This window comes from Furipterus horrens, unplaced genomic scaffold (genome assembly GCF_987537825.1).
Source record: "Furipterus horrens unplaced genomic scaffold, mFurHor1.1.pri manual_scaffold_15, whole genome shotgun sequence".
Classification (NCBI taxonomy): Eukaryota; Metazoa; Chordata; class Mammalia; order Chiroptera; family Furipteridae; genus Furipterus; species Furipterus horrens.
This window is the reverse complement of record NW_028327185.1, coordinates 18,278,356-18,522,148: the sequence shown is the minus strand read 5'-3', so window position 1 is coordinate 18,522,148 and position 243,793 is coordinate 18,278,356. Positions and strand designations below refer to the sequence as shown.

General features: G+C 44.5%; 7 protein-coding genes, 2 long non-coding RNA genes and 2 pseudogenes across 15 annotated transcripts; 4 read left to right on the top strand and 7 right to left on the bottom strand.

Moving 5' to 3' along the window:
* Positions 1-10,733: 10,733 nt before the first annotated feature.
* Positions 10,734-42,023, bottom strand: LOC149992487 (uncharacterized). 2 transcript variants are annotated; one of them, XR_016508306.1, is made up of 4 exons: positions 41,968-42,023; positions 40,970-41,086; positions 38,149-38,223; positions 10,734-12,630 (listed from the first exon to the last, which is right to left on the bottom strand). It is a non-coding gene; the product is annotated as an uncharacterized LOC149992487 (long non-coding RNA). The 2 variants fall into 2 exon arrangements; XR_016508305.1 differs by lacking the exon at positions 41,968-42,023 and having other exon boundaries at positions 40,970-41,372.
* Positions 17,677-18,198, bottom strand: LOC149992488 (large ribosomal subunit protein uL23). The gene has a single exon (XM_090263273.1). It carries the CDS (start codon positions 18,184-18,186, stop codon positions 17,716-17,718), a length of 471 nt encoding a protein of 156 aa, XP_090119399.1. The 5' UTR covers positions 18,187-18,198; the 3' UTR covers positions 17,677-17,715.
* Positions 42,024-42,179: 156 nt separating the features above from the next.
* Positions 42,180-86,257, top strand: EGLN1 (egl-9 family hypoxia inducible factor 1). 4 transcript variants are annotated; one of them, XM_090263230.1, is made up of 5 exons: positions 42,183-43,493; positions 74,636-74,755; positions 79,615-79,751; positions 82,714-82,781; positions 83,983-86,257. In XM_090263230.1, exons 1-5 carry the CDS (start codon positions 42,591-42,593, stop codon positions 84,054-84,056), a joined length of 1,302 nt encoding a protein of 433 aa, XP_090119356.1. In that variant the 5' UTR covers positions 42,183-42,590; the 3' UTR covers positions 84,057-86,257. The 4 variants fall into 4 exon arrangements, with proteins under 4 accessions (XP_090119355.1, XP_090119354.1, XP_090119356.1 ...); XM_090263226.1 differs by lacking the exon at positions 83,983-86,257 and adding an exon at positions 83,766-83,975 and having other exon boundaries at positions 42,185-43,493; XM_090263229.1 differs by lacking the exons at positions 79,615-79,751; positions 83,983-86,257 and adding an exon at positions 83,766-83,830 and having other exon boundaries at positions 42,180-43,493.
* LOC149992486 (eukaryotic translation initiation factor 2 subunit 1 pseudogene) lies at positions 60,534-61,481 on the bottom strand (annotated as a pseudogene).
* Positions 86,258-87,565: 1,308 nt separating the features above from the next.
* LOC149992484 (U6 spliceosomal RNA) lies at positions 87,566-87,666 on the bottom strand (annotated as a pseudogene).
* Positions 87,667-94,723: 7,057 nt separating this feature from the next.
* On the bottom strand, positions 94,724-105,492 carry SPRTN (SprT-like N-terminal domain). The gene is made up of 5 exons (XM_090263367.1): positions 104,978-105,492; positions 104,041-104,140; positions 101,033-101,161; positions 97,879-98,128; positions 94,724-97,023 (listed from the first exon to the last, which is right to left on the bottom strand). Exons 1-5 carry the CDS (start codon positions 105,196-105,198, stop codon positions 96,278-96,280), a joined length of 1,446 nt encoding a protein of 481 aa, XP_090119493.1. The 5' UTR covers positions 105,199-105,492; the 3' UTR covers positions 94,724-96,277.
* A 222-nt stretch (positions 105,493-105,714) lies between these two features.
* EXOC8 (exocyst complex component 8) lies at positions 105,715-108,790 on the top strand. Its single transcript, XM_090263448.1, has one exon. The coding sequence runs from the start codon at positions 105,835-105,837 to the stop codon at positions 108,010-108,012; it is 2,178 nt and encodes a 725-aa protein (XP_090119574.1). The 5' UTR covers positions 105,715-105,834; the 3' UTR covers positions 108,013-108,790.
* A 9,132-nt stretch (positions 108,791-117,922) lies between these two features.
* Positions 117,923-119,829, top strand: LOC149992481 (uncharacterized). The gene is made up of 4 exons (XR_016508251.1): positions 117,923-118,149; positions 118,992-119,069; positions 119,353-119,495; positions 119,753-119,829. It is a non-coding gene; the product is annotated as an uncharacterized LOC149992481 (long non-coding RNA).
* A 958-nt stretch (positions 119,830-120,787) lies between these two features.
* On the bottom strand, positions 120,788-147,456 carry GNPAT (glyceronephosphate O-acyltransferase). Its single transcript, XM_090263467.1, has 16 exons — positions 147,346-147,456; positions 139,743-139,925; positions 137,156-137,332; positions 135,254-135,383; positions 132,810-132,937; positions 132,429-132,504; positions 132,037-132,188; positions 131,786-131,916; positions 130,305-130,528; positions 127,228-127,470; positions 125,777-125,856; positions 124,429-124,569; positions 123,273-123,372; positions 123,102-123,195; positions 122,397-122,458; positions 120,788-121,094 (listed from the first exon to the last, which is right to left on the bottom strand). Exons 1-16 carry the CDS (start codon positions 147,421-147,423, stop codon positions 121,051-121,053), a joined length of 2,043 nt encoding a protein of 680 aa, XP_090119593.1. The 5' UTR covers positions 147,424-147,456; the 3' UTR covers positions 120,788-121,050.
* Positions 147,457-147,602: 146 nt separating this feature from the next.
* On the top strand, positions 147,603-163,115 carry FSAF1 (40S small subunit processome assembly factor 1). The gene is made up of 7 exons (XM_090263466.1): positions 147,603-147,788; positions 149,566-149,912; positions 159,560-159,616; positions 160,374-160,469; positions 160,587-160,673; positions 161,203-161,255; positions 162,109-163,115. Exons 1-7 carry the CDS (start codon positions 147,704-147,706, stop codon positions 162,245-162,247), a joined length of 864 nt encoding a protein of 287 aa, XP_090119592.1. The 5' UTR covers positions 147,603-147,703; the 3' UTR covers positions 162,248-163,115.
* Positions 163,116-170,475: 7,360 nt separating this feature from the next.
* On the bottom strand, positions 170,476-206,683 carry TRIM67 (tripartite motif containing 67). Of its 3 annotated transcripts, XM_090263554.1 has the most exons (12): positions 206,556-206,683; positions 205,919-206,420; positions 205,625-205,852; positions 184,328-184,423; positions 182,584-182,706; positions 181,182-181,292; positions 179,945-180,104; positions 177,643-177,788; positions 175,855-175,993; positions 174,190-174,493; positions 171,779-171,941; positions 170,476-170,599 (listed from the first exon to the last, which is right to left on the bottom strand). In XM_090263554.1, the coding sequence occupies exons 1-12, from the start codon at positions 206,681-206,683 to the stop codon at positions 170,534-170,536; spliced, it is 2,166 nt and encodes a 721-aa protein (XP_090119680.1). In that variant the 3' UTR covers positions 170,476-170,533. The 3 variants fall into 3 exon arrangements, with proteins under 3 accessions (XP_090119680.1, XP_090119678.1, XP_090119679.1); XM_090263552.1 differs by having other exon boundaries at positions 205,625-206,683; XM_090263553.1 differs by having other exon boundaries at positions 179,951-180,104; positions 205,625-206,683.
* Positions 206,684-243,793: the final 37,110 nt, after the last annotated feature.

The following is a 243,793-nucleotide window of genomic DNA, read 5'->3' as shown; positions in this document are numbered from 1 at the left end:
TGAAACATGGAATTATTTTCTCTTACCATCTACCATTTTTACTGTAATAATCATCATCAGCTGTTAATAATGACCATAATTTTCATCTTCTCTTCCTCCTTAATACATAATAAAATATGAGTAAATGAATCTTTAAAATCTATAAGTTTATAGGAATAAAGACACTAGGAAGGGAGATGGTGGCAGATAAGAGATCTCAGGTTTTGCAATCTGCAAAGTGAATGTCAGAGTGTAACTGATTTAGCATGGCAGTGAAAGACAGGCAGTGAAAGACATAACTAATGGTGTGTGCAGAAGACGTAGTGAACAAGCTGAGAGCTGAACCAGTCTTCACATAGGTGGAGAGGCTCAGATCTTTTTTTTCTTCCAAACTATAAGAGAAAGTATTTACAAAGTCACAGAGGTAGAAGAAGGGAACGGTAGAAGAAATGAGCCCAGAAAGTGAGTTCCAGGGGCACAAAGAAGGGCCCTTGAAGCTCAGGAGAGAGAAACAAAAGAGGGAGGAGAGACATAGGTGTGCTCTGTGAAAAGAGGGAGAAAGAGAGCACGCAGAGAGACTCAGGTCTTGAAGGCAAAAGTAAGAGTGAGGGGTGAGGCCAAAAAGAGGAAGATGGCTTGAAAGTGTATGTGAGAGATCAGTTGATTCCCTTGTTTTCCCTACCCCTTGGCATATGTACAACCATGAAGAATCTCTAGGGGGAGCCCAGAAGGTTTATTCTCTGAGGAATTTGAACAGGAACAAATCAAGTCACAAGGATACCAGATAAATTGGGCAGTGGAGTTGTAGGAATAGCATACTGAATTTCATTCTAGCCATGGCTAGATCATGGCTCAGAGTCAGGCTGAACTGACTGTAAAGACTATATCTCCAGTTCATTTCTCCTGTCTAACGGCATTGGCTAATGCTTCTAGCAATATGTTGACTAGTAGTGGAGATAGTGAGCATCCTGGCTTTGTAACTGCTCTTAGTGGAAACAGTGCTAGCGTTTCCTCATTAAATAAGATACTGGCTAAAGAATTAGGCTGGGTATATTATGTCTAAAAAAGTACCCCTCAATTCCTATTTTCTTGAGTATTTTTTTTAATCATGAATGTGTTGACTTTTGTCAAAGTCTTTTTGGCATCAACAAAGATAATTATGGTTATTTCCCCCTTAGATTTAGTAATGTGATGTGTTGTATTTATGGGTTTTCTAACATTGAACCAAACTGGCATTCCTGGAATACATCCCACTTGGCCATGGTGTATTATTTTCTTAGCGTGGTGTTAGATTCTGTTCGCTAACAATTTGTTTAAGAATTTTTTCCATCAATATTTATGAATGATACAGGGCTGTAGGATCTTTTCTTTGTACTTTATCTGGTTGAGGTATCAGTGCTATACTTGCTTCATAAAAAGAATTTGGAAGTTTTCCTTTATTTTCATGGTTCTGGAATAATTTATAAAGTATCAGGACTATCTGGTCTTTGAAGACTTCGTAGAATTCATCTCTGGAACCATCTGGGTATTGTGCATTTTGTTGCGTGGTTTCTTAATAACTGTCTGCATTTCTTCTGTGGAAATTAGATAAGCTTTCTAGCACTAAGGGGGTCAATTAAAATAACGTATGTTTCCTCCAGAAATCATCCATTTCGTCTAGGTTTTCCAATCTGTTTACCTAGATGTCAGCAAAGTAATCTCTTACGACCTAAAATTTCTTCTGTTGAGAGCTTATTTCCCCCTTGTAATTTTGTATTCTATATATTTGTACTTTCTTTTTTTTTTTTTTTAACGAAGCTACTTAGTGGTTTGTCTGTTTCATTAATTTTCCACAAAAAAAGTCAACAAGATTTTGATATATTAATTTAGAACTATTTCTTTCTGTTCTCTATTTCATTCAGTTCTGTTTTTATCTTTAATGCTTTCTTCTCTGTGCTTTATTTTGTTTTTCACAGTTCTTTCTCTAGGTGTTTCAACTGCAAATTTAAATCAAAAGAATGAAGGCAGCTTGATGGAAGGGGATGTAAAGAAAAGTTGGGTTTGCTGATTAATAGAGATAAAGTAAAAGTGCACAAAAAATCGGAGGACTCTGCACTAAGCAACTACAAGACAGAGCAGGCACGCCGTGGGACGGAGCCCGGGGAAGCACGTGGGGCGAACAGGCACGGCTGACCCAGCTGTGTGTGCACACTTCACGTTCAGCAGCCATCACGTGGCGGCACACTACGGTAAAATCACATGGGAACCAGTGCTGCTTCTGCATGTAGGGATAGCATTTCCTGGTTTACTAATTCATGCGGACTAATTCGCCTTTCAGAAGCAGACATGTAGCAGAACAGGCTGTGATTTTATTCCCGTTATGCAGAACTGAGGCTTAGAGAAGGTGAGACACTTAGCTAAGGCCGCATAGTTGATGAGTAGCCAAGGTGATTGTGGACGAGATGCCAAGCTGTTCACTGATCCATGGTGTGGAGCTGTGGCTGGGAAGCAGCTGCCTCTCCACGAGTGGCCTCAGCCAGGATCCTTGGCATCTCAGTGGAGCCATGTGACCAAGTTCTGTCTCAATAGCGTACAGAAGTGATGCACACCCCTGCCAGAATCAGCCCATAAAAACTCCCACCAGGTCCTCCCCACATTCTCTCTTATAATCCACTTGCTGAGTGCAGAGAATGTGAAGAACCTAGAGGAGGGTGGGGATCATGATGAGCTGGGGCAGGGTCCCTGGTGACCAGTGGAAAGCAACCTAACCAGGAACACTAGACTGTGCAGTGAGCAAGAAACAAGTTATATTGTTATAAAGCCTCTGAAAACTTGACATTTACCTGCAATAGCAGCTAACATTAAAATAAATTTTTAGTTGTTGATTTTTAGAGAGAAAGAGGAAAGGAGAGAGACCCACAGAGAGAGGGAAACATAGATTTATTGTTCCACTTATTTATTCATTCGTTGGTTGATTCTTGTATGTGCCCTGACCAGGAGTCAAACCCACAACCTTGACAGATGGACATGACACTCTAACCCACAGAGCTACCCAGCCAGGGCTCCAGCTAACATTACGTTCACTAATACACTGGTACTGGTCCTCAAAGCAGTGTCACACTGACACAAAGGTCCACCCTTTCAGCTACTATCCTATACTGTTCATCCAACAAAAAACATCCAAGTAAAAAGCTTTCTCTGATTCCCTTAGATAATAGGATTACATAGCAACAAGTTTTACCCTTTACTTAACTATAATCTCCCTGGGGTCTGAAAGTGTACACACTTACTCATGTTGTTCTCCACACCCTGGGAGCGGGAAGGTAGGCCCCCCGGTGTGCCTAAGAAACCTCGTCACCCAAGATCCCCTGCTCACGTTTGGTCCTGTGGTCCCAGGCTGAAGCCCAGCTCCTAGACTCCAGCTTGACGCCATCTGTCCTGGACATTCTAGGTAAGCACCCACGCAGACGACACCCTCAGAAACTCCAGCTCCTGCTCCCTTGTCACTCAACCCCTGCAAGCAGCAGCCCAGGTAATAATTGGTTGGCAATTCCAGTATAATCACATTTCTTGAGGCACAGCATGAACTATTATGTACAAATCTGCCCTTTCAGATTCCATAACAGACACTATTCCATTAAGAACGTAAGCCTGGTCAGTGCATTTTACTCGAATACACTGTAGGCAAGGAAGGGGTTTCCCTTCTGTAGATACCTCAAATCACCCAGTTACTGGGTTAAAAGTAAACCTCAAATCTTGGTAATGAGAATGACGGTAACGTATTGTTTCCAGCAAATGCATTTTCTCCACTTTTCTTGTTCATAAATATGCCTTAACTCTGACATTTCAAGAAGTGGAAGCCGTACACAGTTGTGGGAAAGGCACCAGCCCAGAGTAAAACCTAGGCAATCTAATCTTGCTTTGCTCTAAACAGTGGTGTGACCTTAGGAAAATCACGTGAGCTGCTAATTCCTCGTCTGCAGGAGACTATATTAAACTCTCTCTAGTATAAGACTGTGTGGAAGAGAAAACGGTAGGTCCTGGAAAGTCCTAAATCGTAGTCTCTTTTGGTTGCCATGCCCGTTGCTGATCATGGCACAATGCAGATGAGAAAATATTTGACTAAATAAATAGAATAATTTACAAAGTCTTTTTAGAGTCTATGACTACTGTGTTTTAACTTTTTTAAATGCCTTGTTTTTCTTCTGCTTATAGTTCAGGAGAGTGAGGAACCAACTACAGAATTGGTAATACCCAATGCAAAAGGGAAATGCAGGGTTCCTTGTTTAGAAGTTATGAAAACTATAACTTCTGCAACAGCAGAGCACTAAACTAAGTGCAGATCCTTCTAAGCCTGGGGCCTGCTGACTGCCGAGATCCCAGGCCCCGGGGCTGGCCCAGAGCATAATGAGGGAAACAGACTGGATCCAGATTGCTCGGGAGCAGATTCCAGCTCTCTGGTCTTTTAGTCTCATGGTCTTGTGCAAGCTCCTTAACCATTTCCTGCCTCAGTTTCCTTGTCTGCTGAAAGGGGGTAATTAGAATAAACATCTCATAAGGGTACTGTGAATTAAGTGAATTATTTGCACAAAATGCTTAAAACAGACACATGGAGAGGACTCAATTGCTGGTAACAATAACAACCATTATTTTTATTTTTGTACTGAGCGCTATGAGATGGGCGTTATTATAATTCCACTGGAGACCAGGGACACTGTGTTTTGTTCACTGATGTGTCCCCAGGGCCTAGCACAGGAGCTGGTGCTTTTATTGTTTTTAAGCCACTGAAAATTTGAAGATGATCTGTAATGGAAGCTCACTTAATTTTGATACATGTGAAGCGGTGTCAGGACTCTCAAGTCTGTTCTCCAAGCTCATAGGCTACATTCTTTCCAACTTAAATATACTCCTCCTGGAACACTCAGTGTTCCTGTCCATACTGCGCATGTCTGCCTCTGTATCCTGGGGATGGGACTCTAGATGCTTCAGTTTGCCTAAGGAAAAGTGACTTCACCCAAGACCTTGCTGTTCACAGTAAACCTTTGCCCACGTTGGTTAAGGAAATAAATAAATCCTCATTTTACTTATAAGGTAACTAATGTTTAGAAAGGGTCGATAGCCTGCCTAAATTCACATACCGGGTTATTGGTCAAGCCAGGGTGTGAGCTTTGCGGCCTCAGAGCTCGTGACCTTTCAGCTCTGTTACACAGCGTCCCAAACACCTTCTCTCCCCACTGTTGCTTCTTCAACAGGCCGTGAGCTTGTTGAACTGTAGCAAAAGCATAATTCCAGGCGTGGAGATAAGACCGTTTCTAGCATTCTCTCCCCACGCACACCACGTTTAGCTCCATATGACTATTATCAGACATGGAACTTAGATATTTACTTTGGAATGTGGTTAAAAAAATAAAGAAGGCTGTGCATTGCTTGCTCTTGTTTGGAAGGCTCAGTTGTTGGAATGATTGAATCGGACTGTTTCATACAGATATATTTCATCGTTTTAAAGTAGCCACCTTAATGAAGAATCAAATTATAGTTTTGGAAAGGGGTGCCACAATGTGTTTAAGTCACAGTCCCCGGGGAATTTTCTACAAGGAGAAGATCTGTTTATACTTTATTTATAGAATGCATGTTCTGGAAACTTCTCTGACCCTATAACAGACATGAGAGCTTTGGCAGCTTTGTCCACGAAGTTACCAATCTAGCATCATAAAAGCTACATCACATTTTTTTTATAGTGTGAAGTCCACTGTGATGCTTCTCAACAGCCTTAGAAGCACAGAGAATAGGGGGCTACCAAGTTTCTTAGTTTTACCAGTGTGATCAAATGTCGTCGTCGTTGGCAGCTGTCCTTCTCGAGAGATGATGGCGTAGCTTCTTAAGAGTCTATCTGCACCGCCGAGAATGGTTGTGCAGTCCGACTCGGGAGTGACACAGTATCTGTCTCCTCCCGTGTTGAATCGACATCTTGCGATGACGCTGGAGTGTCCTCTCCAGTGAAGCTGAAGCTACAGAGCCTCGAGAGACGATGGTGTAGCTTCTTACGAGTCTAACTGCACCGCCGAGAATGGCTGTGCAGTCCGACTCGGGAGTGACACGGTATCTGTCTCCTCCCGTGTTGAATCGACATCTTGCGATGACGCTGAAGCTACAGAGCCTGGGCAGGGTGATATGGAGGGTCTGCTGTTGCCCATGCAGCAGACCCCCCCTCTCTTCGCAGCTGAAGGGTCCAAGGGAAAGACGGAGTCAATACAGCTTGGCTTCAGGTGCGCCGCAGGAGTTGCCGGTGTTGACTACAACGTCAAACCGCCTTAGGGACTCCGGCTCCGGATTTTCTGTCGGGGTTTACTCCCTTAGCCTTTCCCCTGAAGAGGTATGCCGCAAGGCAGCGGAGGTTTTTTGGAATCAGAGTTTTCCTTCTCTGATGTGCCCTGACTGGAAGATCGAACCAGCGACACTTAGCTTGCAGGCCGACGCTCAATCCACTGAGCCAAACCAGCCAGGGTGGATCAAATGTGACAGGACGGTAATAGTGTAGAACTATTGTTAATGGAAGACCTGACATCACTGGTTACCAGCAAGCCGTGAGGTTCTGATGGAGGCCGTGTTCAGGGGATGGACATGGTGAATAGCTTTTCTTATCAAACAGGGATGATATGTCTATTCCAGATAGCACAGCGAACCTGTCTTACTCATGATTTGCAGTCCTCACCGCCACCCCCAGAAAGGTTTGAAAATAAATTCATAATGTCAGATTTTGGTTAGCTGACCACTTTAATAAATGTGAACTCTTATCTGTTCAGAAAACACAATAAAGGTAAGGTAAACTTAATCTGGAGTTTTGTTTTCTCTTACAATATACAGAAAAGATTTTATGACTTACTATATTTTTCATGGAGACATCATACATTTTATTTTATTATTATTTTTGGAGACATCATACTTTTTATTAGTAAGAAAATAATCACAGCTGTTTATCAGTGATATGTTCAGAGGTACTATCAAATTAGTTCTGAGTAGAACTTCCCTAACTTGGGAAAGGAAATAGACTTGCAGGTCCAGGAAGCACAGAGAGTTCCAAAAGAACTGGACCCAGGGAGAACCACACCAAGACACCTTATAAACAAAATGTCAAAAATTAAAGATAAATAGAGAATCTTAAAAGCAGCAAGAGAGAAGAAAAGAATTATGTACAAAGGGATCCCAATTAGACTATCAGCGGATTTCTCAAAAGCAACGCTGCAGGCAAGAAGGGACTGGCAAGAAATATTCAAAGTAATGAAAAGCAAAAACCTATAACCACGATTACTCTATCCAGCGAAGCTATCATTCAGAATAGAAGGGCAGAGAAAGTGCTTTCAGGACAAAGTAAAACTGAAGTAGTCCATCAGATCCAAACCACTGTTATATGAAATGTTAAAGGGACTTGTTTTGAAGAAAGAGGATCAAAACTATGAACATTAAAATGAAAACTGCATCACAAGAACCAACAACAGAAGCTAGGGAATTGAAACAAAGGCAAACTAAGTAATCAACGAGAGTGGAAAAAGAATTATAGGTGTGGGGAACATATTGGGGGGAGGTCAGTGGGGAGGGAGAAGGGGGAAAGGGAGGGAGATGGTACAGGAATTAAGAAGCATAGTAGGAGGGAGCGGAATAGACAGGAAGATGTTGAGAAGAATTATATGCATAACTAATGGGCATGGACTAAGGGGGGACAACTGGAGGGAGGGGTGTCACTGGGTGGAGGGGAACAAAGAGAAAAGAAATTGGGACAACTGTAACAGCATAATCAATAAAGCATATTTAAAAAAATTAGTTCTGAGTAAAATGTGGAGAAGAGCTCAATATTCTTTTTTGATTGTTTCAGTCACAATCCATAAACCACATGGAACTATGAGATGGTATTAATTCATTATAAGAATATAAATTCTTCTACATGAAAATTGAAAACTTCTCTGCATCAAAGGACACAATCAACAGAGGGAAAAAGGCAACCTATGGAATGGAAGAAAATATTTGCAGATTGTATATCTGACAAAGTGTTAATATCCAGAATATATAAAGAACTATAACAACAACAACAAAAAACCCCAACTGATTAAAAAGCAAACCGAGGACTTCAATAAACATTTCTCTAAAGAAGATTTACAAATGGCCAATAAACACAGGAAAAGATGCTTAATACCACTAGTCACCAGGGATATGCAAATTAAAACCACAATGAGATACCATCTCGTCCATTAGGATGGCTGTTATCAAAAAAGTAGAAAACAATGTGTTGGTGAGGATGTGGAGAAAATGAAAGATTTGTGCACTGTTAGTAGTAATATAAAATAATAGAAAACTGTATGAAAGTTCCTCAAAAAGTAAAAAACAATATATGATCCAGCAATTCATTTTTGGGTGTATACTCAAAAGAATTAAAAGCAAGGCCTCAAAGACTTATATTTACACCCGTCTTCATAGAACCATTATTCACAACAGCCAAAAAGTGAAAGCAACCCACATGTCCATCAACTGATGAATGGATAAGTAAAATGTGATCTATACATAAAATAGAAAATTATCCAGCTTTAAAAAAAAAAGGAAGTTCTAAGACATTACACATGGATGAATCTTGAGGACATCATGCAGAATGAAATAAGCCAGTCACAAAATGACAAACACTATATGGTTCAACTTATAAAGAGGTTCCCGGAGCAGGGCAGAGGCTCTGAGGAGGAGAAAGGGAGAGTTTTTGGTAAATGGGTACCGAGTTACGGTTTTGCAGAATGAAGAGAGTTCTGGGGACAGATGGTGGTAATGGTTGCAAACAATGTGAATGTACTTAATGTCACTAAATTATACACTGAAAGATGATTAAGATAAAATTGTATTTCATCACAATTTAAATAATAAAAGAATATATGGCTCTTATTAAAGCAGCTTACGTGTATGCTCATCACAATGAACTGCATATCCAGTTAACCTAAACCCTTTTTAAAATAAACCTGTTCCTTCCTACTGTGTATGGTGGCCTTGGGTTGACGCTCTGTCTTACTCATGACAATGCACAAGAGAATTAATTAAATACAAGATGTCACAGCAACTTTAGACACAGCTGATTACTCCCTTCTGGAAAAACTATACTCTCAATGTCCACTTCCAAGCTATGACAACCCTTGGCTTTCCTTCTACCTTACTGTCAATCACTTTTCCATTTTCTTTGCTGCTTTTCCTCCTCTGCTTGATCTCATAACATTTCTAGTTCATTTCGACTCTGCCATGGGCTCCTGTTTCTGTGCATTCATACTCCCTCCGTAGGTGATGGCATCCTTCCCGTGGCTTGAAATTCCACTGAGAAATCCTGAGAGGGAGATGGTGTGAATGTTAGGTGCAAATGGATATTACTCGGACAGCAAGCCAGGTATGATTTATATCGAATAGCTAAACTTGCAAGGGGTGTGGAGAATTCCTAACGATGAAGATTGTTTTCTCTGATACCCCTAGGATGCTCTCCAACAGAATGCTCAGACCAGCTCTTTCCCAGCTGTGACATAATCACTTTATACCAAAAAAGTGCAAACAAGATGCACTGTGTTCAGACTGTCTACATTTTTAATCCCTTTTCCCTGTCTCCTCTCTCTCTCATCAATCCCATTTTTGTCTTTGTTCCTTAACACCAACAGTCTAATGGCCGTGTCGCTCCATGAATTTTCTATGAAGTCATCTATCACCTGATATGTCTCAAAGTTGACTCAATTGAATGTGTCATACATGTACAGAGATCCAAAGGGAGACCTGGTGACCTGAATCATAGGATGCTTGTGTTATCCCTTAGGAATCAATTCCCAGGGACCCCCGAGCCTGCCCTTTCTTAGTCATCCCTTCTTCGGTAAATGGCACAAACATCTACCCAGCTGCTCAAACAGAAGCCAGGGAGGCATCCTGGAGTCTTCTTTTCACTCCTTATTCAGTCTTCCACAGCAGCAGACATTTTGCTGGTGAATGAATGAAATGAACTAGTGAATGATTTGTTGCAAAGAAACACATTTTGTAGGTGGCTTTCATGGTGAAATATGATGTCACTGATATGCTGCAATGGTTAATTTATATATGAAAATAATTGTTCTTAATGATTTCCTGTGAGCATAGAACTTATGGGAACCAATAGAAGAAATTAATATGGTCCACACCCTTAAAAACATTCTAGTAAGTAAAACAAGAAAATGTGTAAGAAATTTTTCACAAAAGAATTAGCCTAAACTTTACTCAAGGTTGTGGGATGCAAGAGGAACACTTGAACCCCAAGATGAAAAAAGAAACTTGGAGGAGATAGTGGTAGGCGCAACTGTATATAAAGGGGGCCCCTAGATGAGTGGCTTTACTGATTAGCTGAGCATTTTACATCTGTCCCAGACATAGCAGGGAGACATTGGAATTTATTGTGCATGTAAGTGGCTTGGTATTTTAGAGTAAGTTCTTTGGCAATCTGACACAAGTTCATTGAAAATTTTCACAATGATGGTTTTTTTCTCTTTTTAGATGGTCTTTTCTGGCTCAAGATTTAATAATTATGTGGCTCTCTTATAATGAAAATAATTGCTGGATGCCCTGGCCGGTGTGGCTTAGTGGATGGAGTGCCAATCTGTGAACTGAAAGGTTGCCAGTTCCATTCTTAGCCAGGGCACGTGCCTGGGTTGTAGGCCAGGTCCCCAGTCAGGGGAGCAAAAGGCAACTGATTGATGTTTCTCTCCCTCTCTTTCTCCCTTCCTTCTCCTCTCTCTAAAAAAGAAAAAAGAAAGAAAATAATTGCTGGATATTTGTGGAGTGTCCATTCCTACTCCACAGCCTTCATGCCTGATATATTTTTTAAAGACTTATTTACTTACTTACTTTTAGAGAGAGGGGAAGGGAGAAAGAAAGGAGAGAAGCATCAATTGATTGGTTGCCTCTCACGCCTCCAACTGGGGACCTGGCCTGCAACCCAGGCATGTGGCCTGACTGGGAATCAAACCGGTGACCCTTTGGTTCGCAGACCAGTGCTCAATCCACTGAGCCACACCAGCCAGAGCCCTGATATTTTTGAAAGCTGCTACACTGATAGGCTTGAACTGATGGCGGTAGGAAGAATTTTTTGTGCTTAGGAACATGGTGGAAACACCAAGCCAAGGGAGGGAATGGGAGAGGCTGGCTTGCGTACCTCAGAGTGCGCAGCAGGGCTGAGCAGGGTTCTCAGGGTCATTGCTGCAGCCAGACCTCGAGGAGGCAGCTGGAGCAGAGAGGGACTTGTAGGTCTGTCTGTGAACACACGTCAGACAGACCTGGGGACTCAGCCTCTGGAGGTAGGGGGCAACTGAGTCAGCAAATACGGATATTTTATCAATATTATCTCAGCTCACCCCACAGGTTTCTGGAAGAAGGCTTCTGTTGAACAAAGATCTAAAGGAGGTGAAGGAGGGAGCCATGTGGGGAAGAGCATTCCAGGCAGAGCCTAGAGTTCGTAGCCCCCTTGGGAGGTGAGGCATGTTTAGTGTATTCAAGGACCACAAGGAGTCAGTGTGACCAGTGACACTAGGGAGGGTCAAAGCAATAAGACATGAGATCCAGTGCAGGGAGTTTGGGAAGAAAGTCACAGTGCATAGTAGGCTCTGTCCATCTTATTCATGCTGTAACTCACATGGGCAGAAAAAAATGTTGATTTTTCTCTGTCCCTGATTTGGTCTTCCTGACCAGCCCCTACTGTTTAAGTAGCATGACATAAAATTTAAATGTTTGCCTAATACAGCAATCTTTGCCTAATGCAGTAATTTTAGAGTCCCGTGTCATAAATCTTCATCTCTTTAAGATAAAAATCACCAGTCTCAGATTTCCTCTCTACCCTTTCCTTTCTTCTCTCCAAGAAGGAAAAGGCGTGGCTTGTTTTGTGGCCTTGTGACCACAAGGGAAAAGCTTCCTCGGAAATGTGCTCCTTCCTCTGGCCTCTGCAGTGACGACCACATCCTCCTGGTCACATTTGTTCTCCACAGCACCCTGGGGTGAGGTCTCCTGTCAGTGTAATTTGTAGTTGGGGCTCCCAGCTGTGTGTGGCTGTGTAATGGGGCCTTACTGGTGAGGAAGATCCTTCTGCAGTTTCACATTCTGGCCCAGGCGGCCCACCACGCAGCCGGGGCTAGTTTCAGGTACTAGGTTCCCTAGCTCCCAAATCAGCTACCTACCAGGTACCCTCACAGGAGCTCCAGGTCCTTCCCAAGCCATCCAGGGACGAAGGAGAATGAGGGAAAGGGAAAGGGCTGCCCTTCATCTGCCTTAGCAGACTGCTCCTCGAATGGTAGTCTGATGTGGCCACTCTTACAGGCAAGAGGGACCTTAGGACCTATCTGCTCCCAACTTGCAGCCCTCTCCTTTTTCTCATGACATGTCAAGACCAAAGGGCAAAGTTTTCACCACTTCCATCTTCCCCTTTCTAACATTCTTGTTTCTTGCTTTCCCTCAGGGCTGGATCTAGATATGTCCAGGGAAAACATGGAAGTGTTTAAAAATCCTCTATTTGGACAAAGGCTGTCTTGCAAGAGTAATGCCTTTGGGTGAAATCTCTTTCCTTTCCTTTTTGCTGTCCTCTGTAGCTGTCCTGACACTCCTGGACTGCCTACAGATCGCCATCTTGAGCTAAGGGGAGGGTCATGAATGCTGAAATAGAAGAGGAAAAGCATATTAATATATTCCATGCTAATATCCGTATTAATGATTATATTAACATTGAAGTTAAAATAGTATAATACTGCAAATAATACTGTAAAATAGGATAGAGTTCTAAATCTGGGGTGGCTGATACAGACTACAGAAAATATTGCACATGCTAATCCACGTGTACTGCAGAGTTCCATGTGAGGGAAAGCAACCAGGGCTAAATATCACTCTTCAGAGAAGAAGTAAAACTATGGATTCAGACAGTCCCACTGGTGTTATCCTAGATCAGTTACTTTTAATAGTAAAAAATATGGGATATTAGTAATAAGGAATAGCTAAGGCCAAAAAATGCAGAAGAAGAAACTCTCGAATTCTGTAAGACATATTAATTGACAATGTGCAATTGATTCTCACTTGTTTCCAAATGAATTTTCACTTGGTGGATGGTCTGATAAAAACCCCAGGGGAACCTTCTTACTATGACTTTCTCCTCATCCGTGCTGTTAGCTGGCCATGCCCTCCCATATCTAGATTACAATTTTGAAAATATTGAAAGTCAGACAAAGCCAAGATTATGATTTTAATCTGACACAAAGAAAAAAATTGTTTGCGTGGTAGATGAAGGGGGTAGGCAGAATGTCTGCCAGTAGTCCAAAATCAGATATTAACTCTTTAATATTAATTAATTAATGTGTCCCTTCTTCATTGAACAAACATTTTTAAACATCTGTCATGTACTAAGTAAGCATAGTGCTAGGTAAACATAGATGAATTTTTAAAAGAGAAAGAAAGAACACAGTCTGGTAGGAAAGACAAATTTATAACCTAATACTTTTAAGAAAGATTATTCTGGTAAATTCTGTGATGGATAGGAAGACACAGGGGCTAAAGAGGGGCGTTATAATAATCCAAGTCAGAAGTAATGAGAACTTAAACTGGAGGACCAGGACTAATAACCAGAGAGAATTTATTTGAGGGGAATTTCTGGAGTAGGACCAGACTGGATTAAGAGGCAGACCAGCAGGGAAGCTGCCCAGGTCCCCTTCTATAAAGAATTGCTAAAACACCATTGGAAAAAATTAGAACTGCAGTTTCAATTCCTCCAGTTTTCTCCAAACAGTTTCTCATGTCATTGTCAAAATATAAACTAATATTGCTCTTATCAAATAAATGGTCTCCTAGAGAAAAAAAATGTTTTAAGTTTTCTTCCCTGTGCCAGCCTAGGCCTAGTTCTACTGAGCGTCTCGCAATAAGCTCATGCCAAACTCTGACTATGGGATAGGATGCTATTTCCAAGACCACCCACCTGACAGTCATATGAACTTGGCAGTCACAGTCAGAAGTTCCAGGTTGACATTAACACAAGCAATGGAAAACACATTCTATTCAAGCACATATGAAACGTTCTCCAGGATAGATCAAATGTTAGGTCACAGAACAAGTATTAATAAATTTAAGAATATTGAAATCATATCGAGCATCTTCTCCAATGAGATGATATGAAACCAGAAGTCAATTACAGAAGAAAACTGAAAAATTCACAATATGTAGAGATTAAACAACATGCTACTGAATAATCAATTGATCAGAAATGAAATCAAAACAGAAATAAAAAAAATACCTTGAGACAAATGAAATGAAAATACAACATACCAAAGCTTATGGGATGCAGCAAAAGCAGGTCTAAGCAGGAAGTTCATAGTCATAAACACCTACATTAAAAAACAAGGAAGATCTCAAATAAACAACCTACTTTATACCTCAAGGTATCAGAAAGAGAACTAAGCCCAAAGTTAGTCAAAGGAAAGAAGTAACAAAGATCAGAAACAGACTAAAAAACTAGAAAATATCAATGAAAGAGAGAGTTGGCTTTTTGAAAAGATAAAACAGGCAAACCTTTGGCTAGAGTCACCAAGAAAAAAAGGGAGAGGACTCAAATAAAATCAGAAATAAAAGAAGAAATGTTGCAACTGATCCCAGAGAAATAGAAAGACTCATAAGAGATTATTATGAACAAGTATATGCCAGTAAATTGGACAATCTAGAAGAAATGGATTAATTCCTAGAAATATTCAACCAAGACTGAATCATGAAGAAATAGAAAATCTAAACAGACTGATTACTACTAAGGAGATTGAATCAGCAATCAAAATTACCCAACAACAAAAAAAAATTCCAGGACCAGATGGTTTCACTGGTGAATTCTAACAAACATTTAAAACTAACACCAATTCTTCTCAAACTCTTCCAAAAAATAGAAGATGAGGAAACACTTGAAAACTCATTTTATGAAACCAGCTTTACCCTGATGTCTAAATCAGGCAAGGACCCTACAAGAAAAGGGAATTACAGGCCAGTATCTCTAAGGTGTATAGCTGTAAACATCTTCTACAAAATATTAACAAACCAAATTCAACAATACATTAAAAAGATCATATACCATAATCAATTGGGATTTATTCCAGGGATGCAAGGATGGTTCAACATCCACAAAACAATCAGCGTGATACACCACATTAACAAAATGAAGAATAAAAATCAGGTGATTATCTTCATTTGTGCAGAAAAATTATCTGACAAAATACAACATCCATTTATGAGAAAAGCTCTCAATAAAAATGGGTATAAAGAGAGCATAATTCAATATATTAAAGGCCATATATGACAAGCCCACAGCAAACATCATACTCAATGCTGAAAAGGTGAAAGCATTTCTTCCAAGATCAGGAACAAGACAAGGATGCCCATCCTCAGCACTTTCATTTAACATGGTATTGGAAATCCTAGCCAGAGCATTTACGCAAGAAAAAGAAAGAAAATTCATCAAATCAGAAAGGAAAAAGTAAAACTGTCTCTATTTTCAGGTGGCATGATATTATATACATAGAAAACCCTAAAGACTCCACCTAAAAATTGTTATAAATAATAAACTCAGTAAATTTTCAGGATACAAAATAACTATACCAACATCAGTTAAGAAACAATCCCACTTATAATTTCACCAAAAAGAATAAAATACCCAGTAACAGGTTTAATGAAGGAGGTGAGAAACCTGTACACTAAAAAACTGTAAGACATTGGTGAAAGAAATTGAAAAAGACACAAATAAATAGAAAGCTACACCATGCTCATGGATTGGAAGAATTAATATTTTTAAAATGTCTACACTACCCCAAACAATCTACATATTCAGTATAAACCCTACCAAAAATTCCAGTGGTATTTTTCACAGAAATAAAACAAACAATCCTAAAATTTGTATGGAACCATCAAAGACTCTGAATAGCCAAAGAAATCTTGAGAAAGAAGAACAAAGCTGGAGGCATAACCCTTTCTGAGTTCACACTATGTTACAAAGCTATACTAATAAAAATATTACAGTATTGGCATAAAAACAGATGTAAAGGTCAATGGACCAGAATAGCAAGCCCTAAAATAAACCCACACATATATTGTCAATTAATTTTCAGCAAAGGAGCCAAGAGTATAACATGAGGAAAAGACAGTATCTTCAATGAATGGTGTTGAGAAAACCAGACAATCACGTGTGAAAGAATAAAACTAAACCACTATCTTACATGAAAAGTTTTTCAACATCACTTTACATATTTTGGATATTAATCCTTTCTCAGATACATGATTTGTAAATATTTTTCCCATTAAATAGGTTGCCATACACAGAAATTGGGCAGAGAATTTGAACAGACATTTTTCCAAATTAGATATTGAGATGGCCAACAGGCACATGAAAAGTCGCTCAATATCATTGGAAATCATTGGAAATGCAAATCAAAACCATCATGAGAAATCACCTCACACCTTTTTAAATGGCTGTTATCTGAAAGATAAGAAATAACAAGTGTTGACCAGGATGTGGAAAAAAGGGATTGCTTGTGCACTCTTGGTGGAAATGTAGACTGGTGCAGCCACTGTGGAAAACTGTATGGTTTGTAAAAAAAATTAAAAATAGAACTACTATATGATCCAGAAATTCCACTTCTGGGTATTTGTCTGAAGAAAATGAAAACAAAAATTGAAAAGATATCTGCACCCCCATATTAACTGAAGCATTATTTACTAAAGCCAAGATAGGGAAACACCCTGTGTTAGGTTGTATATAAGTATATATGTATGTATATGTGTGTACATATACAGGTGTGTGTACATATACATACATGTATGTATATACATTTTGTTAAATGACAGAAAATAACAAATACCCTATAATCTCATTTATATGTAGAATCTAAACAAACAAACAAAAATTAAACTCACAGATACAGATAACCCGTTGGTGGTTGTCAGAGGCGGGAAGTCAAGGTGCACAAAATGATAGAAGGTGGTCATAAGGTAAAAACTTCCATTCATAAAATAAATTCTGGGGAGGTAATGTACAGCATGGTAACTATAGTTAATAATTATGTATGGTTTATTTGAAAGCTACAAAGAATGGTATTTAGAAGTTCTCATCACAAGAAAAAATAATTTGGAACTATGTGTGGTGATGGATGTTTATTAGACTTGTGATCATTGCAATCTATATACATATAGCAAACCCTTACATTGTTCCTCTGAAACTAACATAATGTTATACGCCAATTATATTTCCATAGAAAAGATTTACTTGATTATTAAACAAGCCAACCTTAACTTTAGTTCATTCAGTTCTGCACACCTAATTTAGTACATTATATATTCTCATTCCTAAACTGGTTTTTCAATTCCAGTTTAAGACATTTGCACATTAGCTGACGAGTGAACGCTCTGAGCCAAGCCTTGGCAGAGCTGTCTGCCAAGTAACAATTCCATTTTTGCATGTTAGTTGTGTAATTAGTTAAATATTTGCTTGAATATTGTTCCTATTTCATAAGAATGTGAGAAAATGGGGAAATTTTGCAGATGAGAGATAAATTGAGGCTCACAAAACTCATACAACTGAGAAAAATGTAGAAATCCGGTAAGCTGTTTGTCACAGGTCTATAAATGTTCTGCAAGTCTCTTTATTTATTTATTTATTTATTTATTTATTTTTTTTTTTTTTTAGAATAAAATTTTTATATTTAGAATTAGCCAGCTGGACTCAGTTTAGATGATCCCAATTTTGTTGGCAACGTCCAAAGCATCATAGTCTGGAGCCAGTCGAACATATGCCTTCTTCTCTCCATCAGGCCTAATCAGGGTGTTGACCTTGGCCACATCAATGTCATAGAGCTTCTTCACAGCCTGTTTGATCTGGTGCTTGTTGGCCTTGACATCCACAATGAACACGAGTGTATTGTTGTCTTCTATCTTCTTCATGGCTGACTCAGTAGTCAGGGGGAACTTGATGATAGCATAGTGGTCAAGCTTGTTTCTCCTCGGAGCACTCTTGCGAGGATATTTAGGCTGCCTTCGGAGCCGCAGTGTCTTAGGCCTCCGGAAGGTAGGTGACGTGCGGATCTTCTTTTTTTTGTGGCTGTGGACGCCTTTTAGCACTGCTTTCTTTGCCTTCAAAGCCTTTGCCTTGGCTTCGGCTTTGGGAGGGGCAGGAGCTTCCTTCTTCGCTTTGGGCGCCATCTTCGTGGAAAGCTCAAGTCTCTTTAAAAAGCAAACATTTAGGTGAGTGTGATGAAGTTTGCCTCTCAGAAGGCAAAATGCTTTTGCTTTCCTACAGCTACTAACTAAGCCACTTTTAAGACAAATTTACACAATGGCTGGTGTATTAGCTTCCTAGAGCTTTGTAACAAAGTACCACAAACAACATAAATTTACTCTCTTACCTGTTTCAGAATCCAGAAGTGTGAACTCAAGAGGACAGCAAGACCTATTCCGTAAGGGCAGAGTCCCTCCTTGCCTCTTTCCTTGCCCCTGGTACCTGCTGGTGCTCCTTGGCTGGAAGCCCTGTGACTCCAATCTCTGCCTCTGCTGTCATCTGGCCTTCCTTTCACATCCTCTTTGAGGAACACCAGTCATTGGATTTAGGGCCTCCCTTTCAACTAATTACATCTGCAAAGATTCTACTTCCAAATAATGTCATCTTCTGAAGTTCCAGGTGGGAAAAAAATTCTAGAACCAAATAGTGCATAAACTAAGCCTGTTTAGGAATGAGGTTTATTTCATCTAAGTTTTAAATGTTTTCATCTGCCCCCAAGATGTTATTTAGTTTCTTAAAATTATATATAAAATACATGTATTTTCTTCCCATCACACCTAACAAATGTTGAATAATTCTTTTTTTAGATGTAGGGAATAATACTAATTATTATCATTATTGTCATTAGCATTATTATATTTTTTAAAGATTTTATTTGTTTTTAGAAAAAGGGGGAGGGAAGGAGAAAGAGAGAGAAACATCGATGTGCGAGAGATTGAGAGAAACAATCGGTGCCTTTCACACACCCTCAACTGGGGACCTGGCCCACAATCCAGGCATGTGCCCTGACCGGGAACTGAGCCGGCAACCTTTTGGCTTGCAGGCCAGCGCTCAGTCCACTGAACCACGCCAGCCAGGGTGTCCTTAGCATTCTTAATGCATCACTACTACGGTAATAGATTATTATATTATTACTACTATCCTTGCCACGGTTGACATTATTATCACCATTGCCATCTGTGGAACTCTTGGGAACACAGTGTAACCAGTGTAACCTGACACTCCCTCAAGCTGGTAGGCAGAAGCAAAGCTGCAGACATGGTAGTCACATGTATTTTACTGCCTTTGCTTAGGTGCACTGTGGCCAAAGGACTGAGAGATGTCAGCGCTCCGTGTGAGCTGCTGAGCCAGGCTGCCTGTGACATCTGCAGAGTCCATGTGCTGACCCGCACAGGCCAGGTGCTGGGCTAATCGATATCTTTCATCTTTAGAGTTGATATTAGCACCCAAGGAAACCAGCATCTGAACTGTGCCCACAAATCCTTCCTTAGCACAAAATGAAGGGCTGTGAGGTGTGTTGATGTTGCTGTCACGTCTACGTCGGTGCTAAATTCAGAGACCGAAAATCAGATGGTTTCACTCTGCCCAGCGACTGCTTCCCTGAGTGTAGCCTGGGCCCCAGGGAAACCTCAGGGGAAATGCAATCCTTAAGATTTTCTAGGACCAGCGTGGCTATGTGGCTGTGCCCACACTGAACTACATCTATAAAGGGTGTGAGGCCACACTTGTCTCTGTGGTCTGGTTCATGCTGACACCTTCTTCCTGGTCCTGCCTCCTTCTCAGTCCTGCTTATTTCCTGGTCCAACCTTCTTTTTGGTCCAACCTCCCACCTGTTGAATAATCCTTAAATAAAAGTGAAACAATATTTAACTTCCCAACTTCCAATAAACAGCTGAATGGGCAGCAAAATTATTAGGTTGAGACCCTCACATGTCTTACACTAGTCGTTGGAAGAACCAATGGGCCTTGGAGGCTGAACATATATATGGAAGAAGGGGAAAGAAGGAAGAAGACTTAGAATGACAGGTAGTTTTGCCTTGACTGTATAGACTTGTAACTTTTCTGATGAAGAGTGTAACATTCCAACCTAACCTAAGTGCTCATTTATGTTACCTCCTTAAAAGATAGTATATGTTCCATACTTTCAATGTTGAAATATACTTTATTTTCAAACATGTGAAACTACTACTCTGTTAAGATATCTGTAAGGTCTTACACTTCATTTTAGCCTGGAAGCCCTCTGGCAGTACCTCTTTGTCACAGTTGGGTCATGGGCCTCTGGGAATTGATGAATGTTATGGAGGATCTCCCCCCAAAATGCAAATTCACTCATATTGTGTTTGCTTTTCTAGGTAATTGATGAACTCTCTGAAATCCATTCATGGATCCCAGGTTAAGTTCTAGCCTCCATTATTTTTTTATTCCTTGGAAACTCAATCTTAACAGACTTCTGCAAGTGAAACATCTATTTGTCCACCAAGCATCCCCCCTCCCTTCTTGTGGTATATTATGCATGCTTTACAGTTTAAAAAGGTGCACATGAAACTGATGAAATCTACAGTGTACTTTATCAGCATCATCGTGAATATTTTCTGATCTTTTAGCTCCTCATTCCAATGATCTACTAGTTGTTGACTAATTTACACCTTATATTTCCCCTTTTGTTATACTATATTTGCCATCGAATCAAAATGAAGATCTGGCTGTTTTAGTTGCACAATGCGATGATGAAAATATTCAGTTTCATTTCCCTTGTAAACAAGAGTTTCTCTGTGTCTTTCTGAGACTTCTGAATTAATTAGGTTTGTCCTCTCACTGAGTTCCGATTCCAGGCTGCCGCTTCCTCCTACACACTCCTCTTCAATCTTTCTTTTTATCCTTCAGGAGGAAGCAGTACTTTAAACTTCACCTTCTCTTCATTGCCCCTGTTTTAGGGATATTTTTATATATTTGAAATTTTTGCAGGGTTGCTTATAATTACTTACTTAGATTTCTGCCTTTTCGATATTTTATCCATTTCCTTACCTAATATTCTTTCTTGGTTTCAGCATGCCAAGCAGATATTTCAACCTGTTTTGGCTGTCTTCTTCAAGCCCATGGACTGCATCTTTAACCAAGTGCCTCCCAGAGATATTTGTATTTTTGTTTATTGGTTTATTCAATTATTTAATCTTAACATTCCAGTTTTTTGTTTGTTTGTCCTCCAGAATTTTAATGAAACCCCCAGATTTTGACTTTGATATCTTCTGGAGTTTCAAGTTTTCTTCACTAAATTCAGTATGGGTATCTTGAAAGGAGTGAAGTTATTGTCCAGATTATTTGCCATATTATTGGCTAGACTTTCTCTCTGGACCAAATTAACTATTTGCATGCAGCATGACTTTAATTAGGAGGAATGTTGAGAACCAGTATACTTCTTGAACTGCTCTACAGTCCATTTGTCAACATGAAATGTCTTTATTGTAAGCAATGTTTTCATGGGATTACTTTATCCCTGTAGAGACAGAATAATCTGGTTATATTTAAGTTCCTTTTGATATGATTGATTTTCTCTATATGAGTTTCTTCAAGTCCTCATAACACGTGTCAACAAAAAGTTGCTGCCCCCAGTTCAATGCCAACAGGAATACCCAATCCGGGGTGTGATAAAAGAGACCTTATTCAGGTGAACAGTTTACAAGTCAAGGAAATGCAGCTTCTGGCAGAAAACAAAAGTGAGCTCCCCTAAGAAAAGGGGAAGACTGATCATATAGAGAAAGTAAATCCCCCCCCACGTCCCTAACTGGTTTACTTTTATGCAAATGAAGAATCCAAATTTGCATAGTTTGGTCCAAATAGCATTGTTCTGATTTGTTGGAATTGTGTTCCTTGGTTGGTAAAAATTCAAATAAGGATGTAGCTGCACGGCTCAACTGCCCAGTTCCAACTGGGCAGGGCAGGTCTGTCTTACTGGTCAAAAGACATCAACAGAGTCTCTTTATAAGGGTCAGCTCAGATGGCAGGAACACCGTGCCAGGGGCTGGTGGCTCAGTCTGTGACTTTTCTCTGAAACGCAGTGTGCGTGAGAGGCCTCAGTCAGTAAAGGCTGCTAGATTCTGATTACGAATTTGGGCCCAATTAACCAAGAGGAGGCCTTCTTGGCAGATACGTTCCTCCTTGAGGTTCACACATGTTCAGCAGGATTCTAAGTTAGGCTCTTCAATTAAGGCTGAAGCTTTTTGTTTTTTAACTTCTAATTTTTTACGCTACGGAAACTCTTATTCTCTTGCTCCCTGAGACACTGGCATGAGAAAATGGCATTTATTTGTGTAAAAACTCACATGGGTTTAATGGGAGAGGTCAGAGAAGCTGAGGTTGGAAAAGTAGAGTGGAGCCAATAAGTCTAGTACCCACCTGGCATCATACATACTTATTACGATATTATCGACTATATAACCACGCTGTACTTTAATTCCCCGTGGCTATTTTTCAACTACCGATTTATACTTCTTAATCCCTTCACCTTTTTCACCCAGAAACAAAACAGAAACAGACTCATAGAAACAGAGGACAAACTGATTCTTCTTCAAGACACTATCCAAACCGGATTAAATTTTTCTGACTCTCCTGGCTGGATCAGAGCCCCCATTGATCTCTTGCTACCATCCATTTCTACTCCCCTGCAGTTCCATAAATCACAATTATATTCATGTGGATCAGCTGGAACTGACTACAAATGCCTTCTCAGTTCCTGTCTGTGCAGCCCCAATACCGCACCAGGGACGAAAAGCAACGGCGACACTGAGGAAGACCGACCCTTTCATCACTATGGCTTGTAGGCTTACTTGACAATCTAAGCAGGTGCGGGAGATGAACAAGAAGAAAAGGCCAAGCCTGTCTGGTGTGGCTCAGTGGATTGAGCGTCGGCCTGCGAGCCAAGTGTCGCTGGTTCGATTCCCAGTCAGGGCACATGACCAGGTTGCACGTCAGGTTCCCAGTTGGGGGCGTGAGAGGCAACCACACAGTGATGTTTCTCTCCCTTTCTCCTTTCCCCTCTCTCTAAAAATAAATAAATAAATAAACAAATAAATTTTAAAAAAAAAGAAAAGAAAAAGCCAATGCACTCTGTCCAGCTCAGACAGCTGTGTGATTAGCAAAGACCTGAAGTGAAAGAAAAGGCTAAGGGGAAATGAGCTATTTTAGACATTTTGAGTTAGCAGTGTCTGCAGCACATACAGGTAACGATCTCCAGCAGAGAGCTGGAAGGACTGAGTGTGTCTTCTCCACCTGGAGCTCTTTATCTGCAGCTGAGTGTCCACAGGTCGTGTCAAACAGTATGCAAAAGCCTCGCCAGAAGCTTCCTGTCTAAAACACTTATAAGAGTGTGCTGCACCCTCTGTTTTGCTGCTGTGGTTTTTCCAGCTGTGGTTTTTCCAGCATTTTCACCCTTCAGCTTCACTCTGGCTCTTGGTGTCTCCTTCAGGCACTTCTTGTTTTTGATTTTGTTTTAATCCTCACCCAAGGGTATGTTTATTGAGTTTAGAAAGAGAGGAAAGGAGAGAGAGAGAGAAGGGAGAGAAATACCAATGTGAGAAAGAAACACTGATTGGTTGCCTTCCATGTGTGCCCCAACCAGGGATGGAACCGCAACTAAGGTATGTGCCCTGACTGGGAAATCAAACCCGCAACCTTTCTGATGTACGGGACAACACTCTCGCCAACTGAGCCACCTGGCCAGGGCCAGGCACGCCTTGTTTTGTTAGCCAGCGGATTCCCCATCTCTGATTTACAGACACCCTTACTTAATTGTCAGATTTATCACCATCTGTTCCTAAAAATGTTGATAATTAAATTATTCCTGCCTTTCTTACTTCAAAGGAGTTGTGAGAATTAACTGATATAAGTAGATGAAAATTGTTTTTCTGCATGTTTCCCATGCAGACATAATTTTATGAATTTTTTGATACAGGCTGATAATGATCTTTCTGAACTGTGTCTTAAGTTATAAAGCCTTCAGCATAATATTGAATTATTGTGTTTGTGTGCAACACTATATAAAGTGGTGTGACTATATCTTTTATTTGTATTTATTTATACTCTGCTTCAATAATTCCAAAATGGCTCTGTGAAGGCAAGAATTCAGGGTACCAAGGCCAACATGAATCCTTTAAAGTTATGCTGAAAGTCAACAAAGAATGTGAGTAAAGAAGATATAATTATCAGCCCTGAGGCAAAAACAGAATTGAAATTTGCTGGGGAAAGTCCTTCTGAGAGGGCAGAGTGTACCATACCATCATGCTTCTGGTGTCCCCTCTTCCAGAACTCCTTCCCTGGTCATTGCGAAGTGGGTTGGACAGGCCTCCTCTCCAAGCTTCCAGTACTGAGTGTCCATGTCTCTCCAGCACCTGTACTGTGACCCCTTGTTGGCCAAACGTGCTCTGGCCCTTGCCTAGTTCTCTGATAAAATTTACTCCTTTCCCCACATATTATATATTTTCCAGTTGTCACTTTAATAGGCAACCTATTGGTTTTATGCAGTGTGATAAGTTCAGAGACTCTGAGAACTAGAAAGGAATTTCGGGGTTTTCAGGTATTTATATCATATGTATAATGTACAATATATAGCACCAATATATAGCACATACAGCATATGTGTGTATAGTACAGTATACACACATATATGTATATATGTATACTGTAATTGGAGGTCATTATACATTGTTATGTATAATGGGTGCTATATAGTGTGTGTGTGTGTATATAAATATACACACAGGTAGCCATACACACACACACACACACACACACATAGCTGTATAATATTGCAGGTTGCAAAAATATAATACTTTAGCTGTATTATATATATACACCATATATATATATTACTATATACCATATATACACATTATGTATCTATGCTATGTATCATATATGTGCATTATGCATTCATAATATATCATATATAAACATTATATATACACACACTTTACTGCAGTGTGTATATATATCACTATATATACACACACTATATATATTTATACACACCTTACTACAGTGTGTATATCACTATATACTCACACTATGTATAATTACACACACACATTACTATAGTGTGTATATATATATTGCCCACTACCCTGGCTGGTTTGGCTCAGTGGATTGAGCGTCGGCCTGCGAGCTAAGTGTCGCTGGTTCGATCTTCCAGTCAGGGCACATCAGAGAAGGAAAACTCTGACTCCAAAAAACCTCCGCTGCCTTGCGGCATACCTCTTCAGGGGAAAGGCTAAGGGAGTAAACCCCGACAGAAAATCCGGAGCCGGAGTCCCTAAGGCGGTTTGACGTTGTAGTCAACACCGGCAACTCCTGCGGCGCACCTGAAGCCAAGCTGTATTGACTCCGTCTTTCCCTTGGACCCTTCAGCTGCGAAGAGAGGGGGGGGTCTGCTGCATGGGCAACAGCAGACCCTCCATATCACCCTGCCCAGGCTCTGTAGCTTCAGCTTCACTGGAGAGGACACTCCAGCGTCATCACAAGATGTCGATTCAACACGGGAGGAGACAGATACCGTGTCACTCCCGAGTCGGACTGCACAGCCATTCTCGGCAGTGCAGATAGACTCTTAAGAAGCTACACCATCGTCTCTCGAGACGGACGGCTGCCGACGATATATTGCCCACTATAGTAATGTATGATGACCTCCAATGTAGATGAAATGCAAGCATGTCTGCTTTGTCTTACATACATATAGGCACTGAGATAATAACTGAAGAGTAAGCATCACGTAGTATACTGGGGTGCCTTGACAAATGGATCACGACTGATTGTGAGGGAAATCTTAATCATCGACCATAACCACAACCACAGTTTTCATGTAGGACGAGTGTGGCTACCCTCGGGCGATGACTTGGACTTTAACTGCCCCGACCCCCAGCCTCTACTGTCATCTTAATATTTCAAGGAAATTCACAAGTCACTATTAGACATTCTTTTTCTAAAGATTCCCTAGATAATTCCTATCAGCACACAATTTTTTTCCTCCCGTCTTTCAAAAATGTCTTGCTTGACTCACCCCCCCTTTAATCACTGCTCTATTTTTGTCCTCTGTAGAGTGAAAACCCGTACTTGTCTCCAGTTCTCTCCTACCGTTCTCACTTCAACCTACTACAATCAGGTGTACCCAGCTCACTCCTACACCTGTCACCTCGAGTCACCAATAAGTTCCACCTTTGTAAAGCCACTCATCACCTCTCAGTCCTCATTTTACCTACTTTACCAGCAGCACTTGTCATAGTTGGTCATTTTCTCCTCTTTTGCATTTCCTAGCCTGCAGGACATTATTCTCGCCCATATTTCTGCCTGTTCTTCCCCATCTCTCTCACCTGTACACGTCCCCCTATCACAATCCTTGGTCCTCTTGTCTTTCCTGTCTATACTCACTCATTCACTTGGTGATCCTTGATGAGTTATAGAGCTTATACACCATCTGGTGACTTCCAGATTTATATCTCCAGCCTGGACCTCTCCCCCTAATTCCAGACTTGTATATCCAACTGTCCGATTGACATCACCATTGAGATCAGTAATACACACTACAATCTTCACAAGTCTGAAACTGATCTCTTGATAGCTACCCTCCCCAAAGAGCCTTCCAGCAGTCCTCCACATCTCAGTTAATGCCAGTTGCATTCTACTACTTGCTCAGGTAAAACACCAAAATAAAGTCCTAACCAGTGTAGCTCAGTTGGTTGGGCACTGTCCCACAAAGCAAAAAGTCACCAGTTCAATTCCCAGTCAGGGCACATGCCTGGGTTGCATGTTTAGTCCCTGGACGGGGCATGTACAAGAGGCAGCCAACTGATGTTTCTCCCCATCTTTTTCCCCTCCCTTCCCCTCTCTAAAAATAAATAAATAAAATCTTTAAAAAAAAAGTGTTGGGCTCATTTGACTTCAACTCCCCCCCCCCCCAAGCTATTAGTAAACCCCATCTGTTAGTAAACCCTATCAGTTCCACCTTCAAGAGCATCGGGCTACTTTTTTGCCAATCTAATTGTCACCATTGTCCAGACCACCACCATCTCTTGCCCAGATGATGGCAGTGACCTCCTAGGTGTTTTCCACAAGTCTGGCCTTGCCTTGTGCATAATTTTCCTATTAAAATGTAAGTAAGACCACGTCACTCCTCCCCTGAAAATCCTCCAATGATTTCCCATCATGTTCAGAGTAAAAGTCAAAGTTCTTTGTCACAGCCACAAAGCTGTACATGATCAGGCAACCTGTTACTTCCAATACCTGCGCTCCAGCTAATCTATCCTTTGTTTTCTCTGTCCCAGCTGCACTGGCCTCCTTACTGTCCCCTGAAACACCAACATGAATTCTACCAAAGAGCAAGCTTTGGTTGGTACCTGCTCTGCCCTCTACCTGCGGTGCTCCTCCCGACACATCTGTGTGACAAGCTCCTCACTGCCTTCCATCTGTATTCAGAAGTCACCTTCCAGGGAAGCCTTCCCTGGGCATTCTGTTTGACAGTTCAGTCTTCTACATTATCCCTCCTCATTATTTTTATTGCTTAGCACTATCCTTTTTTAACCTGCTTTAAATATTGTTATCATTTTGATTGTCTTTTTCACTGTATGCTACATTCAGTTTTAGTTTTGTTCACTATTGTACTCCTAGTGACTAGTACAACATCTCACACATGCTAGGCACTCAGAAATATCTGTTGAACAATTAAAGCAACAGGGCAGGCCACAGACACACCCAGGCAGCAGTACCCGGGTCAGAAGGGCAAGGCAATGGGCACCTAGTGGCTGGACCACCCACTCCTTCTGGCCATGTGGCACACCAGGCACCAACAATCCCATCCCAACTCCAAGTTGCCAGCCGAAACCATCCAGCATACAGTCTACACAGAAAACACTTTTCCAAAATTGGGAGAGGGATATAATCTAACACACAGGGAAAGCAAACAGTACCGGGAGACAGAAGAATACGCCTCGAAAGAAGGAATAAGACAAAAGACCCATAGAAAGAATTCTGGCTGATAAAGAATTCAAAGAGGTAATCTTAAGGATGCTCAACAAACTTGAGAGTAGCATAGAGATCTGACACTCACATTATAGAAATTCCAAAAGGAGAAAAGAGAGAGAAAAGGCAAAAAGTATATTTGAAGAAATAATAGCTAAAAACTTTCCTAATTGAGGAAAGATATAAACACCCAGATCACAGAAGCATAGAGTTCCAAACAAGAAGCACCCAAGAAGGCTCACACCAAGACATATTTTAATTAAAATGGCAAAAGTTAAGGATAAAGAGATAATCCTGAAGGAAGCAAGAAGGAAACAAGTCACATACAAGGAAAACCCTATAAGGCTATCAGCTGATTTCTCAGCAGCAACTTTAGAGGCCAGAAGGTAGTGACAGGAAACATTTCAGGTGCTGAGCCTACAACCTAGGAACCTAGGAATCTGCAATCTGGAATACTATACCTATTTAGGTTATCATTCAAACTGAGGGAGAGATAAAGAATTTCCCAGACAAAAAAAAACTAAAGCAGCTCCCCACCACTAAACAAGCTTTACAATAAAAGTAAAAAAATAAAAATCCAAAGTCAGCATGAACCCAGGTTGTGGATTCAAGCCCTGGTTGGGGCTCCTACAGGAGGCAACCAATCAATGATTCTTTCTCACATTGATGTTTCTCTGTCTCACTCCCTCCTCTCTCTCCAAAAGCATTGAAACAAATGTCCTCGGGTGACATACCACTGGTTCTAGATTTGGTTATACTTAAGGAGTCAAGTTAAATTATAATTAGTTGCTTTATGTTTTGCCTAGAAAATTGTCAAAATTGTATCATTAAGATATTAGTGCTATAGCTCTGAAACTATATGTATATCTCCGAAATCATAACATGATCTCTTATTTTCTTCTTCAAAAAAGTTAAACATGATTAGAATGCTTAGCAGGCCAGAAAGCAATATTTTTTATGAAGCTAATCTTTTCTTTCAGTTTTAGATTCACTTAATAAAATGACATTATAAGTCATTTAAATTTTATATAGATTATTTTTATAAAATATTTCAAAAACATAATCATTTCATTGTTACAGTGTTACTCATGGATTAGTTATGATCTACTTACAGAAGCTTTATATTTCTATTTCCCTTTGAAATATTTAAAGTGTTCAAAAAACTTACCAAAGAGCATGGGAAATCAGAGGACATGATAACAGATCTCAATGACATAAACATTCTTGAAGAGTTTTGAAATATTTTTATTATTTTGAAAATAATTTTCAAAATCCAATTTAATTAAAAAATGATTTTGTAAAATGTATGCAATAGAAATACAAGGGAATCTCTTTAGAAATTGAATCCTAAACATTTGTTCAGAAGTAGATATCTCTACAGCAATAAATTTCTCATCTTCATATTGTTTACTACATCCAGGTGAGAAGTGTGAATCTGCCTTTTTTTTTTTTTTTCTTTTGCACATTCATTTTGAAAATTGAAATTCGTTCAGTACAGAAAACAATTTAATTTTCATTAAGGCTCTTTAAGACTGTACATCTGCAAAAATATCAAGTGATTCAGAGCTCCAGCTACTTCAAAAGAATGATTTTGTTTTGAAACATGAAAAAAAGAGCATCCAGTGCTATTAATCATTTTCTTAATCCTTCCTGTTTCACTGCTGGTGATTCCTAAAATATAATCCTAAAAACTCCTACTTTAACATTGGGATTACTACTATGAAAGCTGTCTTTACATATTAACATTGATTCAATTAGGAGCCAAGAGCTTAGAAATATTTAACTTTTTGCAATGTCTGCAAAAAAAAAAAAAGTTTTCTTATGGTGTCTGGGCCTGCCATACATTCGCAAAATATTACAAAGGAGTATCTGAAAGATATGAATGATTCTACCAGTGAGAATGAAGAGCAATGGTCTAGTGAAAGAGTAATTTACAGATTGATGCATAGAGTATGATGTCATTTATATGAAAAAATTCAGAATATAAAATTATACCTTCTATCATGTACACATTAAATGGTGATGGTGATTGTAGGAAGTGCACAGGGAGTATTTTCTAGAAGGGTGCTGGATTTTACTTTGTATTCTTTGATTGTATGACCTTGAGATTACATAGGGGCACTATGGAGTAAAGAGATTTAGAGAAAGAGTTTTTACATGATTATAGAAAAAAGACAAAACAGATCAGAAGTTCAGCTTAAAACAAATTTTTGAAAGTAGGTCTAATGAATTAGTTTGGAAAGCTAGTGGGGTGTAAATGTGCTTTACAGAGCACTTTGAATTAGTCATGTAAATTATATCTTTTAACTTACAACAAGAGAATGCTATTTCCTCTTTACAGATGGGTAAACTAAGACTCAGGACGGTGTCTGTCAGATATCATATAAATATTAAGGGAATTTGAACTTTAACTCAGCTCTTACTCCAAAATCCATTCTCTTTCCACTGAGTCATATTGCTCCAGTAATTTCATCAATTTTCTTGTGACGACCTACTAAAAATCTTTTGTTTTTAAGTCTCATTACTATTTCAACACTATTATTCTATTAAAAACAAGTAATTGTATTATTGTTTGTTTTTTTAGATAAAAAAATTGTATTTAACACATATTCTACATATTTTTGTAGAATGGTTGCAGAATAAGGAAATATTGAAGAAGGAAACAAAAACTGTACATGACCATATTATTGAAACAATCACTGTTAACATTGTGATAAACATCCCTTCAGTCTCTTCAAGATCACATTTTAATACTGTTTTATAATCAGTTTTTATGACTTACTCATTCAACAAGTATTTATTTAATGTTGAAATGTGTGATATGACAATATGTTGTGAACGGTTTTCCATCATTAAATATTATCTATGGTCATACTCATTATATCCTCAATTTTTAAGATACATCTCTATCCTTTACTTATTTAATGAAGGATACAAGCTGATTTTTTTTTAATTTAATGAGAAATTCCAAAGAAATCAAATTACTATTTTACTAATAGAGTCTCTGAGTTTTCTGTTGAACCATCAGACATAACATTTTGTAATTTATCTGCTTTGAAGCCATTTCTTAGGGGTTGGCAAACTATGGCCCATAGGCCATATCTGACCAACTGTCTGTTTGTGCTGTAGAATTTATAGATAATTAGCCACACTCATTTGGTGACTTGTCTTCAGCTGCTTTGGTGGCACAACAGTAGAGGTGCTGGCCCACAGTGATAGTATGGCCCTAAAAGCCTAAAATATTTAATATTGGGCCTTTACAAAAATGTCTGCTGAACCTTGGTACATACTATAATGTTGATTTCTGCTCTGGAGCTTCTCTGGCCCATGTGCTCACTAATCAACATATAGAAATGATTCCCAATTGAATCTCCAGGCCTGGGACATAATGCAAGATGCCTGAATCAGAATCTGTCTATACAGCCTCCCAAAATCTATAAAATTGAAAAAATGGGGGAGGGGGGATATATTTTACCCAGTCTTCAGATTAATAGGAGACAGGGAACAACTTAAACTTCAAATTACCTGTAAGTACAGGAAAACAACACCAAATTCCAGCAGAACTCCTGCTCCTACAAGCCTGTGGGTGCTAAGGGTAGGGCAGTGTAGCTTACACAACTCCATGTAAAATAAAGAAGAGGAGCAAAGGAATTAAACAAAGCACAGATGAAAATTACCCCAGCAATAAAATGGTCAACGCTGTGGGTTAAAACTCACATCTAGGAAGTACTAGATACAGGGAAGAAGCTTGAAGGTGACTGGGATGAGAGGCAGCAGCCTTGAAAACAGCATTTCTTCTGAAAGAGTCAGATGACGATGGAAGGGATGGTGCCCCTTGGCAACACCACAGTGAAGGGAAAGAAGAGAGTTAAAACAAGGAATGTGAGAAGTAGGGCACACCAGCACTTTCACCTCCCACGGTTATCACAGACTCGTGTACTTCTTTTTTTAACTGTACTTTCATATCTTGACTGAATTGGGTATTCATAGTGTCCATAAAATGCCTAGGAAGAGCAAAAAAATTAAACCAGCTCCATACACAGCAACTATAAGAACACAAATACGAAAAACAAAAACAACAATAACAAAAAAACCTTTGAATCATATCAGCTAGTGAAAATTCTTCTCCCCAAAACCACCACCAGAGAGTACACTCTAACACAGAACTCTTCACTGAATTCTATATCAAACAAATTAAAGAAGATAATTTAAGAAAACTCCTTAGAATCATAAATTCAAAGACTAACACTAGATATAGACCAAAATAAAATAAAATAAAAATTTAAAACCCTGCGGAAAATGTAACGAGAATTTATCAAACTTGGGAAAGTAACTGGAGAAAAAGACATAAGCGTCTAAAAACTGGCGGATAACCTATAAGGTACCCAAGGAAGAAGGAACTCAAATAATCTACTGAGAATCATTGAGGAAAGTGAGTAAAACAGCACAAGAATGAAAGCTAGACAAAGGCTTTTAGAAGGGGATCGGGGAGGATGTAATGGAAAGGGAGAACAGACACACGCAAAAATTAAACTTACACATACCTGGAAATTTAGAAGAGAAGAAATAAAACAATGAATCAAAACTAGTGTTTAAAATTTTTTAAGTAGCTTTCCAGAAGCGAGAAAACTTAAATACTGAAAGGGCCCATCACATATATAGAGAAAACGACTTATTATAAACTCAGAGATATATCTTGGAAAAATCACTAGATTCTAAAGACAAAATAAAAAGTCTTAGAACCTCCAAACATAAAGATAAAATTATATATAAAATAGGTAAGAAAATTAAACTGGCATTAGACTCCTCAAGAGCAACATACAAACCTTTTTTAAAAAGCTTCAAAAATATAAATAACTTTATGCCCGAATAAATCCAACCCTCTTTATGGAAAGACGACAAAATCTAGCACTCAACAATAAATTATTCACAATGTTCAAAATCCAATTAAAAATTGCTATACATGCAAAGAAGGAAGGATTACTGTTCCACAGACAAGAAAAATTGGTCCAATTGCATCAGACCCAGAAATAGTGTGGAATTATCAGACAAATCCTTTAAAACACCTTTTACAAATATGCTCAGGATGTAAGGAAAAATGTGGACCTAAAGAGGTGAGAAATGGAAGCTATAGAAAGAAAAAGCCAAATGGAAATTCCAGATCTGAAAAAGATCATGTATCTGAAATGAAAATATTCACTGGATGGGATTACAGGATTACATTGCAAAAGAAAATACCATGTATCTGTAGATATAGTAATGGAAATAAACCCTGGCTGGTTTGGCTCAGTGGATTGAGCGTCCGCCTGCGAGCTAAGTGTCGCTGGTTCGATCTTCCAGTCAGGGCACATCAGAGAAGGAAAACTCTGACTCCAAAAAACCTCCGCTGCCTTGCGGCATACCTCTTCAGGGGAAAGGCTAAGGGAGTAAACCCCGACAGAAAATCCGGAGCCGGAGTCCCTAAGGCGGTTTGACGTTGTAGTCAACACCGGCAACTCCTGCGGCGCACCTGAAGCCAAGCTGTATTGACTCCGTCTTTCCCTTGGACCCTTCAGCTGCGAAGAGAGGGGGGGTCTGCTGCATGGGCAACAGCAGACCCTCCATATCACCCTGCCCAGGCTCTGTAGCTTCAGCTTCACTGGAGAGGACACTCCAGCGTCATCGCAAGATGTCGATTCAACACGGGAGGAGACAGATACCGTGTCACTCCCGAGTCGGACTGCACAGCCATTCTCAGCGGTGCAGATAGACTCTTAAGAAGCTACACCATCGTCTCTCGAGAAGGACGGCTGCCGACGACGAGTAATGGAAATACTTTCAAATGGAAAAAGATGGGGAAAATTAAAACTTTAGTGATCTATGGGACAATATTAAGTAGTTTAATATACATGTAATTTAAATCTCAGAAAAGTGGGAGCAAAAACATATTTGAAGAAATAATATCCAAAATGTTTTCTAATTTGATGAAACTAAAAACATTCCTATCCATAAAGCTCAATAAATCTTAATCAGAATTAAAACACAGTAAACAATACCAAGTTTTGTCATCATAAAACTGGTAAAAAGTGATAAACTTTAAAAAATATTTGGAAAACAAAACACAATAGCAGTGGACCAAAGATAAGAATCTTCTAAGATTATCATCAGAAACAATGGAGACGGAAGACAATAGAATGACATCTTTATTTTGCTAAAAGAAAAATCTTTCAACCTAGAAATCTATATCCAGCAAAAGATACTTTTCAAAATAAGACTCTTGAGCCAAAGAAATGCTAACAGAATTTTTTTGACAGCCAGACTTGTACTGAACAAGTATTTATGGAAGTTTGTTATACTTAAAAAAAAATTGTACCAGGAAAACATGCTATACCACAGAAGAAGAACAAGGAGAAAGAGAAGTGAAGGGGCAGAGGAAGGGAGAGAAAGAAAAGAAAAAGGAGGAGAAGGAGAGGGAGGGAGGAAAAGTAGGAGCAAGACCAAACAAGTAGTGGAAGAAGCAGAACAAGCAGAAGTGGAAAGAGCCTCCTGTTTTTGCAAATAAACGGGTCTCGTGCATATGTCTGTGGATTTTTCTATAGCTGTTTTCACACTACAAGAGCAGAGTTGAGAAGCTAGGACAAATACCAGTGTACTACCTGGCTGTTTATAGAAAATGTTTGCTGACCCCCTAGTCTACATATTTCAATAAGATGACAGTGAACATCAGACTGGATATAAAAGCAAGATCTAACCATATTCTATCACCAAGAAATGCTTAAAGTAGAGGCATAATTAGAAAGAGGAAGATGATATACCATGCAACCGCTCACTGTTAAAGAGTTGAAGTTGCTATATTAATATTAAAGTAGAACTTGCATAGGTAAAACTAAGAGGAATAAAGAGAGGTATTTCCTAAAGATAAAAGTATCAATTCAGTTATAAGATATAACTATTTCAATTGTGGATGAATAACAATTGAATAACAGGATATCAAAATAACACAAAGTAAAACCTCTCAGAACAGAGAGAACAAGAAAACTCTGTTACTATAGCTAGAGAATAAAGAAGGTTTGAACATTATCAATTAACCTGACCTAAATGACATCTAAGGAATACTCTTCTTTCAAGTACACTGGATATTCAACAGGATAGACCACATGCTGGGTCATAAAATAAGTCTCAATAAACTGAACGAGGATTTAAATCAAACAGAATATGTTCTCTGACCAAAATGGAAGTAAATTAGAAATCAAAAGCAGAAAGATGTCTGAAAGTTCCAAACATTTGAAAATTAAACAACACATTTCTAAATATATATTTTACTGAATGAAAACTAAAATAGATAACATCAACATATCTGGATTCCAGCTAATATAATATTTAGAGAGAAATTTATACCTTTAAGTGCTCATATTAGAAAAGAAGAAAGTTCTAAAATCATTCACCCAATGTTTCATCTTCGCTAACCAGAAAAAAACAGCAAATTAAATCCAGAGTGAATTTTAAAAGGAAATCGTTCCAATAATAGCAGAAATCAATGAAACAGAAAAGGCAAACAATAGAGAAAATCAATGAAACCCAAATTGTTTTTTAAAGATTAACAAAGCCTATCAATCTTTAGCTAAATGGGTCAGGAGAGAAAATACAAATTACCAATATCGGGAAGCTACCTAAATCTTCAAACATAGGAGGCTGGTGGAATAAAGTATGGTTTAGTCACATTATGGAGACCCATGATGTTGGAATAAAAAAAGAGGGCGATGTCTAAGAAGTGATATGCAGGATACACTAAGTAAAAAGTAAAGCCCCAAACAGTACATAGAATATGCTACTCTTTGTATAAGGGAAGATGAAATAGGAAAACATACATAGTTCTGCTTATTTTATAAAAAGAAATAGGGGGGACTTTACAACTGATACCAAAGAAATACAAAGTATATGAGAGGCTTCCATGAACAAATATAGGCCAACAAACTAGATAACCTAGAAGAAATGAATAAATTCCTAGAAACGTACAACCTACTCGAAATATATAAAGACTAAATCATGAAGAAATAGAAAATCTAAACATACCAATAAGGGGTACATAGATGGAATCAGTAATCAAAAACCACCCAAGAAGCAAATGCACAGGACCAGATGGTTTCATAGGTGAATTCCACCAAATATTTAAAGAAGAATTAATGCCATCCCTAGAAAACTCTTTCATAAAATAGAAGAGGCAGTAATGCTTCCAAGTTCATTTTTATGAGGCCAGCATTACCCTAATACCAAAGTCAGATAAACACTACAAAAAAAGAAAATTACAGACCAATATTCTTGAAGGCTATATATGCAAAGATTCTTAATATATATCATCAAAATGAAGTTAACAGCACATTAAAAGAATCACTCACCACGAACAAGTGGGATTTATTTCTGGGATGCAAGGATGATTTGACATATGCAAATCAATAAAGTTGATACACCATATTAATAGAATAAAGTAAAAATCATGTGATGATCTCAAGAGATGCAGAAAAAGAATTGAGAAAATACATTTTTTTTCATAATAAAAAATGCTCAGCAAATTGGATATGGAAGGAATGTTCCTCAGCATAATAAAAAGCCAAATTGACAACACCACAACTAACATTATACCCAATGGTAAAATATTATAATTCTTTTGTCTGAGATCAGGAAAAAGACAGGAATGCACACTCTCACCATTTCTATTCGCCATAACACTGGAAGTCCTAGCCACAGTAATTAAGCAAAAAAGTAAAATAAATAAATAGCATTCAAATTGGAAAGGAAGAAGAAAAATTATTTCTGTTCACAGATGACATGATATTATATGTATAAAACCCTAAAGATTCCATTAAAAACTGTTAGAATTAATAAATGAATTCAGTAACATTGCAGAATACAAAACTCAACATACAGAAGTCAGTTGTGTTCCTATACAAGAACAATGAACTATCTGAAAGAAAAAGTAAGAAACCAATCACATTTACTAAAACACTGAAAACAATAAAGTACTTATGAATAATTTTAGGCAAAGAGGTGAAAGACCTGTACACTGAAAACTATAAGAAATTGATAAAACAGATTAAAAACATGAATAAGTGAAAAGATACTTTGTGTTCTTGGAAGAACTGGTGAAAATGTCCATACTATCTAAAGTTATCTACAGATACAATGTAAACCCTATCAAAATTCCAATGGCATTTTTCACAGAAATAACAAAAAAAGATCCTAACATTTGTATGGAACCACAAAAGACCCTCAAGAGCAAAAAGAAAAGAAAAGAAAGAAAATCTTGAGCAAGAAGAACAAAGCTGGAGACATCACAATACCCGATTTCAAGCTATATGACAAAGCTATAGTAATTAAATCCATATGGTACCAGCATAAAAATAGGTACATAGATCATTGGACCAAAACAGTGTCTAGAAAGAATCACCCACATATATGTCAAGTAATTTTTGACAAGGGTCCCAAGAACACACAATGGGGAAAGAGCAGTCTCTTCAATAAATGATTCTGTGGAAACTAATAATCCACATGCAAAAATATGAAACTGGAACCCCATCTTTCACCACTTGCAAAATTAACCTGAAGATTTAAATATGAGACCTGAAATGATAAAACCTTGAAGAAAACAGGGGAAAAGATCCCTGGCATGGGTCTAGGCAATGATTTTTTGGATAAGTAACCAAGAGCACAGGCAACGAAAACTAAAATAAACAAGTGGGACTACATTAAACTAAAAAGCTTCTGCACAGCAAAGCAAACAATAATTAAATTAAAAAGGCTACCTACAGAATGGAAGAAAATATTTGCATGTGATATTTATAATAAGATACTAAAATTCAAAATATCTGTAGAAGTTGTTTTTGGATCCAAGATGGTGGCAGAATAGGTAGAAACTACACTCAACTCCTCCCAGGACCTAAATCGAATTACAACAAAATTATCAAACAACCAACCCAAATAACCAACCGAAGGCTAACTGAACAGAAGTCTTATAACCAAGGATTTATAGAAGAAGCCACCTAGAAACTGATAAGAAGGGTGGAGTTGCAGAAAGGGCTGGCCCCACACCCACTTGCAGCAGCTGAGAATCAGGAGGGATAACCTACCTCCCACAAGTCACGCACCTCCAGAGGCTCTTCCAGCGACTGAATCTCTGCCAGATGGAGGCAGGAGGCATTAGGCTAAGTGAAATAAGTCAGAGAAAGACAAATACCATATAATCTTACCTCTATGTGAATCTAAAAGAAAAGAAAAAAACTCAACTCATACACGGAGAGAACAAATTGGTGATTGTCAGAGGCAGGGTTTGGGAGGGGGTGAAATGGGTAAAGGGGGTCAAAAGATACAAACTTCCAGTTATAAGATGAATAAGTCTTGGGGATCTAATGTACAGCATGGTGACAAAAGTTAACAATAATCTATTGTTCTTTCAAAGTTGCTAAGAGAGTAAATCCTAAGTTTTCAACACAAGGGAAAAAAAGTTGTAATATGTGAGGTAATGGATATTAACTTATTTCACAGTATTTACATATATCAAATCATTATGTTGTATACATAAAACTAATACGATGCTATATGGCAATTATATCTCATAAAATATTAAATTTAAAAAAGGCAAAAGGGGGGATAGAAATATAAAAATGTTGATAATTGTTGAAATAATTCAGATTGAGCTTGATTATACTACTATCTCTATTTTTGTGTACATTTACATTTTTTCACCAAAAAAACAAAAGTTACAGAAAAAGTATTTAGCTGTCTCCAAAATGGATTGGTGTTAAGTTACGGATTACAACTACACTAAAAATCAGTTCAACATAAAGGCAATGTTTGTTAGGGGAAAAACTTCATTGTGTAATTTTATTAACACATAATATATAGTGACCCACGTTTGTCATAAAAAATTCACTGTATTGAGAAATGGTTGTAAAGCTTTATGTTATATTTCCTGAGATAAGAGGATCCATTTTTAACTGGACTTGTGGGTAATTTTTAAATTATAAGCTCAAAAAGTTGGGGGATAAATTTCCCTGAATACATAGAAAACCCTAATCATTTTGTTTTCATAGGAGAACAACCCTAATAGACAGTAAAGCTGGTTCCACATATGTGGGGAAGCACGCAGCTCATGTGTGCATCTGGCAGAACCCCCAGTACAGAGAAGAGCAGGTGCTGTTTCCCGACGACACCTCCTTGTGCGTATCCCAATACTATAGTTAGAAAATGGCTCAGATTTTTAGTTGCTTTTCCCAGAACTCAAAGATCATCTTCCTGTTTATCTTGGTGGTATGCCTATACTTATGTTTTTTCTGTTCCCTATAACGTATTAAAACGAGATTTTCAGATGAGGGAACAAGAGGTCACTAGTTAACAATCAGATATTTGATTTCCTGAGCAGAACAGATAGTCTCTTATGAATTTTTAACACATTTTCAAAGGAGAGATAGGTCTAGTCCCTTTAAGGTAAACTTTGTTCACTGGGTTTTTTTCAAGAGTCATTTTTTCCTCATTTAACTCTGTTCTTTCCACGCAATCTCAGCTTTGCCTCTATCTTTTAGTATATTTCTTGTCAATTCCTAGTGGTACTGCTTTAGAGTTTAAACAGTGCCAGAAGAGCAAAAGGAGACCAAATAGGTGCTTAATTAGTTTGGTCCCAGTTGGTGTGATGAGACGACGATAGCACTTTTACTTTAACTCATCTTTCAGCTTCTAGAAGAACTGATTAAGTTGAGGGCAGGAAAAAATGCGCAATAATTCTGGCTATGAGACAGAGCCTTTGTTCTCCCCAGAGAATTAGGTAACAAGCCCAGGGCTACTGATCCAATCACTTAAAGTAGGGACACCAATTGTCTTGCTCTTGTTTCATTTTCTGTAAATGGGCTCAGTAATACTATCAGCTCAGTGTTGTTATGAGGATTAAATGAGTTAATATTTGTAAAATGCTTAGAACAGAGATTGGAACACAACAATGAGTACCATATAAGTGTGAATCCGTTATAACACTCGCAGATCAGAAGTGACAGGCACTACAATACTGGAGTTCAGAATCTTGTTGGTGAATTTGTCATTGGCTGGTGCATTGCCAGCAGATGGTTTGGTGAAACCTCACTAATTTCAGGTTAGTTCACAGATTATTAAGCCTTAATACATTAAAATTCTGAAATCATGAGTCTTTGTAAATATTTGAAATACTTTATATTTGACTGTTCTATTCATGAAAACTTTGTGTCTTTTTGATTAAGTATTTTTAAGATACACCTGTGCAGTTTGTGATTTTGTATACTTAACTGGAACAAAAGAAAAGCTAATAAAGGTTTTGATATGCACATTTTTTCTTTTAAGCAGCTATCAATGAAGATACATGAAAAGAGCACGGAGATGTAAATATATTTGTTTGCACATCACAGACCTAGTAGGCATTTTTAAATGAATCCTTGGCCTACTTTTATGATCTACAAATAACTAAACTTAGAAAAATCAAGTGTTTGTGGAACACTTGTACAGCAAAAGGAGGCCTGAGAAGTATTGGAATTATACCTTACATAATTTGTGTATATCAAAAATGTTTTAAAATTTTACTTTCCTAGGCAACGTTTAAGAATTTCTAGGTTTTCTTGGAATCTTGATTAGTGCACAGGGCAGCGCTAGCAGTTCCTTTTTTCTCTGTTGCCATCCCCGGTCGCAGGGCACTACCCCCAACTCGAGGTTGTCATTATCTGCTTCCATGTCCGCCCCGCACTGGACGGGCTATCTCCTGTGTGCATGTACTGTAGTATAACCACTCCATTTGGGTGCGAAGGACAGCTTGGCACGTATTAAATAAAGCTCTGGGAAAGTTGTATACACATCTGAGATAGATCCAGGTCTTGATGCTTTACAGAGTTGGATTTTAGTTTGGTTTGGAATTTGAAGCTGCACTTTACTTACCTCAGTCTCCCAGAGGCCAAGCTAACTGGAATCACTCTCTTCTTTCACCAGGTGGGAGCCTTAGGATACTGTTTATTAATGCAGCAGAATTTCATGACAGTTTGCAGTTCTGTAGAGCTGAGGAAGAGTTTTTTGTTTTCAGATTCAGGCTAGTTTTTAAAAAAATATTCTACAAAATGGTTATAATAATTCCTTATATTCTTCGGCCTTTGCCCGACACATTTCAGCTCCGTTAAGTGTGGAAGGCCCTTACCTCATTTACAGCATTCAGAACTGCTGACGTTATTTGTAGTCTATTCGGATGACACACAAGCCTAGCACAGCCTTGTTCACATTCAATACAGATTGTGAAAATCCACAATCACAGCCCTTTCTATTCTTAAAATAAATGACATGCAGAAAGAAACACCCTTGGCTTATTTTGGTAAGGTTTTCATATTCTGTAAAACAAAGGACTGCATTCATCAGCAGTCATTTTTTTTTAATTTAAAAAGCCATTAATGTAAGTGATGCTCGTTTACCAAAACCACCTTCACGAGTGGTTCCATCAGATTGAATTTAAGTGCCTGAATGCGGATATTGCAATGAGCATGGATTACTTTTACTCGGTAGCCAAGTATTTCTTCGCGAGGTTTTCAAACTTGGCAAATCTCACAGGATTTGAAAACGGTAAAACTACATCAAATTCCAATACCGTTAAATGACCAAACGGGGCACAAGAGCTCGGCTTAACAGCAGCAATGCTAACTTTTGTTTTTCACCATTTCAGACCTGGCTGAAACAGAGGCTGTATGCGTGTAGTGGAAAAAGCAGCTTCGGAATCTGACAGCCTAACGCCTGGAGTCAGTCCCAGTCTGCGTGAGACCGGCCAAGTGACTTGACTGCTCTGAGTTTCCGTTTCTTCCCGGCAAAACGAGGGCTGCAGGAGCCACTTCGCCACCGAGTGCAGAGCGCGCCTCCAACGCGCCGCTCGCTCACACAAACAGCAGCCATCTTACCATCGCGACCTCGCGGCGCGCCCGCCCGGCAGGTGGTGGGTGCGCCCGGCTCCCCCAGCCGCCGCGCGGAGCGGCCCCGCCCTCCCACGGCTCGCGGGCCTGCCCCTCGGCGTCCGCGCGCAGGCCTCGGGCGCCGCCGGCCGAGCGCGTGTGCGCGGCCCCGCCCCCCGGCCCGGCCCGGCCCGCCCCCGCCTTCGCGCGCCGCCCGCCCGGGTCGCGGCCGGGCCGTGGTGTACGTGCCGAGCGCGCAGAGCGAGTGGCGCCCGCACGCTCTGCGCTCCACCACAGGCCGGCCGGGCGCCCGGGACGCGGAGGCGGCCAAGGAGGCAGGGCTCGCGCGCCCGGGCTCGCGCGCCCCAGCGGAGATCGCTGTCCGTCGCACAGGCCGCGCTCCCTCGGCGGCGATGAGGCGCTGAGGCGGCAGCCGGCGCTGCGCGGCCGGTCCGGAGGACGAGGAAGCGGCCGGGGCGACGGCGGGGAGCCGGCCTCCCTCAGGCGAGGGGCGGCGGGTGCATGGCGCAGTGACGGGCCCTGCCGCTCCGCCCGCCCCCCGGTCCCGGGCGAGGCCGTCCGGCCGCCACCCCTGCTGCCCGGCCGCCGCCACTGCCGCTGCCGCCGCCGCCATGGCCAATGACAGCGGCGGGCCCGGCGGGCTGAGCCAGAGCGAGCGAGACCGGCAGTACTGCGAGCTGTGCGGGAAGATGGAGAACCTGCTGCGCTGCGGCCGGTGCCGCAGCTCCTTCTACTGTAGCAAGGAGCACCAGCGCCAGGACTGGAAGAAGCACAAGCTCGTGTGCCAGAGCGGCGAGGGCGCTCCCGGCCCCGGGGCGGGACCGCACCCGCACGCCAGCCCCGCGCCGGCCTCCGCCGCGCCGCCGCCGCCCAGGGCCGCCGGGGCCAGGGAGGCCCGGAAGGCGGCGCCGCGCCGGGACAGCGCCGCCGCTGCCGCCGCCGGGGACGCGGCCCAGGCAAAGGCCAAGCCCGCGGCGTCCGCGTCTCCGCCTCGCGCGGCGTCCGGCGGCCAGGGCCCGGCGGTGGTGGCGGCGGCGGCCGCCGAGGCGGAGCCCGCGAAGGAGGAGGCGCTGGGCCGCTCGTCGCTGTTCCAGGAGAAGGCGAACCTGTACCCGCCGAGCAACACGCCGGGCGAGGGGCTGAGCCACGGCGGCGGCCTGCGGCCCAACGGGCAGACGAAGCCGCTGCCGGCGCTGAAGCTGGCGCTGGAATACATCGTGCCGTGCATGAACAAGCACGGCATCTGCGTGGTGGACGACTTCCTGGGCAAGGAGACCGGGCAGCAGATCGGCGAGGAGGTGCGCGCCCTGCACGACACCGGCAAGTTCACGGACGGCCAGCTGGTCAGCCAGAAGAGCGACTCGTCCAAGGACATCCGAGGCGATCAGATCACCTGGATCGAGGGCAAGGAGCCCGGCTGCGAAACCATTGGGCTGCTCATGAGCAGCATGGACGACCTGATCCGCCACTGTAACGGGAAGCTGGGCAACTACAAAATCAATGGCCGGACGAAAGTAAGTGCGCGCTCGGCCCCCGCCCGCGGCTGGAGGCGCCGAGAGCGGGGAGCGCGGTGTCTGTATGCAAGCGATCTTGGGGTGCAGCTCCGCTTAGGAGGCCGGGTGGCATCCGTGCGTGGGCGTCTGTCCGGTCAGTCCCTTTTTCTGTGTCCGCTGTCGTCCACGCACCGCCTGTGTGCTCACCTCTCCGGCATTCGGGCCGACCTCAAGCCCTCCCGTTACCCCGGCGCGCGCTCTGCCTCCAAACCTGGCTGGAGTCGCGGCGCCGAGTGCGAGGACTCAGGTGCTTCCCGCAGCCGGAGCTGGCGCCGCGTCCGCCGCGGCTTGCAGTCCGCCCTCCGCTCGCGGGCCATCTTCTGACCTGCAGAGTTCAGTTAGGAACGGGCCCGCTGACCACAAAAAGGTCGGTTTAAAGGAACGCCTGTGGTGCGGAGTCCTTTCTGCGCGCGCTGGGCCGCTCCCCTCGCCCGCACTCTGTGCTTGCGGTTTTGAAACCCACGGCACAGCGGGGCCAGAAGTGTTTCCGTTTGCGGACCTCAGTGTAGGCAGGTGGCGTTCTTAGCGTAGCTTTCCTTTATTGCTTTGTTAATCCCTCTGCTGAAAAAGAACTGTGTTGTAGCTTCCTAGGAGTGGGGGGGAAACGGAATTGGAGCGGGCGTGAAGGCTGCTTCTAACATCGCAGTGTGGTGCGATTTGCTTTTCTTTCCTATTGTAGTTCTCCCCCCGCAGACGCTTCACTTTCTACCTGCTGGTGCCGCCTGCCTCCTCCGTGTGATGGACGGTAGACTCGTTCCTCCTGAATGGTCCCTCGCAGGCCTTTTGCATTTTCCTCCCAGATCTTCACATTCTCTCCATACCAGGTTCACTCCCGGCCACCCTGCTCCACCCTCCGTCATCAATCCCTATCTGATTTGTCAGTTCTGAGAGCTTATCTTAGGAGACCATCACACCCATAGGTGTTTGTACTGACACTCTAGCTCTTCCTCCTAGTTCTTTGCCTGAGTGTCAGACCCTCTGTTTTGATAAGGGGTGTGGATGACTGTCAGGTGGTCCAGAGGCTGAGCACAGGCAGTTAAAAAAGCTCTTTCAACAGGAAAATGTTGTGGGGGCAAAATACAGGGCGAAGTCTGAGTGACATGTTATTGCTTCATTGCTGGAGGAAGGCACATGTCTTGGTGTCATGCAGTCTCAACAAATGAGCGGTTGCTTAATATTAAGCTGGAAGAAGAAAGGGGGCTTGATTCAACCTTGGTCTTTAATGGGAATGTCATTGGTATATTTTAAAATAACTGCCTGGAATGTGAGTGTAATCATGAACTTGAGAGTAGAAAAGGAACTAGCTTGAGGGAATATTAATATTAATATTCTGTGAAGACTGCAAAGTGTATTGTTGGGGCCTAAGCTTAAGATGAAGCCCTGAAGAAGATAATGTCCCAGGTCTCCCCTGATCTTCTTTCTGCGGTAAGCTCAGTCCTCTTCTCCCATTGTCCTGCTTACCTGTGCTGTTCCGGGAAGGGACAGCTGTCAGCCTGCCTTTCAGAGCTGTTGCTTCTCATGAAGAGGCTGTTGGAAAGCAGCTGTCTCCCTCCTAAGACACCCCTGTGACTGAAGGCAACTGTACAGTAGTTCAGGTTTTAAATTATTTGACTCCACATATCGTTATGTGGTAAGGGACCAGCTGAAGGAAGGATGGATTTTAAACTTCAGGTTCAGTCGTATACTTACAGTAATTTTAAGGACATAGTCTTAGGATCTGTAAATGATCTTAGGGAATCCTTTTCATTGTACTTCTTGGCTGAGAGACTTTTTGTTAATCATGCTTTTTCAATTATGCAATTTAACTATTCCTAAAAAACCCAAAGATGCTTGCTTTGGGGGAATGGAAAGGCTGTCAAATTGCCAGCCACCACACAAGGTTGGGCAAAAGTAGGTTCACAGTAGTAATACAAATAGTACAGTAATTAATGAGTAACAAGAATAAACTGTTTCCTGTACTCACAACTGTAAACCTACTCTGCTCACTCATGAATACGGGGCAGCCACAGTGTGTAGGGCATCAGATTAGTTTCAATACAGACAAGATCATGGTAATCTTAAGCCTGTGAAGTAGGGAGTATCATTCCTGATTTACATTTGAGGCTGTTTCAGCTCAGACTTGTCCACGGCCCACACTTAGGATAATTGTAGGGGATTTATACTTAGTCCTGCAGGTACCACGCACGCTTTTCTTTTTTATTAACTATACTGCATATAGGTGGGTTATTAGATGAGAAGATGTAGATTACTTAGCCTACTACTGAAACTAAAATTTGATGTGTGAATAATTGTTACCATTGGGCTACATAAACTTTTGATTCAGATAGTGGTTGAAAAACTACTTTCTAGTTATCGGCCTGAATCATGCTCATTTCAGTATAGTAACCTTTGAGAGAGGCAGAAGATGGGTACTGTGTGTGATTGCAGAGAAGGTCTTCATTTAAGAATTTTATTATCCTTTACAACTTGCCTCAATGTGTAGTAGTTTCCCCACTTAGATTTTCATAGCAACTCTGTAAAATAGGTAGATTGTTGCTGTATTATCCCTGTTTATAGATTGTAGTAAAGTTGCTTCAGGAAAGTGAGCTCACGTGTTACAACGAGACTGGTAGCATAGCAGGACTTAAATTCAGGTTTCTGACCAAGATTCTGATGTTCTTTTTCAGTTATGTTACTCTGTTTGGTCTTGGTGTATGTCGGTGCTTAGTGATCAGATGATGCATAATTGCTGAGGCTCATTCAGTGTGGGCTTTGATTTCCCCCAAGTTTCTACCTCAGGCATCTTATCTGGCCACGGATTGTCCAACTACCTTAAAAGAGGAACTACGAGAGAAGGGTGAAGTAACCGAGCTCTTGTTTCCACTTTCTCTGGTTCTTTTGGGGGGATTTCCCTTTTGCCTTTAAACTGCTCTTTGATCCTGATCCTTTCTCACACCCTTTTTTCCATCAAGAAAACTTGGAGAGTGACGTCCAGGAGGGAGGCATCCCAGTCTGCTCATGTGCGAAGAGGAGTGCTCTGTGACAAATCATAGGTGCCTCTACTTGCTGCTGGCAGAGGACGAAGGATCATGGGAAGGTGTCAAACTGTCACCTGGAGATTCTTAGCCATTGTAAAGGAAAAAAAAATTGCCTTTTAAAAATACTAAAATTATACATATTTTTAAAATTTTATTCAAAACTTACTGTGTTCAGTTAAGATGTCCATAAAAGCGATAAATTCAATATGCCACAGATTATAATTCCTAAAATTTTTCACTTAGTACCGTAGTTAATTATTCAGCTTTGGCTGATGACGGCTTTTAGAGCAAAGGATAGGATGAGGAAAATTCTGTTACTTTATAATCACTACTACAGAGGTGGTAGTGACAGCCCTCTTAAATGTTACAAGTAAAATCAAACATAACTTCTTCCAAGTCTGCTGCTTTCTCTGTACTCTTGGCCTCCATGATGTACAAATTGCACAGTTTAATGTTTTAATAGCTGGATCAGAACTCAAGATCAAAGCTAGTTATTCTGTGTGCAGAAAGACAGAATATTGGTACTTCAGTGATTTTTACATAGTTCTTTAAAATTAAGAGCTACATGTGGACTGAAAAGAGATTTAATAGGTTGTGATTAAACCAAGATCAGATTTAAAGAAAAACATTTTGTATAGTGAATTAGTTTACATATAAGATAACTCCTTTAATTTTAAAGGAATTCTATTTTAAATTAAAAGAGTGGTTTTTGCTTTTTTTTTGTTGTTGTTGGCATGTTTATCACTCTTCACTTATCTGTTACCTAATAAGCCACAAAAATACCTGCAAAACCTTAGTCACAGGAGGGCATCTAACTGTAGGATAGTGGACTTTGTGCTGCTATTAGATCTGGGTTGGAACCAGGATCTGCCACTGTTCCTGTGTCCTTAAGCCAGTTGCTGAACCTTCCTGAGCCTCAGTTACTTCATTTGTAAAGGGTGTTAAATGATACCTGTCTTCTGCCTCTCAGCTGGCTGTATCTATGTGTAAAAGCACTTTTTAAATTGTAAAGCACCATGCAAAACTGTTGTTAACTATTACTCTTCCCATTTAAATTTTCTTTTTCTCATTCTTTCTTTAAGAGTGCTGTGCTTTTCCTGTCTTTCTCCCTCTGATAAGCTAGAGGAAAATAGAATGATCATCCATTTTTGAGCTAACCGCTTCTCCTCATACAAACACACACACACTTTTTAAAAAAAAAACTGGAAATAAGTCCCAAAGAGGTTAAGTGACTTGTTCAAGGTCATAGTGCTGGTTAGTGACAAAGCTGACTGAAATTTGATTGATGTTCATTCTCATATCTGTAACTTGATGCTATATCTCTTGTAAAAATTAGTTATTTCCACTTAACTAGTTTTGGTATATTTTATGCTATTTTTGAGGATTGTTTGAACATTTGTGACTTCCTTTTCCTTCTCCCATTTACTCCTGTCATTCTATACTTTGGTTTATCTGACATTCTAGTTTTGATTTTCCTCTTTTAGATAATTCCTTCGTGATTTCGCTAGATGTTCTTTATTCACTTCTTTCGTTCCCGCCAACATTAAAGCCATTTTCCCTGTAGCAGGCCTAGTCTCCTGTGTTTCCCTTGCAGGAACTCTCGTTCTGCTGTGTTTCTGATTTACGTTTATTCTCTGTTTTCCTCTATTAGCTTTGAAACCCGCCCTTGTTCATCTCCTCCTGTGTTTTTTGACGCCTGTTCCTTTCTGGTATGCTTTGGACAGGTGTTATCACCTTAGTTTTTATTTTAATTTTTTGCTTTAGTCCTTTCACATGCCACCGAATGTTTCAGGCTCCCTTTTCTTCAAGCACCTTCTTAAACAGTTTTCATGGATGCGTTTTACTACTGTGCTTGCATTCTACCTCCTTTTCTTCTATGCCCTGGTTTTTGCACTGGAAACATTGTTAGTATAGGATGGCATTCAGATCAGTGATTGAGCCATATTCGTGGCTTGTCTTTGACTCTTATTCCAGCTAAAACTTATCTGTTCTAAAAAAACAAAATGAAAGAAACAAACAATAAACTGAGAGATGGTTAACCAGTCTTCCTTTAAAATAGATTATATCACACTTGTATTTTCCAGTCCAAGGTCTGACCTGTTCTGCCACCTTTATCAGAATGTTTTGTACTTCGTTATCATACTTTTTCAGAACCAAATCAAAGTTTTATTTTTGAAGAACTTGGAGAGCAACTATAGCCTCTGTTTGCTTATTAAAATCACCATAAAATTTTTAAGTGTTTTGAATTCTTATTTTCTTTATTCATTGTCCCAAATCCCATTTCTTTACCAAAGGAAAATGCATGTACTTTTGGCCCCTACTTACTGTATTCTTTGCATCCTGTTTTGATAATCTTTCTTTCATTTGCTCGTTCAACAATATGAAGTGAATGCTTTCTATGTACAGGTACTATTTTAGGAGCTAGAAATACCTGAACAATAGCAACAGAAAAAGCCCACGTTCTCATGGAGCTTAAATTCTACTTGATGTAGGTGAGGGGTGGAGAAAGACAGTTAGTAAACATGTTTAAGTAAATACATGACATGGTAAGTGGTTAATGTTAAGACAAAAAAATAAAGTTAAGGACAGAGGTACTCTGAGTAGTAGCCGTAGCTTTGGGGAGAATTAGTTGGATTCTGGATATAATTTGGAAGTAGAGTCAGTGAGCTTTGCTGATGAATTATATGTGAGGTATGAGAGAAAGGAAGAAGTCAAGGATGATGCCAAGGATTTTGGCTCTAGCAGTTGGAAGGAAATAGTTATTATTTTATCTTGCCTGACTCTTCTGCTTGTCTTCTCTTGCCCCACTTTTTCAGTTTCCATTTATAGCAGATTGTCGACACTTATTTTGCAGCCAAAGCCTGAACAAAAAAGTTCTTTGGTCTCTTTTTCCACATTCCTTTCCTTTGGCTGTGCCTGCTGCTACTGCAGTTGACCTTACAGTCTCGTTCTTTTTCTCCAAAGGCCTTAGGGCTTCTTTGCACAGTGTGCTCATCAGCTCAACCACTGGGCTGTACAGAGATTACGGCAGGAAATCTTGGAGCACTTCTGGTGCTGACCACAAGACTGTGTGTGCTTTCTTGCGTGAACTACTCACTTAAGATGGCTTGTGGATGCAAATCCATGTTAAAAGAATTATACAGATTCTGAAATTTAGGGAAGCACAGGGGAAAACTGAATGGTTCAGAGAAGCAAGCACAGACTTAGATTAAATGTCAAAATAAAGTCAGAAGTAAAACATTTCATTTAAACATGCTGGTGAAAATAAAAGTGCTATAGAACATTGAGAAGAGGTAGAATGACCATAAAATGTCAGAAATAATTCCATTGACATTTAGATACAAAGGACTCTGTGATAGCTTCTTAAAGTAGTAAGTAAAGAAGGAGGAAGTTTATGATAGCTTAAGAGGAAGTTTGCGGTATTTGACTATCTGAAAAGATATCAGAGAAATACAAGCCCTCATCCCCTTTTTGTGGAGCCTGACACTGGAATTAGAAATGAAAGGACCAGCTATCAAGCAGCAACTGATACTGTTAAAATTAGAATGTACTATCCAGGACTTTTAAGCAAGCCTTGCTTTGGCCTCCAGGACAAGACTGTGTCACAAAAGTGTGGGTAACATCACGTATGGAGTGGTTTTAAAAAATTAAAACCTGGAAGGTTGGCAAGTACAAGAGCCAAAAACAAAAACACAAAACCCCTCAAAGGTCAGTCATGAGCTATGGAATCCGAGAACCTGTAATCTCAATTCAACTTCAATTTAAGACTGATTTTTATATGATAAAACCTAGTCTGGAATCATCAAATCTAGTCAGATAATTAAAAAAGTCTAATTAGGAGTTTGGAGTGTTAAAAGACTGACTATGTGTCTCAATTTTTTTCTCATTAATATTGGTACCCAACTCATCTATAAATGGCAAATAGAATTTCAGATTAATCTGAATGAAACAAAATTTGCTGTGAACTGAATAGTTGAAGCTGGGTGATAAGTATGAGGGGATCGCTACACCATTCTCTGTACTGTGCTATAGATTTAAAATTTTTTATTAATAAAATTTTTTTAATGGGAGTTAGGAGTTCTGAGTCTGTAGTTTGGTCATATAAATATTCTCTTTCCTATCTCTGGGCTTTTTTTTTTTTAAACCTACTATTATGTCTTCCACTGACTTCTGTTAGCACTACCCTGAAATAGATGTTTTGAAATTTACTTTTTAATTAGAAAATATAGTGACTTCCCCCATTAGACCAGGACTTCATGCTGCTTCAATAGTACTTTCATCCACCCCACCTCTAACATCTTTGCCCATTAGTTGACACACCGGAGTATGATGAGCCTTTCAATGAATTTTCCTCATTACATTTTTCAGAGTTTTTCTTCTTTTCTCAACTTCTAACTAGTTTTTCTTTTTTTTCTAGAAGCTCAGTTCTTAGCTTTCTGCTCATCACTGTCAGAAGATACATGGAGGGAGAACTTGAAACATCTATATTTCTGGACTTTTCTTCTCAGTTTATATGAGTTACCCATTGCTACGTAACCAACTACCCCAAAACTTAGCAACTTAGAATAACACACGTTATTTTTTCAGTTTCTCTGGATCAGGAGTCTGGGCACAGCCAAGCTGCGTCCTCTCTCACAGGCTGCAGCCGAGGTGTCGGCCAGGGTCTGCTTCCCCACTTGCTCACTGGCTGTAGGCAGCATCTGGTTTCTCGTGGGTTGCTGAGCTGAGGACCTTAGTTCCTCTCCATGTGGGCCTCTCCAACACAGTAATCCACTTCTTCAAAGTACACAAGCAAAGTCAAGAGTCTGCCACCAAGACTGAAGTCCCAGACTTCTGTAATCTAACCACAGAAGTGATATCCCATCACCTTTACACTCAAGGGGACGAGTATCGTTTCTTAGGCTGCTTCTTCCTTTCCACTGTCTGCCCTTGAAATGTGACTGTTCTTAATGGCCTGTGATTTGTTTACTCTTTTCCTCTAGTCTCCACTTTTTTCTCCCTGGGCAAACTCATGTAGTCATGGAAGCACAAGTTCTTAAGTTAGTTGGCCCTCTGATTGTAGGCAAATTTTCTAATGGAGCTTCCTCATCGATATAATAGGAATTAATAATAGTACCTAATTCAATCCAGTTTGTTTGCAGGTAGAGGAGATAGTACTTGAGAAATGCTCAGCAGAACATAAGTGCTCTTTTACAATACTGGCTTATTAGCTGTATCTGTACAGATAACAGGAAGCGGAGGGGGGGAAGGAGGAGGAGCCATGACTTCAACTGTAGGGGTGTGTTAAAAGGTCCTCCACCTGTCCCTGGCATCTGGAGAAGACCAATGGACATCTCCACCTAAATGTTCTGGAAGGACTACAACTCAGCATGATTAAGAATGAATAAAGTTTCTTTTTGGAGAGCATGAGGGTTGGTGGGGCTCTTTGGTGGGGAGATGGAAGAACAGGTTTAAAATTGATCAGATCTGTGAACTCTATTATTTTTTCAACAACTGTTTACAAAGTGCCTAATATATCCCAGGATCGGTGCTGGGCACTGGCAGTACCATAGTGTCTGATCGGGTACTTCTCTCTGCTTCCTGGAGTGGCGTTGAGCCTGCAGTCCCGTGTGCGATGTGTATTTGTGAGATGTGCTGGGTCCTAGGGGAGCCAGTTAGAGAGGAGACCTAGGTTGGTCTGCAAGCCAGAAGCACTCTCCTTGAAGCAGCAGTGATTAGACTGAGACTTCTGCAGGCTGAGCCCAGGTCAGTGGAGTAAGTCCATTGAAAGTCTCCAGGTCCGAAAAGAGCATGATTTAGCATACCTTTACCAGTGTAGAAACTTCATTCATTTAAAAATGAGTTTTCTCTCTTTATTTTTCATTGCCATGTATACTTTCCTATTTAAACCCACCTTCACCACTGTCCTAGAGGATTATAAAAGCCTAATTTTGTTTTGCTTTTATACCTTTCCAGCTCATTCTATCCATTGCTTTTGTGTTGTCTTTCCACGACACAGATTGTGTCCTTCTGCCACTTGATGCTACCTGTTCATCCCAGTCTCGGTATGATAACTTTTTTCAAAGAACATTGCATTTCCTACTTGTAGGTTCCATTTTCTACCTCTGTGTATTTCCTTGGCTCCTTCTGTGTGGAAAGGTGGTAGAGAGGTATCTCTGATTTGCTTCTTGTCCCAGTTCCTCTAAGCAGAACTACAACTATTCTGTCCGTGGCTGTGGCATTTCTTATCACTGATAGAACACCTTTCTAGCGGTGGTTTCCTCTTTAGAGGACCCTGTATTCTTCTGTCCTGTTCACGTTTGTACACAGCTTCTTGCGCCCAGCACTCCATATTGTATTTGCGTTTCCACTACACCACCCTAATTGGGATTTTAATCACTTTATACCTGGATTGTTACACAGTATTATGTATTTCCCTTAATTCATCCTTTTCCAGGTACCACCTACACTCATCTTTATAAATTTACCAGTACTTATGAAAATCTTGCTCAAAAGGCTTCCAAGATTTGTTTAAAGGCTACAGTTTGATTCTTACCCATTTTGTGCTGTCATTGGCTTAGGCCCGCTCTAATCGGTCGCTCCTCTTTGAAGTACAGCCACTATTCCAGCCAGACTATCTTCCTCCTCATGGTTCTCCCCCTTACTCCTGCCAACACACCTGTGAGTTCTGCTGGTTTATGGCTCCCACACCCTTGCTCCCACCATTCAGACCTCATACGTTCCTTAGGATCTACCCTGAGTCCCATTCCCAAATATCTCCCTCAACTCCATCTTCACTGAGCTCTCTTTTCTTGTAAACTTTACATACCTTTTATTCCTGAAGGATCTTCTCTAGAAATTTTTAAGGGCAGGGGAGCTGTTTTATACTACTGTCTCATGCAAAACACCTTTTGTTGTTGTTCTTGTTATTTGTTAGTTCATGTTATCACTTCGTGAGTGCCTCAAGGGACCTGCCCTGAACCTCACCTCTCCTTCCCCTTATTTCAGTCTAGTTTCTAAAACTATGGTGAGACTTTGTGAAAGTCTGTGGGGGTTTTCGTCCTATTACGGTCCATTCACCGTTCTATGCTTACATGCTGTTTCTAGTCCCTATTTTCCAGATAAAAATAACCCAGGCCAACATGGTCTAAACTATTTTTAACTGCAGATACCAGGACAAAGGTCTGCTCTGAAGGTGAAATGAAGTTTTATGCCACTGCCTAGGCCCAAAGCCAGTCGTTCAGGTTGCAGATTGTGGTAGAACCCTGTCCATCCACGTATCTTGAGAGGACAGTGCCTGAATATCTTAGCTCCCTCACCCCCTGAATTGCCAAGGATCACGTGTCATTTCAAAACAAAGAAGCAGAATAGACGTGGTGTTGAAAGCGACTTCTTGAATACTCTTCTGAATGACCTAGAAGAGAAGCTTATGTCTAGCAAGCTGACAAAAAGCTCAGCCTTGATACCGCATGATTGATGTGCCGAGTAAAAATTTTCAAGAGCAAAATTTTAAACTTCTAAAGTTATTATAGTTTTGATTTGGCTTTAGAGCTATAATTTATTCAAATTTTCAAATATATTAAAGGAGGTTTAAGACTTATGTTTAACAAAAAAGGACAAGATGAGAACTGTTTATGATAAGGAAACCTTTGGCTTTAACCAAATTCAAGCATTTAATCAACTTCATGGGAACAGCTGATTTAACTGTTTAAAGAGGGCACTGGTAGTGCTGATAATAGCAGCTGGACAGTGTAAGATCATTTGAAATTGGTCTTGAGTTGCATACAAACATTTTTATGCTTATAAAGAATTTGTCCCCATTTTGCTTTAATTTTTCTATTTAAAATGTGTTTTCATTCTGAGTACAGTTTTTTTATTGGTAAATAAAATAGCCTGAGATTTAATATTTACCAGAGATTATTTATGTGCAAAGAATGGTTGTAGTTTTGGGTGGTTACAACCCTGTGTATTTTGGAATTTCTTGAATAAAGAAACTTTTGCCTAAAAATTACATATAATAATAGCAACCCTTCCCAAAAGCTTACAGATTTTTTTCAACGTAATTATATAGTGATTCTTAACTTTGTTTTGCTTCTGGGCCCATTTAGGAATCTAATAGAAACTATATACCTCCTCACCCTAAAAATGAGCCTTCATGTAAAATTGTGCTTATAAATAAGCCCATCCATAGTCTCTACATTAAGAACCCCTGTTAGAAGAATTCTAAAGGACAAAGCAAAATAAAAAACTTGAGCATTTCATGTCTAGTTACAGTAGAGCAAAGTTTCTACGTTTATTGAGTTACTATTCTTGCCCCATGTCTATAGAACTGTGCTTTGTTTCCCCCTGCCCCCACAGCAGTCAACTTAAATTAGAGCCAGATAAAAGGATATACATGACATAAAATGAAACAAATCAGTTGGTATGTGCCATGGCCTTATTTTTTAAAAAGATTTTATTTATTTTTAGAGAGAGGGGAAAGGAGGGAGAAATAGAGGGAGGGAATGATCTGTTGCCTCTTGCAACAGGGGCCTGGCCCGCATGTGCCCTGACTGGGGTGACCTTCCAGTTTGCAGGACAGTGCCCAACCCACTGAGCCACACCAGCCAGGGCTGAACTTTATTTTTAATTAAAAAGAATTTGTTGTTGCTTGGGCATTTGGCACACAGCCTTGGCACTGTGAAAAAAGAAACTGGTCAGTTTATAAGGGCATCTTGAGCTGCATTTCAGGTAGTTTTTTTTTATATAATGAGTAATGAAGTAACTCAGACTGAGGGACACCTTCATCAAAGGGTCTTTGTCTTTGTACCCGCTCCCCCTTAGCAAAATGAAGTCAAATGGCAATATTCATAATTATACCTATGTGAAAGATTGGATCAAATCTCATACAAATAAGCTTATACTCATTTTATAGTTTTTATTTATGTAAACATTAGGTGTTTTGTAATTTGCTATTATTTAGTATCTTTTATTTACCATATAATCTATAATAGGAGACTTTAAAAACAATCCTAAAAGTTAATTCTTCCCTAAAATACTGTTGGATATTGAGGGCGGGGGTGGTGGCATAGCTAGTTTTCATTCATGGTTTATGGATTCTTTACTCTTAAATAATATCTTATTCATATTTTAGAGGTTTTATATCTGATATGAAACTAATCCTCAGTCATCTTCTGTCTGAAACTTGCTGTTTTTTGTGTGGTTTGGAATTGTTGAGTTTAATATGCCTGTGTATGTATAAGTGGGAATTTGTTTCATAGGTGTAAATCTCCAGAAAGCCATGTGGACTGTGGTGGTCAGCATATAGATAGTATCTGAAGCCACAGGGCTGAATGCAGTTCTCTGGAGGAAAACGTTTGCTTAGCAAGAATAGTGCTAATTACAGAAGCCTTGGGGGAAACAAAATTCTTCATTTGAGGAGAAAGGGGAGGTGGGTAAAGTAAGTTGGAAAAAAGGAAGAAAAAACCCAGAAGTCAGTGCTATTTTAGAAACCACGGGAGGAAGAGGGAGGTGCAAGAAGGTCAGTGGTATCAAACACCACAGAGGGCTGGCTGATCAGGATTGGAACAAAGGATATGTGTTGCTTTAAGTAAAAGTGGGGAGGGCATGATTTAGGACTTGGCCATGGTAATGCCATTGTTGTGATGAGAGCAAAAGTCAGAGAGTGGTGAGTTGAGAATGAGGGGTAAGCAAGAAGATGTAGGCAAAGGTGCTAGACCTTCACTTTAATGGTGTCTTGGAGTCATTAAATCTTGTTCAAGTAGGGATTCTGAATCACTGAGTCTGGGGTGAATCCCGAGGGCCTGCATTTCCATCAACCTCCCAAGCAATGGGGATGCAGCTGTTCTGAGGACTGCCTAGACTCACAGTTACGCAGTGAGGCGTCCGGGCACTGTAGCAACCTCACAAGGCTGCTGTGGAATATGTTGCAATTTCAAGGGAAATAGAGCAACATCTCTTGGACCACAGCATTAGATTGCTATATAGCAGGTCCTTGAATAACCTTATTTTTTATAACATACTTTCTTTATAACATTGATGAGATGCAGTAAGAATTTAACTCTTGTTTATATCAATTAGCCTGTGGGAAAACTTGTTTTGTTACACGTCATTTTGCTAAAGTTACAGGACCTATTGAGGGAATTGAGTACTTACCGTATGTCTTTTGGTGATGTCATGCCTTCATGAAGCTGGATTTTCAGTGCTTGCTCTGATTTTTAGAAAAAGTAAGTACCACCAAAAATAAGTGTGAAACAGGAAATGAGGTTGTCGTGTCCAATCTGACTCCAAGTTTTGAAAATTTTCACAGTTCCCAACAGGTGCTAAATTGTGAGAACTTAAGTACTTGCTAAGTGGTTTGGCTCATCCTACTTAATAAAGAGAACTGTTAGTTATTCTTTTGGCCTAGAAGTGTCATGAAAAAGTTACTTAGACCAAGAAAGATTAGGAACCATTGGTATAAACTGTTTTTCATAGAAACTTATCTGTGTAGCCAAGCAGCTGAAATGGAAGGCGATAATACTGCTGTTGTAAGGCTCTTATTATCAGAATAATTTTTCTGAGATTACCCTGTTTATTTATTAGAATTGGGCATTTAATCTTAATATGTCTTTATTTGATATACTTATTTAAGCATTAAAACCTAGTGTTTTATAGTGACTAATAAAGTTTGAGCTTTTAGGGCAGTAAGTGTTACCAAGTACTGTTTGGCACACATTATTTCGGACTCTGTGATGCCAGTCATATTTCTTTTAATTCTATTTGAAATGTCCTCTTTATGTCATTATAAAGGATTGAAAATTAAGAGACCTAGAGTTTTGTGCTTTGGGATTCCCATCTCTAAAGAGTTGGGGACCAGACCTTATGGCATCTTCCAGTTTTAAAATTCTGGCGTTTTTATTTTAAATTTCTGCTACATCAGAAGTGCTGCCAGGTGGAACATACAGTCTTCCAGCTGGACTGCAAGAGGTAGAGCTCAGGCTTCTTGTTTCAGAGGTAAGGAAAGCCACCTGATGATGTGTATATGGCCCGAGACCTCCCACCGGTTGGTGGCAGACGAGCAGGACAGAGGCCTTTCTGCTTCTGCCTTGTTACACTTGCATTTCCTCAAAACAGTTTTACCACTTGAAGACAGTTGGGATTCATTTGATTAAAGAAACATTTATTGAATATTGTGTACATAGAAGTCATTTTACTAGGCACCTTGTTAGCTTCCTAGATGTACAAAAGAGTGAATATGCGTGAGAGCCATATTGCATGTGGGCTCAAAACTGGGCTGTCGGGTCCAAAGAACCTGGGTTTACAGCTCAGCTGACCGTTTGGCTCTGTGGCCTTGGGTATGTTAGCCATCCCAAGCCTCAGTTTCCTTGTCTGTAAAAGGAGGATAATCGTAGTAGGCATTGTATATAGTGTTGTGAGGAGTGAGATAACAATTATACTTAGAATGGTGCCTGGTACATAGTAGGCTCTCTTAGAGATTATAATGAAGGTGATATAAAAAGGAATTGAGATTTACAGAACACTTTCCATTGTTGTCTTTCCTAATTTTTCAAATGAGAAGGAAGTTCCAGTGCCCGACAGCTGTTGGTCATAGCTCATAGTTAACCCTATCTGTGGGCCAGGCAGTGGTACAAGCAGTTTTTACGTACTGGTTTATTAACCATGCAGGTATACTATTATTTTCACTTTACAGACAAGGGAAATCAGGCAAAGAAAAGTTAAATCACCTGCCCAGAATGACCCAGCAGGGAAGGGGCAGAGGTGGAATTCAAGGGCAGGCAGTCTGGCTTCAGAGCCCACTGTCCCTAATGTCTGTTCTTTTCTTTCATGTGGTCTTTTGGGAAGGTCAAAGCCATTTTGCAAACCAGAAAGCACTGCAGAACATGCGGCACTACTTTGATCTGACTTGGTCACTGTACTCCAGAGATTACAGTCCACCAGGAATGTGTCTTCAGGCTAACCCTACTCACTTCCTTACTGCATGTTGCCCTCACCATTTTGGCCATGTTTTTTACAATAATACCTACTCCAGTTTGTCAATATCCTTCCTCTGATTTGTCCCCAGAAATGGATACAGACTTCAGGTATGGCCTGAGCAATACAGAATCTAGTAGAACTGTTTAATGTAGCTTAGGGTTGCAATGGCCTTTTAGCAACGTGGTGGCTGGTTTAAGTATATGGTCTAACAAAAACTCCTAGGTCTTTTTTTTTTTTTTTTAATATCTATTCTGCCAAACTGTTTTATTCCCATTTTATAGTTTACTCTGCAAGATAAAGTTAGTACCTGCCTTAGAGGAGTATGTGACTTGAATGGAAAAATGACTAAAAATTCTTAGCACAGTGACTGGCACATAGTAGTACCTCAGTAAGTAGTGGTTGTTTTCTTGTTCTGTATATTTATCTAAACTTTCCGTATTCAGAAAAATTGCATTGATAAATTCATTTCTTTCTGTGATTCAAAATCATTGATAAAAAAGTAGATTAGCTTGAGGCTAAAGACAGAATTGAATCTCCTTCCAGGCTGACAGAGGCCTAGATGTGAGATATAGAGAGAAGCAAACTCTTAGTTTGTTCAGCTCACAGTTCACCATCTTATCAACTAAATATGTGAGATTTTTTTTCAAGACTCCTTAAAATGTATCTGGTTGGTTCTTCCTTCATAATTAATTTACTTAAAATTCTCTCAAAAGTAGAGCCTCACCTTTGATACTCTTAAGACACTGGTTCTCAACCTTCCTAATGCCGCAACCCTTTAATACAGTTCTTCATGTTGTGGTGACCCCGAACCATAAAATTATTTTCGTCGCTACTTCACAACTGTAATTTTGCTACTGTTATGAATTGTAATGTAAATATCTGATATGCGTGATTAATCACAAAAACAACATGTAATTATATATGTGTTTTCCAATGGTCTTAGGCAACCCCTATGAAAGGGTCATTCGACCCCCAAAGGGGTCGCGACCCACAGGTTGAAAACCGCTGCTCTAAGACTTCTTGCAACATTCTCTTCAAATTCATCATGTCCTTACAGTGCTGGTCCTTAATTTTTATTTTATGGCCCATCAGTCACTTTGGTTGGAGCAGTGGACCACATCACCCTCTAAAACCAAAGCAAAACTTCTTTTTTTTATCAACAGCACATTTAGACATAATACTCAATAACAATCTGTAAAATCCCATCTACAGTAGATTGACATTTAATGATGTTGATTAGATGAGTGCGGTAGTTCAGTTATTTACAGGATTTAGTGCACATTGTGACATAAAGATTAAACCTGGGGGTGGGGGGGAAGTGGGACAACTGTAATAGAAAAACAATAAATAAATTTAAAAAAAATTTTTTTTAAAGATTAAGCCTGGCCCAGTGGAAAACTGTGGATCCAAGAAACATGTAGTTCTGCAGACTGGGGTGGAGGAGCAGTGGCATAGATACTTGCTCTGGTGGGCAGTGGCATCGAAGGTTTTAGAGGAATGTTGGAGGTCAGCGGGCACTGGCAGTCTACCTGGAAGTCTCCCGGTATTAGGTTTAGACAACTTGACTTAATAGTTGTTATGGAACTCTTGAATTTCTTTCTTTCTTTTTTTTTTTAATTAAATATCCCAGAAATTTATTTAATGTTTGCTTGATACATTTATATAGAAAGGTTGGGACTGTTTGCTTTGTGTGCCCCTGGTAAATCATATGGAGGCACTGACAAAGGGGTGTCAATCTGGAGACGTCAGAAATGGAAAACCCAATTTTATGACTGTTCTTAGCTTGAAGATTTGTGTCTAGTGAAATTAGGCCACTCCCTTAAAAAATGCTCAATGTGTTGGAGCTACTGTGTGAAAACAGCTGACATTTTAGGAGGGCATTTCACGTTTTGGCCTGTTAGAACATTTAAATACTTGGAAATAAAAAATATTCAACTTTGAAGTTTTCAATACTGGAAAACTTAAGTCTAGGGTTTATAGCCACGAAGGGCTGTTTTGTGTTCCCTAAACTGGACTCTTTCCCACAAAGTTAATCTTTGACTTTGGCTTCCATTTCTTCTGCATCGTCATCTCCATCCACTTCTGCATTTTCTCTCTCAAGCCTTTCCAGCTGCCTTGCAAGTTCGGTTTCATCTGTATCTGTGACCACTTTGGGCTCCATCAGAACATGGAAGACACCCCTCCTTTCTTCAGTCTTTTCTTTAATAACAGTCATAGCTTGATTGAGGACAGAGAGACCTTCTGTCCTCTCCAGGGTTGTTGTAGTCATCACACACCGAGGAGGAGCTATTAGATTAATCTTCATGGACATGGTTTCTGTAGAACAATTCAAACCTGCTTTCAAAGCTTCTTTTACGGCATCAATGCCTTCATAACCATAACAAGCCACTTCAATATCTGCTTGAGTTTTGACAGCCTGTGGGGTCAAACGCCTATTAATATTGTTAATGAGTACTTCCCGTTCATCTTCATTCAAATCTAAACTATCCAAAATAGATGGGTCTGAGACTGCGTGCTTAAATGCATCATAGGCACCGAATCCGGGTCTCTTGTATTTGTCATCAAAGACCCAAGCGGTCCTCTGGAACAGGCTTTCTAGCTGCTCACCCTTGGTGTACTCTAACACCTCAGCAGCGTGATGAAGGATGCTGTAAACAGTTTTGGATTTGGTGAATTTATCTTCACATTTGATTGCTTCCTCTGGAGAAACTCTTCTTTTCGACAAATCATTGTATCCTTTTTCTTTGTCCACTCAAATGACAACCACACATTCATTCCTGCCAATTCGGATGAGTTTGTTTATGGAACGAATACGTCTTCTGGACAACTCACTAAGAAGAATCATGCCGTCAATATTGTTGTATTCCAACAGGCTGACGTAAGCCCCCATTTCAGCAATGGATCTTACATTCACCATCACTACATCTTCCACCTCAGGAAATTTGTGTTGATAAAATCTACAACTTAGACCCGGCATTCTGAGGTATATGTGTGAATCCCGTAGCGGAGTCCCCGGCCGCGCTCTTGAAACTGAGAGAACAGCAGTGACCCACTCGCAGCAGTCTTGAATTTCATTTACACTATTATTACAAACCACTCACTAGATTTACTTGGAAATTCTTAAAAGCAAGCTTGTTTAGGGCCAAAATAAAGTCACATGGTACTGAATGAAAACCAGTCTGTAGAAATAATTTAGTAACTGTGGCTTTCTCCCCTCTCCCTACCTTCTCCCTCTCACATTATCCTCACCCCCCTTCACTACCCCCCCCCCCGAAATCATCAGTCGATTCATTCAACAGATATTTGAGCCTCTGTGTTTAGCATAGATTAATAAGACCTGGTTCTTGCTCTGTAGAAGTCCAAAATCTATTGGGGAAACCCAGAAAATCAATATACAAGGTTGTCTAGGTGTGGCAGTTTATAAATAATTAAGCAGCTTTTCTAATAACTGTGAAAAGAAGAGAACATTAAATTCATTCAAAGCAACAAAAGTAGAATAGAGGTTAATGTTATTTAAAACAAGGACATCACTATTTTCTAAGATCTGATCTGGTCATTCACATTAATTACACTCCCAGCAGTGGTATGGACAGGCAGATTAAATTAAAACAAAGCTCAGGTAGATTTATTTGTAAAGTGGAGACGGTCACTTCCCTGCATAACTCACAGAGGTGTTGCAGGACTGAAATGAGATGCACCGTATGCAGCTGTATAAACTAGGTCTGTGCAGAGAAACTGGTATCTTGCAAAGGCTACGACTTGAATCTGTTGGTCATGGCACAAGAACTTTTCACCAGTATTTGGTTGTCTGCTTACAATGGGAATTGCATTGTTATTGCGGGGGGTGGGGAATAAGCTCATTATTAGAGTTACTGATTTCTTAAGGGTCTGGTTTATATGATTTTATGATCAGTCTTATCAAGTAAGGAGTGCTGACTTTGTGTCTATTAAGTCTTAAATTGAAATGAGCACTCCAGCAATTACTGAATACCTCTCCAAGCATTAGGACTAGGGCTGAGTTTAAACTTTTAAGTACTGCATTTGAGTCCATTTATTTTGGGAATTAAAAAAAACACAAAAACCAGCCTGTTGTTACTGCTGCATGATTCTTCATCAAGAAAATTAAAAACAAAACAAACATTTATTCCTTTATAGAGTAACCCAAAGGAAGAAGTCACTAGCTGTTTGCCAGCTGCAGTAAGAACAGCTGTGCTTCGGAAGTGGTGCCACTCGGTCACCTCTCAAGTGAACAAAACTTATACAGAACTGATGGTGTCGCTTCCTTGCTCAAGACTCTTCAGTGACTCCCTGCTGCCCCCAAGACCGAGTCTGAGTTAGTTATCAAGGAATGCTAACCTTCCAGGAAGGGCCTTGGGTGTGGCCAGCCCCTTGCCTCACCCCTCTGCCCTCCTTGCTTGCATTTTACACAGCGCACGTGTCTGTGCACACACCCCATGCTGTTTCTTCTGTTGTGACTTTGTCTCTTGGGAACATTGTCCCTCTTCTTTGCCTGGCTGTTTCCTATTTTTCCTGACCCCAGCTTCACTCCAGTGCCCAGGCTGGTCATTTTCAATGTTGTCTGTGTTGAAACGGTTGGTTCTCCTTTCCGGTCCATTGGCGTGGAAGTTCTTTAAGAACAGGACCAGCTGCCCAGCATAGTGCCTCCCACCTACCCTAACTGAAGACGTTCCAAACTGAACTCCTCGTTGCCGCCTGTTGTCTTCCTCCATTTATGGTCATCACATTTTTGCAGCTTCTCAATCCAAACCTTAGAGTCATCCTTCCTCTCTCAAACCACATACCCATCCTTCTGAAAAGCCTGAATATTCTTCCTTCAAAATAGAATGAGCTCCAGCTGCTCCTTACCACCTGGTCGGAGAAGTCACCACACCGCACCTGAGTTACCACAGGAGCCAGCCTCTGACTCCTGCCAGCCTTCAGTTGTTTCTGCGTCAGGGACACGCAGACTTTGTGCAAAGGGCCAGGTGGGAACAATTTTAGTCTTTGTGGCTCCCACAGTTTCTGTCACCGCTGCTCAGCTCTGCGGTTGTAGCATGAAAACAGGTATAGATGATAACATAACCTAATGAGTGTCCAATGCAACTACTTACAATACAAAGCAGGCAGTGGGATGTAGCTTGCCAGCTGGTGGTCCCTACAGCCTGCGTGACTTGTGCCTCACTCTTTACCTCTCCGACCCCACCTTCCCCGCTCCCCTGATTTTGCTGTCTCCTCTGCAGCCACACTGACCCTCGTTTCCCTTACAGGCGCTGGACACAATAAGCCTGGAACTTCCTCATCTTTTTCTAACGTGCTCAGATGTCAGTTCTCAGAGAAGATGACCTGACCACTCCATTAATAATTACACCCCAGCATTGCATTCCCCATTCCTGTTTTCCCCCCAAATGTGTATCTTCTAGCATGCTACATATTATTCTTTGTTGACTTCTTTGCTTTGTTGTCCTTTTCCCGCCTACTGTAATTATGTTCCCTGAAGGCAGTCACTTTGTTCTGTTCATTACTGTATCCCCGAGATCTAGAACAGTGTCTGATATGTAGTCAATGCTCAGAAAATATTTGTTAAGTGAATAGTGGATATTTTTAAGGTTTTTTTTAAAGGTGGTGGTTGTTTTTTTAATGAGGTCTTCCTTCTCTCTTACCACCACCAAATCCTGTTTCACATTGTTAATTCTGCTTTAGCTGTCCTGTCCTTCCCCTTCCCCTTCCCTTCATTCAGGCTCTGTCTCATCTGTATGTCAGGATCCTCTTATCCCCTGTCGTCCAGTCCCTCCCCCACAAGTAGTCTGAGTGATGTTTGTAAAATTTGAGGTAGGGATTATTTTGCTACTGTTATTCAGAATTTGGCCATGTGTTAATCAGAATCCTTTGGAATGCTTTTTTAAAATTCCAAGATCCCAGGCCTCATTCCATCCCTACTAAATCACAGTTTCAGATGGAAAGTTTGGGAATGATTGTATTTTAAGTAGTAGACCAGAGGATTCTTACTGAACACATTTGGCTACATCAGGCTTCTAAACAAAGCTCCTGGGCAAGTCAGCAAGAGCCTTTCTGCCCCACCCCGCCTGTCTTTCCTGCCCTTCCTGTCCCATCTCCTGCGCACGTCATCGTCCACCAGTGTTTGCTGTTTGCATCTCCCTCAAGGTGCCATAATTACCCCTGCTTTTGGTGAATACTCTGTCCCCTCTAATTGGAATCTCCCCCCTACTCTGGAAAACTGTTTTTATCCTTCAAAATTCTGCTCCTTTGTCACTTTCTCCATAAAGTCTTCTCTGACGCCCCATCCCCGGGAGAGCATTAACCGTCTTTGCTCTCTGGGGACCTTGTATGACTCTGTTGCATTTATTACACTGTCCTGGACACTTTGCATAACTGTCTTCCCAATTACAATCCCACTCAAGCCAATTGGGTGGTTTAGGTATCAGGGAGATTATTTTTGAGAGAGAGTGCTCACATTTCAGGCAAGAGATGAGTGAGTGAGTGCTATAGATCCGCTCCTCAAGAACCTAGCTTTCAATTGGCAGGTTACTGTGACAGAGCTCTGCTATACATCCAGCATCTTATCTGCAAGCAGGCACAAAAATACTCTTACAAACTTTTCTGTACTGGATGAAGTTCCTACTCTCCATCCTTTTAGCAATGTTGAGCAGACAAGCACATTTTCTGAAAGATTTATTCTAGGCAAAAGTGCCAGTCTGGTTTTAAGATTCAGTTTAACCTAGTTGAAGTCAGAAAATGGAATTTCCTTATAGGAAACGAATCACAGAACCAGCAGGAACTAGTCCCAAAGAATGCAGGCCACTGTGTTCACTGAATTCGTATGTGCTCTTGTGGAGCACTGAGTGGCCCCTATGTGCTGTATCGCCAGCCAAGCCATGTGTTTTGAGCACCATTCTTTATAGTCATTTCTAATATCTCATGTTAATTACCAAACGCTGGATTTGAGGAGCGTTAAGGACACTGGAGTGAGGTTTTTGATTAGAAACTCAAAATTAACCGGTGATTGTGTACGGAATAGGCAGAAGTACATTCACAGTTGTTCATATGGAAAGAGACTTGTAGGTTATGATCATTAAATGGCTTTGTTAATACGGAAGAATGCCACAGTGGCACAGTAAACCCACTTTTGCCCATCCTGGATATGCAGTAGTTTTTTGCAAATGTTAACTTGCCACTGTGGGATGAGTATCAGAAACCTAATTCATGCCCTTCAGTCCATGAAAACATATAAATGTATTACACTCTTCTGTTCTGAAATAATTTAAATAATAGTTTAGATCACATCTTTGTTCCAGACTCGAGTCGAAGCAGCTGTGGAACTTTTCGTCTCTCTGTCCCATGCCTAGTGTAGTACTTGCTCAGGGGCCTCGAGAAGTGCTGACGTAAGTGTTTGTGACTATAAGCAGCTGGGTTTTTTGTCCTGTTTTTATTTTTCTTTTAATGCTAAATTAAATGGCAAACTCTGCCAGGGAGTTATATTAATAACATAGCAAGTTTGCCATAGCTGTCTGAGCCTGTGTCTTACCATCTCCTTGCACAGTGGGAGAAATCGTGTAACTCCCTGGGTGGGGATCAAGCTGAGGCCAGCTCAGGATCTCCAGCCTGCTGTGGAGAGAGGTTGCTCTGTCTGTCTTCATGTCCATGTGCATGCACCGCCCCCTTCCCCCCCAAGTCTGCAATTTGGGTGTTGTGGCTGAGTGGCGTAGACTCAGTGCTGCGTAGGAGCCCGAGGAAGAGCTGTGTGGGGCTGGCGAGAGTGCAGCCGAGGTTAACAAATTGTAGGTCTCCGTTCTGACAGCAGAGCCACACAGCTCAAATATAAACTGCTTCACCCGACAGATTCCGCGTTTGCAGCGTAACTTCGTCAGTTGCGTGCCTGACGGGAAATGGACAGCAGTGGGCTTTATTATAGTCTCTAGATCACATGGCTCGTTGGGAGCGCTGTCCTTAAGCAAGTTGATTTTTAAATGTGTATTGAAGTGTTTTCTCTTGCGCTAGAATTAGGGCCCAATAAGGAAAGTAATGTGTCTGGCATTAGATTAAACAGTCCATCATTCTTGGGCCATTTGGGGAGTAATTTGTAGCAAGGCTATTTATTATCTTTCCTTCCCCCCCCCCCTGCATTTTTCACATTCCTATGAATATGGTCAAAAGAATCTATTGGAGTTTTTAAAACTTCAGTTTATAGTGCTAATTAATATGGTTATATGCTGTTTTCCTGCACAAATAATAACTGCCTGTATTAAAATACTCTATAGGAACATAGTAAAAATGTTGAAATGTTGTCATGTTATATGACAGAAGGTTAATAGCTAAAGAGCCCTTAAAAATCAGTAAAAAATGAATAACTCAGGGGACTGAATAAAGGATGTGAGTAAGCAATTAACAAAAGAAGATTAAATGGCCAATAAAAATATTTTTAAAAAGTTTACTTTTACAATTTCAGTTATGATTAAAACATTACTAATACTGAATTTTTACCTATCAAGTTGGTAGTTTTTGAAAGAATAAAATTTAATGTCCAGGTTGGCGAATGTGTGGGAGGAACTGCATCCCGTTGCAGTGCTGGTGTGTGTAGCTAATGTAACCATTCTGGAGAAAATTTTGACAGTGAAACAATTTTAAACATTGTAATTTCACATCAAGAAATTTAATTTTAGGAAGGTATCAAGGATACGTACAATGTACAATGAAAGGGATTCAAAACTATTGATCACAATATTGTTTATAATAGCAAAATATTTTAAAAATAACATTTTAAGGAAAAAAACCCTAAATGCCTTTATAAGTTCTGTTTTATAATATGTGTTTATTATTTACAACTAGTAAAATAATTGGTCAAAAATCATTTGCAGTGAGTCAGCTTTTGACCAGTTGTTGAACAGTTTTCCCATGATCGGGAAAGCGACAACACTTACTGAGCTCTTGTTCTGAATGACTTTATTCCATAAGAATCTGTCCTTTGTTCTCTTCTTTTCTCCCTGTACTCTCTTCCTGGGCAATCTCTGGCAGCCACATGGCTTCAGCTATCCCATATGAAGATGGCTCCTAAATCTGCATCTCCAGCCATGACCTCTTTTTGGAGTTCCAGACTGGCATTTCCAACTGCCTTTTGAACATCTGCACCTGGATGGCCTCCCAGCATGGCAAACTCAGTATGTCCAAACAGAATGAACTCCTCTCTCCCCAACCCGTGTTCCCTGTTTCCATTGATGGTCAGTAGATCTGAAGCAGACAGAAATCCCCTTAAACCATCTTTGATCCAACCCTGTCCCTTGCTCTGCCTATGAAAACACTTACCAAGTCCTTTTCCTCCTCTCCTGTTCGTTACCCTTCCCGTCCCTCTTGGCCTGCTCATCTTTCCCCACTGGCCAAGGCCCCTCCTCTGCATCAGACTGTCATCTCTTTATTGCAGTTATGATCTGACTGGTCTTCCCAGTGTCATTTTTCCTCGCCCTCTTCCCCCAGTCTGTTGCAATCTATTTGTCCTGTTTCTGAAGCAGTTCTGACCATGTTGCTCCCCTGCCAAAAAACAGTGGCTTCCCTCTGCCTATAGAATAAAGGTTGTTCTCCGTAGCAGGCGTTCTGATTTCTCCACAGCCTAGCTCTTTTCACTTTTCTTCCCTTTTCTCAAGAACTCTGTGCTTTAGCAAATCTGAATATTCCTTATCACCAGATATATTCTGTATTTTGTATTTAAAATTTCCCTCGTATGATTCACTCTATTTGAAATGCCCTCTTTTCCAACTTCTATATTTCTTTTAAGCTTAGTTCAGGTGCTGCTTCTTCCATCAAGTCCACCGTGAGCTGTCATAATGCTCTCGCCGTGCTCCCTTTCCCAGTCTTGTGTTTCTGCTTGGAATTAGCTGAGTAGGCTTTAACCTTGGTCTTCTGAATGGCCCTTATTACCCTGTGTGGACTACAGGCTCTTCTACAAGACACTGCCCTTGGTCTTACCATTGTATCCTTTTTTCTGTGTTAGTTTCATTTTTCCATGATACAGGTTTGAAAAATTTACTTCTTAAAACATAAAGTCTGAGTTTATTTATGGTGAGATATGTTATTTATAGCGTTAAATTTAGCAAAAAGAAAGTCAGGATATTTAAAAGCACGTAGATTTCCCTTCCCTGTTACCTGCATTCAGTATGTGAGTTAGTGCAGTGAACAAAATTTATAACTTCTTATAAAGTTTTTAATTGTACCTTTAGGACATATGAGATTTACATAAACTAAGCAGGTACAATTGAAATCTAAAGTTTTAAAAATTGTTCTTATAGTAAATACATACCAACTTGTTCTCCATTCAGTTCTTTCCGTGACCTATTTTCCCCCTGTCTGAGCTCGATTTATGTAAGCCCCAAGGGAGGCAGAGTTGTGGTGGGTGTGCTTTGGGAGTGGATGGGCAAGAGGCACAACTCTGTACAACTACAGAGTTGGAAAACACGTTAAGCAGTAGGTCTGTACGTGGGAGAATTAAACATTATGCATGAAGCGTGTATCCCTGTAGCAGGTGGGGGTCACGCAGGAGCCTATGTTACCCATTTCCTCTGAACTCTTCAGTCAGACTAAACACAAGCCTTACTGAGCCAGGATTTGAGCAAGAATACAGGAGGTGATTTTCCCTCTGGACTGCCACTTAGAGTCTCTGTGACTTTTGACAAGTTTTTCATTCTCCTTGTAGTTCAGTTTTCTAATATCTATCTCACAAATTTGTTTTGAAGGCTAAATGAGCTAATCCATGCCTGGCTTGTAGTAAGTGCTTACTAAATGTTAGCTATCAACATTACAAAGGGCAGAGTGCTCTGTAAATCTAGGCAATATGTTTTCATAGGATAGATTTTCAGGTAGTAAACCTTGTCCCCTCATTCAGGGCAAAAATAGTACTTTGATAGCTCATAAAATTTTAGTTCTCTTAGATTTGAATCAGTGTTTTAAAATAATTCAGTTCAAAAGGGAAAAAAAATTTTTTTTAAGTTTCCTGGTTCAACTTCGTATTGAATACAAGCCTTCCAATGCCAGAAATAAATGTCTTCAGATTCCAAAGAAGTATCTCAAACCTCTTCCTTCCTTTTATTCTCAAGAGTAAAAAACAAATTTATGGTGTTTTTAATTTTAACGTCCTCAATCATGTATATTTTCATATCAAAAAGGAAAAAATAGTATTTAATTGTTTTGCTTATGTTTAAATAGGCCTTTCCCAATGGGAAATTGAAATATTTAAAGTTGGTGTCTCAAAGAGATGGCAGATAAGGAACATACCTCAGAATTCTATAGTGGGCGACTGCATTGTTGCTTTTTCAGGCCAATGTCTAGACTCTTGTGCTGCCTCCACGCCAAACCTTCAGGAGTGTAGAATCGCTGCTAGTCCCGCAACTCCTCAGGAAGGGCACTGGACAACCAGGGAGTCTTATCTCACTTCAGTCCCTAACAGGTCTCTAGAGATGGAAATATTTTAATTTTTCTTGACAAACTTTGATACATTTCCTTATCTTTTGAGTTAGTACATCTAAGGTAAATCTCTTGGAATAATTTTATCCTTTATAGGTGTGTCTTAGTCCACTCAGGCTAAAATACCACAGGCTGGGTAACCCTGTAAACAACAGGATGATATTGCCCACGTCCTGGAGGCTGGCAAGTCCCAGATCAGGGCAGTCATGCCTGTCTCCTGGTGAGGGCTGCGCTCCTGGTTCACAGTCAGCCGCTTCCTGCTGTGTTCTCACTTGAGGATGGGGCAGGGATCCCTCCAGAGCCTCTTAGAAAAAGTATGAGGCACTAATCCCATTGTTAGGGGCTCTACCCTCATGGCCTTAGGACCTCCTAAAGGCCCTACTTTAAATACCAGTATCTCTGCCCCTTAGGATTTCAACACATGATAATAATCTTCCATATCGTCGTCGGCAGCCGTCCGTCTCGAGAGACGATGGTGTAGCTTCTTAAGAGTCCATCTGCACCGCCGAGAATGGCTGTGCAGTCCGACTCGGGAGTGACATGGTAGTATCTGTCTCCTCCCGTGTTGAATCGACATCTTGCGATGACGCTGAAGCTACAGAGCCTGGGCAGGGTAATATGGAGGGTCTGCTGTTGCCCATGCAGCAGACCCCCCCTCTCTTCGCAGCTGAAGGGTCCAAGGGAAAGACGGAGTCAATACAGCTTGGCTTCAGGTGCCCCGCAGGAGTTGCCGGTGTTGACTACAACGTCAAACCGCCTTAGGGACTCCGGCTCCGGATTTTCTGTCGGGGTTTACTCCCTTAGCCTTTCCCCTGAAGAGGTATGCCGCAAGGCAGCGGAGGTTTTTTGGAGTCAGAGTTTTCCTTCTCTGAGGAGAGAACTCTTCCATATAACTCTAGAATAAGGAAGCTGCCTTCTTAAAACTCATGGCCTGAGGACCTCCTTAAGGCCCTACTTTAAATACCATTATCTCTGGGAGTTAGGATTTCAACACATAGAATAAGGAAGCTGCCTTCTTAAAACTCTTACTGTGGCTTGTCAGTCCCCACCCAAGGACCACAGGTGCTCACTGTTAGTCACCTTTCATGTCCTATTTCCTCTGCTGAGTTTTCAAGATTTCATCCTATTTCTACCAGGTTTACTTTACCTGTAAAAATACCTCACCGTCACTTAGCTGTTTCCGACATTTGTTATGCTCATACTGTTTGCTTTTCTTCCCTTCTCTTTTTCAAATCACACCTGTGCTTTAAAGATAAGCTTAGGTCTTAAGGTGTAGCTCAAATTCTTGTCCTTTTATCTTATTCCACATGAGTTGTTCCTTTTCCCAGAGTTATTTTTCTGTTTGTTATTTGCTTCTCATTTGTTTTGTGTGCCTGTTTTTTTTCTTTCCTTTTAAGTTCTTTCAGACAGATACCATGCTGACCCTTTTTGTAGTGTGATGTGGTAGGTATTCCATAAATATTTTTTAATGTTGCTAATGACTTCTTGACTAATAGGTACTTAAGCAGGTAGAATCACATGTAGAATGAGTTATTAGTCTCTTGACCAAGAGATTAAGAGAAACAATTTACTAAAAATATTGTAAAGAAGAGTATTTAAGAGTCTTTTGCGTATTAAAAAACAAACTAAGCAGAAACAGCAATATCAGCATCTTTTTTACACAGATATGTATAAAATATACAAATACAACAAAAAATTACCAATTAAGAAATAAGAGCGTGAATATTATTTCAAAACTGGAAAAGCTATATTATAGTTAAGGAACTTTAAATGTTGATAATCCAACCATAGCTAAGGATAACTTTGTTAAAGTATGAATTCTGGTTTTAGGCATACTAGCTGCCAGATTTCATGAGACTTACATAAGTACCTTTTTGCCCTGGCTGGTTTAGCTCAGTGGATTGAGCGTCGGCCTGCGAGTTAAGTGTCGCTGGTTCGATCTTCCAGTCAGGGCACATCAGAGAAGGAAAACTCTGACTCCAAAAAACCTCCGCTGCCTTGCGGCATACCTCTTCAGGGGAAAGGCTAAGGGAGTAAACCCCGACAGAAAATCCGGAGCCGGAGTCCCTAAGGCGGTTTGACGTTGTAGTCAACACCGGCAACTCCTGCGGCGCACCTGAAGCCAAGCTGTATCGACTCCGTCTTTCCCTTGGACCCTTCAGCTGCGAAGAGAGGGGGGGTCTGCTGCATGGGCAACAGCAGACCCTCCATATCACCCTGCCCAGGCTCTGTAGCTTCAGCTCCACTGGAGAGGACACTCCAGCGTCATCGCAAGATGTCAATTCAACACGGGAGGAGACAGATACCGTGTCACTCCCGAGTCGGACTGCACAGCCATTCTCGGTGGTGCAGATAGACTCTTAAGAAGCTACACCATCGTCTCTCGAGACGGACGGCTGCCAACAACAACAACATAAGTACCTTTTTATATTTCTGAAACCCCAGAAGGGGGAGTCTCAGTATATTCCCGAGTTACTAAATGCAGTTTCACTGTATCATTATTAGGCCATGCAGTTATTTGAATGAATTCATGACTCTTCCAAATTTTTGCCAGTTTCCTACAAAATTTCTCTTCCCCAAGAATCTATGAGAGCTTGACTTTCTAGGGTCTCTGAGTTCTGTCACAGTCTGATTTTCCTGGGGGTGCTTAGGCGTCCTTCTCCTCTTCACGTGTCTGGTCAGAGGGCGGGGGGCTTGTCTGTGACCCTGGGACTCCGTTCTGCTAGAGTGGGGCCGGCTGCCGTGCTCCTCATTCCAGTCGCCAGCATTGAGCTGTAGCCACTGATAGGCTTTCCAGGAGTTTGCCAGTTCATGTTGAGTTCTTCATTTTATCCTTCGCACAGTTAACCTAATGCGCTGCTGCCTTTCCTGGAGTGATATGGCCAAGGTGAAAGCAGCTTAAATGCAGGCCCTGGTGGGCACTGCTGCCCCTTCTTCCTACCTCCCTTATTTGGCAGAGTCCCTGTCACCAGAGCAGAGCCAAAGGGGCCTAGGGAACACCAGGTCAGGCTCAAGTGGTAACGGCCACCTCCAATGATGCATTTAGATGGAGGTACTTGATCTATAACAGGGATTATAAAACTTAATTAACACAATTGTTTAAAGCTTCTCTTTTATAGCATCTTTCATTTTTTTTCCATAAAGTCTCACTTGCCATTCAAATAAAGGAAACAGATAAATGCAGCCCCTAGTTGAAGGTTCATTTCACTGGGTAAATCCCCAGTGCTGCCCCCACGGACCTCCTCCATGTCGCCCTGAGGCTCTGAGGAAAGCAGTTTAGAAGTGACTGATACAAACAGATCCCATATTGAGGCATAATCTTCACTTTTTTTTTGGCTTTTGAGGTTTGGCTCATTGTGTCCATTGCTGGGAAACTTTTGTATCCTATGAATGTCATTGATGTTAATATTTTCATTTTCATGAACAACGCCACTCGTTCAGTTTCATAGGCTGAAAACCTCAGAGTGACTTATTCACTCATCATTGAGTATGAATTTTAAAACTAGCATTTATCACTTATCTTTATAAGTAATTTAATTACTATTTGATAACTTTGTGCTAATTCTTTGACATTTATACTGATCCATTGATTTTAATACATGAACAAATTGAAGAAATAAAGAATTTCAAGTATAACTGATAACCTTGAGCATCTTTGTTTTAGTATTCTTTATAATTCTGAGATTTCTTAAAAAATCACCCAGTTGATTATTATGTACTGCATTCCTAGAACAGGTAAGTTATTTGGTGCTTTTTATTTGGGGCCTCTCTTCACCTTCGTGTTTAACACTCTGCAATTTTCTGAACTACATCTTGTTACAAGCTGAGCAAAACAGTGACTTTCTTTCTGATTTAAAGAGGGGTTAGTTCCATGCTAATTTGTCGTTTAGCCTTCTTTAAAAATCACTGACATTAAATGAGTTAAGGTTTGGAGTTAACCTAAATTATGCCTGTTCAAATTGGTACCATTCAGAGACCATGTCAGATGGGTGTTGACTGAGACCCATGGTAAGGCAGGTGTTCTGACGTGAGCTCAGGGAGGGCAGGCCTCCTGTGGAGCAGGACAGGGTGGGACTCCTGGGTCGGGACTATTCATATGAATGAAGATCATGAAAGCGGTCCTATCCTTTTTCTGGCCTCTGGGTTGTTGGTTGTTGTTGTTTCTTTTTAACCCTGACACGAGGGCACTCTTAGAGAGATGAGAAGAGAGGGGAAAAGAGGGAGAGAAACATTGATTGGTTGCCTCTCGCATGCGTCCTGTGTACTGGGGTCCAAATCCACAACTTAGGCATGTGGTCTGATTGGGACTTGAACCCACAACCTATCGGTTATGGGATGATGCTCCAACCAACTGAGCCACACCGGCCAGGGCATCACTTGTGACAGCTGAATGTTCATAGCAGTGTTGCTCTCTGACCCCTCCAGGTCAGCTAGCTTCTCCTGCTGCTGTGAAGCAGGAGTCACCAAGCCCCCGCTGTTCACCAGTGTTCCTTATATTCTTTAAAAGAGTGTCAACACAGAGTATCTCTGACTCCTCTTATCTACTAAATGTGATTTTATCAGAGAAGGATTTACATATAAACCAGTAATCAAAAATCAGCTTATAGCTAATTTCTCTTTTAATTTATACATGAACTTTAAAAATCACCATTGTTATTACTACAGGCCATGGTTGCTTGTTATCCAGGCAATGGAACAGGATATGTACGTCATGTTGATAATCCGAATGGAGATGGAAGATGTGTGACGTGTATATATTATCTTAACAAGGACTGGGACGCCAAGGTATGAAGCCTAATCGAGCGTTTGTTCTTTCTCACAGGTACTCCTCATAGGTAAGACTTTAACACATGTAACAGTTAAAAATCCCTCTCTTAGGTTTGTTTCAGTTTTAGGTATTAGGAATGGATCTTTGTAAAATCAAACAGATACTAACATATCTCAAAAAGTGCATTTCCTTGTTTTCAGGTATTGAACAGTTCATCTAAAATTTAACTTTTACAAAAGAGTCCTTTATTAAAATGTAGTTCTTTTAATAGTTTTTATAAAAACACTTCTGTGAATGATTGTTTTATAATGGCTTTTGAGGGAAATCATGTATAAATAAGTATCATACTTTATTTGCTACTTTTTCCTACTTTGTTCTTTGCATTGTAGAGATCTTATCTGGCATTGGATTTTTGGATTGAATACTGATTATGGAAAGCTAGAAGTTTATCAATACTGACAAATCCTGTATAACCAGTTAGAATGTACAGGGTGGGCAAAAGTAGGTTTACAGTTGTGTGTACATGGAACGAAGTTACTTGCTGTATTATTTATTTATTAACTATTATTTATTTGTATTATGTCAACCTAGTTTTGCCCACCCTTGCATAACACATTTAACTTCTCCTGCTTTAAATATATATTCCTTTAATATTAGCCTGAGTTTCACTTAGGTTTAAATGATTAAACTTTGGAAGCACGTTATTTGTTATTATTGCATTGGAAGTGGTATAAACGTAATTTTTGGTTGATTTGAAAATTTTTTTAATTTACTTTTTTGAAGCAAAATATTCGTATGGAAAAGTGAACACAATGTATACCCCAGTGGGTTTTCAGGGTCCACCCATCTGTGTAGACAGGGTAATTTTTAAATATTAACCTTTAAAACATCTCTCCCACATGTGCACACAAATGTAAACCACCAAGTCTTAAATGTGCAAAACCTATTTTTGTCCTAAACATATATTCTAAAATTTAAGATATTCTCACAGTGCTCTAGTAATCTTTCTCTATATCATTCTGACTTAAGGAGCTTCCTCTCTCCTAGTCCAAGTTAAAAATGCAGGTAAGTTTCGCTGCTAAGTAGAGCTGGAGGTATTATGTCACCAAACATGGTTTTTCTATTGCAACTTTCAAACTTTGAAATAGAGAAATGAATTTGGTAATTCAGCTTGAGCCCAATACACAAAATAGATTGGTGTAACTTTGGTTGAAAGTTAAAAAATATATATATTTTTTAGATTTTTGTAACTATCTGGAAAGCTAGAAATACAGTGATCAGCTCCTAACTTCTATATACTATTAGGTGTTTTTTTTTTAAGTATATTTTATTGATTATGTTGTTACAGTAGTTCCAATTTTTCTCCCCTTTGCTCCCCTCTGCCCAGTACCCCCCTTCCCTCTAGCAATCCCATCCCCCTTAGTTCATGTCCATGGGTCGTGCATATAAGTTCTTTGGTTTCATCCTTTCCTATATTATTCTTAACATCCTTCTGTCTATTTTGTACCAATCAATTATGCTTCTTAATCCCTGCACCAATTCCCCATTTCTCTCCCTTCCCCCTCCCAGCTGATAACCCTCCCAGTGATCCCCATACCTACGATTCTGTTCCTATTCTGGTTTGCTTAGTTGGGTTTTGTTTTTATTTTTTAGATTCAGTTGTTGATAGTTGTGAGTTTGTTGTCATTTTAGTGTTCATAGTTTTGATCTTCTTTTTCTTAAGTAAGTCCCTTTGACATTTCATATAATAACGGCTTGGTGATGATGAACTCCTTTAGCTTTACCTTGTCTGGGAAGCACTTCATCTGCCCTTCCATTCCAAATGATAGCCTTGCTGGAGGGAGTAGTCCTGGTTGCAGGTTACCTTTCATCACACTGAATAGTGCTTACCAGTCCCTTCCTGCCTGCAAAGTGTCCTCTGAGAAATCAGCTGATAGTCCTATAGGCACCCCCCTGTAGGCAACTCTCTGCCTCTCTCTTGCTGTGCCTAGGACTCTGTCTTTATCTTTCACCTTTGGCATCTCAATCATGATGCATCCTGATGTGGTCCCCATCTGGGTCCAGCTCGCCTAGGACCCTCCAGGCTTCCCAGACCTGTGTGTCCATCTTCGCAAAATTTGGGAATTTTTCCTCATTTTTTTCAATTCTTGCTTCCTCATTCTGCACTGGTTGACTGTTTTTTTCTTCCTTATGTTCCATATCATTGATTTGAACCCTGGTTTCCTTCCCTTCACCATTAGTTTTGTGTGGATTTTCCTTCGTTTCACTTAGCATTGCCTTCACTTCTTCTCTTATGTGTTTACATACTCAAGCATATCTGTCAAGCCTATGAGCATCTTTATCACCAGTGTTTTGAATTCTGCATCTGTTAGGTTGTCTATCTCCTCATCTGTTAGACTGGCTATCTCCTCATTGCTTAGTTCTCCCACTGGAACCTTGATTCGTTCCCTCTTTCGGGCCATGCTTCTCTGCCTCCTCATTCGGACAGGCTTCTATGTTTGTTTGCCTCCATGTCCCAAGTAGAGTTGTCGCTCCTGTTATGTTGTAAGGGGCAGAGCCTTAGGGACTTATCAGTACAGGGTGACCTGTTTCACCACGTTGTGGCGCTGTATGTGGGGGAGGGGGCCGAGAGGGAACAATGCCGCCAGCCCAGCACTCACCCCTTTTCCAGGCACCTCTCCCACTTCCGCACCAGACCGGCTCCCCTCTAGCTGCTGCCCTGGCCGTCGCTCCCAGAGTGGGTGGGTCTGCGGACGTTCTAGGACTGTGGGGGCCCTTTAAACAAGCAGACTCTGGTGAGACTGGCAGTTTCTGCCTCCACCCCAACCCCCACTGGTCTGCACAGTCAGAGGCAATGAGGCTCGATCCTCCCTGGTGCTGGGACCGTTAGCTGCTAGGTCCGGTGAGGAGCAGGGAATGTTCCCCTGGTGTCCCTCCCGACTTCAAAACGTGTGACTGCGCCTTCTGCCAACCTGTTGCTGCCGCCGCCACCACACCACATCCTCCCTGCTCCGGCTCCACCTCTCCCACGTGTCTGGATGAGCATCTCCCTATATCTTTGTTTGTTGGACTTCCATGCAGCTCAATTTTCTCGAACTTCCGTTTGTCTCCAGTCTTGAGGTAGTTGCATTCCTCCTTAGTTGTGGAGGGAGACGCAGTGTGTCTGTCTACGCCTCCATCCTGGCCGGAAGTCTATATATACTGTTAGGTCTTTTAGGCTAATATTTTAATTTTCATATAACCTAGCCAAAGTCATTAATATATAGTTTTTTAATTTGTACATAAGCAGAAAAAAGTCCTTAGCATTTTTATATGTGGAGCTGAAAACTTCCATTGCAAGAATGTGCTGAATGTCTTTAGTGTACCAAACACTGTTCTGGGTGCTGGAGATAGAGCAGAAATAAAACCAGCCCTCATAGAGCTTGGGCTCTAGTGGAGGGCAGAGACCGGTTATGCCAGGTGCAGGACAGATTGCCGTGGGAGCACATGGGAGCCCCACCTAATTCAGAGGTCAGGGATGGTGTCCCAAAAGAAGACTAGAATCTTCAACTGTCTCTTTAAACATTTTCAGCAGACCACCTGTGTATTCCCAATGACACCTGTTAAAGAAGGGGCCAGGGGGAAAGAAAAGAAGACATGTTCTTGGTCACAATCCAAAGGTTCTTCAGATGTGTGCATGAGTGCTGCAGGAATCACTCTGACAATGTGGGAAGCTGAGGAAGGCAGGCAAGGGTAGCAAGTAGCTTGAATTTACCTTACTTAGGGATGAGCCTGATCAGTAGCTTCTCTGACTATAGTCTACGAATAGGCCCAACCTCCTTAATGTCTTGATGAAATATTAAAGTTTCTTTCAGAGTCTACCTGCTTAGGAGTATAGTTTTTCGAGGGTAAAGAGCTGCTCAGTTGGGTGGTTTTGGGTTCACTTTAATTCCCCAGTTTGTAAATACCATGAGGACATCTGTCTGCACTGTGGGCCTACCTCCAGTCCCAGAACAGTAGACACTTAGGTCAGTATTGGGATGAGTAGGTGGGTCCATCTAATCCCAAATGGAGAAGGATGTATATTTGGGTAAATAGTAATAATCCTTTCTGGATGGAGTCTAGTCTTATAAGCAGTTGGTCACCGTGTGTCAGGCTCAGTCTGGAAAGGGAGGGCTTCAGTTTCTAATAATGACCACAGTGGTGATGATCACGATAAATGATGACATGTTCTATGGATACACTGAATTGTTTAAATAAGAGGCATTAAATTTGTGACTGTCCTATTCATTATCTGTTGGACTTTAAAAATATGATGAACTACTTATTTGACATACGTACTTAACCACGTATAGCACAGGCATACGTCAGAGATATTGTGCTTTGGGTCCAGACCACTGCAGCAAAGCAAGTGTTGAGTACAGTGTCTGTTGCAATAGAGCGATTCATAACCCTTTTGTTGGTGGAAGATCTTGCAATTTGCAAAAAATGCTACATCTGTGAAGCACAATAAAGCAAGGTATGCCTGTAATTTAGTCAAGATGATTTGAAATGTATACATTTTAAGAGTAGGTTAAGCAAATCATTAGCATACATAAATAAGAAATGTTTACTAACTTAAAACTTCCAAGTATTACTTTAAGACTTTTGGATACAGATAATATTTTTCTGTTTCATCAAGTACTTATAAAATCCCTAAAACAGGAAATGATTTTTTCTTCTTCTGTCAGTGCATGTACTTGGAATCTCAGCTCACCTTCAGACCTTGTTGACTGAGATATATCTGTGAATAATCCAGTTAGGAATTTTGATTCATTGTAATGGTCTTTTCCCCCCTTAAATTTAATTTTGTAGCATTCTTGGTTACTCATACTTAGATGTTTGGCTCTTTTCCTAGGTAAGTGGAGGTATACTTCGAATTTTTCCAGAAGGCAAAGCCCAGTTTGCTGACATTGAACCTAAATTTGATAGACTGCTGTTTTTCTGGTCTGACCGTCGGAACCCTCATGAAGTACAACCAGCATATGCTACAAGGTAGTGTTCCTTTTAAGAAACAGTTGGTAAAGATTATGGCAGGACAGAAGGGATCAATAAGATAAGGTTAAGTTTTCAGTTACTTGTACCATAATGCTTCAGTCACAACTTTTCATTTGAATGGTTTTACAAGATTTATTCACAGCTAGTACTAAATGTGACTTTCTTTACACAGCCACTCTGTGTTTGGGGTAAAATGGAAGCACAAGCCCTTCATCTTTCCAGCCCCATCTTCTCATTTTGTTTATCTCATAACTGCTGTTCATCCTGTGATTTTGTGAGAGTAGTTGGCCCTTGACCAATGCGTAGATAAGGGCACGCAGACCCCCGTGCAATCGAGTATCTGTGTGTAAGTTTTGATGCCTCCCCCCAAAAATATAACTCCTAATAGCCTACTCTTGACAGAAGCCTTACTGGTAACATAAACAGTCAATTAACACATATTTTTAATGTTTTATATACATATATATTTATATGGTATTCTTACAATAAAGTAAGCTAGAAGAAAGAAAATGTTTTAAAAATCGTAAGAAATAAAATATTAAAGTTTTTTTTGAAAAAGTATGCGTATAAGTGGACCCATTGCAGTTCAAACCCTTATTGTTCACGGGACAACTGTGCTCACTTGAAATAGAAAGAGGAGATGGAGAAGGGAAAGGGCAGCTTTTTAAACGGTGGGGGCGGGGGATGGGGAAGAGATGATGCAAAAAAATGATACAGAGTAGGAAACCAAGAGGTAACCAGGGAATGGAAGTGAAGAGAAAGAAGAATGGAGGAAAGAAAAGGTTGTCGTGCGTGACAGTTAAGGTTAGAAAAATAAACCTTTAACTTTAATAATAGCACCTTTTCCTACATTATAATCTTTTTTTAAACAAGATTTAATATTCTAAACCCATTATGTTTAATGTACTATTTAAATTATTTTACTATTTACCCTGACTCAATTAAACTGTTAAGACTTTAAAATGGAAGATGTCACAGACATTGTTCTAAGAATAAATATTGGTATAAAAATAGCACTATGTATTAAATATCTATTTTTCATTATCGAAAGGACTTGGAATGTCCTGATAGTGAATTACTGGCATGTAGTAGCTTAGACCTGGTGACAAGAGGCATACCGTCAACATTGGAAGAAGAGTTAGCTTTTAAAAATGATGTTAGAGACAGGCCAGCCTTTGATGAAGTCAGATTCTCACTTTGTCATTTCTCACTTTGTTCTTGCTTCTCTTCGAGCTATTTGCCTTCAGCCCTAATTCATATAGTGAGTAGCAAGCCGAGCTGTGTGTGGCTAGAAATCCTAAGACACTGAAATGGAAACTGGGGGTCCTGGAACATATATGACATGTTGGCCTGAATCCCATGTCTTCTCTTGACATCCAGGGCCCAGGTCTGCCCCTGCTCCTTCTTTAGGGCCCTTTCTGACCTAGAAACCATCTCACAGACCTTCCTTTTCATGGAGCATGATCTGGTTGTATCCTTTGCAGATAAAGAGGTAACACACATCTTTAGGTAGTAACCAAATGCCAGATGGTTATGGAGGGCGGGGGTCGTGCCACAGGAGTTAGGAGGAGATGGTGTGAATTGTGTGGAAGGTGGGTCGGTGTCCGGCATCAAGAAGAAGTCAGCTGGACCTAGATTGCCATGAAGCAGAGAGGACAGAAATGGTGATAAAGCCCTGGGAGGAAAGGACAAGGCCGGTCTAGTTCCAGTGCAGAGATGAGAGCAAGGAGGGTTGTTTAAGTAGGTCAGCGGGAGATAAGGAGGGAGAAGTAAGGTGATACGTAGTAGTGTACAGTGGTTTTATGGTAAGGACTTAGGGTGGTAGAGAGGGGAATTGATCCAGATATTCAGAACTCTGATTACTAAGTAACAAAGTATGGAGCATGGGCAAAAGAGATATATAATCATATATCTGTGCCCTTTTCCTACTGCCAAGCCCTTGGAAAAATAGAAGACTCTAGATAGCGAGAAAGGTGTTAGGAAGAGCAGAATCTGGAAGTCAGGAGGCTAGACTGTGACCTCAGCTCTGTCACTCACCAACTGAGTGATCTGTGGGCCTCAGTTGCCCCACTTGTCCAGATTCTCAGACTCTGATTCCACGCTGCCCCTGACTCTGACTCTTCAGGTATTTTACAGGATTTAGCTTTGTCACATTTACTGGCTCTTCATTTGATCAGTGTTGTTTTTTCCCCCAGTGAATACTGGCCGGAATCTGCAAGATGCTTTAATTGCTTTGTTCTGCTACGGAATTGACCATAGCATGCTTTCACTTCCTGTTGTGTGTGTGCCAAGAGGTGTAGCTGTGTGCTTTATAGTATTTAATAAACCAGAGCCCTCATTTATTTGTGGAATGATATATTCCAAATAAGTGAAATTTTCAGAAAGATGAATTTTAGCTAAACTTTGTCTAAACACAGTATAATTGTTTGGATGAAAATCCTAAACAAATTCTTTGCATAATTTAAGTCTTTCTGGGTGACTCAAGGTTATATAATTGTAAACATGCATCGTGATTCTTTGCTGTTATGTAGTGATGTCGGAGACTATTAGCCCTTCCTGTCACTAAAAAGTGCCAGGCCCGGTCCTTTTCTGTTTCTCTTCTCTTCTTTCAGAGCTTGTGCTGTTGATAGCGCAGCGGCCATTCTTTTACCTTCTTAGTATCTGTTTCTGGACTGCTGTGAGCTTGCAGAACGATCAAGCAGATTATTAGGCATTAAGAAAGTCATAAAACTCATCGACTTTGCAAAATCAATTTGAGCTTTCTCTGTTCTCTGCTGTATTCTGAGGGCTAGGGCTGGGGTTTCTGGATAAGTGGGTTGTGACTGGACTCATTTATCTCCTCTGGTAGCATTCTGATTGTGACATTTTGACATTACACGTTTTATAGACCGTTGCAACAGCATATCACTTTCTTTTCCCAAGTGTGATCATTCTTACCCTATTCTGAATTTTCTTTTAGGTACGCAATAACTGTTTGGTATTTTGATGCAGATGAGAGAGCACGAGCTAAAGTAAAATATCAAACAGGTAAACAGCATTTGGGGCTAGGGGACACTGGAAGGACAGTGCCACTGTCCTTGATTTTGTCACATTCCTTAATTCCCTTATTTAAAAGAGAACTTCTCTTAAGTCATCTTCATTGTTATCTTTAATTTAAAAAAAATAAAACTGTCCAAAGAGTAGGAGTGTTTGAGGCAAAGAAGTCTGAGAAACTTATTTTGATACAAGCTGAGTTTTCCTGTCATTCCCCTCTTCAGTCACAGGCTGTGCAGAACTCTTGGTAACTGCCATCTGGCTTCCTCTCATTCTCCCGTTCAGAGCAAATCAATATCTCTTCCTTTTTGGACATACATGCTCTAAATTAGAGTACTCAGGTCTTCCATGTTGAATGGGGACATGAGAATCGATACAAAGGAGATGAAGGGAATGACAGAATCAATACATTACATAGGTCTGTAGAGTCCGTAGCTGCCAGTGGCGGCCATAGGTCAGCACACTTGTACTGAGCTTGAGGTCCTTCCGTCCCCTGACCCGCGCGCCCCCCACAGACGGGCTGTGTCCTGGAGTAGTGGGTCTTAGTGCTCCATGGGACGGACCACTTACATGCCTTTTCTTTAACCCTCCCTTCTATCTCCAGAAGTGATCGACTGGCTGTGTTTTCATGAACCATTGGTAATCCCAGGTCAGCCTTTTATAAAACTATAAAAATTGTGACGCAGAACGTACTACTATTTTATAGCAATTCAAATTACTTTTAAAATAAGAAGACAAAATCATTATCTCTGTGTTGAGAATGGTTTTCCCCTTTAAAGGTACACTAGCTCTGAGTCACACACTCATAGTACAGTGCTTAGGGCAGCTTTGGAAAGTGCAGGTGTGACAATTTCCACGTGACGTATGTTTGCAAAGTTGAAACCTTGTGCACACTGTTAGGAACTCGGTGGGAAGCAGTAACAGAAGCTCTCTGGTGCCTAATGAATGAATTTTTGTTGTTTTTGTTTTACCTTGCAGGTGAAAAAGGTGTGAGGGTTGAACTAAATAAACCTTCTGATTCAATCAGTAAAGACGTCTTATAGAGAGACTTCGATCCAGCAATACCCCACTTCACCTACAATAATTGTTGGCGCTGTTTGTTAACTGTGACTGCAAATAAATGGGATAAAGAAAAATAAACAACCAGTTGGCATTTTAATAAGGAAACAGAAACAACTTTTTTGTGTTGCATCAGAAAGAAGATTTGACTGTGTGGCTTTGTACTGCGTGACTGACCCCAGACCTGTGATTGCTGTGGGAAGACTATAAGCTGTCGGCTGAAAACGGTATTTACATCTGGACGTGAAATAAGTGCCCGAAGTAGTCGTTGCATTCACATATTTTTCCAGATCTGTCACCGAGCTGAGTTCGTTTCATCTCTCCCTTTTTTATATAGTCACGTTTGAATTTGAAGTAATTTTTGTATGATCAGGTACAATTTATCAAAACTTAATTGAGAAAAGATTACAGTATTATTCCCCAAAGTAGCATCAATCTATTTTTGTAAACCTCTTCATATTATTAAATTTTGCCCTAAAAGACCGCTTATAATGATTGTTGCCAGTGACTGATAGTTACTTTAATTTTCTTTTTACCTAAAATAAGGAGCACTTTAATTACCAGCTAAAAAATTGGATTGTTTTATAGTCCTGTCTTACACTAATTTGAACTCTTAAAAATTGCTGCTGTTGTTTTTTAACATTGTTAATAATGAAACATAACAGTAAAACCATCACCATTTACTACCAATAACTTAGTTTTGAATGTTTTATAAGAAAAAAGACAGTAAGAAAAATAAAGTTTTATATTTTAAGTTAAAAAAAAAATACACTAGTGACTGGCACTAGATGAACCTGAGGTTACCTTTAGCATCAAGTTCCCAAGATAAAGGGCTTCCACAAGCTTTCCAGTGTCTCCTACAGTGTAGAGGGTAACATCCCCGTTCCTGAGGCTTTTCCTCTCGCTTCCCGACGGGTGGGTTGCACGTCCAGTTTTGCTATTATGTTTTCCTACTCCTGTGACCCATCTGATCCTCAGGCCAGACCTTGTGCCTGTTGGGTGGCATCAAGGGGAGAGCACGTGCATGGAGAGTGGCCTGTGTGACCACAGACTCAGTGCAGTGACTCCTCGGGCCGCTGCTGAGGCGTTCCCCGCATGGGATGCTGGCCTCGTTATCAGTACTCAAACGAAGGGAAAGCGAGATAACTTAATTTTTATGTTTTATGAGTTATCTCTTCTACTTTTCAGAAAGAAAAAAAAAGGGAATATTACAAAATCACACAAGGCCTCCCAGACTTGTTTACTTAATGTCCAAGTCGGGACGGATGTCTTTGACTCCAGTGTCCTAGGCAAAGCGCACAGGGTGGCATCCATGTTTTGCATGCATTCTGGCTGGGATGCCTATTTCAGTTTTCTATCTCTGTCCTTGATCTTCTTTGCCAAAATGATGTGAGTGTACAGAAATATTTCTGTATATTTCAACTTAATGACAGTTTAGCATTTGTATAGTTTGTATTCAATTAGAGACCTTTTCTGTGGAAAGCTCAGTAATTTTTATTAAAAGATTGATATTGTTCATGTAAAACATGAAAAAAATTGTTTAGTGAAACTGACAGTGTAGACCTAGGGTGGGATTAACATTCAGTATTGCAATCTTACTTAGCAGAACTTGCAGGAGAGAACTGTAGTGTATGTTTTTCCTTGCCCGTGTTCAGTTTTGTTCCACTTCCTCTCCTTGTTCCAGATAATCCAACCTAACATCTCTACAGTAAGTGCCTCTGCCAGCCTGCCTGGGCGCGCAAGCTGTCTTTGCCATCTGGTCTGCAGTGCAGCGTGCTGCCTTCGGCCCCCTCACACGCGCTGCCATTTTGAAACCTGGTACAAGTGGTGTTGTGTTGATGGGCGGTTTGTCTGATGGTCAGGGTGCGCAGCAGCCGCCTGCTAACCTGGGAGCCCCGTGTCATTCAGACGTCCATTCTGCTGTGTGGGTTGTGCTGCCGGATAGGTCTTAGAGTTTGTTTGTTGTTGTTGTTCTTTTGTTTTTGTTTTTGTTTTTGTTTTTTGGAAGAATTTATGTAATTTCTTGGAGATCATTGTGAAAGGATCAAGAAGTCAGGATAGCCATTTCTTTAATATACATTTGAACTCTGTTCATTTCGTGTTAGTGGGACCGTTAACCTGTCACCAAGCTCCAGGACTCTTATTTAAAACAAAATTTAAAATTACTTGTGGCCTATATGTGTTTAATCCTGGTTAAAGATAAAGCTTCTAATGATGTTTTTATTCAACAAATTAACCAGCTGTGAAACACAGACCTTTATAAACAGCAGGCAAAGAATTTCAGGATTCATATACAGATAGACTCTAAAGTCATGTAATTTGAAAAGCAATGTTTCATTATGAAAGAGCTCTCAAGTTGCTTGTAAAGCTAATCTAATTAAAACGATGTATAAATGTTCTTGGAAAACTTACAGTTGTCATTTCCATCTGTCTTCTTTTGTTTTTCAATCCTTTATCGCATAGGCCCTTCCATCAGATAATGTGCTTGTCTATCACACATCTCTGCTTCGTCCTGAATGTTTGCTATTACTTTTTATAAACGATAACAAGGGAAAGAGGAAAAGCAGTAAAAACAGGAGTTCAGTGGTGAGAGACCCTGGGGGTAACTGGACTGCCCTTGGAGTCTATGAGCTCTGTGTGTAGATACTCAACATTGGAGCCTGTCCCTTTTAATAGGATCTTAAAAATTACTCTAACACATCCATGCTCTTGAGCATATCTGTGTCACCTCTCTACTGCAGAAAGGACCAGGGGCATTAGATATTTATCTCTAATTGTCATAGATGTCCTATTGCATATATAAGAAAGTTAATTTTTGTGGTCATAGACTAAAATACATGGGCTTTTATAATGTGAGATCAGCGTATATGTTTATTTATCTCTTACTTAAACATTTTTTTAGTGTGGTGGTTTAGTAATTTTCCAGCCTATCTTTGGGCATTTGGAAAATTGTACTGAAATATAGCTGGGTGAATTAAAGGAGAGGGCAGATGAGTTAGAGGTGACGACGACTTAAATGAGGCAGGGTAGTAAAGGGAGCCCTGACAGAATGGACACATCTATTTAGTTCTAGCTCAGCCACCTAATGCTGTGACCGTTGAAGCCTTTTTCATCTGAAAATAAGCACAACAGCTCCAGACTGACGGAGTTGTGTGAGACCTAAATGAAACACAGGTGCACATGGTCCAGGAGTGAGGGCTGTGTTCCAGCCGAAGACTGTGGTGACACATATTTATACCATATATAAATGCCCAGTCTTCATTGCTGCAGGAATAGTGTTCTGGACATCTGAGGTCAGGGCTACATTCCCCAGATTCCGCTTTTGGTTTTAATGCAGATTCTTTTCGTGATTACCTGAAATAGAGCCAAGTTCAAGGATGGACGATAGGGAAAGGGAATGGCCTTGTGAGCTGGAATGCTTTTATAAGTACAGCACACGTTAGCAACTTCCCAAGACAGGGAGAGTCTTATGTAGCTGCAGGCAGCTACTGCTCTTATTTTGAATGGATGTTTTAACTCTGAGCAAGGTGTATTGTGAAGGCGGTTGGGAAAGGTGTCCTTTGTATTGAGATTAAGACTTTTTTTTTGCCAAAATTATTAACATTTCTATGGTGTTCTATAAAATACCCTTACATTTTTCTCCCAGAACACAAAGAGTAAGCAGAGCCAACTTTATCTTCATTTACAATTAAAACAGGATCAGAGAAGTAACATTTAAAAGAAGTATGGACCATTTCACCAGTTTGTGATTCATCCTTGTGCAGAAGCCATGCGAACCTTCTCTGTTGCCCCAGGTTTAGTATATGTGCTGCCGAAGCGATTCTTTGGGACTTCACCCAGTTAGGTCAAAATAACATCATTACGTCGCTGCATCTTGATTTTTCAGTGTTAGGCCCTATCTCTGACTTCCCAACATGGAAGAGAAGCGCGGAGGTCTCTTTCCAGCCCTCCTTCACCATCCCGACCACATCTGTACAAGTGCATGCCACATCCCCTGACCTTCCTTATGTAATTGTGTCGTAACTTAGGTTAATTGTTAGACTGTGTATGCAAGTCAAAGCTGGGACAAGAGTAAACCATGGTGATTTCCACAATTTATTTCTTCCCTTAATGTCTTGAGTCTTCATTTATTTCCCTGTGGCCTCTCACCTGCAACTTTGTGGAGTGATTGCCTTTTGTGCTGGCTGCACAGCTGTCTTCCTTTGATCCCCAGCCTCTGTTGTTCTGGGGATCCCTTCACCACTCTGTGCTGGATCGTGTGTTTCCTGGATCCCATACTTCCTCTTTCTTGGCTTACTTCCTCAGTCTGGAGAAGCATGCCCTTCAGTACTTCCTGTGAACTAGCATGTGGGTGGTAAATTCTCTGAGACCATGTCTTTGTTTTACTCTTGAGTTTCAAACCTCATTTGGAAATGGTTTGCCTTCAGAATTTTGAAGGCATTGCCTCACTGCTTCTGGGTCCCAGTGTGGATGCTGAGAAATCTGAAGCCATTCCTGCTCCTAATTCTTCATATGTAATCTGATTTTCCTCTATGGGCACTCAGAATTTTTCTCTGTCCCCAGGGCTCTGGAGTCTTAGGAGTGTGCTTTGGTGTGTGCCTGTACTCACAGTTCGTATGCTAGGCATGTGGACTATTAAGTTTGCGCCCTACACTTGGGGACATTTTCTTAAATTGTTATATTATTTCTCTCCTCCACTTGCTCTGCTCTTTCTGGAACATCTGGTTGGAGCCTGTTGCTTCTCTTCTAGTTATTAACATCTGTCCACACCCCCCCCCACCTCCACCCCCGTTATCCCAGCAGGGGTTTTATGTTTGCTCTTAGGTTTTTCCTCCAAGAGCTCTCTTTTGGTCTCTAAATTTTTTAAAAAATATATAACAACCTGTTCCATTTAATGGATACAGTGTTTAACCTTTCTGTTACTTTTTGTCTTTCACATTAGAAGTTTTCCTCATACATCTGGCAATTCTTGCTTGTGTGTTCATATTTAAGGGGAGGTACTTGGACTTCTGGTTTTCCAGTAAATATTGGCAGCTGCCCAAATTGGAATCTCTTTCATAAAAATCTCCCCAACACCGTACAGACTCATGGTCTCAGAAGTGCTGCATCTCACTGACCCAACAGAAGAGAACACTCTTGAGTCATAAACCCCAGAAGCCACACACCCCTGTCCTTAGGACCAACTGCGTTTGTAAGTCAAAGAAAATGATGTCTTTCAAATGGGCAGAAAAAGGAAGACAACATCTATAAACACTACAATAAGAAGAAAACAATCAGTGTACAGCTCAGGAAAATTCTCTCGTCAACCATAGGCAGAAGAAAACTTGAACACAATACCCAGTCTGAATTAAACACCTTGAACAGGACTTGGCAGAAATAAAAATTAACACCTGAAATTAGAAACTCAAAATCTCAATAAAAAATGGACCAAAAGGCAAAAAAATCATCAGGAAGCTGTGAAACAAGAGTTGATATTACTCAGTAAAGAAAAGGAAAAAGATAAAATTATTATATAAGGTACCCAAAAAAGAATAGATTCAACTGAAAATGTAATGAAGGGCATTAAAAAGTAGGAAAGCAGCCAGGAGTTCAGAACAGAGTTAGAAAGGTTGGACTCGCGCATGCACTGTGGTTTGCTTACATAGTGAAATCCTATGCGGTACCGAGGACGGACAAGCTACAGATGCACAATATGCATGACTCAGACATCATGTTAGGAAGCTGGACTTCACCTTGTGGGTCGTATGGAGGTGGCTGTTTAAATATCTCGTGCTAATGCAATTGAACAGATAAGTGTGGTGTGTCTTTATAAATGAGTTACTGAAAACCATTTATGTGTCTACACATTTATATGTATTGAATTATTTCAAATGTATACATAAAAAATTTTTGTGAGGAATCTTGTAAAAACATACCCTCCAGTTTCTTCAGTGTTGATACAGGTTTGATACACTGTTGGCCTTTGAACAATGCAGGGGGTAGAGGGGCCTATTCCCAGTCAAAAATGACAGGTAACTTGACTCCCCCAAACTTAACTGCTAATAGCTTGTTGACTAGAAGCCTTATCAATAACCGTTAACACATATTTCATGTGTTATTTATGTACTGTATTCTTACAATAAAGTAAGCTAGAGAAGAAAAAATTTTAAGAAAATTGTGAGGGAAATACATTTACCGTGTTTATTGAAAAAACAAATCCACACATAACGACCTGCCCTGTTCAAGCCCATGTTGTTCAGGGGTCAGCTGTTTGGAGTTTGCAAGGAATGCTTACAGTGTGTCATGATTTGTGTCTTAAGAGTTATCTAGCTTGAAAATACACACACTTCTGATTCTTTGGAGAACTATGGAGAAGAGCAGGTGTTCCTTAAGGTGTTTTTGCAAAAGCAGACAACAGTGGAATTTGAGAAATGCCTAGCCATTTCATTCATTCAACACCAAGAATCTAAGAGGCTCTTCTTTGTTCTATTGGACCTCTAATGTAGGGGTGAGGACATTATGTATGTCCTAGGAAGCTTTCAGACCGACTTAGAGGATAGAGAGCAGTGTTGACAGGCGTAGTGCAAGGAAGAAGACTAATTTCAGAAACAGTCACAAAGTATATAGGTCTTGCCTTGTCTGGAAGACTTCCTGTTGGAGATTACCGTGTTTTGCTCTGTGTGGGTACTGGTTTCTTTCTTGCGTAAGACTCTTGTGTTGGTATTCAGAATAAAAAGTGAAGTAAAAACAAGTGTAGGGAGATGCAGGTGCCCTGTAGCTGAGTCCTTGCTTGTTTGAACAGGCACACACTCTTAGTTTGCTGTGTTCCCTCTCACAGGACTTGAGATCATAAGCTATCCTTTCCTTTTTATGAATCAGAACTGGCTGTTACTACAGTTGTGGGCAAGTTTTTCTCTTGTTCATTGACTTTGCCCTGGGGTATTTCACAGAAATTTAACTTACAGGAGCGCCACCTGGTGTTCAGTAAACAAGAGGGTAAATCTGGTGGTTGGTTTAGTACCAGCATTGAAGACAGCAAACTACCATATCATAACTAAAGTATTGTATAACTTTAGTTATGATGTGGTTCCACAGTCATTTAAGAAAGACTTTATTTCATGTGATGAAGTATGTAGTCATGTAACTTCTATTATTCTAGTGGAATGTTAACAAAACAAAAAGTGAGGGAGAGCTAATCATATGGCATCCTTTTCTGTTATCAACTCCCTGGGCCATTTAATCTGTAATAATAATTACATATTAGTTTCACTTCATTTGGTGGATATGCTGCTTGTCAACAACCACAACAAATTGCTAGAACAGCAACAATAGCCTCAACTACAAAACTGGAGGCAGAATAACAGGAAACCATTGTCTCTCAATAACGATGAACAAACTACAAAGAGTTTAGCTCTGTTCTTACAGTAGCCCAATGAGATACAGCAGATGTTTTCATTTTGACATTCTAATTTACTTAAAAATCCTATCAGCCTTGAAAAAAATAGTCTCAGAGCTTTGGAACAATGGAATATTAAGTTTTTTTGTCTGGACAAAACACTAAATTTAGTTGGTTTGGCTAGATAACATATAACCTTGACTTTAAAAATTCAAAATAAAGTCTGCTCTCCTACCCAAAATAAAGGGCCATAGCATTTAAAGGTTGACGCAGAATCATTGGCTTTGTATTAGGGTAGCAACTTGCTTTAAAAGGGAAAAACTTAAATCAATAGAACAGAAAACTTTCTTTGATATAATGTAGCAAATGACTCAAATTTGAGACTAACAGAATTCTTAGTGTGCATGTTTTCTCAAAAGTTCTTAGCAAACTGAAGTGAAGGCTTATTTAATTCCAAATTGAACTTAAGGGTATTTTTTTTTTCAGCTAATGTATTCCCATCATTCTTAAAACTTGACCAACTCTTGCCCTGACCAGTGTGGCTCAACTGGTTGGGTGTTGTCCTGCAAAGTTAAAGGTCACTGGTTCAATTCCTGGTCAGAGCATATTCCTGGGTTGTGGGTTCAGTCCCCCATCAGGACATATACATGAGGCAACCAATCTCTGATTCTGTCCCACATCAGTGTTTCTCCTCCCTCCTTTCCCCTCTCCCTTTTTTTAAAAGTATATTTTATTATGTTGTTAAGTAGTCCCAATTTTTTTCCCCTTTGCTTCCTTCTGCCCAGTACCCCTTCCCTCCAGCAATCCCATCCCCCTTAGTTCATGTCCATGGGTCGTGCATATAAGTTCTTTGGCTTCACCTTTCCTATATTATTCTTAACTCTCGATTATGCTTCTTGGTCCCTGCATCATTTCTCCATTTCTCCCCCTCCCCACACTCCCCTCCCAGCTGATAGCCCTCCCAATGATCTCCGTACCTATGTTTCTGTTCCTATTCTGGTTTGCTTAGTTGGATTTTGTTTTTATCTTTTAGATTCACTTGTTGATATTTGTGAGTTTGTTGTCATTTTAGTGTTCATAGTTTTGATTGTTTTCTTAAGTAAGTCCCTTTGACATTTCATATAATAATGGCTTGGTGAGGATGAACTCCTTTAGCTTTACCTTGTCTGGGAAGCACTTCATCTGCCCTTCCATTCCAAATGATAGCCTTGCTGGAGGGAGTAGTCCTGGTTGCAGGCTGCCTTTCATCACATTGAATAGTGCTTGCCAGTCCCTTCCTGCCTGCAGAGTGTCCTAGCTGTTAGTCCTATAGGCACCCCCCTGTAGGCAGGCTCTCCACCTCTCTCTTCCTGCCCCCAGGACTCTGTCTTTATCTTTCACCTTTGGCATCTCAATCATGATGCGTCCTGGTGTGGTCCCCTCTGGGTCCAGCTCACCCAGGACCCTCTGTGCTTCCTGGACCTGTATGTCCATCTCCTTCGCAAAATTTGGGAATTTTTCCTCATTTTTTTCAATTCTTGCTTCCTCATTCTGTACTGGTTGATTTTTTTTCTTTCTTGTGTTCCAAATCATTGATTTGAACCCTCGTTTCCTTCCCTTCACCATTGGTTTTGTGTGGATTTTCCTTCATTTCACTTAGCATAGCCTTCACTTCTTCCCTTATGCATCTGCCATAGTCAAGCATATCTATCAAGCCTATGAGCATCTTTATCACCAGCGTTTTGAATTCTGCATCTGTTAGGTTGTCTATCTCCTCATCTGTTAGGCTGACTATCTCCTCATTGCTTAGTTCTCCCACTGGAACCTTGATCCGTTTCCCCTTTGGGGCCATACTTCTCTGTCTCCTCATTCTGACAGGCTCCTGTGTTTGTTTGCCTCCATGTCCCAGGTAGAGCTGTCGCTCCTGTTATGTTGTAAGGGGCGGAGCCTTAGGGATTTGCCAGTACAGGGCGACCTGTTTCACCACGTTGTGGCACTGTATGTGGGGGAGGGGGCCGAGAGGGAACAGAGCCACCAGCCCAGCACTCGCCTCTTTTCCAGGCACCTCTCCCACTTCCGCACCGGACTGGCACCGCTCCAGCTGCTCCCCTGGCCGTCGCTCCCAGAGTGGGTGGGTCTCCAGATGTTCTAGGACCATGGGGGCCCTTTAAACAAACAGACTCTGCTGAGACCGGCAGTTTCTGCCTCCACCCCAACCCCCACTGGTCTGCACAGTCAGAGGCAATGAGGCTTGATTTTCCCTGGTGCTGGGACCATGAGCTGTGAGGTCCGGTGAAGAGCTGGGAACACTCCCCAGGTGGCCCTCCTGACTTTTTAAAACGTGTGACTGCGCTTTCCGCTGGCCTGCCGCCACTGCTGCTGCCGCCACCACACCGCATCCTCTCCGCCCCGGCTCCACCCCTCCTGTCTGGATGAGTATTTCTTCTTTATATCTTTGTTTGTTGGACTTCCATGTAGTTTGATTTTTTGGAACTTCTGGTTTCTAGTTTTGAGGGAGTTGTTTTCCTTCTTAGTTGTGGAGGGAGACGCAGAGTGTCTGTCTAGCCTCCATCTTGGCCGGAAGTCTGTTGGAAGCTCCCCTCTCTTAATATTAAAAAAAAAAAAAAAAAAGACCAACTCTGGATTTTACATGTAACTATTTCTCCAGCCCAAGCTCTCTCCATCCTGCCACTGCCTGTCCTCCTATGTTGCCCCCAGTGAGGCCATCAAAACACTTCTCAAATGTTCTTGACTGGCTTACAGACCTGTCCAGTCCCCAGTATACCCACCTGAACCAACAGATGTGTATTATCAGGGACATAAGATAGGGTCTCTACCCTCACAGTTCTTAGCTAGATCTGTCCTGTCTTTAGTCTTTCTTCTTCTGCCATTATACCTCTCACATTTTGTACTGTGTTCCTTTGAACAGCTTAGTTCTCCCAGTGTAGAATAAATAGGCTGGTCTATTTCCATGCCTTTTTCTGTGCTTGACTGCGCCTAGAGCAATTCAGATGTCATCTCCAAGAATCATCGCCTGAAGCCTTGGACCGTCCTGATTGTCAAGTTCCCACAGCACCTAGCAGAAACCAGTGGTAGCACTTACTATATTGAAGCTAATCTGCTTTTGTCTCCTTCCCCAAGTAGGCTGTAAAGCTCCTTGAGGACATGGACTGTCTTATTTACATTGTAACCCAGAACCGTGGGCAGTTTGGCTCAAAAATGTTTGCGCCCTGGCTGGTATGGCTCACTTAGTTGGAGTGTTGTCCGTGAAGTGAAAGGTTGGGGGTTTGATTCCCAGTCAAGGCACATGCCTGGATTGCACAAGAAGCAATCAATTGATGTTTCTCTCTTGCATCAGTGTTTCTTTCCTTCTCTCCCTCCCTCCCTTCTCCTCTAAAATCAGTAAGCATGTCCTCAGGTGAGTATAAAAAAGACAATGTTTTAACTGCACATAATTTATTAAACTGAATTAGAGAAAATGATCCTCTATAAAAGTAACTGCATATATTTAACATAATACACCTTTTAAGTCATTTTGTATTTATTAAATACTATTTTTCAACTTCGTACTTAAAAAAAGATAAAAACTCGTGAACTCTCAACCAGACAGGCTAAAATGACAAGGAATGATAATGGTGTTAACAAATGGACACTTGAAACTCACATCCTATGCTGGTAGGAGCATAAACTGGCAGTATTTACTAAGGCTAACCATAAATATACCCTGTGTCCCAGCAATCCAACCCTGAGCACATGCCTAAGAGAAATGATGAGAATGTTCTTAGCAGCATTATTTGTAATAGCCAGCTCCAACTGGAAATAATTCAGATGTCCCTTAATAGAGAATGGATGCATAAATTTTGGCATACCACACAAACACTACAGACCAATGAAAAAATGAGCTTATGCTACATACATCAACAAAGTAGTACTTTATGAAGTTCAAAAGCAGCTAAACAGTGATGACAAAGAAAACAGGTTGGTTATTCAGGGGTTGTGGGGATTAGCTGGGCAGAGGCGCCTGTGAGGACACCTATGGCAACTGATGCAGTTGGTCACCCAGCTTCACAGTGAAGACCTCTGCACCTTCTGTACAAACAGGTCACGTTGCACCAAAGTTAAGAAAAAAGAAAACTTGAGACTATCCCAATGTGCTGGAGGTATAGGCATAAGACAAAAGTCAACTTATAAAAGTATGTGTGTTCCACTTTGCTGTAACATTAAAAAAAAAAAAATTTAATATATTTAAATAAACAAATGGTATTCCTTTTATTATAGTTTCAACTTTGGCTTAAAGGATTGTAATACTGTTTTCAGATAATGTCCCACTGTTATATAAACTAGGCTTGCCCCATTATATATACTACTTAGTTCCAAGGTTTAGCCACTCATTTTATTAAATTTTGAGAAAACTACTAAACTCTGGCCTACAGAATTACAGTGGCTATTTGTTACTAATAATACTCCAAAAGAATTTTGTTTTACCATATTCTATCTACTTTAAAATCTGATTGCCACCAAAGTAAAACAAATAAATTTCTTTAAATATAAATTGTATATCCTGTTAAGATTTGGGAGGAGAAAGTTTTAAAAATTTTAAAAATACCTTGAGTAACCTAACACAACATACTCTGCACTCTAGATTCTGTTTTTGGTCAATATGCCTAACACTATAAATATTAACAGTACTGGGAATGAGTTTTAATATTGGTAAGAATATTCAATTTAACCAAATATTCAGTTTCTCATTAAATATTTTGAGGAAAGTATGCAAGTAAAAAGATGAACATTTTAAAACCTTTTAAGAGCAAGAAAGAACAAAAGTATCTCAAATCTTGCATGTAAACAAGCAAGAACAAACTGGGCAACAGTATACATAAGGCAAGAGGGAATATAAATATAGGACCTTTGGACAAACATTTTAAATTACAATCTCAAATGCACGTATAAAATAGAACGTTTTGTACTGGTTGCATGGACTAGATTATAAACTACAGGTTTTAGTGTTAACCAGAACTTCCTGAGTGACTGACAGTCTTGGTGAGGTATCACTGGTGTTAAGCGAGACCCATTTTTTTCAAAGACTTATCCTGCTTTTGGCTTGGATGCTATCATCTTCAAGGCACAAATCTAAGTGCTCATTAATCTGAGATTCCAAAACTTCGTTCTGACAAACGGGACAATTAACCATTTTGCTCTGACTGGATGAACTGCTGGAATTCTGAGCTGCAGCCTCAGGCTGTGAGCTACACTTTGGATCATCCCCACCACTCTCTATTTTCTCTTTCTTGATGAAAAAATTGTCAAAAACAGTCTTGTCCTCCATCCTGGGTCGTTTACTTGGGAATTCATTTCTCGACCCGCTTGTGTCTTGGGATGCAGTCTCATACGTCCGTTCCACTGCTTTTAAAGAATCTCTCAGGGCTGTTTTAGAAGAGGAAGCCTTTCTCTGAGAACTAGAAAAGACGGAGTTTCTACTGATATCACCAACTGTTACACTGTTCCTTGGAGACCCAGTCACACCTCTCAAGGCCTTTTGATTGATAACAGATGTTCGAGGAAAGTAGTTGCTTAAAACATTTTGGTGACTGGTAGTAAGAACAGGGGAGACTACAGAAGTTGTTTTCTTTGAAGCATTCTGTTCAAGTTTCACCTCAGTTTTAAAATTTGGTCTTACAGCATTTGTTGAATGAGCTTGACTTAAAAGATCTTGGGTTTTATTAATAGCACGTGAAGTGGTAGACTTCCCAGATGAAGGTGAACTGATTGTCTCTCCTAGAACATGTCCTTTCCCACTAAACAGGACAACTCTGTTGGGTTTATCTGCAAAAGAGGCAAGTAAAATTTTCCTGACTCAAAATTAATACAGCAACAAATATTAAAAGAATAGTTTTTCAAAATGAAGACATAGTGTTTTCATTCTAACTTAGATCCATATAATCACCTGTCAATGAAAGAAAGACCATCTTTAGCAGTTTGAGAACTGGTATTAAGAGAACTCAAAGGGCAAAATACATGCTCTCCTATTTAGATACAGTGTTCCATTTTGCAAAGGCCAACTTAGACTCCTTTCTCATTGCAGGAGGGAAAAATCTGCCACAGCATCATAGCTCCTCAACTTAATATTTCAGATTTGGGAAATGCAACTTAGGTCCCTGGGTCTTATCACATTAAATCAACAACTTCCCAAGGGAAGAAGCATTAACTTGGTAATAATCTGGTTACCTCTTCAAAGGGCAGTGACTGAATTTCATTCTGAAGATGAAGTCCTAGCATACACATGTCATACTCTTCTCCCAATGACAGTACAGATGTCCATAGGAGAAGTCATCTGGACAGAATCCAAATGACAGGAAGAGGGGTAGTGATGACTTATATTCTGGGAGTTGTTTTTTGAATTAGTTTTTATTTGACAACCTTTTTGCCTTCTCTTTCCTAATGACTCACTGCGTCAAAACAGGGAAAGAGACTTGACCCTAAAGTATCATCAGAGGAAACAATGTCTACTTTTACTTCCACCTATATAGAGGAAAGTATATTTTTCTACCATCATTTCATGGACTATAGGACTTTTTTCTTAAGTCACACTTGAAATTTTCTAGAAACAATCCTTAAGCTTCTAATACCAGTTCTCAAAAGGACAGTACTGAAAAGTTGGAAAAATACACATAAAGTTACCTTTATTTTCTGCTGCTGCTAGTTTTGCCTTTCCTTTGCCTTTTTTGTAGTTCTCTGGTTCCTTGATTTTTATGTAAGTGCCCCCACAGGTTCTCTGGTGCTCAGCCCACCAGTAGTCATGCGCCGAGGGGGCCCTGTTGGTCGCACGCTTGACGTAGCCATAGTAGGGTTTTCTGAACTGACACGGCCCGTTACAGCGCCACCAGTGTCGCCGGTACTCGTCCACCTCATTGTGGAAGGTGTGGTATATCTGGTGGAAAGGTTTTACCATTGAGTGAGCAAGTTAACAATTTTAAGAAAATACATAAGCCTCCCCCACCCCTTTTTTTAAAGCTTTCCAGTTTCCCAGAGCTTTCTGAAGTTTTATTTTGGGAAAGATAGCAACTATATTTAGCTTCTGTTCAAAGTTCATTTTAATGGGAAAGAGCAGCAGTTAATACTTCATAAACCCAGTTAAGACAGAAAAATGTGGACTAAGAAAAAAAACCTTACAGAAAAACACGAAGCCTTTATACGTGCTCGAAGTTCTGGAAAACAAATTTTAAAATGATCAAAAATTAGGGTAAAGACAAGAGTTTACGTAAGGCCTAATAAGAATTGTTCCCACTGCTAAATTGGAATTGTCCCCTGTAAATATTAATCCCAAAGGGTTCTGAGGACTATTTCTTTAAGTGCTGGACCCCCACAACAGAAGCACCTGCTGATGCAGCCTCCGCTAAACCCTGCCCTTCACATTGCACAGCTCTTTGCTCGCGTTTTTGTACTAAGCCTGTGGAGCATCATTTTGTCTGTTTATAGGTGAAACATTCTCCAGAATTCAGATGTTTTCATCTTTGTATCCTTAGTGACTAATACAGGCTTGGCACAGTGAAGCTCAGTATTTGCTGACAAAGTGATGGAGAGCTTCGTTCATTGAGCATAATATTCTTTGTGAATGTGCTTTTCACTCCTTAAACAGGATTGTTTTGTTTCACCCCCTAGATGAAATCTTACTTAGAACCTAAGCAGAAGACAGGCAGAGAAGAGTTTTTCCTGAAAGGAAGGTTAGCCTGCCACCTTGGTGGCAGTGAGGATGGCAGCACACCATTTAAAACTGACTCTCCTAAATGACGAGTACCTATTCTTCTGTCTTTTCGGTGGAACATTACTATCTGTATAAGATAAGGAGCATCCGTATATGAGACTTTTAAAATCAAAGACATTTAACTGTCTAATAAATTCCCTTTGTAGGAAAGAATGCTGAGCTTTTCATAACTACAGATATCTCTCTTTCCATCATAAGCAAAAAGATTGTATCACTTGGCAAACATGCAAACAATGGACATTATATTAGGAGCAGAAGAGGCTGAAGGACAAAGGTCTGGGGCAGAGGTGTGTAAGATGCTGCTTTCTCTTACGCTGCGAACTCTGCTTACTAATTCAGTAGCCACAAAATCTGGGAATTGGATGTTTTGCTTCCAACTCCTGTAACTCCTACAGCCTGGGGATGTGACTTTTTAACAATGTCACTAAAATAAAAATGTTCTCCAGTGTGAAACTGGATGCCCTGTGGAGTTTGTTATAACAGGATGTAACCTGAAAAAGCAAGGGTGTCCACTTGATCAAACCTCTCCTACATAAAAACACACAGGCATCCAAGATAAAAGAATATGTCCTCTTCCTGCTGAGCAATAGGAAGTATACCAGGACTCTGCTTAAAGTGCAAATTCTAATGAAGAAACTAGAAGCCTTTTATGCTGACAGCTCCATAATTTTTTTGCTAATCTGGATTTTATGTGATTGTTTTTAGTGCAAGCCACTTTCTTGATGTTGAAAGTAACTCTATCCACTAATTACATGAGTGCTCCGGAAAGTTAACACTGACAGCCAGAAAAATATATCGAGGGTTAGCACTTGTCAATTTCCATCACACTGGCCTTTACTGCCTTTTAAAGGAAGGAAAAACAAGAATACCAAAGGTTTTTTTTTTTAATTTGTTTTTATATTGAATTTTAGAGAGAGAAGGGAGAAAGTGAGAGGAAAGGGAGGCTGGGAGAGAGATATTCATTTGTTGTTTCACTTAATTATGCATTCATTGGTTGATTTTTGTATGTGCCCTGACTGGGGATCGAACCCACAATCTTAACGTATGGGGACAACACTCTAACGAACTGATTACTGGCTATGGCCAAAGTACCAAAGAGTTTAATCCATGTAGAAATGAATGTTCTTTTTGGTTCACTTCAGTTCAGTGTCTGTTAAGCCCTTGTAGGAGTGCTGGCTACATAAAATATCATATATAGATGTCCAGAAAGAGGAGTAAGAGCCACCCTGTTGTGTTCAGAGGTATGAAAGTAGAATAAATACTTGCAAAGTTTTGCTGTCTGCTGAGATTAATTCAGAGGACAAAGAAGTTTTAGCTCACTGGAAAGATGAACAACAGCATGTCGACAAAAAAAACAGAAGTAGCACATTCTAGAGAAGGGTTTTTGAGGAAAGGCACAGAGGTGAAAAGTTCAGTTAGAAACACAAGAACTAAGCAGGGGAGTTGTGGGAGGTAAGAAAAGCAACAGCATTATTTGATAAAATGAATTGGTAACAGTAAAAACTAATATGTAATTAGTACTCAAACTGTGCTAAAATGTTTTGCATGTATTTTCTCCTTTAATCCTCGCAAGGACCCCACAGACAGGAGTTATGATCCGCATTTTACATGTGAGTACACTGAGGTGCGGAAGAGTTAAGCAGGCCCCACAGTGAATAACCAGCACTGAACCAAGCAGTCTGCGTCCTCATGCTTCTCGGACCCCAGGCTCTGCCATCTCCTACCACCTCACGTTGATACAGGATTCAAAGAACACTTCTGAGGAAGGGACTGACTATGAAACAGTAGCAGAACACAGGGTGCACCGAAGGAGCAGACAGGACGCAGGGCAGGAGACCAGGAGGGCGGGTCGCAGGCCTGATGTGGTCTGAGGCCCCAGAGACGCCGCTCTGCTGCCACTCCACTCTGGTGCTGCCAGACCAGCCGGGCGCCTTCTCCAGGCCTCTCACTTGCTGGGCAAAATCCTCCCAGGTAGTATTTGTGTCTACCTAGTTCTCTGTTTCTAACTAAATCCCAGGAATTACGAAATGAATGAACGTGAATATCACAAGTGAGCGTGGCTTTACATACCGTTACATTGGCTCCAGTCAGGCAATTGATGCGATGCATATGCTTACAAAACTCGGGACCATGCCCATCCCGGTCTTTATCATTATTAGTGACAAATAAATAGGCGTGTATCATTTCATGCAAGAGGGTCTGAAACACAAACAACCAATTTATGGTACTTTTGAAATAAAAATGCATTTTCTTACTCTACCTGGGGTCTTAACCTTCTTTGGCTCACAGGCTCCTTTTAGAAGCTAATAAAAAGTACTAGCACATATGCACAAAACTGTGCACAGAAGACCTGGAGATCTATAGAGCTCAGCTTAGGAACTCCCTGTTCCAGGAAGGCCTTTTTATCTACTCATCAAAATCCAGACTTAAAGACCAATGAATTCATTACATAAAAATTTTACAATTTTGTATGGGTGGAAAAAAAACACCTTAAGTGAACAGACAAATGCAGAAAAATATATGTGCAACTTATCTTACAGGCTATTAACTCCTAAGCTATAAAGAGCTCCTAAAGTCAACAGGGAAATGACCAACAACCTAATTTTAAAAGGGCCCAAGATCATATAAGTCACAGAATAAGATATATAAATAACCTATACACATGAAAAATGTTCAACTTCATTTATAAAACATGCAGATTAATACTACACTAGTATACCACTTCTTGTTTATCAAGATCAGTAAAATTCATGATAAGAGTTACTTAAAAATAAAAAAATTAAAAAGTAAAGTTTGACACCATCAGTAAAACTAAGGCAAATAAACATTCCCACATATCACTGGCAGGAGTACAGAACAGTACAACTCCTATGGAGAATTTGGTAACATCTAACAAAATTACAAGTGCATTTATCCTTTCACCCAGCAATACCCACACTAATACAAAAGGTCCTATGTCCCAGGTATTTTCATTGTGGCACTGTTTACAATGGCAAGAGATTAGAAATAAGTGTTTAGCAATCAGGACCTCATTGAATGCACTATGGTACATCCACATAATGGAATTCTACATAGCCATAAAAAAGAATGAGAAAGATCTCTCTGAATTATTTGGAGAAACTAACTGAGTGTATTGTTTAATGTAAAGTTTGAAAACAAGCAAATAAAACCACTGCACTCCACATCAAGGATGGAGAAATTTAGGTGCAAAATTAACAAAAGCATTTAATGCTGCTGTTTCATAAATTGTTCTAAAAATTACATTTTTAAGTTATATTTTATTAATTATGCCATTACAGTTGTCCCAATTTTTCCCTTAGCCCCCCTCCACCCAGCACCCCACTCCCTCAGGCAGTCCCTCCATGGGTCATGCGTATGAGTTCCTCGGCTGCTCCACTTCCTATGCTGTACTTTACATCCCCACAGCTGTTCTTTAACAACCTATTTGTATTTCTTAGCCCTGTCACCTTTTTTGCCCATCCCCGCAACCATCTCCCATCTGGCAACCATTAGAATGTCCTCTGTATCTATGTTATTTCTGTTCTGCTTGTTTATTTTGGTTTTTAGATCCAATTGTTGACACATTTGCATTTATGGCCATTTTATTCGTATTTTTATTCTTTTTCTTAAAGAAGACCTTTAACATTTCATATAATACTGGTTTGGTGATGATGAGCTTCTTTAGTATTTTTCTTGTCTGGGAAGCTCTTTATCTTCCCTTTGATTCTAGTTGATAGCTTTGCTGGGTAGAGCATCTTGGCTGTAGGTCCCTGTTTTCCATGACTTTGAGTATTTCTTGCCAGTCCCTTATAGCCTGCAGAGTTCTTTTGAGAAATCAGCTCACAGTCTTATGGGAACTCCACTGTAGGTAACTAACTGCTTTCCTCTTGCTGCTTTTAAGATTTTCTCCTTGCATTTAACCCTTGGCTTTTTAATTATGATGTGTCGTTATTATTTAGGGTTGTTTGGGTTTTTATATTTAATAATTTTATTATTATGAAAATGTCCCTCTTTTTTTCCCAGTGAAACTTCTTCCCTTAAAATCTTTAGTCTGGTACTAATATAACCACAATACATTTCTGTTGTTAACTGTTCAGATAATATACTTCTTTAATCCTTTTACATTTAACATATGAGTTTTTAAGTCTGTCTCTTTTAGCCCTGGCTGGTGTGGCTCAGTGGATTGAAACCGAAAGGTCACCGGTTCAATTCCCAGGCAGGGCACATGCCTGTGTTGTGCGGCCAAGTTCCCAGTTAGGGGTGTGTAAGAGGCAGCTGATCCATGTTTCTCTCCCTTTCTCCCCCGCTTCTCCTCTCTGAAAAATTTACCATCTTAACCATTTTTAAACATACAGTTCAGCAGTGGTGAGTATATTCTTTATGGTGAAACCCATTATGTTTTATTATCCTTAAGAACAGCATCCCTCGTTTTTCCAAGCGCACTTTAACATATTTCCCATCCAACCTCCACCACCCTATGCCCTTTTGCGCTTACGTTTCAAGTGATATAATTGGGGCAAGACAGGTCACCCTGTGTCCTGTGTGCGTCTTGGAGAATTTCAGGCATTTACCAGGCTCAATTAAAGATAATTTAGGAGTTTCTACTGCTCCCCTCTGCTAGCAGGAGTGACCATACCTCTAGCTATGGAGAGGACCCTCATGCCAGTTGGTTTTGCCACCTCAGCTAAATGACCTGGGAGGGCAGCACTGTGGTGGTTAACAGAATCAAAACTGGTGTCTCGATGGGAAGATTTGGAGCCTAAGTTTTTCTGTTTCTAAATATGCAACTTAAACCAATTATTTAACCTCCCTGAACCTTAATTTCCTCATTTATAAAAATGAGAATAACACATACTGAATTTTCTAAGTTACTGTAAATATCAAATTAGGTACTATACCAAAGTCTTTAACTATGAAGTACTATAAAAATATAAGGTGATCATTATTTGCCCCACAATTAAAGTTTGCAAAGAGGAAAAACTGATTTTTTTTTACGTGCACAGGTTAATTCGCAGCAGTCTAAAACAGTAAGAGTTTCTAAATTACTGGGCTAAGAGTCAAGTTTATGCAAAGAATACCTCCACAAGGTCCTTTCTTGGTCTCAACTTTAAAAGGGGTTCACTGAGGCGGATGGAACACATTCCACCGCTCCCTTCATAGGAACATATCCCCGCACACCTGAAAGACAACCACCAAAGTGTTATTTACCGAATGCACACAGCAGGGGGACACATGAAAAACCAAGTCTTTATACATCCCCGAGCAGTGCCCATAAGAGAACTCCACGGCAGACGGCTTTCTTAAAGGGATACCCTCTTTGTTACGAGACCCGCAGAGGCTCCCCCCCCCCCCCCCCCGCCAGGCTGCAGGAGCTCCGAGGAGATAATCCTGTTCTGCCGCTTCCTACGAACTCTCATCGCTATGTGGCGCTAACGGCCCGATCGCCACTAACCCGCCTCCAAAGTTTGTAACACTTACTTTTAGGTTGCATACGACCTATCTATTTCAGGCGGTACAGAACTGCGTTCACGTCCAGGCCTTGATTCTTTCACATCGGGACTTCTCAAACTTCCCGTGTAGAAAAGGGATCCCAGGGGCGCCCCTGAAGACCCCAGGTGTCCAGAACTACGGGAACGCCCCCTCCATCACCCAGCTCACTGCTAAGGGATGGTGTCCTATGGCACCGAAGAAAGGACAACACATCCAAGCCCTAAGGCACCATAAGACGAATCAGAGATGTTAATTTTTTTTTCAACTGAAGCGAGATTCAAAGAGACAACCTTTTTCCTCAGTGTGCCCGCTTTCAGTCAAACCGTAGCGGGGTGGGCCGCACAGCTTTCTTCAAGTTGTTGGAGCGGAAGAGAGACAAGGGAGGGGAGAAATGCACCAGAGGAGCCGCCCCGTTCGAAATCGGACCCCTGGTTTAACGGTCCCTGGGTCCGTAGGGGGTGGGGGAAGGGGGGAGAGGAGGAGCTCTGCCTGCCAACCCCGCACCCAGCGGGCCTAGGAACTCACAGGGTCATTCTACTGCTCCACTTCACCTCCACGGCCTCCAGCTGGCCCCAGAAGAACCGATCGTTGAACTGCACAAACAGGGCCTGCAAATCCGGGGTGGGATCCACCAACTCCCACGACTCGTCCACCAGTGATAGGGGCTTCTGGGCCTGAGTGTGCTTCTCGACCGACACATTCCACTCCTCCTGAAGCCGTAGTGCCAAAAGCAGGTCCTCATCCATCGCTGTCAGGCTCCCGGGAGGGCTCCTCCAAGGTTGGGCTCGCTCGCTCCCTGGCGCGGGCGCAACTAACGTCACTGAGGCTCCGAGGGCCGCGTAGAACTAGGAGATACCGGCTGTTGGGATGCTCGCGGCTCAGCCCGCGGCTCTCGCGAGAACTTAAGGAAAACTGGCTCGAGACCGAGAACTGAACTTTCCCTAAACGCCGAAGCCAAGATTCTGAGGCTTAAGAAAAAACTCAGCATGCCACCTCCTAATGGGCTCAAAACCTGGGTTCTCAGAACTCTGGCCTAGGGGGGTTTTAGGAAACTGTTTCCGCCTTTATGATGTTAAAAAAACGTCATGACTTGCGCATGCGCAGGACCTACAGTGCTCTCGGCCTCGCTTCCCACTCATTTCCGCCAGAGCGCCTTCAACGCAAGCGCTCTAAGCCACTGGCGTTCCTGCGCCGGCGCAATGTCTGCGTTCGGTCTCTTGCGCAGGCGCACTGTCTGAAGCTCAGACGTGGGCGCAGGCGTACTCATTTCTCTTCCATACTGCTTCCTCAGCCCCGGAGCTCTGCCGGTCTTGGGTGGGCCCCAACAGCGGCGGCACCGGCAGCGGCGAGAGTGACAGCGACTGCGTGAGACCTGGCTGGAAATGGCGATGGCTATGTCGGACAGTGGGGCGAGTCGCTTGCGCCGGCAGCTAGAGTCGGGCAGCTTTGAGGCGCGGCTGTACGTGAAGCAGCTCTCGCAGCAGTCGGACGGGGACCGGGACCTGCAGGAACACCGGCAGCGCATCCAGGCGCTGGCGGAGGAGACGGCGCAGAACCTGAAGCGCAACGTCTATCAGAACTACCGGCAGTTCATAGAGACGGCCCGTGAGATCTCCTACCTGGAGAGCGAGATGTATCAGCTCAGCCATCTGCTGACCGAGCAGAAGAGCAGCCTGGAGAGCATCCCGCTTACCCTGCTGCCGGCGGCCGCCGCCGCCGGGGCCGCTGCGGCCGCCGGAGGGGAAGAGGGCGGAGGGGGCACGGGAGGCCGAGACCACCGCCGGGGCCAGGCCGGCCTTTTCCCCAGCCCTGGGGGCGCCTCCCGCGACTCTGCCGGGCCGGGCGAGGAAGGGAAGCAGCGCACTCTCACCACCCTGCTTGAGAAGGTGGAAGGCTGCAGGCACCTGCTGGAGACGCCTGGACAGTACCTGGTGTACAACGGCGACCTGGTGGAATATGAGGCGGACCACATGGCCCAGCTGCAGCGGGTGCACGGCTTTCTCATGAACGACTGTTTGTTGGTGGCCACCTGGCTGCCACAGCGGCGGGGGATGTATCGCTACAACGCCCTCTATCCCCTGGACGGTTTGGCCGTGGTCAACGTCAAGGACAACCCGCCCATGAAGGACATGTTCAAGCTGCTGATGTTTCCCGAGAGCCGCATTTTTCAGGCGGAAAATGCTAAAATCAAACGAGAGTGGCTGGAAGTGCTGGAGGAAACCAAGAGGGCCCTCAGTGAGAAAAGACGGCGGGAGCAGGAGGAGGCGGCAGCTCCTCGGGGGCCGCCCCAAGTGACTGCCAAAGCCAGCAACCCATTCGAGGACGAGGAAGAAGACGAGCCAGCTGCTCCTGAGGAAGAAGAAGAGAAGGTGGACCTCTCGATGGAGTGGGTCCAGGAGTTGCCCGAAGACCTGGATGTCTGCATTGCCCAGAGGGACTTCGAAGGGGCCGTTGACCTGCTGGATAAGTTGAACAGTTACCTGGAAGATAAGCCCAGTCCACCTCCCGTAAAAGAACTAAGGGCCAAGGTGGATGAGCGGGTCCGACAGCTTACCGAGGTGCTCGTGTTTGAGCTCTCCCCGGGTCGTTCCCTGAGAGGTGGCCCTAAGGCCACCCGCCGGGCAGTGTCTCAGCTCATCCGGCTCGGCCAGTGCACCAAGGCTTGTGAGCTCTTCCTGAGAAACAGGGCCGCGGCCGTGCACACGGCCATCCGGCAGCTTCGCATCGAGGGGGCCACTCTACTCTACATTCATAAGCTGTGCCACGTCTTCTTTACCAGCCTCCTTGAGACCGCGAGGGAGTTTGAGACGGATTTCGCAGGCACTGACAGTGGCTGCTACTCCGCCTTTGTGGTCTGGGCCAGATCGGCCATGGGCGTGTTTGTGAACGCGTTTAGCAAGCAGGTGTTCGATAGTAAGGAGAGCCTCTCCACGGCGGCGGAGTGTGTCAAAGTGGCCAAGGAGCACTGTCAGCAGCTGGGTGACATCGGACTAGACCTCACCTTCATCGTCCATGCCCTTCTGGTGAAAGACATCCAGGGGGCCTTGCACAGCTACAAAGAAATCATAATTGAGGCCACCAAACATCGCAACTCTGAGGAGATGTGGAGGAGGATGAACCTGATGACCCCAGAGGCCCTGGGCAAGCTCAGGGAGGAGATGAAGAGCTGCGGGGTGAGTAACTTTGAGCAGTACACAGGAGATGACTGCTGGGTGAACCTAAGTTACACAGTGGTTGCTTTTACCAAGCAGACCATGGGCTTCTTGGAAGAGGCACTGAAGCTGTATTTCCCTGAGCTGCACATGGTGCTTTTGGAGAGCCTGATGGAAATCATTTTGGTTGCTGTTCAGCATGTGGATTATAGTCTTCGGTGTGAGCAGGATCCAGAGAAGAAGGCTTTTATCAGACAGAACGCGTCCTTTCTGTATGAAACAGTCCTCCCTGTGGTGGAGAAAAGGTTTGAAGAAGGTGTGGGGAAACCCGCCAAGCAACTCCAGGACCTGAGGAATGCATCTAGACTTATTCGTGTGAATCCTGAGAGTACAACTTCAGTGGTCTGATGCTTGGGGCTGTGTATATGTATACATATATATTGTTTCTATATTATTTATATTTATATTAACTTGCATTAGCATTTTCTCTATAATCTCAAACACAGCTTAACAGTAAAAGATGCCTTCTCATAGAAATACAAAAGGAGAAAGAAAAAAAAAGTTAAATTAAGCCCAAATAACAAAAACATTGCAATTAATAAAATATATAATATGCTTTTCTTTTAAATTATGTTAACTCTAATGAATATATTATCACACTGTCTCATTTCAGTTTATCGTTAGAGTCAAAACACACCTTCTCATAGTGTATATTGTGCCGCACAGGGAAATAATATGTCTTAAGTATTTTATGAAAAGATACCCAGTTCACTAAAATGTTAGGTTTCTTAAAGGGTACAGTGCCATATAAAACACTCTACTTTATATACTTCCCCACCTTAAGACGTGATTGAACAATTTGGGAAAAGAAAAGAGATGAGAAAATTTGTTTTAGGGTGAATTTTGTTCAGAAGAATTCCTTCCTGAAAGTAGCTAGTGTGTGCACTGAAATAGTCTGATCCTTACAGAATAAAAGAGGAAGCTTCATAAAACAGTTCTGCAAATATTTCCAATGTGATTTGAATTGCTAATTATTTTCAACTGCTAATTAGCAGCTTTATAATATTTGATTTGGGAGTATTTACCTGAAAATCTTCAGGACTATGATAAAAAAAATTTTTTTAACATATTCCTGAACTGTGTGAATGTCCAGTGAGAGGTCTTGTCTTTATCATTAAAAAAAAAACAGGACAAATTAAGGAACTTGTCAGCACCAGTGATTTTTAGCTGCTCCTCCCCCTTTTATAGTGGCTCAAACTTCATGCAAATGGGAGAAAAGTTTTCATTGAAATACTTAGATTTCAGGGTCTGGGGGGTGGGAAATTAGAGAAAAAAATATCCAAACCCCATGGAGTTCTCAAGTGTAACTGCTTTGAGCAGAGAATTGTTTTTGCTTTTTTAGTAACAAAGTGCAAACAGAAAGATAAGAATATACCCAACCAAGGAAGAAAAAGAACCTTTTGATGATTTAAAATGCCCCAGGCTGCATTTTTCTTGTTTAATCTTTTATTTTACTTGTTTTGTTTTTTAAAGTGCACATAATCCTTACTGCAGATTGTTTAGCAAAACAAAAATAACTAAAGAACTTTGAATTTCCCAGGGTTTCTAATTATTGCTTTCATTGTATATAGATTCTACAACATTCCTCTTACTTTGAGAGACATTGTGCCAGCTGAGAGCTGTCTTTCCCAGCTTCAAGTTGTGATTCTTGTCCATAGGTGCCATTCCTGATGCCAAGTATTTCAAAAGGTTATTTCTTCTATCTGAATAAAAATAGTGGTATTAAGACTGTGGAAATTACGTAAAACCTCAAATAGCTTCCAAAAACTGGCTTAGTTAGGGGTATAAAACTCCTTGACTTAATTTTACTCATGCCAGAGGAGCCTTTTACTTTATTTTCAGCTCAGCCCATTTAAAAGGTTGAAAATTATCAAAGTTACAGATTTTCTTGACTAATATCTTTACATAACTTTGAGATTTTCTAGATAATAACCATACTAGATATCTCAGCTGAACAAAAAGTTATAATTTGTCTTTTTTAAGATCACTGGAAACTTGAATTTGTGGTTACTTTGTGTCACAGTTATTAAAATGATATTGTAAGAAACACATACTGTGCACATACTTGATGCTGGGTCCATAAAGTGATCCTTCTGAAATCGAAACTTCTTTTAAGGCATGAAGTTGTAAAAATTTAAATGTGTATACTCATATTTAAGTGGTTGCTTCATCACAGAACCGTCTGCTTTTTAAAACTGGAAATCAGAATTTTCTTCTGTAGCTGAAGGACATACGCTTTTGGTGAATCAGTGTGGGAGGTTGGTTCAAGATCACCAATGTTAAGAGTATATACCTTTGTGCCAGGACAGAGCGATTACATAGCCGTTCCTCAGAGTGGGGTCAGAGCTCTTCTCTTTTAACATTTGTTTCGTTAGACTCCAAAGCAAGTTCTAAAACTTGAATGCACTTAGAGATTGCCCAGAATGTAGCATGCACTGTAATATACCACTTAAGGGATGATTACCTTGTTTGCTGGCCTCAAATATAGCACTGTCACTTGAGCTTGGAATCACAGACTTGATTGAACTCATTACTGTTGAAAAAAGACACCCTGTGGAATTAAGTCTCTTTCTGATTAAAGCTTCCTGTCACGTAAGTGCTGAAAACTCACTTATTTTTGTTTAAAACAGTACCTGTACTTAACTGATCAGCATTTGTATTTTGCAACTTGCTTTCCTGGGATTGGGAATTTGGGACTTGACATGTAGTATAAAATCAGTATGTACATTTTGCCTATTGCTGTGCTGTGATAATGAGGGAATCTGAATGTCCAAATAAAGCTTACAATTTTTCTTACACTGGATAACATTGGTTAATATTACGATGTTCTATTGTCTCTTCTTTAATCAGGATTTAATATTCTTATTCCTGTTACTGAAACACAATACCAAAGAGCCTACTTTGGGCCTGGCCAGGTGGCTAGGGAAATGTTCTCCCATACACCAAAAGGTTGTAGATTTGATCTCCAGTCAGGGCACATACTGATGTTTTGGGTTAGGTGATGGTTAAAGAAAAAGAGCCTAGGTTGGGTTTTGGTTTTTGTTTTTAAAGTATAATTTATTGATTATGTTGTTACAGTAGTCCCAATTTTTTTCCCCTTTGCCCCCCTCTGCCCAGACCCTTCTTCCTTCCAGCAGTCCCATCCCCCTTAGTTCATGTCCATGGGTCGTGCATATAAGTTCTTTGACTTCACCCTTTCCTATATTAACTTCCCCCTGTCTATTTTTTACTAACCAATTATGCTTCTTAGTCTCTGCACCATTTCCGCATTTCTCCCCCTCCCCCCTCCCAGCTGATAACCCTCCAAATGAGTCCAAATAGTCCAAATGTTCCTATTCTGGTTTGCTTAGTTGGATTTCGTTTTTATTTTTTATATTCAGTTGTTGATAGTGGTGAGTTTGTTGTCATTTTAATATTCATAGTTTTGATCTTTTTCTTAAGTCCCTTTGACATTTCATATAATAATAGCTTGGTAATGGTGAGCTCCTTTAGCTTTACCTTGTCTGGAAAGCACTTCATCTGCCCTTCCATTCTAAATGATAGCTTTGCTGGATAGAGTAATCTTGGTTGTAAGTCCTTGCTTTTCATCACCTTGAATACTTCTTGCTAGTCCCCTCTTGCCTGCAAAGTTTCTTTTGAGAAATCAGTTGACAGTCTTATGAGAACTCCTTTGTAGGTAACTCTCTTCTTTTCTCTTGCTGCTTTTAAGATTCTCTCTTTAGCCTTTGGTATTTTAATTATGATGTGTCTTGGTGTGGTCCTCTTTGAGTCTAGCTTGTTTGGGACTCTCTATGCTTCCTAGAATTGTATGTCTATTTCCTTCGCCAAATTAGGGGTGTTTTCCTTCATTATTTTTTCACATATGTTTTCAATTTCTTGCTCTTCCTTGTGTCCTTCTGGGACCCTTATGATTCGGATGTTGGTAAGTTTAAAGTTGTCCCAGAGGTTCCTAATCTTCTCCTCCTTTCTTTCAATTCTTGTTTTCTCATTCTGTACTGGTTGACTATTTCTTCCTTATGTTCTGAATCATTGATTTGAACCCCAGCTTCCTTCCCTTTATCATTAGTTTCATGTGCATTTTTCTTCATTTCACTTAGTATAGCCTTCACTTCTTCTCTTATGCATTTGTGATACTCAGTCATGTCTGTGAGCAGCATGAGCTTTGTTATCACCAGTGTTTTGAACTCTGCATCTGTTAGGTTGGCTATCTCCTCATCTCTTAGTTCTCCCTCTGGAGACTTGATCTGCTCCCTCCTTTGAGCCATACTTCTCTGTGTCCTCAATTTGACAGCGTCCTGTGTTTGCCTCTGTGTCTTACGTAGAGTTGTTGCATCTGTTTTGTTGTAAGGGGTGGAGCCTTAGATATTCGTCAGTGCTACGTGACCCATTTCACCACCTTGTACTGCTGTATGCAACTGGCACCCCTCTAGCTATTGCCCTGGTGATGGTTCCCAGAGTGGGAGAGTGGGTGGGTTTGTGTACATTCTAGGACTGTGGGGGCCTTCTAAACAGACTCTCCTGTGAGATTGCCAATTTCTTCCGCTGCTTTAACCCCCACTGGTTTGCAGTCAGAAGCAATGAGGCTTTATTTTCTTGGCACTGGAACCATGAGCTCTGTAGTCTGCTCTGGGGCTGGGATCACTCCCTGGTGTCCCTCTCGGCTTTTATACTGTGTGGCTGCTCTTTCCACTCACTGGCCACAGCCACTGCCTTGCTGCTGCCCCTGCCACAGCCACTACACCATGTCCTCTCCGCCCTGGTCCCCAGCTCCACCCATCCTACCTCTCTGGGTGAGTGTTACTTCTTTAAATCTTTGTTGGACTTCCATGCAGTTCAATCTTCTGGTACTTCAGGTTGTTTTTTGTTTTGAGGTAGATGTAATCCTTCTTACGATTGTGGAAGGAGGCAAAGAGTATCTACCTATGCCTCCATCTTGGCCGGAAGTCTGATTATCCTTATAAGTAATAAGATTTAGTTACTTTTATTAATCTGTGGGAAAATAGTGTCTGGTTTTGTTTGTAATTTTTGATTGAGTTTGAGCAACATTTTATTTATTTCATAAACTACCTGTTAATGTCTTTTGCCATTCCTTTCTTAGATTTGTCTTCGTAGTTATGATTTTGTAGGAGTTTACTGTATGTTTAGAAAATTAATTTTTCTTATATACAAAGTTGTAGTTTTTCCTATTTGTTTATTATTTTTGTAGTACAGTAAGTTTTAGTCTGTTTTAAAGTCAGATTTATCTGGTTTTTTTTCCCTTTGTGACTTCCCTATTTTTTTATCAGACTTAGAAAGGTCTTATTTACTCTCAGATTCTAAAAACATTCATGTTTTTCTTTTAGTCATTATATTTTAATGTTTAAATTTTTGCTTCATCTATAATTCATTTTAGAGTAAAAAATGATATACGAATTCCATTTTCCCACAAATAATTAGCAAGTTGTGACAATTTGGAATCGTCTTTTCCCCCATTGGCTTGAAATGCCATTGTAATAATATATTACCTTTATAATAGATGTGTATCTGGGTACATCTTTAGGCTCTATATTCTCTCTCACTGGCATTTCTATGTCTGTGCCATTATCAAGCTGTTTTAATTAGCTGTAGACTTATAATTTAATGACTGGTAGGACTGGTCTCATTCTTATGCCATTTCAGGTTTTCCTAATTAGTCTTACATATTTATTATTCAGTTTGAATTTTGAGTAATTTTATGACATTATCTACCATCCTCCAAAAGAGTCAGCATTCTGATTGAAATGGTATTAAGTCTATAGACTAATTCAGGGAGAACTGACATCTGTATAATTTTAAATCTTGTTCATTTATGCAACTTTTCTTTTGTATTTCAGAGCATTTTCAAATTTTCTTCAGTTAGATCTGAAACATCCCATGGTGAGTTTATTTCTAGTATTTCATCTGTTAATGCTGCTATGAATGCAATCTTTACCTTCATTAAGTTTTCTGACTATTGGTAGGGAACACACTGATTTTAATTACAGATATGTAATCAGTGCCTTATGTAATTATCTTATGGATTTTAATAGTCTCTTGGTTGTTTCTTTGGCATTTTCAAGTATATAACCCCATCACCTGCAAATAAAGATCATTTTGCTTGTTTTCGGTTTTTATACATTTTATACATAAAATGTTGAGTATCTTGTCATTTATTATGCATGTTGCTCCCACACCATCGTAAAGTCAAGAACCCTTCAAGTGGAACCATTGTAAGTGAAGGACCACCTTTAGTTAGTTCTGTTGTTGTCATGTTAAAGTTTTCTTCTAAGTTTTGTCCCTCTTGGTTGCATTTTTCCACTTTGGTTTCCTTTCTGTGCAATATGACGTACTTGTCTGCTCATATTTGTAAGTTGAGGAATCAAAAGCAGACACGAAGCTCAGAGCACATGGGTGAGGTTTTGCCACCTCTGGGCCTCAGAGTGAGCTGCTTTGGGAGCCCTGATGTCAGCATTTCTACTGACACCCTCTGGCTGGTCACATCACCTGCAGACTTTTTTTTTTTTTTTTTTAATCTTCACTCAAGGATATACTTATTGCTTTTTGAGAGAGAGGAAGGAGGGAGAGGGCAAAACATCAATGAGAGAAACATCGATCCATTGTGCCTCCTACATGGGCCCCGACCAGGGATCAAACCCACAACTTAGGTGTGTGCCCTGACCTGTAGACTTTTCTAGTCTTTTGCCTTGAGGGAGAAGGCGTGGCTGAGAGCACTCCGAGACCTGAGGAAAGAAGGCAGAGAGGAAAACTTCACGCTTGTTCTCAGCACTGCATCCTCAACTGTGTCTGGTGTCCCCCTGCCCAGTTGTCACTGAGGTGGGGCACAGGTAGTCCAGGAGTAGGAGATGGGATCCAATTGCTTTGTAAACAGCCTTTATCCACATCTCCTGAAAGGACTCACAGTTGAATGGGGAGAGAGAACATAAATGTAGATAAATGATTTTAAGGATGAGCCATAGATATTTACAATAATATGAAAGTCCAGAAGAAGTTAATTGAGAACTGAAGAGTAGGGGAATGTTTCCAGAAGCAGGAAACAGATTTGGAAAGGTGAAAAGAGAGTTTGCTTGCACAAAGAGGAGAAAAGTAGCACTTTCTCTGCAAAGCTCGGAGGCCTGGGCGTGCCAGCCGCATTCAGAGCTGGGCAGGAAGGACCCGGGGGAGCATGTGGGACCGGTGCCTTCCCAAAAGTCTTCCCATCTGCGATCTGCCCTCTGGTCGTTCCTTCCCATTTTGCTCACATCTTGTTGCCTGGTGGGCATCTCCCTTCTGGTCCCGCATCCTGGCCTGCCCAATCCGGTCCAACTTGTTACTGTGTTCATGCCAGCTCACCCCACCCCCGCCCTGCCTGCCACCCTCCCCTCCCCCAGCTCCTCCACTGTTTGTTTCCTGAGTCCCCTACCACGTCCTCCTTGCCACTGCTCCCCCTGCAATGCAGGCGTCTGGATGTCACTGGCAGGCTTACCAGGTAAAATATAGTGCACAGTTAAATTTGAATTTCAGATAAACAAATAATTTTTGGTATAAGTATGTCCCAAATATTGCAATACTTGGGACAAATTTAAGCATCCCAACTACTAGTGCTAAAAGAATAAAATAAAAAGTTATCCCATTCCAGTCTCGCTGCCTGCAGGTGGGTGTTTCTCTGTTCCACTGGAGGTCTGGGATTGTTCTGCAGGAGAAGAGACGCTCTGGCTAGGCTCAGTCTGCAGTCCAGCTTTCCTGGGGATAAAACTGTATCTTCCTGACTCTCCTGTCTCTGTCTCAATTTCTCCAACATAAGGAAGGAGCAGGGGCTGGTTCATGATCATCAAGAACTCTAACCTTAGCCTCTGTTGCTGTTGCTGCCCTCAGAACACACCCAGAGGCCATGTTAAAGTACTGCTCTGTGAGGGTATCAAGGTGGGGGCGGATCCTGCTGCTGGTCGTGGCCTTGGGTTCACGTGGGTTACTGCTAGATGTCCCTCTGGCTGCCAGGCCCAGTGGCTCCTTCAACTCTGTGGCTCTGTGCTACATTTGCAACTCAGGACCTTTTTGGGGATTGCCCCTCCCCAGGGTCTTGCGGTCTCCTGAATGTGGCCTGGGAGAGAGCTTGCAAGAGAGAAACTCTCCCTCCCTTCTCCTCCAGCCTGAGGGATTTCTCCTTCCTGCTCCTTTCACCTCAGCCGCTTCTTCCTGCCTTGGGTTTCAATCATTCGAAAGCATAAGACTAAGAGGGAAGCATTTTTCTGACCATTTTTTTGCCTTCTACCCTGCTGCTAACTTCCCCCAAGACAAGGACAAAGAAGTGTAATTATTTCTTTGAACTGTAAACAATGGGAAAGAAAAATATAAATAGAACAATAACAAAGCCATCAATATTGTTCACCCACATATGGAACAGGTTTGTACACGGGACTGCCCCAGGATGATGGCTGTAAATAAGAGAGAGAGGGGAAGACAGAGAGGAAGGGGATGGTGGGTCCTGGGAACGGGAATAATGAAACTAGTCTCAGCCTGTGACCCTGGCAGCCTCTCCATGGGATCCTCAGTGACCCTCCGTGGCATTCTGTCCCTAGCAGGGTCCCAGGGCAGCTTTCGTGATCTCCCGCCCCATGACCAGCTAGCTGTTCCGCTGCCTCGGGTCCCACCCTCTGCAGCTCTGGGTCTTTGCTTGGGCACCTGCAACTTCAGCCATTAGCCCTCTGGCCTGAGATTTTTCTTTTTTCAGGAAATAAGAATTGGACTTTATGGGCTTGTTAGCCTGTGATTCTTTCACAAAAAGCATTTGTGACATGGAAACGGAAAACAGAAAAGATGTATCATATCACTGAACCCCATGCAGCTCACCTTCCTTGTTGATAAGGGAGTTTAATCCCAATGGTCTCGGCTTCGCAGTCGTCTGAGGATCAAAAGCGCAGATGTTTGTAAAGTACTTAGAAAAGTGCCTGGCACACAGTAAGCATCCCACAAGTTAAGTGTTAGTCAAACAGAATGAGCATGTCACGAGTTTTTCCTCTGCAAGGGACACAGGGAACTCAGGGAGGCCTGAGACTGCCTGCCACCCCCTCCACCGCCCGCAAAGCTCTTCAGTCCTGAGGCTGGTGCACCTAACTCAGTCCGTGGGTTAATGGAGGCTTCCATTTTTTTTAGCAAAACAGGGCCTTCCATTTTAATTCACGAATTTTGTACTTCAAGAGGGAAATTTTCTTTTGCGAGGCTAAGGATAGTGTGGGTCAGCAAGGGGTCCACTGGATTCCTAAAAACATTTAACCTGCCCCCCATGTGAATGCTCTGCTAGCCAAAAAGGCCTGGCCTGCGGCCACACTAAGGTTCCAGCAGGGAGCTCCCTGTCACACGCAGCCCTGCAAGCCTCTGCAGGTGCCCGGATGTGTGTGGACAGGCAGGCCAGCAATGACACTTGTGTTACTATTTGCTTGTGTAACATTTCCGCCCTTCATCCAAATGCTTCCTGTGGATTAAGGCACTTGAACTTCATTACACCTAATGAAACAGGTGCTCATTATCCTCTCCTAACAGAGAGGAAACTGAGGCCTTGGGCTGATAGGAACCTGCCTGAGGTTGCACCGCTCCTAAGTGGCAGACGGGCCTGCTTTTCTAAACCAGAGCCCACACTCCGCTGCTCCCGGCTCTGGTCCATTCACAGCTGAGGAGCAGAGTGTGCGGAGTTCAGCCATCCACACTGGTGGAAGGGCAAAGCCAGGACCAGCCCAGCAGCTCAGCCTCAGAGCAAAGCTCCTATCCCTGCAGCCTATCGGACACCAAGGAGCAGGGGACAGCCGTGAGAATAGTGGCTCTGCTCTGACCTTCCTCTATCTGCCCCTTCCCAGCCCCTCCTCCTAGCCTTACCTCCCTTCCTCGAAGCCCAGGAAACTGCAGGGTGCATGTGGCCCTTTTTCCTCCTGGGTACGTTTTACTATATTTTTCTCAGAAGTGGTGCCTTCTCCCCCACCCCTGGTCATCATGGCTTCTGCTCACAGCTCTCACAGGGACAGCTCCATGGTAAAAAGTCCAAGTTTGGCATCTATTTTCTGGAATTTCTAGCTGCCTGAATTTGGGTAATTTAAACATATAGTCTGTTAGGTCAGCCATACAACAGAGTGATAGCAGTACATGATTCACTGGATTCTCTTGAGGATTAAATGAGATAATACATGTAAAGGATTTAGAACCGTGCCCAGCACACAGTAGGGGCTTATACGTTAGCTGTTGTGATCACTGTTCAACAGTGGGGCAGGCCGTGGTGCCCAGAATACCCACCTACCCGAGGTGCAGAGGAGACCCGGGCATCGACTGGCCTAGTCCAAACCGCCCTCTTCCCATGAAATAGGTAGAAAGAAAACAAGCTGTTGGTGAGCATACACAGGTGTGTTTTCACAGGTAGCACAGGGACAGTCAGCTGACAGTCTGCTACTGGGAAATGCAGGGTACAATACCACTGACCAGTCACACGACTGAATTCCAACCCAGGTAAGGAAAGAAAAAAACCAAGGTCACTGAAAGAATGTGAAGACATTGATTCTGCCTTGGCCAGTGAAAGTGAATGAAATCTGTGCTCCTGTTTCTGAATATCATTTGTATTACTAGGAAAACCCACATCTGTGGCCACTGAGTGCAGGCTGGACTGGGTGCTAAATCCCTAGATTGGCGAAGGCGCCCATGCATCTGCTTCCCGCCATCTCGGATTCTGCCCCTCCTTGCGTGGGGTGCTCACCACACCATGAGCACAAGCCGTCTGTGTGACCCCCACTGGGGTCTGCCCAGTGTCCTGACATGGATGCCTCCTTTGAGCCTCAGATTTAGGGGCTGTGCCCAGATCTTGAAAACGCACCCTAGTGGGACAATGTGGGACCCTGCACTTTCCACGTGGTTTAACAACCTGTGGGAACCAGTAACGCAGGCATAAAATACAGCTGATTACAACTCTTTGGGTGTGGTCTGTTTGAACCCCAAGCTCGCCTTAAGAAACGGATAGATCATTTTACCTACAAGGGTTTGCCATGGGACTAGGAAGCTACACTGCTTTGTCTCTTTGCTTTGTCAAACGGAAGCAGTCGGAAAACTCATTTTTCATCTCTACTGAGGCAGGCAGGATAACGTTTTCTAAGACAAGTTAATTTTTATGTGTTAGCTATTTGTGGAACTGTTTCTCAGTATCTAATGGCCCAGTTCCCAAAGAAAGCATAGGTTTTAAACTCTAAGAGCTGACATAGAAGCAGTACAGACTTCATTTCCCCCCCGAGATAATGGCGTCTTTTCTCTCAGCTCCCTTCCATTTCATGGTTAAGAACTTCTAGCTTTCTCATTTCCAGGCTCCCAGGAGTTGTTCTCCATCCGGTTGTATCCCAGACAACACAAAGATGCTAATTCCTGCTTCCTGAACCTCCCAAGTAAGTGAGGTTTGGTCTTAGGGATATGCTTGTTCAACAGCTCTTTGCAGAACAATGTATGTGTGAACAGGTACCCAGGGGCCCGGTGACCAGCTAGCAGGTTCCCCCAATTCTGGTGTAGTCTGCAGTGGTGCATTCAAATGAAACCTTTCCCCACACGGCAAACTGGTTTTATAGAAGATCACCTATTAAACATCACTCTCAAGGTGAAAAAATCCAAAAGGGTTTTTTCACAAAGAGATCATATGTATCTTTAAGTGAACACACATTTTTTTTTTTAAAGCAGGCTAAAACACTGCAGGTTGTATATGTGAAAGCTGAAAGCCAACAGATGAGTGGTAACTGGCCTCGCAGATCCGGGCCTGAGCTTTGGGAGATGAAGCCAAACAACCTGCACCGACGCCCAGAAAGGCTCAGGAATTGGAGGTACCTGGGGGGCAGGAGCGGAGGAGGTGGGCCGCGCAGGGGTCTGTGAGCACAGTCACAGCCCTAGAGAACCTGCCCTTCCCCCGCCGGGCCACTGTCCTCCCCCCAGAAGACTGGGGACCTACTTCCTGAAGAGGTTCGGTGTGGGACAGAAATATTTTGATCTCCCTTGACATCGTGGCACTCATGCTGTGCATATAAAGGGTGAAGACTAAGATGACTTTTGTTGACTTTTGGATGTTTGTCACAAATTTCAGGTTTGGGGACAAACACTTTGGAGTCTTGGGTGCAAGTGGCTCAGACTTGTCTCCTGGCTAGCTCTGACACTAGAGTTCATCAAGTAAGCAGGCAGAAGAGGGGCAGATGTGTCATGGGGGGCGGGGGGGGGGGGGCTTTGTCACCTCTCTGTCTCCACACCCTCCCGAGTCAACTCAGTAAACCTGAAGTTTTAGTTGAAAGAGTAACATGCTTCCTATGTGGCCCCTCCTGCATCACCCCAGCCCCACACCCTGAGACCTGGCACTGCTCATTCTGTCAGCTTTAAGATCACTTCCTGAGGTGGGGGGCTGCCAACGTTTTTTGTTTACCCATTTTATTGCAAACTTTTCTTCCCTTGAATTCTTAAGCCCATTTATGATATATAACTTCTCTCTGATGCACATACGTTCTCTAATTCAGTTCTATTGATTAAGGACCTTGAATGGCAAAATTTAATGTAAACTAGTTAATTTATTATATACAGCAGCCCTTCTAATAATGTTGTTTTGCTGCAACATTAGTGGGAAAAAATGTCAATCCCTGGGCAGGTTAACTGTGTGGAGTGTGCATGTCCTCCTCACGTCGGTGCGGGTTTTCTCCAGGGACTCCAGTTCCCCCCATGTCCCCAGGACGGGCAGGTGAGGTGAGCTGGCATGTCTGCACTGTCCCCATCTGGCAGGTGTGAGGGCTCCTGCGATGGAAGGGCGTCCTGTCCAGGGTGGGTCCTGCCTTGTGCCATGAGTTGCCTGGACAGGCTCTGGCCACCCTCGGCCCTGAACTGAAATCAGTGGATTGGAAAATAATCATCTTTTTATTCGTCTTTCTTAAGTATAGTTCACATTATTTCAGTGTTTAACACTAGAAGTATCTGGATCTGTATTTAGATGTTTGGTGATGTTTATGTGAACAGCAACAGGCCGTAGGAACAGAACTCGCCTCTGGCTTCAGTGTCGCCGTCACTCTTGAATTTAGAAGTCAGAGTAAAAGTTTAACGCATGCGATCAGCTGAAAAATGTCAGTGACAGAAGCTGGACTTTGTTTTTCCAAACATGTTTCCAAAAGATTGTTTTATTTTAAAACACACAGAGTTGGATACACCTGCCTTTGAAATCACTGCGCTGGAGACGATTACAAGGATTGCTTCCATCGGCTACTTCTTCCTCCCCTGAGCCCACCGTCCCAAAGTCAAGGGCAGGATGAGAAGAAAGAAGGGCCTCTTCCTTTACGTCCCTGTTTGCCGTAATTATGAGTCCTTGGGTATCGTATGGCCGAAATTTCCGTAACCATTTGGCAATTATTAAAGTTTCGCAGTTGCTGATTTTCCTACTGGTGTCTTACAACCTGAGGGGAAAAAAGACAGCTCATGACATGACTCGCACTCGCCCCTTCCTCCTACAACCGCGGGAGCCACCGGCCAAGAGAAACAGCTCACACTTGTGCCGAGTTTGACCGCATACAAAGCACCGGGGAGACACGGGCCCCCTTTGCAGAAGCAGCACCATCTCTAAGAGGGGAGGGGCATCGCCAGCAACCCCCCAGGGCAGAGGCAGGATTTGAACCCAGCCATGTCTCCTGAACTTCAGGTCTAGCATGTTCACACCCATATGACAGTGGCTTTCCGTCATTAAGAAATCAGTTCCACCATCCTCACAGAATGAGGGATTTGGGGTTTGTTTTAGCTGTTTGCCCCTCTTACCGAATTCAAAACCAAGTTTCAAGGTTCCATGTTCCGAGATTTCTGTTTCACCTTCTCGCTGTGTGTCAGCGACCCCTTTGCCCTCTGCCCTTCCCTCCACCTGCTATCCTTTACCGCATGCCCGTCCTGGTCTCCCGTCAGCCCACAGACATCCATCTAACGCTCTTCCAAACAGGCTTAACAAAGGTACTAAGTTAGAATTAGGTACAAAATTATAACTGGTGAGATTCCTACTCAGTGAGTGATCAGTGCTTTATTTAATATAATCAGATTTTTTTTTCAAATGCTAACACAAACCCCCTTCTAAAATGACCCCATCGGTCCTATGAGACGCGTTCTCTACCTCCTCTGACCTTTTCTGTTTCTATTGCATTCTGGACTCTTACTGTGCATCCCATGAACAGCGCCCCTGCCTTCTGGGGCTGAACTATTTCTCTGTAGGCTCAAAATCTGGAGAAGAGTAAGGACAGGATTACTCTCCCAAGGGTGTACCATCTGTCACCAATTCTCAGTTCAGGAAGTGTATGTGATGTGGACACTGACCCCGACCCCACACCCCCTGCCCCGCCCCCCAGGGAAAGAAGGCAGCAGAGTGCCGAGGGAGAGAGTGAATCCCAGGACCACAACGCGAGGTATGTGCTCAACATCTGCCAACACCAGATGCAAAGGTCTAGCCCTCGGGCCCTGAGAGGTCAGGCTGACAGCCTCTGTTGTGTGAGCCTGCTACTGAGTGCTTGTGGGGTTTGCTCTGGTCATTTTCCTTGAACTTCCTCCTCAGTTTCCTTCCTTGAGAAAGTTTGAGGTGACATAATAGTTCTCCGTTTATATCAAAACTCTACCATTGTCCACTTTGATAAGTACTTGGTGCCACACTACACTTCCTTCTTTTACTGTATGTTAACAAATATCACGTGAAAACCAATCGTACTTCATTGAACTGTACTTACCAAGCATTGCTTCTAATTTTGTCATGGCAGGTTCATTCACATTAAATATATAGTCATTATTTCTAGGAGAAAAAGTAACAAGCTTAGTGCATAAACTAGGGGAGAAGACGGCCTTCACTATGTACACAGTAAGTCTACCTTTAAATATTTCCCTTAAGGCCAGTCTTTAAATGCCTTTTAGAAATGACGAGAATTCTCGCCACCCGTACGCAATGTGTTAAGTAGCCAAGTAGCCGCGAGGGCCCCTCTCCCTCCCGTCCTCCTTTCTGGCTTTTTGCTTTGTTACTTTGGCCACTTACGAAACTCACTGAGTTGACCCACCAAGCTTTATCCCTCTCACATGTGTTCCCTGGGAAGATTAAATAGCTAACTATTTACACACACAGAGGTGTGTATTTATGTATTATACATGTATGCATGTATAAATGTACACACACATACTAGTCTACACTCCCAAAAATCTTTCTTATATTTTTATAAATTTCAATATTAGGCCAAAGCCAAATGCTGGCCGGAAGCACTTTCTTCCTGTGCTTCACTGTCATTTTTAGCCCTAACTGGGTAGAGCGGGCAGGGTAACTCATCCTGACGCGGCTCGTCAGAGGTGGGTAAGTGAAGCACGTGTCTGCGTCTCTCTGGACCTGGCCAACTGTTCCCGTTGCCACGGCCCCGTCAGCACCCAGGGGAGTCTCGCAGAGTACTTACACCTTCTTCTTCTCTACCCCGCCTAGCCTCACCAAAACCGCTAAGGCATTTTTCTGTACATCCGAAGATAATACGTCGTAGCACCGCGAGGCACCTAAAACAGAGGTGGAGGAAGTCAGTGGCCTTCCGTTCTCACTAAAGGACAGTGCCACCCACAGAGGCGTGACTGACCTTGATCGAGAAGCTGACTCGTGAATGTTCTAACTCTGGCCAAGTACTGCTTCTCAGTGAAGTGGTCTTCTTCTTCCTTCAAGAGGTATTTGCAAATTATCTGATTTTGAAAGGGAGGATGAGAAAAAGAGAGGGAAAGGGCAGTCAAATACAATAGAACAGTAGGAAAATTCACATTACCTCCCTTCGTATCAGAGCAGACCAAACCCCTGCAAGGTTTGAGCACAGGAAAGCTGCAGAATTTGTACGCACTCTATTGAGCTCGTATCACTGTTCACCATTAGAAAAAAAAATTGCAATAGTATTGACATTTATAAAACATAATTTCTTATTTTAATGGGTTGCAAATTAAATAAATTACTATCAACTTAATTTATCTTACACTGCTTAGGGAGAGAGGGACTAAATTTTTTGTAACTATTTTTTCTCTAAAAAGACCTAGTAAGATGCTAGACCCTAAAATACTTGGCGATTTCTACTAGACAGGCGCTTAGAGGCAGAGGCGGTCTTCACTCCGCACCTTCTGAGGGCAAGACTGTGCACGAGGCCACACGGCCCTTTCGCTGCCCACGGCACCGCCTGCCAGGAAGCCGGGCCTGCGCCCTCCCCAGTGCACAGAGCTGACAGCCACGGAGCCCCCTTCTCGCAAATATGTACAGGCCTCTGATGGCCTCCATGTCATGCAACCTGTCCCCCTCTGAATGGGGGCACAGTTCCCGCTGACAGACACCATCCCCTCTGTTTAATCACTCCTTAGAGCTCTGACAAGCTCTCAGATACTCGCACATGCACTTTTCCTTCTCCTTCCAACTGGCTATGCATCATTCAGATCTTGTGTTTACTAGGTGCCTACAATGGATCAAACGCCTGGCTACATACTCCGATCAAACACTGTAAGGGAGCGTAACTGTGGTTAAAGGAATACTGTGCTCCAAGGTGTCCTGGAGCTGTCGTCCTCTGGGGTCCGTGATGGACCAGGTCCCCTGTATGCAGGGAGCAAGATCTCACCTGGCAGGTGACACCACTCATCCTAGTAAGCAGCCTCTCCGGTTCTCCCATTGACTGGGGAAGATACTTGCCCTTCAGGCCAGAAGTAAGTACAGGGCAGGAAAATCTTATAGAAAGATAACAGAGACCTTGTGAAAGATTTACATACCTGATAACATTCCACAAAAGGTTTAAAGAGTCCTATTAAAAATTCTAATGCAGTTTTCCCCTTCTCTGTAACTAGGATGTCCCTCGTTGTCACCTGAATGGTCTCACTTTTACAAAGCAGGTAGCAGCCTTCCTCAAAGTCCTGAAGGGGAAAGGAGAAGACAGGATGTACCAGTGGTCAGTCCACTGCTGTTTGCAGCCAGGTGCCCTCTGAACAAGAGAACACCAGCTACGCCACACCCCTTCCCAGAGGGCTCTGGTTGCCACAGAGTAGCCAGCGAAGCATCTGCTCTAACAGTCAAAGTGTTGAACTTCAAACACAGCAAATACAACCTTCATGAGCCTGTGGAATCACAACCTGGGAGATGGATTTCCTTTCACTTTGCAAACCCACACTCCTTAAATCTGAATAGGCAGTGCATACGGCAAGTCCTAAAGTACTTAGAATCCTCAAGTTCAGTATTCCCTCCCTTATCGCGGGTATTACGTTCTAGACCCCCCCATGACAGGTGAAAATTCGCGAAGTAGGAACCTTACATTTATTTTAGTATTTATATATATTTTAAGGCTTTATAAACCCTTCCCATACACTTATAAACCGTTCCCAGTCCCTTATTAACCTTTCCCACTCCCTTATTAACCTTTTCCACACTTTTATAAACACTACCTATATTCTTAAACATTCTACACTCTTAAACCTACGTAACTTTAACAACATGCGTATACAGTACCAGAAAATCCCGCGATGTAGCAAAAAAATCCGTGATAAATAATATTTTTATAAATCCCGCGATACAGTGAGGCCGCGATAAGTGAACTGTATATAGTGAGGGACTCCTGTCCTTAGAATCCTGTCCAAAAGCGCGGCACCCTGCCCGCGTTCTCTACTGCACAGCAGCTGTTCTCCGGAGCACGGCACACGGAGAGCGGACCCGCTGCCAGGCCCCGGCCCCCCTGCCCCAGCACCTGCAGTCCAGCCCAGCAGCCGGTGCGCTCAGCATCGCTCCCCACCACCAGGCAAGAGGAGCCTCTCTCATCTTCAAGCAAAAGGCCCCACTCATCCCAACAAGCTGTTCATAGGAAAATGTGTGCTGGCTGGTCAATTTTTAGCAAAATAGAGCTGATGTATTCGGAGTGGCTGTACTAATGGTTCGAAGAATGACCCTGTTCTTACCAAGTAATCCCTAAATTTCTGATTAAACTTAACCAAGGCTCAAACTCAAGATGGCTGAATTGTGAGTGTCCTGTCGCACGTCGCCCAAAGGAAGGGAAGACGATCTGTGAACCGTGCGCACCACGTCCAGGACTCGCGCCACAGGGGTGCCTGCTCTGTGGCTGCACGGATTTACCTGCAGTTCGTTTCCCGGAAGGAAGATGAACTCCTCTGACAAAACGCTGCGTAGGAAGCGGAAGTAGCTGTAGATCTCCTCTGGAAATAAATTCATTACAGAAATCACAACACTGTTTTTTAAAATTTCAGGGAGTGGCAAGAAGTCCATGCTACCCCCCAAAATGCAACATTGCAAAAGCATTTTATTCATCTATCAGGGATTAGAATTAAGGGCCCCAGTGAAAGCTATAACCAATCCAAATTTTACCTACAGAGCCAACTGTAATCTAGCAGTTTTAATGATGAAGCTAAAATACAACCACGCCTCTGATCAGTCATTCTGGAATGAGCAAGACACCCCCTTCCGCAGAAACCAGGGAGCTTCCCGTCGCCTCCCCCAGCCCCCTGGCAGAGAAGAGACGGGTTTATTCATCCCTTTTGAATTCCTATTTCCCCTCCCTTGACCACATCTTTAGCACCAGCATGCGTGTGCACACGACCACAGAAAGTCCTCTCCAGTTCTGACACGCAGGGCTATCTTGCCCACCGCCTGCAGAGGCTTCCTCATCTTTATGGCCTGTGCTGTGAGCTTCCTCTTTAGAGAAATACACATACAGATTAATAGCAAATGTGGCCTCCAGGCTCAGAGTGTTCATGTCACCCTTGAAGACCATGTGTGTAACCCCTCACTTACAGATGGATTCTGATGCAAGAAACCTCAGACAGAGCTGAAATCCAGATCTAAGTTCTCTGTGTGCTGAACTGAGTCCTCTCCCTGGGCCCCTGTCCTCCCTCCGTCCGAAGGGAGGCTGGGACACAGGACCTGAGGCTCTGCCCCAGGCTACAGGTCTGGCTGAGTCCAGTGTCCTCCGCTGAGAATCCCCCACGGAGCTTTGAAAAACAAGGCCAAAAATGCCACGTCTGGCCTACACTCCAGACCAACGGACTCAGAACTTTAGGGGATGGGGCTCACCCGCCCCAGTTCCACTGTGCGGCCTGGGCAGAAAACGCCTGGCCTTGGTGACAGGCCCTGGGGACAGAAACCGCGTCCCTCCCCTTGCACCCTCCCCCCTGCTGTGCGCCCGTAAGCGCTCCGGTGCTGCAGGAGCGTCTCCCCGCCCGCCTGCTTGTCTGATGAGGGAGCTGTTACAGCAGAAAGAGAGCTCCGAGCTCCAGGCTAGGACGCGGAGAACCGCGCTCCAGTCCCAGGTCCTGCCCTCCGTCATCAGGCAACGCTCTAGGCCCGATTTCCATATTTAGGAAAGGACAGGCTTAGATCAGAGGATTTCTTAGCAGATGACCATGTATTTAGGGAAACAACATCACTTCTACGGGTACAGGCCGTTACAGGTGGGTGTGTGGGCCGCACACGTGTGGCCGAGCATGAAAGGCTCTAAACGTCGCTCCCCACCCAGAACTCAACGGCTGGGTCTCTTCCAAAATTCAAGACCATGTTCCCCAAAAAGTTACCTTTTCTGAACCCAGGCGCCATCTGCAATGCCAGAGCTACTAAGGAGGGACGAACAAAAACGTTAAGCAACTGGTTCCTGTAAGCCGAGCACGTGAGGAGGGTGATGTGCTGGTAGATGAGGCCGTCGACCACTTCCGAGTCTCCGGCGTCCACTCTCAGGACCACGCGGTCTCGGATGAGGCTGGCGACGTTGGCATGCAGGAGAACGCTGGACTGGACCACTTCGTCCGCAGGTTCGTTATCTGCACACAAGACAATTCATTCAGGCAAATGGCGAAACCCAGGACGGGTCACTGCTGGGCCTCCTACCCATCGGTGCTGGCGACCTGCCCTGCTGATTCCCACGCCAGGCACCGGCTTTAGTTCTACCACTTGAGCTACTGACATCATATGTGAAGGGCACTTTATTTATTTTATTTTTATTGTTTTTAATCCTCACCCAAGGATATGTTTATTGATGTGAGAGAAAGAGAGAGACATTGACTGGTTGCCTCCTTTATGCTCCCCGACCGGGGATCGAACCCACAATCTAGGTATGTGCCTTGCCTGGAATCAAACCTGCCACCTTTTGTTGTACGGGGCAACCAACCAACTGAGCCACACCAGCCAGGGCTGTGAAGAGTATTTTAAAAGTTCTATTTCAAAAATCAAATTCTCCCTCTATGGACACGTAATATATCCACCCCAAATTTGTCAGCTATTCTGAAATGCCCATCAATTCCCACCCTGAAAACAAATACTTCCTCAGGAACCGAGGGTACCCTAAGTTTTATAAGAGCTTCAAGTTACCTGACTAGGAAATCAAATATTTGTGAATTTAACAATACTAAGAATGCCCTTAAATATATATATTAGAACATGCTTCACACACACACACCCCTTGTTTAGACCAATTCCAAGATGGCAAGAATATCACTTTGCTACTTTACAGGTGAACCACAGGGCAACGCAGAGCGGCCCCTCCTGGCATCGGGCCTCCCTGAGCACAGAGGGAGGCTGTGGGCTCTCTGGTGTCCCTACATCCGAGAGACTAAAGAAGCGGGTGTGCAGCAGTTCCTGGTGACCCACCAGCGGCACTATGCTGGCCTGGAGACAACGGAGGAGTCAGGATTACAGAAGCATAATGAAGAGACAGTGAGCTTTAACAAATATTCTTGGGAAATTATTTTACTGCTCACCTGAACCGAAGAGCTGGCCGACAGGCAGGTGAGCAGACACACTGCCCAAGCCGGGCAGCACATTCAGCCAATGCTTCACGGAAAGGGCAAGGGAGAGGGGTGGCTATTCTTCCGGCTGCCCTCACATTCGCCCCGGACTAACGTGCCTAGTCTCACCTTGCTTACGAAATGACCCAGTATGTGATAATACAGCGTGGGGCAGAAGTGGTGTTACAGTTGTTTGTACGGAAATTAATATAATTAATAAATAATAACACAAGAATAAACTCTGTCTCATGTACTGGCAACTGTAAATCTAGTTTTGCCCCACCCTGTATTATATATGATACACTTTACATATATAATACAATGTGATATTATATAATGATACATATCATAAAAGGCTCTAGATATGAGAGTTTAGGAATATGGAATAATCTGATTTAAAAAAAAAACTGAATATATACAACATTCTGAATTAGAAACAATGTTTAATCATGCCACACTATTACTATACCTAGATTCTCACTTTATAATAATTAAGAGTTATCTGTGGCTAAGCAGATACTCCTAGCTATGGATTGGCTGCATATTTATCCCATCTTGAAAAAAACAAAACGACTTAGAAACACAGGCATCTGTGTGCTCTCATGTTCCTGGGCCAAACATGAGCTATGAGGTTAGCCCTCTTACGACTTGCTCCCTTGTGTTATAATCAGCATGCCCTCTGCCTCCTATTAGACCATTAAAATACTGAGAACAGATATCTCATTCATCTTTATTTCCCTACTGGTGACTGACAGCTGACGGCCTCTTGGGTAACACCTCCTAGGCACCCCTCAGCTCCACCCCAGCTCGGCCACTGCCGCAGTCCAGGCTCCTTCGTTTCCTATCCGGCCCAGCAGCCTTCCCGCTTGCCTCCCTGCCCCCACCGCTCCCCACTGTGGTCCACCTTAAATCGGACACCAGGCTGTTTTCTAAAGGCCAGCTGGTCCTCCTTCCCTGCTGAAAACCTGCAGCTGTGTAGAGTAACGCACAGACTACAGTGCAGACCCCCACAGCATGCAGGCCGGGGGCATCCAGCGTCCCCCTCCCAGAGCCAGCACCCTCGCCTGACCCACCCCTCCCTTAGCAACGCTCCTCCCCTGCTTTCTTCCCAAAGAGCTCCTATTTCCATCAAGACTGACTCAGAAGTCACTTCTCTGAGCCCTTCCCCGAGCGCGGGCCCCTCCCTGTATGGTGTTATTTGTCTGTGTTTCCCGGGACCATCTTCACTAGCCTGCACGCCACCCACCCCTGCCCCCTACAAACCACAGAACCTCCAGAACAGGGGCTGCATCTCACTCATCTCCGTATCCCTGGCAGTGCCAGCACCGACTAGGTGCCCAACATGGGCTTCATGAGGGAAGAGCAGGTGCCTGACTGTAAGGAACTACCTGGTCTTCAAAGGACCGCATTTCCAACGTCAGCCTCTGCAACTTTAAATCAGAGACTGAAAACAACTTAAGCTAATTATTGTTATATACACTCCAACTCTCATCATGGTATTTATAACACCAGTGAAGTTTTTACAGAGTTGTTATTAACACTTACAACCTAGTGAGGCAAACGGGTTGCAAATACAACGTGGTTTACAAAGAACTGTGTGTAGAGGGACGCTCTGTGAAGTACAAAAAGATTCACTCTTTATTCTCCACTCTGCTGGGTGCCAGAGACATCGCATTCCAGTCCTCAGGATAGAGTCCCGTAAGGAGAAATGACATGCAAACAATTGTTCTCAGAAAACCAATGTCCTATAGTGGTAAGAACAGTACTTTGCTCTAAGTCCTATGTAGGTTCCTCATGTCTAGGCTACAACTTTTCCAAAGTAAGAAATAAAAGAGGGCAGTGTTCTCATCACATATGTTCCACATACGTACCCGGCCAAACGAGAAACCCCCCAAAGGTCTGGGTTAAGCCTTTTAGCCACAGAGTCTTCTCCACCAGAGAGTCGAAGTCCATGGACGGCCGGTTCTGGAGCAGGACAGCAACGACCAGGACCCAGGGGCTCAGCACCAGGTTCTGGATCTGCAGAAGCTGCACTCTGCCGGCGACCTCGGCGACGAACGCATGCATGTCCTCCGACTGTTTCTGAGGAATATACCTAAAAGGCAGAGCACAGAGCGAGTCACGGTTCTGCTACGGAGACAAGTGCGAAGGGAGAGGGCGCGGGGGAAGACAGGCCCCGGGAAGGCTGCTCAGGCTTCCCGCCAACCACGCTCCCCAGGTCCCCGTGCAGGAAGCCTGCCTCTGCTTTACTCTCCGCGTGCCTCTAGGCAGGCTCCTGACAGGTGGTAAGGATACTCAAGGGAAGGGGGTCCTACTGTTTCTGCTTTTGTTGCTTTATAAGTAGGCCAGATCCCTTCTATGGCAACTGAGTAGAATGAACTACTCTGTCTCCTCCAGACCCACAGGACTTAGACCATCTCTCTCGTCTGAGCTTATAGGATAACTGCTCACGTCTGCCCTGGACAGGGGTCCAGCCTACCTGACTGCCATACTGTCCTGCCGAGTACCGCCATGACCCTCACCCCACAGTCCTCAAGCAGGGATCACCAAACTGAATCAGAAGACACCGGGAACCTATGGGGCTGGCTGGAGTGGGAAGGCTCATCTGGCCTACAAGCAAGCCACGTAACAAGGTGGCTTAACATAAAAGCTGTAGCCAGGGAGGGTGCCTGTGCTAGGCAACAACCCAGTCTGAGACCTGCAGAGAGAAAGCCCGTGACAACAAAAGCGGACACCGGCTCTGCGGGCTCACCGAGCTGCCGGCGAGGCACCTGCTGGGGGAACTGACACATGATGAGTGATGCTGCAGTCAGTCACACGCTGCCTGCGCTGCCTGGCGGGGCAGACGCTTTCTGTCTCCCTTGCTTCCCCAGGCCTGTTTCTCTTAATTAAGAAAACCTAAATGTGTATCATACCTGCATCCTGAAAGAACCTAATTCATTTTCTTGCCTATAAAACTCTATCCTTCTTGAGAACAGAAACTCACTCCTATTCGTTACTATTATACAGTCCTCTCTGGGATCCAAAACACTCCGTGCATACTCTGGCTGTCCTACCGTTTCCATTCATTCACTTGCTAACAATGCTGTCTTCCTTCCCACTTTTCCCTTGGTCGGGGACTGGCTTCCCTGAGAAGAAGAAACACTGTCTGACTTTGCATATCTGACATGTATGTCCTGCAGCTAATTGTTTTTGGCAAACATATCATTCTTCTTTAATCAAGGCTTTGTGCTTCCCCTTGTGTGAGCTCAAATAACCAAGTTTCAGTTCTAGAGTGGTCCAGAATCACAATTCACACTTTCGGATTTTCATCCTTGTTTCTGTATCAGTTACGAAAATACCGGCCTTGCACCTGGGAACCAAGTTGTATGGGCTCCGGCTCATCCTCCCAGCTGCCAGAGATCGAAGGGACAGAGGGTCTCCGAAGTATACGTGGATGTTGCCAAAATTTTCAGAGAGAATCTTCCTGGCTTTCAGTAATCCCTAACAGGATCGCAACAGGGGAAAGAGAACAAAAAGAAGCAAATTAGGAACTTCGTTGATGTGTAAACTAGCACTTCCTCTCAATGCCAATAAAGTCAGGCTGGGCCGTCCTTTACATACAGTTGTAGATTCCTTTGGCTTAGGAACCCCGAGAAGCTCATACACATAAAGAGTTTCTTCCAATATCTTATCGTAAGTGATGCTAATTGGAACAAGGTAGGTGTCAAAAACTTCTCTTTTGAAAAATGGTTCCATCACAATATTCAGAAGACCTGTAAACATAGGGAGAAATGGTTTTTCATAAATATCAGTCTGAAAACAAGAGCACATGAACAGGAATATACGAAAAGTGTTCATTCTATACTAAGCCCATAAACAGTTACGCTTAAACAATTACACTTACAAAGAAAATACCTTGCACAAAAAGTGTCAAGTCGCACTTAGCAGCTATAGTGACATCATGCCTAGAGCCTTTGGGTTTGTATTTTCCCCCCAGTCTGTAAATGACCTACCAAATTTAGGAGTCAATGTCTTAGCAGAGCGGCTTCTTGTCCCTTCGAGGAAAAATTCAACAGGAGCATAACCAGTCTTTAAAGAGAAAACACAAACAAACAAAACAAAACACAAAACCCATTGCCTACGCTTAAAGTGATAAATGCTTCTTCTGATTCCGTCCCCAAGCGCCCACCCCGGCCCTGTGAACAAACACTGCTCGCAGAGAAACTCCAACACGGGGGCCACGCAGAGGAACGGACTATTGAGTCTGCACATTCCCCGGGGAAAACACAGCTAAGCGGGCCATTGGCAAGTTGAGGATCTAAACAAGATCTTGCAGCAAACTTCAGTGAAAACCAAATATAGCTGGAAAGTACTGGGCAACTATGCATATTTACCCGTAACATGGTTTTTACGTATTCGGAGAACACAGCCCAGTAGAGCCTGTTGCCGCCGAAGGTGCGCCGCATGAAGAAGGCGCCCGACATCCGCAGCAGCTCCCCGACCATCTTCATTCCTAGGAAGTCTGAAAGATAAAGGAGGGCTGATATTGACTTGCAGAGCCTGAAACTTTCTCCAAAGACCTAAACTCAAGCTCTGTTAACAAAGATTTCATATATGTAAGATACCCCTGTGATATTAATAATTGTACTTTCTGAGATTAAAATCCCCAAGAAGAGACAGCTAACAGAATTACGGAAAAAAAGGGACTCTGGGCAGGTGCACGCTGCGAGGTTCCCTTGTATCCTCCACACACCTCTGTGTTCACAGCCAGACTAGCCTGAGACAGAGGGCACAGCGGGCAATCTGACCACGGTGAATGATGTTGCCACGCTCACTTCCTCTGTGAGCCCTGCTGCTGAACTCGACAGGCTGACGTGTGGCCACCATCTGGACAGCCAGCCAAACAAGCTCTCACCTGTCCTTTTCACCCATCAGGTAAAACATCCACCTTCTTTTAGACGCACAGATTTAATAGAGCAAGTCCAGAATAAGAGGAGGAGATCTATCATCAGTTTTACAAGTCTTTCTTTTCATTTTCCCTAATTTTCAAATAACCTTCTCGCAGGTCTATATAGGTGAAAATGTTTCTCAAGTGCTTAAGTCCCAGAAGCTATTTTTTTTACTTTTTTTTTTTTTACCTCACTGTTTACTACATTCATTAACAAAGGTATATGCTTAAATCCGCTTCCTTAGCTACCTTGAAAGATGATAAATAAATAATTTATTTGCCTTAGCAATCCTACTTTTGGGAGTCAATACTATGAGAGTAAAAGCCCTGATATAAAAAAACATGTTGTAAAATTGTTAGTAATAGCAAACCGAAAGTATTATACATCTACACAACTGAATACTATATAACTATTAAAATTTTTAGACATGAAGTTGAACTCTTATCCAACACCATGTACAAAACTTAACTCAAAATGGACCAAAGACCTAAATTTAAGAACTAAAACTATAAAACTCTTAGAAGAAAGCTTCATGACATTTGATTTGGCAATGTTTTCTTGGAGATGATACCAAAAACAAAGAAAACAAAAGAAAAACAGATAATGCACTATTTCAGAATTAAAGACTTCTATGCGACAAAGAACACAATCAACAAGGAAAAGCTGACCCACGGAATGGGAGAAAATATTTGCACATCATATATCTGACAAGGGGTTGATATCCACAATATATAAAGAACTCCTACAATTCAACAATAAAAAATAAACATGCGAATTTAAAAATGGGCAAAGAACTTGAATAGGTATTTCTCTTAAGAAGATATAGTAACTGTCAATAAGCATATGAAAAGATGCTCAACATCACTTATCATTAAGGAAATGCAAATCTTCACACCAATTAGGATGGCTAATATATATATATAAAAACAGAACATAACAAGTACTGGTGAGGCTGTGAAGGAATTGAAACCCTGTGCGCTGTTAGTGGGAATATAAACTGGTGCAGCCACTACAGAACGCAATATGGGGGTTCTCAAACAATTAAAATAAAATGATCATAGAACCCAGCAATTCTACTTTTGGGAATACACCAGAAGAATTGAAAGCAGCATTATTAACAATAGCCAAAAAGCAGAAGCAACCCAATGGGCCCCCGATGGATAAATGGATAACAAAATGTGGTATATACATGCAGTGGAATATCATACAGCCTTAAAAAGAAAATTCAGACAGACGTTACAACATGGATGAACCTTGAAAACTCTGTGCTGAGTGAAATAAGCCAGTCACATAAGGACATACTTATGATTCCACTAACATGAGGTACATCGAGGGGTCAAATTCACAGAGGCAGGGTAGACTGGCTGCCAGAGGCTCAGGGCAGTGTACAATGGGAAGTCTGCTTCACGGAGACAGAGCTGCGGTTTCGCAGGAGGAGAAGAGTCCTGTGGCGGACGGTGGTGATGGCAGTGCAACCATGTGCATGTACGTAATTAATGCCAATGAACCGTGTGCTTAGAAGTGGTTAAGATGGTCAACGTTACGCTTTGTGTATTTACAACTTAAAAATACTTTAAAAATTTAGATCTATTTATTGACCTGTAGTCATTGATATATTATCAAATTAAACAATGCAAAAGGCAGGTAATACATAAAGGGAGCATAATCTCCTTTTTCAGCCCACACCAGCAGCCCCGGTGCACACCCGCTTGCACGTCTGCGTGGGCCCCACAGGCGCGTGTGGAGGACGTGGGCAGCGTACCCTGCGCCTGCGGGAAGAAGGGAGAGGCCATTCTCACCATCTTCTCCAAAGACCTCAGCACAGTTAAAGTCATTCCAGTGCACATTTTAGTTTTTACAACTGAAAAACGTAGAAAGGCAATACGTACCCATCCCTGCTGCGATGACCGGTACAGGTAAGTCATAGTTGTATAAAAGGAAAGACAACATCAGAAAGTCGATGTAACTTCGATGACTAGGCAGCAGGACAACTGGATGTTCCTGGATGGCTCGCTGCAGCTTTAGAATAAATAATGTGACATTTTACTAATTTCAGTTTTCTTTTCAATTTAAATTACTGAGGTGTCACTGGTTAACAAACCTGTACATGTTTCAGGTGCCCGACTCTACAACAATTTTGGTTTTCATATTATTACAATCATATCTCAAGTCAGAACACAGAAGAGTGTGTGCAGGTATAGAGGGAATACTATTACTGTTTTTCTGCCTCCCCTACCACACACACAACACTTATTTCAGAGTTCTCATTAAATGTAATGCAAGAATATTAAAAATTAAATTTTTATGGATCGTAAGAATAACTGATGATCACCAATGCATATTAGTTGGGTATCATATTAAGCACTGTCTGTACTAAGCATTTCATATACACTGTTTAATACCGCATATTGATGAACAGCCTTAACTTCCTTGTTTGTGACACGGTCATGCATCTAGTAAATGACAGAGCTGGGAACAGAACTGAAGTCAGTCTGAATTAAAAAGTCAGCCGTGAGCTGGTACACCAGACTGGCTGTCCACAGAGCAGCACAAACTTCTCTCGTAGAAGCACATCTGTGAATTTTTAGGACAAATGGGAGGAATGAGATTGCCCGGGAGAAGGAGGGCCATGTAGCTGGGAGGGATGCACTTGAGCTTCCAGGTGTAGTCCTGAGGCTGTCAACTTCAACAATGCTCACCAGCATCACTGTGCTGTCTGTCTTTCTGAAACCTAAGTGTGACTAACTGAGGTAAGCAATTTATAACCGCTTAAGACATGGCCAGCCAACATGCCCTGGCCCAAAACACTGTGCCAATCTTTCTTTGGCAAAGATCTGGCGAGGCAGTCAGCAATCTAAAAAAACTCACAGGGAAAAAAGTTGAGGAAAGTTTTTCCTTATAGGAAAAAATAAACTATTAAATAACAGAAGTGATGCAATTAGAAAAATCACCATTTGGCAATCATTACAGTAATAACTGATCCAGGGAAAATATCAGTCATTGATAACAATTCTCAAATTATCTCTCCCCAAGATACTTATTAATTGCAAAGGGAAAAAGAACTTTACAGGGGAGAAACCTGGCGAATACTGAACGCTGCCTTCACCAACTGATGCATGTGAACATCACCTGTAAGGGGACAAACAGACCTGATGCACTCAGAAGACACAAGGTTGCTTCTGAGGTACGCCTGCCCGAAGTACACAACCTGAGTCTCATATTGAGAAAACATCACTCTAACTCAAATCAAGGGACACTATCAATTAACTGGTCTGTTCTCCTCAAAAAAAATATCCTGAAACACAAAGGCTAAGGAATTGTTCCGGGTTAAGAGTCCACAGTGATATGGAAGCTGCAGGGCTGTCTTTTGCTGCACAGGATACAACTGGGACAACTGGTGAAATGTGAATGAGGCTGTACAATGCTGATGTCAATAACTGCACCATAAAAGAATGTCCTTGTTTATAGGAAAGACGTGCCAGAATATTGAGGAAAGGAGCAAGGGGAAGCTAGGTGAAGCATGCACAGAAATAATTTGTATGACTTCTGTAACTTTGTGACATCTGACATTAGCATTGCCTGTAAGTCTTACCTGTCTAAGTAGGTTAGTCTGGAGTCTGTAGGTATGAAGGTCAAAGGAGCAAACACCACCCTCCAGAGAGGCAGAGTCTCTTCTGCCAGATGGAGGCCTGATGGCCAGACCTGCCCACTTAGTGCAGCGTGAGAAGTCTTGGAGTGGATTAAGTAGTGAGGGGTTGAAGAAGTGACTGTTTTTAATAAGCAATACTCACTTTCTGAATACCTTCTTCATTTACACACACTTTTGAGAAAATCTGTTTAAATATTTTGCTCAGGGCAAAGGCAAAAAACCGGATGGCTCCCAGACGCAGCTTGTGGCTCATTTCATCCAAGATCTGAGAAGCCTCCTCTTGGAGGACATCCACAGGCTGGAGGGATTCCTTGGAAAGCTAAATGGAAAGAGAAGCAGGGAGAAATTTCTAAAAAAAGAAGCCAGTGCTCTTTTTACTCAAACCAGTTCTACATGGACCAATATTGTTAAACTAAAAAATGGTATGTTTTGTCCTTCATTTAAATGGACAGTTTATTTCCCAACAAAACAAAAGTAGATAAATGATCTTATTTAGACAAGTTTAAAGACTAGAAATTCAAAGAGAATCGGCTTTGCAGGACAGTATTCGAGACCTAGGAAAGCCACCAGCTCCTGGGGTATAATGAGCTTGCACCCCAGGAGCCAGCACCCAGACACACATTTAGCAGAACCTTTCGGCAGACTCTCGCAGCGCTTCATCTGCTTGCTCAATGCCATTACAAGGTAATATACAAGGTTAAAGTACAAGATCACACTGAAATACCATCCAGGCTACATCAGATGTACAGGACACTGGTACAAAACCCCAGACTCTCAAAGGATAATTAGTGAACTCAATGATCTCACAAAGGAACTCTCTCTCTTTTAAAAGATTTTATTTATTTTTAGAGGCGGGGTAAGGAGGGAGAGAGAAAGAGAGGGAAAGAAACGGTGATCAGTTGCCTCTCACATGGCCCCAACTGGGGACCTGGCCCACAACCCAGGCACGAGCCCTGACCAGGAACTGAAACAATGACCTTTCGGTTTGCAGGATGACACCCAACCCACTGAGCCACACTAGTCAGGGCATTGCTCTGAACTGAATAACCTCAAACCTATCTGCCAAAACCCTTGTGTAACTATTTTTAATACTCTCAACTGCAGCTCCTATCAGTTTAAGAGTGCTTTCCCTCTGGGTGTATCTGGAGTTTTTAGCAAGAGAACAATTAAAGTCAGTGTACTATGACTACTCAAAGGTCTTTTTATCAGGCCACTGATAAAATAAATATTTAGCAAATCATAACAAATTGTTTTCCAGAGATAGGAACAAGGCAAAATCTTTTCTATTCATAAAAGGAGCTACCAGCACGCTCTGGGCCATTAAAGGGGCGCTTTCCTTCAGCAGATAATCCTTAGAAGGCTCGTGGTCTACTAGAGAGACGACACGATGACTGAGACATGGCGACTTCCCTGACAATGACTCCAGATACACAGGGCGGAAGCCGCAGTCCCTACCAGTGTGGCGAAGGCTTCAGTAAGCAGGGAAGTGGGCTGGGAGCGCAGAACACATCTAACTAACAAAAACGGGGACAGGGTGACGCTGGAGCTGGCTATTCATTCATAAGGGCCACAGTTTCTCCTTAAGGACCAACACTCCTTACAAAATAAACTGTGCCTCAATCACTTCTTATTTACAGCCCCCCTTTTACAGAGCTACTTAGTACTTGACACAGAAAAACCACCACACGAGGAAGCTTTTATTTGAGGTTTAACATGCAATCACACAAGTAAAATTTGTATAAACACACATCCACACTGACTCAGAACACAGAAAGCAAACGACAAAGGAAAAACAGAGGAAACGAACTGGCAGCTACGTGCAGCTGGACACAGCTGTGTCACGTATGCTAGAAAGTCTTTCACAAAATGATCGTCTTGGAGCAACAGAAGACCAATCTTCAATGTCCTGCAAGATGGGCTGCTTTAGCAATCTCCTGTTTTCTCCAAAGACCCCCCTTTCGTGTGGCCGGTCATTGCTCTGGTGATTGCGCCCCCGTGAGATGCCATCCTCACCCTTACTGTTGCCCCTCCTTGCTTCTGTGGTCTGGTCATACTGAGCTACTTTCGGTGCTTCGAATATGTATGTTCTCCGGCCCATAAGATACGTGGGTGGTTCCCAAACTCTGCCATACTCTTGAATTGGTGGGGCTTCTTTAAAGACTACTGACAGTGGGCTTCCTGCCCTGACATTCTGATATAATGTGTATGGGGTGAGATCAATGTGCAGGAACTTACAAAAGCTCCCGAGTGATTTTAATGTGCAGTGAGGTTTGAAAACCACAGGGAAAAGTTATCTGCTCTACTAGAAATACTCTTTTACACCCACTTCACTTGGAAAACCCCTAATCATCTTTCGGGCCTCATTAAAAAAAAAATTCTTAACTCTCTACACAAAATTAGCTTCCCATCTAACTGGCGGGCCAGCACAGTGGGACCCCCCTAGCAAGTCCTGTACCGTAACTGATTATATAGCTGTCACCATTCCCTATCAGATCATACACATATGAGGTCAGGAACCTCGCTCAGCTTGCTCACTGCCAGACCCCCGAGTGTCTAGCAGAGAGGCTAACACCCATTATGACTATGATAAACACTTGATGAATGTGCCAAATATAGCTAAACTTAAAAAGATACATTAAAGATAGCAAAATACAGTCACAGAATCGAGAAGAGAAAGAACTTGTTGACCATGGGCCAATCTGGCTGTGGCGGGACAGAGACTCACTTACCTGTTTAATGACATAGAAAACCTCTTCAGAACTGAGAACACTACTTTTAATATCGCTGGGCTTACACGGAATAATTCCCTTATACAGAAGAGGGGTGTAGCACTTCATCGCAAATTTTAAGTCGCTGATGTGCCTCCTTTCCTCTAAAATATCTTCAAACTCATCCCACTTTTTGAGCTCCTTCTGTGGATAAGGCAAATGAAAGAAAGTAAGGCACATACTGTAAAATAAATTAGGACAGATTAGGGACTATACTTGCAAGGTTTCATTTTTACCAAAATTTTAATTCTGTGACATATGAACAAGATCAGAGTGACCTGATGTTAGATTTTCCTAATAACAAGAAAAAATGTAATTAGGGTCAATAAATTGATATTGAACAATCACAATACTTTTTGTTTTTGTACTTCTGACTGCTATCTTTGTAAAGCCAGGATCCCTCTGGGAAAGTTAACAAAGATAGCAAAGATGAGACACTAAGCTGTAGAGTTCTCTGACCAATTTTATAAGGTTTCATCAATCACACTGATAAGCTTGTTTTGTCTGTTTCTTCCACTTAGCTTTAAAAATTAAATCAGAGCGTACATTAGAAACTCAAAATTGTGTCCAATCAAATAAAACTACATCGGTGCCAACAAAAGGAAGATTCACTCAAGAAAAAAGGGCCCCACATAAGCTACTGTCGAGCAGTCTGTATTTGCTGTGATTACTTTATCTCCTTTCAATCCGCTGCAATTCAGCTCCTACCCACCAGCTCCTGAAACGGCTGCTTCTCAGGCTCCCAATGACTTCTGCATTGTTAATTCTTACAAGTTTGTTTTTCTGATTATAAAAGTCACAAGAGGAATAATAATTGCATAGCTGCTTACTGAATGTCAGGCACTATTCTAAGAACTTTACAACCACTAAGGAACAATCCTATTTTTAAATGCTAATATATATTTTAAAAAGGAACAATCCTCACAACAAACCTGTGAAAGCTCTGAAGGAGTTTTGATCCTTACCCCCATTCTGCAACGGGGAAACAGAGAAGAGGAATCGCTCACCCGCGGCCCCACAGCTCACAGAGGGCAGAGACAAGATTCCGACCCGAGTCAATGGCCTCACAGACCGTGCTCCTGCGTGCTATCCTATCACTATCATGTGTAATTATGGACTATTTGGAAACACGAAAACAAACATGTAAGAATTACCCATAATTTTACACCCCAGGAATAACTACTCTTAACACTTGTTTCCTTAGTTTTTCACTCACAGATACAGAAGTACATATTTTTAAAGTTCAAAACATGGATATACCAAACAGAGTTTATCTTGCCTGTTCGACTATATTATTTCCCTATACTAAACATTCATTTGAAACATTTCAGTGGCTAACATAATCACCCTTATGTTCCCTCACTTTTTAAAATATTTTTTTCTAATTACCAAAGTGACATATATTCATTATAAAAATGTGTAAGATACATTAAAGCACAAAAAAGAAAATTAAAATCACCTGTCCTCCTGTGACTCAAAGGCCATTTTACTGCATGGTTTTCTCTGCATGTAGACGTGTCCCCTCCCCACCACACGTGCATTTGATCTGCCACCTGAGTTTTTCACTTACTGTCAAAACCCCTGCTCCATGCCATTTAAGTATTCTCCACACTATTATTTTACATTGGATATATGGATTATTTTTCATTCATCCCCATTATAAACAAGTGCAACAAGCTTATTATTTCTTTTGAATTTCATCACTGAACCCTGGCCTCTGTTGAGCTCCACCCTCCCGGACCTCTCTACCGCAGGACACCCTCCTCAGCGATCCCTCCTGTCCCGACCTCCGACCATCCCGAAGTTTTCCCACTTTGGTCTTTAATTCATGACTCTCTTGTTGCAGCAGAAAATCCACCTCATTTCACTAATCCAGGGATTCTCAACCCACCTCCTTTAATATATTAACATCACCAAACCTCTTTTTCACTCCACATATGTGCTGAGTACTCTCGCTACTCTTCCGGTTTAAAAACACTAATTACCTATGCTTCCGAGTCTTCTGTCCTGGTCTCTTCCCTCACCTAAGCTCCTCATATACACATTTAGTTGCAAACACTTCACATTTGGCCTTTCCAAACTGAAATCACGTGTGCTTTGCACAATCCAACACCCTGATTATTTTCCTGAAATCTTAATCAACTGCCATGCCGTCTACACAGCACTCATATCATTCTTGATGCCTCCTTCCCCACCCTGTACCTTTTACAAATCCAGTCCATCCAATCCTGTGAACATGGCCTTAAGGACGTATCACAACACATTTGCCCCAAGAGCCTCCTCACCCGTCTCTTTGCCTGTGCTGCCCTCCCTCCCGCGCCCCACCGGGCTGCCAGGGACTTTTGAACACACAATTCCGACCAAATTGTTCCCTACTTAAATGACCCCTCACCACCTTCAGAATAAGACCTAAGCCACTTCTGGTGTCACCTGAGAACCTATGACATGGCCTTTCCTTTACCCTCCAGACTCATCATGCACCACGCCTCATGGTCCATCGCACATGAGAGATTTGCATTTGCCCAGTGCAGTTGACTGAATACTGATGTGCCTCTGGGCCTTTGCACATGCTCATCTCACTGCCTGGAATGCCCTCTGTTCCTCTGTCATCCTTGCTTCAGGCATCACCCTTTGGTGAAAACCCTCCTTGGCTCCCCAGATGGAATTCCTCTGCCTTACCCATCAGGACTTCTCCACCTAGTACATCTATCTACTATGGAAGGCATCCTGCAACACTGTGATGTCTACATGTCTGTCTCCCCACTGAAGTGCAGCTGTCTTTTAGGATGGGGCAGTTCGAGTCCTCCTTGTATCTCCAACATTGAGCCATGTTTGGAATATGCATATTTGGTCAATAACTGAATGACTGGATGTTGTGGTAATAGAAAAGAAATAGAGAATGTTAAACTGAGGCCAGGATTAGGCATAAGAGTGTAAACAGAAGGAATGAGCACTTAGTTTTTATGAAAGAGTAGCATGTGAAATATGCGAAGCTGGACATGAAGAAGAGAGAATCTATGAGAGAAAAACCTAACTGCTGGAGTTCTGGTGTAAAACTGCAGTCATATCATATCACGTACTCTTGTTTACAAGGCTGGAGAACCTTCTCGAGTTTCACATTGCTCATTAATAAAATAATACACAGTTACATAGGCTCAGAATGCAACAAACTACCAAGTCTTAGAGACGTTTCATTTAGTGGTCCTGGGGCTAAGAAGAAAAAAGAATCAGAATCAGCTGGGAATATCTATTTATCTACCTATCTAGAGACCTACCTATTTATCTGTTGGGCTGGCAAAAAAGTATGCTACATTTTTTCCATACTATGGCTCTCGCTTAGTTGTCTTTAACTTCATTCAAAACAATTTTGTTAGCTTGTACTGTAACAGCTGTCACGTCCGCGTGCATTTAAAAATCTTATCAAAATTGGTGAATTTCTGTGCAGCCATTTTAATATTAACGATGGGAGAAAATACACATTTTCAGTGTATTATGCTTTGTTATTTCAAAAAAGGTAAAAATGCAACTGAAACACAAAAAAAGATTTGTGCAGCGTATGGAGAAGGTACTGGGGCCGATCGAATGTGTGAAAAGTAGTCTGCAAAGTTTGTTGGTACTACTGACATTTTGGCCCAATGATTCTTTGCCGTGGGGCTGTCTCACGCACTGGGAGATGTTTAGCAGCACCCCTGGCCTCTGCCAACAAGGAGCGACTCGTGTTAGACAGCGAACATGCTCATAATATCCAAATCCATAGTTACTGGTGAAAATGAAAAATGTGCCTTTCATTTTATGGAAAAAACCATACGAACTTATTGGCCAACCCAATACCTGTTTGCATTGAGAGAGAAAAAGGGGTGAGGTGGGGAGGCAGTGAAGGAGAGCGGGAGTCCTCAGGTCAGGAACCCGTAAGGGAGAGCAGCGGGCATGCGTATTTTGAAAAGTTTACCAAATACGATCTACAATCTCCCCATGGTTCTCTGTGACCTGCAGGCCGGAGTCCACACTTCTTAGCACATGACCGCAGCCCCGCTCCACCTGGCATCCTTTTTCCACCACTCCTACACAAGGACCTGCAGCTCCCTAAACACATTATGCTATCTCACGGCTCCCCCCATCTTTGTTCAAGTTGCTACCTCTAAGAATAACTCTCATTATCATCATTATCACCTGACAGTGTGGTAAACAGACATACACAACCACAAAAGCACAAATAGTAAAATTTAGTAACACAATTAAGAAGCATCGAGTTTTGAGTATATGTTACTTTTGTTGTTTTTAACAGGATTTACTTAACAGTAAACTTATAAGGTAATGTTTAATTTTTTTTTTATTGAATGTATCAGGGTGACACAGATTAATAAAATTATATAGGATTCAGACATACAATTCTGTAATACATCATCTGTATATTGTATTGTGTGTCCACTGCCCCAAGTCAAGTCTCCTTCCATCACCATCTTCCCATACCTTCTTCTACCTCCACCCCCCTTAATCTTTCATTTTAAATAATAACTGTGTTTCAACAAAAGGCTTGCAAACTTCTTGAAATTTAACAATCAGTGTGACAGCAGGTACAAGACTACTGTAGCCAACACTGGAAAGAGAACAGAAGGATAAAGATAGAGTAACTAATGAGGAAGAGTGAGTGGAGCGCTACTTTAGATTGAATGGTCACTAAGTCCTCTCTGGGGAGGTGCTATTTGTGCTGGGACCTCAATAATTAATGCTGGGAAAACACAGCAGTGCCGCAGAGAGGGGACCACAGCAGTCTGAGGAGGGCGCATGCTTACCGTCTGAGAAACCCAAAGCCAAGGGTGGCTGTAGCCCATGACCACACAGAGTAAAACCAGAGGCAGCAGTCACCTGGGCTTAGTGCCTTGTAGCCCATTGTAAGGAGCTGAGACTTCTCATCTAACAGGAAGCCAGAGTTTGGGTGCAGGGTAGCCAGTGATGACCGACCCCTGTTCTTCTGTTCATTCTGTGGTCTCACTGAAAGACTTCAATCAGACCTGGGGCTTTTGATAAAACCTACTTGCCGGTGGCTGTGAAATCTACATGTTTAGACCAGACCTTTCTTGTCTGCTCTGCTATTTCTAACTCTATTTGGATGTCTCCCAAGTCCCTTGTGAATTATCTGGTCTATAATAATCCATAAATTAAAAATCATTAACTTTGCCTCTCACACCTCAAACTGAACACAACCCCAATTATTATTATTACCCTGACTAAACCTGCTCCTCTTCTGTATTTCCTACCTGCGAAAGGCGTGATCATCCACCCAGTTGCCACATCACAGAAACCAGGAGTCAACCTCAGACCGCCTCCTCTTCCTCAGCTGCCACCAACGCCCCCCTCCCTTCTCCCCAGAGCCCCTACCACTGCCCTCCTCTGGCTCTCTTCCCTTCCCTGGGTCACTGCAAAGGCATCCAGACTGATCTCCATGATTCCCTCCCTAACCAGACTTTTTCTCCAGTCTCTACTTAAGTAAAGGAGGAGACGTTACTCACACCAAAAATCATGCCAGAAACCAAGCAGCTCTTAGACCTCACCACGCAAATGTGCTCATCCTCCAACGGTGCCCTATAAAGTGACCGTGTTATCCTTAAGGGTGCGTAAGCAGGACATATAAAATTCCTTTAGGAAATATAATCCTCAGCTGTTTCTTCCCTCCCCTCCATTCTGCCCTTACCTACCTGCTTGGTTCCCGCAAACATGCAAGGGAGTAGTTTTCTTACATTGAGGCCTAGAACAGCTTCCTCTCCCTCGTCTCCCATTCCCAGCTCAAAAACTCAGCTCAGTGTCACCTTCTCTTCGAGTCCCCAGATAGGTCAGTGTGCTCCTTCTCATTCTCCTGCAACATGCTATATACATGCTTCAACCACTGCCCTTAACCCACTTCACTGTAACGATGTGTTTACTTTATGACTCCCTTTGAAGTCCTCAGCGGCAAGTACCGGCCCTTTAACTTCCATATCTTAAACACTGAGAGTTGCTGCAATGTTTGCTGCAATCAGCAGTAACTGCAATATCTCAAATATCGCTGTCAGATTAGCGAGATCGTTGCACAATCACAGTGCGGCTGAGCAAATAAGGACAGCCTAAAAGAGGCAGAAAAACTTCAGGTTACTATGGGTAAAAACCATGCGGTCGTCCCAAGAAGTGTGCAGTGCCAGGGTTGCAAAAGCTCAGGGACAACTGGCCTCGTCTTTCACATGAAAAGTTGACAAAAGTCTCATCAGTAAACAGCCACTGGTGAATGGGGAAGTAAAATATCAACTCTTTCCTTCAATACACACGTACTCAGTTCATAAACCAGTTCAGGACTGAAAAAGTTACCTGCGGCGGCCGTTGGAGCTACATAGCACCCCCTTTTCCCCGCATCCCTTGCATGCTGCCTCTGGGGCCGCCACCGAACCGCGGGTGAGCGGCCCATGCGGAGAGGGGGCAGAGAAGTAGCCCCCTAACAGCAACTAGGAGTGCCTGACTGCCAAAGACGGGAACTCCCCGTGTCCCGAGGAATACTGATGTCCCAATTTGAAGGTAGCCATATATGTGAGAGAGAGAGAGAGAGAGAGAGAGTGTGTGTGTGTGTAGTCTCTCTTGAAACTGGGTTTGTTTTTTTCTTTCTCTTGCTTTTTTCCCTCTTCTCCCTGTTTTGACCTTCCTACACAAATTAACGTTATGTTTAAGTTAGAAACTGCCCCGAACTGCTTAGGACATGCCTGGTAACATACCATTAAAATGTGTTCTTTTATATTCTCCTAAAGTAGATACAAATTAATCTAGCGGTTTAAAAGAAAAAGAAAAAAGACCAGTTACCCCAGGACTGTAATCCTGAGCGCTACAAAGCTCTCCTGAAACTTGTGAGTGCGCAATAAACGTTTTGTCGGCAAAAGAGAAAAAGGAGCGGTTAAAATCAGGAGACAGCGACAGCCAGCCAGGGCTGGGCAGAGGCTGGGTGTCATCAACAGCCTTCCGAAATGACTGGTGGGAAACGTACAGTGACAGAAGGAAGACAAAAACAGGCAATAAAAATTTCCATAAATCCCGAATCTCCCCAGATTAAGAAACGACTTCAGTCCTAACAACTCTGCCCACAGAGGAGCCGAATACTCTCGGGCAGGAACGCGGGAGCAGCAGAAGGGCGGGGTGGGAGCCCCCCGCCGGCTCCCTCGGGCTGGGGAGGGCCCGCAGGTTTCTCGGGTTCGCCCCAAAGGCAGCTCGACACGCCCTCGTTAGAGATGCGGAGCCTCCAACTCTCACAACTCGTGCCCGCGGCTCGCAGGGGCTTTCGGAAGGCCCGGCGCCCAGCGGAGGGAGAGAGAGGGGCGGTGGAGGGAGCCGGGGGAGCCCCCACCGGCACAAACTTCTAAAAGCACACACACGTTGGCACACGCAGCGAGGCATCGTTGCCGTGGAAACCAAGCCAACCACCCAGCCCCTCTCGGGGAAGTCGGACCCACTCTTTTGGGCCAGGGATCGTGGGCCGGAGGAAAGTGGGATGGGGAGAAGGGGGTCCTCCCTCGGGCCCGCCCCCGGCCTCGCTTCCCTGGGCGCCTACCGAGTACAGGAGCACGACAGCGCCGGGACTGGTGGAGCCGACGGAAAAGCCGGAGTTGGATGTCCTGGGAGGCTCCATGGTGCGGCTGCCGTCCCGAGCGGGGCCTGGGACGCTTTGCTAGGCGGTGGTGGTGGTGCGGCGGCTAGGGGCGGTTCTTCCGCGCGGGGCGGCCCGACCTCGCCTAGGGCAGCCGCACCCTCTGCGACCGCTCCGCGGGACCCCGGGCGTCGCCATCTTAGCCAGGACGGAAGCCGCGTGGGGACCTGCGGCGCGCGCGCAGCCGGCGGAACCCGGAAGCGGGGCGGCGCGCTCACGCGGCCCGGGGGCCTCCGGGGTGCCCGCGGAGTGCGACCCCACGATGGCGCTGGAGCAGGGGCTGGGGTCCTCGTCGGCCCCCTCTTCTCAGCTGCTGGACGCCTTGCTCCAGAACCTCTACGACTTTGGTGAGTGCGGGGCCTCGGAGCCCACGTGGAGAGCCGACTGGAGGAGCCGAGGGTTGGCTGTGCGCCGCGAACCGGGCGGGCCTCCGCTCTCGGGCTCCAGTTCCTGCGCGCCCAGCACCCCTCGGCTCGTCCGCCCTGGTACCGCGCTGGCTTCAGCACACAGCTTCTCCGTCTGTCACCTCTCTCCTGTCCCCGTGGTCGGGTTATTATTCATGAGTCGAACCTCCCAGCGCTTCCTTAGCGTGGGCACCAACCCAGTTGTCGGAAGCACCAAGGCTTTCAGACTTAACGAGGGTGATGCACGTGGTTTCTGGACCTTTGGGGATCCCCCTCACCTCGCCGCTCCCCAGACCCAGGTGACCCTCGTACGTTAGTTAGTACCACCTTGCCACGATGGGGCCTCATTCTTCAGTGTGTCCCCTCGCCAAGGACGTCAGAGAACGTTTTCACATGAAGCTTCTCACAACCATAACAACTTATGCCCTCCTTCTGTTATCTTTTTTGGGGAAAGAAGAATTAAACTTACCACTATAATTTGGCAACCACATGACCCGTCACTAGAAGAACTTTTTGCCCCAGGGAAGAAACCTCGTTTCTGCACCATATACTCTTAAATGTGTAGCGTGATGTTGCAAAAGCTATTTTGGAGCCATTGCTCAAAATTCTAAGCCCAGTTAAACAGTAAAAATGATAGCTAAAGAGTATTGAGAACTTCCCATATACTCTATGCTTTTCATGTATTTACGCATTTAATTTTCACAACCACCCTGCAAAGCAGATACTGTCATTAATCCCATTATCACAGGTGTAGAATCAAGCACTAGAGATTAAAAACTTTTCTGAAGCTTCCATAGCTAGTAATCTGCAGAGTCTGGGTTCCAATATGCAGGCAGTCTAGCTCCAGTCCCTGCACTTGAATTGACTGTACTGTGTCCAGAGCATCACTGTGCCCTTGGAAATAGTGGAGGACAGAGGAGACTTCATCTCTGACCTTGAGAAGCTTAAAATCCAGAAGAAAAAACTAAGCTGCAAAATCCTAGATATAGTTTCTGTGAACATAGGATGGAAATGATGCTTTTAACTACTTAACTACTACCTTTATATCCCAAATTCCAAAGTTTAGTTAGCTCTTAAGTGTTTACAGAATAGAAGACTAAGCAAGTAGAAGCAAATGTAAATGATCAGCCGCTGTTCAGAGAGCTCTGTGGCATTTGAACTGTTGGGTGAGGAACAAGGCCCAGCATTTTTGTTAGAACGTTCAGGTGAGTGGTCAGAATTGAAACAGGTGAAATGAAGAGAATTTATGGGGATTTAGTAGAAAATAAAGGCCCTTGAATTAAGCCTGTTGGCTTAGATTCATCTTAATTTACTACTGAAAGAAGATAGGAAAACTGTAATCTCTACCTGTAACCCCAGAAAGTGTTAACAAGAAACACTGGCTGCGATTTTGAGTACAAAGTGTGAGCCAACTACAGTTACCAGTCTGGGACTATTTTTTGCCACATGACACTTGCAGTAAGGACTAAGATGACGATTAAAATAACTATGCTGTTAAGAGTCCCAGACATGAATATAGTTACCTAGGAAAAGATGCTGTGCATTTTTGATTCTATAAGTTGTGCGAATACAATGCTCTTGGAAGAAAAACATTTAGTTTTTTCTTTGTGTGCAATAGCCTGGTGTTTCTAGCTGTGGCCTACGTATGCGTGTATTCACACGATTTGATATGGGTGGTAGCTAAAACCAAAACTCTTTCTCCTCGTGTTTGAGCAAACAGGAGAGACGGAAGGTGAGGCAGAAGAGAAACGGATCAGGAAGAAAAGAGAGAACAAGAGGAGAGATGTGGAGGCTCCGGTGGCCTTGGGGGCAGAGCCAGCTCCCCTGCCTGGCTCTCCGGGAAGGGGCCAGAGGAAGAGCGCTTCCACCTTCTTCCTGGAGCTCCGAGAAGAGCTGCAGTGCACCCCTCCCGTGACCCCCACGGGTGCCCCCACAGGGCCGCAAGTCCCCAGTGCCGCAGCAGCTCCCTCTCCCCTGAACAACAGGGAGCGAGTACAAGTGGTGGAATTCCGCAGCAGAAACAAAAAAAGAAAACAGAAGCCGGATCAAGACACCACCGCGGAGGCAGTAAGTTGGTTAGCTTATAGGTACAAACCCTGATGTTACAGTATAAGGTGAATATCTTTATAGATTACGCCAGGGGTCCCCAAGACCACCCTGAGGCTTGAGGATTTGCTAAAGGCATTTATCATACGCAGGACTTAGCATATAGTCACTATCACAGTTACGATTTATTACAGCAAAAGGATACAGAGTTGAATTGGCAAAGGGAAAAGGTACCTGGGCTGAAGTCTGGAGGAAACTTGGGGCAGGGTCTGGGGGTCCTCTCCCAGTGGAGCTGCATGAGACAGGCTTAATCTCCCCAGGGGTGGTGTGTGACAGTGCATGGGAAGTGCGTGGGAGTTTCACCCCAGCCCGGGTGTCCAGAGTTTTTACTGAGGGTCAGTCATGTAGGCATCCAGACTAACCCTAGTTAAGTTTTCGACCCCCCGAGAAAAAGCAGGTATTCACCATAAATCCCACTGTGCGTACAGTAGTCCCCCCTTATTTGCGGTTTCCCACGGTCAACCATGGCTCAAAAATATTAAATGAAAAATTACAGAAATAAACAATTCATATTTTTTCAGTTGCACACCATTCTGAGGAGGATGAGAAATCTCGCCCTGTCTGGCACTGTCCTGCCTGGGACGTGCATTGTCCCTTTGTCCAGTGTATGAACACTGGATGTGCTCCCTGCCCATGAGCTGCTTAGTAGCTGCCTTGGTTATCAGAAAGAGAGAGAGACCACATTCACATAACTTTTATTACAGAATATTATCATAATTGAGCTACTAGTTGTTGTTAGCCACTTACTGTGCCTAATTTGTAAATTAAGCTTCCCCATAGATATGTTTGTATAGGAAAAAGCAGAGTCTCTAGGATTTAGCACTGTCTGCGGTTTCAGGCAGCCACGTGGGAGACTTGGAATGTTCTCCCTGCAGGTAAGTGGGGACGACTGTTTTAACTACCTAGGCAGATCTGGTACAGCGTGGGTCAAGGCTTCAGGTGTGAAAAAACACTGTGTCAGGGACAATATTCTAATTGCTCCGTCCCTAGGAGCCAGCCAAGGGCCAATCATGAAAACTGGACTTTCTTGGGCGTGAGCAGGGTGTGCTACACCCAAGCCTGCCGAGTTCACCTGTTCTGCTCGAGAGGGCTCAGAGGAAACTCAGTCATTCAACAGCTGTTTTCTGGCCACTGTTCTTGTCACTGGGATATAGCATTAGACAAAATGGACAAATTCCTTGCTCTCAGGGAACTTCTGATGAAAAACAGTTTGCTTATACTGAGCAGCAGTCTTTCTCAGACCCAATTTGTAAGTCTCCCTCAAAATTCAGTCCATGATTTTTTCACAAGGACACCATAATGGTTTTGTCAGGGTCATTGCTAAAATCCAGATACTCCATTTCTGTAGCGTTCCCCATATCCTGTACACTTCTGTCTGTCATAAAAGATGATTGTATTAGTCTCTGAGGACTGCTCTACAGATACTGTCTCTCCAGATAGTTCTGGAGGCCAGAAGTTCCAAATCAAGGTGTTGGCTGGGCCATAGCCCCTCTAAAGGGAGAACTCTTCTTTGCTTCTTCCAGCTCCTGGAGGCTGAGCATGCCTGGCTTGTGGCTGCATAACTAAACTCTGCTTCCCTCTTCACGAGGCCTCTTCCCTGTGTGTCTGGGTCTTGAATCTCCTTCTGCCTTTCTTTTAGGACACCTGTCATTGGTTTAGGGTCCATCCTAAATCAAGGATGGATCTCATCATGAGTTCCTTACTTATACTACAAAGACCCTTTATCTAAATAAGTTCACGTTTACAGGGGATTAGAACATGGACATATCTTTTTGGAGACCGCAGTTGACTCCGCTACAAAGATCATTTAGTCTCCATGGTTGTTGATGAGCATATGAACATATGCTGGTGCCCAGTGCTTACCACATCTTTCTTATGGTTTAAAAAACCACCTGTGTAATTTTTTTTACAGTTCAGGCAGCGCTTCAGGTCAAGCTCAGCAGCATCTCCTCAAAGATCATTGGTGCATATTGTAATCACACCTGCCTTTATTTTAGGATTCTAGGTCAGCTCTCCAACTCTTATACTCCCAGTACTGAGGCACTGGGAACTGTTACAGGCAGGCCAAGAAGTGGATGTCCTCTGCCCATAGGCTGGCCAGAGTTCCCAAGCTGGCCGGCCAGGGTAGCTGACAATGATTAGCATGAATTACCTCAGTGTGCCATATAAATATTAGGATTTTCTGTGTGCACCACTGCTTGCTTAAAAGATTTTTTTATTGATTGATTTGAGGGAGAGGGAGAGACACCAGTTTGTTGTTCCACTTATTTATGTACTCACCAGTTGGTTCTTGTGTGTGCCCTGACTAGGGGCTGAACCACAAACTTGGTGTATCAGGACGACACTGATGAACTGAGCTGCCCGACCAGGGCCTGTGCCACTGCTTTGCCATATAATCCTGCGTTTGGAAAAGTGAACTGTCCTTGTTTCCTCAAAGTCTATGTCTTCAGGGTTCTCTTACACCCACTCGTGTTTCTGTTTCTGGAATGGAAAATATTCTTTCCAATAGGAAGGGCAGATGTTGGCAGTGAGTGAGTCTGCCTTTCTCTGTCTCTTAATAATAGAATGTCTGCAGGAGGCTGTTGAATTGTCTCCTTTCTACTCCAGATGGGTCCTTTTTCGGTGTAGCTGGCTTTTGTCCGGAACCTCAGCTCATTCTACATTTTGGACTTCCTAACATTAATGGTATTTTCCAGTGGTCCTTGGTGCTCTGCCCTTTACTCCTTTTTAAAATTTAAACTCTGAAAATGTGAATGTGTTTGGCTAAGGAGACATAATATGGACATAGTAAAAAACATATGAACATACAAACGCTTTAGAATGTGAACATTGCAACATGTAAATAAGTAAAGATGAATATAGTACTAGTTACATTGTCATGTCCTGGGCATAGGGAATGCTGGGAAAGAAGAATCAGTCAGCTGGGGCTGATTAGGACATGTAATGCTGTGTTAAAAGGTTTTGTGCCATGATAAGACAGCGTTGTGCCTGGCTCTTTAAAAGCTTACAGATTATTGTAAGACAGTCCAAACAGATACGGAATCAGCAAAAACATACGATAAAATAACGATAGCTTCCATTGATCAATTAGGGACCTAGCTGGTCATCTTTGGAGACGTAAGGACAGAAAAGATATTGGCCAGTTGGGGCAACAGTCCAGTCAGCCCTGCCAGGACCCAGGAAGTGCCTTTTCCCAGAACTTAGGCTTGTACTATAAATATTGTTGTTAAACTGAATTGTGCATCAAAGCAGGTTTTCGTGGGATGATGTGATTTGTAATAAATATTTATTTGGTCTTTGTCCCCATTCTGGCACAGAACTCCTAAAACCCTTGGATATCCCGAAGGATGAGCTGATGAAGGTGTCTTTTGTGTTAATGAATTGCGCTTTGGGAGGCATCTAAGGATGGCAGCTGGCTGCCTGGAGAGCCAGCCTTGTGGTTAGAAGGTTGGAATTTTCGGCCTCGCTGCCCTTACCTCTGGGGACGGTGATGGGTGGAGGCTGGAGGTTGAGTTCAGTGGCCAGTGCTTTAATCAGTCACGCCTCTAATGAAGCCTCTGTAAAACCCCAAAAGGACGGTGGGTGACCATGTGCAGGTGCTGGGAGGCGGGTGCGACGGGCCAGGGCACGGCTGCTCCACGCCTTTTCCCCGGGCCTTGCCTTGTGCTTCTCTTCTGTCCGGCTGTTCTGAGTTTCGTCCTTCTATAAAACCACTGATCTGGTAAGTGAATAGGTTTCCTGAGTTCTGTGAGTCACTTTAACAAATGACCTGGACCCAAGAAGGGGGTCTGAATTATAGCCAGCTGGTCAGAAGTACAGGTAACAAGCTGGACTTGGCTTTAGCATCTGATGTGGAGGGCGGTCTTGTGAGACTGAGCAATTGAGCTGAATTGTAGAACACATGGCTTATTGGATGTGTGGAGAAACCTCCCCACAAACATTGGAATTAGTGACCAGGACTCCTTTTAATGGGTTTATTTGGAAACTTGGCTACCATTTATTTAGCATTTTACCCTTTTCAGTTTTCTGGCAAATGAATTTCCTAGTCTTGTCCCATTTAATTCAAGTCTTTTTTCAATCCTCACATGAGGACATGTTTTTATTGATTGAGAGAAAAAGGCAGAGAGAGAGAGAGAGAAACATTTATGTGAGAAACATCTATTGGTTGCCTTCTCATATGTGCCCCGACCAGGTATCAAACCTGCAACCTAGTTATGTGCCCTGGCCAGCAATTGAACCCGCAACCCTTTCAGTGTACAGGAAGACGCTCCTACCAGCTGAGCCACCTGGCCAGGGCATCATGTCCCATCTATAGAGTAGTGACTATAGAAGTTGTTTGACAGGAAATAGTAGGTAAGAGATCATTTATCTATTCATCTATTTATTCCACAAGTAATTGGGCACCTACTATTGGCGAGACCCAGGAGAGAGCAGTGAACTTTGCCCTAAGGGAGTATGCAGTCTACTGGTAGAGTCAGGCAAACCCCAGGAAAATCAATAATATAATTAAACTGAGTTAGAAATGCTCTGAAGGAAAAACGTAGGGTCCTGAGAGTAACTGGCAGTACCCCCTTTGAGTAGAGTGGTTGGATAATCTCTGCGGAGGTGACACCAGGTGAACGCCTTTGTTAACGTGCTTGTAAAAGGAGCCAGAGGACCTGTTCAGGCAGAGAAAGCTGTGTTGCAAGTACCTCATGGTGTGGAAAAACCTGACGTGCATCCGTCCAGAGGCTGGAGGGCCGGAGGGAGTGGGGCAGAATGGAGAGTGACGGGAGCTGCCGGAGAGTCAGGCGGGCCAGCCCTTGACAGTTCTTGCAGGCAATGGCAAGACCTTCAGATTTAAATTTAAAGGACAAGAAATGCCATCAAAGATTTTTTAAGCAAGGGAATGAGGTGATTTATATTTTAAAAAGATCATTCAGGCCCCTGTGTAGTAAATAGGTTACAGGTCAGCTCTTAACAAGAAGCGGGGTGGGGGGGCACTGAGTCAGGATGTGGTTGCCATGGGCCAGGTCCTGTGGCGTGGCCTGGGCTTAGGTTGGGAGGGGTGAGTGATGAACCCACTCTCGAATGAGTATTGCAACACTGCCAACGAGGAGAAAATGTCTGTGCTCTTCACCTGGTGTCATGTATAGTTTAAAATAATCCAAGTGTTGTTTGGCCCTAAGGGACATGTCTTATAGGTGCCATTTCTTCACCCTTAACTTTGGGCCATCTTGACAAAGGTCACGAACCTTAGCTTGTTTTGTGGCCTGCATAGAAGAGGGATAATAAAGACAATAAAAGAACCAGAACCGTGCACTGAGATCAGAACGGACTCTCGGCTTCTGTGGCCTGGACTGAGGTCCGTGTAGACCTCTTTTGAGTATATAACGGATTGCTAATAATAGCTGATATTTACTGGGTGCTCACTGTCTACTAGAAGCAATTATTATATTCATTAATTCATTATCTCACCGAAGCCTTACAATTCATGAGACCTGTCTTCATTTTAAATTATTTGCCTGCATTTAAACAGTAACCCCCAGTCTCAAATCTATAGCTCTAAAACCCTGGAGCCTTGGAAACCACAAATTAGTTTTTGTTGTTGTTGTTTTTAAGTTTGGTACAGATTTCTCTGGCAGGAAAACCTGACCTGAACTGATATGAGGCTTAAGAATTATTTTCGTTTGTTCCGTTTGGCATTGATATTCATTGATGCTGCACAGCTGTGAATGTCCTTCATTGTGGGTTGTTGCCTGGGGCCCCCACTAGAGTTGGTATTTAATATTCAGAATAATCACAGTCTCACCTTTTAGAAATGTAAAAACTGACTTTTCTGGGGATTCCAGATAAAGGGTTGTGGATGCGAAATAAGTACCGGAGCTCAGGTCAGGCCCAAGGCCTCTGCCTTCAAAGCTGTGTCCCTGACTATTTCACCACAGAGACAGAATGTAGGTTAGCTTAGGCTCTTGTCCAGAACTTCCCCTGACATGAAGACATTTCCCCACGTTGCTGCCCTAGGGTCTTACTGGCCTCATAATCTGTGCCTTACCTGGATTGTCCCTAGGACTCCACCCTGAAGTCCCCCCTTCTCCAGCGCCCCAGCTGTTCTTTAGTAGGTCCAGTGTCAGGTCTGTGTTGAGAAGAAAGTAATCTAGTTGAAGTAATTTATACTCAATAAAATATGTCACAAGTTTATCAAAACAGAAGTAAGGCCAGTGAATCACTAAAGAAGTTAAGTAGTAAAAGCGTATTGTGGCCACTGTTTGCAGCCCCGGAGTGCTCCAGCTAAAGCATGGAGTGGGGCTCAGAGGGGTACTGTTCTGACGCAGCTTATGGGGTGTGGAAGCAGTGACTTGGTTCTTCCCAGTGATTGGTTACGATATCAGAATTCTCCTGAACGGAAGGGGATTGCTTAGTGGCTATCTCGTATTAATTTGGGGGATGAATCTAAGTTTCACTTAGAATTTTCAAAGGCTGAAGCAAGAAGTGACCACGGTCAAGTTAGCCTCACTTGTCTTGCAAAATGAGCTAAGTTAGGCTTTGCTTGTGCGGCTAGGCTGGTTTTGTCTGCTCAGGAGTCTTAAAATCTGACCGCCATTTGTTTCATTTGAACAGATATGAATACTTTCTCAGTATTCCTAGAATTACTTGAACAAAAGTTGGACAGTGTAACTAATGGAATAAAAAATCTAGTAAGTGCAGGAGAAAAGACCTTGGATCAGCGGGTCAGCCTGTAGACGAGGCATGGAGCCTGTGAGCTGCCTACTTTCATCCTGCCCCCCGCCCCATTTCTCCCAAACGCTTCCTTCTTCTTACAGCTGTCTTCCTGCTTCATCGCCTAACATACAAGGTCTCCAGATCTCCAAACACGCACGCTCTCGTGTGTGGGGCAGAAAGGCTGTCTGCGTCAGGATGGGCCAGGCCCTGGTTTGAGCAGAGACAGTCCTTACATCTCAGTGGCTTAAAAGCAAAAGTTAGTTTTTTCCCTCGTGGTACGTGGCCATCAGAATTGGCACGGGCAGGGTGCTCTGCGCCATACCCTCCTCATCTGGGCACCCAGGATAATAGGGGCTCCACCTGGAAGGTTCTTGGTTGCTTTGGTGAGGAAGGGGAGGTAGTGAACGGTGCTTAAAGGTTCCACGTGGAAGGGGAACCCTCTGTTTACATTTCTTTGGCCAGAGAAAGCCACGTGGCCCTGCCTGACTCAGGTGGGCAGCAACGCCCAGTTCTGGGTGCGTAGAAGTCGGGGCGGACCCAGTGTTGTCTGTAGGCGGTAGGTAGTGCCTCCCACCACAGTGGGGACGCGGGGGAAGAAGACGAAGCCCCCAGTTGTTTCTGTCTCGGGGATGCATCGTGAGTGATGTACCGAAGTGGTTTCAAAGCTGTGAATAAAAACTAGCGCTTGGTAGCGTTGGGGGTCATCCTAATAGACTCAGCATCATGAAACAGCAAGAATTTTTCCCAAATGTTTGCTTTTCTATAAACGAGGATCCAGAAGCCAGACCGTTTCTCAGAAACACATCAGCAACTCCAAAACTAGGACGTTCCTGGTAAAGTGTTAACAGGGGGCTTGGGATCCCTGAGGGGGCTCTCCATCTCTGACCTGTCCTGCCACCCAGGCCTGCCCTTGGTCTGCACAGCCCCCGAGCCCAGGTGCCACACAGCAGGTGAGCAGCAGTGCGAGGACTGGGCGTTCCGTGGGCTGCTGTGGAGGACAGGGACGTCGGAGGCTGTGCCCCGTCCTCTGCGGGCCAGTTCCACGGTAGCCATCCCACAGGGGCCCAGGCGTGCTATGACGGCGCGTGGGTCTCTTTAGGCCTCTGCCCTCTCCTGCTGCTCTCTAACAACAGGCGGGCCACCTGACGCTCCTGAGGGAGGCTTTCAGCTCGGCGGTGTGTAGACAGCCGTTGCTTCATGCGGGAGAGGAAAGGAGAGGAAGGCCTTCTTAAACATTTAGAAAAGGAGATCAAGTTTTCATGGGATTCTGGAGATCTGTGAACAGTATACTGTTTTTAAATTGAGTTTATTGCAGTAACATTGGTTAATAAAAGATATAAGTTTCAGGTGTACAGTCCTATAACCCATCCACTGTATATTGTATTGTGTGTTCACCACCCCAAGTCAAGCTTTCTTCTTATTCTTTTTTTATTTTTTTAGTATATAAATTTGTATTTAAAGATTCGGATATGATTCTGAAATCATTAAGATTTAATTCATTTGTTCTTCAGAAGTATTGTTTATCATATCACTTTGATTAGATGTGCATGCCAGTGGAAGAGAGATCCTAACTTCAAAGTCAGCGTAGAGTCTTTTGCAGCCGTGGAAGAGGAAGTAAGCCTTTCCGGGGTTGGTACGTGGATGTGCCCCCTCAGCATCCTCTGTGCTCTGCCTGTGGTCTCAGTTAAGGCATCTGATTCTGTGAAATGTGTGATTGTCTGAATAAAATTGGAAGCGTAATAAAAGCATGGCAGCATGGAAGATGCATCTGTGGGATCGACAGCCCAGAGCCAGGCCACGTGCCTGGAGCACGGCAGATGCCCTCTGGGGTGGGGTGCTGTTTACCCAGCACCCAGGCGCGTCCAGAGCCCGTGTGTGCGTGGCAGCCGCTGAGCGGTGCCGGGGGGTACGGGCGCCTCTTGGCCCCTGGTCGGTGGGTTAGTTGATACCAGGAGCATTAGTCATGCTTTCCTGTTCACCAGACCTGGGCTGCACTCTCACGCCATTTTATCCGATGTCCTTGTAATAATCACCAGGAGGTCAGTGCAGGGGTCCTCGCGGAGATGGAAGCCATCATCTGTGATGACACATACACCACACGGTGGGGGACAGACAGGATGAGCGGAAGCACAGCTCTGTTTGGAGAAGAAGCAACAAGGAGACACATAGCCTGCAGGGTGCCTCTCAGGGAGGTGGGGAGCAGGACTCCTCGCTCCCACCAGCACAGCCCACCCTGCTGAGCAGGACCCAAGGACCCCCTTTCCCAGAGGCTGCGGGCTCCGCCCTCTGCATCCTGTCGTCCAGATTGGGGCTGGGGTTGAGTCGGGACCTCTGTCACTGGCCAGGTTTGGCAGTACAGTTTCCTGGTCAATTCTGCAGGCTGGTAGCCACAGCCAGAGGATATATTGATGTAAAGAGCCGTGTATTTTGAAGGCTTGTAGTATGATTATTTTCTGTGGGAATTAGAAACCACATCTCCACCACAGTGGAGTTCTGTTAGCCATTAGAATGGATGGGAGAGAAGGAAAGAGAGAATCACGTATTTAAACATAATCTTTTTTACCCTCTAACATCCCTGCTCACACAGTTACCCTCTTCTGACCCCCCCCCCACACACACACACCTGTATGGGTGGTGCATGAGGTACAGCACTGGTCTCGCCCCATCTTTTCTTTTCTGACTTTCTCATCCGTCCTTCCTTAAGCCTCGAGACCTTAAAACTTTCTTCTCCATTTTTCTTCCATTAGGTGTTAATTGGGATTTTGTGCATCATGCTGGTATTTGTTTAGTGTTTAAGCATCTGGGCCAATTTCAAGGCTTTTTAAAACAAGTCCACTCAGTTGGTAGTAGATACTATAATGAAGTCCTAACAGATGATCTAAATAAGAATTGTTTTTCTTTTTCAGACCAAAACTAGTATCCTTGAGAAAGATGTGAATATACAAGAATTCAACTTAGAAAAGGTATGTGTTTTGAAATTGTTTATTTTTTAATCTTTCTATTGCCAAAAAAGATGAAACGTTAACACGTCCCAGGGCTGGGGGCCGGTGAAGCACATCACTACATTCACTTTCTTGGATATCATGCAGTCGTCTGAATGAAGCACCCGGTTTTGTGACTGCAGCACAGACGATACAGCGGTGAGCGGGGTGAGCGAGGTGCGTGGGCTCTCTGGTTGTAACTAGGTCTTTAAAATGCACAAGGGGAAAGACAGGAGGAAGTGATTCAACTGCTGAGAGGAGGTATTGGCGACTTTTTCTCTCCTTTTGACGATCTCTTTTTAAAGAGAAACCACAGGTCTGTGCTTAAAGCTGTGATGAGTGGGCCCTAAGTGTGAGAGCGCATGTTTGGAGAGGTACCTTTAGGTTACAGCTATTGCCCCGTGGGTAGCAGCTGTTTCAGAGAGCGTCCCGGAGGGCTGCAGGCTCTGCATTGACGGCAGTTCTGGCCCCGACTTGTGCAGGGAGAATGGTTGGCCTCAGCTGTCCAGAGTCACGGGAGCCGTGCTGGGAGGTGGTGGTCCCCAGGAGGAGACCGCACCCGGCTCCTTCAGCCCGCATCCCTGACTCCTTGCCGGCAGCAGCCCCTGCAGGGCGCAAGAACACACACCAGCACCGGACGCATAGCCCATCGCGTCTGAAACGCACCGCTACTGGGCACAGAGTTCCTCTGCGGCGGTTCTGGAATGCACTTGGGTCTGATTCTGCTTTGTGCCTGCAGGCTCGGCTGGAGGTGCACCGGTTTGGGATCACGGGTTATGGAAAAGGGAAGGAACGCATCCTGGAACGGGAACGCGCGATTATGCTGGGTGCTCAGGTGAGCGGCTGCTCAGCCTCTGTCACGAGACAGGGCACGGCCAGCCGGGGCCAGGGACCCTGGGACATATGTGCAAAATAAAAACTAATGTTACGCGTCCCTTTCCTTTCCTTTCAGCCTCCCAAAAAGAGTTACGTGAATTACAAGGTTTTGCAGGAGCAGATCAAAGAAAAAAAGGCAGCAAAGGAAGAAGAGAAGAGAATGGTAGGTGTCATGGCCTTTTCTTTATTCAGACGAGAACAGAAAGGTGGTTGCAGCTTGTCACAATGGCATGTGGGCCTGGCTGCTTGGAAAGATCTAGAGTTATAGGGTCCAAATCTCGCCACTTACTCAGGTCAGCAGCATTTTACAGGACCAGCCACGTGGTCTTGCATGTTTACATGAATGGCTTGATTAAAGTAGCACCCTCCCATGCAGATAACATCAGCTACTTTGATTGTTCTTCCATAGAGCCAGTTTTTTTTGTGTGTGTATTTTATGTTGTAGAGTGCACAGGGCTGATGAAACACCCCAGGTGGGTGGGCATTCCACTCCCTTTCATCTGAAACAGAAATCGGACATGTCTACCCTCAGTCTTTTCTGGAAAAGGTTTTAGGATGAAACTCTGAGTCTTTTATTTTAATATGTCTACTCAAAAATATGTTAAAACAAATAGCCTCTCAGTGGCTCTTGATCACAGACCTCTTGCCTTTCTATTACTGATGTGTATGTAATCTTAAATTTCTGAAATCAGGCCCAGGACATAGATATTTTCAAGAAGAAGAGGAGGAAGGGGCAGGAAGACAGGTGAGTGACCCTGTGAGATACTAGGGTGGAGCAATATGGGCAAACCTATTGATTAGTTCTGAAAATAATCCTTGAGTGTAGGTGGTGTCCCCAGCCTGTTAGAGCGCCCCCTGTCTCCTCATCAAGCCCTTTAAGGGGAAGTCAGGACTTCGTACATTGTCCAGCATAACTCACCGACCTCAGAACTGAAGTGGGAACCTTCTCCAGTCTCCTGTTTTCAAAGACCAGACACTACAAGTGACCAGTGGAAACGCTGAGATTGACGTTTCCAACAGGAGACTTGTGACCACGCGGACCGAGTCTGTAGCACCGGTCCTTTGATGCCACAAGAGAAATGGAACATCCGTGCTGTTGCTGAAGTGTGTTTCTTAGCTTTTACTCAAGTGCCTTTTCTCCCACCTTGAGTCACTATCTCAGAATTGACTCCTTTTGTCTTAACCTTTTTCTTGGACTCTTAGTGGGCTTGCCCATGCCGTCAGCTGGTCATTTGTTCTGGCCATATCTGTGTGACTATTGAGGGCCCACTGGGCGCCAGGCATGTGGTGTTGGGGATGGACTGGGATATCATTTTAAGGAGGTGACATCTGAGGTGAGAACTGAGTGAAGAGGAGGGGCAGCCTGAAAAGATCTGGTAGCAAGAAGGTTCCCTATAGAAGAAACCAGTGCAAAGGCCCTGAGGCAGGAAGGCAGTGGCATGTTTCAGGGACCGCGGGGAGACTGTACTGCGGTAGGACAGGCAGCTGGCGGGGAGGGGACGGGGCTTTGCAGGAGCAGACAGTGGTGGTCTGCTTAGTGCTGCTGCGATCCTTCTTTATAAGCTTAACTCTGTACTTTCCTCTCATCGTAAATGCAGGAAAGCCAAAAAGAAGAAATCAGCTCCCAGTATTTTGTCAAATGGACGGATTGGACAGGTTGGCAAATTCAAAAATGGAACACTGATTCTGAGCCGAGTTGATATCAAGAAAATAAATTCTTCCCGAGCGGCTAAATGAGGGGCTCTTTGAGCTCGGGAGAGGAGCAGGAAGTGCCGTTGTGCTGAAGCGGGGCCTGTGCCAGACTCCAGGCCGTTCTCTCGTTTCTGGTTTCGTGGACTGCCTTTTAGGGAAACAGTCAAACAGAAATGAGAAAATTCTGGTTGCTGAAGTGCCTGTTTGAGGGTGATGGGCATGGTGGGCCAACCACACGCAGCGTGCATAGAAAGCAAACCTGTTGGGAAGATGTTTAATTTTCCTCAGCGAGGTTTGCTGCGTTCCAGCTCCGCTGATGTTTGTGTGTTCACTTAGAGTAAGAGTTTCCATAAGTTTACTGATTGTAAGTGCTAATAATTAGCTTTAAATTGCCATTTAATTTTCTAAAAATGATTTAATGTTACTATCTCATGAAAGAACTAAGAATGATAATTTTTCAGTTATTTTGTGGGAAAAGCAGTTTTCAGTTTTCAAAATCTACTTCATAAGTTATATAAATGAAATAACAACTTTTGGGGTCTATATGACTGTGACTATTAAATAACACAACAGACAAGTTTGACTCATATCCGAGTACCTACATTTAAGCGAAGGCTACCTCCTTCAAAGTAATCACATTGGGCAGCTAAACATAAATTTTTTAATGCTGTCGCCTTTGCAGAGAGTGTCTAGAACTCAAAGCTATGGCACATTTTAAAAAGTCTTCAATGTGGGAAATCCATTTTGACTGTTTATTTTTTTAGGTCCCCAAAAATTCAGATCCAAACCTAATAAAGTTTTGGTCAAGACAGAGGGGTATAAGTGGCTTCTTTATGTGACTTATAAGGTGACTCTGAAGGCACTGCCAGGTGAGCTCCAAAAATGTTTTGAAATAAAGCAAAGTTGGACTTGGTGTTTTACTTCCCAGGTGTGTTGTGAAAGGCAGTATTCATTAGGGTATGTAATTTTGGTTGTTCTTAAGAGTAATTTTTTTAAAAAGGTGTAGAAGATCCCAAACATGACAAAGCAGCAGGAAAATTCTCAGGAGCTAGAAGTGACCGTTGGTGTTAGCATAGCTGCGCTGAACTCCCTTTGTGCCGCAGCAGAGGGCCCGGAGGCAAAGGTGCCCTGCCTTGCCCTGGCCTGCCACCAGCCACTGTGGCTCAGACAGCTGCACACTTGGCCAGCCTGGACCAGAACCCCAGGCCAGTCCATTCTGGAAAACCTGCAAGTGCCAAGTATAACTTACTCCCCTGGTTATGGTTTTACCTTTTAGTTTACCGTGTAAATGTTTAAAGAGCAGTTTTGTGGCCACAGGGTGCTCTGGAGACACTGAGGTTTAGGAGCTACCTGTCCTTTAAGGATTGGTAATAAAGCTTCAGCCATGCTTTTTATTTCCCCGTGGATCAAGTTTCCTCCAGCAAGGTTAGGAGCCGAGTGAGGTGGCAATGAAAACGTCACCAAAGGAAGATGGTTCCTGCTGAGAGTCTGGCAACAGCCACCGCGGGAAGAGACCGGCTCCCGAGCGGTGGGAAACGTTTCCTCGCTGTCTCCGTCCCTCCACTCCCCTTGGCGGGTTTTCTTCCCAGTCGTGGACACGCCTGCCTGGGCTGGTCCTGGCCCCACACGACGCTATGCCTGCCGTTACTCCCAGTGACCCTCTCGGAGCTGGTGATGCCCGTCCCCACAGCTTGGCCCTGCAGTCCTGGAGAGCCTGCTTCCCGGAGGAGAAAGAACCCAGCACATGTCCCGCTGAACCGAGCGTGTTGCCGGGGCTCAAAGAGCCACCACCTTGCAGGGGTGACTGGCCCTGATCATCGAGAGGAGGTAGGGCTGCTGTCCCCTGGTGGGGCAGGGAGGAACCTGCGCCCAGGTGGCCCACTCGGGCACCTCTTGGTACTCCCCTTTCCCTATTTGCATGTTAAATGGACAATTGCAGCAGCCCTGGGCCGAGCAGGGCCCCAGGAGCTGAGGCTCAGAGCCCCCAGGATGAGGGTCTGAATCACCATGAGCAGGGGCGCCAGGTGGGGGCCAGGGGCCTGAGTGATAGGAGAGGAGGCAGCGACTCCAGGACCGCTCCGTACCAGCCACAGCGGAAGCAATGCAGTTTGTCCTGTGCCCGTGACGTTCTTCATCTAAGCTGCCCCCACCGGGATTTGAAAGAGCTGCTCCCCAAGCTCCCGTGAAGCACTGATCAGTGGCAGAGGACGCGGCCGCAGCGGAGGCTGTGATGTCCCCTCAGATCCCCTTTCAGCTGCTGAAAGTGCCGAGACCACAGCTTTAGGCCATCAGCCCTTGTGGGGGTGGCCCAGTCAGTGAATGAGCAGAGTGAGGGCACCCCAGCCTGGAGGCCTTTGCGGGGCTGCCTTGCAGCTCCGGCACCGCCCTTGGCCCAGTCCTTCCTGCTCTGCGTGGGCTCCCGGAGCACCTGCTCCGTGTCCCTGCTCCCTAACTTCAATCTGCCACTGAAGGGACCTGCAGGCAACGGGGGCGAGGCCAGGCCTCCTGCGGATCGTACTCTGAGGAAGGCAACAGGTCAGTTTCCGGGCCAGACATGCGGGCGCTGTCTGATGGAAGGGACTGCTTCATAGGCTCCGCCGCTCCTGGGTTAGTTAGGATGTTAGCCCCAAATCTCGCTTTCCACTTACAACCCACGATCATCTTTATTCATGAGTTTATCTTAACCACGTGCTAACTTATCAATTTCCAGCCCTATTACCTTTTTGCAAAAATGAATTCCAGGAACTCCTGCTGTTTGAGGTGGTTCTTGATACTGACGCTGGCGCCTGACGCCAGGCCCTCTGGGCCAGAGACAGGGTGGCCGCTTGGGCAGCCTCCGCTCTGTCCAGCCGGCAGTCAGGACCCATTTGGGAAAGGGCAGACAGACCTGCTGCCCAGCTGTCATTACAGACCACACCTTGTCTTTTAGTCGTTGGCAGTGTCAAAAGAATTTATTTCAAATCTGCTTGAGACTGTGGTAAAACTCAGGTTTTCCAAAAGGCGATACACAAAGTTCAACCAACCCCCGAAGACCAGAAAACACAGTGTTTGCAATCCAAAAAATACAAAGGCTTGTGGATACCAATACAAAAATTAGAAAAAGCACTCCCCCCTTTCCCCTCCATGCTTCCAGTGGAGCATGAACACCAAAGGGACCAAGGGCTGCCACCAAACACCAACAACTAGTGACAAAATGGATGCGATGGGGGAGGAGGGGAGGGAGAAAACGCGTGAAGAAGGGCAGGTGAGTGGAAGTTGTGGGGACGGCCAAAACAAGGACACAAAGCTTTTCTTTACTTTTTAAATTCCTTTGCCAACGTTAAACAACATCTCTCATGCTTAATACAACAGTTGAGTGCGAAAGCAGCAATTCTGCATCATGCATTTGACGTTTCTGCTCTGCTCACTCTGCACTTGCTCTTGGTGCTGAGGAAGTCTGGGCTGGGGACGCCCCGTCCCCAGGAGTGGGAGGGGTGGCGGGAAGCCTTCCCCAGGCAGGACTTGGGGAGCAGCCACGATGGTCCTGCTTGTGAGCCGTCCCTGTTCCAAGCCTGAAGCTTGTTCTGGACGCACAGGGCCTTCCTGAGCCCCTGGCCTGGTATGCGGTGCCCACCTCGCTTGCCCAGGAGCCCCCTGGGGCCTCCCGAGGACGAGCGTCCTCAATGAGCAGTGCACCTCGAAAGAAGACCAGCACCTCCCCTGCAGGTCTCGCCTCCCAGCTCCTTTTCCTGACTGAAGTCAAGGTCGTTCATTGAAAAAACCGGAACCCCCCCACCCCGCTTAACAGACAGTGCAGGCGACCCCAGGGCTGGGCAGAGCACCAGCCCCTTCGTCTCTGAGCCCAGCCAGCCTTCTAAGACTGCGGTTCAGGTGCATCTTCCTTTACTCTGAGACCCTGGTTCCCGAGACCTTTGGAAACAAAGGGGTCACATTATGGGTGGAGGACTCCTTAGGTACCAGAATCTAAGGTAACCAAGGAGTCAGGAAGCAGGGGTGTTCATCTTTCATATTTGAAGGGCACTTCTGCATGCAGAGGCCCGAGGACAGAACGGGATTGCTGGCACGTGGCCTGCTCACAGCATCTGTGCAGAGTGCATGGGCCTCATGGGAATAGGGGTGTTTGGGGTGCTCTCTACAGTCACAGGAAACCTGTTTTAAATGTCAACTTTGCCCTGCAAGGCCAGGCAGCTGTGTAATAAATACGGTCATAAGAGGCTTGGGTGGAAGACACTGTGGTCAGAGAACGCTCTGGAAAGTCACCACATAGACTTGGTCCATTGAGTGTGAACTGTTAGCCTAGACTCAATAGATGACAGACTATATATATTTTAAAGTATGATTCTAGAACCCTCACAATACATCAGAGGAGGTAGGTTAGTATGACTAGTCCCATTTTCAGGTGGGGATACCGAGGCACAGCAAGATTGAAGAGATTTGTCCCACCCATCCTGGCCCCATATCAAAGCCAGGTTAGAAGATGAGCTTCTGAGGATTGAACTTGGTGTCTGATCAGTACACCAACCTACTCTTGTCTATTTTTCAGCCTGAGATGTGGTGAATGAAAACAGCCACAGGCTTGGTTTACTTTCAGAAGAGTCCTGAGATGTCCCAGGCTCTGCACAGACCTCAAATATCTTCTAATGATGTCTGATTAGGTGTTTAACCATGTCAAGGCCACCAACCCATTAAGAAGGGTCTGTTGATTTCAGTCACAAGTGGCCAAGGAAAATGAAATTTTGTTTCTAGGAAGAGGGGTGAGGGCGAGGGTTAGGGTTAGGGGTCTGACGGGCTGGCGTCTGTTAGTAGCAGGCCCCTTTTCCCTACCTGCCCCCAGCTGGCAGGACACCGCAGGCCTACAGAGAAGCCTGGGTTTGGGGACTGTGATACAGGTTTCCCATGTAACGCTGAAGTGGACACCCCTGGCCCCTACATCAGTTGCATAACTCACGGGTTCTCAACCCCAGGGGACATTTGGCAATATCTGTAGACACTTTTAGTTGTCACAACTAGCTCGGGGTTGCTACTGGCACCTGGAAGGTGGAAGCCAGTGGTGTTGCTAAGTATCCTCCCATGCAGCGAACAGCCCCCCACCACAGAGCATGACCCATTACCCAGCCCTGGCACCATCCACGGGCCTTGTGATGGTGCAGTGCCACATCCACACGTTGAGTCCCCCAAGCATTGGACCAACCCTCAGCATCTCAAAGCCAGCAGGCAGCCATAGGACCAGTAGCAGCTTCATCTGTGAGCCGCCTGTCACCTGTGCTGAAACATGCTTTCGCAGGGGGCCGGGCCTTACACTTGCCATTAGGATTAAGGCTGAAACGCAAATAGCCCTGGAGAAATGATACATAGGTCCTTCATTTTGCTGCATTGCTGAGAATGTTCTGGGCAGCAGAGGGCAGGAGTACCAAGAGCAAGGATGGACAGGCCTGTACCCACTGCTCTCAGTGACCCCCACAGGGTGGCCCTGGCTACAGACCACACACAGGGCTGAAGATCCAGCCTAGAACTATGTATAGTTTATAGGTTGGTTCCTTGGTGGGCCAGGATTACTGATGTCCGCTTTCATTGGAATCATTAAACTGGTTAGAGAGGGGAAAGGCAGGGTTGTGCCAGGTCTTACCTTGCTGTGAATTCGGAACTAGGAGGCTATGCAGTGAGATGCTACTGGAAACTTTTGAAAGAGATTAATTCTAAAAGGAAAAGCATAGACTTCGACCGAACTTGCTGACCAGCCAAGAGCAAACTGTAGAGGAACAATGTCACAGAGGCATTATTTACATGGCAGGGGAACCCAACGTTTTAAATTGCTTTCAATTTCCTTCTCACTGAAACTGCTTTGTAGATGGACACCAAGTTGTTCCTCTGCCAGCCCAACAACAGCGTCATCTTGATAGAACTTTAATGTACAAAAATGTCACCCCGTTGTAAAGGAACAGGGAACTCAATGGCCGATGAGATGCCCGTGACCTGAGGCTTCTACTTCGATTCCCAGAAGCTCCTGGGAGGGAGCTGGAAGGCCACGAGGAGCTGCCGAGTTCCTGCTCCGTATTGCTGATCCCTCAAACACGCAAGTGTGTGGCATGGACCTGCCTTCTCTTATAGGTTCATTGTTGTCCCTGAAAGGTATTTTGTGCTGAAGACAGGAGAGGTGGCTGTAGGACAGCCTGACACGGTCCCAGTATCAGCTGTATTGCTCTGTGCCCCTGGAGGAGTCAGGGAAGGTAGAATCGTGCCCACCCTGGCACCCACAGGGCCTCCCGACTGGGTGGGTGCAGCAGTGTGTTTTGATGGCCTCTCTTTGAATTTCAGGTAATTTTTTTCCTAAAGAGGCCACCTGAAATTGTGGGAACATCCCTTCTCCCTTTCCGCATCTCCCTGGGACCTAGGTGCTGGCTCTCCGAGGGTGACACCAAGTCCAGGCTGAACTCGAGCAGCTCCTCTCCAAGGACACAGAGCCAGGGCCACCTGGTGACCCCAGCTTTGATGATTCTGGGAGGTCTCCAGCCTGTCATCTGGATTCTACTGTAAAAAGCCACCTCCACCAGGCAGCCCTCTCTGCCTTCCCATGTGCACTCTTATTCCTGGTACACTGGCCTCGTCTTCTTCCAGAGGATGTTTCCCAAAGCTGATGCTTCCCAAAGCTGATGCATCTGGACCAGCTGCCTATGGCTTCACTGGCCCCAGGAAGCCATAGCTCCTCTGGCCCTCCAATCTTCAGGAATCTTCCCCAACCTTCGAGCCGAGTCCACCCAGAGCTATGGCAAAGGATTGAAGCTAAGAAACATGGAAGCAGAGAAGAGAGGCAGCCGCACAGATGAGGACCCGTGGTAGCCCAGGGTGGCCCTGGTTGCCAGGACCTTGGACGAGGCTTAAATACAGCACCAGACAGTTCCTGGAGCCACCAGGCAGCTGGCCCAGCCCGCCACAACTGTGGACACAGCCAGACAAGGCTGCTGCCTTGAGGTCCAGGAGCGGGGCTCGAGGTAGGATCGTCGGACCTGCTGAATAGAGGGCAGGACCTGCATAGCGTGGGCCAGGTCACTCAAAAAGCAAGTGCAGTGTCTCACAAGCAGCTGGAACCACGTGAACACAGTAGGGGCCGGTTTACGGGTTAAGTTTTATAAAAATCCAATCCAGCAAATAGACAAGGTACTCCTCAACCTCAAAAATAAAATGCTTGATAAAATAGATTCTTGTAAAAAGGAGAGAGGTTTGCTACCAGATGGAGATGGAGGTGGCAGGTGACAAGAAGGGGGTGAGAGAGGAGGAGAAGGGTGCTCTGAGACAGGACCAGCCCCTGGAATGAGCTCTTTTGCCGAGAGATGGACATGACGTGATGTGGGTCTCAGAGGAGGTTAGTGTTCTCAGCAAGGAGGGGAGGGCTCACCCTGAGCCGCACCCTGGCTGTGCGGCCTCAAAACACCAAGGCTTGTGCTGGGAAGTGGGAGACAAGAAACACAGTATTGCTGTCTGCTTCCTGCCTTTCTGAGGTCCACCCTGCCATGGCGGCCACTTTTTGCTCATGATTTTTTCGTGATGACAGACAGATGGGTCTCAAAGCAAAGGTGGAGGCTTCCCGGGCCTCCCGTCATATATGCTGTGAGTCTGAGCATGGCTCGACACATAGTCATTCAAATTCAAATTCAGTGTTTTCTTCTATATTTAAGAACTAAGAACTGAGTGAACTAATTTTAGCAGACTAGAGAGAGAGAAAGAGAGAGAGAGAGATTGATTGATGAATGAAGGACCTAGGAAATGAGAGAGGCAAAGATCAAATGAATGATTAACGCCCCTTTTTATGGATCCTGGGTTTGGGCTGCAAGTGGCAGGACACACTCAAGGCTCCAGGACCAAAAGGCTAAAGAGCTTTTCCTGGCCAAGATGAGAATGCTAGGGCTCGGAAGGAGTGACACGCAGCCAGGGCTGAACCCTCAGGACATGGGGCTCCGGAGGGACTCCTGCCACCTGCTCTCAGGAAGCCCTCTGCTCCTTATCTGCCCTCCCCCCAAAAGACAGCCTTTGAAAACAGATGGCAGGAAACAAAACCATAAACCCCGAATACTTTCTCACTCCCTTGGGAAAGGTCCTTCTTTGAGAGTATTTGAAACGTCCAGGCGGGACAAAGGGGAACACAGGCCCATGTTCTCCACCGAGGCCTCAGCAGGCCCGGCCTGCAGACCCATTCTCTGTCCCCCAAAGAAAACATGTCTCACTGGCTCCTGGGTTGCACCATGATGTGGTCCTCTGCCCGTGTGGCTGTTAATTTAGATTTAGCGCAGGATGGCAGGCTTCTCTCAGACGCCCGTGCGGGGCTGGAGCTGGGGGCTAGTTGCCTGACAGCTTTGGCCGCCCCAGGTTTGTCGGCACTTCCAGTCCTGTGTGCAGGGTGACCTGGAAATGAGGGCAGGATGGGTGAGGGCACAGAGGCTGCCACGCGAACCCTGAGTACCCAGATGGCACCGCGGCCGCATGCTCCATGCTGCTGGCTGGGGGTCCCCAGAGGCCATAGCTTCTCTGGATTGTGGGTCTGCTGTTGATGATGCCACTCCAATGACTACTGTGAGGGCCACGAGCTTGCCCCCAGGAGCTGGTCTGTGCCCCTCTCCTCATAATGAGAACCCTGGCTGGCTGGGCCCCACTCTGCCCATGTGACCAGGAGCCAGGCAAGGCTAGCGCTCCGATGCAGGTGTGTTGGTCAGCTGTTTGCTCCGGCTTTCTCCCCACGGCCCTCTTTCCTTTCCTGAGTCCATTCCATCAACCCTGTGGGGTACAAGCCCATCTTTCAGGCTGCCTCAAAGCCCTCTTGCAAGTGAGTGGACGTATAATCAATAAGTGGTTGATGTAGACCATCAATATTCAGGGCCATGGGCACCACAGAGCAGGCCTCTGCTCCCATCCCCACTACTGCCCAGGGGGAGAAGGACTCTGCTGGGGGCACAGGATGGCACCTCTCTGGGGAACCCCTGACCCATCAGCCACCTCTAGGATGGGGACCAGTCCTGAGCTCTGAAGGACACATTTCCTGCCTGCTTCATGTGGAGGCCGCAGAGGGGCAGAGGGGCTGAGAGGGAACAGGACAGGACTCACAGCGCCTTAGGACAGGTCTGTCCTCACCTCTCCTCTCAGAGAAAAGCCACACGACAGCACCATGATGACTGGGCACCTCCATCGGAAGGCCCCAGCACGCGCCTGGCCATCAGGGTCCACGCTGGGAAGGAGCACTGACTGACTTCCCTTTGATGGCTTCCCCCGAAAATGGAATCACTTCGTCTTCCTTATTCCTTCCTCTTGCCCCCACCCTTCCACTGCTTTTCCCCAGGAGGCTTCCTTGGAGCCTCTGTTCACTTCAAAGTGACTGAGGGAGAATTTATTGTGCCCAAGAGCACGATCTCCAGGGAATACCCAAGGTGGGCCACTAGATGAGCTCTCTGCCTGGGCAGGCGCTGTGGTGGGCCCTCTATGGCCCTGTCTACCCGCGTGCCCCACGGAGTCCCCCGCCCCCCCTCAGTGGCAGGGGAAGCAGCCTAACAGGCTGCAACCTAGGGGGCTGGGTGTTGTGGGGGCTGGTACCTGCACATTGCGGTTCAGGCTAAGGGCTGGCATGAAGACTCCATCCACATGACTGAAGGCCGTGGGGCCCTGCTGCTGCCCGTTGATGAAGAAGGTCAGCGTGTGCTTCTTCAGGTCCAGCAACACGCCCACAGTGGCCCCCTTACACACGCCGCCTTCCGTCCTAGGAGAGAGCAGCCCCAGGGAGGCCCATCACCACACCTGGCCTGGGAGGAAGCGATGGCTCAGGAAAACCGCGTAAAGGATGCCGAGAATGCCCTCACCTAAATGACACAGCCCCCTTCTATCCAAGTGTACGCACTTGCTAAGGGGACACACAGGAAGACCTCCCTCCTCAGATAAGGCTCCTTACACTAAAGGAAGCAGGGTATTCAGACCCTCCTTTCCCGACAGTGTCTGAGACCAGGACACCAGGGAGTTAAGGTCCTAAAGAGCAGGTCCCACGTGAAAATGTGGGTGGGGAGGGTGGGTGGGAAAGGCTCCTTTACCTGCCAAGGGGAAGAACCCACTCGTGCCCTTTTCAGTAGTGGCCAGGTGAGGGTGTGGATGGAGGTCATGGAAGAGGCAGCCAGGCCCACGGGAGGTTCTGAAGGGCCCCACCCGCTTCAGCTCCTCTCCCTGGAAACATCCTGGGACTCTTGTGAGGAAGCGCGGGTCAGGGGACAAGTGCTGGACACGGAATCAAGTCCCCTTTCCGAGCCACCGTCCCACAGGTGACCGGCAGCCTTGACACTAGACTGTGAAGCTCTCGTAAGTGTCGCTGATGCTGCCGTACATTCCGTGGCGGTGGAAATTCGCGTGCACGGAGCGGGGAGGAGCCTTGAGTCAGTGAGCAGTGCTGGCGGTGGGGGGGGGGGGTGCCCGGCCCACCTGCCTCCTCCTTGCGGGGGCACAGGTCTTAACCCTGACCAAGGCTGAGCTGACTGCTGAGAAAACCACCTTTGTCCTTGGCTGACTGGGAAGGATTGATCAGCGGAGGCTGGAGGCGGGCCACGGGGCAGGGAAAGGCGGGAGGAGGCCCCAGGGCGCCAGGGCAGGGTCCCGCGGGTGGGAGAGGGACCAAGAGCCGGGCTGTTGGTGCTATTCCGACACTGACCACCGGTGCCGGTAGCGACCAGTCCGAGGCGCAGGAACTCCATTCTCACCCAAGCACAGCCTCCGCCCAAGGTCAGCACCGCCCAAGATCAGCACCTGCGGCCCGCCAGCGGCCTCGCCCCGCTCCCCTCCGCGCCCCATCGCAGGCTCTTTCATCAGCAACAGCACCGCCCCCCTCGCCCGCCCCCAAAACCCGGCCAGGATCCCCAGTTGAACTCCGTAGCACCAGGAATGAGCTCAGTGACTTGGGCCACGGTTAACCTTTAAGCCCAGGTCTTAGCCATGACAGTGGGACTTTTGGGACGAATTAATGACATCATGGGAATCAGGGGTGCCCCACGGCGTCTGCCACAAGGGCAGTGCTCCGTAAATGCTGGCCTGGACTCATCCCCTCTGGGGTCTATGAGCGGCTTCCAGCTCCCCTGGCGACCCTCAAGCATCTTCTAGGTCCCTGTCCCAGACCCCAACCTTGACCTAGGGCCATAGGTAGGAGCTGCAGGTGGACCCAGAGCACAGAGGACCTCCAGGGCCGACTTTGCCCAGAGCTGAGGTTGCTCCTTTAAGTTCCTTGTGTCTCCAGAAAGGAGACCCACAGCAAGGAGGTGGCTCTAGGTGGCCACGACTCCCCATTTCTGGGACCTTGGCCAATGCTGGCTTTGAGGAGTTTCCGTTCCCCACCTCCTACACGCAGAGCCCTGGAGGGAGAAAACACCGAGCTGTGATGGGAGGTGAGAAGCCCACTGCCTTCTGCATGTCTGAGGAGACTCCAAGGCACTTACGGTCCCTGGGGAGCCCATCAAGGCACCTTCCCAGGGCAGCCCCTCACAGAGTCATCAGCAAGGAGCACCCCCACAGTGCCTTCCTGCCCCCGCCCCCCCAGGCCTGCCCTGTTGGAGGGCACTGCCCAGGCATGAAGCCCACTCAAGGCGGGGCAGTGAGAGGGGTCAATCCAGGTAAACAACACCCACGGCAATGGCAGCTGCTCCCTGTGTAGGGACCTGCGGTGATGGAAGCCCGGGCTGATGGTGTGGGAAGGAAAGCGGAGCAGAAGCTGAGGATCCGGGCAGGACCTGGGTGTGCGTGCGTTGTGCTGCGGAACCTGGAGACCTGTTTGCTGCTTACACTCATTTGGGCTGTGGCCGCTTCTGCCTGGTCAGAGTCAAAGCCACTTGGAAGTTGGACAGCAGTGTGGCTGAGAACACCTCCCCACGTCACTGATGCCCGAACTTGGGAATGGCAGGAGGGACGCAGGTGCCACAGGCCCCTCACTCCCGAACACCCGCGCGTGGGGAAGGCGGGCGAGGGGCCGTGCGCACCTGTTGGTGTGGGAGTTGCAGTGCATGAACCAGCTGCGGTTGTTGTCCACGTACATGGCCCAAGCCTTGTCGTCCTTGCCCAGCATCATGTCCTTGACCACGCTGGCCCTGGCCACCCCGAAGGCGGGGTCCGGGTGGTTGTCATACCGGTCCACGTGCAGCTCCCAGTAATGCACACCCTTGGAGAATGCCGCCGTGCCCAGCACCACCCGGTCATCATAGCTGCTACAGGTGGCTGTCTGGTTGTCATTGGATAGAATGATGTCCCGGTGCCCGGAGTTGGGGTCAAAGGTGAACCAGGCCACTGGAAAGGAAGGAGGCAAGATGAGCGTGTTAGGGGATGGAATTTGCTATCAGCCTCTAACCTGGGCTCAGAGACACAGGCTTACTTGCACCTATCAGTAAGTTGGCACCCAGTATCACATGTCCCTCCCTGTGTGATTTGCACACACACACACACACACACACACACACACGTGTACTCCTTGATCTGTACCCATCCATGTTCCCAATCCCACTTACACAACTTGCAGAGAAACCCAGACATTCGGGCCTCAAAGCCCCACATCTAAATGCATTTCAGAGAGTCTAGGTTTCTGCCGCCACTCCGCATGCTGCATACACTGTTATGAGTTAAAGACAAAGTAGACATGCATGCCCCCCCTCATTGTGGGTGGGAGATTTGACACCTGGGAGGGGAAGTGAGGTAACCAAAGTCACAGGGCTGCATTCTTCCAGTTCCCAGCCCACTGGGTGGCTCGCCCTTGTGTTCTACCAACTCCTCTGGTCATGGGAGGTAAGGCCCTTCCTCCAAAATCACAGCCACAATGCCCAGGGCGAGGGCTGCCCAGCTTCAGGTCAGGAGTGCCCGGGGCAGAAAGCCGAGTGGACGTTGTGGTGTATAAAATGTCTCTGCAGGTCACACCATTTTCAGAAAAGCGTCATGGCTGTGCCCTTGACAATAGCGTCTGCTCCTGTCCTCATTGCTCCCCTTGCCGGAGATGATCCAGGCCCTGTCCTGTTTTCCTGGGCAGTCAGAGGATGTGCTGGGATAAATGATGACAAAGACATAGGATGGGCACCGGCCTGGCACATACATCTGCAGCCGGGGCAGGATGGCCTCCTTTAGCAGGACAGACTCTCTTTGGCACGTGTTCCTTATTTCCATCATCGCTCCCTGCTGAGTGCTCAGCCGATCACTGTGGGTGTGGTCACGTCACCTGAAGCCTGGAAGGCCACAGCTAGGTGTGGAAGCCATCAGGTCTGAGCTCCTGCACTGGGTATTCGGGGGACAGGTTCCTACTGTGATGAAAGCTCGAATCTGGGGGCTGGCATGCCTCCCTGGTGGCAGCATGGCCTTCTCCTCTCTAGGATTGTCCTGTCCACTCCCAGAAGTGGGACGTTAGTCTCCCTGAGCCTCCCAACTGCTAGTGCCCTTTGCCAGGCCCAGGAAACAGGGTGAAGGAATGTCTCTGTCCTTGGTGGCTTATGGGGGCTGTGTGCGTACCTCACTGCCACCTCACTCCCTCCACTCTCCCCCTGCTCCATCTTGAGCAGCTGACAAGTGTTCCTGGTCCATGAGATGAAATGCGGGTTCCTCCTGTGGAAGCTCACCCGTAGTGCCTGCGTCTGTCTCCCCCCACCCCCGAGAGACCCAGTGCTCACCGTCAGATGTCTGCAGGACAACAGTTTTGCTGTAAGGCCCGACGCCGGAGGAGTTGAAGGCCTTGACCCTGGCGTTGTAGGTGCTGTTGAAATGCAGGCCGTCAATGGTGCACAGGGTCTCCTTACCGACATACACCTCCTAAGAGAGAGCCCGGATGCTCGTTAGGAGAATTTCTCTTAGCGACATGTTGACATTCAATGTGTTAGTCACAGAATAGGGAACATTTGGGTGAGTGGTCGCAGGAGCACAGCCATGTCCAAGTTGGGCATTAACCCTCGCTTGTGGCTGACCAGCTCCTCTGCCTGGGAGTCTGTGAGGTGTGACAGGGTCCTCAGGAGGCAGGGAGGGACCACTGGTCTGCAGTAAGCAGGGCAGCCAATGTTCCGCCTCTGCTGAGGTCAGCCCTCTGACATCTACGCCTCTGGGGGATAGAGGTGCAGACACCCCTTTTCCTTCTTAGATGGAGCACTAGAAGACTGTTGGTTTCCAATGGAAATTTAAATTAAAAAACTGAGCTAAGCATCTAAATAAACAAAAGAATCAATATTTTAAAAAGAAGGACCATCACACGTGATGGGGGAAAGCAGACAAAGGAAGGGTGTCGCCAAGAACAGGTGGGTTCCAGTTGATTTGGGCTGGAACCACTTCTGGAGAGGAGGGGTGCTCCAGGCCTCCCCATCTTTCCCCACCCCTGAGGTTGCATCTGCCGCTCCTTGTTCCCCCTTTCCCCAGCCTCCAGTTGCTTTTTTCTTGGCTTCCCAGTAGGGTGAGATATTTCTGCATCAGACCCCAAAGACTTTTTTCTAGGGATTTACTTTGCTCCCCATTCACTTCAAATTCACCCTTGTCCTATTAATGCCCCCTTATGTGTCTCCTATGTCTCCACACTCTGTCTGAGACATCTTTCCTGCCTGGCTGTTTAGGGGGCTTACTCTTCATTTGTTTTTCCTAGTTATGAATAATAGTAGCTTCTCGGGGACAGAAAGCAGGAGCTCTAAGAAGACCCAGAGTCTGTGCTTCCCGGTGTTCAAGTCAACAAAACAACTTAACAGTAACCCAAACTTCACCGTGTCAATCTCAAGGTAAGTTCTATTAAGGGTCTGGGTTGGGGGTGGGCAGCCGTCCCAGGGTTTCCACCAGATGGGGGAGTAACAGACACAGTTCTGGCTCACGCAGAGCCTTTATCTTCCCGGTGATATTTCATCACTGGGGTCGTGTTTCAGAAGGACCTCATTCCAACAATCACTTATCAAGTGTCTTCCTCACGCACCTTGGCAGGTAAAATGAATAGCGAGCCAGGCAAGGCAAGGTGTGAGAGGGCATTGAGGGCCTGGGGAGCGGCCTGAGGGCCTGTGTGGGAGGCTGTTGAAGAATAGATATGGCTGGACTGCTGGGGTCAACGGGGAGGTAGGTATTGCAAGGTAACTCCTTTTCTGGGCTCTACGCCAGCTCAGACCTGTGTCAGTCTTCACAGAAAAGTCACCTCGGATTTTCTCTGCAGCCACCACCTCTGCCTGCTGGGCCCACCCTGACCTAGCCCTTGGTAGAGGAGGCCCATCCTCTGCCATGAGCCCAGACCCCCTCTGACATTCTTGCTTCTCTGGGAACACAGAAAACTTATTCCTGCCTCAGGACCTTTGCATCCCCCGCCCTCTGTCCTCGGGGCCAATACCCCCTCTGGCGGCATCAGGGCTAAGGGTGGTCTCTGGGGTTGGCCTGGATGTTGGGGCAGTGAGCCACTCCCAGCCTGCACATTAGGACCCCCCAAAAGCAGCAGCAGGGCTCACCCGGAACTGCCCCCCGTCCCCGTCATCCAGCTCCAGGATATAGCCGTCCACGGGGCTGTGGGTGAAGGGTGGCATCCTCCAGGCCAGCGTGACGCTATTGTTGCGGGTGCAGCACTTCTCCAGCTGCAGCAGGGGGACGGGCGGCACTGTGACAGGGACCAGCCAGGTTTAGAGCCCAGCCCCTCCTCAGGGCACCGGACACCCCTGGACCCCTGCCTATTCCGGGGCCAGGTTCCCAGAAGGAAACGTGGCCAAATCCCTCCCTGGCCACCCTGCAGCCACTCCACACCTGGCATGTGCACACCTCACCCTGGGGGTCTAGGCTCCAGGCAGTTGGGTGAGGGGCAGCCACAAGGTGTGCAGGAATCTCGGGGCCATGGCAGGTGCCTCCACCCCTCTAAGGAGGGGCGGTCCCTTCCCACCATCCGCTGACATTCACTGGTTTTGACTGTTGGGTGGTGAGGAGCCCAGCCCAGGCCTCCAGGGACCCTCTGGGGCCAGCATGCAGCTTTGACCTGGGGCTGGGAAGGTGTGGGGTTGGGGCTGTAAATGCAAAGGCACATTTAAGCCTCTGGCTGGGAGTATTTCATTATTTATTTACTTTTAATAAGAGAAAGTTGATTTAGGAAGTTACAGGGGTGGTAGAAGCAGCCAGCTGGGCTGCGTAGGCTCAGGAAGCAAGTTTCAGAGGCAGAGGAGGGGCCCTTGGAGCAGGAGAGAGAAAGGCAAAGGTAATGGGCCTGAGGGAAGGAGAGGAGGAGGGGAAGGAGAGGGGGAGGTGAAAGGCGCAGGTGTGCCCCAGAGAGGGGGCGTCATCCTGCCTGGGAGCATCTGAAAGGCCCCAGGAACAAGCTTCAGGACAGGGAATACTCCAGGGGTCCCAGGCCCGTCAACTCATGGAAGCAGGGATTTGAATCAAATGTATCATAAACTCGACTCAGACGAAATTCGGAGAATGTTTTTGTTCTAAAGCTGTGTTCAGGCTCAAGAGATTTTAGAAACAGATGTAGTCCACACTGCCATTCTCTAAAGGAAAAATTGCAACATCAGTTTTGTAAAAAGTACGGGTTTCAATTTGGTGCCGAATGTTAGGGCACCACCTTCCGGGCAACCCTGGGCAGATCACAGACTCTTGGCAGCCTGAGCCCCAGCCTCGGCCGGCCAGGTGCAGGAGCCCTCGCCGTGCCCCTGGGCTCCACGGTCCACTCTCCCGCTTCTTCCGTGAACCCCACCACCCCATCCACCCAGAGCAGCACCTGGAGAAGCTCCGAGCGTCCTTCAGCAGCCCCACTTTCAGAGCCACCCCTCCTTCCTGCCCCCACCCTGCCAGACTCCTCCTGGTCCTCACGGACACCTGGGGCACCTGGCCCTTCCAGCCTCCCCTCCCCCAGGTGCAAGCTGAATGTGGGGATGAGCATGGAAATGCGCAAGAGGCCGCTTTTTTATTTAGTTTAAAAATGGCCGCATATGCTGCAGACAAGGATTTTCCTGAGCTCACAGATTCTGCAGGTGTGGCACTCAGCTTTTTGCTATTTTTGCTTAAAAAATCTAAATAGCTTTATTTCCTCTTCTGAACATACCCTTGGTGCCTCTGGAGAAGCAGCCTTTAGAACAGCATTCTGGGTCTGGCTAATTTTGTGACTTGGGCAAGTGATGCAAAGTTTCCTTAAGCCGCAGCCTGTGTTTGCCACGGCTCTCTCACCTCTGCTGTTACCACCCTCCACCTGGTTCAGTCCGCTCTCCCCTCTGACCTCTTGCTCTTCTTGGAACACACAAAACTTACTCCTGCCTCAGGGCCTTTGCACTTGCCATCTCTCTGCCACCTGGAATGTTCTTCCCTATACTGCATCTCTCCCCCTCCTCACCTCAACAGGCGCCCCACGGCCCCTTCCAGAAAGGCACCCGCTACTGTCAGACAACATATCATAGATTTGTTTGGGATGGTCTATTTTTCTCTCTAGAATATCAGCTCAGTCTTGTGAGGGAGTTTGTAGGGTTGTTCACGGCTGTGTCCTCAGCCCCTGGAATAGTGCCTGGCACATGGAGACACTCAATAAGTGTCACTGATCCTCTTTTACAAATGGGAAAACCTGGGCTCAGACCAGGGTGTCACCTGCCCTACGTCACCCCGCCGGTGGGTTGCTGAGCTGGGACCAGAGCCAGGTCTGTGGCTTGGGCATCTCTCCCTTCCCACTCTGCCTCCCTCCCATAGCCACAATCTTCTACTGGCACGAAGTTGCCCCTCAGGGGGGACACCTGTTCCGAAAGAAGCCCTGACTGAACTGGGCCAGTCCCGGCTCACCCCTACATTTCATCTGAATGAAGTCCAGCTGGTGGATGGCCTGCAGCAACGGCTCACTGTCCAAGGTCAGGTCGAACTCTGCAGACACCTTCGGCTCCAGGGCACCCTTGACCCACTGCTCCTGAGACACCTGGACACGCTTGATCAGGGCGTCCGAGATCTTAAAGGGAGCACACAGGTTAGGGGTTTGAAGGGCAAAGGAAAAAAATCATGCAGCAGTTGGTGAGGGAGGAGCTGAGGCCCTGTCCCTGTGCTCAGGGACAGAAGGGAGCTGTACTCAGCCAGTACTCCTGCCAGTCTGACGCTGGATAAATGCAAATGCCCTGTGTTGTTTAAATCACATTTTAAAAGCACAACCATGTGAAATGTAAAGTGTACCGGTTATTTTAAGAAATTGGGCCAAACCCTTTTGTGAAACAAATGGCACTTTTAAACATACAAAAGCATTCTTCATTCGACCCCTTTTGCTAGATCTAGTACTTTGCACAGTGAAGCAGACTAGTAGTTTGTCACAGGGTCTGAAGAACATGTCTCCCACAGCCCTAGACTGTGGAAGCTCACCCCCCACCCCCATGTATGTCTCCAAATGTTCTGCAGCCTCTGCCCCAAACTCTCTGCCGATCATACCCCCAGCTGTGTTCTCCTCGGCAAAGTCCTGCCCATTCAGACATTTGCACGTGTCCCTTTAGAGCCGTGACCCCATAGACTCATCTCAGGGACTAAGCAAGGGGAGTCATCATTTTCTCTATGGACAGAGGGCTGAGCTCCCACTAGAATCACTGTCATGTGCCTGTGCGACACTCTTGACCCTGAGTCAGCCTGGCAGCGGTCACCTGTCCAGGCCTGCAGGCTCTGCACACTGAGGTGACGAGCCATGTGGCTTCTGCTAACTCACTTCTTTCCAGCTTGTTTGGCCAAGACTGTCCTTTCTATTTTGGGGGACAATGTTACATGGGGGGTCTCTGGAACTCAAAGCCTAAAAGCATGGCATTTGGGCCCTAGAGGTGATGACCCTTGCCCTACTCATTTCACAGTGACACATTACCAAGGTCATAGCTAGTGAGAGGGAGAGTCAAAACGAGAACGTAGGTCTTCTGGAACCTTTGTGCAAAGGAGAATCTACTAAACTCCAGGCCACTGAAAGGGGCCTTCCTGTTACTTTGACTAGTTTGGGGAGTTGGGGCAGAGTTGGAGGAAGGAACCCAAGCTCGCCTAGTGTCCTCGGGAGCTGGCTTACTTGTAGGAATCCCGCAGGGTCGTTCTCCTTGATGACCTCCAGGCAGTACTCCATGAGCCCCGTGGACTGACGCAGCTTCAGTGTGCAGTGATTGATCTGGTCCCAAACCATCTGCGATGAAAGAATCCCTAGTCACCATCTCATCAGAGGAAGATGAGGGTCATAGAAATAGCACGGAGGAAGGACTGGAAGGTGGCACTGACTTGGAACACCATGTACCCTGTCTTCTCGCCACCTGGCACCTGAACACCCTGTGCCCTCTTTACTGGTGGATAAATGGACCCACTTCCCAACATGAGGACCATGACACCCGATAGAGCCAACTTCCCAAATTATGGATAGAAGAGCAGAGAGCCCAGGCTGGTGTGGCTCAGTGGACTGAGCGCTGGCCTGCGAACCAAAGGGTCGCTGGTTCGATTCCCAGTCAGGGCACATGCCTGGGTTGCGGGCCAGGTCCCCAGTTGGGGGCGTGCGAGAGGCAGCCGATTGATGTTTCTCTCTCCTCTCCCTCCCTTCACCTCTCTCTAAAAATAAATAAATAAAATATTTAAAAGCAAGTATATAATCGAAAACTCCAGCTTCTTGTCTCCCTTCTCAGTTGGTCCTGTGTAACTCGATGTGCTCAGCTGTTTTGCTGGTTAACTATGGACTGTCCCCAGCATTCATTCCTTCTTTCCTTGAAATTCACCTTCTCTGATGCAAATGGGAAATGTCTATAAAACAGATCAAGCACCAGGACAATGAACGAGCCCTTTGTCAATGCAGCATGCTCACAGGCTGGTGAGGGGAAACCCTGCCCTCCTGCTGGTGAATGGGGCTGGTGAATGGGGGTCGTGCTATTATCACTGATTACTGCGTGCACGACACATCCCAGGCAGCCTGAAGGCGGGGGCAGAACTGGAGACCTGAGCAGAGCAAGGCCTTGTCATCATCAGCGGTCACTTCTGCTCTGCAAGATGGGAACGGGAGTCCCTTAGAGAAGACGGGACAGGGTGGACCTCTGACTCGAAACCAGCAGGACCCAGAGCATCTGGCTCTGGCTCTGGAGGGAGACCATGTGTGCTGACCAGGAAAGTCCCGTGAGCGTAAGAAGGCCCAGTCGAAGCACAACCTCATATCAGGGGTCACATGGGTGTCTGTGGATGGAGGGTGTGGTGTCGGCAACGTCTGAGGCGGGACGGGAGGACAAGCCAACCTCCTCGTGTGCGTCACTGAGAACAGGCTTGCCACGCACCACCCTTTCTTCCCCAGGTTGCTCATCTCTTCCTTGTTTCTTTCTTTCATTCATTCATTCACTCACTCACTCACTCACCTAATACCCCGTGCTTTCTGCATGCTCCACCCCGTGCTGCCTGCAGAGGCTGCGATGAGGATCAGGGGTATCTGTCTCCGAGGGGCCTACCTTCAACTTGTGCTCCCTCTCTTTAGTGACCTTGGTGAGCAGCTTGGCTTTCTGCCGAGTTAAAGCGTCAACCAGCGCGTCACACTGAGCGACCAGGCAGGCTTCATAGTCCAGTCCGTTTTCCTGGGGGGAACAGAGAACTTTAGGAGAAGGCACGCTGGAATCTGGTGCGTGCTAGACACACGGAAGGACGGTGTGGGAGAAGCTGGCCCTGGAGTTATCCCCAAGGTTATACACTTGGAAACAGTGTAACTATGAAGTAGTGCGGCAGGGACCCTGTCAGGCCGCTCCACGTCTCTATGGTGAATATTCCTTAGTTGTTCAAACCTCGTACAGAGAGAGGTTCGTATGTCATAGGAGACCCTCAGGAGAGGAGAAAAGCAGGTTACACGTTATGTGTGGCCTGATCCCTTCCTACCACGTGTGCACAAGTGTCTAAAGCAATGGGGCAGCATGTCCAAGCGGGGAGGCGGTTGCTTCAAGGAGTGACTGGTGAACTTCTCTGAGCTCTGGCTACGATTCTCCACTTTTCACACTTTCTATAACACATTTTTTTGCTTTTTATAATTAAAAGACAGGGAAACAAACAAAGAACGCAATACATCACAGTGCTCCCACTTTAGGGTCTGTCATCGTCAGTTTTAAAAAAAGGCCTTCTAGGTCGCTAGATCAGCATGAGTCAGGCCTCTTGTGAGGGGCTGGATGGTGCGCCCCCGCCCCAGATTCCTGTGTTAAAGTCCTTACCCCAGAATCTCAGAACATGATTGTGTTTGGAAACAGGGCCTTTAAAAGGGGGATTAAGTTAAAATGAGGTCATCGGGGTGGGTCCTAATCTGAGGACTGGTGTCCTTGTAAGAAGACGAGGCTGGGACAGACTCACACGGAGGGAAGGCCATGTGAGAACACGAGAAGACGGCTGTCTACATGCCAAGGAGAGAGGCGCAGAGAAGAACCAACGCTGCTGCTACCTTGCTCTTAGACATATAGCTTTCAGAGCTGCGAGACAATGAAGTTCTGTTGTTTGAAACACTGCGTTTGTGGTACGCACTTTGTCACAGCAGCCCCTCCAGACTGATCCATCTCCTGTCTCTGAAGCATCAGAAACATGACTGGAAATGCCTCATGGCTGAATCTGCACTTGAACTTGTTAGGCAGGACGGTTTTACTGGCTGATGAAGGATTTGGTGCTCTTAGTCGCTTTCCTCCATCCTGACACGGGACCGCGTTACGGGCTTACCATGTGTACATTCTTCCATGTGCGCATTCACATGGAGCATATGTGTGTGCACTCTCCCCTGCACACCGAGCTCCTGAGGACAGACATGGGGCCTTACTTCTCTGTGTCTGGCTCAGGATGTGACACACTGTGAATGCTCATGAATACACTTATTTAGTAAATGATGCAGTTACATTTCGATGCATTGATTGCATGGATATCAAACACTGCATGCAGACAGACACCACATAGGACATCGTGGCCAGGCAGGGGCTGCTGTGTGACTTCTTTCCAGCTCTTTCTACGATCCTCTCTCACTGAGTTGATGCACAATCTCATATCAGGTGCCAAATGGGTGTCTGTGGATAGAGTGTAGGGTGCCCGTACGTCTGAGGTTGGGAGGGAGGACAAGCCAACCTCCTCATGTGCGTCACTGAAAACAGGCTTGCTATATACCGTCTTTTCTTCCTGATGCTTCTCCTGAACTTGGCTACCCCCGCTGCCTCCCACTGCTGGAGCTGTGCTCACCTGGATCTGCTGCAGAATGTTCTTCAGCTGAACCAGAAACTCCTTCGCTTCTTTTGCCTTGTCAGAAACTCCGTTCAAGGCCTGGGACAGTTGGGCCTAAGAACAGATCACAGGTCGGAAAGGAGAATGAGGTGTTAAAGGCACAGAGTTTGCACGTCATTGTAAAGACTTGTGTTTGTAGAGGGGGTGGAGCTGACACTGCCCAGATGCCATGATGAAGGACTGGGGTGGACTCGCACTCATTTTCCAGCACAGGATGATAGTGTTAATGGATCTCTTCTCTTCCATCTGGACCCCAAAGCTGCAGAGAGGCGAGGAGCGCTTGGAAGATTGGCCCAGGTAGACGGGCTGCTCCTGATGTTTGCAGAACTCAGGACAAGAGCCCATGGCCCAGTCTGGTCCCCTAGCCCCCCAGGGCAGCTCTACCCTCCTCAGTAGGGCTCTCAGATGCTTATGTATGGACAACCCAGGTCCCAGGCCAAACTGCACCCAACCCACCCTCCCATAGTCACCTTTGGTGTGTGGGGGGCTGGGAATCCTGACACATCCTCTAGAAGAGGTGCAGGCCCTAGGGACTCCCCACCTGCAGGCTGGGGTACAGACACAGGTGACTGGACCCAAAGGTGAAACTGCCAGCTGTGGTCAAATCTATCATATGGGGCCTTTAGCATCATGTTTCTTTTGAACAAAACACATATGATTCAATTAGTCTTCAAAACCTAGTATCAAGAAGAGGGAGGGCCTTGCTTTGTAACATGACTCTCACATTTCACATTTAAAAAGCCAAGGATGCTGCAAAACAGGGCCAGAAGGCCAAGGTCATGCCCTGCCCCTACCCCACCCTCCCTTTTCTTTAGGTCTCTGCTCAAAGGTCACCTTGTCAGTGAGGACTGTCCCCTCATCCTGCTTTGTCCTTTTTCATAGTATCCATCACCAGCCCACATAGATTCATTTGCTGTTTGTCTCCCCTGCCTAGAAGGTGAGTCCCCAGAACAGGGACTCTGCCTGGATAGTTCACATCCAGGAAGAGCTCCAGGTACATGGTTGCATTAAACAGCATTTGTTGAAGGAATGAATTGGTGAGTGTGATTCTTTAGACTGTATCAGTGGTTCTCAAAGTGTGGTCCCTGGACCAGCAGCCTCAGAGGCACCTGGGAACAAGTTAGAAATGCAAATTCTCGGGCCCCATCCCAGGCCTACTGGCCAGACAGTGGGGGTGGAGCCCAGGAACCTGCCTTTTAACAAGCCCTCCGGAAGTTCTGTTCAGTTGAGACCCACTGGACTGGACAGACACAGCCTCAGCTGAAGCTCTCTGAAGAAGAAGGCAAATGAGACCACAGAGTGGACGAGAAGATGGGGAGATGCATGGGAAGAGGAGGAGGGGCCTCGGACTTGGGGAGCACCTGCATTCAAGGTGAGGAAGTGAAAGGTCTGGGCTCATCCCACAGTGAGCCTCCGACAGCAGCTCAGCTTGGACGCTGCTCCTTGGAGAAGTTTTCCTCTCTCCCCTGGCTCCACCCCCCCCACCCCCTCTCAGCTGATGCAGGCGCCTTTCTCCATAGCTCACCCAGGGGGTCCCATTCTCTACTGCAATTATCTGTGCAGAAAAAATATCCAGTAGGGCTTAGAGAACGGTAAGCGTCCTGTGTCTGCTCTGTCCAGTGTGGCAGCCACCAGCCCTAAGTGGCCGCTGCGCACGGAAAGCTGGCGTGCAGCAAAGGAGCTGGATGGTCCATTTTATTTAATAGTTTAAGTTTCCTGCACCACCCTTGGCCTGCGGCAGCTGTTCTGGCCAGCACAGATAGTTGCGCCCATCTTCAGAGGTGTACCCATCCTCAGGGGCACCCATCCTCAGAAGGGCACCCATCCCCAGGTGCGCCCATCCTCAGAGGTGCACCCATCCTCAGGGGCGTGCCCATCCTCAGGGGCACCCATCCTCAGGGGCACCCATCCTCAGAGGTGCGCCCATCCTCAGAGGCACACCCATCCTCAGAGGTGCACCCATCCTCAGGGGCGCGCCCATCCTCAGGGGCACCCATCCTCAGAGGCGTGCCCATCCTCAGATGCACCCATCCTCAGAAGGGCACCCATCCCAGGTGCACCCATCCTCAAAGGCGCACCCATCCCCAGGCGCGCCCATCCTCAGAGGCGCCCACCCTAGGACAGCCGGTGCACTCCCAGCCAACGACCCTTGGAAGGAGAGTGAGGTGTCAGCCCAGTTCATAGGCCCAGAGGGGACTCTTTAGCAACAAGGATTTTCAAATTGGAGTTTATCAGTGTCCAGAAAAAGGTTGCACCTCCCTCCCCACTGCAGTCCCCCCAAACAGGCAGCCCACTGAGGCTGCACCAGCTTCCTCCCCAGGAGGGCCGCCTCCCCACCCCCCACCCCGACCTGTCCAGTCCTTGGTGATGGGCGACTTTGTCTTCTCTTTGCCAGGATGCTAGAACAAAGCAGGGGCCTCAAGAAAGTGCTCCCTGGCTGACTACAGAGGCCCTGACGACCTGCGTTAGCGAGGGACCGCCAGCCCCCAGCGGGCCCTGGGAGCCAGCACAGCCCTGTCCCTGCTGCCGCTGGCCTCCCCTCACCCCAGCCCACCCCAGGCCTGCCAACCTCGGTGAGTAGACCAGGAAGCTTGGCAAGGAGCCCAGAGTAGAGTGATGTTGAAGGAGATCAGTGACCTTGGGCAAATACCTGGCCGAAAAGGGAATGACCTCAGTGACTCTGCTTCTGGGCCCACCAGACTTGCCGCCCGCTCTTTCCCTCTGCTTCTTAGTGCCCATCGGGAGAGGCCCCCACAGTACACACCACCCAGGCCCAGCTGGGGGCCTCTCAGCAGACAGCTCATTGTATGAGGCTGCAGTTTTCTGAGACACGTACTTCTTTCCCATAGGCACTCTTTGGAGTGCTAGCAGCGGGCACTGAAAACTGCCCCTTTCCGGTCTGAGGGAAGGGCCTCCAGTCTGAGAAATGTGAATGGGCTCTTTTGTTTCTGTGGATGTTGATTATACTGAACTCTAGGGGGAAAAAAAAAACTATCCAGGAAGAAAAGAATTTTTTTCATGATCGAGTGGATTTTAACATGAATTAAAAAGTTGCATTTTATGTCTTTTTATTTCTTTTTTTTTTTTTAACTGATGAGAGACAGCAAGTCAGAGAAACATTGATTTGCTGTTCCACTTATTCATGAATTCATTGGTTGATTCTTCTATGTGTCCTGACCAGAAACAGAAACTGCAACCCTGATATATTGAGACAACGCTCTAACCAACTGGGTTACCTGGCCAGAGTATGTCTTCCTATTTCTTTAAGGTTGAAATTGCATTCCTTTAGAGTCTCTGAGTTTAGATGGACAACTTAAAAATACAAGTATTTCCATGCTGGCTCAGACCAACTCCCTGCCTGGCCCAACACCACGTCTTCACAGGCAACCCTAAGGAGTAGCTTTAGGGACTCAGGGCAGTTTCCGTCCTACTTGCCCAACTGGATGGCCACAGAGCATTGTGATGCATTAACCATGAGGACCCTGAGCTATTATGGTTCAAATCCTGGCTCTGTTACTCATCAGCTATTTGTCTTGGGAAGATACTTCACCTCTTTGTTCTATAATGTCCTCCCTTGTGGGATGGGAATGAGAATAATAGCCCCTACCTCATTGGAGTTCTTGCTATTATGTTTAGTAATATAACTCAAGCATTCCCCAAATCCTCTAATTGCTTAATCTGGGTCTATCATACGTGAATTGTTACAGACCGAATGTTTAGGTTCCACCTCACCCAAACGCATATGTGGAATGCTTAGATCCCCATTCAGTGGGACCTGTGGTATCTGAGATGGGGCCTTTGGGAGGTACCTTGGCTAACAAAGATAATTCGTCCCGGAATCACATTCGTTAGCAGAAATCTTCGTTAGCCGAAACGTGATTTCCCGTAGGTTTCCATAGAAAATCATTTAATTCATTCTGGATGCGTGCTCCGTGCTAGCACTGGTATGAGAATAGTTTCTCTCTGCAGCACTCTGGAAGCCCCTCTCTAGGAGGTCAAAGTGATGGCCCTCTCTCACCTTCTGATATACATCATCATCAAATCCGAAGCAGCTAATGTTATCAGGCGTCTCACTACTGTCTCAAAAGCAAACAACCCAGTCGGGTTGGTAGGTGTCCCCTGTGTGATGCAGTCAGCTCATGTCCTTGTCACACACATACAGATGGAAAAGATAAGCTCCTGGAATGGCCCGACCATTCATGTTTCCTGCTTTATGCTAGCATGCACATCCACTTAAACATTCATTAGTCGAGTCCGAAAAACAGCAAAAAAAATCTTCATTAGCCGAAAAATTTGTTAACAGGGTCACTCGTTAGCCAAGGTATCCCTGTAATTAGGTCATGAGGGTGAAGCTTCCATGATGCCTTTATAAGGACAGACAGAATCACATACGCTGAGAAAAGGTCATATGAGGACACAATGAGAAGGTGGCCATTTGCAGGGCAGGAAAAGAGCCCTCATGAGGAAATGAGTTGGCTGGCACCTTGACCTTGGACTTCCAGCCTCCTCACTTATGAGAAATAAATCTGTTGTTTAAGCCACTCAGTCCACTGTATTTTGTTACAGCAGCCCAGGCTAAGACATGAACTTCTCTCTAAATTACCCGACTAGGGCCTATTTATATTTCCAGTTTGGCCTCAGAGAGAATTCTCATGTTGCCATGGTCTCTGTGGAGAAACCCCGAGCTAACTCCTTTTAAACATGGCCCTTGTTCTCTAAGTCAGGATTGCCCTGCAGACATGTGTAAGGTTAGATACCAAGGATCCAGGTGGGGTCCAGTCCAACCTCTCCTTTTATACACATCCAAACCAAGCGTGTAGTTAAATGTAACTGCAAAGGAGTAGACAGACGTATTTGTATATTACTATGAGACGGTATAATGTACACAAGTACAGGTACCACGCCTGCCACAGTAGACACTCATTGGATGCTTTTTTTAGTGAAATTGCCTAAGATCCTATAGCTAATTAGAGGCCATTCTTATTTGAATGTAAACAGCCTAGAAACTAGGTGCCCCCCTCATGGAAACTATTGTCCTTAGACTTGAAGGGGATGGAGGATAAGACCAAGTAATTCAAATGCTTAACTATTTGAATGCTGTTAACATTGTTTACCAATGTTTGGGGAACGTTTTCCTTAAGAGCCAGCCAGCCCTTCCCTTTGGCATTATAGACCCCACTAGTAGAACTGTCAGGCCTGGTCAGCTGGAGCGTAGGGTGGGGTTTGGGTTCAATGCTGCCCACATGCATGGGAAGGGCAATGTCCTATTACTTGCTGAAGTTCACCACTTCAAGTTCACTCCAGGAAACTGAGTTCTGCATAGCAAACACCCTCCTGACCGTCTCTCAAGAGCACAGCTCTGACCCTGTCCTGTCCCCAGTCACCCACGTGCACCCCTCCCCACTGAGCAAGGTCTAGCCCTGTAGCCCGGCCTCCGAGTTCCTCTCCAGTCGTGCCTTGCAGCGCTGTCCACGTGGTTTCTGCCTTCTGGTCAAACTGGACCTGGTTCCCCCGGCTGTCCTCCTCCTGACCTTGGCCCTGCAGTCCCCTCGGCCTCATATGCTCCCCATTCCTGCTCTGGCTCTTGCTTGTGACCATCCCAGCCAGCTGCAAAGACCCTTCCCAGTGCCACCCTCTCCTGAAGCTTTCGCTACTCTCCCCAGATGGCACATGTTCTTTGACTCCTTCCAGGACATATCTCACTGGCTTTGAGACAGGTGGCCCAGGGGCACTGCCTCAGCTTTCCTGTCCTGTTATCTGATCCCCAGTGCCCTCGACCTTGTGGTGCTTCTGTGTGGGCAGCGGTGCCTTACATGCAGAAAGTGCTCCATAAATATCCATGTCAGAGAACTGGCTTTGTTCTAGATTTTGTCACACTAGTTCCCCCGAGCTACTCAAGTCTCAATCTTGTCACATGCTGGGCATAATTAAAATGGTCATGTGGCCACTCTGAATCCACTTCTAGGGCACAGAGCCCCATATGGTACTGGGCACTGGCAGTGTGACCCTACCCTATGAGTTGAGATGCTTTTCGTGACTCTGAGTGTTAACTCTTTCTAGTTAACTGCCACCACTGATCTGGCCCAAATTTTGTCCTATCAGATGGAGCTCCCGGTGGTCTCGTGTAGAATTAGCTGAGCCTCCCAGACCTGTCAGCCTCGTGCTCCAGTGACCCCAAGAACTGGACTTTGAAGTCAGGGCCTGAATTCAAACCCTAATTTTATGTGCCCAAGTGTCTTGTACTCTGCTCAACCTCCAAACGCCCTCTGACCAGGACAGGTCACCATTGGTGTCCTGATGCAAGGGTAACATCTCTTACTCTAACCCTGAAGGGCTAACACTTCCAACACGGTTACTTCGGGTGGGTGTCATGAGGGCCCAGGGGACAGTCACAGCGATAAAGGGGCTCCCTTTGAAATGGCCCATCTCTCCTGCACCCCTTCCTCTTATTCTTCTCAGAGTCTTCAGGGCCCCACGGTCATCCAGTGGCCCACTTGACACCCCACAGCCCCCCCTACCTCAAAGCCTCCATTCACCCCAAGTTCTCCCTGAGTCACAGCCAGACTCTGAACCCCACACCCTTAGTGAGCCTGGTGTCCACTAGTGCCAGGAGGAAGGCAGTACCACCTGGTTGAATATTTTCACAGGGTACGCGAGGCAACAGTTGGCTTAACCTTCCAGGGTTAGAAACTTTTAATTATTTTTCAATGTCCAGCTCTTTCCTTGTCTTATTTCCCCACCAGGTTAGTAATTAAAAAAATTTTTTCCTTTTTAAAAAATATTCCTTTTTTAAAATTTTATTTATTTTTAGAAAGAGGGGAAGGGAGAGAGAAAGAGAGGGAGAGAAACATCAATGTGTGGTTGCCTCTTGTGCACCCCCAACTGGGGACCTGTCCTGCAATCCCGGCATGTGCCCTGACTGGGAATTGAACCGGCGACACTTTGGTTCGCAGGTCAGTGCTCAATCCACTGAGTCACACCAGCCAGGCCCAGGTTAGTTATTAATGTTATTGTGTGCTATGGGTTGACGTGCATCCCACCAAAATCCTTGTGTTGGTGTCCTAATCCTGAGTACCTCAGAATGCGACATATTTGAGATAGCTTCTTAGAAGATGCATTTAGTTACAATGAGGTCATCATGCAGTAAGGTGAGCCCCTTATCTAATATGACCAATGTCCATATATAAAAGGGGAATCTGGACACACAGACACACAGGGAGAAGGCTGTAACAGTGGGGAATTGTAACCTCCCCCCAACATTCTTTTAACATTGTTTCTGTAAATGCTGACCCTTACTAATATGTAGCTTGTAGATCAACAGCTTGTTTGTATAAGATTCCCAGGAACTAACTTCTAAAGATACAGACTCCGATCTCAGTCATCCCAGCTCTGGAAGATTTGCTGACCTTCGACTGTACAATCAGGATAACGCAAAACCAGGATGACACACCCCAGACCATTGCTTGACCAGTTTTGAGGTCATTGTCAAAATGGACTGGGCTGGTCTGCAGCTGGTCCCCACAGCAAAGAACTCTCTTGATCTCTTTGTTCTGCTTTCCCTCCACCTCCTTAGAAAAACCTCTGCCTGCACTGAGATGTTAAGATGGGGTTTGAGACATAAGTTCCACATCTTCTCAAGATGCCAGCCCTCCAACAAACCACTTTCTTTCTCACCAGCACCTGTCTCATGAATTTGGCTTTCTTGAGGCAGGCAGCCGGACCTACATCTGGTTACAGGATCACATGAAAATTGGAGGTATGCAGCCACACAAAGAGTCACCCAAAGCTAGCAGAGACACCTGGATTGATCCTTCCCTGGGGCCACAGAGGGAACATGGCCCGCTGACACCTGAGCTCCGACTGCTGGACAGATTGCATTTGGGTTGTTTTACACCATTCAGTTTGTGATCCTTTGTCATGGCTGCCCTAGTAAACTAATACATTCTCTATAGTTTCTTTCCTATTGTAATACATGTCCTTTTATATATTTTTACTAAATGGAATCATATGCAAATGGCCTTTCTCCACATCATATATATGGTATTGTGTTCTCTAGAAAATGGGGAAGCAGACCAAGTTCCTTGTAGCTGCAGAAAAGAGGTCAGGAACCACACTGAGGCTGAGGGATTATAGGAAACTTATCTGAAAACATAGCTCCAAGCTGAACCCAGATCTTTTGATTTCAATTCTAATCTTTCCTATTATATCAACCAATGATCCACCAGAAGTTTGGTCCAGGAAATCCTGGGATAGCTCTCTCTAGCACCCATTCAATGTGACATGGTGAAGTGGCCCCCACAAGGGACAAGTGTGTCATTGGGGCACATGCTGCTTCTCAGCCCTCCCACAAGAGGGCTCTACACAACCTCAGACCCTGAAACTGTCCCTTCTTTTACACCTATGCTTGGCTTTGACACTTACATTAAGGATGATGATGATGATAGTGGCTTTCTTTTACTGAGCACTTACTAGTGATGTGCACCACCCTATGTCTTTAAAATGCATTATCTCACTTAATACAAAGTCATTCCAGGGCAAGTGGTAGAGTTAGGACTGTCGTCTCAAAAATGAATTTTCTTACTCCCTGCATTCTACTGCCTCCATAGCATTAAGGATTTCAGTAACGTCAGCATAGTAAACTTATAGTCAATCTATTCTCTGGACAAGTTGTAGCAGTTCTAACATCTGGAAAAAGTCACGCCAACATGCCCAGCTGGCTTCTGTCATCCCTCCAGACCCCCTCATCGATTCTGATAGCACTGCCTCATATAATGAGGTGAGAGAGGAGTTGTCCCGCTAACAAGCATAGATGGCTGTTCAGTAAAAGGCCCAGGAAAAGGCATAATTCCTCCTCCCCTCATTTTCCATATGGTTCCCCTCCTGCAGGAATCACACCATGAAGTTATAGGATCAGCACTGGAATAGTTATTTATGGCATCGATATTGTAATACATTTGGGTATTAAGTCACCATTCATTTATCAAATAAATGTTTCTCATGGCCTACTGGGTGCGAGCTGCTCTGCTGGGTACCGGGAGTGCGAAGATAAATAAGACACACTCCTTGCTGTCAAAATGTTCAAAGTACTGTGTTATTTATGCATGTGATGTACAAAGTTGGTTACATTAAGCAAGAGACACTGTATCTCTCTGTTAGCTACAAGACATCAACAGAAGGTGTAGATAAGAAACGTCTAATCAAGTGGGATTTTATTTTTAAAGCTGCCTTTACTATCAGAGTGTATACTTGAAGACTCTGAAAAGACTCAATTGGCAGAAAAGTAAAATTGAGCCCAGCAAGGTCATTCTTGCGTGAGGAACAGCCAGAAGCCAGAGACTAATTCAGCTCACACTCCGAGGGTACCTAACAAACCTGGGATAGGATATGCTCAGGTGCACGGGCCTCCTGGCCCAGAATCCTGACTTTGCCAATGATTCAGTAACCGAAACTGCCTCCTCATTAGGATCGGGCCAACTCCACTCATGGACAACCTCCATCAGAGAATTATTTTTTTGACAATCGTGTTTGATAAGAATTGGTCTTAGAGCATTCTCTCCATAGTCAGATGACAAAAAAAGAACATTTGCGTTTTTGTTTGGACATCTTCTTCCTTTTCACTCTCCAAATCCTTCCAATCTTTTGAAACCGACTCAGCCCCCAGGCAACCTTCCCCCGCGTCAGCTGTCTGTCTGGTCTCTGATCCGAGCTCATGTTCACTAGTGCTGGCTGCACGCGCTGTCGGTACTAGTGGTTTGTGTTCTCTTTCTTGTGTGCAAGTGGGGAGACGAGCCCTCTTGTCCATCAAAACAAAACTAGGGCTCATGACCAATCCAAAACCGGCTTCTTAAGCAACATCTTCCAAGTCCTTTTCGCTGTCACCTTCCTCTTGCGAGTTTCTTTTCTTATGCAGGTCCCTGATTTCTATTTTGCTCCCTCTTTCCCCTTCCCCCTCCCCTTAGCAAAGCAAATCAAGATGCTCAAAAGGTTTTGGCTGCCAAGTTTCACAGGCAAACAGAGTGAATATAACAGCCTGGGGAAATGATGAAAATTTACAAGAATCTTCAAAAGGATTATAGCCAGGCTATACAGAAATATCTGTTCTTTGCTGAAATTCAAGTGAAGCTAACGATTAATCTTAGCCTCTCCAGCTAGATGTCACCTGAGGAGTGGCATCTTTCCTTACTTTCTCCAGATCCAGCAGGTTTTCTATAAATTTCAGATACTGAAGGGTGTATAACTCAACTTTCCTTGTTTTTTTGTTTGTTTGTCTTTTAATCAGAAATGACATTGTATTTCTCCTCTGCTTCATGTGAAAGAATATATGTGAAGCCCTGGCACTTGGCCAGCACATAACAAGCTCTTTGAAAGAAGGAACTAGATTTTAAAACAAATTTTTGTTTTTTTCATCCTCACCTGAGGGTATGTTCATTGATATTATTTTTTATTTAAAAAATGTTTTATTTATTTATTTATTTTTGGAGAGAGGGGAAGGGAGGGAGAAAGAGAGGAAGAGAAACATCAATGTGTAGTTGCCTCTCATGTGCCCCCAGCTGAGGACCTGGCCCACAACCCAGGTACGTGTCCTGACTGGGAATTGAACCAGCGACCCTTTGGTTCACAGGCCAGCACTCAATCCACTGAGCCACACCAGCCAGAGCTGTTCATTGATTTTAATTGATTTTAGTGAGAGAGGAAGGAAGGGAAGGAGGGAGTGGAGGGAGGGAGGTGACGGGCAGGGGAGAGAGAAACATGGATTGGTTGACTCTTGTACATGGCCCAACTGGGAGCTGAACCCATAACCTAGGTATGTTCCCTCAGTGGGGATTGAACCTGCAACCTTTTGGTGCATGGAACAATGCTCCAACTAACTGAGCCACCCAGGCAGGGCAGAAGAAACTAGATTTTAAACAAGTGTCTTAAATCCTCACACGATGCTGTACATTTGTTTCTTTTTTCTTTTCCGACTAATAAAACTCCCACATATCATTCACAACTCCAGCTAACAACATCGTCTTCTCTTGAATTTCCCCAGCACTCTTTTCCCACTTCCCTCCCAAATCTCCAGGCAGAATTAACTGTCTTCTCCTTTCTGTTCCCTCATTAATATTCACAATACAAGTACAGTCCTTATTCCACTTTTTAATGAGTTGCACATACATTAGGCTGGTTGTAAAACGGTCCCTCTCCTCCAGTTGGCTGTAAGCTTCCCCTGTGGTTGGTTTGATATGTATCCACAGTCCCCGGCACAGCCCCACACATGCTTATTCAATGAAATAATGTGACCGAATAATACGGAGAGCCATGGGATGAAGTTGACCCTTTCTGTGCTACAGGACACGCAAATGGAATAAAAAATGAAAGCCATATTAATTGTAAGCTTTAATGTTTTTTAAAGATTTATTTTATTCTCATTTGAGAGAGAGAAGGGAGAGAGAGAGAGAGAAACACTGATTGGTTGTCTCCTGCACATGCTCCAACCAGGAATCGAGCCCACAGCCCAGGTATGTGCCCTGACCAGGAATCGAACTGGCGAAATTTCTGTTACAGGACAATGCTGCAACCAACTGAGCCATGCCAGTCAGGGCTTAACTGTAAGCTTTAACTAATATTCTCCTTGGGCCCCATCACAGACATCATCACTATATTCTTCTTCTTCTTCATCATCATCATCCTGACACCCAGCAAACCCCAAAGGTACAAGAAGCCTGACTGGCGGCAGCACAGATCCTGCTTATTTTATGCAGGTGGCCCCATGGCCTGTGTACTCCAAGTGAAATAAGAAGTTTGTAGAACCAGAGGAGCCTAGGAAGTGACCCATGATGTGCCTGAGGCAGAGAGCACTTGAGGAACTATTTGAATTTTGACTTAATCCTCCTGTTGGAAGATAATTTTCAAGGTGTCTCTGGAGTTTCCACAAGTCTTTCCAGGGAGGCATGAGTTGCTTTTTGGTCTGGACTACCTTTCAGACATGTTTGTATAGACAACAGCCTTGGCAGCTAGAGATGCTGCCTCCCTGTGGAGCAAAGTGCCCATGCTTACTGCCCTTTGTAAAAGATTTGGGCTCCCTAAACTCAGGGTTCTGCTCCTGTAAGGCACTGTACTGTGTGCAGGGGTCGCCTGGCCTTCTTCATGTCACTCTGTGGGACTGAGGCTTGGGGAACTGCCACAAACCTGCTGCTACTCTGATGACTGCTTTTGCTGTGACTAATAAACTGCTCTTAGTCTGACCCAGGAGTTGCACCTCTCCTGCCTGGACCCCAGAAACTGCAGCAGGTGAACTGTTAGCTTGCACATAACGTGGACTAAAATCTCAAACCTCTCATGGTTCCCGACACTCCCCGCCCCCAGCAGGGTCTTCTTGCTTTTAGTGTACCCTGACTTCCCTCTCTGTGTGTCTTCATATTACCAAAAAGCTACAGGTGTGGAACCCCGCTGGATAGGCAGGGCTGTGTGTGGGATAAACATTTATCAGAGATAAGCTGCAAACGTTTATAAAGGAAACCAGTTTGAGAGACAACAATCACGCCCTCCACACAAGCTGAGGATAGGTGTGATGTCCCCGTGAAGGAAGTGAAATAGCATGAATGACCCAGCTGTGTAGACCAGGCACGGTAATTTTGGAGTCACATGTGCCAGTGACCAGAAAGGTCCCTATTTCTTGATATGGACATTTTCAAACAGCATTCAGTTTTTGTAACAGTGATTGAGCAGTGCTTAAAAGTAGAAGACTATTTTAATAAGATTTTCCAGAGTTTTCCTTTTTTATTGTTCTCTTTGACTTTAAGTAGACCACTTTTTGTTTACTGATTAATCTATTTATTTTGAAAGAGATTTAAGGCAGCTTGTAAGGGTCTATAGAATTTAAGAGTGCATAATTAAAAAAAAGAAAAGAAAAGAAATACAAGGGTAGGGACAACACGTGGAGCACATGGAGCCAGAAATAAGGCTCAAAGTCTATAAAATAGTTACATCTATTATGTACGCACCAAATACTTGGCTCTAAGCATTTTAGCCACCTAAGAGAAAAGGAAAACCTCATCAGTTACTCAATGGTCTAAAGTATTCGCTAGATTTTTTTAAAAAGGAGGGGGGAAATATGTGCATTTACACCCCAGAAGTAGCTTGAAGGTAGGATGTGACAGCCACCATAAAAAAATCAAAACCCCCACTGGGACCCTTCTCCCCCCCAGAACACAAACTTTAAGCCACTGGGGACAAACGAAAATCTTGTACCTCTCCTGTATCGCCCTAAGCAAGGTGAAGACCACAGGCTGGAGGAAGTGAAAAGAAAAAAAATTGCTTTTTTTCTGGGGGAGTTGGAGAAAACAGTCATGGGCCTAGATCACTGGGGAAAAGGCAGGACAGCTGGGAAGACGCAGAGAAAAGCTGGAAAGGGGCGAGGCAGTTGACTTGACACGGCCTAGGACAGAATCAGTGAACTTGAAGAGGGACGACAGAAATTGTGAAAGCTGTAACACAAAGAGACCAAAGGAATAACTAAGGAAAAAAGAACAGAGCACCCAAGAGCTGTGGACAATATCTGATGTGGACAAAAAGGGGGTTCTGTAATAAAACAGACACATCCCGTGACAGAAAGCCACCTCACGGGGTGATCCAATCATAACTTCCTAACTGGGCAGGTCACGCTGGGGAGTCAGCATCCACTGGGGACCTGGAAGTATATCCCCTGCAGATAACTGGGCAGAAGGGCGGTGAGGGGTCATGAGGCTGCATTTCCAGCATTTCCAGCGAGCTCCCGGCTGACACTGTGTCTACTCAGCAGGCCACATTTTGAGTCACAAGGTCCTAGTCTAGAGCTCAGCACACTTTTTTTCCATAAAGGACCGGATAGTAACCATTTTCGGCTTTGCAGGCCCCAGATCTCTGTTGCAACCACTCAACTCTTTCAAAAGCAATGGTAGCCAAGAGCAGGTACAGGCAACCAATGAGCGTGGCTGCAGCCCAGTAACACCTGACTCAGAATGCAGGCAGTGGCCACAGTCTATCCGTCCCCTGCCTAGCTGTCTCAGAGAGAAGAGTTCCCTCCCCTCTAGAACACTCCGGGGTGCTGACATCCACAGGTAAGGTCCCCTCATCTTGAATGTCTGCCCACATAGAGGACCCCCGAATGCAGGCTGAAACAAGGATACCTCAGCCACCAGGTGACCAGCACAGGATGAAATACATCCATCGGTAGTGGGGGGGGGGGGTGTCCTTTGCCAATCCTCAAAGTCCTCCTCAATTCAAAACCTCAGTATCTCTCTACATCATCTTCAAAAAGAAGATGAAAGGAAAAAGTTGAAAGACTCAGCTTCCAAAATGCAGGCTTTCTTTCACTCGGCTTGAGCATATTTCCAAGACCCTCTGAGGGTCTTGATGGATTCCACTCAGTCAGTATCAGGGGACTTAGAATCCGCAGCTAGTGAGTAGCAATCAGTCACCGGGCGGTAGACTTCAGACGCCCCGGAAATGCTCTGTGCCAAGCACCGCTCTCTACCCAAACTAACTCCTGTTCCCACCCCCACCCAAAGTGCCTCCGCTGGGCCCTGGAGGCTTGGTCTTCTCAACAGCTGTGCACATCAAAGCAATTTTTGAGGGAAGGCAGATAGATCCCTAGCAGTCAATATAAAATCTTGATATTCGTGACCATCTTTTTAAAAGTAGTTCTAACAATAATGTAATGAAAATGGCAAACAATGATTACTAGGAACAGGAAAATTCCTTGTTGTTTCCTCTGGTCCCTAGCTACAGGAATTTTTTATTTACATAATTTTGCTGTTGGGAGAAAAACTAAGTATAATCCTTATGGAAGACAGTCTGACAACATTAATCGGATGTCTTAAAGCCAGATAACCTTTGATACAGCAACATGTTTAGAAACTTAAGGTAGAAAATAATCAAGAGTTATAGGTATAGATTTAACTAATAAAAATGTTTATAACAGCAAAAGACTGAAAACAACCAAAGTCCAACATGAGGGTGTTAATCAAATCAAATAATAAGCTCATGACAAAATGGCATGCAGCCACAAAAAATGACTTGGCCTTAATTGACAGGAAAGATATTTATATTGTATTATTAAAGAAAAAAAGGATAGATCCAAAATAAATATGCAATAGAATTCTAGAAGAAAAAACTCTAAAATGTTAGAAATGTTTCTCTCTGCAAATTGAAGTTTGGGGATGATATTTAATATCTACATTTCTATATGTATAGATCTAATTATTAACAATGACCATCTATTAATGGTGTTACAAAGTACCATACATATTCCAATAAGTATACTTATGACCATAGCTCTGCTATGATTACATGCTCAGCCTTTGTCACTTATGTGTCACTTATATGTCACCCCTCTTAGTGCAGGAAGTTCTTCATTGAGGGTTAAAAACCTTTCCTCATCTTGTTTATGAAATAAGGTAGGGCCAGGGGGCCTTTGTCAGAGACTCCTGACATGGGAGTGACCTGCAGTCCCATTTAGCCTGAGATTTCCAGGCCTCCAGCTCCTTTGCTTTTGTGAAGTGCTGATTCATTGAGAACAGTTTTCCTGAGGTATCAGTGAGATTTGAGGTTCATATTCTTCTATTTTCTAGGCTCCTCAAAGACTTCCAAAAAAGGGCTTACCCAGCATTCCATACACCAGATTAGGAATCAACTTCTGCCCATTTCAATTCAGGGTTCGCTACCTGCACCTAGTAGGAGTTGCAGACATTATTGACATTTTATGACATGTCACACTAGGGAAGAGATATGACCCACAGTGACCTGTCCCTTCAGTTTCAGGGAAATTAGAATTCTATAATCAACAGGCAATCAAGAGAAGAGCTCTGTGAAACCCTTCCCTTCTCAGTCCTGTCTTTTCCAGATGTTGTTTCTTCACATCGCAAGTTCTTGGAAACAATTATTCCTCTCCCAGGAAAACCATCTAAAAGTATGTTTACCCAAGACCTGAAGTTTTTATGCTGTTTTTAAAAGGTGATAGTCAATCTTGGTTTAAAATAGCTTCCAGTGTTGTATGTCTCTTTACCTATGAATTGCTAATTATATGGCAAGCCCCAGGCAGTTTGGGGAGGAAGACAAGCAAGACTTTGATGAAGGCTCCTCCAGTCATAGGGATGTTGGGGAAGTACCCCGTCTAATTCTTTTTTTAAATTATATTTTATTGATCATGCTATTACAGTTGTCCTGATTTTTCCCCCTTTGCCCACCTCCACCCAGCAACCCCCACTCCCTCAGGCAGTCCCCTCACCATTGTTTATGTCCATAGGTCATGCGTATAAGTTCTTTGGCTACTCCAATTCCTAGTCTGTACTTTACATCCCCATGGCTATTCTGTAACTATCTTTCTTACTTATTAATCCCTTAACCTCTTCACCCATTCCCCCACACCCCCATCCCACCTGGCAACTATCAAAGTGCTCTCTGTATCCATGATTCTGTCTCTGTTCTTCTTGTTTGCTTAGTTTGTTTTTTAGATTCAATTGTTGATAGATATGTAATTTTATTGCCATTTTATCGTTCATAGTTTTGACCTTTTTCTTAAATAAGTCCCTTTAACATCATATAATAATGATTTAATGATGATGAACTCCTTTAGTTTTTTTTCTTGTCTCGGAAGCTCTTTATTGCTCTTTGATTCTAAATGATAGCTTTGCTGGGTAGAGCAATCTTGGTTGTAGGTCCCTGTTCTTATGTCTTTAAATATTTCTTGCCAAACTCCTCTAGCCTGCAAAGCGTCTTGAGAAATCAGCTGACAGTCTTATGGGAACGCCCCTATAGGTAACTACCTGCTTTTCTCTTGCTGCTTTATCTTTAACCTTTGGAGTTTTATTTATGCTGTGTCTTGGAGTGGGCCTCTTTGCATCCATCTTTTTTGGGACTCTCTGTGCTTCCTGGAGTTGCATGTCTATTTCCTTCACCCAATTAAGGAAGTCTTCTTTCATTATTTTTTCAAATAGATGTCCAATTTCTTGCTTTTTCTCTTCTCCTTCTGGTGTCCCTATGATGCAAATGTTGGACCTCTTGAAGTTGCCCCGGAGGCTGCTTATACTATTCTCATTTTTTAAAAATTATTTTTTCTTCTTGTTGTTCTGATCTGTTGTTTTTTGCTTCCTTATGTCCCATATCATTGGTTTGATTCTTGGCTTCATCGACTCTACTGTTGTTTCCCTGTAAATTGTTCTTTATTTCAATTAGTGTATTCTTGTTTCTGACTGGATCTTTTTTATGCTGCTGAGGTCCTCACTAAGTTCCTTGAGCATCCTTATAACCAGGGTTTTGAACTCTGCATCTGATAGATTGCTTATTTCCATTTTGTTTAGCCTTTTTTTCTGGAGTTTGGATCTGTTCTTTCATTTGGGCCATGTTTCTTTGTCTCCTCATCTGGTAGCCTCCCTGTGTTTGTTTCTACGTATTAGGTAGAGCTGCTTTAACTCATGTTTTGGTAGTGTGGTCTAATGTAATAGGTGTCCTGTAGGGTCCGGTGGCACAGCCTCCTCTATCACCACAGCTGGGTACTTGAGGTACGCTCTCCATATGGGCTGAGTATACCCTCCTCTTGTCATTGAGCCTTGGTTGCTATTGGCAGATCAATGGGAGGGACTTACGCAGGCCAGTCAGCTGCAAGGACTGGCTGTGACCACTGACCACCAACCTCCATCCTCCGTGGAGGATCAGCTGGGCAGGGGCAGGGTGGTGGTGCTCCCATGTCGTCTGTAGCTGTCCTCTGGGTGCGCTGGCCCTGGGGTTTCCTGGGTGGCGCAGGCCAAGGTCAGCCCCCACTTGTGTTTTGCCCAGGGCACCCTGCCTGAGCTGTAAAGCAATCAGAGGTGGCTGCTACTTGTGCTGGGCTTGGAGATTCCCTGGCGATGCAAAGCTGTGAATCTAGGCTGGCTACTGCTAGTGCAGTGCCTGGTGCTCTCTGAGGTCAGCTGTTGCTTGTGTGAGAGGATTTAGGATGTTGTGATGCATGAGCCAAGACCAGCCATTCATATGGAAAAGCAGCTTGGGTGGGCCCATAAGTTGGGTGGGATGGAGTTGCTGGGGATCTCCAGGGTGGGTCAAACGGTGTTAGCCAGGTTGATGAGGTTTCATACATGCCACCAGCCTGCTGGCTCTGTGGGGGGAAGGTTTAGAAAAGGAACGATGGCCTCTGCTCACCTTGATGCTAGACACTTCATTTTCTCCCTGTGTGCCACTGGTGCTTTTCAAGCTGCTACCCTGGTGCTGCAGGTCAGTGGGGGTGAGTCTGAGCAGGTGAGTCCGTGTGTGGGATCTTTAGGAGGAATTGCTTGTGGCTCTAGCAGTTTCTTCCACTGACCCAATCCCTGTTGGTTTTTGCAGCCAGAAGTTGTGGGGACTTATCTTCCTGGCACTGGAACCCTGGGCTAGGGGTGCTGGTGTGGGGCTGAGGCTCCTGGCTCCTGAGATATGCTTCCCTAATTTTTGTCCATCACACGTGGGTGAGGGACCAGCCTTACCATGTTTGCATCCCTTCTACCATCTCAATGGATGTGGTTTCTTTAGTTCTGTAGTTGTCAGACTTCCATTCAACTCAACTTCTAACAGTTCTGATTGATGGTTTTTCTCCATTTTAGTTGTGATTTTGATGTGGTTATGCAAAGAGGTTTACTTATGCTGCCATCTTGACCAGAAGTCATCCTGTCTAATTCTAATTCCAGTTGTACAACTGCCTTTGTCATGGCCTCCTGAATTTTTAGAGCAGAACAACAACAAAAATCCAGAGATGTTACGTTTTACTAAAGAACTTAAACTGTCATGGTTGGATTACACAACTGGAACTGTTTCAGTTTTTTCTGTCAAAAGTGGCTCCCGCCCCTGGTCACAATGGTGGTCTAGATGCCTTCCCACTAAGCAACATCAACCCCTCTCCAGGGCACCCTCCACTATCTTTCCTTTTGATCTCCAGCCCATGGTTGAGATGCCTCGCAACAGGCACTCATTAATTTCCCTTTCTGTCTTGGCTGGTGAGGCTCAGTAGATTGAGTTACCAAAGGGTCTCTGGTTCGATTCCCAGTCAGGGCATATACCTAGGTTGTGGGCCAGGTCCCCAGTTGGGGGCATTCAAGGGGCAACCACACATTGATGTTTCTCTCCCTCTCTTTCTTCCTCCCTCCCCTCTCTCTAAAAATAAATAAATGAAATCTTTTAAAGAATAATTTCCCTTATCTACAGAAAAACAGCACCTCCTGAAAGAGAATGGCAGAACGCCTATTCATTCTTGGAAACAGGCTTTCACAAAAGTACTACCCCACACTATTCCTTCTGGACTTAGGATGTCTTAGTTCCCTGAAGCAGTGGCATGAAATACAAAATTGAGACACTAGATTCTGCCTGCAGCTGCCTCCCTTACCTGTGGGACTACATTCCAAGACCCCCAGTGGGTGTCTAAAACCTTGGATAGCACTGAATCTTATATATATATATATTTTTTTTCCTATATATACATACATATGATGAAGTTTAATTATAAATTGGGCACCGTTCAAGATTAACAACGATAACAATAAAAAATCATAACAATATACTGTAATAAAAGTTACGTGAATGTAGAATTATTAGGTAAAATAAGGGTGACTTGAACACAGCATTGTGATACCTCAACAGTCCATCTGATAACGATCTGATAGCCTAAGTAGGGTCGCTGGGCAAAGGGACTGTTCACATCCCAGCTGACACAGAGCTGGAAGGTGAGAGATTTCCTCCTGCTACTCAGAATGGGGTGAAATTTTAAACTTATGAATTGTTTTCTTCTGAAATTTTCCATTTAGTATTTTCAGACCGTGGTTGACCATGGGTAACTGAAACTGCAAAAAGTGAAACCGCGGATCAGGGGGGACACTGTGGTAGCCTTTCCCAGATCACTGTCTCATTCTGTGGAACAAATGTCACATGTGCTCTCCTGTTTCCTCACCAATTTACATTGTTGGATGAAGACAGAAATTTTATAAAAGAGCTGTTAAGACCAAGTCAAAAATAACCAATGATTTTCCCTGCATGACCTTTGTTTTTGAAACCCTAACTCATTATCCAATGCACTTTTCCTTGTAAGAGGCTTAATCTCTTTTAAGGTTGCAAATTCAGCTCAATTTATTTTAGTTCCCACTCTTCACTGAGTCTAAAGATTTAGGTGACAACATCTTAAGTTCTGCCTCCTTGCTGTGAAAATTTAACAGCTCACGAAATTTAAATGTGAACCCATACTTCTTGCCTTGATACTTGATCATAGCCTCTTTGCAAAAGATTTCTTTACTTGGAAAATGTCTCCTTGCTTGAAAAAAATGAAACAAGCAATGTGGCTACAGCTACTGTGAAGCAATATGCAACAAACTATCACAGAAATGATAACTAACCCAAGGCACACATTCCCCTTTCCTCAAAGCTATTTTAGGACTCAGCATAAACAGTGTCAAAAGTTATGTGTTTTTCCTTCGGGGAACAACGTCGCTGAGGTCAGATAAGCACTCTTTGCTGCATCCTGTAACTTTCTGCAAGTCTAGTGGTTTTAAGTCTAAGAACTTTAAAAGTAATAACATGTATTGGTTACTGTGGGTCGGTACTGTGGTAGAGGCTAAACATACAGTATCATACTTACTCCTTACAACAACGATCTGAGTTAGGTATTATTATCCAGTGGGCTTAAAATTGTGCCTAAAGCTTAGAGTGAGTGGATTATAAGTGTAGAGATTTGGATCCAGGTCTGTGTAACTATACAGCAGGGTTTCTCAGCAGAGATACTATTGACATTTGGGGCTAGATAATTGTTTTGGGGAGATTTTCTGTCCAAGGTAAGATGCTTGGCAGCCTCCCTAGACTCTACCCACTAGATTCTGGTAGTTTCCCCTCAATGTGACAACCCGAAATGTTTCCAGAGATTGCAAAGTGTTCTGGAATGGGAGTGAAATTGTCCCCAAATGAGAACCACTGCTCAAGAATGAGAGATTTGACTGCAGATTGCCCTTCTGCCCTATTATGCAAATTTCCCTCTCCAAAAGTAGATTTCTAACACCTTCCTCTTTTTTTCTGTTCTAATTTTTTATCTGAACATGTTAAATTACGATAACATGCATAACATAGCAGATGAAATTATATAGTAACTATGTCTAATAAATCCAATATTTATCCCTTCTTCTCTGTCCTGCTTGATCCCCTCGCCCGCCCTCTCTGTCGGGTCTCCAGGGAAGAGGCCAAGCACCCTTCTCCTGGCACCCACGCCCCTGCCCCGCGGGCGCTCACCTTGTGCTGTTTCCACATGGCGCCCAGCGGCTTCACCTCGTGCTTGCCGTGCCGGCCCTCCTCCAGGCACAAGTAACACACCGGGGTTCGGCAGCTCACACAGTACATGCTGTAATTCTCCATTTCGTGCTCGGGGCACGTCGGGAACTTGCGGGCCGCGCTGCCCCCGGTGACTCCGGCGCCGGCGCCCCCAGGACTCTTGCAGCCGCTGCCTCCGCTGGGGGCGCCCTGGGCCGCGCCTGGGGACGCAGAGGCGGCCTCGGCCGGTGCCGGCGGCGGTGGCGGCGGCTGCACCAGACGATGCTTAGCGAAGGGTCCCCGCGAGGGGTGGCACTTGAGCTGGCAGGCAGCGCAGTAGAGCACGTCGCACTGCTCGCAGAGCGTGGCGGCCGGCTCCGGTGGGGTGCGGTCGCACAACTGGCAGATGGCCACGGCCGGGGCTGCGGGCGCCCCCTGCACCGCCCCGCGGCCCTGCTGGTACCGCTGCACGATGGCCTCCAGGAGCCGGTTGCGCTGGAAGCCGCGCAGGCCGCGGTGGTCCAGGGAGGCGCTGCGGTGGCACTGCGGGCACGTGATGGAGCTGGAGGACGAGGACAGCGAGGAGCAGGCGGCACCCCGGGCTGCAGCGGCCGAGGAGCCCGGCGGCGCAGGCACCATGGGCAGCACGCGAACCCCGTTCGGGGACTTGAGGCTCGGCGTGTAGGAGCCATAACCGCTGTCCGTCTCACTGTACAAGCTCAGCTTGTCCGCGTGGTCCCCGCCACCCCCCGCACCGCCGCCCAGGCCGCCAGCTGCGCTCCCGCCCGCGCCGCTGCAGGCCGGGCCCGCCCCGGCGTCGTGGTCCAGAGGGGGCGCGGCGGCGGCGGCAGCGGCGGCGGCGGCTGCTGGCAGCCCCGAACCCCGGGAGTGCAGGAGCGGCTGGGGCAGGTGCTGCTCACCGTCCGGTGTCTGTACTGCGATGGTACGAGCGCAAGGCAGGCAGACGTTGTGGGAACAGGGCAAGATGATGGGCTCCCGAAACAGGGAGCCGCACACTGGGCACTTCAGCTCCTCCTCCATCGCGGCGCGGCAGGACGAGCTGCTCAGGTCCCGGGGTGGAATGGCCCAAGCTCCGGAGAAGGGCGGAGGGGAACCAACGTGGTTAGCACCGGGGACGCTGGAGGCGGGGGCATCACACAGGCATGACTGCTGCTCAGCTCGGGGGCACGCCCCTCTCTGTTCTGGGGCCACCGCCCTAAGATGACTGGGAGCAAGAGAAGGGAGGGGGTTCTCACCTCTGGCCAGCGAGGCTCCTGCACCGGCGGCGTCGGCCTGCGGCCAGAGTCCGGAGCCGGCCGGCTGCCCTCGCGGTGGCCTGGGAGGCACTGTAGGTGATGAATCAGCACCGGCGCCGGCAGGGGCTGCAGCGCGCGCGTCCTCTCCACATCAGGACCAGCAGCCGGGCTGCCGTTCGCTGGCTTTCCTGCTTCAAGCCCTCGGCTCCAATGGGCAGCTGCCCAGGGACCTCCTTTCACTCCTGCCCCGCCCCCAATCGGGGCGATCAGTAGGTGAGAAGGCGGGTGAGCAGGCCTCTTGGCAGCAGGGCTGCGATCAGCACCACGAATCGGCGGACAGCGCCCAGGAGTCCAAGGTGGAGACCCAGCTGCTCGCGCGCCGCCAGAGGGGCCGCTGACCTGCTGGGTGGGTCCCTGAGCGGGTGACTGTCTCCTCCGGCCCAGACCTTCGTTTGCCTCCCTTCCTGGCGGCTACCGGTGCGGGCCAAATTCGCCCTGGGCTTTCTTCCAGGAAAGACCCCCTTCTCCGGTTCTCTGCTGCTGCTCCTGCAGCGCCTCTGACCTTGGCAGCGCGGGGCTGCAGCCGGCGGGCGGAGGACGAGCGCCCGGCTGGCTCGGGATCCCCTCCCCGGCTCCCTCCCGCCGCAGCAGCTTCCTCCCTTCCTCCCTGCTCGGCGCCCCGAGGAGTTGTAATTTCCAGAGCAGAGAGTGGCGGGAGTGGGGGGAGGCGTCAGCGCAGCGAATAAGGGCTCTCCTCTTGCTGCCAGGGAAGTCAAGGGGCAATTTTAAGGGTTTTGCAGAGAGGATCATTGTTAATAACCATCTATTATCGGGACGGAGATTGCATCTTGAATTAGTACGACGCCCTGCCCCGCCTCGCCCCTGCCATTATCTGCCCTGCCCACTCCCGCGCCCCCACCCACCGCCATAAAAGGGTAATAACGGCGATCTAAAAAGCCAGTTGTTTACAAATGGATAGGAAGCATGGTCTGACAGTCCGACGACCGCTTTCTAAATCTGTGATAAAGCAAGAGATGCAAGTCACAAAATGTCGGACTCCCGAAGTCAAAGGGCGAGGTTTTATTATAAATTGATCCACAAGCCATTTTGTCTGCGTTTCGAACAGAAGTGCCCATCCGCCGCCGATGTCAGCCGTCTCTGCAAACTGAGTGAGAACACCTGATGGGATTTATAAAATTCGACTTCCTGGCCAAACATGACTACGCGCCACTTCAGGCGACCATGACCTTGAAATGACGAGCCCGGGACCATCCCGACCCTGCTGCGGGCCCGGCGGGGTGCGGCGGGCGGGAAGTCAGTGAGCCTGGAGGTAGTTTTATGAATGGAAAAATCTCCACGCTCTGCGATGCCAGCCCGGAGCGGCGGGAACAGCCTCCCACCAGCGCACAGCCCTGGCTGCTTCGTCTGCGCCGCTGTTCCCTCTCCGCAGCCGCGGCAGAAAGCGCGCGTGGGAGAGGCGAGGGTGCTGCGGGTGGGGACGGGAAGGGCTCGCGGCGCAGCCGGCGCTGCCTACGGAGTCTCGGGCTGGCATGAAACAGACACACATTAGGAAACCATTTGTTTAAAAACGATACGAATATTGAAGTCACGCCTCCCCTTCTCCTGGTCTCCATTTCTCCAAACAAAGACAGGACAGGCACCACCGCGCAAGGCCAGCAGGCTCCGATTCTGCCTGCCGCCGTGGGAGGGAGCAGCGCCGGCTGGCGGGTCACCGCAGGAGAAAGCTGAAGCCCTGGTTAAAGCCCAGTGCCCGGCGTGCAGGGACCGCCCTCAGAGAGACCACTGCGGGAAGATCGTGGCCGTATACTGGTGACAGTGGTCCGTACGGCCCAGAACTGGGGGAGCCAGGACTCCAGGTGGGACTCTCCGCTCCTTTTCTAAGCAGTCACCGCACCCCAGGAACTTGCTTTCTTAGTCCCCGATCCTGCCCTCTGTCTCGGGAACATTATACTAATACTCATGTGTGAGGACGAAATAAATACAGATTGCACATCCTACTTCCTGCTTTAAAATCCTCTGACTCTTCAGTTCACATTGGTTTGTCTTAAGGTTGAAGAGCAGACCAACTTGGTGCCAGATAGAGCACTAAGCGTTAAGAGACCTGACTCTACTTCCCCTCAGTCACGGGAAGCTTAGAGTAATTATTTAACCAGGCATCAGTATCCCGAGTGGAAGGTGGTGACAACCTTGTTCTAATTCGCCTGCTATAAATAAGACCACCATGAGCTGCATCCTGCCTGCAGCACTTGGATGAGCTACAGTGTCTTATCAGCGATGCTGGGGCACAGGTGTGGGGAGGTCTGTGACGAAATGCACCTAATGATGGTGTGTGTGTGTGTCTGTGTGTGTGCGTGTGTGCATGTGTGTGTGCGTGTGTGTGTGATTCTGCCAGCAGCATCACTCACCCCAGCCCAGCCCAGCCTCCTGGGTCTGCAAAGAATAACCTCTTGTGGTCCTACTGTGAACAGTCTTGCCACCAGCTAGTCTTATACCTGAGACCCACTCTGCTTTGTCATTTTCAGACCAAGGTACACTGCTTGGGGTAAGGGTGGGTGGGGAGCCCTCCAGGAGGGGCAAATCTTTCCCTGTACAGTGAAACCTACAATTTCAGCAACTCTGTTTCTGAGGATGAGCATGATATTGTTTCCCATGGAAAAGAAGCTCACAGAATACATTGTAATTCTGAATCTTTGTATTTCTCACATTTTTCCAATCCCCACCCCTCCAGTTTCATGACCAAAATCAGCTTAGCCTCGGACTGCACTGTTACTAAGACATTGCCCACAGAGGGGATTGGCATCCTACAGCTGCTTTGGATCAACTTAGATTACATGGCCAGTTCCAATACTGTGCTATATATAACCATAGTTATTAAGAATTGTCAACATCATCTATAAAAGGTCCCTCTTTCTGTCCCAACTGTGCCATGAACCATGTGTATAAAGAAAAGTCATTTTAGTTCTCTGATCCTTAGTTATTTTCCTATTATAAAATATAAGGATAGAATTCATTAAACTTTAAATTTCCTTTTGGTTCCAGAAGTCTCTGTATATCAGTTTTTAAGAATGATATATCCCACTTAATAAAAATGACTTTCATGAAGAAATTAGATCTTAAGATTTGATCTCAATATATTCATTTTTTCCCCCAGTCTCTAGTTCATTATTAAAGGCTTGGCCATGGAGAGAGTGAGGCAAGTGCTAATACTTACAACCTCACATAGAGAGTAGAAGAAGAGAGCAAATCCCCATGTCTATGCTTATAAGGGCACTAATCCCACTCATGAGGGCTGCATCATCATGACCTAATTACCTCCTAATACTATCACAATGGGAGTTAGGGTATATGAACTTTGGGGAAACATAAACATTTAGCCATAGCACATTGTGAAATTATATTCTCATACATAACCTCATTCAATCCTCACAACAACCTTAAGAAGTACACATCAGCACATTTTCCCAATTCTATCGTGAACATAATTTTGCATTTTAATGTGGAAACCAGAACACATACTTCTCCTCTTCCCACCCTCCCCTTGAAAATACCTTATTAAATCTATGGTGCATCTTACAATCACTTTGAATCATGGAAATATTTTATTATTTCCATTTTACAGACAAGGAAACTGAAATGAGGAAACTCAAGATCTTGCAACTTGTAATGGTGGACCCAGGAACTGGTCTGATTTCAAGCTCAAAGCTTTTTTCTTTAAGCCACATTTACCAGTGGGGATTCCTTCCCAGCTGTGAGTGGATAGCAGAGTGGAGCTGGGGAATGCAGACTTGCCGTGCTCTCTGTCCTCACCCAGGGCTGTTGAACTTGTAATTCTCTATGCCTTCCCAGGCTGCCCTCGCCCTCCAGGTTAGGTACATCTCTAATATGTTCCTGGAAGCACCCTGTATTATCCCTCTGCAGCCCTAAGATCACCTGTTACTTTCGTGTAGGTATCTTTCTCTTCTAGAACAACATGCTCCTCAAGGATTGCAATCTTGTCTATCTTGTTCCTCCTGCTGTGTTTCCTCTGCCACTTCCTGGCTCCTACTAAGTTATCTATTTTTGTGGATCAACTGACTACCATGGGTTCAAGAATAGCCATCCACAAAACCTCCCCTGGAAAGTATAGTTCTTCTGGAAAATTTTTTTTTTCTGTAGAAGACATCATTAGTTCTGCAAGGAAATTTTCTTCTTTAAAAGATATTTTATTTATTTATTTTTATAGAGAGTGGAAGAGAAGGAGAGAAACACTGATGAGTGAGAGACAGATTGATCAGTTGCCTCTCCCACACACCCAACTGGGGACCTGCCCTGCAACCCAGGTATGTGCCCTGATGGGAAATCCAACCGGCCACCCTTTGCTTCACAGGCCAGCATTCAATCCACTGAGCCACACCAGCCAGGACAGAAATTCTCTCTTTTTAATGATCATGTTCAAATAGGTTATTCTGTTTTTGTTCTTTGGTGTGTGTCTTTTTCTCTTAATATCCTTTATTTACTCTGATCTTCTTAGTCTTTAACTTTATTACTTCTACTTGGTTTTCTCTCCCTTGGCCATCTCCATCTCTATTCTAAACTACTTATGGACCTCAGAAGGATGGCCTCATTTTTGATTTCTGGTTGTGTACGTAAGTGCCACCCTAGTCACTCCATTTTCCATTGCCCTTTTCCTATTATGAGAGAAGCATTCGGACACACCCGAACAGCACATAGTAATTAACCCTCCACAGTGCCCCGTCACTGGGCAGAGAAGAGCGCCATCCCGAGTTGCTTTGTGCTCCAGCATGGTCTCCCAAACACTCAAGAGGCAGGATAATGTTACCTCTTCTTCCCCCAAAGCACAAATAAGTTAAATAGTTTCCTCCAGCCCACACAGCAAGTTATAAGTAAAATAAAAGTCTGCTTTTTCCTTTGAATTCCAAGTGTGAAATAGAATGCAATTTAAAGCTTTTTCAGCTAAAAAGGTAGATGCTGTAATCTGAAGCATAAGAATCTCTGAAACAAATTTTTTAAATGAAAGCTTATTTTTCTTTTAAGTTACTTTTGTTTGTTTTTACAGTGTAGGAGGGTCCAGTAAATTTAATAAAATTTATAACGTAAGAACCATATGGTCTAAAGTAGTTTGCATTTAACTACTAGTTTGCAGTGCACACCAAAGCTCCTTTGTGGCAAAGTTAATGAAGAACACTTATCACTGGCAACACAAAGTATCCTCTCCAGGGTGTGCAATTGGCTTGTTTTCCAGATGACATATTCTATAGAGCGATCTTAAAATCCAGCCACTTTCCCCTTCAAACATCCTTGATTGGTCCTGAGCAATCTTCTGTTTTAACTTCTGAATACAAATAATGACCAGCCCTTCTCTAATTCTGAGATGACTCATCTTTCCAGGTTAGGATGGGCCTTGATAAGCCTGCCTGGCTCTCACTGTCTCCTTTGCAGGCAAAAGGGTTTAGAATCAAATCTCAGATGAAGCCAATTGATTTCAATTTACAGGACTCTTCCTATACTCAGGGGATCTTTGTAATGCATGGAAACTAACATTATTACCACAAAAGCAAGTTGGACTTCAAATACCTCCCCATGGTTACAAATTTCAGCCATGGGAATTGTAATAGGAACTGTAGTTACACATGGATTTTTGACTGCATGGAAGGTCTGCACCCCTAACCCCCTCGTTGTTCAAGGGTCAGTTGTACTTGACATTTTCATGGTATACTTTCATGTATTATTATCTAGTTTGATCTTTACAACAACACAGACTATACTGGAAGTTGGTGAAGCTGGAAGATGGGCCTTGACCCACAAGGTAGGTTCTCACCAGCCATGCTAATACAACTTGACCCCAGACGTAGGCACAATTGTTTATTCCAAGAGTAGGCCACTGACCAGACTGGGCCAATCAGAATCTTTCCTTCCTGTATGTAGAATTGGAACCTAGAGAAAGAATAGGTCTTTAACATTGAAGTCAAGGAACTGTTGAAGTCTTAGAGAACAAAGTAGAAATGTAGAGACAGAGACAGGAGAGGGCCCTGTGTCTGAGGGCCCCACAGCCTTGCAAGTTTCTGAGACCCTGTTACACTCCTGTCCTTGGATTCCATAAAACACCCCTTTCACCCTTTTGATATTTTGATACCCTTACTTTCCTTTCAGAAAAGATACGGACTCCAAAAGGAGTTCAGAAAGGTAAGATTGGATTGATCTATCTGCTTACTGAAATGGTTAAGATAATGACCTTGTTTAGTTGGATACTTTAGTCATCTCTGAGTGCATGTTAGAGTTTTTCTGCTCTCAACTAGTTTCTGTAGGATTCTGGCCTTGACTATTCATTGGTTTTGCTCTTTTCATTCTCAGATGTTGTCTTCTACCCACAGCTTGACCTTTTCAGTCTGTTCAGCTTCACCTCCCTCTTCGTTTTCGCTCTAACTGCCAACTCTAATGGGCCCTGACGTCCCTTTGTTGGACTCCCTGCTTCCTCTCTCTGACCACAGCAGAAGCCATGGCTCCAGGATGTCCTTACTCTCCCCACTCAATATTCTCCTAGACAAAAAAATCAATGGAATGTGAGCGTATACTTGGTAGTGCCTGAAAGCTTCCCATATTAAAACAAAGGGCAAACTCCTAAGATATGTAAATCGTAAAGTGCTATACATGGGATAACAAGTTTGTTACTTGGTGGGAATAAGAGAGATCAGAGAAAAAGTTGTGGAAGATCATGTGGAAGTGCTTTCAAGCCCTGATGGCTTTATTCACCCATCTCTCCTGCAAGGATCTACCAGCAAAGGCAAGGGCCACATGGGCACCGGGCAGAGCATCTCCTCTATGGCAAAGTGCTGAAGACCACTCACTATCCCATTCACTAGTCCACATCATTATTATACGATAGGGAACTCACTCACACTTGAGTGGACTCGTTTCTTAACATCAATCATATTTGACTTATTTCTACTTAAGGATCCCTTGGGTTTTGGCAGAAATTTGACAATCTTCCTGGGTCCTGAGGCAGTATGCAGCCTAGGAGTGTGCACTTTGGAGCTCGACCACATGGGTTGGAATCCTAGCTCTAGCTGGAAAAACTTGGGAAAATGCTCAACCTCTCAGAGACTTGGGCTTCTCAGCTGTAAAATAAAGATAATAACATATATACCTCAAAGAGCTGAGACTCTAAAAAAATAAAAAAACGAACCACATAGGAAAAAGAAAAGTGGGTGGTATATAGTGCTCAACAAATGTTAGGTAGTTTTATTCACTTAATTTTCTGCCTCCCCCCAACATCTATTATCTCATTGATCTTCAATACATGTTGATTAAGAAACGGACTTCAAGGAGACTGTTTAGGCTGGAGGGTAGGGCTGTGTCTGAGAATAGTATCTTGCGTGAATGAAAAGGGAAGATGAAAGAGCCATCAGAATTGACCTATCAGGAAATGGGCAACACATCTACAAAAAAATAGAGTCTCTGCTCCCAAGGAGCTGGGTATCTAAGGCAGATATCACAGTCAGAGAGAAGAAAACATAGAAGCCATGAACTTGCTAAAAATAGAGAACTTAAAAAAAACAAATGAAAGAAAAAGAGAAACTTTAAGATGTTTATACTATACATAAGTTAAGGGTTAAGAGCATTGATTTTAAAGCTTTTAATGAAACAGCCCTCGCTGGTGTGGCTGAGTGGATTGAGTGCTGACCTGTGAAGTGAAAGGTCACCAGTTCAATTCCCAGTCAGGGCACATGCCTGTGTTGTGGGGCCAGGCCCCCAGTTAGGGACATGTGAGAGGCAGCCGACTGATGTACCTCTTGCACATTGATGTTCCTCTCCCTCTTTCTCCCTCCATTTCCCTCTCTCTAAAAAATATATTTAAAAACATTTTAAATCATAGTGTTTTTCTAGAAGACTATAAGATCAGTGTTTCCTGCCTCCAGAAAATAAATAAGTAAAAACCAACCAAACAAAACGTTCCTTAAGAGAAGAGAAAATTGAGCTAGAAAGTGAACTAGAGAGCTGAGATATTGGTATGTCACTAGGAAGGCATCACGGGTCTCTGTTTTTTTTTTTTTTTTTAATGATCATGTGGGAAAGAATAAGGGGCAACAGACACTTCTTGCGAGTCAGGGGGTCTGAGAGCAGAGGGAATCAGAGCCTTTACTTCTGCGAGTAAATTGAAAAGCCACAAACTTCACGGAGGTCCCTGGCAGGTGAACGGGTGGAGGAGCTGAATTGACTCTATGCCGTGTCCAGACAGACAGACTAGCTGGGTCTCTGCACTCCCCACAGGTGTTACAGGGCCACCAAAACGTTTGTGTGTTTGTGGGAGGGGCGCCTGTTGTGACTCAGATTTAGCTGAGAATACTGGCAAATCTAAAGCAGCTTTTTAGTCAGAGTCAAAGAACTGAATGACCAGAGGCCAGACTAGAGACCAGATGTCTCAGCTGAAGATGCTGTGAGTAAGGATGCTGGTGTGTGAGACGGGAGTCTTGGTCCCTCACACAGACACGCACTCTTGCAGGGAGCCCTCCAGAGCTCAAGTTAACCCCAGGGAGCAGAGGAGGAAAGGGGAAAGTTTGCCTGGAAATGACTAAGAAAACAAGTAATTGAGATTAAATATATCTCCTTCATCCAACAGCAGGCTGGCTGAAACAGAACAGAGACAATAAAAAAAGTTACATTTCTTATTCCCCAAAGGTTTTGGAGTAAGATTCATATCTGAGTCATATACTTCCCTATTTAATCATCATGACAACCCTGTAAAGTGAGACTGTGGACACACCACTGTGTAGAGGAGAATGTAAGGAGTGGAAAACTTTAAGCAACTTCTCAAGCCTGCTTGGCCATTAAACAGTGAGACTGAAATGTAACCCCCACTTTCTGATTCCATGCCATCGCTTATTTGAAAACGTTTGCATAACTGTTATGTGTCTTGCACCCTTAGTGAAGAAGACAGATATAATTCCTATCTTCATAGACCTTCCAGGCCAAACAGAAACAGAAATTTTAAATGTGTAGTGAATGGCATCTGGGAGCATTCTTGCCCCTTGAAATCTAGATATTTTGGTTCAGACTGGTAATTCCATACCTTCTGAAAGCCCCAATCACTTTATAATAGTGTTTCTAAGCTCTCACAGTGTGCTGACATTGTGACCGTCACCTCTGCCTGTGGCCATCTGGTACAACACATCATTCCGGTCCTTGACTCATGTCTCATCGTCATGTCAGCTCTCCTTGAGTTTCCTAAACATGCACTGGCCTTCTATCCAACTCTGAGCCGATAGTTTGACTCAGGACTTGAGAGTTTTTAAACCTGTGCTGTGTTGGTCTGACTAAACTTCTACTCTGAACCTCTGTCCTGCTCAGAGGAGTCAAATTCTGGTGCTGCTATGGCTCGACCCTGCTCCTCTTATCCTCAGCCCTCCACTCGCACAGGAATGAGTGGTCTAGCATTCCAGAGAGTCTGGAAGTACTCATACGTGATGTGGCTCCAAGAGCTGTGGGACAAAATCAGATGATCTAACATACATGTAATGGGAGTGGCAGGAGGAAGTGAGAGCGAGTATAGATTGTGATAACTTTAAGGTGTAGGTTGCAATTGTGAGAACAGTCATTAAAAAGAAAATAAAGCGGGCTAACTAAGTCAATAGTGAAGGTAATGGAATCATTTAAAATAACTCAATTCAAAAGAAGACAATAAAAACCAGTAGCAAGATGCTTAATGTAACCCCAATCATATTAACAATTACATTAAGTGTCCATGTTCTGATCACTTCAATTACAAGACAAAAATTGCTAGATTGGATTAAGGAAAACAAGAAATGCAGTTGTTTATTATTATTATTATTATTATTATTATTTTAAATGCCCTTTAAATTTATAAACATAAATAGGTGAAAAGCAAAAGTACATAAAAAGATATGTTATGTAAATACTGGGGAGAAGCATAATGTGCCACCCTAAAATATGTCACTTTGGCATATTGATTATTTTGAAATAAAAGTTACTTGAGAAACAGCCAGGGCAAGAGGGATGCTGTGACCCTCCTTTGTCCCCCTGAAAGCAGGAGATAAATCTGCCATGTAAAAAGTGCCCTCCCAGTACCAGGAGAATAAAAGGCATCCTTTATTACAAGAGATAGGAAGTGCAGGGCTTAGAAAGCGGTATAAACAAACCTCATTACTTATTCACTAATTTACTACTCAAGACCCAACATCTGCCAATTCTTCACCGATGTACTGCTTATCTTAAAGCTGTCTGCTTTGGTCACTTCTTTGAGTCTCATGTTATATGGGCTTCTGTATGTACAAAATCACATTTGTTTTTCTCCTGTTAACCTGTCTTATGTTAATGTAATTATTAGACCAGCCAAAGAACATAGATGCCAAAGAAGGTAGATGGGAAGAAGGAAAAAGTTTCCCTCCCCTACGATACTAACCAAAATAAAGTAGAGGGACTATGCATTGAGAAAAAGTACACTCGGAATGAGACATTTTAAGCAGAAATAAAGAAGAGTATTATGTAGTTAGAAAGGGGTGAATTCAAGAAAACAAAATGTGTATGCAGAATGTAATAACAGTTTGAAACTATCTAAACAAAAAGGGATAGAGTTGAAAAAGAAATGGACAAATCGCCAGTTATGGTGGGAAAGTTTAACACTCCTCCCCAATGGATACAGCAAATAGACAAAACATCAGTGAGGATATAGAAGACTGAACAGCATTATTAATCAACTTGATGTAATTGACATTTATAGAACACTCAATCCAACATTAGCAGAACATATCCTTTCAAATGCACATAAAAATTTTATCAAAATCATCTATATTCTGGGCCACAAAACAAATCTCAATAAATTAAAAAGAATTCTAGATGTCCCAATTATGTTTTTTGACCACAATAACAGAAAGATATCTGGGAAATTCACACACATTGAAACTAAATAAACACAAATAAAAACACTTCCAGAAATTCTATGGGTCAGAGAAAAACAATAAAGGAAATTAATAGCCCTGACTGCTGTGGCTCAGTGGATTGAGCGTCAGCCTGCGAGCCAAGTGTCGCTGGTTTGATTCCCAGTCAGGGCACATGACTATGTTGCACGTCAGGTCCCCAGTTGGGGGCGTGAGTGAGAGGCAACCACACAGTGATGTTTCTCTCCCTCTCTTTCTCCTTTCCCCTCTCTCTAAAAATAAATAAGTAAGTAAACAAACAAAGCAATCAATAAAAAAGAAAATTAATATTTTGAACTAAATGGAAATAAAAATACAACATATTAAAACTCAAAGAGAATTCATAGCACCAAATGGCTATATCAGTAAAGAAAAAATGTGTTCATCAATGACCTCAGCTTCCACCTTATGAAACTGGAAAAAGGAGAGTAAATAGTAATGAAATTAAGCAGAAGAAAGAAAATAATAGACATACATGAAATAGAAAAAATAATAGAGGAAATGAATAAATTCAAAAGTTGATGCTTTAAGATCAATAAAGTTGGTAAACTCCTAGCGAGACTGTTAAGTGGCAGAGAGAAGAAACAGGAGTGGAGCTATCACTGTAAATCCCAAGTTATTAAAAAGTACTAATGAGGTTATCACAAACAATTTTATGCCAATAAATTTCACAGCTTAAAGAAACTACTCAAGAAGAAATAGATAATCTGATTAGTCCTAGATCTATGAAATAATTCTATAGCTATGTAATAATTCTATTAAATGAACTCATAATTAAAAACCTTACAAAGGGCACTCCAGGTTCAGATGGCTTCACTGGGACATGCTACCAAAATTTAAGAAATAACAGATATTTTACATAAGCTTTTCTGGAAAATATAAGACAAGGCAACACTTTCAAATCCATATTATGAGGCCAGGACAATCCTGATGCCAAAACAAGGCAAAGATCTTACAGGGAAAGAAAGCTACAGACCAATATCCCTCATGAACACAGTAGCAAAAATCCTCAACAAAATTCTAACAACTCAAACCCTTCAATGTATAAAAAGGATGGCATTTCATGACCAAGTGAGCTTTTTCAGTGACGGGGATTATGTAGGGCAACACAGGGGGTGGGGGGCAGGAATTCCGGGGGCCACCCTGGAGTTCTGTCTGCGCAACACTTCAGCAAATCTTATTTAAAAACAAAATTTCATGTAATTATATATTTAAATTGTTGCCTTTTTTAAACAGATAAAATTATTTAAATGTGGGACTGTCTAAGAAAATCTGGAATATATCGTTGCCAAATGATCTCGTTATTTTCCTGCTACACATGTTAGGATAGGAAGGGGGGCTAAGCTAACATATTTTGAATGCCTACCATGTGCCAGACACGTGCTAGACATTTTGCATAAATAAAACATCAAAGGGCCTCTGATTCAAAAGAAATGATAGAATGGGGGTAAAGGGGGATGGGAGACAGGCACAGCTCCTAAGGCACAGAGTTGAAGACAGTGGTTGTGTCAGAATGCAAAGCAGGGTCATTCTGGGATTGTCCCCAAAAGGCAGAGAAGAAGGGAGCCCAAATGAAGGCGGTGGTAGAGATAAAGCCATAAGTAGTACCCATCTAGGTGTCTCAGGCAGAGCTTCCCAACTGGAGAGTCTTGAATGGGTTACAGGTGTCAGGCGCTAGGCGAACCCAGAGCAGCTTCTTCTGTTCACCCATTTGATCTATATCATCCTCTGAAAAATGTGCTATCAGGCTTAAAATGTTTGAGAAGCACTGGCCTGGATATAAGACAGGGCTCCTGTAAACATGAGAAATACAAAGGACCTCGCAGAGTAGAACTAGTCCTTGTATAGGAGGGCTTTGGGTGGGGTCTGCCCTTCAGTCCCGCAGAAGTGCGTGGCGCATCTTTTCTGAGTTACAAAGCAGCAGAAAGATCTCAGATGTATGTGTTGGGGGAACAGGGTCTATTAATATGGTCCCCCGTGCAGACCACAGAGGAAGGAACGGAACAGGAACTAAGACCAGACTGGGGAGCAGGTTGAACAGTGTTGCTGCTGCTGCCTAGCCTGACTGTCCCCAAAGCCCCTACAGGTGTTGGCGGTAACACCTCAGTCTGCACAACAAGCCTTGCCCAGTGCTGAGCCAAGTCGGCCAAGGTACGGTGCTGCGGTGGAAGGGGTAAGGATTCTGGAGCGAGACACACCTGAGATACCGTCCTGACTCCACCGCCTGTCCCCTTTGAGGCCCTGGGCAACTTCTGAGTCTCAGTGTCCACAGCTATGGAATGAGACCACTGGTAGCGCTCACCTCCTAGGGTTGTGAGCATGATGTGAAATTGCTGCCTGCCATCGTACCTGGCACTCAGTCAGTGGGGCTTGGATATACCTGATGCAGGCATCTGGCATTACTGGGGCCGGGGGGTGGGACACCTTTGCAGACAGGGGAGACCACAGACCTGTCCTATGCTGGGTTGACCCAGTCTGCATGTCTGGACTTGAGTCCCCGTCGAGCTCTGGCTTGCCCTCTTTCCTTGTCCCCAGGGATTGGACCCCACTCCCTGTCCTTGTGGCTGCCCACTGGAGTTCTTCCTGCAATAAGACCATCACTCAGAACCACAGGGGGCTGTACCTTGACCTTGTTCCCCTGCTAGTTTGCCTCCCTCAGTTCCAGGGCTGAACTTTTCCACACTGGCTGGGTCTCCTGGCCCCACTCTGCTGGTGGCCATACGTAGGAGGCCTTTTCTGTGCAGGATTAGCTTTTCTGGCCCTGGTTTCCTTCCCTCCTTCTCCATCCTGCACTGAATGGCTTGTCTCTCTGAGTGCCGACAGCTGAGGGTTGAGGAGCAAGTGAAGCAGCCACCAACATGCAGAAGTAGTAGCAGCAGGTCCACTCCTCACGCTGGAAGAGTGGGAGAAGGTGTACCTAGAAGGAGCATTGGGTGGTGAAGAAGGGAGGGATGAGGCTTCCTGGGATGGGGGACAGAAAGGGGGCGCACATTCCAAGCCGAGCGGCTCAGCCCAGGTGCCCTGGAGGACAGGGAGGGGTTAGGCTGGGATGAGTGGGGACACCCAACCCACCGCTGATTTTTATCTCCTCTTACCTCCCTAAAGCTGCCCAGTCCCTAGCTACTGATTTGCTAAGCTATGGCCCTTCCCCCAGGCTTTTCCTCATCAGAAAGGCACCATCAGGGAAAAAACCCAGAACTCACCTTGGATTCCTCACCGTTCTCCTCCATTGCGGTTCACCACCATGTCCTGTTGGTTCTACTTGTAAGACTGATCTCTCACCAGCCCACTCATCCCAGCTCCACCCTCTCCCCTGGAGACCAGGCCACCACCATCTTCCCCTGGGCTATCCCATGCCCCCCTCCCTGGTCACGCTTCTTCCACTCTTGCCTCCGGAATCCATCCTCCATCCGGTAGCTACAGTGGCTTAAATCACACACGCATGCACACACATGCACACATACATGCACGCACAAATACACACATGCACATACACAGTATCCCTCTTAGCAGTGCTTAAAGGCCTTCTCTTGCTTCCCCTGCTCTTCCAATAACCCCCGACTGCCCACCGGGGCCAGATGTCTTGTGAAGACGCCGCTGGCACTGACTCTCAGATGCCATCACGTGTCCAGCTCTGTGCCTCGGCTCCCGCCCTGCTGGCCTCCCTGGTGCTTCCGGAACACTGCGTGCCCTCGCCTCCCTCCACCCTTGCACTGGACGGTCCTGCTGCTGAGAATGTGCCCCACACCCCCTGCCCCCGCAGAGCCCTCTCTGACCACCCCTCTGTGGAGAGCAGCCCCTCCTCCTCACCGCTAGTTTCCGTTTCTGTTTTTCCTTCAAAGAACGCGTATGGTCTGAAATTTCCTTGCTTTCTGTTGATTTCCTTTTCAGTGGTTTTCTCCCTGACGGGGGAGTACAGCCGGAGGGCATGTTCACTGCTGCATCCCCGGAGCCCAGCGCGCGCACCTGCTGCTGGGCATGGAAACAGCCCAGGAATTCGGGTGGAGGAGGCCAGACGAGGCGCTGGCCCCAGGGCATGTGTGTCTCTTACATTCTTTAACATAATGGGGAGGCTGGGGCGTGGTCTAGGGGGAAGGGAGGCCTCTCTCAGGCTTGGGAAAGTGCCAGGCAAGAGGACAGGACATCCCACCCCCCATACACACGTTGTCTCTGGAGCAGGAGCTGCGCACGGGGAGCCCCCCTTCACCTCGCTCCCTGTCCGGGTCTGAGGAGCCAGGCAGCCTGCAGCCTCACACGTGCTGGAGGTCGGAACTCAGCCCCACCGCCAGGCCCTCTAAGCAGCTTAGCCCCAGAATCTGCCTCTGCCTTTTGCCAGACATTCCAGTACATTCCACTCACCCTCCTGTCCGGGCTCCCGCAGCGGCAAACTCATAAAGGCCTCTTTCACCAAATACACATGCACTGAATGTACCGGCCTCGGGCTGTTAAACAGGGCCTAGCACTGGCTGTGCCTCAGAGATGAAGGATTCTGGGATTTATGGCTTTACTGAAGGCTTTCAGTCTTTTGGGTGGAACACACCACATAAACTTCGGCTCTGGCAGCGCAGTTATCTGGGATGTTCCTGCATCGGAAGTGCAGTATAATAGCCCTTACAACTGCAGCCCTTGTGGAGAGTTATAAGCTGCTCCCTGTGGTCAGCACCTAGCCCTCCCCCCATGTCCCCCGTGGTCAGCACACAGATCCCTCCCCAAGTCACACTGCGAACCCATCCTCAGGACCTAAGCTTTGTGTTTCTCATTTCCCAGAAACAGAACAAATTCTTGTTAAGTGAAAGAGTGTAGCCCAGAAAGCCAACAGCAGCATTTGTGGATTTGCCAGCCTCTTCTTTCTTCTTCTGTTGAATTGTTTTGGAAAAATCTCATCATCTCCGGCATGAATCTCGTTACCCGGCCTGCACGCTGGTCCAGAGCTGATGTGCAGGATGCTATTGTGATAAATGGGTGGAAACACTCCCATACATGTCAGGTATCTCCACCAGCAAAGCTCTGAGCCAGAGCTTGCCAAAAAAAGAAGAAAAGGAAAAGAAAGAATTCAAGACATGTTTTGAAGCTGCTGAAAAAGAACCAAAGGACAGAATATTTGAAATGTCAATGGCTGGAGGTATTTAGAAGGAGCTGCAAAATGGAATGGATGAGTCATAGGGGAAATGAAATCCTCCTTGTTGGTCAGAAGATAAAGTCACAGGACAACTGGTTGAAGGTCTTAATGCTTCTGGAATATTTATAGCAAAGAATAGAAATCAGTAATTTGGCCAAAAGCCTGCACAGGAAGCCTCTATCTAAGACTGGGGAGCACGTTGCCTTTGAGTGGGAGTCCCAATGCGAGGGCTAAGAGCCATACTTGCTACCATTAGTTAAATGCTCAGGATGTTCTGCTACATTCCTTATCTAATCCAAACATTACAAACAACTGGTAAGTAAGCGTCATCATTCCCATTTTAAAGATGTGCACACTGAGGTTCTGAAATGGCTAATTTTAAATTTTTCTTGTAAAGTCACAGAGATAGTATTTGCTAGCTCACACTTTCCCTTATCTCACTGTGAAGTGATAAGAGGCAGCCTGGCATAGTGAAATGGCATGGATTCTGGGATCAGACAGGTTTAGGTTTGAGCCACAACCCAGCCTCCTACTAGATATCTGGCTAGGGGGGAACTGTACCACCTCTTCAGGGTTTAATTCCCCATCTGTAAAAACTGGAGTAGATCCTTAACACTAGTGAACATAATTTAACAACACATTAAAAGAATTACAAATCATGACCAAATGGAATTTATTCCTGGAAAGCAAGGATTGTTCAACATATAAAAATAAATGTAACATACCACATTAAGAAAATGATGGGAGGGGAAACCCACAGGATCATCTCAATTGATGTAGAAAAAGCATTTGGCAAAATGTGACATGATAAAAAATACTCAACAAAGTAGAAATAGAAGGAAACCACCTCAGTCTAATAAAGGTCCTATATGAAAAGCCCACAGGAACATGCTTAATGGTGAAAGATTGAAAGCTTTTCCTTTAGGATTAAGACAATAATGCTCATTTTCACCACTTCTATTTAAAATAGTACTAGAGGTCCTAGCATGAACAATTAGGCAAGAAAAAGAAATCAAAGGCGTCTTGGAAAGGAAGATGGTAAATCATCAGTGTTCACAGATGACATGATCTTATATGTAAAAAACCTTACAGATTACACACACATGAATACAAACTGTTAAGCTAATAAATGAATTCAGGAAGGTTGCAGGATACAAAATCAACAAACAAAAAAATTGCCTTTCTATACAATAACAATGAACAATTCCAAAAGGAAATTAAGAAAACAATTCCATTTGCAATAGCAACAAAAAGAATAAAATACTTAGGAGTAAACTGAACCAAGGAGGTAAAAGACTTGTACACTGAAAACCGCAAAATGTTGCTAAAAGAAATTTAAAAAGATATCAATAAATAGAAAGACACTCTTTATTCATGAATTGTTAGGCTTAATACTGTCAAGATACTGATACTATTCAATGCAATCCCTGTCAAAATCCAAATGACAGTTTTTCCAGAATTATTTACTCATGCCAAACTGAAACTTATCCCCATTAAACACTAACTGTCTAATGCCCCTCCTCCCAGCCTCTAGCAGCAACCATTCTACTTTATGTCCATGAACTTGGCTACTCTAGACACTTCACACCAATAAACACCGTTGCATGCTCCAGAATAGCCCTTGGGAATGGCTTATGGTGAGTTTTCTTAAAACAAGTGGAAATGAAATATTCTCTGGCTGTGTAGGAAAGGACAAGGAAAGACTGTCTCAAAAATCTTCCCTCTTCTGGTTTTAAGTAGTATCCAGACCATGCCCCAGTTCCTGAGACCAGTGTGTTACCCACCATCCCCTCTCTGTGTGCTCACACACTCACACACACAAACACACTGTATGTACATGCGCATACACATGAGAGCCCGCACCCAGGTGGCGCTCCACCTTCAGGGTTCCAGGGCTGTGCTGACCGTCTGGACTGGGGCTCAGGCCACCACCATGCCTGAAAGGGACTGGGAGGCTGTTTCCCTTCAAGCTCTTAGGCCCTGAGGTTATTAGGAAGGACTTTTGATAAGTGCTTCTGAGGGATGTTGGTAGAATTACAGGAATGCCAAAGCCTCTGGAGCACTGGGAGTGAAGGCTTTTGTCCCCTGCTAAAGTATTCCCATGTGCCTGGGACAGGGATAGGACAGTGGAAATCTGGAGACATAAGACCCTTCCCAGCATCTCAAAAACCACATAAAGTGAGAGAATCTTCGCTAGAAAGGGTCTTTGCATCTTCGTTTTCCTGCAGAAGCTCGTAGGAGCTATCACAGAGGTAGTTTTCGTAAGGAAGGTGGGAGGATGCGGTCAGCACGCTCAGCTGCTTTCAGGTGTATTAGTCTTTCCTCTGTGTCCTGTCGCATGCCCTCACTCCCTTATCACAGTCACAAGGCTCAGGAGGGAAGGCCAACAGCCAAAAGAGGGCCACACAGAGGCCAAACTGCAGTGAGGACAGCTAGTCCCATGGGGAAGCATGACCAGAGGTGAGACCCAGTCTGGGGTCTAAACATAGAGTGGAAGCGCCCCTTGGCCTCCTCTTTTCAAGAGGTTTTGAAAGAACAAATACACATATGAAAGAGGGAAGGAGAGAAAAAGCAGGAGAAGAGGGAGGGAGAGGAGAGAAAGAGAGAAAGGGAGAGAGAGGAGAGGGGAGAGAGAGGGAGGAGGAGGAGGAAGAGAGAGAGAGAAAGAGAGAGAGAGGAGACAGCAGCAAGGGGAGCCCTTGAAAGCCTGCAGGGCTCTGTCACGTTGCATCATTGTCACAAAGAGACCAAATCTGAACTAAAAAAAATATGGCAAAGGCTCCCAGAAAGTCAGCCACACTGACTCAGGAGTGACCTAATTAAAAAGCTGCTCTCTCTGCTGCCAGGTTCCATTTGCAGCTGAAATATGAGCATTCCTGGCAGTAGGTATAAATGATAGCAAACCTAAGGTTTTAAGGCAGTAGGTTCAGGTTTGCTGAATGGATCCTCTGTGCTCACGAGGCGAGATGTTTTCATTCATATGATTTTTCCATTTTGATGAAGTTGTTAGTTCAGTTCTCTTTTTTTCTGCAAAAGATGACATTCCTGGGGTGTATTTGTCATTCACGGATTCAAAGAGAGAAGGAAAAGGATCCTTTTGTGTGAAACGTTTTGCTAAATACACATGAACTTCATATACCCTTAATATGCCTTAACTCTTGGTCACAATGCTGGTTATTCATTATTTCATAGCTGCTGTTTTCAGAGATCATCATAAATTATAATGTTTTACTAAAATCATCACAAAGAATAAACCAATAAAAACATCTTTTAACAAGAAGAATCTAGGGCCTTATAGGAAATGTTCAAGAGGAAAAAGCAGAATACACGGGCCTTGATGGAGGTGCCAGCAAGTTCCCTCGCTGTTCTGGGAGCAGGGCAGAATTAACCTTTCATGAAAGATTGCGCTTGAGTGTTTTGGGAAGAAATCTCTAACAGGCTCTTCCATTCTACAGACAGTGTTCTTTAACTTGAGGATAGTTCAAATGTTTTTAAAGGAAAGAAAATGTACAGACCCTTTCCATCCCCTGCTCTACCCAGGGCTGAGTTAAAGTGGTTTTATTAAAATACTTTAAAAATATGTGTTTAAGACAAGATTTGAAGTCCTGGGCCTCGTGGCTCTTGCACAAGTTTAAAACCAAGATAAGTTGTGGTATTTAATCTTGTCAACTTGGCTGAGCTGCGGTGCACAGATGTTCAGCTGAACTCCAGTCTAAATGTCGCTGTGAAAGTGTTTTTGGATGAGGTTCATACTTGGATCAGTAGACTGAGGAAAGCAGACCACCCTCCATCACGTGGGTGGGCTCGCGCATCTGTTGAAGGCCTTCAGAGCAAAAGACTGGGTTCCCCAGAGGAAGAGGCAATTGTGCCTCTGGACGGCCTTCGGACTCAAGTTCAACATCGACTCTTCTCTGGGTCTCCAGCCTGCTTGGCTTGGCTCTGCAGATTCCAGATCCACGAGCTCTAGTAATGATGTGAGCCAATTCCTTTACAATCTCTCTCTCTGCGTCTCTCCCTGTCTCTCCCCACACACCCCCAGACACCCACACACACATCTTATTGGTTCTGTGTCTCTGGAGAATACTGACTAAAACACAAAGCTCCAAAGTGGATAACCCCAAACTACAAAATCAGTAAAACTGAACAATCTAATATGATGGGACAGATACTGTCAGTTTGGCGGGATCTCTGGTGGAAAGATGTATTCTCAGGAATGTTTCAGTATTTCATCTGACTTTAAAAACATGAATGCCGAGAAAAGTTGTTTGTACAAATGCATTGTACTCAACAATATAAATAACTTTAAGCTGTTTTTGAAAGTCCTGGAAAATTAGAACTTCTATTTAATTAAAATTTTACCAATAAGCAATCTTCTTTATGGTTCTATAAAGTTGATTTATTCATTGGAGGATAAGCTTAGCAGTGCAGCATTACTTAAACCTACATTAAATACTATCTAACTCAATTTCTGTGGAACTGGGAAGAAGAACATTCTTCACTGTAAATAAATTGCTTTACTTGGTGCATACAAATACAGGGCACTCAGTACAAACTCTGACATATAAAGATGGCACTGCTGGCCAGAAAGCAGGATCTTTATAAGCACAATGTTTATATTATTATATGCTGTAGCTGATTCAGTTCTTTTACCACGTATTCAAGATGTTACAAACCCTTCATTTAAACAGTGTGCCATGATCCCATTTTGGTTCAGTTCACAAACTTCACAAAAGCAAATGCAGGCAGTAAAACTTTCTGCCAGCCCTCCCTGGCTTGTGTGGCTCAATGGGTTGAGCATTGTCCTGTGAACCAGGAAGTCTCCAGTTTGATTCCCAGTCAGGGCACCTGCCTGGGTTACGGGCTGGGTCCCCAGTTGGGGGCGTCCAAGAGTCAACTGAGCAATGTTTCTCTCAGACAATGCTGTTTCTCTCGGTCTCTTTCTCCCTCCTTTCCCCCCTCTCTAAAAGTAAATAAATAAAATCTTAAGACAGACAAACAAATAAATAAGAAAACTTATTGCCAGCCCTCATTTATAAGTTGGTCTACCAGATAAACCAGAATACATCTGTAATTTTTAAAAGTGTCATTGAAATAAAAGCATAACATATTTAAAATGATTATAATCCTTTATATGCAAAGAGTTCTTAAATATTAATAAAGATAAATAATCTTAGCGATAAAGAACATGAATAAATTGCAAAAAATGAAATGAAAATGGCCAACAGACAGATGGAAAGACTTCTGTTTAAGCATAGCCAATCAAACATGCACATTTATCTTTGCTTCCTCCTATTCCCTGCTAAAATTGCAGAAAGAACTAAAAGAGCATAACTCCACAGTGGGAAAGAAATGACAGCGGCCGAGCCACATGGATGTCGTTCTGGAAGCCAGGAAGCACATGGACAAGGGGCTCTTGCCTGAGAATTCAGAGCAGAACCTAAGACTACAGGAGTGGGGGGCGGGATGGGCACGGAAGCCAAGAAGCAGCAAACTAATTTTCACTGCAGCCCCGCAAAAAACACAGAGATTGGAGGTTCCAGGTATCTCTCAAAACAGAGTTACGAGGTGAACCCCCAAATAGGAGAATTTGTTGAAAGTGATGAAAAGGAAGAGTTATACTTCAGGATCCTCTGTCCTTCATTGTGTAGCTAACAGCCCCTGCCCCGCCCAGGCAAAAAACCAGAGGCGGACTCTCTCCCTTGAGTGTGGAAGCACCAGCTGCAACTGAACACCAGTGTATACTGGGTGGTGACTCCCTTGACCCCAGTTTTCTCCCCATCTTGTGTTCCTAATGTTAATAGTCAGGACACTGGAGAAAATTAATGAGCCCAATGAAAAAGAAATCTAGCAGATGGCCTTTGGGGGCTTTTCCTACAAAGCACTTCACACCTGATCACCCTACAGGGAGGCCAAAAAGTCAAAAAATTCCTGCCTGTGCACACAATGCTTCCAAACCAAGATTTCGGGGGGGGGGGGAGGTCTCACTTTTAAGTATGAATAAACAATGAAGAGTGATCAGATATCTCAGAAAGGCTTATAACATGAGAGACAGAGGCTTTGAACTTCCTGGCAGCAGCTCCAGCGGGTAGAAGACAATGGAAGGATGCCTTCTGGGAGTTATTTTTGTCCTGAAATTTCATGCAGCCAAATTAATATGATTATAGAGTAAGAACATAGATAGAAGAAAGGCATTTTCAAATATTGCGAGGCCTCAGAAATTTAAATCTCAGGTGTCTTTCCACGGAAAACTATTGGATAATGTTCTTCACTAAAACCAATCAGTAAGCAAAAAAAGAGAGAGATGGGGTATTCAGAAAAAAGAGAATCCAAGAGGAGGGAGGGGAAAGGAATTCCTAGGTTTTCCTGGAGAAGAGAATCCTAGAACAACAGCAGCATAGCAGGCCTAGAAATAACAGACCAAACTGGAGCAGAATAACAGAGGGCTCTAGAAAAGATGTCTTGTGGGGGGTGGGCCACCACACTATTTGAATATATTGCAGAAGAATTAAAAATTGTGTCAGAGCCCTGGGTGATGTGGCTCAGAGGACTGAATGCTCGTCTGTGAGCTGGAAGGTCACAGGTTCAATTCCCAGTCAGGACACATGCCTGGCTTGCCGGCTAGGTCCCCAGTTAAGAGCATGTGAGAGGCAACCATACATTAATGTTTTTCTCCCTCTCTTTCTCCCTCCCTTCCCCTCTCTTTAAAAATAAATAAATAAAATTTCTTTAAAAAATTAAAATTCTGTCAGAGATCTTGACGATGGAAGGTACATTAAAAAAAAACAACAACAAAAACCTAAGCCAATAAAATGTAAGGCAATTATCAACTCCAGGAGAAACAAACAGCACAGGAAAGATATCATATAATGCAACTGACTTAATTGTAAATAATACTTACATGCACATAATAATAAAATAATCAATACTGGTGTAACCAACAAAGACAGAAGGAAGTATGTGCTGAAGTGTGAGTCTGAAGAAGTAATGTAGGAGGTCTAACCCCATATCTTCTATAGTGGAAAGTCAACTGAAAAATCAGGAGAACCCACATTCTGACACTCTGCCTCCACGTTTTTCAGGTCCCACAAGCAGATCACCCCCTGTTAGTACATCTGGTTTTCAAATATGTGGTTAACAAGATTGGTTTGGGTGCGTGTTTGTAGTTACATTCCAGTCCTAAGGATTTGAGCTGCTCATCCCACTGGGCTTGGTGTTCTCCTGCCCTCCCTGGTGTCAGAGAAACCCACTGTTGGGCCCCGCCCTACAAGTTCTGAGAATTTCCTTTGTGAGGTCACCACAAGCAGCTTTAAAGTCTGAGCAGGACCTGGGTAGTAGAAAGGGACATCCTCAGCTGAGAACAGTGTGTGAGAAAGGCTACACTGTGCAAAAAATATTCAATAATGAAATGAGTTTTTTAACTCATAGTCTAGTAGTGCCATGAACGGAGGCCACAAACTGGGATGTTTGCTTTGTGTCCTCACGTCTCTTTATTTTATTAATCCTCACCCAAGGATATATTTATTGATTTTAGAGAAAAAGGAAGGGGAAGAGATAGAGAGAAATAGTGATTGGTTGCTTCCCATACGTGCCTCAATAGGGGATTGAATGCTCAGCCCAGGTATGTTCCCTGACCAGGAATCAAACCTCAACCTTCTGGTGCACTGGATGATGCTTCGACCCACTGAGAAACCCGGCCAAAACCATGTCTTTTTTTTCCCAAAAGGAATGTCCAAGCCTGGTGTGGAAAGAAAATGACTAGACCACCGAGAGCCATTTGCCTTTATACAAAAAACACCTGAACAAACTGACTTGATGGCCACAGGGGTGTGTGTGACGCTGATTTGCTTCCTGACTGGATCCCAAAGAGGCAACTTTCCTAGCTCAGGCTGCGGTTCTGACTGCGGAACTTCAGAGTCACCAGGTCTTGTTTCTGGGACGAGTGACGGGCTAGACTTTTTGTCTGACGTATCAGATGAAACTGCACTTTCTGAACTTGCCTGGAAGGGGTAGGCACGACAGCAAGCTTCTGGAGTTGGAAACATTCTGAGCATCATGGAAATTTGCTAAAGCGGCTGATTTTAGAAAAATTCTCACCCGAGTGTATGTCCAAAGATATGTTTATTGGTTTTAGAGAGAGTGGAAGAGAGAGAGAAACATCGACGTGAGAGAGAAACATTGATCGGTTGGTTGACTCCCATAGGTGTCCTAACTGGAGACTGAACCCGCAGCCTTTTGGGGTATGAGATGATACTCCAGCAAACTGAGCCACCCAGGCAGGGTTAAACCTGCTTACTTTGAGGAGCATTTGATTCAAGGTAAAACTGTGAGTCCCTTTAGTGTGTTTTAGACATGACAAAGTCTGGAACACTCTTCTATTGCAAACCCAGGGATGTGGAACTTGTTCTGTTCCTTACCTCTGGAGAGCCCCACGTTAAATTCAAATTAGTTGAATTCAATTCAGTTCAATAGATATTGTATTTGAAGAGTGGATTGGGGTGTGTGGGGTACACACACAAAGCCACACACTCAAACACACACACACACACACACACACACACACACACACACACACACACACACACACACACACACACACACACCACCAGAGTGATTTTCCAAGCTGCCCTCCCAAACCAAAGGAAATTGGGTTTTAAAAGGTCTCCACCAGACTCGCATCCATCAAATGCCACCGAGCAGCTGGGCTCATTCAGCCGGGCAGGAAACCTGCCAGGGAGGCCCCGTCTCCAGAGGGGGCCTGATGAGCTTTCTGCTTGAACGGGAGCCCAGGAGAGAGGCCAGCTCGGCATAGCCAGCCGCCAGCCCCCGGGAGCAGCACAGGAGCCAGGACCGTGGCGCTGGCTCCAGCTGCAGGGACCCGGGAGCCTGGTAAAACAGGGAAGGTGGAGATTTGTAAAGCCACCAGGCCCCAGATGTCGCTTGGGTGGCTTTCTTCCTCAACAATGAAGGGCTTTCCCTGCGCCCACCTTCGCAGCGCTTTGTAAGGCGGATGACGGGGTCTGCTCCCCAGGCGCCCACCAGCGTCACTCTTCTGGATGCCTGTTTCCTAGATCTGGCGTCTGAGCACCCAGTTAGGAGGTGTTAAGGGGAGAAAGGCAAAGAAAACCATGTGATGCCTGAGTGATCTTATTTCTCTCATTCCAGGACAAGTGAGAAATTGGCCCACTGGGTGTTCCGGGGTGAGAGCCGTCCTGAATTAGACAGTGTCCAGAAACTCTCCCGTGAGGAAGTGTTTGGCTGCCTTTATTCTGAAGGTGACCAGGTAACTGGGCACTTCCATTTCTAGTCCTTTAGTAACACTCAGCTGTTCCTCCACACGTTGTGACCTAAATAGGCTTTTATCTTTTTTTTTTTTTAAAGAAACATGATCAAGAAATAAAATGATTTCCCTCAGACATTAATTTTCCTTCATTCCAGCAGCTAAACTTGGAATTGCCAATCAGTATGCACCCATGTTTCTGTCTGCAAATCACACTTCAATCTTACAAATGCTCTCAAGAGTGAGAACCATCACTAACTGAGCACCTGCTGAATGCTTTTGGCTGCATCTTCTCAGGTAATTTCACACCTACGAAGTAAGCATTACTGCACTAGTACCATTTTATGGACGGGAAAAGCAAGGCAGTTAATGAATGCAAAGAAGCACGGAGCAAGGAAATGATTTACCAATTTATAGAGCTAGTAACCGAGGAAGCCAGAGTTTGACCCTGGGACATGCCATTTCCTTTCTTGCCTGCCACTTCCACCAAATCTGCACGGTCTCTTGGTCTCTTTTGCGTGTAAGTGGCTTTACTCATACCTGCACCCCACTCCGTTTTAAATAAGGTCCCCTGCATGATCCCCGATAAGGACTGGAGAAACGTGTGCATCGCAGGCCCAGCTCCCAGCGGTCCTCAAACAGAGCGTCTCTGTCGCTGAGGAAGAGAGATCTATTGCAGTACTTGGGATTCAATGCTGCGGCCATGGAGCCAGGAGTGGGGTCCTTCACACACCCCTTCCCATGCACCCTGAAATCCAAGCAGAGCATGCCAACAATCGTTTTCTCCCTGAGCTCGAAGGAGCATGGATTTCACAGACACTGAGTCTGAGGACCAGTCACCACTACAGAAAGAAAGCAATGATTTCCTCCGTCCCTATTAGTGACAACCAGACACCCAGCCAGGCCCCACTTGGAGCTCGGGAAGGACAGGTGCTCAGAGTTGGCACCTGTGCGTGGGAGCTGGCTCCCGCTCCCGCTCATTGTGTGGAGATGGTGTCCTTGTCCCACATTTCTCAACCCTCCTCTGCAGTGCCTCCTTGCGGTGTCCCTGAAAGGACGTCGTGAAATAACGCAGGCTCAGATAGTGCCTGGGAATCACCTTAAAAACAAATACTAAAAAGTCCTAGAGAAAGAAAGAAATGGATAATAATCACAGCCTCACTACATATGGGTCACTGCTGATCAAAATATGGCTTGTAAAACGGCTTCTCACTCACCCTGTCTCCTAAACTCCATGTCGTTGTCACAGTTATCAATGACAAATCTTAAGGTGGCTGTGCTCCCCTGAAAATGGCCTGAGAAGAGGCTGCTTTAACCTTCTAAAGCTGTGGAAGTCACTTGTATGCTGTTCTTAAGTAGTACACAGGTAATTGTAGATTCACGGGGTCCTCTGTCATCTGAAGAGCCAGTGTTCTGGAATCTCACTGTTTAGCTCTGAATCCTAGTCTAGCTACCTACTTGCCTACCTGTGTGACCTCAGGCAACTTACTTAACTTCTCTGTTCCTCAGTTTGTAATTTATTAGATGGACAATAACAGTATGTATTTCATAAAGGCTGGATGAGATGACAAAGGTACATAAACACCAAACCCAGCGCCCACGGCATCACAATGTCTGTTATTGTTTACTTAACAAACTGGGGGTGAGGGCCTCCTGTTACTATATGCCAAGAACCGGAAGAGATCAATATCTTAAAAACATTAGTGTAAGTGCTGTTTCTCACCTGGGGTAGGAACTACACAACAGAAGAGGATTATACACAAAGCGCTTCAGGATTACATCGAAGGAAGCACATCTGTCGGGGAGAGCTGAGGAACAAATCACAGAAGCTGAAATTTGAGCTTGTTTTAACAACATGCAGGAATTCCTAGGCAGAGAACGTGATTGTCTTTGGCAAATATCATTGGAGGTAAAATCAATGTGAATAAACTCGAATATAATGGTCAATTGAATGGGGAAGCATGAAGGAGGTCCGAGCACCCCTGGGGCCGGGAGCTGGGCCTGGAGCTGGGAGGCAGAATCTGCCTTCCGGACCCCCCTGTCCCCGTCTCCTGACAGCCTCACAGCCACGTGTCCTCATCTCTCCCTTGTCTTCAGTCCACGGTGGTCTCTTTTCTGTGCTGCCTACCGTGGGCCTGGAAGCTGCTCTTGCTCCCCTCCCGGATCTTTTCCTCTGGGCCAACTCCAAGGAACACCCCAGTATGTAAGGTGGGAGGCGTCTCCAATTTATCCGAAAGCAATGTCAGATGATGATTACAGACGTAATAAGTTGGCTTATCAACATGGCAAATGACATTCAAATCTTTCCTTTTCAAACAATCTTACATTCATGCAAATACATATATCTGGTTTTAAAAACCTCATTGCTGGATTTTGTTTGCTAATATTTAATTTTGCAACTAATTTCATGAGTGAGAACCACCTGCGATGTTCTTTTCCTGGACGACCTCTGCCTAATTTTAGTAGGAAGGTTTCACTAGCCTTATAAAATGACATGTAGAACATTCTTTCCTATTCTGGGTAAGATGGGAATGTCCTGTCCCTAAATGTTTGCCAGGATTCGCCTAGGAATGACTTGTTAACTATAGATTGTATTCCTTTGCTAATTATATTTTCCCATTTAGTCCCCTTATACACTCTCTCCCCCAGCAGTCACCACACTGTTGACCACGTCCATGCGTCCTTTGTTCTTTTTGCTCAATCCCTCCACCCCTGAACCTCCCCTCTCCAGCTGTCACCTGCTCTCCATCTATGGGTCTGTCCCCATTTTCCTTGTTAGCTCAGTTTGTTCATTAGATTCCACATATGAGTGAAATCATATTCCTTTTTAAGTCATGTTTGATAATGTCTTTCTTGGCATTTATCCATTTCCCATTAGTTTCCAAATTTATTAGCATAAAACCACTCATACTGCATTTTAAATCCCTGCTGCACTTATAGTCATAACCCCTGTTTATTACAGATATTATTCTTCCTTATCTCTTTGATTAATATTGAACTGTCTATTTTATTAGTATTTTAAAGAAAAAAGTTTTAGCCTTATTGATCCTTTCCATTGTGTGATTGTTATATAGCCCACAAATTTCTGCCGTATTTTCTTGCTTCTTATTGGGTTTTACTCCACAATTCTTTTTTTTTTTTTACTTCTTAGTTTGGAAATTTAGCTCATTCTATTTGAGCTTTTCTCCTTTAAAAAAAAAATTTATTGATTGACTTGAGAGAGAGAGAAACACTGATCTGCTGTTTCACCCATTGGTTGCCTCTTGTATATGCCCCCACCCAGAGACAGAACCTACAAACTTGGAATATTGGGACGATGCTCTAACCGACTGAGATATCCAGCTAGGGTTCTTTTATCTTTTCTTTTTATTGTAAGCATTTATGGCTGAAAATTTCCTTCAAGGTATTTTTTTTGCCATTCCATAAGTTTTTATATGTGTTACATTTGTTATTGTTTGATTGTAAGTTTGATTATCCAGTTACGATTGCTTTTTTGATGTTTGAGTTGTATAGAAGTATGTTTTGGGGTACGCTTTGTATACTGCAAGTTTTTCTTGGTGTCTTTTTGTCATAAACTTAATGGCACTGTTGCCAGATGTGATCTGTATGATTCCAGTCCTTTGAAATTTGCTCTATGACTGAGCCCATGGCCATGTTAAAGAATACATGTATGTCCTCTAATTACTGGGTGTAATGTTCTCTGTATAAGTCTGTCCGGAAAGTATCCAGCCTTGCGCTATGAAAAATAGAGACATTTATTGCAGAAGATACAAGACACAAGAAACATTGTACATAGGACAATGACACGTCAGTTCCCTTCAAAGTAGACACCTTGGGACCTCACACAGTTCTCCCAGCCTCTCTTCCACCGTTCAAAACACTACAAAATCTTTTGTTGGAATTGCCTTCAGCTGTATTTTCCTGAATCTCATCAATGGTCTGATATCTCTTCCCTTCCTTTCTTTTCTTTTCTTTTTTAGCATTTTAAAATTGTTATTCTATTACAGTTGTCCCATTTTTGCCCCTTTGCCCTCCTCCGCCCATCCCACCCCTCTCTCCTGCATCCAAAATTTTGGGAAGAGCCAGAAGTCTCAGGGCACCAAATCTGGGCTGCAGGGATTCTGAGTCACCTGGGTGATTTGATGTTTCACCAAAAACTCTGCACAAGGTATGATGCATGAGTGGGCCCATTGTCATGATGAAGCTGTCAATCACCAGCTGCCCATAACTGTAACTGTTTTTGTCATATTGCATCTCTCAACCGACAAAGAACATTGAGGCAGTACTCCTTATTAATTATTTGGCCTGGAGGGGCATGCTCATGATGGACAACACCCTTCCAATAAAAAACGTTAACATGGTCTTGATCTCGCTGTGACTTTGAAGCATTTGTGTTATGCTTTTATTTACACTGCGCTTATTCATTGTCTCCAAAAGCCTTCTGAATCATCTGAATAGCTTCCATGGAAGAATATTCAAGCTTAATGCAAAATTTGATGGAGACTCATTGCTCTATTCCATTTGTCATTTTGAATGTGACAGCCACACAGTACACATGCTAACTGAATGGTGGTCCTCCCACACTGACTAGTACAGTGAAGTCGTCATTGTTCATGCATGGGCATTCTAGTCCACTCTCCTTGGCTGGCAGGTTACATGGATGTTGCACAAACTGTTCTTATATTAACAGTGGCTGGATTCTTTCCAGACAGACCTTGTATTCTCAAGCAGGTTTATTAATGTGCTCTTCAAATATTTCTTATTTGTACAGGGTTTTTTTGTTTGTTTGTTTTTGTCTGCTTGAGCTATCAATTACTAAGAGACGTGTAGTATAATTTCCCACTTCTCATAGTAGATTTGAAATCTTCTCCTCATTGCTTTGTCTATTATGCATGTTGTCATGCTATTTTATTAGTTACACCAAATTTAGAACTATTGTCTCTTTCCGATGAGTTCAGTCTTTCATCATATGTAGTTTCTCTTTGTATGCCTAGTAACGTCTATTTTTTCTTTATGTCTTCAAGTCTGTTTTGGTTACAGATGATATATTATAGAATTGTACACTTGAAATCTATATAATTTTATTAACTAAAGTCACCCCAGTAAATTCAATGAAAAATTAAAAAGTGAAAACCAGACTCGTGATTTGACTGACTGCTGTGTTCAGTCATTGCATCTGTCATGAATCTGGGTGTTGGCACTATGAGAAATAAATATGTGTTGGAAAAAACAAAGAATAAGGTAGAGAGACCTACCTATCAGATACAATACTTAAGTTATAGTTTTCTAAGCCATTATAATTAAGACAGTGTAGTATTGGCATAGGATATGTCAGTTGAACTGTGGACAAAATGGAAGACCTAGAGGCTGGCCCAGGCAAGTCTGATTTATGACAAAGGTAGCATTTCAGATGAGAAAAAAGATAAAATAAACTCGGTGTTCTATTCTATGCAATAATCAATTCCAGAGAGATTAAAGTATTATAAACTATAAAACTTCTACAAGACAAAATTTGAAAATCTCAAAAAGATATTTACACAAGACAAAAAAAACTATGACTCAAAAAGGAAATATTTTTATATTCAACTATATTAAAAATAATAATTTCTGTTCACAAAAGATATCACATAGGGAGTAAAAAGACAAGCCACAAGCTAGTAGAAGACATCTGAAACTGAGACCTGAAGGACAAATGGGAAGTGAAGGATCTCACGGGTAGAGGAGTGGAAAGCTTCCAGGCAGAGAGAACAGTATGTGTGAAGGACCTGAAGCAGGAAGGAACAGGGAAAAGCCAATGTGGCTGGATACCATCGGAGGGGGGTGGTGGGGAGGGGAGAGGAGACTGAAGGGAGACAGGCTCAGCTCATGCGAGGCCCTAAGAGCCATGATGACATTTTGCCCTTTGCCTGTAGAGCAATGGAAAGTCACCGAGGGGTTTTAACGGGGCTGGGGGGAGGGGACGTGGTGTGATTAGATATGACTTTTAAGGTGGTTACTTTGGTTAGTGTACAGAATGAAATGAAGTCGGTGTAAGAGTAAATGTAAAACAGGTGGCATTGCTAGATCCATCCAGTCCCAGGCTGGGACTAGGGTGGTGACACTCAATGCAGACAAAGCAAGGTGACATTGAACCAGCAGGGCTTGGTGAGAGGTGGGGTTGTGCAAGATATCAAAGGAAAAACAGGAGTGAAGGTAACTCCTTGTTTCCAGGGCTGCTACCTGAGCTGATAACACCATTTATTGGGATAAAATCAATGGGGGAGGATTCGATTCAGAATCTGATGTACCTTTGTCCATCCAGTAGAGATAGCTGGTAGGCACCGGGATAAAGAATCCAAACGAAGCTCAGAGGAGATGATGAGGCAGAAGATATAAACTAGGGAGGATTCTGTGTGCGTGTAACCGAAGCTGTGGGCATGTGAGAAAGCCCAGTGAGAGAGAACAGAATGGACTAGGAAGACGTTCAGGATCAAGACTTAAGGAAGTCCAGAGCATAATGCTGAAAACAGACAATCAGGCCACCTGGGAGACTAGGGAGCAGGAATCACAGAGATGGGAGGAAATTCAGTGCCTGGGCCCATGAAAGTTACCAGGTGGCCCTGGTTCATCTACCTGTCAGATTCATCTCTGTGAAGCTTTTCTAAATTCCTCCAGGTTAATTCTCCTAGCCTCCACAAGACTCTGTTTATACTTTTGAAATAATTTTCAGAACAATGCAGTTGCAAATAAATAAAATTCCTCTATAATAATACATATGCATATAACTATCCTCTTCACTAACTTATGGCTATATTTGAAGACAGTGATTGTGTTTTATTCTGTAGTTCCAGGATCTTGCTCTGGCTTGACACAATATGTGCTGTATACATCTTTTCTTTAAATGAATGAATGAGTGAATACCCATGTTTACTAGTCTGCTCTGGCAGCCATAACAAAGTACTGCAGACTGGGTGGCTTAAACAACAGAAATTAATTTCCTTGCGGTTCTGAAGGCTGAAAGTTCAAGATCAAGGTGTTGGCAGGGTCGGGTCTTTCTGAGGTTCCTGGCCTCTCTCCTCGGCTGGCAGATGGTCATCTCCTCCCCGTGTCTTCACCGGGTCTTTCCTCTGTGTCTGTCTGTGCCCTCATTTCTTCTTTTAAGGACACTTCATTTTAACTTTGATGACTTCCTTAAAGACAATTTCTCTGCATCTAGTCACAAACACTCAGAGGACTTCTGGGTTTTTAAAAGCTTATTTATTGACAGTAATTTGCATAAAATAGTCTTTTAAAAGAAGCAGCTGTTTTCTCTTTCCCAGAAGGCTCATTGGAACAAAACAAATCACAGAAATGCTCTCTGATTGCATCATCCCAAAAGGATGATGATGTATATATACATCTGGTGGGGATAAGAATTTTTTTTTTTTTTTTTTTTTACTGGGGGATGGGATACAGCCCCAAATCATGTATTTCCACTCATGCTGCATTTCTAGTCTTTGGAAAATTGAAAACCATTCTGAGGTTCCAGGGTGCCTAGAGCCCCTGCAACGGCCTACGGATTTCTCAGATTATATCCCAGTTTTTTTACTCTGGTCCTCTTGGCTTCTCATCTCAAATCACTGAACTTTGGAGCTGGAAACCCGAATTCCTCATCTTCTAGCCGAGGAAGAAGAAGTCACCTAGTGGGTGAGTGGGTGAACGATAATCTGAGTTCCTAACTCTCCGTCTCAGATTATTCTATTCCCACCAACTTCCTACCCCCAGAGCTCCTTCATCGCTTTAAGTCCTCTCTGGAACAGGGTAGAATTTGAGTGAGTAAGAAAAACCTTAAATGTTCAATAGAGAGGTACACAGTTAAACTACCCGAGTTTGCAGGATTAGGCCTCTGGGCAAGAAGGCTCGTTTGGGCAATGAAGCCTGCTCAGTGATACCCAGTGTCCATCATTTGGTGCAAAAGTAGCAAGCAGCTGTGATCCTGCCACAAGCTGTTTGATAACATCTTTGTCCTTAAATCTTTTTCTTTGCAGCCATACTCAACTCTTCTCAGTGGGACTGAAGGCAGCACCTCAATGCTTGCCCCTTTCCTGGTTCAGAAAAGCTTTTAAAGAAGACCCCATCTGACCCCATGTGGAAAGATACAATTAAACCCCTTGGCCTAGCTTTGTAGCCCTTGGGTTTCTGGGCAAATGAACTAGGATGACCCCAAGCGGCACTTTTGCTGATGCTTCCGGCCCCGTGTGTGGGCTGACGCTGCCCTAGGTGCAGGGGGCAGCAGGCACAGGTGCGCCAAATGCCCAGGAGCCAAAGCATAACCTGAGGAGAGATGCTCCTCCCCTATTCAAATTCTCCTCCATGTCAGAGTTTCTGGATCCTTCCATGGAAAGTCACGTAAGGCCTAGACCGTGGTTTCTCCAGCCCCAGCTGGGAGTGGAGCTAGACAGGGTTCCCCACCATGAAGACCAAGGTGCCGGCACAAAACCAAGATGGCGTTGGGGACTCCATGTGCCTACAAGAATTTAATCACCTCAGGCTGCAGCCTATAAACACCAATAAGGTGCCTCCCCAGCAGGGAGACAGTGTCGTTAGAGCATAAATGTGCCCTTCTCCATCCTATGATCAAAGAATAAAGTTTCTTCTCTGCTTTAGTAAACTCAGTCTTGTTCTATTGGTGCAAAGGGCACTGGGCAGAAGGACCTGGGTTTGTGTCCCCAACCCAGAAGGTTTGGTAACATCTGCTCAAATGGGGCAAAAGAGGTAAATAATCACTACCCCTGAGATTTGTAAACACACCTGAATGGATCTGCAAGAGGTGCTACATAAATCTAGAAGTCAAGGGGCACCTGAAGTGAAATTGTGACTATTCTTCCCCTTACAGAGAGATCCAGAAACACCACGGTTTGTTTCCTGCCCCGGGAAGGACACCTGTGGAGAGCGTCTATGAGTCTCAGTAAAGCTTGATTTAGGAGTTGGGAGTGAAGAGAAAGAAGCTTAGAGTGACAACAGAGGGCCTAGGGTGATGGTGGGTTTTGTTATTATTTCTTTAGAATTATTATTTCATTTAAACGAAGCAAATTGTGCTGAGAGCCTTGCAGGCTTGTCTCTGGGCAGCATTTGACCTGATCGCAGGCCTCCAGTGCATGAATTAAAGGCGCCCGGGGTGTTCCAGGCCTTCTTGCCCTCTGTGGGGCATTGATGGCCCTCAGAGAAGCCAGAGTCACACCTTTGTCTTTTGTAATAACACTCTGCAGCTGAGAGTGACAACGTATCTTCTTTCTCCATCCTCTTGCCCCCTCACCACCTTCCCTGTGTCTACTTCCCCTTCCTGTCCTGCATCAGGAAGTCTTGGGCTTGGAGGGTGGGCAGGATGGAGACTTGGAAGGCAGCCTAAGTGGCAGGAGTACCCGGTGGTCCCTGAGACAAGCCCTCGGGCAGCTTGCCCGTCTGATACGGCACTCACCCCCGCACGCCAGGGCAATACACTAAGTTAGCTCACAGCTCCTGCTGCTGTGCTATCACATCTCAGAGAGCTCAGTGTGAACAGGTGGTTTATTTTTTGACCAAGCAGGTTGCTGTGGCCTCATGCCTCTCTCCCACAGAGGCTGGGGCCCCTGGAGGTGCCCTGCCAGGGTCCACCTGTAACCCCCACAACCTTACACTCTTGAGGGGGTGCGGTGATGGTGGAGCAAAGGTCTGAGTTCTTCTGGCCAGCAGCAGAGAGACTGAGGCTTTCGGAAGCCACTTCCTCCTGTGAGCTCCCCACGCTGCCACAATCTGCTCTTTGCCAGGTGCGTTCTGTAGCTTCCAACCAAAGAACCTCAACTCAAGCCTTTACTGCAGTAAAATCTTATCCAGAGCCCAGTATGTAGAGAAAAGAGATGATGTCATGGCTGCTCTGTTGAAGCAGAAAAGGGGGTTCTTCTCAGCTCTTCTCTCCCTCCACTTGGACGCTTCTGAGGGGTTACCCTGGACCCCTGGAGGCTTCTGCAAACAGTTTAAAAACCACCGCACTAGCAAATGACTCCTCCATTGAGGAGCCTTGGGGTCCCGAGTGATCGCTGGGCTCCTCCGGGCCTCTCAGCCGCAAGGAGCAGACACGAGGGTATCAGCTTCTCTAAGGGGGCAGAGAGAAGGTCTCCTGGGGCTTCCGATGTCATCATGCTCCTGCCAGCTCACCCTGTGCAGAAGGACCACCAGATGAACGTGTAGACCCCAAACATTCCACTGGTTTGGTTAAACAGTAAGTCTGTGGCAAGATACCCCTAGACTACGAGCTCTCTTTCCTGGTGTAACCTTGAAGGTTAGAATCCTGTCACCACCGAGGGTCCCAGCTTCTGGGCCACCGGGGGCCTCTTCCTAGCTTAACTTACCTACTAGACAGTCTGGTGTTCTCCCTGGCAAGCATCTGACCCACCGTCCTCCAGCCTGGACGCGTGGAGTCAGGTGTACGCATAGTTATACACACACGTGCGAGGAGGACGTCCCTGCAACGGGATGGGGGAGCGGAGGTCTCCCCGCGCCAGGCCCCACTTTGACCCAGCTCTGTGAGGTTGGGTGCTCATAGCACCCTGAGGTTCAGAGGCGCGGAAGGTGGGGCTAAGGGCTCCACACAGCAAACAGGGCTTCTGCTTTCAGATGAGATTTCTAGTCGCATGTCAGCCAGTGGCTGGATGAGGATTGAAACCCAGTCTGTCTGCTTCCAAGGAGCTGCTTTTCCAGCCCAGCTCCTCCAGGAAATCACACGCTGGTCTCTGAGATGGGGTAGCGGCCTCCCTCTACCCTGCTTCCTGTGTTCTCAGGCACAATCATGGAGACACCCTTTCCTCCTAGGGCCCTCCCCATCTCTAATGGGATTTCCTTATGTGATATGGGCCACACATGCAGGCCCTGTCCCTCAGGGAGCTTGGAGTGGGGCAGTCCTTCGGGTGTTTTCTCCTTACCTGGCCCTTTGCCTAGTTAAAGGGCAGATGACCAGAGGAACAGAGACTCCCCCATGATTCCTGAGGGAGGTCCAGGGAAGACGCAAAAACAGACATGCCTGAACACAAACAGGGAAGAAGCTGGACCTCAGAGGTCAGCTGAGGGCAGTAGCCCAGATTAGACCAGGACACTGCCCGAGACGGAGGGTCTTCAGAGCAGGGGAAAGGGGACAGTTGATAAATATTCCTTAGCAGCCACCTCCCTCCAATTTCCTTGCTCTTACTAATTGGTGGATGAATGATTTCTGTGACTTTGGGTGGGCCAAGCGGAACATCCCAGTCCAACCCTACTTTAAGGGGACGCCACCCCAGGGCCGAGTCTATGGGCAACCTTGGGATTTAATAGATACTGCAGCAAGATAATGCCGAGCTGAGAATGTGTGTCTTTCGATAGGCATGCTGAAGACAGCTCTATTCAAAGACGAAGGGAGGGAGGAGAGGAGGAAGGAAAGAAAGAAAAAAAGAAGAAAAAGGGGGAAAAAGCAGTTCAGCTTTGATTGGTGTGGCTCAGTGGATTGAGCAATGACCTGTGAACCAAAGGGTCGCTGGTTTGATTCCCAGCCAGGGCACATGCCTGGGTTGTGGGCCAAGT

Bases quoted from the DNA above. Each gene is read 5' to 3' on its own strand.
- LOC149992488 (XM_090263273.1), bottom strand. From the start codon at position 18,186: ATGGCGCCCAAAGCGAAGAAGGAAGCTCCTGCCCCTCCCAAAGCCGAA.
- EGLN1 (XM_090263230.1), top strand. From the start codon at position 42,591: ATGGCCAATGACAGCGGCGGGCCCGGCGGGCTGAGCCAGAGCGAGCGA. The intron at 79,752-82,713 runs GTAGTGTTCCTT...ATTTTCTTTTAG, and splicing joins CAACCAGCATATGCTACAAG to GTACGCAATAACTGTTTGGT. The intron at 82,782-83,982 runs GTAAACAGCATT...GTGTTGCATCAG, and splicing joins TAAAGTAAAATATCAAACAG to AAAGAAGATTTGACTGTGTG.
- SPRTN (XM_090263367.1), bottom strand. From the start codon at position 105,198: ATGGATGAGGACCTGCTTTTGGCACTACGGCTTCAGGAGGAGTGGAAT. The intron at 104,141-104,977 runs GTGAGTTCCTAG...GTTGTCTTTCAG, and splicing joins TGGAGCAGTAGAATGACCCT to GTGTGCGGGGATATGTTCCT. The intron at 98,129-101,032 runs GTATGTAAAGCC...CCTTTCCACCAG, and splicing joins TGACTGGAGCCAATGTAACG to ATATACCACACCTTCCACAA.
- EXOC8 (XM_090263448.1), top strand. From the start codon at position 105,835: ATGGCGATGGCTATGTCGGACAGTGGGGCGAGTCGCTTGCGCCGGCAG.
- GNPAT (XM_090263467.1), bottom strand. From the start codon at position 147,423: ATGGAGCCTCCCAGGACATCCAACTCCGGCTTTTCCGTCGGCTCCACC. The intron at 132,938-135,253 runs GTACGTATTGCC...TTTATCTTTCAG, and splicing joins GGTCATCGCAGCAGGGATGG to ACTTCCTAGGAATGAAGATG. The intron at 127,471-130,304 runs GTACGTATGTGG...TCTTGTGTGCAG, and splicing joins GGGGTTTCTCGTTTGGCCGG to ATAACGAACCTGCGGACGAA.
- FSAF1 (XM_090263466.1), top strand. From the start codon at position 147,704: ATGGCGCTGGAGCAGGGGCTGGGGTCCTCGTCGGCCCCCTCTTCTCAG. The intron at 147,789-149,565 runs GTGAGTGCGGGG...TTGAGCAAACAG, and splicing joins CCAGAACCTCTACGACTTTG to GAGAGACGGAAGGTGAGGCA. The intron at 160,674-161,202 runs GTAGGTGTCATG...TTCTGAAATCAG, and splicing joins AGGAAGAAGAGAAGAGAATG to GCCCAGGACATAGATATTTT.
- TRIM67 (XM_090263552.1), bottom strand. From the start codon at position 206,683: ATGGAGGAGGAGCTGAAGTGCCCAGTGTGCGGCTCCCTGTTTCGGGAG. The intron at 175,994-177,642 runs GTGAGCCCTGCT...GCTCTCTCTTAG, and splicing joins GGGACGGGGGGCAGTTCCGG to GAGGTGTATGTCGGTAAGGA. The intron at 174,494-175,854 runs GTGAGCACTGGG...CTTCCTTTCCAG, and splicing joins TGTCCTGCAGACATCTGACG to TGGCCTGGTTCACCTTTGAC.